Below are 279,542 nucleotides of genomic sequence, written 5' to 3' on the forward strand. Positions count from 1 at the left end.
ACACACACGTATTCCAATATGACACTAGGATTCATCAGGATCAGATTGTGAAAGAGTGGTTCAAGGAGGATGAGACAATAATTTTCACACATGGAATGGCCTCCAGACCCAAACCCCATTAAGAATCTATGGAATGTGATAGAGAAAAATTCACACAGTGGTCCACCTTGCATACCATCAATACAAGATCTTGGCAGAAAATAAATAAGAAAAGAAACAAAAAATGTATACAATACTGGATTAGATTAACCTTGTCATCAGTACATTTACCACAGTTACACTTTACTTGAGTGTTTCCATTTTCTGCAGCTTTCAACTTCTACCACATATCAGATGTAAATATTACACTTTACTTTTTGCTTTGCAGTGATAGCAGTGAAAACAACTAATCTCCATATGTTTCAATTTTGAAACACTGCATTAAACTAAATAAAGGTTCAAGGTTCAAGGGTAATTTATTGTCATTCATCCAATGTAGCACTTGAAAGAACAAAATGTGTACTCAGGTCCCAGCAATAAGATAAGAAATATGTTAAAGAATAGTAAAAGTATCTAAAAGCAGACATAAAAACACATGCATAAGTAAAAACACATAAAACACATTCACCATTTTAAAGACATTCCCTCTCAGCCCAGCAAGAAAAAGTGCAAAGCATGTATGACATAAAGAGCAGTTCAGTGATTTATTTCAGGTACAGAGCTCGTCAGCCTCACAGCCTCTGGAAAGAAGCTGCATTTCCGCCTTGTTGTCCTGGATTTGAGGCTTCTCAGTCTCCTGCGAGAGGGGAGGAGGGTAAACAGTCCATTTGCAGGGTGGGTGGGGTCCCTCATAATGTAGGAAGTACCTGCACCTGCTAATGTACTGTAGATGTCCTGGATGGGGGGGTGGGGGTGGCAGTGGTTTGTGCTTCTCTGTGCTGCCTTAACCACCCTCTGCAAAACCCTCCTGTCCACGGCAGAGCAGTTCAGGATGTGAGGATCTCCATCACACTTCTGGACCTGCTGCTGTGGTCCTGCTTCTCTCCTCCCTCCATCACCATTCTTTATTTATTTGTATAGTTGTGATAGTGTTTATTATGTAGTTACATATTCAATTCAATTTCAATTCAACTTTATTTATAGAGTACATTTCATGCACAATGCAGACTCAATGTGCTTCACAACAGGTATATAACATAAAAACATATAAACATAATAAAAATACATTTAGTTGGGTATGAAAACAAGCAACAGTCAAATAAACAGTAGAAGAATGGAATGGATTAATGTCCTGGGCATCCCCGTCTTTAGACCCGCCTTCTTGGCAAGGAAAAACTCCAAAAACCCAGTGGGAAAAGAGAAACCTCGGGAGAACCACAATGAAGGAGAGATCCACTCCCATGGACGGACAGGCTATAGATGCACCAGGACTGATGGACGTCCACTTACAGATGTAGTTCCAGTCTGATGCAGTATGGTGGGGGCACATGAGGGGGTCCATCTACTCTGATGAGACAAGTGAGGGTGAGGAGGTCCATCCAGACAGGTGAGGGTGGGGGAGGACATCCGGGGTCACAGGTCAGGTCAGGACACAGATGAGTCACCTCACATCCCATTGTCATTGGGCCACAGGTGGTTACAGCTGAAACAGAAGCCACACCCCCAAAGGGGAGTGGGGAACAGGGACACCGGGTTAATACTGATGAACAGACAAAGTAAACTATATATTGGAAATTATAAGTACAGACAAAAGTGGTACGTAGTAGCATATGTGCATATACCCACACAAGCACACATACAGCAAAAATCAAAATCTTGCCGAGTGTATTTTTCTCTTTTCTAGTCAAAATATCTCATCAGACTTAAAATAAGACAAAATCCCCTGAAGAGTAACGTTTCAGTGAGGTATAAGAACTTAGTTTTAGACAATAGATCTTGAAAATCTTATTTCAAGAAATCTTACTGAGATAATTTTCACTTGTTCCCAGGGCCAGATTAACACTTCATTGTACCCTGGGCAACAATATTCAAGGGCCCCATCATCACAACCCCAGGATCCCTATAATCTGGCAAGATACAGAATAAATTCCAGGAATATATGTAAATATACCCCATACTTCAATATCTAACTATCATCAAATGCATTTTGATGTACAAATATGTAAATGCTCGTAGAACTACAAGTGCACCACTATAGCCTCTTGTCAAGGCCACTCACTTGCATATGATGATATGAAAACAAAACACATTAGCATCAGTATAATCTAAAATTGATTCACTACATTAGAAAGAGAGGGAAGTGTCCTCCATTTGCACAAAAAATAAATAAGAAACCAGATATTTTCGTTATGCCCGAGCTACCCAGGGCCCTTCAGAGGTCGTGGGCCCCTGGACAATTGCCCAGTTGCCCATATGCTTAATCCGGGCTTGCTTGTTCCCATTGCCGGATTTTTTTGCTTGAAAGCAAAAAGCAAAAAAATTGTGAATTAAGCAAAAAATCTGCCAATGGAACAAGTGAAAATTATCTTGGTAAGATTTCTTGAAATTTTCAAGATTTATTGTTTAAAAATAAGTTTTTATATCTCACAGAAACATTACTCTTTAGGGGATTATGTCTTATTTTAAGTGTGATGAGATATTTTGACTAGAAAAGAGAAAAATACACTTGGTAAGATTTTGATTTTTGCAGTGCATGCACACACACAACTCAACAGAACGCTGTCGAAAAAAGGTAAGTTTTTAACATGTTTTTTAAAATGGCTACTGATGTGGCAAGTCTAATTGATGGTAGATGGTAGAGGTTTCTATTATTGGTACTAACAGCTGCAGTAGTAGTATATCCACAGTTAGTACTTGTATTTGGAGTAGTAGTATTAACAGTTATGGGTATTTGTTCACATTATTGGTAGTTATACTAGTAACAGCAGTTCTAGTTTTTACCCCTCTGCCAGCTTCTGGTTGAAGGGGAATTGTTTTGTCGTCTGTCTGTCTGTCTGTCTGTCTGTCTGTCTGTCCATTCAATGACATAATCGCATTATCTGAAGAATGCATTGACATATCTGCACCATATTTATACTGTGGATGCATCTTGGCATGAAGCAGAAGAATATTGACTTTTTCAATGTCAGATGACCTTGTGCAGTTATAATATCTGAGTATTTAAAAAAAATGCATAAGTTTTACACAAAGACAATGTAATCTAAATTATAGGGCAGTGACTTTCAACAGACTCTTATACTATATTTGGCCGAGGGCTATTAAAAGTGTGCAGCACATTATGTTTTTAACCTGTCCTGTTCAGCAGTTTGGTTTCCAGTGTAAGTGTACAGGTGCAACAATTTTGATCTAAGAGGGTTTTGAGCCCTGGATCAATTCCCCCTATTAATTATTTAATTTTGTTTTAAAGACTCCACTGTTATTCTGTTGCTATTTTTGCGTCTTTTATTTTATTTTTTTTATTTCTGTCAAATTCACTGATGTCCTTCTATAGTTGTTACTGTTTTGTTTTTGCCTGTTGTTTGTTTCTGTTTCAGGGTCTGTATCAGTGTTTGTGTATAACTTTGTCCTGCTCTCCCATCAGGTAATATCTGTACAGTAATGAGAAAACTTTTGTGATGTAGATGTGGTGCTATATAAATAAAATCTGATTGATTAATTGACCTGTAGAAAGCAGTCAGGATGGGTGTGCTGAAGCCAGTATGTCTCAGCTTCCTCAAAAAGTAGAGGCATTGGTGGTCCTTCTTCCTGGTGCAGGTGGTGTGATATGTGTCCCTCCAAGTATTTAAAAGCAGGAGACCACATCTACAGCTGGCCCTCCAATGTAAGGGAGGGTGTGTATGACCATCACTCCTAAAATCCATAATTACCTCTTTAGTTTCCTCTAAACTGACATGCAGGTTGTTTCCTCTGCACCATTCCTCAACTTGTACCACCTCCTGTCTGTACTCACCAAGGTTATTATCATTAATGAAAACTAACGAAATAACGAAAACTAGAATTGAAAAAACATTTTCGTTTACTGAAATAAATAAAAACTATAATTAAAAGGAAAAAATGATAACTAACTGAAACTGTATTGTGTGCTTACAAAACTAACTAAAACAAATAAAAATTATGGATAAAATTCCCTACGTTTTCATCTTTGTCAATGTCAGATTGATAAGAAAGTGATTTATTTCGCTCTAGCAATTTTAGCTGGTGGCACCATACGACACTTCACAGTCTGTCACTTGTCCTCACTTGTTGTTTAGAGGCGTCTTCTCATCCCAACTTCACCTGGAAACATGGAGACTAAAGTTGGGAGAAAGCAGCAGGGTCCTGTCTGGGATTTATATGAATACGACGGCAAAAAACGATAGAAAAAATACAACAAAACTTAAACTAAACTAAAACTAAGCATTTAGAAAAAAAATGTAAACTAATAAAAACTGGCAAACCTGCTTTAAAAACGAATTAAAACTAACTGAATTAGAAAAAAAAAGAAAAAACTAAATAAAACTAAACTATAATGAAAAATCCAAAACTATTAGAACCTTGGTACTCACGTTGCCTTCATGTACTATGGGAATTATGATATGGAAAAGATGGAAAAGATTTTTGATACACGAGTTGCCGAGGTGAAAATAAATAACCTTTAAACTTTTCAACATGGCGGAGAACAACAAGGGATGACAAACACAGGTTTTATTAGGATTCTGCTGTTGTTAGCTGATGATTTTGCACATTCATAATATACACAATTTGCACAAAAAAAAAAAAAAAATCCCCCCAAAAAAGAAGTGGAGTTTATATGTTCTCCCTATGTGTGTGTGTGTGTGTGTGTGTGCAGAGCAGCCATAAGTGAAGACGGTGTACAGACTTGTGACCAGGAACTAAGAAGCCGCTACACTAGTATGCCCTGCCATCTTGATAACAGCCTTCGTTGAGGGCTTTAAAAGTGGCTTTAAAATCCAACTCAAGTGTAACTACTAAAAAACTAATTTTTTTTTTTTTTTTTTAATTTCTAACAAATATTCCTATGTTAAAGACTGATAATAACGTGAAAAGGTAAATAAAGAAACACTGGTATTGGCCCAGAATTTTGCAACTGATGCAATATTTGCTGCATTAACTCAAAAATAAATGTCTAAATGAACTCAAGGTGAACTGCAAATGACATCTACAGTCATTTGACATTTAAATTAGATTTCCACGCAGTCATCATTGGCCTTCCTGTCGGTACCCGCAACAACAAGTAGTAAAGTCTTGAACAGATGCGTGCTATTTTTTGTGTCTTTTTTTTTTTTTTTTTCATTTGTTGTTTGTTACTGGTTATTGTGATATCGGTGTGACGTTGGCTGGCCGTTTAGCGGGTGGAGGTCCGTGAAATGAGGAAGCAGATGAGGCAGAGACAGGAGATGGTGTGGTCCACAATGTTTTAAAATATTTTCAATAATATCTATTTCACACAAAGTGCAAGTGCTGAAAGTGCAAATGCCAAAAAAAAAAGTGCACGTGCATGCAGCAGTTGGCGCAGCAGTTGGCGCAGCAGTGTCTTCTCCAGCAGTCAAACCACAACTGACGAAAAATGGGCGCCTTTTATACTGTTCAACTTAACTGGCTAAAACCACTACAACTCCATAGGGAAGTTACAACTCAACATAAATTGCTAAAACTAATCTAAAACCTCCATAACTAAAACCCACAACCATAACCTATCTAAAACCCAAGCTAAATATCTAAAACTCTAAATCTAAAGTTAAATAAAAACCCATAAACCAATAAAATACATCTCCAGACTCCCCCATACGTTTCCCTGGCTTGGTCCAGGCTGGAACCTTCTTAAGGGCTGTTGTTCACGCTGGAACTCTATATGCTGATGGACCTGGACACAAGGACAGGGTAAGTACAAACACTAAAACACCATTCACTAAAACACTTTAAAATTCACTCACACAAACACTAAACAAACTAAACTTAAATACTGCACATTTACATTGCACTTTATCTTTGTGTCTAATTTGTGTCTCCTTTTCTCCAGGGCCAAGCAATCATCAATCAATTAAAATACAAGCACCACTGGATGTAAAAACTGAAAAGGAAAGACAATAAAATCAATAAACTACTTTAAAAAACCAATTGCGTGCAATTACTCTGTTTGTGCAAATATGTTTAAAGTGCTGTGCTGTAAACTACACGTGCAAGTTAAAGTGCTTAAGTGAACACAGGTGTCTGTATTTGGTACTTAAGTGACACACGGCTGTTTGTCACAATCGGACTGTTCTCCTCTTCAAATTCACTGATGTTCTTCTATAGTTGTTGTTCCTGTTTTGTTTTTGCTTGTTTGTTTCTGTTTCAGAGTCTGTATCCGTGTTTGTGTATAACCTTGTCCTCTTCTCCCATCAGGTAATATCTGTACAATAATGAGAAAACTTTTGTTATGATGTGGAGCTATATGAATAAAATTTGACTGGTTGATTGACCTGTAGAAAGCATAGAGGATGGGTGTGCTGAGGCAGTCGTGTCACATTATTGGATTAGATCATGTTTTTCATTTGTGTTTTTAGGTACTTTGATATTAAGGGGTTAAAAATAAGGTAAAATAGAACATTAACCCATAAGGACCCAGTGTGACAATTATGAGGTTCCCAAATGAATTTTTCTCTATATTTAACCATCCTTAAGTGGTTTATCACCATTTATTGTAATATTATCTTCTGTATTCTGTTTTGTTTTTTTTGTTTTTTTTCAGTTAAAATCTATTTTCCAACAGTGAATTCACTGATCATGTAGATATTCATAAAAGCTTAGAGTTTAGTTGAGGATTATTATGTCAGAAATAGAGAAAACTGAACAAAAAGTCACCTTTTCAGCAAAATCTATCATTAACTGAACACAAACCAAGTGCATCCATTCACTGTCATTAATCGAACTCCATGGGTTTTACTGGTGAATCAATGTTGTAGAACAGGGGTGTCAAACTCATTTTAGTTCAGGGGCCATATCTTCTCAATATGATCTACAGTGGGCCAGACCAGTAAATTAATAACATAATATGTAAAATAATGTCAAATCCAAATTTTTCAATTTGTTTTATAGTGAAAAAAGTAAAATTACATTATGGAAACATTTATATCTATAAACTGTCTTTTTAAAAATGTGAATAAAATGAACAATCATGAAAAAACTGAAAGTTATTAATAAAAATAAGCGCAATTTTAACTATATTTGGCCTCTGCTTATCATTTGTAAATGTGCATTACAACTTACAGATCACAATGGATCTGCAAATACACAAAATATTTTAGTAACTGGCAGAATATTAGCAAAATTGCACTTACATCTCTTAGGACATCTGTAGTTTTTCATATTTTTTGTGGAAGGCTAGTTTGTAAATGTACACATTTTCATGTAATTTCACTTTTTTAGACTGAAACAGAGGAAAAATTTGGAATTGTCATTATTTGTAGGTTTTTATGGTAGTATTTTACTGATTTGACCCACTTGAGACAAAAGTAGGCTTTATATGGGCCCTAAAATAAAAGGATTGGCTGTTCATATCTTCAGTGTAATTTTTGCGTTTCACAAATTCATCCTAGGGGCCGGATTGGACCCTTTGGTGGGCTGGTGTTGGGTCCCAGGCCGCATGTTTGACACCTGTGTTTGTAGAGGATGATGGTGTTTTCACATTCACTATGCGGCCTCTGAACGTTCAAATAGGTCATATCTGATGACCATGAAAAGATGAATAATTGTATTTTACACCAAATATTTACATGAATTAATGGATTAACAGGGATCCAACCGTTTATATCAGTAGATGATTTTTGGTAGATGGTGGATGTGTGGGTCTTTATGGGTTAATATGATTTGTTTGTTGTCGTTTTGAAAAACATTGTTGTGAGTTGAAGCTACTGCATCTGCTGTTCTTGGTAAACTCTGTAAGAATGATTTAAAATGCCAGTCTGTGTAAGTTTATATAACTTACGTTCATTGTGTATTTCTTCACTACTAAGCAGACCCTTCACCTTCCTCATAATTCCAAAGTTAACTGGAGGAGTCAGTTTGATAATCAACCGTCTGTGCATAGTTTCAGTTTTTTTGCTTCTATGAGTCCTTGACAAGCTTTTAAGAGCTGACTCTTTGCTTTAACCGTCTGATCGGCATAAAGACTAAAAGCTTAGCCTGGCTTTTTCACCACATTTGAAGACTGAATTCTTTGAAGGTAATAATTTTTTTTTTCTTTCTTAGCATTTTGAAAAGATGTGCAAAGATGACCATATATGAAAAGAATATTCCTTCAAGGCCAAAATTGCTTGTAAAACATGTAATAACGCAGCATAAAAAACTAAAGGTAATACAGGAAACGAGCTACAATACATTACCACCCTGATTGACAGCAGCCTCCAAACTTCTACAGTTAACCTGGATGACACTCAGTTAAATAACACTCAGAGATAATGGGAATTCAGAGCTGCTGTACTGGATCTCATCAGACTTTTCAAAGGCTTCATGTTATTGTATTTAGGAGCTGTATGTAGGTGAGTAAACTAAAGCACTGGTTTGAGAGTCTTCAGGATTACACAAGGTTCATTTGACTTTTGTGGTGAATTCTGCAAGTGTGTCAGGGAAATCTTCGTAAGAAAAAAGGAAGTAACCTTTACAGCTTTTAATATAGCCACCCTTTTAGATCCTGGATTGTACTGTTTTATGTAGGACTAAAGATGGAAATTAACCTTGGCTATAATCTTGCGTACTGACACATTTATTAATATGCACTGTCCCTTTGAAAACACACAAAAAAACCAACCTTCAAATAAACTTTTTAATTGGTTAGGAGAGGTTGGAAAAAAATAGTGTAGTCTTTCATCTTTCATTGGTGGACCTTTTTTAGGGAGCTCAAAATGTACATGATTCAATGTGTAATGCTCCAAATCAGGTAAAATATGTGCCCTTTCTATCAGGGTTGAGTACTGTGCCTGAAAGAACATTTTCAAATTAATCCCACAAATACTACACTTTTTTTTTTTAGACTGTATACTTTAGATTGCAAATTTCACAAAACATTAATTTAAAATCTCAAAAGTATGACTGAATCAAGATATTGGCATCATTTTGAGGAAGCATCTTACTATAGCAGTGTCAGAAATCCACTTCTCTAACCTGTATTCTACCTCGTGTTCAAGTTGTGGATGGTATTCTACTTCTGTCCAGCAGATGTCTCCCTAATGCCAGCTTTCCTTATTAAAAAAAGGCAGACACACTTCTATATTGTAGATACATTTATATAATATCTTTTTTCTTTACAGTGGGAATTAATTTGTCATACAAGATGACAAAAAAAAAAAGCACACAGTACAGTCAATAAACCAAACCTATAGAACATATGATTGTCACTTACTGCGAGTCACAAAAAAAGGTACATACCGTGAATAAATAATCTACAGAAATATGTACAATATGCACAGCAAGGATTCAATGGAAGTGCAAATAAAGCTTTGGATCCCTGTACATGAGATAAGGTAAGCAGATGTAGACTGTGCCAGCTGTCCCCAACATACAGTATGAAGCAGTAATCATAATCATAATAATCTAGAAGTCATAAGTCTACAGGACATTTAATAACATTTAGGCTTTGAGCTCCTGCATTTAGTGACCTTGAATAATGAGCTGAGCAAAACAACAGAACAAAATGAACACGTTACAATATGTACAGTGCATCGCATTCCACAGAAAATTTAATGTTCGTCGTCCGCTGAGGATCAAGGCAACAACCACGGGACCATAGGCAGCAGACGGAGATAGAGATGGGCAGAGAGAGAGAGAGAGAGAGAGAGAGAGAGAGAGAGAGACAGAGAGACAGAGAGAGAGAGAGGGATCCAGAGAGGAGGCGACTCACTGCAGTGAAAATAAAAAAGACCCTCTTTGTGCTCCCGCTGGCTTTCTTAGCCGGTATTGACAGAAACAGGTTGCGATACTTAACACTGTACAACTCTGCTACCTTTCCCATCTAGACCAGCTGAAGCCCAGAAGAAGGAGGAGAAGAAGAAGAACAGAGCTGGTCACAGGAGCTGCATGTATGGTTGTGTTTGTGTGTGCGCGTACGCCTCGGTAACAAACACACACACATACACTCTTAGCACAATGCACACATGTGAGCTGCACTCTTCACTTAATGTCCCAAAGTTTAAGTCTCTGGTGGGTCAGGGTCTTCTGAGTTTACCCAGAGTTCAAGTACTCCAATGCCACTTCATAGCAAAACTTGTACTGGTCCTGAGAGACAAGATGAAAAACAAAGCATTAGGAGGTATGCACATGGCCAGAAGAGTCTGCTGGGTCGCCTGAGGCAAAAGCCAGCAGCCCATACTAACATCCTCCCCCTCCCATAATAGATGCAGTGTCTCTATACTGAAAAACTGCTTGGACAAAGCTCTACTGTGTGCTAAAGTAAAACAAACAGGGATTCAGAAATATGAAGCATGTTAAATCAATAGAAAACTGAATGATGAAGGTCTTTAAGCTTGACTTTAGCATGGATATGTGAAGTGTACTTGAATTAAATTTAAGACCTTTCACAATTAAAAAGCCTTTTCTCATCTATAAACAGTCAAAAAAGAATGGAAGATATCAAGGTCTAAAGTACAGGCTTCAAATGTCTTATTTTCAACAGGTTTCAGGTAACACCAACTGCTACAGCATCCATGAGATGAACATAAAATCAACAAAAAAATGTGAAACTTTTACTTCTACAAGTAGCTATTTTTTATTGAGGAAATGTCCTTATATGAACGTTGATATAATGATCAATAAATAGATCAATGTGCAATTCATGAGGAATCTTAAGATGTGATTCTTGTTTCTACATGACTAAGGGAGTTGTTTCTACTTTGAGGGCAGAGACTTTGATACAACCCACGCTATGCTTTGTCACAGATATTTCCTGTCTCACATTTTATAAGCTAACAGTCAGTGAAAAAAACATTACCTTTAGCATTTGGAAAGACTTTACTATATGTCTTCGGGAAAAAAACACCCAACCAAAAAAACAAAAAACAAAAAACAAAGTCTCATCGTCCACAGTGGCCGTGTCATGGTGGTATTCGACTAAACTGACTGTCTGGGATGTACTGTCCTCACCAATGTTAACGTCATGTTTGAGGTGCTGCAGTTACAATCTACAGCATACTGAACACCGTATTTGAATTATAAAGACGACACTTGACCAATCCTTAACTCAAAATAAATCTGGGTATGTCATTAAAGCTTGGGCTGCATGGAGTTGAGCCACTACTGGTTCCACCTTGGTTTCATTTTTTTAGTTACAAAATAATGAGAACACCTTTGAAAGTGCAACTTTTATGATATAAAATAATAAAAGTAACCGTAACTTCATAAACCAACTTATTTTTAGCATCTATGACAATCACATTTCAGACATTTTGAGATGCAAAATAAATATTATTCAAACTTTATTCCCATATGGAAACTGTAAATAGAGCACAAAACATAAATGCCTAATGTATATAGTTTTAGTTTAACATTTATATTTCGGGTAATTTTTGGTTGTTGGAATGTGCAACTGCATATATTTTGATGTAATACACTGTGCAGGTTTCTTGGTATAATACATATGTGTGTGTTATGAAGTTATTAACTGTTGACATGTTTACAGATATACTGTTTTCTCCTCAATTCCTGACACATTTCTCAAACCTAAAAACTTAATCGGCTATTGTCTGGAGCTGCTACTTCTTTTTCCCCAACAACTATTTATAAGTACTTTAATATTTGACTGGATTTGTGACTCAAATGAGGTTGCGGTGCTGTGTGAGTCTTCAGAAGCTCCTCACCAGCAGATCCACCATGTTGGGTTTATTGTTCCTCAGTGTTTTGACAGCGTGGAAAACGTCCACAGAGCGCTGGTGTTGGAGCATCTCACAGACGATGCTAATGGCACAAAACGTCCCACTGCGTCCGCCTCCGTTCCTGTAGGAGGACAGAGTCCGCCGTCAGAACATCAGAAATGATTGTTGTCTGGTTTGAAACAGAGCTGGGGTGTGACAGGAGAGGCTGACACGATGCAGTGACAGCTTCTGCTCAGTAGGTGGAGATGTTTCATCTTTAATAGCGGTGCTGGTTGAGTGTGTGGAGAACTTACAGACAGTGGACCACAGTGCGTCCCTCGCCTCCGTCGTACTCCTCCTGCCACTTGTCCACCTGTCGGATCAGCTTGAGGAAGGAGCGTTTGGACATGGGTGTGTCTCTGTACATGGGCCAGCCCAGGAACTGGAACTGCTGCACCATCCGGTACCCGTCCTGAGGCTGGGAGGTGGAGGGGGGACAGAGGACACACTAGTTATCCCATGTTAACACCTGTGGATGTGTGTGTGTGTGTGTGTGTGTGTGTGTGTGTGTGTGTGTGGGGTGTAATTGCAAAGATGTAACCAGATTGTAAAGATGTGCAGCTAAGCTAAACCTCAGAGGGGATGATAAGGAGTCAGTGATGAGCGCTGATAGATGAGGACAGTTACTGCTGCAGACACGTAGTTCAGGGATCTCAGATATACACACTCAGACGTATCGATCAGGAACAGCTGTCAGTGATCATGTGTGATTGGACGTATTGGACTAAACACGCTGTAGCCTCTGTCGCTCACACGCTGGTATAACATGTTCATACAGAACAAGGAGCGATTATTGATGGCAGATTGTCAGGGTAAGGAGCTTACACTGCAGGTGACTCTGGTCCACTTCAGTTAACGCAGCGATGTCTGGTTAAAGGTAAAGGGCACATCCAAACAAATGAGCAGAATGGGAGTCAGTGTTCAGTAGATGGTTTTATATATTTGACAAAGCAAATGTCATTTCTTAGTAACAGTAAAAAATGTCTTTATTGTAGCGGCTAATAAAAATGTTGGGGAGTAGAAAAGTAAAATGTACTTTTCATTAATACGCATTTCAGTTTTGATTCAAGGTATATTGAAGAACTCCTAACACAAGTTGGACTGTAACATATATGTAAAGCCTTTTAGGTGAGGTTTATATGATCTGAATTGAAGTCTATAGGCCTTTTCCACAGGACAAATGTCATACAATGGTATGAAACTGTTAAAAAAAAAAAAAAAAGTCTGAAAAGGTTCAGTCGGAGTGTTTGGAAGCTTGAAATCTAATAAAAAAAATGATTTACCAGATTGAAGCCAGGACTGGAAAGTTTGCATAATGTTTGGATAGACTGCAAAAATGTTTGAATCTCTGCAGACGTTATTTGAGTTTACCTTCTTCACGGCTTTCTTTTTATAGTGTTTCAAAGACAACTGCTTCATATTTGTTACCGTCCTCCTGGTATACACGTTTGTTTTCGAGGTTTGAAACCTTGTAAATACTGATCTAAGGCTGATGCACAGATGTTATGGGGAGGAGTTGTGAAATGCAGAAAGTTAAGTTCTACATGAGTGAATTGGACCGATATGTGCACTCGAATTAGAGCTTAATTTACATTTTTTCAGACTTTTGCCATATTGTACTATACCATTTGCAAGGAAACTAATCCAAAATCCAAAAGTGAACAAATGTGTTAAGTTACATTACTTTAGATGAGACTGATTACGTATTCCATTCCAACAGCTTGAGTAGTAATCTGTAATCTATTACACTGCAAACATACGAACCATGAAGATAGTTTGGATTTTCTGTGATTTCTGTCTCTGAAATCACCTGCCAACAAAACAGAGAGAGCTGAATTTATTTGTGCTGCTCGCAGCGTTTAAAAGTGAAATTTTAATAATTAACGGCAACATCTGTTTGCGGTATCAGTGTCCCTGTTACAAGACTACAGCTGCCACCGGTCTCCAGGTTTTTTACAGTAGTTCTAACAAATACTTCCCAGTGTGAGTTGAGAGCATAAATCAGACCAACAGAGACGTTATTCGTTAGTGTTTTACTATTACACACGACATTTGTGGATTCACTTTAATGCATCCGTTGCATTTATTGCTGTTGATGTTTAAGGTTGAGTTCATTTGAACTACTTTATATTATGATGACAGTTTAATCTACAGCAATGCATCATCGTGTTAGCCTCATAGCATAATTGGCAGAGTCATACACTATATGGACAAAAGTATTGGGACATGTTGAATTCAGGTGTTTCTTTTCTAACAGGGGTCTGGGATACAAAACAATAATGAGAAATGTCATAATATAGTTTTATATTGTGATAAATATCATATTGATTATTAATACTGATGTTCATATCTCAACTCAGCATGAACAGGACATCTTAGAGCTGTAGACATGATGTGTCCCAATATTTTTTGTATTGTTTATAAACATCAATGAAGAAAGTAGATGGTTAGTTGTGGCAGAAAATTATTTTTTACAGTCAGAGCATGACAAATATTTTCCAAAATTTTGAGGTAGAATATTTAAAATCATAGTCATGGATAAAATAAAATCAGTGTAGAGAGATATTAAGTAAAAACTATCTCTGAGGCATTTTGGAAGCAAAGATAACAATTTAAACCAAACTAACCAATGCAATGATATTTATCCCAATATAAAACTATATTATGATATTTGTCATTATTGTTTTGTATCCCAGACTCCTGCTAGAAAAAAAACACCTGAACTCAACATGTCCCAGTACTTTTGTCCATAAAGTGTAGTGACTTTGGCAATTATGCAATGAGGCTAATGATATGCTATAAGATCACCATATGTTTAATATCCTGTGAAAACCACGTATGTCCAAAAAGTCAACTTTTCTCGAGCTCAGAAAAAAAAGGTCTGTTATCAGCTTTTTAATGATGCATTTTCCAGGGTTTTGTTGAAATTCAAAACTAAACTCAAACATTTATTAAGCATAAGCATTTAATACCAACTCACACTGAGATACATGGCTTTGATAGATGGGAAGAATGTAAAAAAACTGTCAAATTAAAAAGTAAATACAGAGTCAAATCTAGAGGAAAAAACCCAGTATTTGCCTGTGAGATGCAGAGGAATAGAAGTAGAAAACAGCTGAAAATATCATGTACTTTCATCAGTCAGTAAACCTCAAAACTTACAGAGATAACACTTCAATTATCCACCACACTAAACAGAACTTTATAATTTAGTTGAAATGAACTTGAAAGTCAGATTTGTGATTTTTATCAAGTTTTAACAGGTGTAGGTTGAAGGAAAAGTCAACCTGTTTTTTTCTTAACTTTCTCCCAAAGTGTGAACATTTTTCTGGCCGTCTAAACGACATGTGACTTAGCCAATCACACCTCCAATCACTGGTGCAGTGGCATAGTTAAAGAACAGAATGACTGGGCCCCTGCACAGCTTGAATGGACAGGCCGGGTTATGAGTGGAACGTGTGAAATGTGCAGACACAGAATAAATTGGCTGTTGTGTTCATAGTGGGGAGGAGAAACAAGAAAAGAAAGTTAGAACAAGGAAAGAAAAAGAAAGAAAGACTGAGCTGCATGCACAAAGTGTTTCTTGGTTGTGGCTGTCTTGCGTTACCGTACCCGAGCTGCGTTGTAGATCCGGAATATTCTGCTGATGATGTCCTCCTCCAAGTCAGCGGACACAAACTCCACCTGAATGGGTCCGTGGCGGTGCACCCCGTTTTCCGGCCAGTACTGTGGGCACAACTAAAAGAAATATGCATGGACACACACATACATTCACACCAAAAGAAACACAGGAACACACACATGCACAAACAAAGCCAGAACAGAAAGAAAACAAAGACAACCAAGGATGATTCATTAGTTCGTAATAAAGAAAAGACTCACCAAAGACACTGACGTTAATATATTGAAAACAGGTCACATTGTATTTAATAGTTCAGGATCACAAATGATGAGAGGCATGTTACTGTTCAATGTTACTGCTTCCTCTTCAAAAACATGATGAATTGGTACTTCATTTGAGAAAATCCAGACAAAAGCGAAATGATATTTTTTTAATAGACTGTGCGCCGTACACAGATGTGCTCTCAGTATGAGAGCCTTTCCATAATTAAGGGACACTTTGTTCAACAAATCAAATAGATATTCCTCAGAAACCTTGGTAAATTGTTGTCATGCCTTTGAAAAAACACACTTTCACCTTTTTTTTTTTAAGCTCGAGAGAAAGTCAGTCAATGCTCTTTGAAAAATTTTAAATAAACTTAACTTTTGACAAAATCTGAAAACCTGTTAAAAGCTTTGAATTTGAATCAACTCCAGATACTTTTCCAACAAACAAAACCTTTTTTGTTTTTATTTTTGGCTCTAAAACCTGTGGTTGTGCTGTTTTGTTTTGTTTTTTACTTAACATTTGTGTAGGTTTATTTTAAAGCATTTTATGGTCTAAAAAAGTCATTTAGGTGTCACCTTGAACCTGGGAGAACTTTTACTGTGGATTTTTGACATTTTGACATCCTTTACATGCCACGACAAACACTTCCAAGAGAGGCGTACATTCAGTAAAAAAAAAAGTCACCGTAAATGCACCACACTAGACCTTTTTATCCCCATAGGGGCAGAACCTATGGGGAGCAACCATTTCCAGTCAGAAGCGACGTACCAGTGTTGATTCTGGGTGATGGAGTGCAAGTAAACAAGCAGCAGTCAGTGACTGAGATTGAGTGGAGAGCACATGTTCAAGAAGTAAACTATGGCTAGCTATTAGCTTTGCAATCCACCATTGTCCTAGAGACACGACCCAGCACTGGCTGATAATATGTCATCTTAGCCTGGTGTCTGCTGCATGGGGTCAGTGACCAGTCCATCACAGCCCAGGTAATCGGATAATACAACATTACTCCATCTGGAACAGCCCATGAAGGAGTCAACATGTTCCTGACCATGTCTGACTGACGGAGCAGCGACTTAGTACTCGCGTGTATTTGACAACAGGCTATACGTTAGCGGATGGAACCGCTAGTATATGTATGTGATCTTTTCAAATAGCTAGCAATGAAAATTCACTACAGGTACCCTTTAAAGGTGAGCTCATATCAACTACTCTGCATACTGTTGGTAGTTTATTGGATCACATTCAATCATCATAGGCCTGTAGCATCACTGTCCTGTGAGAACTATGGGTCTCAAAAAAGCTTAAAAGAACAAGTCTGCTTTCAGCTTTGATACAATGCATTTTCCACATTTGGAGTTCCTTGGTATTCACTGGACTGTAATATGAAAAGTGACTAAAGCTGTCAAATAGGAATAAAAAATACAATATTTCCCTCTGAGATGTAGTTCAGTAGAAGTGTAGAATACGGGAGAATGGACTCAAACACGTGCAGTAAGTCCTAAAATAATACACAGGTTAATGAAACTAAAATAATCAACAGCTGTAGCCCCAATTAAAAATATCTAGAAGGGAATGGGGAAAGTGTTATTGACTGCCGTGGTAACAGTTTCCCTAAGTACACAGAGAGAAATGGGCCCCTGGGACACACTCATAAGAGTCTCAAAATCTCCCCTATTTCCACTCCTCAGGAGAGAAAGCCCAGTTAAGAACATGCACCTGCAGAGCACACCAGCGGCCTCACAGCGCTGTAGCAGCCTGCAGAGAGTACACAGACAGATGGACACATCCTGCACTCGCAAAAGGGCCGACATGCAGAGTCACACAGTGCACGACTACCCGCGAAGAATGCAAATGCAGTAATAGGCCTGAGCACATGCAACACACAGATATGTGCTCACTATTGTCTGTTTTACTGGAAAGTACCAGAAAAACAGCAATGCTAGAAAAAAAATGTATTCTTTAATGTTCAGTATGGTTGTTTTTTTGTGCTAGTTGACATTTCTACACCAACAGGAGCTAATGTTGTATACTGCTGCTCCTGAAAACAAGCAGACATGAGGCAGTGAAGAACCAAGGAGAGGGTGTAGGGGTTTTTGCAGAAAATTCAAGTCCTGTACATAGAAATCAGTGACTTATGGCTGTTTTCACAACCACTAGCTTAAACTGGTCTACAATTTTTTGGAAATTATCTGCCAGAGAGATTAAATGTGCTAAATCTTACTTATTTTAATGAGATGAGTTGAAAACAATCAATCCCACTGCCATGTCTTCCATAGAGGAAGCAGAGGCTGAGGTCTCAGAGGTGGACTCGTTCATCACCCAAGCTGAAGTCACCAAGGTGGTTGGCAAGCTCCTCAGTGGCAGGGCGCCGGGGGTGGATGAGATTCGTCCTGAGTACCTTAAGTCTCTGGATGTGCAGGGACTGTCTTGGTTGACATGTCTTTGTAACATTGCATGGCAGTCGGGGACAGTACCTCTGGATTGGCAGACCGGGGTGGTGGTCCCCCTTCTTAAGAAGGGGGACCAGAGGATGTGCTCCAGCCACAGGGGGATCACACTCCTAAGCCTCCCGGGGAAAGTCTACTCCAGGGTACTGGAGAGGAGGATCCGACCGATAGTCGAACCTTGGATCCAGGAGGAACAATGCAGTTTTCGTCCCGGTCGTGGAACACTGGACCAGTTCTACACTCTCCATCAGGTGCTCAAGGGTTCATGGGAGTTTGCCCAACTGGTCCACATGTGTTTTGTGGATTTGGAGAAGGCGTTCGACCCTGTCCCTCGTGGTATCCTGTGGGGGGTGCTTCGGGAGTATGGGGTCCGGGGTCCTCTTCTAAGGGCAGTCCAGTCCTTGTATGACTGAAGCAGGAGCCTGGTTCGCATTGCCAGCAGTAAGTCAGACCTGTTCTAGGTGCATGTTGGACTCTGGCAGGGCTGCCCTTTGGCACCGGTTGTGTTCATAATTTTTATGGACAGAATTTCTAGGTGCAGCCAGGGGCCGGAGGGGGTCCGGTTTGGGGACCACAGGATTTCATCTCTGCTTTTTGCAGATGACGTTGTCCTGTTGGCCTCATTGAACCTAGACCTTCACCATGCCCTGGGGCGGTTTGCAGCCGAGTATGAAGCAGGGGGATGAGGATCAGCACCTCCAAATCTGAGGCCATGGTTCTCGACCGGAAAAAGGTGGTTTGCCCTCTCCAGGTCAGTGGGGAGTCCTTGCCCCAAGTGGAAGAGTTCAAGTATCTTGGGGTTTTGTTCACAAGTGAGGGAAGGATGGCGTGTGAGATTGACAGACAGGATCGGTGCAGCGTCTGCAGTGATGCAGTCGTTGTATCGGTCTGTCGTGGTGAAGAAGGAGCTGAGCCGAAAGGCAAAGCTCTCAATTTACCGGTCAATCTACGTTCCTACCCTCACCTATGGTCATGAGCTTTGGGTCTTGACCGAAAGGACAAGACCCCGGCTACAAGCGGTTGAAATGAGTTTCCTCCATAGGGTGGCTGGGTACACCCTTAGGGATAGGGTGAGTAGCTCAGTCACCAGGGAGGAGCTCAGAGTAGAGCCACTGCTCCTCCACAGTGAGAGGGGCCAGCTGAGGTGGCTCGGGCATCTGTTTCGGAGGCCTCCTGGACGCCTCCCTGGGGAGGTGTTCCGGACATGGTCCGCCGGGAGGAGACCTCGGGGAAGACCTAGGACACATTGGAGAGACTATGTCTCTCAGCTGGACCGGGAACGCCTCGGGGTCCCCCCAGAAGAGCTGGAGGAAGTGTCTGGGGAGAGGGAAGTCTTGGCATCCCTGCTTAGACTGTTGTCCCCCGCGACCCGGCCCCGGATAAGTGGCAGATAATGGAAGGATGGATGGAAAACAAATGACAAAAGTGCTGCTTGGCTGATGTGTTCAATGTATATAATATGGAGTTATTACGCACATACATTGGTTCATGTACATTTATACAATAGATTTATAAATATTCCACTAGAAAGAACCTGAAAGTGAATGTATTTTAATGTACAGACAATGTTTTGAAGTAGATCTGGTAGATCTAAGACAAACATTCCTTTTGAGTAAAACTCATTCATTCATTCATTCTCAAAATTTCACATTTTGACCATGTGCCTTAGAAACTTCAGCTAACCAGCATTTTTGACTTAATTTTTCTTCATTAGTGACTCAAACTTGGTAAAGTTTCACTACTTTTATTCTAGAGGTATTTTACTTGTAGACCAGTGGAATTACAGCTAGCTAACGTCTCCCAGCACGAAGCAGACTACAAAAAAATCTTAACGTAAGCGTGTGAGCATGAGTGAATCTTCTATTGAACCTTTAAATATAACCAAAGCATGTGCCAATGGGGTAAAGCTAGATAGCCATAATCAGACTTAAAAATAGAAAAAAAACAACAAAAAAAGGCAAAATGTATGTTGTAATTATTATACACAACAAAAACACAGTTATTAGGACATAATAATGTTAAATTAAGAGTTTGTGCAAGTGGTCTTGGTCTTAAAATAAGGACTATAGTCTTGTTCCTCTGCTTGGATGCTCCATAAATCATTGTCTTGTAGCTGGGTAACATAGCAGGAGCTGAAATCAGCAGGGAAAACAACACTGTCTGCAGCTCTCTCTTCTTGGTCCAAAAGACAGATGACCTGATGGTGTTTCACTGAAGAAAAGGAGCTTGATGTGGTAAAGTGGAATCACCTTTCCATCACAGCAGCTGTGATGAGCAATGCAATAGAGCAGTAGAATCACAGACTCATGAAAGCAATCAATAATAAAAATAAATAAATAAATAAAATTAACCAAGCTGTTGATTACCAAAATCTCTTGTCAAGAGGGAGATTTCCTCTCAGAACTACAACACACTGAAAGGCGAGTATGGAGTTGTGTCCAGTGATGTCCAACAGCTACTGCGCAGGTAGATTAATATGGTTTTAAGGTGAAGTTTGATATATGTTCTTAAAAATAGATAACTTTTCTGCACAAAAACAAGCTTGACAAGTCTTTTAGACAGTCTTGAAATTCTTCTTTTTGCAGTGCACACATACAGAATACAGTAAATCCACCTCCATATCGTCCTTTTAGAGTCTGTCAAAACTTGACAAATTCAACACAAATGCAAGCACAAAGATGCTGATGGAGAAGATAATAAAACCTCCTCCTCATCCTCCTTCATCTCCATCTCCACCTCTACCTCCACCTCCCCTTCCTTCCTCTCTTCCCACCTGGGCTGTTTCTATGGCTCGCTGACTGGCTGGCTACAGTGAGAATATTGAATGAAAGGCCTTTTCTATCCAGCCAAGCAGCCAGTCAGTCAGTCACCTAGGGAAAGGGGATTTGGATGGGGAGAGCAGCCTGGCTTCAAGCTTTGATCCCCGGGTGTTATGACAGAGCCTTGGGCTGAGAAATCTGGAGAGTCTCTTCCACAGGCCTGTCTTTCCATCTACCAGCGCTTTCATGGTAAGTCCTCTTCCACTCTGCAGAATCTACCTCATTTCAAACATACTGTATTCTGTACTTGCATATATATGTGTTTGCCAGCATGGATACATCCCTGGGTTTTTTCTTCTCGTTCTAAGAGAGCACACACACTCCCACAGTCTTTTTTGTGTAACTTCTGATTAAAGTCGCTGCTTCACCTGTCGTCTGTTTGTTCAGTATCCATGGGGTATTATTTGTGCATTGTTTGTGTGTATCAGGTCGGGTTTACCTGGGCTGGGTCCACGTCGTTGAGCATCACTATAGATGTGCAGTGGTAGTCCAGGACCAGTCTCCAGAAGTCCTTCACTGTGTTTGGCAGTGGGTGCTGGGTCACTATGAATGCAGATGGCTGCTTGTAACTCTGAAAAGAAAAACTGAATTCAGCTTCATACACATTACAGTGTCCCACAACCTACCCAGAATAAACCTATGACCACTTTTCCAATGACCTCCATCCTTTGACCTCTCTCTGACTGACTGAGTTGTTTTCTAATGGAGATTTCATGTCTTGGGAGATTATATTAGGACACAGCACTTTTAATGTGGCTCCTGGCTCTAAAGGTAGCTACTGGTGGTGACTGAGACAATGGTGTTCGGGAAAAGGTCACCTGCTCGATCCGGGCAAGAGCCAAAAAGTCCATCACTGGACATGCCCTTCGTCAAGGTCTTTTAATCAGGGCAATTTAACCCTTCACATCTCCTGCATGTTACATTTGTAGCTTTGCACTATATTACTAAATGGTCATAAAGCCTGTACTGAAATAGGAAAAAGGGTATTTAAAGGTTCAATATGTAAGATTTGGACATGCTAGTGGTGTTATTTAAAGTTTGTGTTAGAGTCTGGACTGTGCTGGGAGCTGGTCATTTATAGACATTAGTTAACTGCATTTCTAAGCTAACAGCTGTTTCTACTACCTATGATAACAGATAACAGCCTGTTCACTGATTTCTAGGCAGAGGTGTCAGGATGGTTTATTGTGAAAATCCTTGCTCTGATTCCTGAGTTCTTCAATTCAACTCTTCTGCTGTAACAACAACCATTATAAGACTGGTTACCGTTAGGTTAGATATGGAGGTGCTTAACATCAACAGACATCCAACCCAAAGCACAAAACAGACACAAAATTTACATGAACACACCATCATTAGGAAATTTTACATATCATTAGCCTCATAGCATAATCGCCTAAAGGCCCCCACAGAGTCAGGCAGACTTGACTCTGCAAACGTCTGCGCGTACTTGAGGTGGACTCAATGTGGACCCAAAGCGGACGTCCGCGCAAACCTCGATTTTTCCAACCACCGGATTGCCTTTACTCGTACTCAGTGTCACACAATAGACTGCTCAGCGGGAAGTCTTTACATCAACCTGCTTTAAATGTGACACAGAGATGATACAACTTGATTGGTATGCTCAACTATGAAACTTCAAATGTCTGCGGACATTGCACACGGAGACTGCGCCATGCACAGTACATGCACAGTATGCCCGACTCTGTGGGAGCCTTAACTCATACACAAATGGACAAAAGTATTGGGACACGTTGAATTCAGGGGTTTCTTTTCTAACAGGGGTCTGGGATACAAAAAAATAATGACAAACGTCAAAATGTAGTTTTATATTGTGATTAATATCATTGCATTCGTTACTTTTGTTTAAATTGTTATCTTTGCTTCCAATGCCTCAGAGATGGTTTTTGTTTAATTTCTCTAAACATTGATCTTTTCTTTTTTTTTTTTAATCCATGACTATGATTTTAAATATTCTGCCTCTAAATTTCTACAATATTATTCGTGCTCTGGCTGTAAATAATAATTTTCTGCCATGACTAACCATCTATTTTCTTTATATCTCAATGAGGAAGAAACATCTCCCATTAAATTTTAAGGAAATATTGATGTTTATAAACTATATGGACAAAAATATTGGGACACATCATGTCTATAGCTGTAAGATGTCCTGTTCATGCTGATTTGAGATATAAACATCAATAATAATAATCAGTATGATATTTATCACAATATAAATCTATGTTATGACGTTTATCATTATTGTTTTGTATCCCAGACCCCTGTTAGAAAAGAAACACCTGAATTCCATGTGTCTCAATACTTTTGTCCATTTGTGTATGAGTTTATGCTGTGAGGCTAACAATAGTCTACCTTTAAGTGAGGTTTTCCTTTTGCTTGGATCAAAATACAAAATGACCTGAAAATGAAGGATAGTTGGACTATGAGATGCAATTCCCTCTCTTTTTTCCTCAGGTTTGTTTTTGTGCATCCACTTCTCTGTTTGTTTGTTTACTCTAAAATCATTTTTGACTTTTTACTTCACATTTATACAAGTATGTTGTAAGCCTATATACTTTTTCTGTGGCTGTCAGTCACTGAGGAAGTTAATATAATCACTCGGCTCAGGATAAGGTTGTAGGATTCCTGGGGATCGGGGCTGGGGAGAAACAGGCTGGTTGTTGATGTTTTCTGCTTTTTCTTGTATTTGGGAATTTTATGTCTTTGTAGAAGAAGTTCTACAGTGGGTGAGGAACAGGTAAAATGGGCTAAAGAAAGTGCTTGTGCTATTTTTTTCTCCTCTTTTCCCTGATCACACTGATAGATTGATGTCTATAACAAACAATAAATATTTGATCACACACACAAAAAAAAACCCACCTTAGAGGCAGGTATATCTGACTGTATTTGCCTTGGTTGATTAATTTATTGATATCGATAATGTATGGTAGGCATTTGTCGAGTTCATTGGATATTTTATGATTCCTTTTGAATGTTCAAACACAGTGCTCTTGTAAAAGACATTCCTAATCTTAATGAGTCTCTCACAGTTAAATAAAGACCATATTAAACCACTCCATATACATTATGTGGTGCATTTTCGTCAGAAGCAGAAGAATGCAGAAAATTTGATATGACCTTAAGAGAGTAAACTCTCTAATCATCAAGTCAAAAGACCTTCAGAATCTGATGAGTAACATGAAAATAACACTTTAAAATGAATTCTTTTTGTATATTCAGTATACTTTAGAAAAGACCCACTATATAAAGGAAAAAAAGACACCTGACATGAACCATCTCCTGAAAAGTTACTACATCTTACCATTACTGTGTTCACAAAAAAACAAAACAAAAAAAACCCCAAGACTAAAATACCATGTGTTTTAGTGGCAGTAGACTTAATAGACCACGAGGCTTTCAAAAGCAAAACGTTGCTTTGACATCAATGATTAACGTGTGAATGAGAAACAACATGTGGAACATTTCAGCTCACGGGGAAACAGACAGCTGCAGTTTCCCAACTTGTGATTTGGTGTCAGTTAAGCACTTTTAAACTGATTTAATTACCCACAATTCAGTCACATTGAGAAGACGAACAAGTGCTTCAAATGTTCTTGTGTGTGTGTGTGTGTGTGTGTGTGCGTGCGTGCGTGTGTGCGCGTGTGTGTGTGTGCGTGTGTGTGTGTGTGTGTGTGCGCGTGTGTGTGTTGGACTCTTACATCCATGAGCGCAGCGTTGATGTAATTGGAGCTCTCCCCGTCGATGGTGATCAGGAAGGGGAGGCAGCGGTCCGGGGGCAGGACGTCCATGCAGCGGTTCTTCTCGTGGTTCCTGGGTAACAGGGCGATGCTGCAGTCTTCCACCCGCAGTGTCGGAGTCACCATATTTAGAGTCTGATGGGTTTGAGGCAGAATTACATGCTTTCACACTGACACAGGAAGGTAGGCACATGGGTCTTGAGTGTTCTAATTATCTCCCAATATGGTAATTAACAATGCAATTCTTTAATCAGCTATATTAGCAATAGCTCTGACTCCCCTGATGCGACCGTGATGAAACTTAGGGGGGTGATGCATCTCAAATAAAACTGATTGGTCTAAGGAGGGGTGCTGCTATCACAGATTAACGTAAGGTGATATATTTACTTTTGATTGGACCTGGGAAGTGACACACCAGTTACTACTGTAAAGGCAGTGGTGGGCTATCAGAGCCAGGAAGGCTTTCTCTGCTGGCGTAAATGTCATCAGAAACACTAACCTACATTTACAACCTAAATTCTAATATTTGTTCCGTGAAATTGTGTTAATTTATTCCCAATACACTATTCTCTTCATTTCTTAGTGTTTTTCTTGGCTGCACAACCAGTAGGTGTACGTAAATTATTTTGTCCAATCAGATTTCAGTCTCCATGTGTTGCCAGGGTTAATCTAATCTGCCCTGGGCCTTCAGAAACAGTAGTGAAGGTCCATATAATTTAAAGGTGGGGTGCAAGATATTTTCCTGGAGCATTTTTTACGATATTGCTTGAAATCCCCTTCACACCCCGATTACAATCAATTAATTAAATGCTCTAACACAGAAAAAAAAAAAAAAAAAAAATTATTCACCTGTGGAATGGACAGGACTGAAAAAACACCATCCAATCATTTTAAGGGCCGAATCGAAATGATTGAACAGTGATATGTCTAACAAACTCAACTGCCATTTGTCCCTCCCCCCTCTGCGTGTGCCCCTCTTCATGCATGAATCATCCATTCTCAGAGGATTGGAGCACTTGTACAGGAAACAAAGCCAGAGCCAGAGCTTGGCTAGTTATATTAGCTATATTAGGATGGAAAGTTCATCAACAAACTGTTTTGTCACCAACATAAATCAGTAGGAAATGTAATGTTAGCCAGATAGGTATGAACTGGGGCTGTTCTGTAAGAGTGGGGGTGTTGGAGGAGACTGAATGAGGTATGCATGGTTTGCCACCGGAGCCGGGCGAATTGTTGCTGTGCAGCACTCATGAACCCTCGAGAACAAGCACTGTGCGTGCCAGTACTCTAGAGGTGTGGCTTCGGGGAATGTCTGAAGAAAGGGGTTTGGACTTTTGAATTGAGTATTTTCAAAATGTAGCTTGCTCAAATTGTTTTTCTAAGATCTCATACCCCGCCTTTAAACTGTATAGCATCTGGACTGTTTATTTAACCAATCAGATTTTAAATTCACCTCACAGTGCCAGCTAGCTGGACCACAATGTCATCAGCATTTATCCCTCCACTGATTGGATGGTGAGAGCAAAACTATTATTTGATATAGCTTTGGCAATATTCTTTCTGATTCATGCCAATAAAGATAATTTAACTGAATTGAACTGAACTATTAATACATTTGAGTTAGATTTTTTTATGCCCACAATGGCTGATGGAGGAGAGGAAAAGGATTTGGTCTCAAACATACTTAAAAATCCATTTTCAAGTTTCACATTTCCAGAAAAGCTGGACATCGTGAGGAGAGGTCAGACAGCCTGGACGTTAGCTAGTTTGTTGAGTAGACGTTCTGTCCTCAAGATAACAGAAACTTATGCCAGGAATATGACTGGACAGAGGAGACTCAGCCTTGGCCTCCATGGACATAGAAAAGGACTTATTGATGGAACTGAACACACAGATCACCTCTATGACAGAGTCAAGGAAGTTTTCCTGCACAAAGAATGGAGGTTGGATTTTGTATATAAAATATGAGCATCTCTGGTGAGTAGGCTATGATGTTTTTTTATTTAAATTGCATCTGTTTGTCATGCTATTAGATAAATATTGATTGCAAACTGCTCCAGATGTTGTACATGGCACAGTTGTGGTTGTAGTGTAGAGGTTTGGAGTTGTCTTAACTGGATTTAATGCTTTAGTAACAATGGTATTCACCCTCTTTTTCATATAGTATTGATGGTTGCTATGATTGTGACGTCATAGTGGTGGTATTAAGAAGTGGATTAAGTCCAGTAAGTCCCCCCTGAAGGCCCAGGTACCAAATGCATGGCCTACTACTGTGTAAAGGTAATGTTTATGGTGATGCACATCCATTCCAAGACTTACCCTAAACTCCTCCTTAATGGGGCTGGAGTTGGTCTGCGGATCCAGGCGGTTCATGTCATAGTAGACGGAGCGAAGCTGACTCGCAGGAATAGTGGTGTCGCCACAGAGACAGGCTTCCAAAATGGCGTCATGGATGAAGACATACTGCTCCTGCAAAACACAGCATCCTCATGGCAAATCTGACAGATTTCTAAGACTTAACAAACTACACTTAAACATGTGACTTCACTTAAGTCTAATATAAATTACTGTAATGCTATTTGGTACAATACCTTTGTCTAGATATCTGGAGAAAATATATTTCACAGAACAAAGCTTCTTGAGACTTTCTTCTTGGTAGTTCTTCTAGGTTCAACTGGACTGGTTTTGCTACAGTTGGTCCAGTAGAACCAAGAACTACAAAGAAGAATGATGACCTGGGCAAATGACGACCTACACAGAATTCTTCAGACTTATGTGAACTGTACTGTTATTTCCATTTATCTTATGAGTCAGAGGTATTTTACCTCTTTAAATAACACTGGTAGAATTATTATTATTATTAGATTTCTTTATTTTTTTAATGTCATTTGTCATGCCTTACCTCAAGCTCTTAAGAGCGTATCAGGGTTTTTCTCCCTTTGTCTCATACATTACTGTATTTGTATTTCACTTATTTATGAGAAACAGCTGTGGCAATGAGAGGATCTTACATGTGAATGTATTCTTACCTGAGTTTCAGAGACACAGATATTTATGAAATTAATTTGCAACAGTCCAAACCTTTCTACATCTTTAATATTCACACACCGGCACATATAGAGATGAACTGGAAATTTGGAAATCTCTTCACTACGTCATGTTAAATAGTCAGACTGTCAATGTAAATATGGTACTTTACAGAGAGTGTTTTATTATGTTTTTATTATGAAATGTGACAGGTCTGCCCATTGTATTCAAGTCTGTATAGTTTGTAGTGAGAGCTCTCAGTTTGTCCACTTTAACCTGCAGGAGTTTATGAAATATGTACTTTTGCTGCTACTGACAAAAATCATGCCAACTTCAGACAGTGAAAAATTACAGTAACACTGTGAGCAGCTGGTGAATGTAGATCTGACATGCAGGAAGCCTGGTTTTAATGAATTTTAATGATTTCGCAGATCTTTCAATTGTGAAAAGCATAAAAATACTGGTACGTTATGAAACTGTGGCGGGACAAACTGGACTAAAACAATTGAGACTGTTAATGCAGCGTGCAGTTGGCATAATGTAGACATGCTTTTACATCATCTATGAGCAGATTTGTTGGTCTTCTAGCTGTTGCTGATTATTACAAAAATATTGGTATAAATGATGCAAAAATACAGAGGTTTTTTTGTCCAGTAAAAACAACACCACACACAAACAAGGAACCCAGAGCCCCTGAGCTACATGGAGCTCTTCAGCCCCTCTCTCCAGGCGCTCCCTATGGATTTCTCAAAAAAATATAAAGAAATTAATCATTTCTTTAAGCATTTTGCTATTAGACTAAAAAATTGTCCTCTGATATTATTAAAATCTAAAAATGTCTAGCATATAAATCTAATATAAAAAAGTGCTTTAAGATGTCTTCCACTTCAAAGGGCATGATTCAAATAAGTAATATGTCATATGTGTTAATGTCACACATTTATTGTGAGTACAGGCAGACCTTTTTTTTCATTTCTGGCCTAAAGGTTGCCAACCAATGGCCTAAAACATCTCAAAATGAGAGAAAACTTACTTACAGTTTGGTTCTAAAAAAATTGTGATTCAGATTGTGGACAGTGATTCTACTTCAAAAGTTCATCATAAGTCCGTTGGCCAGGTCTCCCAGCCCTACATGGGACTGATTTTTTTCTTTTCACCACCATCACCATCACCAGCAGACACACATGAACTGCAGTTCCTCTGCTTTTTAGCTGAAAGAATTCACTGACCTTTCCACAACCTTATCATGATTATTCTTTACCCCTTAGGCTGTTTCTATGACTAATATTTGTCATTGTCTCTACTCAAAGGTTACATTGCATATTTTTGCATTTTTGGTACATAGTGTACCTAATTGAATTCTAAAAAAAAAAAAAGCTTTCATATTGTTTTAAATCCTTGAAATGTTTAAAGCTATTAAAGACTCGATTAAAATTCATGACCCCATCGACTTCACCAAGGTGGAAATTTCATTGTCAATATTGTCATGATTACGGTATGAACAAGATTGACATCTTAACAACAAAAACAACCCCTGCTGTCCTTAACGTCATGCAGAGCCAAACAGGAAATCGCGACACGTTTCCTCCTCCTCAAATCAGTCAGTCAACCAGTCGACGCGGTGACACAGCTTGAGGCTTGATGTAAATCGATTCTGAAGTGACATTTTCAACTGACACTCCCTTGTCACTTCGGACCAGACTCCGCGCACATGCACAGGGGTCACTGATTTACACATTCACATGGGAAGATGTGCTGCCATTTGTTAAACGTGCTGAACTGCTGACCCAGGAGTTCGACTACTCGTGCTGACCGGATCAGCTGGGTCGGCAGCGACGCGGCGCTCAGACCAGAATCCACAGATTGATAGATCTTATCGGAGCACATAAACTATAAACAACAACAAGGCTTTTCATTTCCGTGGACAGATTTAACCGTGTTGGTGGTTAGTGTCTGGCCGCGGGCTGAGGAGCTGTGCCAATGAGCCTGAACACCTGCAAGGGTAAACACACACACACACACACACACACACACACTCACTCTCTCTGAAGGTCACTGAACTTGAGAGGAGTGAGTCAGGGTGAACAACATTTGGTCTCCAGTTACTGAAATCCCAATTTGAACGTCAACGATGAAGCATTTGCCCATTAAATCCAATGATGCTTGTGATTTAAAGGGAATTACGGTGAAATGATGCATTCAACGAGACTATGGACACCTCCAGATGGTCAGTGTTCAGGAGAGTCCTTCGGTAGCCCACTCTGGCATAAAGCTGCAGGATGAGCCAGGGATGTTTTCAGCCATCAATATGAGCTAAATGCTCTCAGTTACAAGCCCCTAAACTCTTTTATTATAGCGTGTATTGCCAAGCACTTGTGCTCAGCATCCTGGGAAATAGTCGGGGTGTGCACTTTGGTAAATGCCTTTTGTGAAATATGATCATTAAAAATGTAAAGGCGGCATGAATGGTGACATTAAATCTCATACAATAAAATCCACAGTGCTGCTCTACTCATAAATGTGTGTGATAAATATAAACACCATTCTTCTAATCAGCATTGGGCAGTAACTAGGTACATGTTTGCTATGTATTTAAATTACAATATAAAGATAACTGTAATTTGTTACTAAGGAATTACATGGAATTAAACTGTAGTTACAAACCAAAGTGTTCGTGTTCACAAAGGGGTAAAAACAGATGTGTAAATTCTAACATTTATTCTGCTGCTTTGCATCTTTTCACTGTGTATAAACGCCTTCTTTTGGCATACATCCATATGATGTGGGTCAGCAAAGCCATGGGATGAAAGTTTACAAGGAGCTACTTCTACATCTTCCACAGCCTACATTCATTTGTCATTGTTGTTTGCGCTAAATCTTAAGAGCTGCTTGTAATTGTTTTGAATTATCCTTCATCTGCCCAGTCAAATAAATACGCAGCAACTTAAACCGTGATCTAAAAATTTTGTGTTGGTAGAAGACAATAAATTGAAAAGCAGTCATTCCAGAGCCAGTGTCAAAAACTGTGAACAGTACAGAGTCCTGCTGATTTGACCATGGTTACGTTTTGCCTTGAATTTGTTGTTTGTGATCTGAATACTTCTGATTTGTTTTGGTGGTTTTAAAATGTAACTATTTCAACCATAAAAGGTACAATATGATTTTTTTTCCAATAATGTGAATAATGGGATATAACGCAAAAAACAAAAGCCTTCCCAGTTTTCTCCAACTGCGATAACCCAACAGTGAGTCTGTTTACATGCACACCGATACTCCGATCATTATCAGATTTCTGGAGTTGTCAGATTATTCAAGTGATCATGTAAACAATATGTGTCTGATATCTTTTATCAGATAACAGCAGTAATCTGATTATGAGAAATCAGATTAACACATCTGGATTTGTCCCCAATACCCCAATGTCTTCCTGCATGTATACAGGCTAATCCAATTTCTTTCTTTCTTTCACGTTTACGCATGTTACAAAGTCAAATGTGAGCAGACAACAACGGGAAGTTGGAGTCTACCATCGCTATGTACGCACTTCAAAAGAAATCTGGTAACGGACTGGAGCGTCTAAACCAGGGTTTATTGATTATCACATTTCTCAAGTGCATGTAAATGCATTAGATCTGATTATTACAATTATCTGATTACTCCCAGTTATCAGACTTGTATGGTCATGTAAACAGGCGCACAAACTCTAACCCTGTTCACTGATTTCTGTAGAAACGCAAGGTGTTGTATTTTCCAAAAAGTGATGTTTATACCCAATCCCACATGCCTCAGTGTGTCTTATGCTCTTCAACAACACTAAGAATGTGCAACACTAGCTACTTCACCTTAAGTGATGGAGTTCCCCAATACTAACAAACTATTGGGTCCCTGTACACCACAGACTCCAATGAAAAATTGAACTTTTCATGAGTTTGACAGGAAGGAGTGATCATTACTGTTGTAAGGTTTACACTTATTTTCAACTTTATTGCCTGTTTAAAACAATCTGTTTTAAAGTATTGTGATGCGATACTCTGCATTGCTGTGAGGAAGTGATTAAATTGTGCATTTTATTACATACATTTAACAGGATAAGTATGAATCTGTGTGTGATTTCAACATCACTGAGGGGCACTAGCTCCTTAGAGGTCAAATAATACTCAGTAGTCAGTAGAATACTTAAGAACTATGAAAAATACATTTCAACTCACTCTGAAAAGAGACTGACAACAACAAATTACAACTAATTATGCTGCATTTCATTAATAATTGCCATTGTCAGTCACTGTCAAAAATGTTAAAAGCCCTTTATACAGCCTGGATAACCTGCACTAAAGAATAACAGGATAATAGATCTCAAGTGACGATTACATCAGTTTTAATACAGATATGTAAAACATGTCTTGATATTTGAAACAGCTCCTTCTCTGTGGGCATTAATTTTAGAATTTGTTTTGGAGCCGAGTTGAACTGCGGCTTATGCTAAGAATTATTTGCAGATTCCAGTTAATCCACTTTTGATAGCAACAGCCTTTCAAGCTGCGTCCTTGCCCTTCCATATTTTCCCACAGAGTCTGATCTGAGTCCAGATCCACAGTACCTCAGTCTGGACCATGTTGACTCGTCTTGAGCGTAGCTCCCTCACGCAGTTGTAAATGTCCACCACTCCCTCTCTCTCTGCCATGTCCAACATGATGTCGATGACAATGAAGCATCCTGTCCGACCAGCACCAGCACTGCAGAGAAACATACATCAGAAAATGACACAAGGAGCAAATAAAAATATAAAAAACACATTTTAATTACATAGTATTACTGGGGTCAGCAATAAAAGACAACATACATCATGATAGCATGAAGTAGTGTGGATCAGAGCAGTTATTTTAAAGCATGAATGTTTTCAGAAGAGGTAATGGATTAAATTTTTATCAAATTATTATATTACATTTAGTGACATATTTACATTATTCTAAATAGCTGCTAGTAATGCAAATAACATAATGAATATATTAGAATGAATAAGAGAATGTGTAAATTATAATGGACAACACGTAAAATATTAACATTTTGTGTAATCATAAAGGCTTTAAAATAATGGAGTAAACTTTACTGTTGTTTACTAAAATTAGCAGTGAAATTGCTGCAAGACCTATTTGTAAAAGACTTATAACACCCCTGATAGATGACCAAATTAAATGAGCTTTGCATTGATACAATTACAAATTACTAAATTTGGACATTGTTGGAAACAATGGAATTTTGCAAATGTAGTCTTGGCTGATATTTAAAATGACATTATGGCCAATAGCTGATGTTGATATCGATGTTTCTTTACTTTGCTTTTATTGTTATTTATCCCCAAACAAAGACATCTTCATTATAAATAAAAATAGTTTCTATCCATCCACTACTTCACTGCATTATCTTTGAATGAATAAAGACTCAAACATACAAGTTTAGGAAGAAACGTTAAGCATAACCTCTACCATTGGTGAAAAGACGTCCGCAAATACAGTATCAGCCAATACTGATTTCTGGCTGATACATCAGTACATCCCCTTTGGAACACACATTAACAAAATATATAACATGGGCTAGTCATTTTTAGATATTTTATTGTGAAGATAAAACCTTAAGAGTATTCACCATAATAGAAATCATATTATTAAACCAATATCATTATCTAGCCATGAAGAGGATATTTCTTCTATTACCATGAAATACAGTTCCGTTATAGTCCTCTGAATAATAGTAATACACAGAAAAATGTGCTGTTTGTTCAGTAAAAGCTGTGTAGCTGCATAACTTTATAATTTCAAAAAATAATTCTGTTTGAGAGAAAAATATCATTAGATGACAGAAGAAGATTGCACCAACCTGCAGTGAACCACCATGGGCCCAGCGTTGGTCAGGGTCTTGGACTTGACTCTCCTAATAAACCCCAGCAGCCCTGTTGCGTGATAGGGCACGCCGTGGTCTGGCCAGCCCGTGAAATGAAACTGACGGATCTCCCGGATTTCGTGAGCCCCCCTCTGAGGAACAGAGTCATCATGTTAAGTAAACAAAGACACTACAGCACAAGACGTGTGGATATGATACAAACACATAATACGAAGTACAGAGAGGATGTGAGAGGTCCTTCAAACACAAATATAGAGCTGGATTGAATACAAACATACACTTGAAGGGTAAAGTAGTAAAATTTCATTTATACATGTCCAAGGCTACTGGGGCCCTTATTTCTCAGTTCTCAGTCATGCCTGGTTGTCCCAGGGACACATTACATGCTACGACATTCACTTTCAAATGCCTTGTAAACCAATAAAGATGAAAAAGTATACCTTCTCCACAGCGAAAGTCCTGATGACATACTCTGAAAGCAGCTCAGTCTCTATTAATGTAACCTTGATGTCTCTGTAGATCTCAGTATCATCAGGCCAGTACTTACAACACTTCACCTAGAAATGACAAAACCAAATATTTCATAACCAGGTGGACTTTACATTAACTGCAATGCATTTACATTCTGCTGCACAATTCTTCACATCACAGCACATGTTCATATAAATTATTTGAAGGTCTGCAAGTTGGTCGGCCATCATTTTTTTCAATAAAGATAATTATCACATAACTTTAACTCCCATTTGCCACCTGATATTTCACTTTCTGAAGCATTTCTTTCAAGTCAAAATGAGATTTGCTTCATATTACTTTTGGCCCCCGGTCAAGGACCTGCTGCAAATGGAATCTTATGTATCGATGGAGAGCTCATTCTCACATTATTGCTTTTTCATTCACACATCGATAATGTGAAAATGAGTGTAAAGGTAGACCGTCCAGAATAGTTGAAGGGAACAGAATAGGCACAGAGGTTTTTCCACCTTAATATCCAGACTGTCAGAGCACAGAAATAGGGCAAAACATTATAAAAACAGTGTATTACAATTGGATGAGGGAGATATAATGACAATCCAATAATGATATGAAATAATAAACCCTCAGCTGTTTAAAACAGATTTCCCCACAGAAATCTAAAACACCCCACTGGAAATATTACTTGTATTAGGTATCATAAGAGTGCAAAATTACCCCCCTCCTCCTTTCCCCCTGTTCAATTAAACTGTTGATACTGAGGGAGTAAGGCTGGTAATGGAGATTGAGATCATGGAGGTATATCAGAGAATAATAATTTTTGATGAGGGATAAACGCGACATCAGCCACAACTAGATTTAATTTTCATTTCTGGAGTCTACGCACTGATTAGGAATGAAATGAGATTCTGGTTTGTGGAGTGACACAGACAGTGGGGGACTTTCAGGTCCCTCTCTCTGACACCCCTGATGACTAATCCCCGATGACAATCACAAATCCACAAACCGCTTCCAGCCAGATTGAATTAGGCAAAAGCCATTACCTTATTAGATCACTCTGAATCAGGCGCTTGGTTTGGGGGGAATTAGCCTTTCGGTTAAATTATGCCAGGGTACACACAGATGTTCTTTTGCGTGGGCACTCTTGTGACTGCGACTATGTGTAAACAGCATTTGAAATCATCCACTCATATATAGATGAAGTGAAAAAGAAATGCAAGTAGCTTCGGCTCATCGTACACATCAGCACTTCCAAACCAAATTTCCCACACATCAAAGCACCAAGCGCCGCCTCAGCATTCGAAAAAACCAGCGGGATGGAGACTGTGTGTGTATGCCAGGATTTCCCAGAGTTCATCAGCAACTGTGCCGAGCAGATGGCCCGCTGTGATATGGCGGAGTGATTTTATGCGGGGCCCTCAGCGGAGCCACTGTCGCTGAGACCGACTGCGCCTGCCTACCGCCCGCCATTGGACAAGGATCATATAACAGACGGTTTGGGGGTCCGGGCCCGCCGAGGATGGCACCGCAGCCAAGCAGGTGTGGAGAAGGTGTGGGGCGGGGCGGCCTGGGCTCAGCTACTGTAGAAGAACGGGCCTAATGAGGTACCTAGAGATGGGCCCATGAATCATTATCAGCTCTGCTACATTTAAGCCTCAACCCAAAATGCACATCAGCAAAATCAAGGTGTGCCTGTGTTTAAGGGGCTTTCAGAGTGAATGTGTTTAAAATTCTTAGAGAAAATCCCCTGGCAGGCAAAGCTTTACACTGTACGTTAAGACCTTCATTTTCTCTTGATTATAACCTAACCAGGAGGAACTACAGTGTGAGTTAAGTGGAACAAATTAGGACTGGAGTAGGGGTGTAGTTTTTTTTCTTGAGTCATGCCATGCTGTGGTGAAGAAAAAAAAAAAAAGAATCAAGCCCTACTATTAGTCTGAACAATATGAAACCCTCTCGACACTCAATAGTGGTCCCCCTTTGTCCGACAAGGACAACATTAAGAGACGTGTCTGCTCTGCTAGGAGCTGCTGGCTACAGCGCTGTATAATCTCCTGTTATAGAGCCACTCAGATGAAACAGTAGTCAGTTGCCTGGATGCCTCACTTCTAATGAAGGCCATCAATCAGTTTCTCCTCACTTCTCACTGATCAGATAGATGTAAAAAGAGCTGGCAGCACACAAGGCCTCAGTCAGTCAACGCACACACACAGACACACAGAAACATCTGGGCATTTGGTGTTCAAAGACACACAAAAAGATGGCTCCGTTTGCCTTGCGATACCGTCAGACTGTCAGTTAACGGCAGGCACGGTAATCTGATACCAGATCTGCAGCTAGAAAGAAGGAAGGTGTAATTAATACCCACCCTGCCCACTTCCACCAGGTTGGTCACCATGACGATAGCCGCTGTATTCTCCTGCCACACCATCCTCCAGAAGTCAAAAACTGTCTCCTGCATGGGGCCTTTGAGGTACATAGAGAAAAAGAGAAAGGAAGAGGAAATAAATTTGTGAAATTAAATTTTGAACAAATTTACCACCAGAGACTTAGAAATGAGACCATTCACACTCTGCTCGGTGAAAACGTTCCTGTGGCAGAAAAGAGAATCTATAAATACTAGTCATAATATGTGATGTGGTTTCTTGAAGGTCTGTTTTATTACTGTCTTTATCCCCTGAACATGAGTCTTCCCCTTTAGGGAAGGACTGGACTACACTAGACTAAAAGTAGGTTTACATTATAATAACAGACCATACCGAGTATGTTTACAGGCACAGAAATGTTCTACTATTACTCCAAATAAAGCAGCTGACAGGTGTTATGCCTTCTATCGGGTGGACTATTTTCCAACTATGATGTTATTACCAGTTTTCAGGTGCACTCTGTTTTCAATATTCTGCACTACTATGTTCCTGAGTCCATAAAACACATCTGGTTGTTACTTTAGCGGTTTATATGTGATGATAAAGAGGTCAGATAGTGGATGAAATATGACAATTTTAAACGAATGAGGAAAATAACCAACACTGTAGCACATGTAGTACTGTACACTGTAGTAAATCTGTGTTCTGTGTTTTTCCTCACTTTGTTATTGTTACCTAGTAGGCGTTTTACTAGTTCCACACACTGTAGATATTGTACATACAATCACATGTTTTATGTATTAGTTGGGTGCATTATTTATTCCATTGTTTGTGAATATGCTTTGGCAGCATTTCTTTTTTTTTGATAAAAATATCATATCGTAAGCTTTCCTTTCTCTCAGACAGACAGATCAACTTCCACACAAAAACACACACAAGGGATTTGGAAGTATTATAGTCCTCCAGTAACAATGCACTTTATAGAGCATTTTCCCCTCCATTTTCACATCTCGGCTAGAGCATTGAAAACCACATCATGTCAGATTTATTTATAGTGCATTCTACAACACAGATTCTCTGCAAAGTGCTTACTCTACAGTAGAGAGCTTAAATACAGATGAAAACAATACAATACAATCACAAATGTATAGACAAGGCTAAAGTGTGTGTATGTGTGCGTGTGTATGTGTGCGTGTGTGTGTACGCGTGAAGCTGAAAATAATTACCGCTGCTCCTCATCTGCTCAGCACCAACCTCTTCGCCAAACCAGACACAAACATGTCTGCTGCACATCAAAATAAATGAGCAGAGAGCCATTCAATGTCTCCAATATTTAAAACTTCACTGAGCAATAATTGTGGATTGATAGGAATTTAATTATTATTCTGGTTAATTAAAATTATTAATATTAGTTTTAATCAAGCACCAAGTGAAAAAAAAAAATTGCTTCTGACAATTTAATTAGTGAATGCAAATCTCCACACTTGTGCATTCTCATGCGTTTGCCTAAATTACCTGGAGACATGACAAATTATGCAGACACACACCGAGACAGGCTAAGACACAACATGGCACAAACACAGAGATAACCATTAGCCTTTTTATTTTCATTTCTGTGGTAAGTATGTTTAATTACCTTAAGGCTTTCAAAACCATTGGCAGGTCAAGTTATTTCATTTTAATTGGTTCTGGGGTACTGAGCTTTACACTTAGTCCATCTCTTAGTTTTGATCTTCAGATCTATCATCTGTCCTTTGAAAATCCATGTGTCACATTGACAATGAAGGTCAATGTGAGACACATGGAGGTCAATGTGAAACATACAGAGGTCAATGTGAGACACATGGAGGTCAATGTAAAACACATGACAGTGAATGAAAAGGTAAGGTTTAATGTCTGCATATCTCATCAAATCTCCTGTGGCTAGCAAAAATATTTTGACAATTTTGCCAGTTACTATATTCTTTTGGTGCTGTTTTTTTTTTTTTTTTTTTGGGGTGGGGGGGGGCATGTTTTTGAGGAAAATAAATTTGGATCCAATGACTCCAGACCAAAACATAGGGTCCTCTGAATCATCTTGATTAAAGCTGCTTGACTGTCTTTCTGTGAATTCTAAATACTACTTAAATCCTTTAATATCCAAATGGATCTAGACATGGTGTTTCCATCTGCTGTGTGATTCAGAAATTCTGAAATGCACTTTATGTATATTTAAGTTGTTTCTGAAAACGATTAAAAAAAAAAAAAAAAGAATTTGAAGTGCACCATCGTTTCCAATGTGGTGCTTCTACTGCCAGGCTGCTAAACGTCTGCCTTTGGGAAAGAAAATGTTTTTTTTTAAAGTTGCATTTCTTAAATACTGAGAATTGAACTTCTGCTGACTTTTTCCCATCACAATTGGGTATCTAGAAATTTGGAACAAAGCTTCTCAATGACATCCATTTATATTCCCACATTTCTTGTGCGTTAATGTCTTCATTCTAACTGTAGGACCTCCATCTCCATTTCCAGTCATTTCCAGTCTCTCCAATAACTACCCAACTTGATTGAACCACCCACTCTGATAACTCCTACACTTGTCACCGAGGGAGGATACACACTGCTGAGAAGTTTGAGAGAGGGAGACTGAGAAGCAGGACAGCTGGTGTGTAGGACTTCAGTAACACAATAACACTTGGCATTGTATGGTAAATTATCTAATGGGACTTTACTGCTTAGCTTAGCCAGCCAGTTTATATTTCCACATGCATGCAGCAATGGAGAATAGGTGAGGACAAAAATCTGGGCAACACTGACCATGGCTCCTGGGGATTAGGTGTATAGGAGAAGGTGAACACTTGTCAATTAAAGTTTGTATGATATTAAAAGTATACATGTTTTAGTTACTTGATCAAGCTGTATGTGTCCTTCTAGTCATGTGGTGCCATCTGCCACCCGACAGCTAAAACATAAAGGTAAAACATATTATAGATGTTTACCGACATCCTTCCATCATCCACAGAGTGCTAAAATCATAGTTGAGATTGCATAAGCTTAAAGGTGCACTATGAAAGATCTGTGTCTTTACATGTATGTTATCTGTTTTGTGCTGAAAATTACACAATTCTTAACCCATAGTATCCCAAAGACCCAGCGCTACTTTAATGAAACTACATGAATGATTTTTTTTTCTCTATTTAACCTTTCTTAAATGTTTTGTCACTATTTATTATAATATTATCCTATGTATTTTGCATGTTGCAGTGAAAATCATGTCCTTTCCTATATTTAATTTACTGATCATGTAGATGTTCATAAAAGCACAGATTAAAGTTGAGAGTTATTATATCAGAAAAAGAGAAAACTGAAGAAAAAGTGACTTATCAGCAAATACATCATTAACTCAAAATAAACTGAGCATCTCCATCCACTGTTATTTATCAAACTCCATGGGTTTTACTAGTAAGCCAATGTTGTAGAAGATGACAGTGTTTCCACGTTCACTATGGAGCCCCTGAACGTCCAAATGGGTCATATCTGATGACCATGAAAAGATGACAAACTGCAGTTTACACCACTTATTTACATGTATTGATAGAATTAGTGGATCAACAGGTGTTAAACATTTTACATCAGTAGATGATTATGGTCACCAGTGGCTGTTTGGGTCTTCATGGGTTAATGTGAGCTCGTACAAACAAACAGTGGTCTTGGTTGGTTCAAGCATGATGACAGCCTCTATTTGTTAATATCCATGTACAGGTTCTTGGTTGGATTTTCAGTACCTCTTCTTCTCCTCTACAGCTTTAACAGTGTACGACATTACATACTGTTACCTAAGAAACGCAGTCAACTAATGCTGCCTATGTCTGTATATCATGTCTATGCTTGTATTGTCTTGTGTGTGTACTGTATGAGGTTTCCAGCTGTTTTGCACTTTAGCCAAAGACAAATTTCCCTTCTGGGACAAAACAGATTTGATGTGATTTGATGCCAACCTCCCAGCAGGAGACTCCAACACAAACTTTCTGTAAGAACACAAGCATGCACAAATCTGTAATATTCATGTATAATGATAATTTTACCTTGTCATGTAAAACCACTCATTTAAAGATGCTGGTTAGGAAAATTCTAAACATTTGAGTACATTAAAATAAATGTACATAGCTGTAAATGTAAATAGCTGTAGAGGAGCAGATAAGAACTCAGAAACAAGTGTAAGGATTTTCACAGAAAAAAAAAAAAACAAACAATCTGGCTCTGCTACATAAATATCAGTGAACAGGCTGCTATCTTGGTTGTAGGCACTCATGACGGTCATCAGCCTAGTTAGCAGACATTATCATATGACTGCAAAAAGGAATAAAACAGACTCCAACACAACCATGAGCATGTGCAAATCTTACATATTCAACCTTTTCAGTTACATATTTTTAGACCTGACCGAAAATGTAGGGCTATGACAAGAATCAGTTTCAGCTCCTTTTTGTTAGTTAAGGGGATATGACACTATTGACAGGTAACCAAATTACATGGATTGTTTCATTCAATGGGTTGAATGAAATTATGGAGTTCTCTGAATTTGAACAATGAATTTTTGATTTGTTAAAAATGTTTGATATAACATAGACCTAGTTAGCTTTACATTTAAATTTCACATATTAAACATTTAAATGGTTTTTTTTTTTTACACTTTAAAATCTACCCTTTTCATGGAACTTGAGGTAAGAGCTATGCAAAGCAAACTGAAAGGCAAAATGCATATATTTCACATCCTAAACCACATTAGAATAAACATAGCTAAAATGTAACTACCCATAAACTTTCATAATCTGGTGGATGTTAAAAGGTTAGATTTGTTCTTTGGTTGTGGGACACCTTTGAATTTGGATGAATGGCCCAGAATGGTAGGTCAGAAAGTGGTAAAAAAAAAAAAAAAAAAAAAAAAATCACTAATATACACTAATTCACGCTATAAAATTTAAAAAGGAAAGCAGAAGTTCTTGATGGAGGTTGTAAAAGACTATTTTAACCCTATAACGCCAAACGTATCATATTTGATACATGAGTTTTGAAGCCCTCTACATGGTCAGTGTGATATTTTTTTTCTTGAAAAACCTGATGTGTACAATTAGATACATGCAATACACGGATAATCAACCGGGGGGAGGAATTCATTCACCAGAGGCCTTTCCAGTGACACTACAAGATTGTCATTAATGAGGAAGGAAGCAGAACTTTACCAATTTGAAAAGGAATTACCAATTTGTTAGACATGTTTGTGTTATATTATGTTTTTGCTGGTTCAAAAATGATAAAATTTGAGCATTGAGACCCAATGTATCAAATATGATACAAAATTGAAACTCATACATGGATATTGATATGGAATTGATATTTGAAAAAAAAATTAGGGGTTGTTTAGAAGGACCAATAAAGGCTCCAGTTTCAAAGAACTGGGATTTTTTTGTCAATGACTTAATGGCTGAGGCTTTACAGAGTTAAATATTCTTTTAAACGCACTAGCTATTCTGATAAAGCACCTGCTGTGGGGCTTCTTACAGTCCCTTAAAGCTTTAGCCACAGTTTTGTAAAGAGTGTTTTGAGAGCTCACTTGAGGAACTACAAGGTGAGAGCAGTGTTTCTAATGCGGCATGTGTGCAGCCTAGTTGGAGAAGTTTTAAGGAGGCACTTCATACAAGAACGCCAGTAGGGGAGCTTCACTTCCAGCTGTCACAGAGCTAATGCTGCTGCAGCCGACGCTGTGTTTTGGGACCGGGCCTGTTCCTCCTAAGAAGGAAGAAGTGTGACAGCTGTAGAAATCCCCCAGCCAGGTACGCCACGAAACTCCTGATCAACGTGTGCGCTCACACACTCACAGACAAACATAGACAAACATGCAAGCAGCGTTCCCCTCTTGCCCATTAATATTACATGCAGCAGACTTTGGCATAATGTACACTCACTTATCATTGATTTGCTCTCTCCCTCTTTCTATCTCCCACCCTCTCAGCCCCCGTTGGGTGTTGAGATGTTAACCTGTAAATAATAAAACTTTTGCGCTGCTGGTGACATTTGGCGCTTGTGAAGGAGGAGAAGGGAAGAGCAGAGAAGACTGGAGGGGAAAACTTGATGAAATTGAACCCTTTCCTGCGTCATGAATATTTTCCACATCACCAGGAGGATGCAGGGAGTTATCGCAGCTATTTGTAGTGCCCATTTTAATGTGATTCACAGTCCGTACCAGGAAGAAGCTCATGTCTGATCGGTATTTAAATGGTCTGCGGGACATAAAAATGGACTGAGGCGAGGTAAACTGTGAGAGCTCCCTCGCATGTGTGCACCTCTCCATCTGCTAAGTAGGTGAGCTGCAGTTGGCATTTGTGAATTACTGAGATTCAGTAGTTGTATTGCAGCAGCATTGGCTGAGAGAATGACCTACATAATGAGCTGAGCTCAGGTGATGAGGCTTTTATGGAGTGACAGCTGTTCTACCTGTCGTCACCTTGACAGAGCAAAGGGACTCGTCAATAAACCCCGACCTAATGAGCGTCGTTGTAGTTTATAGCGTAAGAGAACGGGGACAATGTTACCCCACACGTCTGCCATATTAAGCACACCCCTCAACCAATTTATGACAAAGATTTTTTTAGCTTATCCAGCACTATTGCGGGTCTCATCACTTTTCCGAGCCACCGCTGGTCCCAGTGGGCTTTAGTGGAAGTGTCACTCACTGAAAAACTTTACTCGGGGAGAGAGAAGAGACTACTTCCTCATTTTCAGCAACTGTGCCAATGCCCAGGTGCTCTTTTCAGGTGCTCCGCTATGCAGTTTGTCTGACTCAGAGAGACAGGTCTGTGTCTGGCGTTCCTATCATCTTTAGCTGCTCTTTGCCTCAGTGTCAGCAGAGTGAGCCTTCCTTCCTGTCAGTCTGCCGGAGCTGATGATGAATTATAAAAGGGCCTGCTCTCCCAGAGAATACAGATGTTTCCACACACACATACAGACACGAACGCATACACACCTCCAGTCTTTGGCGCTGGATGGCTGTACGCAATGAAAAGCCTTATCGTGCTTGCGATACAGTCGAAGGAAAATGAGCACTTATTATGCGAGCTCAATGAGAAAACAGGGGCTAATTAAGTTGAATGGAAACACGTTTGGCTTCTCAAGCTTTTCATCTCAGCAAGGGCTTGTGTTTGCAATATTTCTTTGACTGCTGATCTCCATAGGCATATTTTAAATGAAATATGGAATGCTCTTAATGACTATAGGACAATTAGAGAAGTCACAACAATGTAAAAAAAAAAAAAAAAAAAAAAAAGTCCTTTCTGAGCTGAACGCACCTGTTAAAGCAACTTATTTTCATGGACTGGAGCTCCGTAGGAGGAATCTACTTCTTGGCAGATGGTTAAGTTTTGAATGTTGACTCGCTGGTCAACATGGTGACGCAGCACGTACATATAGATACTGTATATATACCAGGTGCTGTGCATAGAGGCAAGACGGATAAAATGAGCGGCCGGCTGCCTGATTGGTATGCCATCTCTTTCTGAAGTAAGAGCAAACAGAGGGTTGTTTTAATTGAGACACTGAGGAAGAGAGGCAATGCACTAATAAACAGGTAATTATGCAACTCCCAGCACCGCCAAAGCAGATTGTGAATCCATTAAGACCTCTTCGAAAAAACGCCTCTTCCCTTTTTTTTTTTCCTCCCTTGATTTTTTTTCTTTTCTAAAGTGGTATGTGTAGTCCCCATGCATGCAGCCCTGTTGTTGCTGGAAGAGAGGCTCTCGATGCAAAATTCATAACAATTAACTATCAATCAGACTTAACCTCTGGGGTCAGGGTAAGTGCTCCGCGCCCTGTGAAACTGCTGTCCAGATTAACACAGTGACAAAATGTGTCTGTACATGTCAGCTAATCCATTTATTTATTCAGCTTTCTCCCAGACTGACTGATTAATCGCTCCCACACCACCAATGGAAGTACAGAGGAGAGAGAGTGGGAGAGGAGGCTTGCTGCTCTGCTTGCTCAGAGGAGTGCGAAGTGCGCACCTGTGCATGCAAGGGGTGTGTTTGTGTGTGTGTGTGTGTGTGTGTGTGTATGTGCGCGCTGTACCACGATCCCCAAACGCACACTTGACTGAGCATCAAAGAGTAGTTTGCAAGAGCGTATGTAAACAACGATGGGGATGTTCACAGAGATATTCACAGACACCTGCACACATCCTCCTCCGAACAAACAGACAGCCTTAAATTCTTCTCCACCCACACATTCAAACCCAGAGTGACTGGCAATTTTTAGAAAGTTTCTTTTCTTACCTTGAGTGGCGATGTAATGATTCGGCCTGTGGTAGCCCTGAAAAAAAAGAAAAAGTCTTAGAAGGGAAATGAGTGCCACTTCTCTACTACTAGTGAAAAAAAAAACCAGCTGTTGTAATGCCAGGAAAAAAAGCATCATTGATATTTAGTGGCTGACCTTCATATGCAAATTTATCTTATTTATACATCACACATTTATAAAAATATACTACATATATCACTGTATTGCAGGCTAGCAAACAGCTGTTGTCGTTTATGAAGTCCAACCCCGCTTTCTTGGAGCAAAACGAACTCTTGCTCCAATTCTGTGGGACGTTGTTTTAGAGATTTGTGCTTCTGAACATGTGCGGTGTTAGCCTGCCAGCTGTTTGCGGCTGTACGCCCATTCACTTCTTTTCGGCGTTTGACTGAGGGAGAGACGCAGCTTTGCAATGAGGGCTGCTGGAACCAGATGCATAAACACACCATCATGCACACTCTGTATTATGCAGTGCACCTCTGGAGTAAGCAGCCAAAGTGCTGATAATCCCCAAGATACAACTAACAGCACTGATCTTCACAATAGCCCCCCTAGTCTCACGGATTACTCTAATCCCTTCAAGTTTTATTTGTCCAATTCCTTGTCTTCTCTCCAGAGATATGAGAGAGGAAACAAAACATTAGGACTTAAAGGCTCTTTCCTGGCCCTGCCTCCTTTTGATTGCCCCCCCACCCCACCCCACCCCACTCTTCCCTGCTGCTTTGCTTATCTCACTCATATTCAATTTAACTTGGACTGTGATTAACGTTCCCTCCAATGAAGGGAGAAAGACACAAAGGATATTTTCCTCACTCTCTCTCATCCATGGGGCTCCTTCAGCTATTCAACTGTCCTCCATTTTTAATGACTTCTTTATCTCAGGACTGAGGAGGAGATTTGTTTGTGCTTTCATGTATGTTCTGTCAAGTAAAGTGGAGGCCCAGTATGCTGCCGGATTAGAGAGGCACAGGCAGGGAAGAAAAGCGGGCCCTGACAATGACTGTCAGGTGAGTATAGCGCTTACTATAAATGGACCCGAGGCTTTTTATATCCGTTACATTAGGTACATGTGAGTGTGTCTTAATGAGGAACACAAAGACATTAATGCAGAAAAGTCTATGTTGGAATTATTAAATGAACAGCCATTGTTACCACAGATGTGTAAATTACTAAAACAGAATTAAATATATATTATGCTTTTTGTATTGTGCTGCATTGCTCATTACAGTGATAATTTCCATTGAGGCTTTTCAGTAACTGGTGTGTGTAGCCTATAATGCCTAAAATATGCAGCATGAAGTGTTTTGCCCAGGGGCATGAATTTGTATTTTCAGCCTGAATGTCATTAGTGAGCCCACTTTTTGCTAATCTTAGGTATAAAACCCACCCAATTACTTACAAAAATTTACTACTGCTTTTCCACATGCATTTCTCAGAAAAAAAGGAAGTATTTGAAGCTTTCATTTGTGCAGCATTGCTTATTTTTCCAGAGCAGAATAACTAAGTAATCAAGAACTAATTATTGTACCTTGAATACTTACATATGATACTTTCTATCTCTACTATGGTACCTCAGAGCTGTACTCCACTACATCTGTCTGACAACTTTACTGAGTTTCTTGTTGTGAGTTTTGACACAAATGGTAACAGAACAAGCTTTTAAAATACAACACATCATTAAGATTCAACCAGTGTTTTTCAACCTTTTTGGCTTCTGTCACAAAGCAATGTGTATTCGGACTCATTTTAGACAGCTTTAGGTTGCAAAAACCTCTGTCACACAGTGAGTTTTGCATCCAATATCTCAGCAAAACAGAGACAATTATAGAGAAAATGTTCAAAAAAAATTTTTTTCTCTTCCATTGTTCTGCATTACTGTTTACAATGAAGTAATTTCAACCACCTTCACCTCCAGCAGAAACAACAGTAATACGCGGCCACAACACTGATGCCTCACTATTAATAATATGATATATGAGAATATATATGTCAGAACAAGCATGTATCTTTACTTCAACATCTATATTTGTACTTATGTACATTCTTTTGATGCAGAAATATGGCTGTACTGGTACTTTTACTTAAGTAAAGTTTCTGATTACTTCTTATACTATTGTAATTTTAAATCTGACATTATTCAGCTGCTGTAAAGCCATAGGAAAGACAAGGGCAGTTTCTATTATCACATTGTAAATAGCCATTCAGAGGCTCCTGAATTTCAGATTTAGGATGTCAGTTGTTTTTTTTTTGGTCATTTGGTTGTGAATATCCCTGAAAATTTGAGCTCATAAAGTGGAGTCCTCACCTGTCTCACTCAGAGCACAATTCTCAATAAAACTACGTTATCAAAAACATAGGATTAAGCCGGACCCCCAAACTCATATTGCCCTTCAAATCCCCTGCTAAGATTAAAACTTCTGTGTGGACTTTCTTGCACTGCATCCACAGGATAGAGGAAAAACTGAAAAAAAAATTAGCATACTTGTAAGGTTCAGTGTGTAATATTTAGTGATATTGTAGCAGCCTGGGACTAGCTGAATACCCCAAAACACAAAAGGCCCTTATTACAGCCAGTATTCGCTTTGAACATTTTGGTCTGTTCAGTTGAGGGGATAATAACCCCAAATACAGTAGGTGACAGTAATGCACCGTAGTGCCGGATGCCACAGAAAACACAAAAAAAGAGAAGAAGAAAAAGTCTGTTATGAGCCACTGAAGGAACATGAACAGTTCCTGGAGGTGACCTGCTCCCTCTGCAGATATAAAGGCTCATTCTAAGGTAAAGAAAACACAGCAATGCCCATTTTGAGGTGATTACACGCAAATGAGAACACAATTATAAATATCACATTCCATTCCTGCAATTAGATCCTCCTAAATCTAACACCCTGGACCTGGACTTGAGTCTGGAGACTTTGAGGAAAACAAATAGAACATGAACATTTTTAGCAAATATACTGAATATAAATGTATTGTGTAATTTAAGAAACATAGTGTATCTGCTGATACCAATCAGTAAAAAACAGGTATAATTCTAATACTTTTGTGTTCACTGTTCCGTGCCTGCCTGCACCTCTGCACTGCATCAGTTCAGCAGAAAACCTCTTTGCGACCCATGCGATCACAAACACAACTCCGTAGACAACAGGCCATTACACGGCATTTGCTTGCCTCCTAAATGTTTATGAAAATACTCAATCAGCTGCGAAGAAAAGAAACATACCCGAATGGCTCGGCTTGCTCGTACATGACTCGAAATAATCGGCACTATAATAGAGTACAATAACAAACTCTGTGGGAAATGTTCTACACGTAAGAGTTTATTGGTTAGGACAAGCTTTTAGATGGGTTAAAAAGCTTTCTGAGCAGCAAAAACATCATTACCCATCTGCCTGCATTTCAACTAAGTACTTTTCCAATGAAGCTGGCGGAGCAGTGGAAATCCTTTTCAATCAGGACCCTCTTTAATATGCGTATATTCTTATCTTATAATGGGGCCTTCTCTATTGTGATAGTCTTTTCCGCAGTGCCCCTCTTTGCAGCATAATGGACCATAAACTGAATAGTGAGAAAGGTAAATAATTTAAGCCCCCCGCATTTGCCTTGGCACACCTTGCATTATGAATTTATGTTTGAAGGCGTAACAAGAGATTACAAATTACCACATTAGAGGGGTGGGTGGGTGGGGGGAGACAGGAGACAGGGAGAGTTCTCTCCTGAGCAGAAAACCACTTAGGGAGTCAGGTACATCACCAGACCATTACACATGGAGCGGAAGCATCTGCTCAGAGAAGCCAAGTAGGTGCTGTGATTGGTCACATCCTGTTACTAACACTGCTATTAACAGCAAATCAGGTCAGATTAGGAGGTTCCATAATGTGTTGATCTGAGTTGGATCTGTTTTCAACCACAGGCATACCTAACGCCACTTTTTAATAACTATTACTTACTGTAAATGTATGTGAAGTCACTTAAGTGCATGTAAGTGCTGCGCTGCAAGCGCTCTCCTGTGGTACCAAGTACAACTAAAGCTCTGTAGATGGCTGCTGGGTCCAGTTTGAGTCAGGAAGTCTCCCTATGAGGTTTGTCACCGTCTGACTGTACAAGAGTGGGCAGCTCCAAGGCCTGGATGAGAAGCACCCGCTATGTCAGTCGCTTATTCAACATGACAAAGTTTAGATTTATCTGACCCATAATCTTTAAGAATGCATGATTGATGACCTCTACTGGGAAAAAAAGGTGGGGCAGTGACTTTATATAATAATGGAGACTTTAAGATGACTGTCTATAACCTCTTCCTGCTAATTTCATTGCAACACTACTACAGACGACTTACTCTTGTCATTTTACTGTGAATATTAATGATTGTTAAGTTTTACCCTTGATAGATAACATTTGCGAGAGTAAATGAAGCAGCACAAGGTTTATACAGTGACATTCTCCAGAACCAAAAAATGAAGCTAATGCTAAGTGCCAAAAGCTGAATGTCCACATGAAGCTCCAGAAATCTACTTTTAGTTAATTACCTGGTTCATGACAATGGGTACATTTTTTTATGTAACTCAGCTGGTATGACTATATTAAGGCTTATATTTACACAAAAAAATTATACTAACAAGATTATTAGAGTGGCCATGTATTGCACAAGTTTACCTGTACTTAATTAGAATAACATAACATAGCATAACATAGCTGCATTATCTACTAAGCTGATGGGGGGGGGCATATACAGATGCAAACATTGACTGATGTGTTAATACGTTATGCAAATTTGACATTACTTTTATCAATCATGACTGTATGTGCTAACATTAGTCATTTAGATTGGTGGCATTTACTAAAATTGTAGCATTAGCATTTGCTTGACTCTCTCTCTTTTGTAATGTACACATTTCTGCTATCATCCCAGTTCCACCCTCCAAATTCAGTTAACATTGGCTCCTAAAAGTCAAGGTGGCAAATCAAGATTTCAGAAAGGAACAAAGCAATGGTTTATGTCCATGTCTATGATTTGCACCAACAGTTTTGACCTTTCCAAGCCCTTGTATTTGCTCTGCTTGTAATGTTAAAATGGATGCATTGTACATTGTCTATTTTACTTGTAGTTTTCTTTTGGTTTTATCTCTGTTAATTAATAATCCATGCAAGTTTTCTGCTTTCTCTTCTCGTTTCAGGCTTTCAAATGTTACCATGCTGTTGTTCAAAGAAAAGTCCAAAACCATAACCTTCCCCTGTGAGCTGGTTCGCCTTTCCTCTCTCCCACTGCTGTCAGCCTCTGATCTTTATTCCTCTTAATATACCCAATGAATAGAGTGATACAGCAGCCCTCTAAAGTTGAATATAAAGGCCCTGTGTATGTATGTGTGAGTGTTTTTGACTATGTGTGCATATGATGGGCAGGCAGTAGGAGCTGTTTTGTCCCTCAGGCCCCCTGTGACGGCGGCACCAGCGCCCTCTCTCTCCCCGAGAGGAAGCGCAGTGACCTTTGCGTTGGTGGCGCTGGCTGGTGTGTGTACTTACATCAACGTAATTTGCATTAATGTAATCGGAGCTCTGTTCCCCCTCCAGGGCCTGCAGCCTGACACGGGAGTGATCATCTGGAATAGAGGCAGAAAGGAAGAAACCAGCATTGAATTAATCATATTAACGAGGGCATCAAGAGAAGAAAAGGGGACAGGGACAGAGACAGACAGTAAAACAGATGAACGGAGAAATAAATGATAAGAGATAGAGAATGGAAGAGGGAGGCATTATTGTGGAGCACAAAGTTTTTCAGATCATACAACTCAATCCATATGACAAACACAGTCACTATGTTGACATGCACATTAATATTCCACTATTAAATTGAGTATTTGACAATATTATGAATTTACAGGTCATGTTTGGAACTTAGGTTTCTTTACAAATGGAACAGTGATTCTGATTAGGACACACAGGATATGCTTTTCTTATTCAGGCTTTAGAAACATTCTTTGAACATGTAAATAGTGCATTCATTTTTCATTGCAGTTTTCAGCACAGAGCCTCCTTCATTTTTCATTGCAGTTTTCAGCACAGAGCCTCCTTACGGTCACCTCTGAATGTTGTACACAACTAACCAACAGAATGTGACCAAACTACAACCCTTTCATGAAGGTGGTTGGGGAGCAAAAGAAAGTGGCTGTGTTCACACTGTGACGCAAACAAGGTAAAGAGCATTCACGATTCCACCACCTCATATTTTGACAATGACAAGTTAATGTCAGATGCACAGAACTGAAAAAAAGTGGAATATTCATATTGATGATCCGTGCCTAGTAGGCCTGTGGTGCACTGATGCATAGGCATGGTGATGTAGTGAATGACTCACTGCCAGTTTACAATCTAGATTATATAAAATCATATTAAAATGTTATTTTTAACGTCAACTTTTTGGAATTAATTGACCTTCAATATGTAACAGAAGACTATATTGCTAAGTTAATAGTTACTAAGCCTGAAATGTATAGTTTGGACACTATAACAAGAAAGCTGAATAAGGAAATCATGAAAACCACGCAGATTTAAGAAACTGTGTTAATTTCATATCATGTACATTTTACAGTTATGCAATGGATTTATACAAAAGGCTATCTCTAAAAGGGGATTACAAAGATTTGCTGTGACAAAGTTTTTAGAAAAGGGTTATAAAGTATAGTATCCAATCTACATCAGCTGGAATGAATATACTGGCGTACACAGTATGTATATGTATTCTTCATTCTGGCACAACTTGTGTTTGGACAGGTAATATGAATTAATTGTGAATCAAACATTTTTATAAACATTTCCAATGTTATGTGCCATATGCTGCACAGCTTACTCTTCATAACTGCAAAGACACTGCAGGGAGATGAATATAAAAGTAGATTGGAAAGGTCAAAGCTGCTCTCATTGGCTGATAATAAAACTCTGTTTGAGCAGCTTATAGTTATCCAGAGTCACAAGCCTGGCCAATAAATCAGCCAGAAGAATGGGAACAGCACAGAAAAATTCATGAGCACTGAGGAGGTGCTTTGTACACACATGCAATAATATTCCCATATCGGTTCTTCATGCGGTTCTCATCCTTCTTGGCAGAGTCCCATGGCGCAGACTGTCCTTCAAAAAAGCTCTGTAAAGAGAGAAAACAGAGAAGAGAGAGGGGGGAGATGAAATATGGTGTCATGTGTGAGCACTCTAAATGATAACCAGGCTAAAGAACACAGTCTTCCTCTTTCAGCTCTACAACCCAAAAAAAAAAAAAAAAAAAAAAAAAAAATGGAAAAGGAACATTGGCAATATAAAAAGTACGACACACAGAGAGAGATATATTCACATCATTATTAGACATGAAACAGGGGGAGGATGAAGATTCCCGGCGAGCTGTGTCAAACAGCGAGCACCATTAGGACAGAGGCGGCGGGTGTCATGCTCAAACCTCTCCCCCTGCGTCGCTCAGCCGGGTGGAGCCACCGCAGACGCTGCCTCCCCGTCTGTCTGTCTGTCTCATCAGAAGGACTCAATCAGCTCGTGGCGGGGAAAAATAAAGCCAGCTCATCTTCTACACATCAAAACTGCTCCCGCTCAGATTACCCTCATGAAATATTTATCATGTCTCACTGGGGAGATTTCCATTCTGATGGCACACCAGGCACAATTAAGCCAAATTATGAAAATACATCTCCACTGCCAGTCCACCGCTGTTCGGTGAGGGTGGGCGGGGCTGGCTCCAAGCAGACGAGGCTGGACGAAAACATGTTGTTGTCCTGTTTTTTTTTTTTTTTTTTTTTTTTTATTGTCAGCTAATGTACATTTGAAAAGTCAACTAAGACATTAGAATTCAGACCAGCTGCAAAAAGATTCAAAAGCACTTATTGGAAGTTAAACAGATTGTTTGGAGTGCTCTCTTCCTGAGCGGTGAGAGTGGAGAATGTATTGTCTTTAATCATCAGTGCTCTAAGACTTGATGGTTTCATTCATCTCAGCACTATGGCAGGCAGCAGGGCATTTGTCTGGTAAATAAAGGCCTTTCAGACACCACCACAAGGACATATTCCTGTATTAAGTCCTTAGGATTAGTGATTTCACTGAGAAACGGCTTTAATATGCTAAAAATATGTCCCATCCGTTGGGTGAAGATGGAAGTGTGTCTCGGAGATGGATTATATAGGCCTCTCCTCCAACAGGCAGTATGTCTTGAGTAAATGCACGAGCCCAATGTCACTCTCTCTGTCACTCTGAAGGATACGGTCCTAATATCAAGCATCTCAAGACAAATCATCTTCAAACAGAAAGGCTTCACCTGGCGGCTAAATAGTTTTCTCTTTTAAACACTGTGACCCTGGTTGTCTCAGATGCTATAGTCACCTTCGTCAAATTGTTTAGCTCACAAATGCAGAATACCAAGAGATAAAGTAGTTGTTGTCCCTAGAGGTAGAGATTATATACATGCTTTCATTTCACTCCTGTGCACCCATAAAGGGGGTAACTGGCTACCTGCAACCGCCATGGGAGGGGGGGAAAGTGGGTGGCTGCACCTGCGAAAATGGTTTGGTACGAAAAATCTGTTTACTCCAGTGCATGTGCAGGTAGTTGTTCACCATCCACAAATTATTCCCTCTGGCCCAGATCCAACTTGGTGTGTTTTTAATTACAGACTACCTGCTGTACTATCAGTCCCAGCACAGCCTCTCTGTTATACACTCTCTTTGTGTGTAACTGCATAAATGAAGAAGCATAGACAGATCTCTGCACAATCGCTATAACAAAACCTGAATAGAGTAACGATGTACAGTAGCGCTTGACATACAAACCATGGCAAAAATAAAAAAATAAAAAATAAAAATAAAAGAAGAAATGAATAAATAAAGTGAATGGAAACACAAAGTGAGCCGCTACTCAATTAATTACAATATCATTCACTGTGAGAAAAAGGAGACTCATTCAAATTGACTACAGTGTTCATTTGTGGTTGGAGATTATAGAATTGGTCATCTGAGGATTCTCACAGCAGGCTAGATGCAATACATTCCTTTCACATGAAACAAGCAAAAAATAAGTGAAACATAAAGACACGTACACAAACTGAAACTTTTCTGCTTTCTGTTTGTTCACTCAAACTGTGGGTCAACGTGCAGGATTTGGGCATGCACTGTTCTGTCACATTACTCCAACTCAAACATGACTTTATAAAGCTTTAACAAATCAATATGGCTGTATACATGTGAATTTACTGTTACAATACATTACCAAGTGGGTGGCTCACCTTGAACAGGAATATTGTTAATTTTTGAATTATTAAATATATTTTTGATGATATTAAAGTTTTTTCTTGTGCTTTAGAAAAGCTTTATAAAGCAAAATCAAACAATATATGGAGCATTTACGCAGCTCAATACTTGACAGGAAAGGAAAAAAGCAAAAAAGGTCACTTGTTTGTCATCTGCACACATCTTTCAAGTGCTTTGGTAGGTTTACATAGCTCCCATTGGTAAATGCCCTTTTCAGACTGGATCATTTACTGTATGTGAGATGTTTCAATCCCACGAGACCTTGAAAAATAGCCAACAAGCACCATCAATCTGTCAGCTTTGTGATATACTGTACTGTATGATCTACAAGTCTAGAAAACTCACAAATAACCAAAAGTATTGGCTTACCTCGTTTATCTGATCCAAAGTTAACGTACAGAATAACAAGAAGCATGGGTCAGAGAGAGATATAGTACAATGTAAGTCAACAGGTTTAGAGGTGCACTAGGCTCCAATTTCATCATAAAAAAATAAACGGTTAAAAAGGGCATTAACCTTAAGACAGATTGATATAGAAAAGACAGCAGCGGAACACAACATACAAATGAATCGCTCTAGCCAACTGAGAATGAGCTCCGTTACATACTTTAAGCATCCCTCAGGCCTTTTTATTCAGACAGGCGGTGGGCAGCTAGGAGGCAGCAGGCTAGGGGACAGGGGGCCAATCATTCATTGCTGCATGGTTCCTTTTTGATTGACTGCTATGCATTCATGCAATTCCTGGCCATGTGGACCCAAAACACCTTCATCAATAATGGATTAGGCCCGGAGGGCAGCCGATAGCACTCCAGCCCCTCAATGATCTGATGACGCAGGTAGCAATGGGGGGGTTGTATTATTTAATTCTGCAGTCATGAGAGGGAAGTGGAGAGTTAATTACTGATAAATCTGGCCCACACACTATAGAAGTACGAAAGGAGAGGGGTGAATGGGGATATATGTATGTCAGTAAGTTACAGAAGGAGAGGGGAGTTCATAAGAGACAAGAAGGGTTACATGGGTGATGAAGAAAAACATACATAGGATTCAAGTTTAAAGGCTCAATATGTAAAATTGAAGCATGCTTGTGTCATTACATGAAGTCTATGTCGGAGTCTCTGTTGTGCTAGGAGCCCGTTGTTTGATGTTGGCAGACTATTTCTAAGCTAATTGTAGCTAGTGTTGTACGCTGTTGCCGCTGTGGTCGATAAGAAGAGAGGCACTGAATAACACAGCATGAGGATTTTGGTAGAAAAAACAACTTAAGTCCACTGCAGATTGTTAGCCTCATAGCATAATTGGCTAAAGGCCCATTCATGCTCTACATTAAAGACACATTTGGAGTGTTCGAGCTCTTGTCTGTGTTCATTGTGTCTGTATTTCTGTCCATTCTTTGGGAGTTTGCGGATGTGAACCACAACAGATAATATGGAGCAAAACCACTGGGAACCGTGGAGGCAGCGTTGGGATTTGAAGAGAATAATTTCCAGAAATGGCAGAATTTCTCAGGAGACTGTGCGAGTTAGTGAAAAACTACAGACATATTTATGAAAACTACCCTTCTCAATATCAGCATTAGTATCCACATTAGTAATACCTCCTCTATCGTCGCCATGTTTGTTATTATGGACTTTCTTCTTTACTTTACTTTTCTTCATGGTATTCAGCCAGTATGTTAATTAAGAGCAGCGCCCTCGGGTGGATTGATTGACAAATACTCATTCCAATGCAGTGGACACATTTGTGTGTTGTGATATGTGTTACTTTACTCTCCAAACACTGCTACTTAATTTTATGCAGATGTCATAATTTGACCAAAAATATGACTTTTATAGCAATTATGCTATGAAGCTAATGATAGAAATCATGAATGTAGCCAACTGAGATAGTTATTACCTTATAAATAGCGCAAGCTCATGCCAAGAAGCAACCTGCTCCAATCACAAAACTGACTCAAACACAAACGTCATGAAAGTACATGCAACTGTTACATATTGATCATTTATAAATAAGAGGAGAATGTTATATATGAAAAGAAGCAATACCACTATTCCTACTACCATTTATGTTAAGATCTTAATCTTATCCTCTCTTTTTTCCCTAAATATTCAATATATAAGATATGCATGTTTGTGTTTATATGTGAACTTTCTGTAAGAGTCTGTTGGGAGATATTTGTTTTTGTTTACATTAGCCAACTCTTTCTAAGCTATCAGCTGTCTTGGTCATCTACATCCATGAATATAGGTTTGGTGTTGATTACTAAGGGTAAGAAGTTGAAGGTTAGTTTTCCTGAAAACAAAAACCTTACCTCTGAGGTTTTCAATGCCTGTCTTCTACTTCACTACATCAGTAACTTGTGGAACCAGTTAGTTTATTTTAGAAGTTGAGTTAGCTGACATCAAATGGCTCCCAGCATAAAACAGACTCCAAAACAAACTTCCACTGAACACTAATAAGTGCAAATCTTATATAGTGATCTTTTAAAAAGAGAGCAAGAAAGGGAAGTATGAAAAATGGTATCAGTATGACCTAAAAGATGGGAGATATCAGATATAAAGACAGAAATGATCCAGATGAAATATTTTAAAATGAGGGTTTCAAAAGAATGGCTTGAAGCCAGTCTGTTACAACATGGTGTGAGACTGAGATGAGGCTGGCTGGTGCGGTGCACAGGGACAGGGAGGAGGCTGGAGTGCCGCCAAGCCCTGCCAGCCTCCTGCACTAATGAGAGGAAATGAGACTGATGCTCTTCTGGGGCAAAATCTTTTGTTTTGGTGTCAGTGAGAGGCACGGTGTCAGATGCTATTGTGGGACAACAGTCTTAAGAGAGCTGTGGGCTGCCATTGCCAGAGCCTAATCGGACCTGATTCAGATAAAGGAGAGGACAGGGCTGCAGTAACTGTTCCTCACACTTCTTCTTTTTTTTTTTTTTTTTTTTTGATGGAGAATGGGGTAGAATTTACGTTTCATGCTGGTCTACAGCTGAGTCTCCGAGGGGAACTGGGATGGCCATGTTTGACACAAACACACACAAGAACAAAAAAAATGCACAATCGCTGCAAACAACACGGAACAGATGAGCAACAAAACAAATCACACCGTAAACACACAGAGACGGGGTGCATTAACAATTTATCATAAAAGTGCATCTGGGGAGAAACAAAACAGTTCTGCTGTGTGGTGCAAAACAGAGTGAGACAGATAAAAAGTGAAAGACACACACAGAGAAAAAAAGACAAGGGGATTTACATTATGACACAGATGAAGCCTTGTCTTAGACTGAGAAACATTTCCACTCATTAATCTCTGTGGAGTTGTTACAAGTCTATTACCTGGCTTTATATGTGTTTGCAACCTTTAAAAGTGTGGGAACACAGCTGGGTTGCGTCCTACCTCGTACTCCTCCTTAAAGCCATAGCCTTCCGCACACTTCATCTGGGTGATGTGTTGGAGAAGGTCTGCGACGCGGATTGCCGGGTGCAGCTGACCCGTCTGGTACGGAATGTCCACCTGCTCCCTCTTCCTGAGAGAGTGAGTGTGGGACTGAACCAGGCTGCTGGTGTCACTGCCCATGTTCTGGCTTTCGTCTGGGGGACATGAACACAGGGAGAGGCCAGGGCAGGTCAGGACGGACGGGTAGGAGCCAGAGCTGGCACCATTTATGACTTAGATACATGATACATGTTGGTGACATAATGCTTGAAACAGTAAATGTCTGGGATATTAAATGAACTGACCGACATATAATGCTGAATTAAGTAGCCTGGGTGTCATTCTACCACTTACAGTTTACAACATGTTACAACTTGTTCTTATTAACAGATGGCACATTATCTCATTTACTGTAAGCATTATATCACCACCGTCCAGATTGACAAACAACTCTCATCTAGTAATCTGTTTGTTATGGATGGTCACAACAACACAACATCATTGAGTAATAGGATGAGTCATGTGGTGGGAAGGTTCAGGTCCATCTGTCTCAGTGTGTGGCTGGAAAGTATATAATAGCAAATGCTTACTGTACAGTGACCTATAGCCATTTAAATACCAGGCTTTAAGCCCCGTTCAGACCAAAAACTTACTACGAATCAAGTGGAAAACGCACAAAATGTTGGATCACTGCATTCTGAAAACACCAATGGAACTAGGCAAGATGTGTCATTACTTTCATTCTGACTGGTGGTGATTAAATATTTTTTATAGCTGGATAAAAGCATCTCAAAATATGAATGCGGATAGCAATAATGTGAATTTACTACAGCTGCACTTCTAGTATTGATGGAACAGCTAAATCAATGACTTAATAATACAAGAGGGTTCCATCATTTAGAGGAGTTAGTGTCACCACTAACAGGAAGCACAAATTATGGAGATGGGATTTGACCAGAGGAAGAGCTGATGATAATTCTGCACTTTGTGGTGACGGGTGAGCTACATGTCATAAATACCGAAACGAACATACACTGTGTAAAGTTACGTTCTGAATTCTACTGGTATCTAGACTATCTGAGTTGCAAAGATGGATCAGTTCACACCACTGCAACTTGTCTTTGCCAGATTCTAAAACGGTTTTGTATCAAATGTTTGGTTTGAACCAGTTTGTTTGAAAGTGAAGCAAATGCAGAATTGCCTGTATACCACTGTCCGCCAACACCAGATGCTAAAAAAGTCTGGATACAGCTTACTCCCATTCAAAAATATTAACTAAAGTCTATTAAGTGCACCAGTTGTCCTTCTGTAATTATAACTCTACTAATAAATGATTCGATATCTGTGTTTAGGCATTGAGTAGCTGGTGTGTTTGCTCGTTCTCCTGCTAAGTCTGACTTCTGTTTGTTTTGAATAAAATATACTTTTTTCTTGACAGAAAGCTACCAAGATCATTTCTACCATGTCACTAAATTTTCATTTGCTCACCTATCACCTGTTGAGTTTCCACAACTCCACATTTTGTCCAAATACGATCATGTCTGGCTCCAAAAAGCCAAGATATGATGCTGTAAATGCAAACTAAAGGCTTCAAAGCAATTGCTGAAAACCCAATAGGTGAGGCCATGGTGGCTCATCCACCTTTACACAGTCGACGGTCTGAACAGGGCTTTGAGTGAACACTACTGATACTACTACTTAATGCTGTCAGAATAAAATGTGTCAGAGTCAGAGGCCCTCAGTGCAGAGCGATTATAACAATCCACATGAAGATGCTGTAAACAACAACTTTACTTGTGTTTTTTTTTCTTGTTTTTTTTTTTTAACCGGCCTCACAGTATGCCGGTTTGGGCTGCAAACTCATTCTGAGAGTCAGAGTTCATTCCAGCCCTTTCATACTGTAAACCAGTCAGTAGTGGCAGACATGAGGCACAGATGCTGTGGGGAGCCAGCGGACGATGGAGGGTGTCCAGAAACATGGAGGAGGAGGAGGAGGAGGATGTGAGGGGGGGTGCAGTGGGCCACAGTGAGCATGTTGCAGCAGGCACCGTCAGAAACATCACACAGACACAGCGTGGATTCAACCCCCGCCACCCGTTCTTTCCCCGTAAAATGAGTTAAAAAGAAAACCTAAAATAAAATAAATAAATAAATAAACAACAACCCAGGAGGGAAGCGGAAATGGGAGGAGAATGCATGGGGTGATGCTGCCATGGGGCATTGTACGTACTTTGACCATGCTAGGCTAATGGTGGCTTGGTGGCACGGTAACGGAGGGTGGTGAGATGCTAACATGTCCACTGGTTCATGCAATAAATGTCATAATGTCCATGTCAGAAGCAGCCTCTCACTTTCGGCTTGCTTTCTGAGTAAACACCACCTCCTTCCCCCAACCCAGGGCCCACTTGGGAAAACTTACCATTAATGGGCACTTTTTAGATAGCAGATACATTAGAGGTTATGTATGTAAAGAGAAAGAGAGGAGAAGAGAGAGGAGAGAGGGGATAAGCAACAATACAGCATGAGAACCTGTCACAGTAGAGTGTTTTTAGAAGCTACACTACAGGGCAAGATCACATGCCTCCTCAGTCCAAACTGCCTATAGGTATAAAGCCTAGTCAAAGGGGATGTTGAGTGGATGGATGGGGCAATTTCAACAGTGCAAGACAAAAGTAAAAGAACAAAACAAGGGAAGTCATGGATTTCAAGGGAGAAAATAATGGTGAAATACTGGTCATCTCTGGAACAGGCTGTTTTGAGTCTGAATTGCATATTCAAGCAACGCCAGTTACTTTTTTTTAATTCTTTTTTTTTAAGTATTCTGACATTTGTATTCCTTTCTTCTATTTACTATAATTATAATTATATTTGCACATGCCAGTGCTGTACCTATATTTATACCACTGTTTCATATATATATATATATATATATATATATATATATATATATACATATACATATACATATATATACACATATATGTTTTTTTTTGTTTACGTAGTCTGTGGTGAAATCAAAAACATCACTTGTCCTCTAAGATCTAATCAGATTTGATCATTAACCTCAACTGATGAGACAATACCGTGACTGAATGTGTCAGAACTGAAAGCATGTAACCTTTTCCGGCTGCTGTAATTTCATGTTAATTGTTTCATGCTTCATTAAATGTGGAACTAACATAAGCAGCTCTCACAACAGCGCTGATGAAAGATGCTGCTTTAAGTTGCAGAAAGAAAAAAAGAAATATGCCTTAACTGTAACTCGAGTGCTTAAAAATTCAGCTTGTGGTGCTTGTGGTGAAGCTAGTTGCTTATTACATCGTTCTTCTCGGCCTTGAATTTTCAATGACTGGAATTCTAGTGCCCCACTTTGTAACTACATTATGTGGTAAGAAGGCATCATGTGTAAGATGCTGCACTCTGGGCTGCTCTGCATTTTTAACAAAGGCCAGTAATAATTAACAGAAGAACAAAATGCTTTTTTATAATTCTATTTTATCACTCAACAGGATGAATAAACACTGGCAAAACCAAAACAAAAACAAGTAGGTCACTAGCAGTTAGCCGAAGGCAGGGGGAGCGACATTAAAAAGAATAATAGAAAAGGTTGTTGTTTTGGAGGGAGGGAGGGGAGTTAAATGCGTAGTGAGGAGAGAAGGGGAGGGAGGGGAGGGCAGCACAACTAATGCTAAACTTTAGTTAGTCAGACGAACGCATCCCGCGTTTGATTTTTTTTTTTTTTTTTTTTTTATGGTGAGGGGGGCTAAAAAAAGAGAGTATTTTTCCATCTCCCTCTCACACTCTTTACTTTGACTTGTGTTTGCTCATCTCAGTGCTCCGCTGGGGCGACAGCAACTGCCCCCCTCAATTGCCCCCCCTTAGACACTCCTCCACATCCAGTCCACATGTCTGTCCATGCATATGAGAGGTCAAACACGTATGTGACATCACACGCACGACACGCAATGCGGATGGGATGGAGTGAAGCCAGCCTCAGCCCAGGAAGAGCCCCTCATTGGACAGGAAGGGACAGGAAGAGGGAGGAAGGGGAGGAAGGGGAGGAAGAGGTGAGGAAGGAGGAGGAGGAGGGGAGAGAAGCGGCAGGCAGGTATGAAGGTGAGGAAGCCATCTTTAGTAAAAAGAGCCAAAGAAACAAATAAAAAAATAAAAAATGAGAAAATAAACTCTGTGCTTATTTTGTCCTCACAGGTCTTTAAACAGCTGTCTTATGACTGTGATAAACTGTCAGTTTAGATAATCTTACTGTAGGTACGAATAAATAATCAATAGCAATGCAAAGAGAAAATGTGTCTCACCTAAGATAGCAGTTGGCACAAAGGGATCTGCTCATACCCCCATAACAAGTGAAGAGGATGAAGGAGGAAAGAGTTGCAGTAAATAAAACAAGAATTAGTCCACAAAAGCCAACACTAAGAAAAAAATTTAATAAAAAAAAAATTAATAAATAATGGACAGTATTTTGGTTTCTTGCCAAGAAGCATAACAGGAAACTTTCCTGGAAAAAAAAGCTAATTATACAGTAAGTATGGATGATTATAAATGTAGCTGCCCTTTCCCCCATCTAATCAATGAGCTGTGATCTGATTACATAAGACATGCAATTACAGAGATAATTTGGAAAATTGTAGTCATAAATGAACAGTTAAGTTTCATCCTATCAAGCTGAAATAAAATATAACCATAGAGAGCTGGGTGTAAACCCATCCAAAGCACATTTATTTAACTCCTCATTTGTGAAATCATTTTCTAATTTTTAAAGCACATTCTGTCTCTAAAAGAGTATGTTCACACTGCACATTACAGCATTAGTCTGTAATTTATATAAAGAGAGGTAACACTGCAAAAAGAAAACAATGCCATTCGTGTTTATCACTTTGTAATTCATCATGACAGTTTTGCAGGTTTCATAATAACAAACTTTCACACCATCTATTTTCGCACACAAGTGGTTTGACTGTGGTAAGTACTCCTGTGCTGACATAGTACAGGATTAGAGTGAAGAAGATGTTTACCTGGATAGTAGGAGTTGGTGGGGATGGAAGTACTGAGAGTGTTGGCTTTAGGCAGAGTGAAGGAAGAGGGGGACGATCCAGCTACAGATGGAAAAAAAGAAATCAATACAACATATCAGTAATCTACTCTGCTCAAGGCCACTGACTGAGGTTGAAGTAGAGGCACTGCAACATATTGTAAACACACTGTTCTTAAAAGACTACTTTATTCAAATCGAATTCAGAAAGAAAATCCATTTTGACTTGTCTCAGTAGGAAAAGCAAAGGTGTGAATACTGAAATAAATAACGGTTTAGTTTCCTTTAACTGGCTCAGGGTCATAATATTATGCGTTATTATTATACATAAGTCAGAATCACTCAATTTGCCGTGGGAAAAAATGGTACTGGACTGTAAATGACTGTACTGAGTATAGAAAGCCTGACAAGAAGATGTAATATTCAACAACATATCAACAAGTACCACTAGATGGAAGGACAATTGCAATAAAAAAATGTATAAACACCTGTGTAGTGTTTGCATTCCCTCATCCTGTTCATATTGGGAAATTAATTAAAATGAAACAGACTGATTAAAACAGTGTCAGAAAGTGATTAAATTATTATCCCTTTGGCATTATTGATCAAACACAGCACAGAGGGCAAAATTAACATACGAATACCATGATTATCAGGCATATGGCCAGTGTTAATTTGTTAAAATTCAATTAAATTTTGTCCTAGCTTTCATCAACATCCCTTTTTCATTCGTAAAAACTCTAACAATGAAGAAAGAAACTACGATGAAATCTATTAACCTGTTGGTCAACAAATAAAAATAAGGTGGACATGTCAGGGAGGGATGAAGAGGTCCAATGAGAGCTCATCTGTTGGTTTTGTACAGAGAAAATATAGATATATACAGTATAGACTAGAGAACAGATAGAAAACCGCACAGTGTGTCTAGGAGATAAAGTACAGCAGTTTTTTAATGCAGAATCATGAATGCAAATGCAAACTGCAGGTTAATTCTGAAATTTAAAAATATAACATCTTACATTTCTGGTTTGCAAATTTGGGTTTGAGTCAACAGTCTGCGACTAAAACCAAAATGTGCTTAAAAAGAACACTGATTAGGATATCTGAAAAACTGTGAACATTAAACTACAACTGTGTGCATGGATAGAAAGAGGTAACGGACACATCTGTGCTTTACAATTTGGATGAACTGACCCTTTAAGCACAAGCATAATTTATATCAGGTAGAAAATCACTTCAGTGGCCACATGTCAAAGCCATATTAATGAATAATTGTATCTGAATTAATCTGCCTACTTTATGTACTACTGGCTGGTTTAATTTATCGCAAAGCTTGACATTTTATAAAATGAAAATTTAACCTTTTGCCATCCATTCTAACTCTGATCTAGGGCTAGAGTTATAATAGAAGAGAAAGATCAACATGAAATTATTAGATTTCATTCATCTTCTTGTTCCTGTATTTAACATGTGGCTAAAAAATATCCAATCTATGTCCATTTAACCATAACGTTCTCGGTAGAGTATAGTAGCTCCTGTAATTCCTGCTGAGATGTAGTAGAAATACATGGGTGCAAGAAGTAGCAGAGCTCAATGACATGGACTGTACTGTATGTAGAAACAGAGTAAATGAATTCTATGAAGGTTATTATTTAAACATAGCACAGCCGTGCTCATGGACACTAGAGTTAGTGTCCTAAAACAATACAAATGTAATTTGTTGGTCACCTGGCCTTTTACCACATTAAAGACTCCACGTGCACTATTCAATAGAAGTGTCGTGTTTACACAGGTTGAGTTTTAGGTGTCGCGTGATTCAGGCAATAATCTGAGGCACGTTTTAAGCCATAATGACACTACTGACAGTAACATAAGGTCAAAAGAGAGCACGACAGATCATCTTATGTGCTATATTAAAGGTATTGAACTGATCAACAGAGTGAGAAGTAATGCATTTAGATTATTTGAGTGGCGGCTCAACAGACAGAGCGCCAGACTTGAGCATCCACGCTAACAGACTGTTAATCAAGGTCAGAGCATCTTTGGAGCTCATCCCCTGCAGGGGTTGTGTAGACAGAGGCCGCTGTGCTGTTTTAATCTGATGGTTTTGACTGGGATTATACCAGGTCACGCCCTGGGTGCAGACTTAGCCGAGCTGTCCATCAACAAAGTATTAAGTTTAACCTGGGACAGAGAAAATTAATAGGTTATCACACCAGCGTGCGCCCATTGTGTTGCTGTGAGCTTCCACCGTGAATTGGAGACTGAATGGGCCTGAGCTGCAGGCCTGGTGACAGACTCCTCATGGAGCTAATGTTTACTGATAAGCTTTGAGGTCAGGAGTGGGATTTCAAGAAGCCTTGTTCATTGATCTAAATACCAGATTCTGTTCAGGCTATTAAGGCCTCTACACAGCCGTTACTGCAGACCTCTGTATACTGCAGTTCACATATCAGCAATAGAATCCTGCCTGTTAATTATTAGTGTTGCTTATTGAAGGTTATCTTAGTTTATCTGACAAAAGTAATTAGAGAAACTAAAATGTATAAAGAGAAGAGTAAAAAATAAAAAAGCCCTCGAGGACCTCTGAAGCAGGATGAATCATCTCCAACATGAAAAAATTTAACATTCTTTTAAAAATTATATAAAAGCACCCCGTGTCGAATGTATTAAGAGTGAATTTCATAGGAGTGTTTTGAGGAAGCAGGCTTCCTTTTGAATGCTGGGAACAATGTGTAGTTTTCCAAAACCAGCTAGATTAGTGAGAAATCATCTCTATGAAATGAAAAAGAAAAAAAAAATCATGGTTAGAAGGGAGGAAAAAAAAAGACACATTAAAAGTATTTTTCATTAAGACTTAATTTTCAAGTCTAATTTATGCATCGGAATGTGGGAAACGATAAAAATGGAATGAAACAACTTCTACAGAGGAAATAAGAAAATGTTGTATGGACTCGTACTGAGAAAGATTTTGATTTCCAGACCTCAAAACAAATATGATCCCGGTTGCTATTTACAGGCAATGACAAATATGTCACCTGGGAAACGAGAGTTTAATACCCCAGACTTTTCTGCTCCCTGAACCTCCACCTTACACAGACGAGACGTGATCAGGATTCCCCGGTGTGAATGTCTCCTGTGCAGCCAAGTTTGATTTCATTCTCACCTGACCAACCAAATAAATTACTTCCACCGTGCTCAGTGTGTGTGACGGTAACAGACAGGTAGGCTGACGCTGGGCCGCCTTACCTCGGCCATTGAGAGTGAGGGCACACTCGCTGCGGGCGTTGAGTGTGAGCGCGCACTCGCTGCGGGTGTTTAGTGTGTGGTTGTGTGTGTCCATGAAGGAGAGCGCCTCGTCACAGTTGGTGCCCTGCTCTGTGTAGCTCTTGTCCATGGAGTTGACCATCACTGTCATCTCCTGGCGGGTGCTGTTCAGCGTCTCTTTACGCTTCTTGGCCAATTTCCTTCGTAGGGGGCAGAAAAATAAAAGTAAACAATCAGACAAAAAGTACAATAAACGTGCCTGAATCCGATCTGATACGATACTAGTAGCATGACTCATAGATGTAATGAGATGGCAGAGCGAATGCACCCTGGGCTGTGGTCACATTAGGTTTTATTAGGCTCCAGATGCCTTTTCAAGCAATGAAATATAAATCCTTGAGAATGAGGAAAGGTGTGACACCCTAACCCAAATACATCAGTGGCCCTGATGATTTAAAATTAGCTATAGTATTTGGGGGCGGAAGAATTAGACTTGTGAACAGTGAACTGAAACAGTCAACCTGCTTTTATTGACCTACTTGGAGTTGATGTGCTAGAGCCTACAAGCAATCTGTTCTTGATCAAACAATATTAAAGCATTGTGACTGGATTAAACATCTGAGGATTTACTCTCTCTCACATACACACACACACGCTCGCGCACAAATCCACATGTATGTGTACATGTATGTACGTCTTTTTCTAATTTGTCAAGCCTCCTTTTGATGTTCTTTTAAGGATGTGTGTTTTTTTTTTAAGTATAAGAACCTCTTAATCAGTAGCTTCATTAATATAAAAACTTTTTTCTTTTAAAAGGAGAGCCATACAGGGCCAAAATGAGATGGGATAAACTCTTTTTCTGTTTCAAATGTATTACCTCTGCTTAGGTTATGTTTTCACCAGTGTCTGTTTGTTTGTCTGTTAGCAGGTTTACACAGAAACTAAAGCATCGACTTTGATGAAACATGGATGGAGGGTAGGGCACAGGCCAAGGACAATTCAATTCAATTTTTCCATTCAATTTTGGAGCATATCCAGATTGTGGATTTGTTTGGTTTTTTTTTTGCAATTTTCCTAAACACAGCTGAACTTTAGTGGGTGACATTTGAGTTAAAATGCAATGCTGGAAATAGAAGTTCAGCCTTCTCTTGTGCTCTGTTCTGATATTGTACCTTAAAGTAAATATGGGTTTACAGCAAATGTTTCTTTGCTGTTCTGTGTCTGTAAACGGAACCATTCAGACTCTGCCCCCTCTCCACTGAGCGAACAGGGAAGAGAGAATGAAGGTCATGGAAGGAATAGACTGAATGGAGAAAGTGAGCAGCGCAGTGAAAAAAAATCCATGATACAGAAAATACCAATTCTCTTACTGTGGTTGCATCATAAACAACACAAAAACACAACAGTCCTTCGCTTAACAGGAATGCTCTAGAGGCTAAATACAGCAGAAGCACAAGTTTCTTTATTTCTACGTTGTGTTATCAACAGGTCTATTAGAGGCAATAGGCTCAAGCATCTGTGTAGATATATGTGCAGTTACTGAGTTTAATCTCTCAGACAGAACTGCACATAAGAAAAGGGAGACAGTGAGAGCACCTTATAATGCCAAGTCCACATTAAAACATACAAAACCTATACATACATAACCTTTATTTTACAAAATACCTCTATCTACACTACAGTGCAAAAATTACAACAAACCAGTATAAACCCTCAGACAAACCTCTGTTTTGACAGCCTTTAAACTGTGGGAAATACTGGACTTAGCAGACACCAAGGCTTGATTCTGTCATGAAGTTGGATAGTAATGACAAGTTGCAGACTTCAAGTGTAAAATAAATTACTTAAGTGTTGGCTTGGGTTTTGTATTCTTCTGCTACAAGAGTCTCCAAAGCTGACCAGGCTGACTTCAATGTATATATTTACTTTGTTTTTATAATATTAAACCTCAGGTATAAGTCAGTGCCCCAAAATTGATGACCAGAAGCGTCCTGAACAGAGCAAAGCAAGAGGAAAATAGAAAATACATGTAGAGGGCAGGGGTCTCTGCAGGTAAATATAAAACCACACACTGATACAAGGTCAGAGGTGATGATTGAGAGGATTATTATTGTATTAATCTGTATGGTATGTTTCTATTTTTTGACATACTTTGCCTTTAAAGGTTTATTGTATTATATACCTTTTGTCTAATCCTTCCCTGTGATGAATGCTAAAAAAAATTGCTAATAACAAAAAAGAAAAAAAAAAAAGACAAAAGTCCTCCAAAGAATGGGCATTACACAGTTCCTCTTTGATATCTGACAGCGGTCTCTGTCTCATTCTCAACACACATTCTACTATGAAATCTGCCTCATTTCTCTATTTTCTGAATACACACTTTTTAAAAATCTTGTGGCTTTAGTTGGAAAACTGTATTTCTTCTCACACATCTGATCACTAACCTCACTGAGGTGAAGTCCTGACCTCTGACCTCACAGAAACAAAAGAGAAATTCCCTGTGGCGATAAATAAAACATCACTCTGAGCAGTTAACTTGCACAGAAGTTGTATTATAAGAAGATGGCACAAACAGCTTGAGTGGGAAACATACTGTAGTTATAGCCAAATCTGATGCCTTCCGCTGCTCTGTAGCTGGAGGGGAGCGAGTGGGGTAAAAATTAACTATGGCAGCCCTCACACGGATCTTAGCACTTTGTTAGTCTCTGTGTGACCCCTCTGCCTATTTGAATTGCAGTCTCTCTCATGGACAACTGCTGTCTAATGACGCTCTCCTGCTGCTTTGTTTTCGCAAATCTCCTCTGTTTATTCAATTTCGTCGCTGTCTCGTGCCATATGGCAACAGGCCCCCGCTGCCTTCAAACAGTCATTTTGCTCTGAAGGCCACAACGTGAGGCTAATAGTGTATCCGTTCTTCAGAAAGCAAAGTGACAAAGTAGTGACATTTTCATCTGCTGGACTCACTTTTCGTCTTTAATCTGCAATTAGAGCCGGGAACAAAATGGCAATCTTGTCTCTTTTCTGTTCGTTATAGCTACATATTGTAATAAGAAGGGGTGAGGAGAGGAAAGGGGGCTGCATGTACCTTAGGCGATATTAAGACTGATTCAGCACTGTGTGCACTCATGGAGAAGACTATTCAATCTGGGTACTGTATCACTGTTCTTCTATCTGTGTCTGCTCAGACTTGGATTTCTGCTTTCCTGGCCAGTCAAATGGCTGAAACGGCAGCATTTCAGATAAACGAGGCTGCACAGACACCAGTGCCAAAATGAGGAAAGCACCAGCAATACTGGGATGTTTGCTAGGCACCGTGGGTGTTAAATGAAGATTAATTGGCATGCTATTCTGCGCTCATTTGTAAGAAGGGAAAATTCAGTGATAGATGACTATATTATAGGATCTGATGTGCTGAGAGAGATAGTACACGGAAGTTTACAGTCAACTGTTGTGTGTGTTGATGAATGTGACCATTTATCACATGCCCTGGGAGTTAGCGTAATGGTGCACATGGAAACATCCCCAACGAAAAAATATATAGGTTTAATTGCCTGCAGGCATGCCTAACCATAAAAATCCTACATTTCTATGAACGGCACTGAATGTGCATGTGAGGGGGATAAGACAGACAGATGGCAGAGGTGTTTGTAGAAGTAAAGACTGAGCAAACACTCCAGGTAACTATATTAGGCAAGTCTCATTAGAGAGATTGTCTTCAGTTTGGTACATGACATGCCTGGCATATCTAGGATCTAAGTGAGCACAGCTCCTAACTCCACGAGTTCAGCTGTAACAAAAAGGGAGCTGCACGGATCGTGTGTGTGTATGTATGTGTGTGTGTGTGTGTGTGTGTGTGTGTGTTCTGCCAGAATGTCTGTTCTGTGGGAGGTGATGCTGCTACAGCTTCTAAAACAAGAGCTTCAAAACCTGAAGCTCAGCGTGGCGGGCCTCATTTCACCACCAGAGCAGCCTAAACCTTGTGACATAGGGACTAAGAAGGCTTCATTAGATGATCCCACACATCTGCTGTTCATATATATGTGTGTGTGTGTGTGTGTTAAATGACTGACACCCAGCTGGGAGGGGCAACAGAAGCCTTTTTGATTAACCCAGCAGGGGCATTTCAGTAGTTGTTTATACACTCATGTCTTATTTTCAACATGTTCCTCAGGCCGTCTGTCCATCCATCATCTTTTCCTTCCTATAGTCATTATTTATCCAAACAGCAGAACAATGATAAATAACCATCATTTATGAATACAGACTCCTTTCACTAACATACAATACTGTCTATCTACTAACTTCTGATTGCTTGGGATTCTCTTATTGTTTTATACAAACAATAAAATATGATGACACTTTCACTTTCAATCATTTTTCAGCTTTATCTAAAATCAGGAAGAATTAGTGTTGGACAAAGGGTAGAGCCTTGATCTTGCAGCTTTGAAACTGACAACACTGCTCCTGTTGCTTTGTTACATACAGTATATATACATAAAAAAAATGAACAAACAAAAAGCATTATGTTTCATTTAAAATAACTTGGCTATGATTTGTACATTTTATGCAGCAGCTTACTGTAAGCATTACTTGGTTGGTGTAAAGCTGGTTTTGCTTCTTCAATAAATCAAATACAATGTTAAATACATTTTAAAAATGGATTTCTTATCTTGACAGAATTGCATGTGTATTGTCCTTTCATAATCACCTATGTGTATTACCATTAGGCTATTTAATCAAATTTTATGATTTTTATGAAAAAAAAGTGCTGCATTTTAATAACAGCTTTTAGGAATGTACAGTACTGTGCAAAATTCTTTGGCTGTCTCGAGGTTTGTTGTTTTAATGGGGTTGAAATGATCATACGTATTAATTTGTCCTCTTTTCCTCAGATACAATAAGAAAATACTGGGAATATATGCACAGCCTTAAAAGACACACAAAAACTGAACTAAATGAGTTATAAAGGTTAAAGTCATTATTAAGTGTGACCTCTGACCCCATGACAAGAAGCAGCAAAAACAGAAACATCTGACCTGTGTTGAATGAAACCTGGTATAAAACATCAGAAAATTAATGCAATAAATCTCATATAGTCTGAACAAAAGGGTTAAAGACATGTAAAGCACAGAGGGAGGTCACACTAAATATGACCACTTTGGTTTATAGAAATTGTTTTTTCACTAAAACTAACTAAAAACTAAACCAAAAATGTCTTCCCTGCTGTACACACACCACATATATCCAGATTGTGTCTTAATACAGAGACAGACACTTGTATATGTGTGGACATTAGAACTTTACTAAACCAACAAACTTAATGTTGGACTAAGACTTTTGCACAATATTGTATAAATGCAGCATCAGGGTCAATGACATAATGCAAGTAAAAGTGGTATGCTGAAAACTAAGCTAAAAAAAAAAAAAAATATATATATATATATATATATATATATATATATATATATATATATATATTTTTTTTTTTTTTTTTTTTTTTTTTTTTTTTAAGGACTTAAACACCAAATTTCTCCTATTCATCAGTTTTGACAGTTTTTTGGCAACAACCGCAAAAATATCAGGGTGGTGAAACTGTAGAAACTTTATACCACTAATTTAACTTAAAAATGTTAATCAAACCCTTTTGTCTAGTTTGACATCGTCTTACATTAGAACTATTCAGTAATGAATAAAACTAGTGGAATGGGTTTGTTCTAACATCAAAATTAATTTGGGAAATCACATCCTTCAGTGTCAGGGTGGTGTAATACTTGTCATTCTTTCACAACATTTGACATTTTCAGCTGCATTCACTCTTACTTTTGGTTAAGAACATGGTGCAAATTTCAACATTTTGCTTCAACATGACATGAAACCTCTGTTTAAATGAGTTTCCAATTCCCCATTATAAGTTTTTTTTATTTATTTTCTATCAATATGTGTCAATTTATTCAAGTATATCTCTAGGTTTAAGTGGTTATAGTGTGAAAATCTGGAGGGTGTCACAAAGATGGAGTGAAAAAGACATAATGTGCATTTATTTAAACTTATGACACTCCATTGCTCTACTCAAGCTGCTCTTCTTCTTTCTCATGCCCCCACCCCACCCCCTCATCAAAATGCAGATCTCGTAGGAGCAAAAAATCTGCAAGACTTGTAGCAATTAACGTGACTCTTCTTACTGCATGTTCAACTTGTACGGTTTAATGAAGGTTCTTGCCCTGAGCACATTGTGTTATACATGGTGCGTTTAGTAGGCCTCCCACTCTGACTCCAACTCCAGGTATGATGGAGGCGATTATGAAAAGAAAAGAAAGGGTTAGGATGCGGATGTGAGCTCCAGATTAGGAATACTAACAGTGAAAGCTTTATTTAGACATTTTCCTTTGCTTCTCTTTTTTATATGCCGCAGAGTTATAAATTGCTGGCGAGACAGTGCCAAGAGGACAGCTTTGTTTGCCTTTAGAGTCACTAAGAAGATGATTACACGCTTATTAAGAAGTGTCTGAAATAACTGACCACCTGACAAATGAAAATAAAATACATCTCTCCTGAACAGTGAATTCAAATGTTTTTTTATGGTGTGATACAATAACATACCAGGAAAAAACTTGTGTTGAGTATTCATCAATTTTGGTACAAATAAATATTTAAATTTACTAATTTTTTGATGGAACATTTTCACTCCTGCTTCGTATTTTTCTACAAATACAAAAAGACTATAGTAGTACTTGTGAGGTACCAAGTAAAATCCAGAACTGTGTTAAGTATATGAGGCTTTTTAATATTTTTATTTCGGTGTCAAAATCAAGTCGTGTATTTTGTGTTATGTGAAAAAGTTCAACTATTGTTCAGTGAAAAAGGCCACATGATGAGTATTATAGTGTTACAACAGTTCACAAATTTAAAATACAACATAAAGGTGCAGTGTATGGAATTTAGTGACATCTAGAGGTGAAGCTGCAGATTGCTATCAGCTAAGTTGCCACCTAACCATCCCCTACAGTGGCCACAAAAACACTAAAGTTTGAGCTAAGTGGATATTAACAAAAATGGTATGATATCTTGATTTCCATGGTAGAAACAGTGAGCCCATTTACATGTGCACTAAAAGTCTGATCATTATCTGATTTCTGGAGTTATCAGATTATTCAAGTGATCATGTAAACAGAATAGTCTCATATGCTTTATGATTATTTATAACAGCAATAATCTGATTATGAGAAATCAGATTAACACACCAGGGATTTCTCCCCAATACTCTGATGTCTTCCTGAATGTATACGGGATAATCTGATTTATTTCATTCTTTTATATCTGCGCATGTGTAAACACAATTAAAATCATAGAAAATGTAAGCTATGGAGCCAACATGAGCAGAAGACAATAACAGGACGTTTGAGTCTACCATCAATATGTACGTATGTACACCGAAAGAAATCTGATAATGAACTGGAGCGTCTAAACCAGAGTTTTCGATTATCGCATTTCTTATGTGCATGTAAACTCATCAGATATGATTATTATAATTATCTGATTACTAACAGTTATTGGATTTTTATGGTCACGTAAACAGGTCAGTGTGTCTCCCTGTGCAGATTTTCTAAGGGAACAAGGTATCTATACATCTTTATACACTAATGAAATATAATTTAAAATATTCCATATTTCCAACTAGATCCTGTGGACCTCTGGTTGTAAAGCAAGCATTGCAGGTATATAGTCTGATGGAAACAAATTCCAGCAGCTCTACAGTAGGTATACACATCTCGCTAATAGCCGATGGCCTTCAGTAAAAGGCCAACATTCCTTTCATTCTGCAAAACAAAAATCTAATATAGATCGGTCAAATGCCAGGGTAAACAAAATAAATAAATATTGGGTCTCCTATCCGGAGTACAAAATGTCAGACGAGAGTCCAGATTCAACCCAAACCTTTTCCATTCTGGTATGTTACTGATATAATCTACATATTACCATTTTTATAAGTTTCTATCTGGAGTTAATTACTTCCTGTAATGTTGATGTTAACGGTTGCTTGTGTTTATAGGTTTTTCTGTTACGAGGATTGTGAAACAACTGTTACATGATAAACGGGCTTTGATTAATAAAACAGCCTCATAGTCTCGAGTCTTGAGATTTAGGGAACACTTGGCAAGCCTGGCAATTTAGTCAGATAGTGATATGGTAAGTGTGTTTCATTTGACTGAGCCTGCTGCTTGATAGATGAATAAAACTCTCATGAGAATAAAGACCCAATTGCAACCCTTGCCCTCCTGCCAATTGATCTCTATCTTGTCCCCAGCAGCGGCAGGCATGTCAGCCGGTGCAACTACCTGATTAAAGAACAGTCATATATTTGATCACACATGTAACCGCATCCTTAATGAGCGCTCTGACTGATGTTGTGGTGTGTACTAGATCCTGCAGCCACCTCTGGCAATATACCTAAAGTGCATATATTGGTGAAAGCAGGATGTTCCCATGCCTTTAAAAGACTTTGATGAATGCATGAGAAGATTAATGGACTTCATCAATCATAGAGGTGTTGCAATCTCATGGCTGGCATCAGTGCTGTCATCACAACTGCAGACAGCACTTTACAAAATGCCCAAGAAGAAAACATCCTCAGAATGTAGTCTGTAATTAATCTGACATTGTAATATTGGGTACATACAAGAAGCAACGCATACTGGCTTGTGATCTGAACTTAGTTACAGTAGCAGACGGGGGGAGAGCACAACAAACCCTGTCTACAGAGCACCTCTGTGGATTTACACAGACATTCTGCTGTTCATCTTAACACCTCAACATGCAAATTGTTTTTTTTAATTAACCAAACAGGCAACCACACTTCACTCAACTTGCTTCTCAGCCCCTCCTTAATATAGCAAGACAATGCACACTAATATCCACTATTAACAGGATGCTTATTTTCATTAGTTATGTTTTCGTACCCAGAACTTGGTTTGGTCTTTCTTAGAGAGACTGATCCAATATAAAACACACTGATAAATGAGGATGATATGAGGTGTTTACACTGTTTTTACCCTCGGCCCTCACCACAGGGTATTGTCATCAGTTTGTCATCTGTCTGTGCATCCGTCCATATGTGTAAAAACTTTGGTGTGGACTGAAGGTTTTCAAGTGCAGGCACATTATGTTTTAATTTAAAGTGTGTGGTATGGCTTTAGAGCTGGAGCTGCCACATATACATTCTGTAAAAATAAGTGAATGCTTAAATGCAAAGTTATCCATTTTCTATATCTGTTGGACTATACTTATGAAGCTTTGGAGGCAGAAGTGACCAAATCTGGACCAAAATGGGGCAAGAAGCAACAAGCTACCACTGTATAACATACTGCTAAGAGTAGGTAATGAAAATAAACACCACAAATTGAAAGGAAATAATTGTTCATTAGAAAAAGCCAAATAATTTCAGGGGTAATAGATGAAGCGCGGCAAGTCTCTAACACCAACTTATCAAAAGCTGTGTAAGTTAGCCCATAATACTTATTGAATGTTATTTAAAAATGTTACCGCATACAGTAATGTATGCTGAGATTATGTATAAACATAAAAACTAGTAGGTTAACCGGCGTAATTAGAGGGCCAACTGACAGACCATGTATCGCAATACCAAATTAATGCTTGGAGTAGCTTATGGAGGCACGTTACCAGTCAAGGAATTGCAACAAAGCAATTTTAATCATTTAACAAGGGTTGAAATAAAGCAAATAAGACCAGGATTTAAAGAAATTACTTTGTATTTATAGAAATGTTCAGTGGAGCGATCACCTTGTGTCAGTGGTATTATATATTAACTTATTTCTGCTTCAATTTCACGGTGAAGTCGTTTCCCCTTGGTCCAACACAATGTCTTGTTTAGAGATAGCTCCAAATATAGTGAAACTGAAGATTAGGTTAAGATTAAGATCAGGTGGAATGTGCTGAGATAAGACAGTCAAACACATACATAATACATACTCAATGCCTTCTTGGGGAAGCTTGTTTTGACACTTTCTATTATAAAGTAAACCTGCAAAACCCACTAAAACAGGATTACATTCTAATATGTCAAAAACATCTTGGCGCTCAAGTGGGATTTTTGATTCAGCTGTGTCAAAAAACTGTTAGGAATTAATATCGCTAAAGCATCTTTAAGCGCACTGGTATTAAATCAAGCAAGCAACACATGTATGTAAAATAATGTTAAATAAAATCACCACTAGACTAATATTTAGGCTGCTTCTGTGACAGTCTCATCTTCTTCTGGTTAGCTTGGCCAATGTGTGTTCACAGCTTTGATGACACCACTTCTCTAAGTCATTGGAGCTTTCCATTCACGACAGCTGTGATCTAATATGAGTGACACGCCGAGTATTCAGAGTAGTATTATCTCCAGGTGTATTCTAAGATGTTCTTTGATGTGAGGCAGCCTCCTTTCTATCCTCTGATCACAGTCATCTCAAGACAGATTAGTCGGCATCCATCACAAAAGAGCATACAGAGGGAGTCTATGAGCTACAGCTGGGAAGGCAGAGCGGCGGAACAAGCTTCTTTACCATTGAGAGGTGTGATTTGGAAATATATGTTATGTTAAGCGTGAATAAAGGAGTGCTCTGTCTGTCGTTTGAGAAATCTACGTAGAACAGAGGTTATTCTGTGATCACACCAGCCCATTTTCTAGCAATGTTTATGTCTTGTCAGCTTAACCCTTTAAAACCATTTGTATCATGTTTGCTATGCCAGGTTCTGAGACCTTTATCTTATCAACAAGATCAATACTTTCCTTAAAAACTTGTTGTATATGACCCGATATGTATTATCTGTCCCCTGGTGGATTATCATCCCATTGCAGCCGGTGGAAGGGCTGAAATGTTCTATATTTTCAAAATGTCACTGGTAAAGTCTATTTTTGTATCTAAAGTTAGCGTTGTTATGAGCAAAAAAGTTACCAAAAACGCCCAATGTATCAAATGTGATACAAAAAATACATCATAAACAAAATGATATAGCAAAATATTTTGTTTGGATTATGATAAAATGTCTAATAAACATTTCAGTTCCAAAATAATTGAATTTTGTTGCTAGTTTTTTTTTTTTTTAATGGGTCAGGTTTTACAGGGTTAAGACACAACTCCACCATCACCATAAAATTCATGGGATGGACGTGCAATAAATAAAAAAAAAGGAACATGCTTGCAAAAAGGGAAGAAAAAGCATGAAATGAGATGGTTAGAGTGAAAAGATGGAGAGTTTGAAATGCTCAGGGGTAGAATAATATTAGAAATGACCACATGCATATGGAGCCAAAATTGGTAAGGTCAACATGCTTCAGTAGCTCAAACTTTCATATTTTCAGCATATTATTCTGTTAGTTGCCGCTAAAGAGAGAGGAATTCGTTATTTTTTCCCCCAGACAATTGGAGTATATACATTAAAAATATTTGGATGGGCTCATTGGGTTTCTGGGCACAACTAAAGCATAGATGCACCATGATAGGCACTTCAAAAAAAAAAAACTTTCAACAGAGATGAAATCATTGGAGGCGAATAAAAAATTCACACTCAGTAAAAATGCAGTAGCTGCTGCATTGATTTTTCCCCCCTTTCACATGATGCGTTTGGCAGCCGTACAATCATTAAGGCAGTTTAGTTCATCATTTGATAAACAAACTCCTTAAAAGTCGAGAAGAAATCATGTCTGCAATAAAATAACATCTCAGTGGCAGGTTCTTTTTTTTTTTTTTTTTGTTTTGTGGGGGTGTAGCTGTGTCTTGTCTGTCGGCTTTTGGTCAGAAGTCGTGCCAATGTGACATACAGTATGATGTGCTCGTCATGTGGAGATGCATTGGAGTGGCGTTCTTCCGTTCCTCCGGCAGAGATTACAGTGGGCCCTCTGTAATAGCTCTGGGCAGGAGGAGGATGACATGGCTCTTTGCATGCATGGGAAAAAACAGCGTGTGGGTGAGAAGCATGGCACTAACATTACACAAAGTGGTTACTTACAGGTAGTAAGTGTAGGAGTGATAGGTTCTTCTGCCGAGTGGGGTGGTGGTAGGATTTAAGCAGTGGAGGAAGGGGAGGGGATGGAATGAAAAGGAAAGAAAAAGTAAAAATATATTAATGTTTGAAAAAAGAGAAGAAATGAACAAAATCAGATATGGTGACATACGTGGAGGTAAACTAGTGATCGTGAGGGCAAAGGTGATCGCTTGGAGTCATGTCATGCTTTGCAGAAGGGGGGGGGGGGGGGGCTTAGAGGAGTACAGTAGGAACACTAACTCTCTTATCAAATCGGTCCTCAGCCTGTGATGCCAACTCACAAACCCTCGCACTAACCCCTCTCTCCTTCCCTCCACCCACCCCCTCGTTCTTTTATGAACACATAATTTTACACACCAATAAAAATTACCATATTTGACCTCAGAGGTGGAAACTTAATGAGCGGTTTGAATGCCTAAACACAACTACGATTCCCTGTTGGTAACCGTAAATTACACAAAATTCAACCAATGAAGTCGTCTCCGTCTGTGGTTTGATTAAGGCTAATTGAAAACAATTCCATTACTCTGTGCTGAGTTTCACACCCACCTACCAATCTCTGAGCTATACAGACAGGACCTGCTGAAGAAAATGAAGAATTTCATTATTACGCTCAAAAATAAACACAGAGGATAGTGATTCTCTCAGCATCCTCTTCACCATCTACTTTACTTTTTAATTCAAGACAAGAAATATAACCTTCATGGAAAAAGCGACTATGTGTGAGCTTTTACAAATTGAGATACTCAAGAAAGTCAGCTAGTGTCCACCCAAGGATTCACAAGTAAATGTGCCGGAAATTATTTTGTATTATTTCAAGCTGTGCTGTGGACAAAGGGGGCTTGATATTTGCTGAGCTTTAACTCCCCTGATTGCTGTGATATGTACAGAAGACTTCTCTCCAGTAGGGGTCTGGGGGCTAATGTAAACTTAGCCTTTAGCTATGCGGCCATCCTCTTTCCTTCGGAGCCTTTCATCATATTTTCTTTCTTATCTCCTTCCCGCCTCACTCTCCCTATACCAAAAGCTTCAAAATATTCTCCTATTCCTATTCCACTGTCATTGAAGCGCTGCACATTTGTTTGAGGATGCCGTGGAAACGGATTAATTTTTCATGGCACACTGTATCGCATGGCTGTAAACAGCGTTAATGGGGTGTATCAACATAATCAAATTAATTATTTACTACAAGGCTGACAATACCACCGTTTGAGGGAGAAACATACAAAATATTGAGATGGAAAGTACTTATCTGTGAGCACTTTGTGGGTAACTTCACCCTCTCCAACATATCTTTAAAATTATTTCAATGACTAACTCAAAAGCTAACCTTTTCTTCATGAGGAGAACCACTCCTAAGAAGATGATGACAAAGAGGAGAATTCCAGCGATCACCCCGGCGATCTTCACCGTATGGTCTGTTTGTTTCTCCGGCTCCACTGCATCGGGTTTGTGTGTGGCTGCTCCTGAAAAACAGCACAACGTATATAGATCAAGCATGGGAAGTGGAATTAACAGCAAACTGTGGGTCAAATCTAACAACCATTTATTAGTGTTCTACAGTGACCAAACAGCTGCGTCGCTACTTTCAATATTCCCTCTCGTTGATGTGACTGTATGGAGTACCCCAGTGTAAGGAATCTATATACTGATATTCCATAGATCATAAATATTGATACGCGTTTACTGACTAAGAATAGGGTTACACACTGAAAAATAAAACTAACGGTAAAAATTTTTTGTGCTCACTTAAATAAAAATAAAATGTTTTACCAGTCTAACACAAACTAATACAGAACTGTATTAATGGTTCATATGGGACATTTAATATGCAATGATTTTCCAAACTTTATTTGATGACTTGCTTCACTCCTTCCAATTAATCAATGTTTTGCTGAAAACAAAAATATAAACATAACTAAAACATAATAAATAGAAATAAAATAAAACTAGTCAATTCCTCATGATAGAACAGAAGCTGGAACCACTTATGCAGTTATGGACTCGTAAAACTACTAAATTAAGGATGCAACAACATTTATTTAAATTCTTTAATAATACTTTGATTATATACTCCTTTTCCTTAGTTTTTCTTATTATTGTCTTTAGTATCTGTAAGAAAATGCTGAAGAATGTTAATTTTGTGACATCGATCTCAAATGTCTTGTTTGGTGAACAACCCACAGGTACTCAGTTATCAATGTATCAAGAATTATTAGAATTAGAGTTGATTATTCTAATAATTATTGCAAAGTAAAACTAATCTCATGAAAATAAAAATAAATCGACTTATGCAGTCATAAAACTATGTTCATTCATTCATTTTCTGAACCCGCTTTATCCTCACTAGGGTCACGGGGGTCACAGTTCATGGCAGGGCATATATAAAACTATGTAATATATGCATATGCACTTTATTTTGATTGGCTGCTAGAGAATGTCTTTTAAATGGTGAATGTGTTTTACTTACGTGTGTGTTTTTATGTGTCTATTCTTTAGATAATTTTACTATTTTTTATCCTATTTCTTATCTTATTGCTGAGACCTGAGTACACATTTCATTCTTCATGTGCAACATTGAATGAAAGACAACAAACAAACCTTGAATCTTGACAAACTCAATGACTACTATTGATAGAAATTTCATTGTTGATCATTTTGACCGTTATAGTTATCCATTTGTTCATAAGTTGGTTTGTTTACAGAACATCAAAAAAGTTGAAAAACGTTGATCAGTGTTTCTTAAAATCCAAGCTGAAATCTTTGTTTGGTCTGCAAGCCAAAAATATTCCACTTACTGCCTAAGAGCAGCAAAGAAACCAGAAAGTAGCCACACTGAAAATGCTGCAATTTAGAGGTTTTTCTTTACCAAAACAAATCAGTTATCAGAATAGTTGCAGCATAATTTAATAGTTGACAAGAAATCAATTAATCGCTGCAGCTCTAAACTAAACTTTGAGGAAAAACCAAACTGAAAGACATAAAAATCCAACGAAATTTCTCAACCACACCCCAACACCAACGCAGAGTCGTGCTTAGAAAGTGAGTGGCTCGCCTTTGTCCTAAACACTCCACCTTAAGCTCCGTCCTGAGTGGACATTAGTACTCTATGGATCAGTCTGTACTGCCAGAGATAAGTATGCACCATCTTTACCCTTGGTTAATCATGTTTGGGGCAAATGGGTGCTTGGGCTGTAGAAAAATGTGGCATGCAAGGCTGGGGAAGATAATACCAGAGAAGATAAAAAAGCCTGAAATAACCAAAACATTAAATATCAGCTTGAGACGGAGATAGCCAACAAAAAGAGAAGGAGCAGCGAGGGGGGAAAAAAAACACAGCGGCTTGTTTTAACAGCATCTGCTCCCTGGGAAGTGATAAGAGGCACTCTGAGGAAGGCAACGTTGCTGGAATCACAACTGTCCACCTGAACAACACCATTATTCCTTGTCACCAGGGGTAAATTTAGAATGATAAATTGTTATGTCAGACAAATCTGTTAGAGCGGGCTTCCATGGCTCTTCAGCGTTGCCATTTTCTTTCCCCTATCAAAAAGGAAAATATCCATCCAGGGCTGGTTGTGACATATTGTTCTTGCCCTGGTGTGCAGTTATCACCAGCCGGGCCTTTATTTAGATATAAGTTTTTAAGGCAGAGTGTTGAAGAGTGGGTGACATAACAATCACGTCTGGACTGATGGAGCTGATTTTGTCTCAATATACTGTTAGGGGCTAATCTAACCGAAATGCCGTCAGTGACAAATCCCCCCCCCCCCCCCCAGTCGTCTGTCGCCATGAGTCAATATTGTTCCATCCTAGCCGCAGAAAATTTGAGAGTACACAATGAGAACAAACCGAGCAGAATTTTAATAGTTCGAGTGGAGCTTTGCAAAGATCTGCGCCGCAAGGATCCCCTTTTTGTGTGTTTACAGTTGTCACAACCAACACCAACTAACACCTAATCTCCTAGAAATAATGAGAAATATTCATAAAAAGGGGATTAACTCCTGTCAAAAATCTCCAACACTGACACATCAAATGACAGTCACACCTCAAAACAGGTCTTTCAAGTCCAGTAACGCTGAGGAGATGAAGGTATGCGATGAGTCTTTGATTTAATCACACTGATTCTATGCAAATAACAAGACAATAAACAAAAACACACACACATACACACACACACACATGCAGGATTCCACTTGTTTGTTTTCCTGTGGAGGGGAATCGTCTGCCACATTAAACAGGTACAGTGACTAAAACTAAGTTGTGAAACAGATACAGTCAGGGTGCGTGCAGCTATGTGGGTCTGACCTGTTAGTTGGTTGTCACCTGCCGCCGGGGCGATGCGGATGTAGGGGGTTGTGAGCTGAGTCACGAGTATGGCGGCTGAGCATTGTCAGTGGATCCACGGCGGCATGCATCAGAGAGACAGAAAGAAAGGCCACACTGAAGCTGGAAACAGCCAAACCAACAGTCTCTGCCATCATGCAACACTGAGGCAGAGAGACACCCATTAGAGCATTAGGAAGCACTTCACATCTGTTTTGTCAAGTTAGCAGCAGCAATAATTTCACTCCATTTCATAGTCCCTAATGTGGTGCAATCAAATGTGTTAAGTATCCCTTCAGGTAATTAATTACTCATAAAATCTTTAGACTTCAAGTATGTGCTATTTGACTCCAGCCTATTGAGCCACGGAGATTCAGATATCTGGAGCTCTGCAAGAAATCTATAGTGGAGCTTGCATGCAACCACACAATATACAAGAGTGTCAGGGCATGTGACAGGCCCTCCCACAGCCCAGACGGGAGTGTGACTAGGGCTCTCTCCGGCCTTATCAATTCTGCTCTCAGATCAATGGTGCTTAGACTTCATCACCCTTAATGTGTAGAGCAGGACGCACAGGCAGCATAGCTAAGTACCCAGAGGCATCAACGGGCACACAGGCTGCCTCCTGGTTAAAAAAAAAAAAAAAAGGGGGAAAAAAACATGCTCTCTTTAACAATCTATTGGTCAAATTCATGTGAAGCCCTTTTCACACCTTTTTGTCTTCTAAGAGTCCTTGAAAAGAAACAAAGCTAACAGTGGCCTTCATGCAGGAAGCCATGTATGAGTACATTTACTCTTATTTTTGTTTATAACAAATATTTATTCTTATTTTGTTCATACCCATTAATTTTAGGGTTTCAAGTTTTCTTATTTTTGCTGTTATCCGAAGCAAACAACACTCGACTGGTCAAGAGTGCTCTTATTTAGATAAGAAAATCCATCTTATTTTCAGTCCACAAATGTTTGCCCAATGGCAAGGAAGTTTTACATTTGAAGGCCATAAAAAACATTATATACCTAATCAAATTAATCATTATTATTACAAAGATTATATTATTAAAATCTTGGGCTAAAAAAGCACAAGTTCGGTAATCCTGTTTGAAACTTGAACAAAAAAAAACTTTCTTTTGCATGCATGCATACTGAAGTTCAGGCACTAGTGAAGTGGAAACCTCCAAATAATTGTTTAAGTCTTATGTCTTCTTGCAAGGTCATGAACTAATCCTGTTCTCCTCCAGCTCTAATCACGGATCACTCATGGACAATGCATTTACTCCTTCAATATTAATGTCCAATCATTCTAGTTTAATATAATCTACTGAACATATTAAAAAACTTGGAAAAAATGCAGTACGATTTCACTGTAATACCAGTACTGACATTCAGGAAAATTACATTCATATTGATTTCTTTTTTCAAATCTCTTAAATTCTCGGGCAGGTGCCAGAGTATTAGTCGACAGTACAATAATTAGTGCCATATTCAGTGTTTAGATGGCTTTACTGCTGTAACATACAAACGATTGTGTGTCCAATTTGGAATTAAACGGGATTTATCATTCAACACACTTAGGCAGGAGCAGATTTGGATGCTTCAGAATGTTCTGTTCTGTCTGAAGTTGATTCCTCTGAACAGAAACAGAATATGAGAGAAATATAAGAGAATGCTCCTGCATGAGATCCACAGTGAGACAAATATATGTCCATTTTAGTATTGTCATTTACTGACATGTTATTATGTTAGACCCTGGAAATCAAATGCAAGTGGTGTTAGGAACTCCCTTCACTCACAATGTGACAAAACTCATCTAGTCCTACCTTTGGTGGCTACTCGAACACAGTCAATTTTGGTCTCCTGTACAAACAGATAAATAAAAGAACAAAGAAGACAGAGAAGAAGAAAAGAAGAGGATCAGAGATTATTATGACACACATGCACAGACATGAGATGTGCACAAATGCACACACACTTGACAGTGGAAACAGCAACACCTATCTAAGAACCTGTGGTTTCAACAAAACAGCTCGGCCAGTTCCACGCTGTCCCCTATCATCTGTTGAGCTCAATGATTGTGACACAAAACGCAGTAAGGCGAGAGGGCCCACAGCACAGATTAGTGGTGCTGAGCCGCTGATTTGTCAGCCAACAGCGATCTGTCGGCAGCCCGCGGCTCAAGGTGGTCAGCCACTGTGGAGAAACCAGAGCCCTGTGACAAGCGACACCAACCCAGCATGCCGAGCTCCAAAATGACACGTCAGGGAGCCTTTCTGAATATGTAATGGGGTTTCAGCTCTGACAACAAGCCTCCGACAACATGAGGAAAAAAAAAAAAAGAAACAGCGCTCGCCCTGTTGGCAGAGAAGTTTGTTGTCAATAATGGTCTGGTGAGCAGGAAAAAAAGGGACACAGACAGGAACAGTGAGGCGATGAGTAATACAACACAAAAGACATGAGTGCTGTCTCCCTGTGTCTGACCCAGCCAAGCTGTCCAATGAGCAATGAGCACACATGGGAAAAACAGCATTCAGAGACCACAAGAGGCTTAATGAAGAGAAGAAAGAAACCAAAATAACATTCATATGATCCTGGGTGCATTCACATTTCTGCTGCTTTTATGCTGTCAGGTGGATCTTTTGTTAAAAGCAGAAGTCACATTACATTTTTATTGAATAGGAAGCTAACAAATTGTAGGTATGGATGGCACTCACCATTTCTAGGCACTAATATAGTTAAGGAGCTCAAACAAATCACTCCAGCATCATTAGATATTAGACATTAATTAAGGCTTGTGGTGAGATCCATTGACAGGGATGGCTTAATGAAAGAGAGCGCGTTGGGCCATTGTAAATCACATCACTGGGTATAATAATAATATCAGTACCGTTTCCATCACAGACTGGGAGCTTTATGCTGTGTCAACAAGAGCCTCAGTGTTCTTTCATTTTCTTTGTTCAAAGAGCAGTATCAGCCAGTTCATAATTCGCAGTGTGAAAAGTTTCAGACAAACCAATGCTTTACTCTCAGGAGCTAACTTGCTAATTGGATTCAACCCCGCCTCACGAGTTATTCCTATTGCCTCCTTAAAGACGTGCTGGTGTTTCACAAGGAGGCTGTTTATAGCAATTCTCATTCAAGACCACAATCGGAAGGGGCTCTTGAAGTCGCCATTGAGCTGTCTGTTGTGCCTCGGCGGAAAAGGAGGGGCTCCCGCCAAGTGCCACTTGACGACAGAGGGCTGTGACCTGTACGATCGGTAACCCTGTTGTTGTCGTCTGCCCTCCCACACTGGCGCTCTCTTAAATGCCGATGATCAAAGGCTTATCTGGCATTTGGCATAAAGTTCCATTAGAGACGGCAGGCGAGAACAGCCACAGTAATGCAGGGGGAGAGCGTGTGGTGGCGTAGAGCTGTGCATTCCTCACCCGACCCTGTTGAAGCCTATTAAGAGTGTGGACAGGCCTGCTCGTACATCCCATTGGAGGACTGTCAGAGGCCACATGCGATTGTGTTGTTGTGTACATGTGTCTGCCTGTGTTTGGAGTCTGAGGAATATGTGACCAGCCTCTTCAGACCTTTACTCATGTTTTGACAGAACGGCTAGACTTGGGCAAAACACTTCACCCTCCTTGCCTCCAGTGCTGCTACTCACACTGGTGTATGAATGCATATGAATGTTTGGTGGTGGTTGAAGGCATGTAGGCACGGATTGTCAGCCACGCCCCCATCAGTATCTACAGGGCAGCTGTATCTACAAATGTAGTTTACCACCACCAGAGTGTGAATGGGAGAGTGAGTGAATAATGGATCCAATGTACGCACTTTGAGTATGCATTCATAGAAAAGCGCTATATAAATCTAATCCATTATTATTATTATTATTATTATTATTATTATTATTATTATTATTATTATTATTATTATCATTATTATTATTATTAACTACTACTTCTCCTCAATTTCAACAGAACTTAGAACAATATATATGTATACAGGGTGGGGAAGCAAAATTTACAATATTTTGAGGCAGGGATTGAAAGACGGTGTATGACCAATTAGTTTATTGAAAGTCATGAGAATTTATTTGCCACAAGAAAATTTCCATAATAGAAAATGTTTTTATTCTATGTGTCCTCCTTCTTTCTCAATAACTGCCTTCACACGCTTCCTGAAACTTGCGCAAGTGTTCCTCAAATATTCGGGTGACAACTTCTCCCATTCTTCTTTAATAGTATCTTCCAGACTTTCTCGTAATAGTTTTGCTCATAGTCATTCTCTTCTTTCCATTATAAACAGTCTTTATGGACACTCCAACTATTTTGAAATCTCCTTTGGTGTGACGAGTGCATTCAGCAAATCACACACTCTTTGACGTTTGCTTTCCTGATTACTCATATGGGCAAAAGTTTCTGAAAAGGTATGGATAATAGTGTTAGGTATGATTATGACATCAATATATGTTTGGTTTCAAAACAATTGACGTAGTGCCTACTGAGAAAAAATAACTAAATGTTCATTGTAAATTTTGCTTCCCCACCCTGTATGTGTTCAATATGTGAACATACACTTGAGTATATATGACCAGACTGTGTTTCTAATGCTGGCTTTTAACCTGTGCCTGTACTGATCATGCATACGACATTAATTGTGCTTTGTGTATTATTTATCTTAGGCACAAATTCAGTTAAATTTTTTTTTTTTTTTTTTTTTTTAAATCACCACTTCTTATTATGCAAATTACATGCAGGGGCAAAACCTATGGGAAGCAGCCATTACGTACCATCGTTTCCACGTGATGGAATATGAGTAAACAAGCAGTAGTCAATGAGTGAGACTGAGTGGAAAGCATGTGTTCGCGTTTGTTGTTAGTGCAGCTGTAAGCTTTGCACTTCACCATTGTCCTAGAGATGTGACCCAGCACTGGCCGATAATGTGTCATCTTGGACTGGTGTCTATGCACGGGGGCAGTGACCAGTCTATCACAGCCCCAGGTAATCGGAAAATACAACGTTACTGAGTCACTACCAGTGCTGGAACAGCCCCCGAAGGAGGCAACAATCCACTGACCACTGATGTAGCGGTGACTTAGTACTGGGGCATACCTGACAATGGGCTATAACAGTAGTTACCTGATGGCGGGTGAAGGGATGAAGGGATGCTATCCATTTTTTTAAACAGTTTTTTTAAACAATTTTAATAATATTCTCAGTTTAAACATGTGCATTGCAATTTGCAGATCACAGTGGATTTAAAAAAAAAAAAAAACATTTAGTAACAGGCAGAATATTGGTAAAATTACACTTACTTCTCTTAGGATTTTTCAGGTTCATATTTGTTCAGTTTATTCACATTTTTTGTAAAAGGATAGTTTGTAATTGTCAATATTTTCATGTAATTTTATTTTTTTAACCTAAAACAAAGAAAAAAATTTGCGGTTGTCATTATTTATAGATTATTCTGATAGTATTTTACTGGTCTGACCCACTTGAGATCATATTGGTCTGTATATGGAACATGAACTAAAGTGAGTTTTAAACTCTTGATTGTTAATATCTCAGTGTAACTTTTCTTTTTTTTTTACATTTTTTTATTTCACAAATTCATCCAACTGTCCAGATTGGACCCTTTGGAGGGCTGTGTTTTTTTTTCCTACATGCCATATGTTTGACACCTGTGGTATAGATGATATAATATGCTCAGTCGACAGCATTTAAATATGATATGAAAGACGATCTCCAACAGACAGAAGCTCATGTAAACTTGTGATTAACTTTAAAGTCAATTCACAATGCGGCAAAATGTGTCTGTAAGTGATGAAGAGATGCTATCATTTTTTTTAAACAGCCATTTCGATCACTTTAAATAACTAATATTGTCTTCATATTGGAGAAAAAATAGCTTTCATTAATGAAGTCCTGCTTCTGCTGTGGTGTGTATAATCCAGACATGTGTTTCCTTTACATGTCACAGGTTTGAGGCTGAAAAAGACTCCTTGCTCCTTAATAAGAATTTGAGGGAATTGCGACATCCTTCAGGACAGCACACAATGATCGATTTCCAGATCAAAATCGAGCATTGAGGATTTGAGGAGCCGAGGAGGTGAAAAATAAGAAACTGAGAAAAGCTTTTTGGGGTCAAGGCTTCACCACTCTGCATCACAGGCTGTCAGCATTACTGTGGTAAGGCTGGGGGAGGTTTATAAAGCTGTTTATAATGATCATTATAGTTTATCGATAGCGCCTGATCAATTTAACCTACAGAACTTTGTGCCAACTGTTTTCCTCTTGCTGTAAATCCCATTAGACTTAAAACTCAATCGGATCTCGTTCAGCTGCAGATGCCGTGGAACGATCATTTGACCGTGGAGTGAGTCTGGTCCAAAGTGGGCATGTCAGAGATGTCCCAGTTATGGACATTAGTGACATTATTATGCTCATTTTGTCATGTTACGCTGCTATGTTCTGTTATATCATCTATACCACAGGTGTCAAACATATGGCACGTGGGAAAAAAACACAGCCCTCCAAAGGGTCCAATCTGGACAGTTGGATGAATTTGTGAAATAAAAAAATGTAAAAAAAACAAAAAACAAAAGTTACACGGAGATATTAACAATCAAGAGTTTAAAAATCACTTTAGTTCATGTTCCATATACAGACCAATATGATCTCAAGTGGGTCAGACCAGTAAAATACTAACAGAATAACCTATAAATAATGACAACCGCAAATTTTTCTCTCTGTTTTAGGTTAAAACAGTAGAATTACATGAAAATGCTGACAATTACAAACTATCCTTTAACAAAAAATGTGAATAAACTGAACAAATATGAACCTGAAAAATCCTAAGAGAAGTAAGTGTAATTTTACCAATATTCTGCCTGTTACTAAAGGTTTTTTTTTTGGGAAATCCACTGTGATCTGTAAATTGCAATGCACATGTTTAAACTGAGAATATTATTAAAATTGTTATTTTCCTGAAAACATTTCAAGTTGTTCATGTCATTCAGATTTTTAAGGAACGTTTGTAGATGTGAACATTTTCATATAATCCATCCCACTTGAGATCATATTGGGCTGAATGTGGAACCTGAACTAAAAGGAGTTTGACACCTCTGATCTATACCATTCAGTTTATCAAACTATGTGTCACTCCAATGTGTATTGGGTTGTCAAAGCCAAAACACTGTGAGCAAATCCACTGAAGCATTGGCCTTAATGTGACAGGCATACAAAGAATAACAGAAATATTCAAATCTCTTCATATTTTATACGCTGTGTGATAAGATGTCAAAGTTTTGTTACTATTACTTATTCCACACATAAATGTTTTTGGGAGGTTGCAATATGCCCATTATGACATTCCAGGAGGTGTTGATGTCTTGCTAAATGTGAGCTAAGCACGCTACATTGCACTTATTTTACCTTAGTAAACACAGGAAATGCTGGTCTACCACTGGCTTGAGCTTTCAGTTTGTTAAGGCCCTGTCACACCTAGACAATTTAGCCAGTGTATACTGACAAATGTCAAATTTGGTGAATATGCTGGCGTATGTCGAATAAGTTCTGGGTAAATTTTGTATAAGTTAAGAGCTGAAGCATGCTGGTATAGGTTGTAGTAAAATTTATTGCCGTATGCCAGTGTATATCTCATACACGAGCCAGAAGTTATAGGCCAGTTATTCGATAGTGACACACGTTAATTATAAGTTACTCATTAGTGGAAATACGTTGAGATAATGTCAAACGCAGTGTTTTTCAAAACTCAAATTTCTAGTAATTGATTTAAAAAAAAAAAAAATTACTAATGAAAAATATATGGTGAGTTAAGAGAGACAATCACAATACATAAAAGACATGACAAACTCTGAAGCTGAAGCACTGTGGTTACTGTTTATCTTTCAAATGTTCATTGTGGCCAGTTTCAGATGCTGCAGCTCTTTCATAATTCATAGCTTGAGTTATTGTTTGTTCAGTATTAATTATTAGCCTTGTAAATCAAAGCTGGACTGACTGTACATATCCTGACCAAGGAAAATAAAATTCTCACTTTGTGCAGTAATCTACACCTGGCTTTTCTGCCTCCATCCGTAATAATATACATTATATAGCCTAAATCTCATCTAAAATTGACATTTATTTGCAACATAGTATAGCAAATTATTACATGATCAAAAACAAATTAATTTAAGCAAAAAAAAAAAAAAAAAAGTCTCTGTTTTGAATGTCTAGGGTCAGCAGAAATTTGTGATGTGAAAATGGGGTCACAAGCCAAAAAAGGTTGGGAACCAGTGGTCTAGCGTATCCAGAATGTATTTCTAACCTATGAGTAATGTGCTTTGAACCTATGTGTAACTTATATCAAACTTATCTCCAACACATATTGACATTTGTAGACGTGTTGATGTGATCTGGACAACGTCCTTTCACCTCTTCCAGACACGCGGCAAAGCGTTTCAGCACCTCCCCTCTGGACAGTGACTTTGATGTTCAGCGGGAAATAATGCTTATAAAATCTAATATCACCATAGACTTTTAAATTTAGAATTACATTTTTAAAAAATTACAAAGTAAAATAAAATACATTTAAATTAAATACTCATTAATTTTCCAAAGCCACAGGGAGTCACAGCAGAGGGATGAAAGAGCCGCATGCATCTCCGGAGCCGCCGTAGGCTATATGAAAATTGGGTTGACAGGAGGAACCCGTCAGTACTCCTCAACACACTGTGGTGAGCAGAGACATGGAGGATCCACCACCAGAACACCTACCAACTGTCCTCCAACATCAGCATGACCTCATCCATTTGACATTGTCCCAGTTGTGACACAGACAACACGCTGAGCTTTTGTTAGTATGTTGTGTATAAGTTATCAAAACTTTCTATGTAAGCTACGTATCCACCCGAAATAATAATAATTTAAAAAAAACATTGATAGTTCAGCTTATGCCAGCGTTTTAGAGAAATTTTGATACATCAGCATATGCTGCCTAAATCATCAAGATGTGACAGCGCCTTTAGTTCAGATCTGAAATAATGTGTCACACAAAACCCAACACAAGCAATAACTAAATGATCAGTGCATCTGTAAACCTGCAAGACCTGTGTTCCATGAGGTAAAATTGCTGTTTCTGTCAAGAGAGTCTAGTGTCTTTGAAAAGACCTTCAAGATTTTAACACCTGTTGCAAAAGGTAAAAGAGTGTCAGCAGTTTGGCAATGATCACCAACACCATGACATATTTGTATTCATGCAACACATTTTTCTGCATATAATACAAATGCACTTTGTCTGGGCAGTCTAAGAAAGGGAAGAAAAAAAGGTTTCACAACCCACATTCAATTTCAGGTTGAAAATAATTTTCTGGTTCTCATTTATTATGGTTTATTAAATTAAGAACAGAAATGAGCTGTTCTTCAAGCTATGCCAATTTAATTATGTTGTTGCTGAGACATTATATCATATACTTATATTAAGACTCTACATGTGGACAAGATGTAAAATAATAAATGTCAACCAGACACACAACACACATATAACCTTTAGCATGAATCCTTTAGCATTCCTTGTTTACTAAGATAAAGTCGATTCTAATCAAGTCTAATTTAGAGAAGAAGCTATAGCGTAACTACAGTGAAACAGTCTTAATGAAGTAGACGCAGCGGAAACACCCACCCCATTGGCTGTGCTGACAGCCTGGTAGTAAATGCTGTAGCTCTTCTGGGGAAGGAGAGGGGCGTTCCAGTAGCCGTTGTAGGTCTTGTTGTCCCCCACAGTAAAAGGCTGGGGCGAGTGGATGCCGGCGGCTGGGAACTGAGCGGTGAAGTAGTACTGGGAGTTAAGGAGGGTGGCGTTCTGGAAGTGAATAGGAACTGGGTAGCAGCGCAGGATCTCGGCTGTTCCCCGTGCTCTGCGTGGACGTTCCTCCTCCACCACCACCTGGTATGCACTGCACACAGAGGACACAGACAGACAGAATGAAGACACTGAAATTGGATGGGGATCTGGTACAACAGTGTTAGCGACTTCCTATTTTGCCAGTTGCGAGTGTAAAAATGGCCTCTTTGTGAGAATGGCAGAAAAAATGCATGTCGTTCCCAATCTCAGCATGCCAAGTCTCTAGAAATTACTTATTTAGCCATGATATAGAAGATACTGCTGCAACAGATAATACATTTCTTATCTGGTCTTTTTAGATGTGTTTGTTAAAGATTTTCACTACGACATATAAGTGACTGTTTTTATTGTTCATTATCATAAAAGACCATTAAACATTCAATACGACCAATGTACAAGAAAGCGAAATATACCAGTTAACTTTTCTTACTCTCACGTACACTCAAATTAAAGGATTTGGTGGAAATTAAAACAGCACAAATATTATACAAAGCAAGAAATAAATAACTTCCAAGTAACATACAGAAATGATTCACAAATAGAGAGGGGGGATATGACTACAGACAAAAACTAAATATGAAACAATATTTCAGTGGAATAAATCTTAAAAGGACGTGCATTTCATGTTGTGGAGTTGTTTTGTGGAATAGAATGGTACTAAATATCAAAATGTGAAAATATTACAAAATAATAATAATAATAATAATAATAATAATAATAATAATAATAAAGAGAACGAATAATCATTTGTAATTGTAATTTGTAATTTAATGAATCTATTCTTTGTTATGGACTGTGCACATTAGCTGATTAGCCAAGTCATGTAAAATTGGGGTAGGACAATATATGCTCAGCTTCTTCCTACTCCTTTTCAGACATCAAGTATTGTTAAAAAGTCACAATGAATGAGTTATACATTTGACTGACATTTGTTTTTCTTTTTTGGTTGATTTATTTCCATATTTTGAAGTGTCCTGTTAATCCCATAAAAGCCCAACTGCTACTTTGTGTCAGTTCCCAAATTAATTTTTCTCTCTGTTTACCTTTCTTAAGGGATTTATCATCATTTATTATAATATTATCCTCTGTAATTTGCATTTTTTAAGAGTAAATCAGGTATCTTCCTAGATTTAACTCACTGATTATGTAGATGTTCATAAAAGCTCAGATTAAAGTTGAGGGTTTTTATATCAAAAACAGAGAAAACTGAAGAAAAAGTGACTATTTCAGTAAAGATGTCAAAAACTGAATGTAAAACCAAGTGTCTCCATCCACTGTCATTGATCTCAACTCAAGGTTTAAAGGATCAACAGGTATTAAACAGTTTAGATCAGTAGATGCTTTTGGTCGCCAGTGGATGTTTGGGTCTTTATTTAAATTGGTAATTTCTTTTGCCTACTTATGTATGAAATAAAGTATATCTATGTCTATACATGTGCAATTTTTTAGTTATAATACACCTTTTTCCTTTTACAAATCATCTTTCTAAACAAAAAAAAAGAGATTTGATTTTTCTCCCTAAAATAATTAAACAGCTTCGCTTTTTATCAACAACAGCAGTAACTCAAAAACAGAGTGGAAGACGGATGAGCGGTGACATCGGAAAGGACCTGACGTTATTTGCTTTTTCATAATTCAACAGCTGAAAAGGTTAACGGCTCTTTCCATTTCCTCTCCATCCGAGCTTAGTGTTTAGCCAGATCAAAACTGCAGCCCTGTGTGCCTCTGACAGAGATGACATTGTGTCTGAGTCGGCCACTTTGCTCAAGGGGGAGAGGGACTGTCTTATAGACGTTCATGTTAGTATGCATCACGCGTCCACCTGTTAAATCTATTGAGTCTCTGAGTGACAAAGAGTCTGTTTACGGCTGCCACAGAGAATAACCAGCCATGATTAGGGACCAGTCTCTCAGTTTCAAAAGAGTCACGCTAACAACACACATTGCATTATTTTCACAGCTAATGCAGCAAAATTACAATGTTAAATGTCTAAGTGCCAAGTGTATTTAAATTTTTTTTTTTACTTACTTGGTCTGATGTGTTATTAATTGTAAATTTTGTATTGCAAAACTTGTACTGTACTCTTCTATGTTTGGGTATTTTAAAAGTATGTTTTTAATAATTGTATGTTTATAACCTTCTGTGCATTACATACAATAACTTTGCACACTTATTCACTTATTATGTATATTTTTTATTACTAGAGTAATTTCATATGTATATTTGGTTTATATATATATATATATATATATATATATATATATAGAGAGAGAGAGAGAGAGAGAGAGAGAGAGAGAGAGAGAGAGAGAGAGAGAGAGAGAGAGAGAGAGAGAGAGAGAGAGAGAGAGAGAGAGAGAGAGCTGTATATGTTTATATATTTACAGCTTTATGTATATGTTTATATATTTTTCTTTTTCTGTTGTGTTGATAATATCATCCCTGGTACTTTTTTATTAAACTTGAATGGAACAACTGTAACACCCAATAATTTCCCCCTGGGACTAATAAAGTATTCTGATTCTGATTGTGCTATCTTTTAGGATGACAATTCAACATCTGTCCAGGGACTGCAGATAAAAAATGGCTATTAGGCTAACTCTGGTCCATTTACAGCAATGTGAATAAATGTACAGTGTCCCCGTTAAATAAACCAATGAATAAAATACAATAAAATCAATAACGAATGAATGATCAAATGAATTAATCAAGGCCAAGATGTGACATGATTTTTGACTAAACAAACAACGCACAGTGTCGATCCATATACTACACACTGCATTAGAAAACATCAACAATGTCTACCCTGGAATATACAAACATACGGATCACAAAGCAGTAACATCACAATAAATCAATTCTGGATGTATTACTCATATCATGTTCTCTTTCTGAGTTCCCAAACAACCGTTTCAATCACTGTGAAGGCTTTAGTCATTCGTATAATTGTACTGTTCTTTATTAAAACTAACAATGGGTAAGGCTCAGCACTGTGCAGAGCTTCAATGACCCTAAACATTTTCCCACACATGGAAAAAAAAAAAACCCAACTAGCAGAAGAATAATCCTCTAAAAACAACACGTGTGCAGTGTGACTGTCCTGTTAATGTGCATTGTCGCAGTACAAACACCCCTGGAGATGACCAATTGTTCCCGGCGGTTGGTACCAGATGATTAAGTGTCCCCTTGAGTGTACAGCATGTGCTCTTTAACCCTATAGTTTATCATAAGGTGCTTGCAGTGTCATTAGAAACCACCACCCCCCACCCCCACCCTTTCCTGCTAGAGGGTGTGTCCCAATTCCTTAGAGCTCTGCTATTTAGTACGGGGGCCGCGAGGCAATGAAATATTTAATCCTGCTGAGAGACTGCAGGAAAAAAATCAACCTTTAATTACTGTCTCCTATTGAGAGCAGAGGTCAAAGGTCAGGCACACACAGTACATGGGAGCCACTTAAGGCACAGTAGAGCGGCAGAGAAATGAATGATGAGGCTGTATGGAAGAATCTGTCAAAACCAAGTACATCCAATGTGAGTTATGATGACACAATGCAGTATTTATCTTCATCATAATGCTAATCAGAGGTGGGAAAAGTACACACATTTACTCCAGTAGAATATGTCAGTACATATCAGATGTTTTCTATTCGTGTCTTGCATGTCATGTTGTTTTCTACCTGTTGGATCTTGTACTTCATTTCTGACTTGTTGTATCTTTTATGTCATTTTTATTTTATTGAACAAGGTTGAGGTTGTACTCATTTTTTTTTTATTGTATTTGTAATGTTTTGTTCCTTGAGACTTTAGACCTCCTAAGCCATTATTATCTTCTGGTGCCTTTTATGTCATTTTCTTCTTGTTTTTTCTTTTACATGATCTTCATTTTTATACATGTGTAACATTTTCATCTTGTTTGGAGCACAAATTGCAGTTGTCTTCATTACATTTTATTTATTGCTGCCAAAGTTACTGTGTTAATTTCCTTGAAACATTTTTCATCTTTTAAAACATTTACATCGCATTTCTTTTACAATTTTTGTTTTGTCTTGGTTCGTCTTTTTACACCTTATTGCTTCTTTTACATCAATACATCCCTACACCATGGGATTGTCTTTTCTATGTGTTACAGCTGCACCCACTGATGTTGAAATCCCTCTTGATGTTTGGAAGATGTGTTATGATGTAAAATAAAAAATAATGGGTAATAGCTTCTCAAATGCATATCAAACCTGCTTTGAAAATGAAAATTTGTGATCAGATATTTGTACATATCAGTGGTGGATCCAGAAAAATAGAGGGGGTGGGGAGGGGGGGTCCAGGGTTGGAGCCCTGATGGGGGTTCAAGGGGCCAGAGTGAACCAAAAGTCAAATTATAAATACTTCAAATCACATAAAACTGTAGTTTTATTTTATTATCATACACTAATAAAACAGTTGAACCTCACTGATGTGACCACTTTTGGAGCCAAAGCAAAGAGTTGGCTTTAATAAGGTTGTCCTCAGTTTTGGTATTGAATTCCACTGCATTCCAAATAATTTAAAATTAGAAACAACAGGATACAGTAGAGGTATAGGCCTATGTTTGACAACTTTGTGTGATTCACTCAATCACTGGCTGTGTTCAAAGATATTTAATTTTCAGTCCATGCAGTTCTATAGTTCCAACTGTATAATAATACATTCCATACCTTCAGTGGCCGCCCATTGGTTTTTCGCGCAGACCCAAATGCTGCTTGAACAGACAGTTGTCTCTTCATGATTAGACTTAAGTCCAGTCTAGATTTAACTCCCTTTACCAAACAGACCTCGTCATAAATGGCCCATGCACAGTAGACCCCCCCCCCCTTCCAATACAAGAGATAGGAGGGCATATGGGGCGGATAAATTTGCACTTTAAAGTACATGTGGAACGATAGGGGTTCAAATCCCGATAGGAGTGTTTATAATATTTTCAACATGTTCAAACAGGGGGGCTGATGGGTAAATCTCCCAAAAGTGTAGGGGTTCATACAAGACTTATAATATAAATGAAAAGCATTTATACTCTATATAGTACAAACAGAATAAAGACTAAAGTTAGTTTATGCACTGGTGTATAAAGTACACTGACTCATATTGCAGCTTCTCCTTATCGGTACTTTATATTCCAAATCACTGCGCAGATAGTGAAATAAAACAAAGGCCTGCTCCTCCTGGGTGGCTTCTTATGATATGATGATGTGGTTGTGCCATGACTTAATGACAGACACAGTTTGAATGGGGCTGCTTTCCTTTCCTCAGGCAAAATACCAAATGCCAAAGGCTATGAGGCTCCAAGGGTAAGAACTCTTATAATGTGGAAATCTAAACCGCTGCTTCTTTTCCACAGAATATTCACAGAGGCAACAAACCAAGACCCAGGTATAGCTCACAATAAATCTGCAATAAAATCTAAATGTTTTGTTCATCTTTATAAATGACAGAGACAATAATACTCGTTTTACTCACACCATTTTCAGCAGTAAGTCGTATGGCTATAAAATATTAAAGATGCTCTCCTTGTTGTGAAAAGGTAACCATTTCACTTCAGCTGTGAATAAAATATAAATCTGACTCACAGTGGTGATTGGAAAATGCCACAGTTTCTTTTTTTTCTGTAATTATTGCTGTCATGTTAATTTTCCTTTGAGCACTTGACACCTTGTCACTTCATGCTGAGTTCACCATTTTCATTATGAGTCATTTTGACAGACCACAGTCATTTAGTCATATTTTTGATTTAATATGACACGAATGAGCAAAGAAAAAACAACAAATGGCAGATGAACAACAATTATGACATGAATGAGCATGGAAGAAACGGCAAACGACAGACGAATGACAATCAGTTTATAGTGTTAATGGGGTTATTAGTCCTCATCACAGCCATCTGAACCACAGGAACTCACACTGGGATTGGATTTCTTTTGGCCCAACATGGCATTTGATAAAATTATACTTATTTATTCATTTCCCCTAATATACACGACAGAAACAAGTGAGTGATCATAAATATTTTTATATCATCATATGTGATATAATATATGATATTTTAATAATTATATTTTTCTTATTAGAAGAACCTCATGTTATGTTTGTTGTGTTTATCTTGTGTTACTGGCTTTGAGTCAGTTAGCAACTGAGGCAGTGGACTCTAATAAAAGAAAATTAAGAAAAAATGTGGAGGCAACTAATTTTTACAGATATAAATATGGCATCAGTTTGTCTAATTTGCAAACAGGGAGGCTACTGAATGTACTATTCTTTGTTAATACATTTTCAGAAGAGCAAATATTTTGCTTGTAGAAGTGACCTAGTAGCTGAACATAATGATTTAACATGGGATATCTGTTTATTAAGTCTGAAATCATGGTGCTCTAAGGTTAATTTCTAGGTCAAAACCATCATCAACAGGGGAGCCTGTATGCTTAAATTAACTTCTGTCTTTAGTGGGAACCAGTTCAGGTTCAGATGGTGCTACATTCATTTTGTTTTGCTTCATATTTCATGAATTTACCTAATTTGATGGAGACCAACTGATAAAGCATAAAGTTATCATGATGATATTTTTTTAATGGGCTGAACACATATTGGTGTTCCTCTGGGGTCAATTTGACCTCAGCTGTGCGTTAACATAAACTGTTACTTTATTTACCCTTCCTTGAACTGGACATCTCAGTAAAGGGCTGACAAACAAAACACAAACAAAGATGTGAAACATCTCATGACAGCATTATTCGGCATCAGGAGGGTCCATAAACATCCAGTTTAGGAGATGCAGTGAGAATTAACATCAGTTACCCAGTACCAAACTTTGGTGTTCTTTTCCTCCTTTGTTTAACCCCTTAAGCAACTTCCTCCTACCTTCATCATCACCTAAACTGATAGAATAACACCTGGATGTGTTCTATGGACTCAGGGACATAGTACTGCAGCAGAATGAACACAGAGGAATGAACAAAAGTCGACCAGGAAACAGAAAGTGAACTCGTGGTTTACGAATTGGATGAGCAAATGCGCAGCAATGTGAAGTCAGAGTCTGTTTTGTGCAGGGAACCAGTGAGGTTATTAGTTTTTATTTGTTGCTTATGGTTGACGAACTCCACTATGTTAACGTCCGGCTCTGCTGCATTCATCCATCACAAGAACCGTAACACACTGTTTTCAGAAACTTGGCCAAATAAGCTGAATCAGTACTTCTACGTCTTCTACTTTTACCTTATTGGTTTTTATACATGTATTTATACTTGAGTAAGAAATGTTTGTACTTTTGACATATCTTACATTAACTCCTTTTTAACCCTAATGACAGCCTGTGCACTGATGTTTACGTAGAGGACTCAGGTCAGGCTCTTCAGAATTTCTCCCTTGCCAACATTAGCTTAGAAATACAGCCAAACAACATAAAAAAATGACTGTCTCAGGATGCCCCATAGGCTGAGGTCTCACCACAGCGCCCTGGGTTTGATCTCTGGTCCAGGCCCTTTGCTGCATGTCATCCCCTCTGTCCCATTTCTGCTGTTAATGCACATTATCTTTCTAAAGAAGACATAACACTCTCAAAATATCTTTAAAAAAACAATGTGTTGACACACAATCATGATCAAATCACCCATATTAAACCTGCAAATCTCAATAGGGCACTTTATTGCAGCCCACATCAGCATAAGTAAATGCAACCTGTGAAAGTGTCACATAATGACACCATTTTTCTGTCATTATGTGCATATTAAAGCATACTTTTGGACTGTAGCCATTCATAAGAAGCAATTTGGCCATGTCTTCTCTAAAGTAGGGCTGTCAGGATAATGACATTTTAGTTGGCAATTATCATGCAAATAATTGCAAATAATCATAATTTGTGTTTTTCCTGTTCTTTTAGAGCCATTAATATAATATAATCATAGTTTATTTATACACATACTATATAGCAAACATAACAAGAGCAAAAAGCTTTTTATTATCATTGAATATTGCATATATATATTTTGATTGCATTCGTGATTTGACATAAATATTTTCAATATACAAAGCCTGTTGCTGAAATTACTGATAATGACAGGAACCAGTGGAAGTTAAGAATAGAAGCATCTCAAGAAGAAGGGGCACAACAAGTGATTATTAAGCGAACACCAGTCACATCACAAACAGTGGAAAATTATGTAGAAATGGTAATAAACTATGGCATTTCTGTCACTCTTATCCAGTTGTTTTTAAACAGCAATGAATGGCAATGATTACCACAATGATTACTAAAAAAAAAAAAAACTATAGTTAGCTCAATTAATACTAATAAGGCCATTACTGGAGTAAATGTGACAGGCCTCCTCTAAACCTTTACAAACACACAAATATCAGAGTTAAAAGGTGATTACACAGCTCACATCACACAGAGGTAGATGCTCAAAATTGCAAAACTGCTGAAATCGCCAGCTCGGCTAAAAAGCAGAAGACGGAAAGACAAGCAGAAAAAGAGGAATGAAGGACAAGGAACGGTAGAGGCTGTTAAAAGTGGTCTGCCAGAGGGGCCGTGAGGGCAGACCTGTATTCCTGCAGCAGCGCTGCAACCTGAGCTGACACCAATTAGGGCTCTCCAGCCTCGCTGCCCGATAGATTTCAGCCCTGCCGCCATGTGACGCCAACCAATTATGGTCGATTGACTTGGAATCGACTGGATTGTGACCTGAAACTCAGATTTATTTTTCATGTGGGCTGATAGGGGGAGAACCCCAGGCTGTTTGAGCAGATGAGAGAAGGGGTATGGGGAGCATTTCAATCACTCTCCCTCTGCTTCCTCCTCTCTCTCTCCCTAATGTTAATCTGTTGGCTCTGTGTGTCTGATTTAAGAGTGGTTGCGAGAACACACTTCTCCTGACCCAGCATCCTTCCTTCGTGCTTCTGTCTTCTAACACTTTATATTTCCCTGGTGTCCATAAAGCTGTAAAACAAACAAATTAGAAGGTGCCATAGATTACATTTGCCATTAAATTGTAAAAAGCACTGAGTTGTGTCACGTTTATCCACAGTTATTAGCATTTGCAATGCCGTGATCAAAGAAAGTTAGTGCTTATTTTAGAAGTGTAGAAAATTACTTAACTGATTTTAGGCTATGGTTGACTACAGATAATCTGATGCTACAGGGTAGGAGCTACACTGGAACTCACTTTCCTCAACATTCCACTTACGAGGCTAGGAACTCACATATTCTATTGCTTTTTCTGTTTATGTACATGCGTGTGAGCTTGCTCAAGGCAAAGGTTATGGCAAGAAAGAGAGACAGGCTGATTTAGTGGTGTAAATGATAAGGAAAGCATCTCAAATCACTTATTCCCGCAGAAGCATGTAAACATTTATTTTGATGCTACGGAGTGAGGAGGCGTATTCTGGCCCTGACAAGGGGCCATTGCAAACATTAGTTTAACACAACATGACTGATAGACAGTTCACTAATCCTCTTAAAGGAACAGTGTCCCCTCTGGTAAAAATTGTTCCCAGCTACGCGTGGCGTCCCCAGAGATTAGAAGCCAAATCCAAGTTGGAAATGTGATACCGATTAGCAATTACACAAATATGAAAAAAGGAAGGCTGCCTCCTTAAGCGGTGACATCGACTGCCTAGATCCTTCAAAAAAACTGATTTGACTTCAGCATGACTGCAGGATGCTAAACTGAAATGGACATTTGTCATCTGCTCCGTCGTGCTTTTTTTATGAGCATGTGCTATCTTGTGATCTTCCAGTGTGTTCCCCTTCCTGTATTACAGCAAAACATCTGCTGTTTGAGACTCAAATGTCTGGAGCTCTATTACCTCCCAAACTCAATCAGCGTGCAAGATTGCGTTATCAAATAAAGCTTGGTGCTGCTGTGTGACTCTGCTCTGTAGAGCTGCAGATCAGTGTTCTCCCTTGTCAAATCCCTATTTCATAGGAGCTTTAAAATAGATTTAGAACTGTTCAGAGTCAAAATGAGCTACCCACCACTCTAGAAAAGTGATGGCTACTCTTGCAACATGAGCAGTAGTGCAGAATTTAATTGAACTATAGTAGGAAATTTAAATCCTTGCCTGGCTAAATGCTATCTCAAAAAGACTGACTGGATCAGCTAAGTTTCAAAGTTTCTGAGACTATCTTTGTACTCAGGTCATAATTTTTTTTCCAGATAAAAACATTTCTTTATATGTACTTCACTGAAAATGACACCATGCATCTCTCTCAACCTTCTAATGGAAAGGGGATTAGAGATTTTGCTTCATGAGCTTGGGAAATACAGATGCATAAATGTATCATTATTGGCCAGACAGCAGATCCCAACAGGCTGTCTATTGCGACTCCTCTGAACAGAAGCTACTTTATAGTCACCTTAAGATTTTCAAAGGCATCTAGTGTCACTTAAGGTGGAGGCGGAAAACACCTTCAAAAGCTTTGCCAGCATCTTGTCTTGGGCCTGCATCATAATCTCTCTTGTTTGCTGCCCTCTGCCATCTCCTTTCTTTTGCAATTCATATTTTTTTGCGGCAGCGGGCACACATGTGAAGGCAGTACACTGGCCTTTACGTCCTGGGAGACTTCAGTGAAGTGAGGAGGTGGGAAAAGCAACGTGTACCACCTGAAAAACTCTCAAAGTTTAGACACAAGGAGGTTTTGCTGTGATCAAAGGATGCCTCGATTAGTTTTGAGACATAGTTGAGCTGTGGACTGAATTCCACTGATGAATCATGATGAATGTTTTAGAAGATAATCTCGAGACACTCATTAAACATATATGATCCTTAAAATAAAATGTCTATATCAAAACACATTATTTTCCCTCTATTCAAAACCCTGAGTGTATCTCCATTTTTAAAGAGATTATACAAAAACATCCTTATTAGGGATTATGTTGTAAAGCCTTAGAAGACCATTTTGTCTCAGCTCAGTTGCACAGAAGTGAAGTGAATCTCAAACTGGAGTTTAGATCTCTGAAGACAAACCTCAATCTTTTTTGTAGTCATGGCGTGAGCACTCGTTCACACAGTAAACAAGAGGATGCCCAGAAAGCTAATTAATGGAAGCGCCAATTGATGGCACTCTGTTAATTATAATTAAGGGGTTGTAATTAGTCCTCTGAAAGAATGGCAGCCCGAGTAAGGTCCACTGAATTGTACCTGTGAGCAGATTAAAGGGCCGATGGCTCTGTATTTCCTCCTCAGACCTCTCTGATGCTGATGGAGTCGGGGCATTTGTCTGGGCGACTGCACATACGGTAAACGTGAGCTGACAAGCCTGACTAAAGATCTCCAGGCTGTAATTTTAAAGGGCTCAGATGAGTCGATGGTGTAAAAATCAGTTTTACAGCAAGCACAAGTGTTTATCACCCCTCCTATTAGCAAAGTTAACCCTTACTTTCAGGGTCCTCATGACAAAAAGACCAAAGAAAAATTATTATTACAAATCATACCCTAACTACAAAGGGGTAAATAAAGATTTATTTATACACTGGATAGTTCCAGTTCTTGACTGTGACTGGCTAAGCTGCATTCAGTGTAGCAGTGAAATGCTCTATAAACACATTTCATTATTATTATTGTGCCAAACACATGCAAAATATGCAACTTTGCTGTAAAGAGTGATTCACTGAGTGAGTTCGGCACAGGTGTGTGATCGACAAGATAAAAAAAACCAGAGATATTAAAAAATGAATATGATAAAACCGAAGAGATGGAAAAGTCACAATACACAGCTGTGACTGTTAAATGAAATGTTCGGTCCATTTGCTGGGTTCAGACCTAGTGTGTCAAGTATTCAACAAATACTCTCTGATACTGCCATAAAGTCAACAGAAAGTGAAATTGTGGAAATCAAATCACCAGAAGTTGAAAATACACTCCTCCTGTCGCTCTCTCTTCTCTGTTCAATCCAATATCTAAATATAGTACATGACGTGACGCTGTTTCATGCTGCTGTGGAAACAACAAGCCAAAATATCATGGTGAGTTGCTGTCATGTCAAGGTAAACATCTAACTGTAATTACAGTATCAAATTCCCCAACCTCTGTGGAAACACCTTAGTTCAACCAAAACCTTGAAAAAGACTCTTCAGATTTTCTACAGCCTGTAAACAAAGTCCAGAAGTTCAGAAGATTAGTTTCCTCTGAAACATTGTGAATTCCAAAATGCTGAAATGTAATTAAAGAATTTTTGCACGGTGACACTAAAAAACTATTTATCACAGAAGCTTTCACCTTTCCAGAGTCCAAACTTTGACAGTAACAAGAGGTGCCAACCCAGCTGAGCTCTACTTCAACAACAGCCTGATTAATGTTTAACGCTGTGGAAGAACTACATTCCTTGGTGATTTGTTATCAATGTGTGATTGCATTAACTACTGCTTTTTAGAGTACCTAATACTGCCCCTATGCTGTTCTAAAATCCCTGTAAACCACGGCCTCTTATTACTTTATCTGACATTTGTGAGCTCAGAGCAACAGGTCGCAGGACTAACAACAGCATTAACAGCCTGATCCTTTGCTCCCACCCACTCAGAAGCTGTCATTTACATTAAATGGGGTGTTCGGGGCAAATTATTCAGCAAGTAGCTATTTACTTTAGGAATATAATATATATAATATATATAATATATGTGTTAGATTTTTTTTGTGATTTACTGAGTATGTGTATAATCCAGCATGCCCTAAAGAGAAATGATTGGACTAAGATGATGAAAGAACAATTGGTAATCCTTTTCATTATTAATAATACCATGACTTAAGCTTTATGTGCTTCTGTACTAGAACCTGTTTCAGTGTATCACATGTTGCACATCATTAGCCTCATAGCATAATTGCCTATGTCATACAAAATATGGACCAAAGTATTGGGACATGCTGAATTCAGGTGTTTTTTTTTTCTAACAGGGGTCTGGGATACAAAAGAATAATGACAAATGTCATAATATAGTTTTATATTGAGATAAATATCATTGCATTGGTTGGTTTGTTTTAAATTATATTTGCTTCTAAAATACCTCAGAGATGCTTTTTACTTTATTTTTATCAACATTGTTTTACTTTTGAATTTTTTATTATTCATGACTATGATTTTAAATGTTCTACCTCTAAATTTCTAAAATACTTTTTGTGCTCTGACTAAATAATAATTTTCTGCCACAACCAACCATCTACTTTCTTCACATGTCACTTAGGAAGAAAAATCTCCCATTAAACTTGAAGAAAATATTGATGTTTTTAAACTATATGGACACCAATATTGGGAGCACATCATGGCTACCAATGTACGATATCCTGTTCATGCTGATATGACGTTAATATTAATAATCAATATATTTATCATTACTGTTTTGTATCCCAGACCCCTTTTAGAAAAGAAACACCTGAATTCAGTGTGTCCCAATATTTTTGTCTATTTGTGTATGAGTTAGACAATGATGCTACGAGGCTAATGACATGCTATTTTGTTACTCAGCTTCTATTGCTTCTTATCATTAGCAGACATTTTCTTATATGTTTCAGTAATAAATCTTTAAGTTATTTATGCCAAATATGCCCATTCGCCTTTTTTTAATAATGTGCAGCAAAATTCCTTCTTTCCCCAGAAGCCTGTGGAGGCACAGGGAGGGCAGCCTGCTACATAAAAGACATGCAAAGGCAAGGGATCCTGAAGCTAGCCTTGGCTGCACTCCGCTTTGTTCTCATCTTCAAAGGCTAAGCTTCTTTTTCTCAGGATCAAAATCCACAAACAAATAAAGCTCAACAAAATGAGATACATGTGATACGGTGCAGAATTCCCCGGCAACTTTCCTTCGCAGTGGGGTTGAGATAAACACGAGTTCTTTGGTAATTTTTGTTGTTGCTGCTGACAGCGGGTACTGGTGTTCTAATACATTGTTTTGTTGCTTGTGCTTTGTGTGTGTCTTTTATGTGAACGCCTACCTTACAGGTGCACCCCTGCTTTGGGCAGGTTTAAGCAGTACAGTGACTGTACTGTCTGTTTGGTTCAGAGAGGTCTCCTGGTCATACGCTGGCATGGAGGGAGCTACGAAGAAAGAAAAACAAAACATTAAGCACGGAGGTGTTTTATTACACTGCATAACAAAGCAGAAACAGCTCCCATTTAGTCACATCAAAATTTTATGTATTCTCAAGTCTGACATGTCATTTAGCTTGGCAACAAAAAGAAATAGCCAGTTTTTTCACTTATACTTTTTTTCAGAGGAGCATAATTGAATTAAGTATTGCAATAAAATTAGAGTGCTGCTGTCACTAAAGTATCTGCAATAACTTGGCTGAAAAAAAGTCCTCAAAGTATATCACATATATCAGAATTAAAACCTGTACAAAATTTAAAAAAACAAAACTGCCTTCTAGCCTCTTGATTATCATCTTAATCACTCCTGGTTTTTATTATGCAGAATCAGGCATAATCTATGGAAAGCAAAAATATAATTTGTCTTTGACCAATAAGGCAGTTATGCTACATCTAATGCAATAGCAAGACCACATAAATTCATTTACAAAACACCTACAGTAATTGGTTTTGTGAAGGAGTATATAATGCATTTTGGGTGGATCAGACAGTGCATCTGCATTACAATGTGCAGCCTTGAACAGAGGGTGGACAGTATTTATAAAATAAGCGATATGCTGCTTTTTCAACACCACGCATACACTAACTGGCCGTGCCGTTGACTTCACTGACCTGAAATCTTGGTGGTGAACTGGGTAATAACAGGGGGGCCGTAGCCCTTGGCTGTGCTGGCGCGCAGGGTGAAGGAGTAAGTAGAGCCTGGGTAGAGGCCTGTGAACATGTGGGTGGTCTCATTGCCCAGCTTCACTATCTTCCCGCTCTGGTTGGAGAGGTCCAGCTCGGGGTCAAAGGAGCTCACTGCCTTGTAGGAGATCTAGGAAGAAGAGGAAATGAATATTCTGATAGCGGCCTCTGGTCGTCCATGTTCAACTCTTATCAGCCGAGGATTGGTATTCAAACAACGAACACTTCTTATGTTGGAGGCATACAAGTGTCTCTGGAAGTTCATGCATTGTACACAAGTGTCAAGGTTTTCCATCACACTCACAGCGTCAGTTTTACCATTTTCCCAGGCACTTTTCTCGCTGCTCAGTAAAGCCAAAACGCCACAAGCCAATGTTTGAAAAACTGTTTTGTGTACTGAATTACCAGCTTGTTTTTCAGAAACCTGTGCAATTGTCAGTCCTGCAAATAGAGCTGGCATTTACAGATAAAACATAATTTTATTATCTAGAATGAATATTTTAAATGTATTTAAACTGTATTACACATAGACTAATTAACCCGTTGATGCAGAAATTATGAGGACCTTAGTCAAGATTTTTTTTTTTTGTTTTTATTACTCTTTAGAAAATCAAATGAAATGAAAAATACAATGTGACTGAAATTTTTTTTAAAGAACCTATTTTTTATGGAGTTACAAAAATGTTGAATTAATTTTTGACACAAAGACATGTATTTAAAACCTTATATCACAAAGTGATATACTGTGTGAAAACTATGAAATAAAAACATTTTAATGCCGCTAATCTGATGTTTTCTCACATTTTAACATACTCTAATACTAGTTATTACTTACTTCATGGAGATAATATGCAAAAAAAAAAACCAACTCTTTCTTTAAGAAAACTGTTAATTACAGTTTAATAACAACTAGCAATTGATTTACACTCAAACATGCTAGTGAAGATGAGATAATAACAATAACAATAATAATAATAATAATAATAATAATAATAATAGTAATAATATGATTTAAATTGCACTTTTCTATGAACGCATACTGAAAGTGCGCACAGTGGATCCATTATTCATTCACACTTTGGTTATTAGATGACCCGCTCTGCCTCCTGAGCCACGGTCGCCCATGTAGATTCATCAAGAACAGCAGAGTGACAGTAATGGTATGAATTACAGTGTATGGGATGATGCACAAGTGTCCACTGTGTTGGCTGATATGCAACTAAAACAGCAAAACTCATGAATCTACAAGAGAACAGCTGTGGAATAACTATCCACTGAGGTGACCGCTACGCATGAAAGGGTTAATATATATCAATCATTAAGAGGTACTGATTGGATATTTTTCAACTTTGAAGGAAAATACTAGTCAACAAATCTGATTTTATTATGGCTAGCTTGAAATTTAGTTTCTCTTCTATTGATTAATTACTCCAACATCTATTCAGTTTTTTATCAGATTGTTAATGTCTAATTTGGATTGACATCTGCCGATTTTTCCTGCCTGTTAGTAAAACACCTCTGTTGGTCTACATCTACTCTGTACATCATAGTAACACAAGTCAATATCAGGTAACATAGAACAATCAAATGAATATTCATGCAATTAATATTGAGCACTTGCCACTGAATTAGTCAAAATATTACAAAACTTCCAAAAATACTGATGAGGAATAAAATTAGTGCATGTATCTCTTTGTCTACTGCCTTCGTATATTCAAACTTTAGCTACAAGTCTTTGGTGGTCCATGAGGGTTTATGTGGCATTTCTAAAATTAGAGAAATGGAAAAGACTGTTTCATAAGATCTAAATGTTAGATACGAGCTGAGGTTGGATGTTTGATAACACCTTGGCAAAATGCATTGAAACTCATAATTCATGCTCAAAACTCAAAAGCTCAAATCTGGATTTAACAAAGCTAATACTTCAGATCCTTCCATTGGACTGCGGTCATAAATATGTTTCTTCTGTGAAAAGTTCTTTACCTCTAACCCTATGCAGTGAGTAGATTCTCATTTCTGAAACAACCATCAGTTCAATAGAGAGCATAAAGATCAGACTAGGTTTCAACAGAAAAGGGTCATGTGGTCTGATGAGTCCAGACTGACCCTGTTCCTGAGAGATGGAGGCATCAGGGTGAGAAGAGAGGTGGATGAAGCGATTACCCATCATGCCTAGTTCCTACAGTACAGTGTCATGGGTAGTGTTATGATCTGACATGAACTGGCCACCACAGAGTCCAGACCTGACCCCGACTGAGAATATTTGAACAGCCCTGAAGCTTCTGGAAGTTTCTTATGGAAAATGAGAAACTGTACTGGCTATTTGTTATTATTGACTGTCAACTGGAGGTGTATCTGTGGGGAATTTTAGGGTTTTTAGACAGATTGCCATTTTCTTGAGTGTGGAAAAAAACAAGCAAACAAACAAACAAAAACAAAAAAAAACAGGAAATCAGCTAAACCTGTGGACAAAATTGGAACACCGGTCATCGGTAGTTACCACATCCATCTGTCCAAACAATAGTACACAGATATAAACACCATGGGACCACGCGGCCATTGAAGAGCTCAGGAAGAAGATGTGGACCGACTCTCAGAGATGAACAGATTCTGGTGCGACAGGTGCAAAAGCATCCCAGGTGTTTGACCTGATAAAATTGTTGGAGATAACTGGTCCAAAAATATCTCCAACCTCAGTAAAGACAGCCCTGTATCATTAGAACCTGAAACGCTAGAAACGCTACTGGACTGATCAATGTTATGCATGTAGGCAGAAGGATGGGGCATGTTGTGGAGTTGTTTTAATGTACAAGAAGAATTAAGATGATAAATGAAGCTGAAACATGGACACAAACAGATCTTTGAGCAAGACAATGAAGAAAAATGGCACCAACATTAAAAGATAAGTTAGAATTTCAGAGTGGCCATCACAAAACCAGAATCTTAATCCAAAAGAACATTTGGCTGATATTGGAGTTTTTTTTCAAAGAGACAGTGCATATTAATAAACACAATTTGTGCCAATATGCAATAATATAGCCAACACTAATTTCTAAGAAACCTACAAACCTGATTCAGAAATGGGTAAAAATTCACAAAATGTTTGGAAGTGTCTGATTTAAGTTATATAATGTACAAAACTAAACTAGAAACCTAAACTAAACTAAACTAAAACCTAAAAGTATTAACAAAGTGTGTATAAACACTGGTACACTGAGAGGATAAGTAAAAGCTCTAACAGAGGGAAATATATTGAAATAAAACGTCCAGGAAATGTAAAAAACTGACTTTGAATGCATTTAGCCGAGGTGTACGTAAAGTTCCGACCTCAACTGTACATCATTTTCAGCCAAAGCCATTGCAAGGTTGTGGTTTCAAGGAGAAACCAAATACACTTAATGTTTTCCTGCTCCATTAATAAATACAAAGAGCTCTGAAGGGAAGCATTAAGGTGAGTGTTTTTGCTAATATCCATTTTGAATAACTGTAAAGTCCCACTTTAAGGAAATGCCTCTGCTTACAAAGGAAAACCTCCATTATAATTCCAATTAAGGAACACAAAGGGAGTTTGGAGTGCTGCATAATTTGTGTCCATCACGTCCTGAAATGCTTGGAGGCCTTCTCATTTAGTCTTTGTCTGTGAAATGAGTCCGTGATGCCAAATCCTATATCATAACATTTCAGGGAGAGAAATTTGAAATGACTTGTCAAAACTGGGCACGTGGACAGGTTTTTGCAATTATAATAGGAGTGACGGGAAAAATAATTGAGACTATTTGACCAAATTAATTTGAGATTGCTTGTAACTATTACTCGACTTGATATATTGCGCATTTTAAACACCACGGCCTACACTTTTCTACATAAATTCATGAAGCATCATGAATAATATAAATGCAGAAAATATGGGCTCCTTTTTTCATCACTAATAAATGTGAAATAATGGGCAATGGAAAATAAATGCTGGTGAAAGGTTCTGTAAACTCCCTTCCTGTTGTTTAATAAGTGAGAATAAATGCAAATAATATAAATCAGGGAAAGAGTAGAAACCTGAACCCAATCTTAATCTCTATTTACATACACAAGTTCAACAGATAAACAGACTTAGGGGAAATATTTGTAAAAACCAAGTGGATTGCAGGATATGTCAACTGTTTCCCACACTATGGTTAATTTCCCACATGATCAATACATTACTAAGGTCAAGAATTATCATGATAGAAGTCAAATTATTTTTTATTTTGGTTTAAAGGCTCAGGTTAAAACTGAAGAAGTTAGATGATTATTTGTGGCTTTAAATGATTTGTAAACAATGCACTAAGAAAAAAAAGTTAAGATGCATTGAGATGAATGCAAAACTAAAACTAAATGAAAAACACAAGGACAACATGAAAAATAAAAGAAGATGTGAAAAGAAGAAAGTGATAAATGACACAACAGGAAACTGGGAAACACATGATAAAAGTTACATAAAAAACATGACGAGATGAAAACAATGTAAAAAATGCATCAACAAATAAGAAAAAAAACAAAATGCAAGAAGAGGAAAACATTAAAAATAGGACGAGATGGAAATGTAATAGAAATGCAACAAGGTGGGAACACACCTGTGTTGTGTCTGGTTTTGTGATTTTGTAATTTAGACCTTATTTTTCTTTCACCATAGTTTAATGGTGTCCATTATCCACTCTAATATTTCATTGGACCACCTTTAGCTGTGATTACAGGATTACATGACATTATTTATACCACGCAATGCTTATGTAAATGTCACATTGGCATTTCCATCTAGTTTCCTTAATTTTCTTTTTTTTCTTTTTTTTTTTTTTGGTGATGATGATATTTTTTAATAGTGAGAATCAGACCCCTGTGTAAAGTCTTCATCATATCCCAAAGATTCTCAATAGGGTTCAGGTCTGGACTCAACATCACAGATAATTCTCAATCTGGTTTTCCTGTTCAGTCCTTACACAGACATATACACTAAATACTGTAGGAATGGTTTACATATTACATTGTTTACTCTTATAACTGTTAATTACAATTTGTTAAATCGAGCTGTTGAGGATACGATGAACAGAAATGCTACTGACGCCGTCTCATTTCATTCTAGAAAAGCCTGCCAATAAAATAGCATTACCGAGGTTGGTCAAAAAGAAGCGGAGCTGAAATCTTTTTGATATCGAGGCTTGTCAGACACATTTCTCTTGGAGTCTTTTGATAATGTCAAATCAAAGCTGTGTCCTGACTTACAAGGCGCGGCGTCTAGGGAATACTGGCAGAATATATTGTGCGTTACCTCCTTAAAGCAGACAGTCAGACTGTACCGGTGTAAATAGGGGGACACCTGGAGGGAGCTGCTGGCTGGATAGATTCTCCTCATGAATCACCTTGTTAAAGACAGGGTGGTATGAATATTTTTTTTTAACTGTGTATTACTCTAAAATAATAGCGTTGACTACTGGAAGAAATATAGTGATGCTTTACTGTTTATTAAAATGAGGAAACAGCAGGACTGACAATGACTTATTGCTTATTTAACTAGACAAACTGCTATACTGTTAAAGCCTTCTAGACAGAGACCCAGAGAAGTAATTGCGGCAGCAGAAGAATATAATAGCCTGCAGTGGGTATTTTGCAAAGTGAAATGCATTTTACTCAACATAAATATAGTGAACATGACAAATGCAAACCACCGCCTCTCCTCTGAATGCTTTTACTTGTAGCATAAAATTTTAAAAAGATAAACATGTTGGTCTAAAAGTGATTAAGTGTGTCGTAAACCTAGTGTTTTTACGGGTATTGTGTTCCTGTTCTTTCCCATCACCTCTAAGTGCAGGACACGGCGTATTCTAGCACCACACACACTGGAATAAACAGAGACTTGTTGTAATTCCGACTTCCCGGCTCTGATTGTGATGTCTCTCTGCCCTAGAGAGAATATAGATTTCATATTTCATTCATGTTGCTCAACTGATGGCACGCCGGTGGATGGAGGAACCTATACAGTGACCCTGATTGCATTGCTTTTGCAATTCAATCTGCTCCCCTCGTATAAGAAACAGCCCTGTCAATGATTGCTAACCTAGTCAAAATACCAAGTGTGAACAAATGGTGACAAGAAGGAGAATCAACAGAGGGGAATCAATCTGTGGGAACGGCTGAAGGATTACTTCCACCTTAAGCTGGTTAAGATCAATGTGTACATACATCCTGTGTGTGCAGAGACTGTTTCTATTATTCAAGGCAGCTCCTGGACAAGGCTTGCAGGGGCTGAGACGAGCATTAGGTCAACATTTACTTGCCGCTGAATTGTGATGTGTTCGGGGTCTCTTTTAGACATTGTATTTTCTTTGGCGGTTGTCTGTGTGTCAGTGGAAAGTAAAACATTAAAGTGCTGCTTAAGACAGGAACCTTCAGAGTAAGTCATTTGTACCTCAGCTTGGTTAAGCATTCATATGTTAACTGTGGTGTATTCTTACATTTGGTGTTTTCCTCAGTTTAGTTGTAAAACATGAGACGAATGTAGGCCTGATATACGCGATGTACGTGTAGATATTTAGATTCTTGTGGGAACAACTGATATGATAAGGAAATAGGTGCAAACAAAATGGAGACTGATGTGGTGCAACAACTTGCTATAGTGATGCTTTATACAGAGAAGCCAAAGTCAGCTGATATGAACATTAAGAACTACAATTTTTTCTGTCGCTCATCAATACCATCAGGTGCTGTTGGACTGTATATATAGACAATACCCATCAGCTATGGTGGTCTCACTCTGACCTGGTGAATCTGCCAGTTGTCTGAGTGGTTTTAAAGGTCCACTATGTCGTTTTGGGGCAGGACCCATTTGCAGAGATGGTGTTTAGTATATCTATGTTTTTATTCATCCACAGTAACCTGAAAATAAACATTATTTAGTGTTCGGAAAATCTACAGAGGGTGTTGTCCTCTGTCATGTTGAACTACAGTGGTACCTTGACTTACAAGTGAACCAACTTACGAGTTCTGAGTCGGTCGATTTTTTGCTTTGAGTTGTGAGTCAAAATCCCAGTTACAAGTGAGCTTCCACTATGCCGCTGCTAGTCATCATAGCCAATAAAACCAAAATGGAAAGCTAGTAGGTGTTCTAGTGGTGAATCCTCCATCTCTCTACTCATCACAGCGTCTTGAGGAGTACTGAACAGGTTCCTCCTGTCAACCCCATTTTTATATAACCTACGGTGGCTCCGAAGCCATGTGGCTCTTTCATCCCTCTGCTGTGGCTCCTTGTAGTTTTGGAAAATTAATAAGGAGTATTTCATTACCTCCGCCAAGGAGGTTATGTTTTTGCCAGGGTTTGTTTGTTTGTTTGTTTGTTTGTCCGTTAGTGTGCAACATAACTCAAAAGTTATGGACAGATTTAGATGAAATTTTCAGGGTTTGTTGGAAATGGGATAAATCCAGATCACAAGAAAGTTATCTCTTGACATTTATATATAGAGTTGGTCAAAACCAGACTCTAAGCCAATTTACAGAAACCCAACAGAATCCTCCAGGAGCAAACACTTGTGACTGGTGACAGTGGCGAGGAAAAACTTCCCTTTAACAGCAGAAACCTCGAGCAGACCCAGACTCCTGGAGGATGGCCGTCTGCCTTGACCAGTTGGGGTTAAAGAGAGAGAGTAGAGAAGGGGAAAAAGAGAGAGCGATAGAGATAGGGACTGGGGGGAGGGGGAGAAGGGGGGAGTAGGGGAGACACATGGAGGCGGTTGAGGATAAGTGAGTGGTGATGATGAGGGCAGGGAAGAGGCCGGACCACCGCAGCAGTCAGAGATAATCGTGAAAGAATCTGTGGTTGTCCTGGGAAAAAACCTTATTAGAATATTTAAAATGGAATGTTTGAAAGTGCTAGGACAGGAGGTGCTCTCGGAAGAGCTGGGTCTTCAGGAGCTTGAAGATAGGCAGGGATGACTCTGTTCTTGTAGCACTTGGTAGAGCGTTCCACCAACGTGGAACGACCCATGAAAAGAGCCTGGATTGTCTTGTACAAGGTCTGGGGACCACCAGACTACGTTCCCCAGACGAGCGGAGTGGTCGTGGGGCGACATAAGCTTTTATTAGTGCACCTAAGTAGACAGGAGCAGACCCACGGAGAATTTGTAGGCTAGGATTAAAGATTTGAATTTGATGCGGGCAGCTATGGGTAGCCAGTGTAACTCAATGAGTAAGGGGGTGACATGTGCCCTTTTAGGCTGATTGAAGACCAGACGCGCTGCTGCATTCTGGACCATCTGTAGTGGTTTGACAACACAAGCTGGAGGCCCGTTAGAAGAGCATTGCAGTAGTCAAGACGGGAGATAACCATAGTCTGCACCAGGAGCTGGGTGGCCTGTTCGGTTAGGTATGGCCTGATCTTTCTTAGGTTGAACAGAGTGAAACGGCATGATCGGGTGACAGAGGAGAAATGATAATTTGGTGGTGATCGGGGGTGGGGGGCCCACGGGGGGGGCCACTGATCAGCCTTGGCGGAGGTCTGTGCTCTCCGAGTGCTTCTAGTTTAAATTTATTTTATTTTAGTTCATTAGTTTTTTAAACGTAATTCTAAATTTGAAGATGGTGATATTAGGTTTTACAGGTTTTATCTCCTGCTTCACAACAAAGTCCAGTCGCTGTCCGGAGGAGAGGTGCTGAAACACACATCAAATATGTCTACGTATGTCAATATGTGTTGGAGATAAGTTCAATACAAGTTACACATAGGTTCAAAGCACGTTACTCATAGGTTACAAATAAGTTTTGGATACACTAGACATTATCTCAATGGATTTCGACTTATGAGGCTGGAACGGATTAATGGCATTTCAATGAATTTCAATGGGGAAAATGTATGTGATATATGAGCAAACTGAGTAACAAGTTCAGTCATGGAACGAATTAAACTTGTAGGTCAAGGTACTACTGTACTACGTTTCTACCGAGGGCCAAAACAGGAAAACCAAACCCAGACCAGGATTGTGATTCGGGTTATAACACAAGGAGAATAAGGCCAATATGTATTTATTAGACTTCACTGAGAAAGGGAACATTTTCTGGTTTCTTTTTAGTATGTGACAGAAACACAAACTAGACTACATTAGTTTAAGAATGACTGAAATGGGACCCTAACCCTAAAATGGGTTGCCAGTGATCTGGTGGGTGTTAAGAAGTTCAGAGAGGAGCTGCAAACCCTTACATTACCACATAATCTGTGCCAAACATTGGTACCATTCACAGTCCCAGAGCAGATTTCTCCTCCGTTTGTCAGGAGGGGGTAAATCAGCCCAAAACTCCTGTAGTCTGAGCCCGCATCTCTAAACCTGCTTAGTGGAAACTTATTTTTGCAAACATAGCTTGCTTTACTGGAGTAAGGCTAGCTTATCAGGTAATCTCCCTTTATGAAATACCCCTTTTTGTGTCGTCTGCCAACAAATGAGCAGATGCGTCTAATTCCCAAACCCTCGCTCAAGAAACCAAAGTGATTTACAAGATAACAAATGAGTCTGAACAGTTTTCCAACTCTATATACTCCTGCCAGCTACATTTGTGGGTATCTTATTCACAGTACACAAAAAGACAATTGAGCAGAGAAAGAGGAAATAAAAAGAGGAACACACCACATACTGGTAAGGAATGGAAGTAAGCCTGGTCAATTCTGTAAAGGCAGATCAATGTCTGTAATGCGCAGCTAACCCTGGTGTTTGTGTACCTCATACTGCGTGATGATGCCATAGGTGTGCGCTGGTTCTCTCCACTTCAGGATGATCTTCTCCTCATAGGCACTGCCCTGAATGGACTCTAGAGGAACAGCACCGGGCACTAGAGAAAATGACACAAAAACAAAACGCATTTTTCTCAAAACCAGGAACAGTTGTCATTATTAAATACTCACAGCTGCATAAGCTCTGAAGGTTTTTGGTAGTATAATTTACCGAACACTGCACTTCCTGCTGATGTGCATAAAACAATCAATATACCGGCTTGTAGGAGCATAACAAACAGCAGACAACCAAAGTCAAACACGTTTTATTGGCAATTTGTAAGATTATCAGAAGTCACTGTCACTGAAAACACAGGTTTTTCCAGTGACAGTGAACACTTTCTGTAAAGACAGAAGCACCTGCTGCAAACAAAGATGAACTAACAGCCCTGTGGGGATAGTAGGAATCTTAATCTTTCTGCAGTGTTTACTTGTACAGCAATACTGCCAAGGAGATCTGTCCTTTAACCCCTCATGCGAATTGCTTTCATTCTGTAAGCGAAACAGAATGATGTGGAGATGCCTTTTTTCAAGATTTATCTACAAGACGGCAACTACAGCTACACCCTGTCTGTGCACTTGTTCCCATGAGACCCTGAACACACAGATCCACAGACACACACACACGCAGACACACAGCAGTCAGACAGTGAGAAACAGTTGCCACTTTCAAGTTTCCAACCAGAGATATCTGAGCCAGACATGACAAGACTCTCTTTTTCGTCAGCTGAGCCTGTTTGTTATCTGGCGGCCGGGGTTCCTTGAGACTTCTATAGAGTTCATTTCCTGTGTCTGCTGAGGCAACACTGAAGATCTTTCATCTTTGAAGGAGGTGAAACAACTATATGAAAGACTCTTGTTGACTGATTTCCTGAAGAAAATATTTGGAGAATCTCAAACTTGTTTAAAGTTGGTGATAGTTTATGTTCTAATGAAACTGATCCATTTACTGTTCAATACTAAAAAGGTTTTTCAATGGGAAATAGGTAGCTACTGTAGCCTGCAGCTCTAGGACATCAGAAGTTTAGCTCTCTTATATATGGTACTATGCAGGTGAAGGTAAGAGGATTCTACTTTAATGCTTTTACAAAAAAGTTTACTTACTTTTTTGTAACTTGGCTTTTTACAATAAACAGTGGAACATGGATTTTCAATAGTTTTATAATTTTGAGTGATTTTTTTTTTTTTTTTTTTTTTTAGCTAAATCAGTACGATTTGTTAACAAAAACTCAAAGAAAGTCAATATGAAGTATATTATGTGTTCTATTATAAACTAGTGAAAACTGTTGGACTATTAAAAAATGTAACAGTATGTGCTGGGAGTGACGTTTCCAAAGTAGCTAGCAAATGCTGTGATTAATGATCTATATAATTGTTTATACAGTAATTTAAGTTTATTTTTCTTTTTTCTTTAACCTTTATTTAACTAGATAAAATCCCATTAAGATCGAGATCTCTTTTACAAGGGTGACCTGGCCTAGAGGTCAAGCAGCACATACCATACCATAATGAAAAAACAGGTTAAAAGATTAGTGATAAAATACATTTCACAGCATTTTTAAAGTGCAACGTACTTTAGGTCACCAGCAACTTTTGAAGTGCAAGATTTGGTCACCAGTACAACTTCCAAAATAATTTTGTCCTCTGAAGCCAAAAACACATTTCACTACTCTAGTTCGATTAAATGATATTTTCAGACTCCGAATAAAGTACTGCAGGAATATACAGATCAATTTCCAGGTATTGCATTGACTGGTGACCCAGTTGAATACAACAACTGGTGATGCAGCTGAAATTTCATTTAACAGGACAATGACTGACCATATTGCAGTTCCACATAATGCTCTATACATCCTAATGTATTTTTATTAAGTATTTAACATGTGCATGTTTTAAATAACACAATTTATTAAACAGTTTTCTCTTAGAAATGTCTACTTTACCTGTTCAAATTCGTACTATAAGATGACATGATCATCAGAATATTCATCAGTGCACTTCTTATAATTTGCTGCTGGTTTAACCCTTTATCAGGCAAATTAATATTTCTGGTAATTTCCGCATACACTACAAGAGAATGACTGCAACAGTTACAGTGAGGACAGTGAGGCAACAATATCAGTTCAAATGTGGTCTACAGGGTCTGTAAGGTCCACGTCTGCATGAGCAGTGAGTGTACCTGCTTTGTTAGGTACCATGAGGTAATGGTACTAATGTAAGGAATGATGTTCGGGATGTTTGGGATAATGTGCTGACAGGTGTCTGGATCAGCACTTACGTTGTTGAAATGCTCTACAAGTGATGTTCTAATGTTCTAAAATACACGCTCCTTTCATCTTACATGTGTTTTTCTTGTAGTTTTTATTACTTCTAGTACTTATTTATTTTTGCCACTTACAGGTAAGGAACCAAATATGGTAACTTCATTGACCTTGATTTTCTACATAATAAAAAAATTTAAAAATTTCAAAAGTAATCAAATCTTATGTCCTCCAATAACACGCTAAGGCTGTAATTTTGAAATTCAGAGTATTTCTATGAGTGCCCTATAAAGGGTTAAAATATAGTGGTATTGACAGTTGCCCAGGTATGTGCAGGTTCTCAACAAGCTTACCATCTTCATCAGTCTGAACCTCCAGTTCGGTGCTCTCCTTGACCCCTTCTGGGTTGCGCAGCACCAGCTTGACACTGAGGTTGGTGAAGGGCGTCAGGTTGTGGATGGTGTGCTGAGGATCGCGGCTCTGGGTGTCATAACACACCTCCTCACGTGTTTCCTCCTTGCCTGCCACCCTGGATCGGTACTGGACGGTCAGGTTGTAGCTATGGCAACGAGTCACGTTGTAGCCCAGTGGCTCCCAGCGTATGGTCACCTGTTTGGACTGGATGTCCACCACTTCCAGCCGCCGTGGGCCGTGCATGGGTTCTGGGGTGACAGAAAGAAGGGGAAGGAGTGTGTGATCATACATCAAGATAGTCAATTAGGGCGTATGAAATTACAGGTAGTGGAAGATGGTTTCGGTAAAATCAAGAAAATTACTGAGATTTATGCCAGGGCACAAAGAAGAAACTGTTTCTATGGGTCACAGAAAATCCAAGCCAAGATTTTCCATAACACTTGAGACTTAGTCAATACTTTTTTTGATATTGAAATATTGTTTCATTTGCTTGGAATTTTTTTTTGTAACTTTCTCTTTATTGAAAAGCACAGGTTATCACATGACAATCAATTACAATCTGACAAAAAAGAAAGAAAACAATATATACCATAACATAATACAGATGTTGTAGTACAAGACTGTATATAAAATGGGTTGGTTGACATAATAACCATAATCCTGTGATGAAAATTACAGTGAAATACATTAGGCTACAAAAATAGAAAAAAAATATTCATGAAAATAACAAAAATACATAAACAAAAAAAAATGTCAGAAGTATTACTATGAACAAAGGCTAGGTGATGTATACATATTTAAAGTTCCAGGATATTGCCATAGAACATCTTCTTGCAGCCTGATTATCCACTATCCACTTCATTTGCTTGGAATTCTTATTTCTGGAAAATATATATAAAATAATAATTCAAAGCCACAGTCTGATACTAGCACTGCCGCATCCTATCAGCGTGGCTAACTTGGTCTCACAGCAGCTGCACACACCAAAACACCAGAGCTGTGCTGGTGGAAACCCTCAGCAGGAGGTGTATCATCCCTTCAGAGCATGGCATTCCTGTGCTCCTTCTACCTTGTCCTCTTCCTTTCCCTCTCTCTTTTCCATCCTGAACCAGTGGCAGCCGGCTATTAGCGCCACACTGATACGGAGTCAGCCAGCCTGTCAATCCACGCAGGACACAACCCCCACTGCCATCCTATCACCTCTAATCACATATGCTGGGTCTCCTTGCCTTTTCTCTTTCACTTTCTCCATTTTCTCCTTCTCTCCTTCCTACTACCTCCTCTCCTCTCCCTTCATCTTTTCTCTTTACTCTCTTTTCTCTATTTCCGCTCTCTGGCCATCTCTTTTTCTGTGGCTCCCCCATTTTTTATTTCCACCTCTCTCTTTCTTTCTTTCTTTCTCCTCATCTGCTCTCTCTCTCTCTCTCTCTCTCTTCTATTTTCCCTCCTGCTCTCTCTCCATCTCCTTTCCTACGGGAGGAAAGCAGCCCAAGCACAAGGTAATGGGATCAATTTCCATTCCAGGTTAAATTCGCAGTCCATTTCTCTGGAACTTAACACTTTACCACCTATTAGGAAGAGCCAGAGCTCAATTTCCCCGTTCCCCAGGAGACACAGTCCAGCAATTCAGAGGCAGCCACGGCAGCCATGTTTAACATTCTGAAGGTGCATGGGGGGGGGACTGGACTCAGGCTCCAACGTGCTGTTCTTTCTACAGACTGTACAAAACATGACAATCAACAAGACTGCAACCTTTTAATGAGAAGCCCGATTGCACCTTCAACCTTTTTGTCTCCATGGATGCAAAGTTTTACGGTGAAGTTAGCAGTACAGCAAAGAAACAAATGGTTTTCAGGAAAATCAGGTCATGACATATGAAATTCAACAATACTGCATGTGGAGTAATAGCAAAAAAAGGTGCCTGGTAGTTGAATGAAAGACGGAGCGCTTTTAGATTTCGCAAGGAAAACAACGAATTTGATCTCTCCTGCGCTTTTATGAAGCAGATGAAATAGCATTACATGGGCCCGCAGGAGGCAGAGGAAGCACTGCTGAAGACAGATGGGGGAGGGGATATCAGTGTGCAGCTTACAGTATGTGAAGCATACACAAAGGGCTACAGAAGATAAAGTGTATCTGGAAAATATAAAAAAAAAAACATCATTCCAAAAGGGAGAGAATATGAAATTAGCCTCTTTTCAGGATGCTTTTTACGCAAGTTTACATAGAGAGCACAACAAACTGTCAGTATCAAACAGTATATTGTTTTTATGAATTTTGTATAGAATCATTTCAAGGTTCTATGTGTAATTTTTAGTGACATCTAGCTATGAAGTTGACGTAGAGTACAGTCAGTATTTGTTTTGTCCATTCTTGGCTTGGGGACATTAACTCTGGTCCACATTCAGACATACTGTAGCAGGTGATGGTAGGAGTTCTATGTACAGTATTACTGATATTCCAAACTCTCAACAGCAGAAGGAAGTCATGGACCAGAACGCACATAGAACTACCAACACCACCAACAAAGCAATGTCACGTCTCCACAGGCTTTATGCCAGGGATGTCCCACATATGGCCCATGGACCAAAACCACCCTCTCCAAACAGTCCAATCCAGCCCAAAAGATGAATTTGTTCCAAAAAAATTACACTGACAATATTAAACATCAAGGGTGTCAAACTCATTTTAGTTCAGGGGCGCCATGTGACCTCAAGTAAAATAATAGCATAAGGACTTATTTAAAAAAATTACCATTCCAAATTTTCTCCTTGGTTCAATGGGAAAAAACTAAAATTACATTATGAAAATATTAACATTTTTTCACAAAAAAATGCGAATAACCTGAATATGACTAACCTTAAATTTCTAAAGAAAAGTGAGTGCAATTTTATTAAATGATTATGCCTGTTTGTAAAGGTTTTGTGCATTTGTAGATCCACTTGGACCTTGAAGTTGTGTTAATAATAAGCTGAGATGTGATATTGTTGAAATTGCACTTTTTTCTGAAGAAATTTCAGATTGTTCAAGTTATTCATGTTTTTATAATGTAGTTTTACTTTTTTCACACTAAAATAGTAGTTATTTATAGCTTATGATGCCTATTATTTTACTGGTCTAGCCCACTTGAGATCAGATTGGGCTGTATGTGGCCCCTGAACTAAACTGACTTTGACAGCCCTGCTTCATGTCTCAATGAATAGAGGTCATTGTTTACAAATATCTGTACTATGGTATCATTAACTTTTCTTCTGCGAATAGAAGTATATAGCTGTTTTTTTTTTTTTTGACTGTCAGTCAAAATAGCATGTGATACGTCAGTCGATAGTTTACATTATAGCTTTGTTAGCTTAGCTCTATTTTTAGACAGATAAGGAACATAGAAAAACCACAACTCACATCTGTTTTCTGTACGGTTTGTGTTGTCAATAGCTGCACTAAATATATGCTTGGAATCATCCAAACAAGCTGAGAACTGTCGTAGCTTAGTCTAAACAAGAAACGGTGAACTTAGAAATGATAATATCACATAGAGATTTATACCTTCATAAGCTTCATAAACCAATTCACCTGTGTAGAAGTAATGCTGTGATTTCAGCATCAAATTCCATTCATTTTATTTAGAGCTATGACCAGTGGTGAAAACAACAACAGTGCTTTAAGCTTTTATCACATTGTCACTTTCTTATGGTTCTCATCCAGAGATGTGGACTTGGACTCGAGTCACACTTAAGTCGCACACACAGTGACTTGAGACTTGATTCGAGTCTCAACCTCAAAGACTTCAGACTCAACTCGGACTCGAGGTTTGGGACTTGTGAACAATCTTTTTCAGTTGTGCAGTATCAAAACCTCATGGGTCTGCCAGGGTGAATCTCATTTCATTCTTAAAGCGCATGCGTCATTACCCATGTGCCATGTGCTGCCACAGACCTGAATGTAAACAAACTAATGCAGTACTGTGAGCTCATGTATGGGATCTGGTGTACCATTTGTCGTATCCTTTGGATTTGACAACTTCACACAGACTGATAGCAAACAATTTGCTACATGAAAAATTTGTGCAATGAAAATAAAAGATACTGTGGAGTGGACTAGGTCTATATTCAACAAAAAAAAAAAAAAAAAAGAAAAGGGGGTAGGAGGAATACCCTTTGACTGGCCATGGCTGGTCTGGTCCTTGGGCTGTGGCTGTGCTGCTGGGGGTGCTGGGGGTTGTGTGGGGGGTTAATGATGTTCTCCCCTCCTCGGGCTCTGCGTGCTGGGCTCCACCCCCATAGCCCTTTTAATTTAAATTGATTCAAATAAACTCAAAACAGATAGTAACTGATACAAATACATTATGACAAATATTAAATTATTTAACTTGTTGTATTGTGACTGCCTCCACTGCTACTGCCGCCACAATAATACTAGCAAATTAGGCTACTGGTATTATTATTATATATTCTTGTATTATTACAACAATTATTATTTTCCCCCTCTCTCTTTCTCACTTTCATTCACACCCTCCTCTTCCCCTTTTTCCTATCGCCCCTAACCAAGCTATATTGTTTAGTTGCCATTTACATTTATGATCTTTTTCATTGTAATATGACGTTGTCGTTGTTGTCAATACTCTGTCATTGTTGTTGTTTTTGGTTTGCTTGCTTATTCGTTTGAGTTTCCCTTTGTTTATGTGTTGTTGTTTTTCTGTCCACATTGTCTTGTTAACTATCACTAATAAAAAAAAAAGAAAAAGAAAAGATGCAGCATCAACGACCTTAAACTTTTAATGCATCTTAAAAACACACCGATAGGTCAGTCAATTATAGTTAGCAAACATGTTTAATGTTAGCTCACTCATGTTGTAGATAGTACCAGTCAGCTGTCTAACATTAATATGTTTATAGCTATGAAGGGAGGGACAGCCCCATTATTTTTGTGGCGTTTTGAAAAGATGAGTGGTCATAATGTCGCTAATCATCCGTCTCCCACTGCCATCATCTACAGGCTAGCTTCAAAGCCAGACAACCGCATTTATTATGAATGATGGCGAACATTAATAGGCAGGACGCAGGTTTTTGCAGACCTCCTAACGTTAGGTTTGTAGGTTAACTGTTTACTGACATTGAGAAGCTCTGATGCGATAGTTGGAGACACTAATAATATTGTTGTAATATGTTACTGATATCATTTGCATGCTTTTAGTAATAAATTCCCATTACCCTCAGTAAGGTTGGTCTACATTAATTTTTATGCCTGCATTATTATCTTAGAACCAGTTCTTCTCTCAGAACCCTGTGGTTCCAGATGCTGCACATGAATATAAAAGTTTTCTGTATCATCTCAATCTTAGTTCAAGAATTAGTAGCCTAACCTATTTCATGTACAAGTTCACAGGATGCAACAAAGCAAAAAAAAAAAGGTGCCAGTGCAGAGGGACAAAGCAGGCAGGAGAAGTTCAGGTATACACCCATCCCAGGAGTCTGGACACTACTACTGTTGCACCACAGGTGGAGTCAGTTCAGTTTAGAATTTTTCATAAAAATTTAAACACAAATTATTTAACAGAAAATGTTGTGCTATCCAGCCAATCAGTAAACTGAAAGACTGTGAAATATTACAGTTCATGTTATTGCTAGGAAAAATACAAGTATTTTTTTCTTTTCTAAAGAAAAGCTTTTATTGTGGTCTTTTTTCATATTGTGTCAATGTTGCTATTTGATGACAGAGAGATGATACTACAGTACAGCTTTGTATTCTTGAAATATAGCTATGCTGTGTTCAAAGCAGAACAACTGGCATGCAGCACTCATTAACACCATTATAGACTTCAGACTTGACTTGGACTTGAGCTCAAAGTCTTATGAGCATCTCTGTTCTCATCCCATCTAGTCACTTTCTGACAAGTTGGTCAAAGGCCCTGTGGTATTAGTTTTCCTCAACATGGGAGACCAGCATAGTGACCCTCTAGTGGTCACATAAATCCTCAGTACTGTTGGTGTAAATACGAGGGAGAGTCAAAAAGTTCTCAGACAAATGTTATAATTTCAAAGTATGAATGCACAGCCCCAGCGATTCTACAAACAGAAAAAAAGTGAAAAAGTGTTTAGACTAATGGAGCTTATGTAGAATAATAATATTGTTATTTTGATAAATAAACATTTTATTACATTTGTTGAACTTTTTGATTCTCCCTCTATATCCCTACAATCCAATACATCAGCATCTTTGGCATAATGTCAGATTATAAATACTTAAATGATATTTTTAAGTCATTTTCTAATATTTGAAAGTAGAAAAAGTACATATATGCCCTTAAGTGCTGGATGCCACTTTGAATAACAGAGTAAAGACGTAGAAATCTGATCCCACATGTGGATAAAAAGGGCTCATTTTAAGGTGAAACAAACAACGATTTTTCTTCCTCCTAAATCTCTCTAAATATTAGATGCTGGACCTTTAATAACATGCTTAGAATGAATAGCACTCTTAGTCTGGATGAATTATTGTGTCTTTCTGCAGTGCTGTGTAGGAGTAGCCCCTTTGAACTTGTGTGCTATCTCTAATAACGGCTCTCCAAGCAAAACTGACCTTCTGTAATTGCTACAATTTGAAAAAAAATGTAAATCTCAGCTGCAAGATGATGCAAAATATCTAATTTCAATAAGAGCGGCGGCAGACTCAGATATTCGGTAAGCAAACTTACAGACAATAACCTGCTCAGCCTTACTCTAGTGACAAGCTACATGGCTATGGGTGATATTTGATAAAGCTGTTTTGAACAAATACCCTCAAACAAACAAGGTGATTGTGAACTCAAATAGAAGAAAGTGACGGGGGGTGGGGGAGGGGTAAAAACAGGCATCTCCAAGTCAGTTGGCATGTTGGGAGAGCCATCCAGAAAATAGAAGTTTAAACCCCTTTATTTGTGGAACTATCTGTTGGCCACACTCAGTAGGCAATGGTTACACTAAAAGCACAGAGAATTGCAGGGTGGCCAGGCGCAGAAATCAAATTAAACCAGATGCTCTCGAAGTGACAAATGCACTAAAGTGTAAATCTGGAGCGAGACATGCACGAGCAGTTGGAAGGAAGTCTCATTTCTGGAGCATTCAGGGAGAATGTCACACTCCCCATCTTTGTGGAACATCACAGATAATGTCCGCTGTACCTTAATTCCAGCCAATGGCGAGATGCCAACAAGAATGGGATTCACTTGCAGAAAATATAATGGAGGAGAAAAACACCCTGTGCTGAATTAACAAAATGAAGAGGGAAAATTTTGTGTCTTTTCATATAGAAATCTGACATTTCTTTACTGCTGTGCCAACAGTAATAGTGAATGCACATAAACGCTTATTGACCATTTTGTAAACAGCTCGCATGACTGTTCTATAGCTCGCTCGCGAGTTTTGTGGAGGAAAAGGCTAATTGTTTGTTGCCCCACTGGCTCCCTGTAGTGCAAATGCCAGCTGTCTGAGGGAGGCAGTAAAATGTGAGGGTCTGTGGCCAACACCCAATCACAACTTGTTCCCCATGACTCAGAATGACATCATCTGTTTGCATGAACAACAAGGTGCCTCATCCATTTCAGAGCCTGTCCATGGTTGACTTTGAAGAAAGCAAAGAGAAAAAGGGAAGAAAAAGAAAAGAAAAAAAAAAAAACACTCTGTACCCTACTTCCCCCACTTAATCTGAAATGAACGGGTTGTGCTGAATGTTTGATATCCTGTATAAATCCTTTCTTGCATCAATGGAGGCTGCGTAGTCATTTTCAAACAGGCCCACAGGCCTATGAATGACAGCTGATGAGATGAGCCCATTACCCCGGTCTACTGTGACTGCTAGTTTAGTTTTATTGACTGAGCAGTAAGAGGCTCAGTATCGAAAGCACAAGCACAAATCACAACAAGGAATAACACAGTTACCCTTTAAAATCCATCCTTTTCTTTTTTTTTTTTTTTTTTTACAGTTCTTACTAGCTATCACAGACCGAGGGCAACATTGGGGTGAAAGTACTGAAAATATGACTCTAATATCTCCCCAGTATGGCAGATATTTCTAGTGGAATAGAGTTATAATAATGGCTATGAAAGCATCCCTTGGAGCAGGAAATTACTGAGGTCTATCTTATGCCAGGGCACACAGAATGAGCGCCAGTGAGAGCCAGATTGGTATTCCAAGCGGTGGAAAAATTATCACCTGCCCTGCACTTGCTGATGTAATTGAATAATTTGAATTTGACATTTACATAGAACTATTAGGGATTTTTTGTCATTACAGTGTGACATTTAAATAATGTTTTTAGAAATTATCAGCACATTACTGCCACTTGTTAATTTGAATGGGCCCTGCATATGTGGAACCACGGCTCAAGTGATAACGTGATTTTCCGAAACGTGAAACAAAAACAACAAATAACCGCATGTTGCAGGCGTCTGTCCTGGAGGGGGCTTCAAATGGTGCACTTAGCCCCTGGGTAGACCGAGACATTAGTCCTGGATGAAAGGAAACAAATTGGGCATGTCCGGAGCACAGCCACTTTGCTGCAAGACAAGTGTGTGCTGTATGTGTGTGTCTACAGGGGTGCAATGTGTGTTTTCCACAGTGTGTTTACTAGATTATATGAGTATAAGTGGGTGCATACACGTGCACGTCTGTTCTTCAGCGTTTCACTGACTATACCATACATACAGAAGAATGATTTACTTATCAGATCTTCCTCAGGCTTTGCAGCATGCGAGTCATTCGGAGAACCAGGATCTTTATCAGATCCACATCGATTAAGAGCAGAAAAGCCTGGCACTGGCGTCGACTTCCATCTCCCTGCTCAGCAAACACAACACGAGGAGGAGATGGGGTAGGGATGGAGGAGAGGGGGGAAAAAAGAGCGTCTTCCTCAATGATTAGGAATCCACATCAAGTCGAGTCAATGTGGCTTCTGAGCGTGGTCGCTATCTCATCAGGATGAAACGGCGCTCAGGTTGAGAAGAAAGAGGAGGAGGAAGACAACGAGGAGGAGGGAAACGCTTGTGTGGAGATGAAAAAAAGAGAAATGCCTCGACTTTTACGGGATGGCATGTGCGATGATGGTTTCTCACCAGTGAATGTCAGCCGGGGCTTGTCATATGCAATGCAGACAGCCCCAAAACAACATGACAACGGCAAAGATTAAATCCTGATCGGACGGCTGTTTTCATGTAAAGGGCTTCATTCTAGGCCTCGTGTTGCCATCACTTATCTCTCCATTGTTGTGTGTTATTCACTCTGTTGTGTTTGAAATGGGAAAACATATTTGTTAGCCTCCTTCTATTACATCCACAGTGATAGCACTGAGGCCATTGAGGTAATGACATGGGTTTTACACTTACAAAATCATTTTCATATCCCACAGAAGCGAGCCATAATGATAGCTTTTGATAACCGACAATCAAAGCTCCATCACCCTCCTAGAGTACTCCTCTATGCAATCCTCTGGAGGAAGAAAAATAGAGGGGAGGGAATGGGTTAAGAGGGAAAGATGGAGGCCGCTAGTGTGTGAGTGGGTGGGTAGATGAGGGGGGCCAAGACACAGGAGAGGAGGGGGAGTATATTTGCCAAGGTTTTTGTTGTCATTTTGTTGTCAACCTAAACCAGGCCTTGGGGTTGACACGTGTACACATGTTATAATTGATAGCACTTTATAGGCTCTCTACATGGACCTCTTGTATTCCAACATCAGCTACCACAACCATTATAAAGTCAGAGACAAATGCCCACATGTTCGGGACACACAGACACTTGCTTCTACACCTTGGAGGCGTGGATAATCACAAGGATTTATTGAATGGTGCTGGTCGCTCCTCACTCTATCAAGTCCTTCTTTATAGGTCTCATGATAAATGAGACTGCCATGATGGGTGAGGGTGAGGGGCGGAGGGTGGCCTACAAGATGCTGGATCGAATTGAAGCCACAGAATGAGCGCCCCGGTGCTGGGCCAGACTCGGCTGCCACCTTTGTCTGATGAACCCCCTGAAGCTGTTGGGGTGGAGATGAATGGGTGAACGTCTTCATTCCCGTAGCCCGGAACAGAAAGGTATAAAGTGAGGGCAAGATGTGGAAAGTAAGAAACATTCCACCAGCACCGGAGGATGATGCATGAAAAGATTCAAGACTGTCAGGTCACACCAAGTTGTGGTCCAGTGCTTGTCCGTCTCAAAGATGGACCGTCAAAAATTACGAGGACTGACCCCTGGATTCCGGGGTCCGTTGGGTTGCGCTCTGACTGCAACAGATCACAGCCACTGTTGACTGCAGGTCAACCGATGGTGGATTTGGGATGGCAGCTACATTTTACCCCACCCCCGAAGGGGAGGCAAGGGGTATTGTTTTAGATTTGGTTTTATTTTTTTGTTTGGTTTTTAACACTTTAGCAGCAAAACTATTGGTTGAATTCATACCAAATTGGATTTATAGATTGTCAGTGATAGCCAGAATAGATCTGATTACATTTTGGGAACAGTAGGTCAAAGTTCAAATTTTTTATGAACTTTCAAAATCTTTTTTTTTCCCCATTTACTTATAATGGGTGAAATGTCACATGTCTGTAGCAGCAAAACTATTGGTTGAATTCATACCAAACTGGGTTTATTGATTGCCATCCAGAATAGATGTGGTTTCATTTTGGGAAAAGCAGGTAAATGATCAAATTTTTTATGAATTTTTAAAATATTTTTTCTTCTCCCATTTACTAATAATGGGCAAAATATGTGGAAGGGGTGGGGGTTTGTTGGGTCTGGCACCAATAGTTTAGAGTTGTAATAGTTTAGAGTAGGAAAAAGCACATTAATATTACACCGTCTAAAATCAACTGGACAACTGCTTGACTGAACTTTTATTTTCCTCCAAACTCAGTAATTGCAGTTCAGAAGCAAATATTTGTCAATGTAAAATGTCCTATTAGCATCGATTAATCAGCCAACTGATGTTATTATATCTGAGTTTCACCATGATGTGAATAGAAACTTTTGGGTCTTTTATGCCGTGAAATGTAAATGTAGATACTAATTAGCATTACCGCCACCTACTGTTGGGGAGTGTGAATGGGTGGCACTCAGCTCAGCTAAAGCACAGGATTGGTTTCTTAACATTATGTTTTTTTACCCCAGCAAAGGCCTGCAACCCACTGAAAACAGGTTTGCCACCCACTTTTGGATCGCAACCCACCAGTTCAGAATCACTGCTCTAGTGGATGCCTCTAAATCCACCAGATGTACAGTACCTGCCTATGTTTCAGAAGTGTCTGAGAAAACAGCTCTCGATTTTGACTGAAGTTACCTCAAAGATATAGATCACAGATGAAGTCAGACAGGAAGTCACACATTAATAACATACAGTGTCTGGTCCGATTTCAAAATAAAACATCCTTCACAGACTTTCAAAGATATATAACGACATAGAACCTCAAAAGAAAAAAAAAAAACTTAGCTCACCTTTATCTATAAGTCTTCTGTAGTGTATTAAAAAGTTTTTTAGTTTGTAGGTGGTTATAAATTATAACACTAACTAATATATGTGACAAGTGAGTTCTGAAGTGCAGTCTAAGATTATATCATCAATGCTTGATAAATGTTGCTTCTGTTGACTTTTGAACAATGAGTTTACAATGAATGCACAACTTTTACCAACTATATCAAATGACATCAGCTTACCAGTAACCTTACATAAATTACAAAAAATACTTAAAAACAAAAAACTGTCCATTCTACTAAGACACAGAGAAACTACATAAGTAAGTATTGTTTTTTGGCTATGAACGCTGAATAAAAAAACCTCCCACTCTATCCTGAAAGAAAACTGTAGTCCACAGGTGTCAAACTCCGGTCCTCGAGAGCCGGTATCCTGCATGTTTTAGATGTTTCCCTCTTCTAGCACACCTGACGGTCATTATCAGGCTTCTGCAGAGTTGGATGATAGGCTTATCATTTGAATCAGGTGTGTTGGAAGAGGGAAACATCTAAAACATGCAGGATACCGGCCCTTGAGGATCTGAGTTTGACACCCCTGCTCTAGTCTGTCTAATAATCCATATTTTGTGTGAGTAATTTCATGAATTAATAATGACTACGTACTATAGTCATGTCTCCCAACACACTGGGCACTGCACTGTTTTAAATTCCACCAAAGGTAAAACATTTAATTCTTCATGATGTTTACAGAGAAAATAAGGTGTTATATAATACTATTGTGAGACATTTAAAATAATAAAGAACATGCACTGGATTTGTAAATTGCAGTAGAGAACATTTCATTTAATTACTGCAAAAGGAGTAAATAACTCAGTGTTGTTTTCTCTATCTTAGACAATTTAGAGGTTTTAAAAGAACGAACATTGCAAATGCATCACAGGAGCAAAAGGTGAAGGGAAGTTGGAATCCAATGACCGGGCAAAAACAAATGACTGCCAGTTGATGGGAAGAGCACAGGCAGCAGAGGTGGAAGTGGTTAAATCAATCTTTCATTTTGTTTCCAACAGTATACTGTGTGGTGATTGGGGTCAGTGACAAGCAGAATGACCCCCCCCCCCCCATCTGTCTTAACGTGTACACCCACCTGCACTGTCAGGCCAGGCTTTGTCTTTTGTGTGGAGGTTTCCTGGGAAAACGCCTGTGGTTAGAGCTCACAAACAGGACAAACACAAGTCCTCATTTACAGACGGGGACACAATCTCTACAGGAGCAGTGGGAGGTTACCAAGGTGATCCTTCAACTTCAACACTCTGCAGATAGCTCATGTGACATTGTCATTTGCCCCCCCACCCCCACCCAAAAAAAAAAAAAAATCCTACGTGTTTCACCATCAAGTCAGGGTGTTACCTAGAGTGTAAATCAAAGTGAAGCGCTTGACTTTGTGAGATGGTTGCTGCTTTTTCGGAGGCACCTAGTTAGGAAATATATGAGATCGAAGATCAAGCTATCTAGGTGGGTGAATACGGGGAATAAATTGCAGTCCTCCTGACACCCCTGTCCTTTGGTTGAGCAGGAGACACAAAAATGTTAGAGTTATACAAGGCGACTGAATGAGTGCTTCCTGGACCCCTAGCAAGGGGAATGGGACATCTATAATTCAGCAAAAGGATGGAGAAAATCTGTGACAAAAATTACAGCAGATAGACTATGAATAATTAAACATGGAGAATAGAAACATTTAAAGACCTTGAGAAGCATTTCAGTTCAGATTTTTAAAAAAAATAACAACAGAATAAAAGGATTACGACTAAACTACAACTATTCATCATTCTCTGAGGGCTTAAAAGTTGCATTTACAACTCCTATCCTCAATGATAATTGTTTGTGAAGAGCTAAACCGGCAGCACTGGAGAAACATGAGACCAAGTTTATGTGGATGTCACCAGAGTATCATTTGTGCACATCTGCTCTGAGAGTCTGAGTTCCTTATTGTTTGGGGAATAGATAGATGGAGTGATGGAGATGTGGGATATAATAATAATGAAATGGCTATAAATGCAGAGTCTTGCCCACTCTCTCTGTCCCTCTTCTTTCCAACAGCAGTTGTTTGAAGATGTGTCCTTGAGAGGAATACAATTTGCCATTGCGGAGCCAATCATAGAACACAATTCGCCATTCTACTTCCAACTGCCTGTGATAAAAAGAGTTTTATTGTGGTCCTTCTATAACCTTCCTGCACACCACAAACTCAATCTACCTTGTTTTCTCTGACTGACAAAAGGACACAAATTCAATGGGCCTCAAACCAAGGCTTTCATTTCGCCCTGCCACAGACAATACATAAACCCTATAGGTCACATGACTGTCAGCTATTGTAGGTAACAAACTAGACCAATGTTATCTAGATGGTGAAGTGAAGTGGCTTCCTATTCATGCCCCCCAAGGATACAATAGCATTAATTAGACACGTCAAACCTAGCAAACAATTTCCTTTAGCCTGAGAGAGATAGACCGGCTCAATCTCAGCTTAAAAAAAAACACGGCAAGCATCATAAAGGGTTAGACCTCAGTGTCTCAATTTGCTCTGTAGACATGCATGAAACTACATAAAAAAGCTAACAGTAATTGTGGACAGGTGATCAGTCTGCTTTTGTCAGTGAAATGCTGTATTTCCAACTCAGACCAACAAAAAACTGTGTTTTCATCTGGCAGTGTCCTTGTATCCATTGTGGGCGACCCAGGGAATGTCCTACTCTTTTACTTCTTTTTTTTCCTTTTATAGTTTTGTAGTTAAACAAAACTTCAAGGATATAAACAACCTCTTCATGAAGGACAGGTCAAGCTAACATGACTGCTGTAGTAACACTGAGATGTTTAGATTTCTCAGGTTCAATAAAAAGTAACCTACTATAATAACCTGGCCTGTAAATACTGGATGTTGGAGCTTAGTACAAACATTGACATATAGCTCCAACAAAAACACAGCATAACCAGACAGAGAAAAAGACAAGAAATATGCAGTTCATGCTGCTTTCTGCTGCAACCATACAAGTGTTTATGTCACGTAACATTATATACAATGAAATGAAAATGATTTTCATACATAATTTCCAACGATGGTTAGAAATGGAATTGGAGGCGATGCAATGGGTTCACAACATACATTCCAACAGGGAAAAGCCCATCAGCTGATGTCTGAACCTACTAATACTACTAATTATACTGTTGCATGCTGATGTAACAGTCTAACATTTATCTTACATTGACATTGTTATCTTACATTGACACTATGTGATTTCTTGCGCGGTGGAAAGTCCTAACACTTGTTCTCCAGTTCATCTGTCCCCCTCTGCTCTTTCTGCTCTTCTACAGTGGCAACACTGTGCAACAGTAGATACCATTTGCTTAGAAATGCTGTCAGTTAATGTCAACTCCAACAAAAACTTCAAGTAATGACATGAGTACACATACACACTGTACAAAAATGTACACATACAACTAGGACCCCCCCCCAAAAAAAAATATAAAAAAAAAAAGAGAATACAAACATAAATGCTATGGTGTAGTTTAATGCTGCTATGGAAAAGTGAAGCCAAAATATCAGTTATGGGGTAAGGAAATCATGTAATATTTGCCCAGTTAGCATTTAAAAAAATTGCATGGAAGCTTCAATACTTGGTTCAACTGATTTTGTACCTACGCTATATGATAACAGTGACAACAGATTAAAACATGCAAGTTAACAGGAGTTTTTACAATGCAACGAGGCATGATAACAGTTGGGTTTAAACTTCCCTGTCAACTTTCTTGCTTGTCCTTCTTTACATCTGTGACAAACCGTTGTTACCTGGCAAACGTGGTGATTCTATTTCTATCTCTTTTTTTTTTTACACCGTAAGAGATTGGCACCATTTTTATTTGCATTAAAACACACAAGGTGTTGTACAAATAAACCAGGAGGCTAAATGCAAATAACTAACCTTGGTGCGGGTGAATATAATTGTGCAGCTCCTCCCTGCTCTCCCCTGTTATAAATGAGTGTTTAAGCAAGGGCTGATCCCTGATTAACGCAGATTCCCCTGTGTTTAATAGCACTCAGTGCAACAGAATGGCAAAGTAAAAACAAACAGATGAGACTACTCCCACGTGGTACTTGAGCGCAGATGGAGACAACTTATAGATGGAGATGTGGACTTGGCAGAGGCTGGAGTCTGAGCAGGTGTTTGGACCCAGCATGGACATCATGTACTGCCATTTATAAAGTGCCTGAGAGCCAGGGAAAACAGCGGAGGCCACGGGGTGGAGATAAGGCACACAGGACAGACTGTGCTCTTACCGTACCATGGAAACTAGTATGAAATGATCTCTAGCAGAATAAAAAGCAACATGCTGTCATTATGCCTTAGTCTGTCTCATTTAACGGCTATAGTTGTGTAACAGTTTTCCTGCAGAAAACACTTTCAAAACATGCAGATATGGGAGATAATGAAGTACAAATACTTTATCTAAGGTGGGTTTTCAAGCATTTTGTATAGACAACTTTGTATTTTTACTCCCTACATTACAGCAGAAATATGTGGTTCTCTCTACTCCTTACATTTCAAAACAAGCTCATTGTTTTATTTTTTATGCATCTGAGGGGAATGGTGCCTTCATTTTATTTGGCCTTACTGCATGCCTTCCCAACATCAAAACCAAAATCAAGTACACAGATGATCCCTTGGTCCATAACTACATATGACTAATGTCATGGATTGAACAAGAAGAAACAGACATTAATGGGAGACTGAACCACATCATCATGTTTTGATTCTGTTGCTGGCAGTGAAAACTAATTTGTACATTCTAGAGAAGTAAAAGTGCTGTATTGTAAGTATACTGTATTCTACAGGATGTGAAGTTGTAATAATTTTCATGTTATATTAATACACTATAAAGTTCATTTTGCTTTCCACAGAAACAACCCATAGAAATGTCCTTTGAAGGTTAATTTTTACTTTTATACTAGTACACTGCTGAGCCTATCCTTTACACAACCTCGTATTTATATACTGTACCTCTTGTGGTTGCATAAAATGCAGGTTAAAAAAAAATAAAAATAAGTGCAATGCTGGTCTAGTAAATTTGCTGTAGAAAGACAAAGACATGGCATTACATGGCCTGGGACAAATGCAATGAAATTAAACTCGGAACGCAAACACAGGAGAAAAGAGTTAATGTCCTGTTTGTAACCAAATATAAATGAGGTGGTTGTTTTTTAATGCTCCTAATGTAAGTCTCTTTTTTTGCCCTTACCATGGTCTTTTCCTAACACTAACACAGTTGGTGTTGTATCCAAATCTAACCAAACTTTAACCGTGTCATTTCTCAAACTAATATAACAGTTGTGCAGTTCTTTGTAACTTTTAGGTATAGGGATGCGTTTTACTTTATTGTGTCTATACTTCTACTTGTAAAAAGAACACGTGAACTTTTGCCACCTCTGAAAACATGCCTGCAATTCTTCAAAACCAGTACTTTTCCACACAGATGTACAGTGCAGCTCTGAGTACAGAGGATGAGTTGTTTAAGGCTGCTTAGTGTGGGCTGGAAATGGTTTCTCTGTGTGAGATGGTCTCTGTTTTGCTGAAACGCAAGACACCCTGCAGAGATCCTAGGGCTCCACCTGATAACAGTGTCTTTTCCTTAAAGCAGTATTTACCAAACGCGGAGGATTCAAAAGCAGTAAACAACTTGAGAAACACAAATTTCACAAGGAAGGAGAGTTAAGTTACCAAATGCATTTCTCTTATGGCTTAAAAAAAACTGTTGCAAAGTAATTTTGTCCAGTAGGAAAAAGGAAAAGTAACAAATGTTCAGTTATACAATTTCACATTGACAATCTAAAGACACAAGGATGTGAAAAAGCAATAAATGATGTATGAATCATACAACAAAGCTTTGGAACTCACAAATAACCCCTGAATGCAATCACAGATCCTTGGATAAGACATTCTTTTGATTTTCACTAGGAAAGTAATTGAAGTGCTTCATTGGAAGGAGTAACTTTCAAGGTTGCCCCTTTCTTCCTCATACCGCTGAACTGAATCGGTAGTGTCCTTGCATTATACATTCCCTGTTTTACAGAAGATTGAATTAAAACATCCTTTGTCATCAGAAACATTGCTCAGTTTGTGAAGTGACCAAGGCATGGCTATGTATAATTATATGAGAGACAGTGCTCTCTGAAGTGGCCACAGATTTTCATTAGCGCTTCCAGACAGCAGCACAGGGAAAAAGGGGGAGTGTGTCTCCGGGCCTTGTCTGTATCAACAGTGATGTATCACACAGCCCTGTGAGTCTTAACCGTTCAATTAGGAGCTCTGCTGAGGCCTGGGCCTGTCAGCGGGAAAGACCTGCAGAGAGCCGGACGCGATCAAGAGCTGCTTCCTCAAACACACTTCAGTAGCTGGGGCCATCAATCTCCCCGACTGTGACCAGCGGGGTGGCCGAAGGGGCAGGACCCCTGTAGAAGCTGGGGCCAGGCACAGGTAGAGCCATTCATCCCTATCAGGCCAGACTAAAAATGAATAAGCTCATGACCTTCACAGTGGGTAGAGGGGGTTACACCCTGGGCAGGGAAGGGGAGAGGAGAGGAGAAAAATCTCATTTTCATCAGCACTTCTCTGGACACTGAACAGTATTAGCCTCAAAGAAATGCTGAGGCTAGTTTGTTTTGTTCCCAAAGTTGGCATCCTAGTGTACAAAATAAGAATTTATATGGTTAATGTAGTGAGAAGGGCAATTTGTACAATATCAGGAGGCATTCTGAACGTGTTGACGTACATATGAGTTTACAACACACAAGTGTAATGATGTAAATTTTATGTGCCACTCTGCTTCACACATGATATCAATCTGTGTTGCTGATGAATTAGGAAGCTCGCTGGGCCTTTGGAATAAGAATTAAGCAGAATAAACAACATCGTTATAAAGTTAACTGTGCGGCTGGGCAGTTTTCATCTCTGGAGCTAACTGTAAATCAAATCAATTATAGTGACACAGCTGTTCCGGATAGTGAGGAATGTTTAAAGACTTGAGTTTCGCAGGTGTATCCGTTTTTCTGCCACGTACAATGTTCAAAAAGTCTTCCCAGCTCTAATTGTTCCAGGTGTTCACTGTACAATACATTACAGACAATAAACCATTTGTCTAAATGCAGGAAATCTTAATGAAGATCTATATGTGAAAACAATGAAAACACTGAAAGCTTTTCCGCAAAAAGAAAAAAAATACTGTAATTACCCAAGTAAAATGGCAGTGATGTATGTTGGGCAATTGTGAGCTGCAGTTGTTTTCTACAATTGCAATGAGGTATTGGAGGAAAAACAATGGAGCTTTAGAAACAATAGAGCCCTGATGGCTATGCATTGTATGCACTGGTTGACTTGCAAAAAGGGATATTTAAGCATGTTTTGTTTGTAAGAGTAATTTAGCAATGGTACAAACCCAAATACAGCAAGCCTGAAGGCAATAGTAATAAAAATAAATAACTGCCTGAATTACATCGACTACTCTTTTCTACAGGATTGCTAGAAAATTCAATGTCGGGCTGCTTTTGTTCTGTTGTATCACACATTCACTGCCATTGTGTTTCAAAAGTGCAGCTTCTAGTGAAAGTGAACCCATTGTTAACACTATTTGCTGTAACAGAGATGTGATCTTTGTTTCACATCATGGGAGTGGGTTGTGTGACAGCCTGTCCATTCTCCATCCACAAAGAGGAGTCAACTCTATATATGCAAACTCTGTAGCCTCTCAGTGTTGAAACCTGGAGGCAAAAAAAAAAAAAGATCCTGCTGTGGTTTTAACAACTGCACCACATGCAGTCAATTATTGTTGCAGCTGCATAATCTATATTTTATTTGTTAGGTTTGGTGTTTTTTGTTTATTTGTTGAAACAGAAAATCACTCCTTGCTAATTGATTTTAACAGATGATTGATGCTGTTTGTGGCGGTGTGTTCCAACTATTAAAAAAAGATAGATAGAAGGTGGTATTTCTTTGTTAGTGACCTTCGTTTCTATTCTGCTAAACTGTCAATCTAATTGATTTGCCTTTATTTATCTAGTTGTAGATAGGGTTATTTTCCACTCATGCAGAGATATGAACATGACTATTACAGAAATAACCTGGGCATTTCTTCATTTGATTGTCCAATGCAAATTACCAGAAAGTTCAAACATACAGATTAGTCTGGCAGATTCCGCAGTTACCTTCATGCTGGACCCCATGGTGCATGCATCACCATAGCAACTTCAGCCACATGGATCTGTTGTATTCTGTGTCATGTAGGCGAGTTTCTTGAACTACTCTGTGTTGAACACAAATGTGTCTTGACATCCATTAGAAAATAAGAGTCTTTAGATGTTTTTTCCACAGCACAGTGTGAATGAATAAACTCTGACAAGTTAAGACATGTAAACTCAAGTTCAAAGAACCCAAGCAGGAACATTTGAAAACTACTGAACAAATGAATCATACTGTGATACTACACTCAGGCCAAATTAAAGTCCCCTCTTGGAATAAATTAAGCAAAAAGTTCAGATCCTTCCATTGCTTATTTGTGCAGTGATTAATATATTTCAGCTGCAACAAGTTCCATCCATCCATCCATCCATCCATCCATCCATCATCCACCGCTTATCCGGGGCTGGGTCACGGGGGCAACAGTCTAAGTAGGGATGCCCAGACTTCCCTCTCCCCCGGGACCCCAAGGCTTTCCCAGGCCAGCCAAGAGACATAGTCTCTCCAACATGCCCTAGGTCTTCCCCGAGGCCTCCTCCCAGTGGGACATGCCCGGAACACCTCCCCAGGGAGGCGTCCAGGAGGCATCCGAAACAGATGCCCGAGCCACCTCAGCTGGCCCCTCTTGATGTGGAGGAGCAGCAGCTCTACTCCAAGCTCCTCCCTGGTGACTGAGCTCCTTGCCCTATCCCTAAGGGTGCGCCCAGCCACCCTACGGAGGAAACTCATTTAGATGGCTTGTATCCGGGATCTTGTCCTTTCAGTCATGACCCAAAGCTCATGACCATAGGTGAGGGTAGGAACGTAGATTGACCGGTAAATCGAGAGCTTCGCCTCTCGGCTCAGCTCCTTCTTTACCACAACCACTGCAACAAGTTCTTTAACTGATTTAACTGATGCAGCAAGTAGCTTCCCATTCCTTAAACAACCATCAGTTTGATAGAGCATAAAGACTAAACAATGCCAGGATCATTTTCACAAATAGATTGAGTCCAGTCATGAACCCCATTGAGAATCTTTGGGATGTGACAGAGACGACCTGAAAATTAATTTGTAATTTTACTTCCTACGTTTTAACACATATGTAATGAATATGTTGTATTCATTACATTTGTCAAAACACACACAGTCCCTTTAGTTTTTGATAAATTAGAGGGAAATTGTTGATTATTTTTATTTCACATCACTGCTCATCTTCCTAGGATCAACACTGACCTCAATTTGATGAGATAGTAACAAATAGAAAAGACAGTCCCTTTTCGTATCCATTGGACATCATATGCAACACAGGTAACGGGATAAAAGTAATATCTGTTTCATTACAGAAAAAAAAGACAAAATAAGGAGACTGAAGCGCGAGAGATTATTGTCATTATTTCATTAAATGTTTTTTGTTTTTATTTTGTTAAATTGCCTTTGCTTATCTGATTCTGTAGTATTTTTAGTTTGGGTTGTTAACTTTGTGACTCACTTGGGGGTTAGGATGACATTTGGACCTTGTTTAAACTGATGTAGTAGTTTGTTGTGGTCCATCCATTTGCTATACTTAAACATGTTCTGATATGACCCCGACCCTGACACTAGCTTATAGTTAGGGTTCCCTGAAAAGAGGTTGACATTTAAAACAGACTTCCTCTGCCTGCCTTCATGCTAAACCCCATGGTGTGTGCATCACCATAGCAACTTTGGCCACTTGGATCTGTTGTGGCTGCATCATGTAGGTGGGTTTCTAGAACTGATCTGTATCGAACAGAAATTGTATAGTTTATATTAAAAACGGTTGACTATGCCAATCTGACTGTGAGGTGACTAAAAAAGTGTATGTGAATGGTTTGTATGGATGTTTTGTGTTATTGTAAAAATATACAGAGGAAAATGTGTGTTAACAAAGCAAAGGAAGCTGATCTAGTTTGATTATTAGTTTGTAAAAAGGGGGTGGGAGTCAATAAGTTATACTTCTTCCCACTTCTTTTCAAGCGCAGAAAAATTGTATTTATTTTTTTTGACCATGTATGATTCTTTGTTATCTGATGATTCTATGTGCTCGAAATAAACTACTACTACTACTACTACTACTACTACTACTAAATGTGGCTTGACAATACCATTAGAAAAATAGGAAAACGGCCCTGTATCTCTCAGGTATGTTCTATCAAGAATCAATAACAACATAAATTTGTGATGTTGTCAGGTTCTGCTGCTATGTCAGAGTCCCATGGTCTGGATGCAGGAGATCAACCTCCCGATAAAAGTGGGTGGTACTTTCACTGGAGGATAGCTCGACAAATTCAACAAAAGTCCATATATGACTTCCTATCAGTGCTCAGTAGTAACTATATTGATATCTGAAACCATTTCCATGTTATAAGCCATCAAAATATGGTCCATTAGAAGTGAAAACAAATTTTGAATATTTCAAAAATTTGTCAAAAATTCAAAAATCGAACTTTTTCAACACTGTGAACAAACTTTGTAGATGTTGTCCCACAGAAGCTACGAAAAAATTTGAAATGAATCTGACCAGTAGTTTTGGAGAAGATTGTTGAAATGTAGACATTGATGACCTTCAGTTTGACCCTTAAAGGACACTAAAGGTCAAAGGTCATGGACCCAAATGAAAGTCCATGTATGACTTCCTATCAGTGCTCAATAATAACTATATTGATTTCTCTAAGCATTTCCCATGTTATAAACCATCAAAATATAGACCATAATAAGTAAAGGCAAACTTTTAATGCTTTTGAATTGCTAATGAAGACAGAGATTATGACGAGGACAACGTTGTGCCTTCACAGTAGCTCATGGCCTTACAACACAGTGTGATCCTCTGAAGTTAAGACATGTACACATGATGCTTTGTAATTGTAATTCTTTAACAGCATGGGAAGAATGAGGTTTTTTTTTTTTTTTGAATGTAAGCTATGTCTGCGTTTTTTCCTCACCTGCACATCTGGTCCTGGCTCTCAGAGGGGGTCCGGGGGCTCCAGTGCCTCCCTCCAGCGGTCTGGTCAGCAGAACACTGATCTCATACTCGGTGTCTGGATCCAGGTGGCCGATCTTGTGTGTGGTCTTGTCTACGGGCTGCAGGTCATACATAGTGCCCGACACGGTGCGGTACTCCACCTCTCTGTCGATGATGGGCCCGTCCCCGTTGATGGAATTGGCGTTGAGCTGGATCCAGAGGTATGTGGCGCCAACGGCTGTCAGCTGGGGTGGTGCGATAGGCACTGGGGGCTCTGGGGAAATAAAGAATTTGTATGGGTGAAGTTAGAAAATCATACTCCAATTAATAAAAAAAAAAAAAAAAAAAGAAGTTTGGAAAGTCTGAACAGAAACAATGATTATTTTTAATTTGTGCAAAACATTACGAGTATTCCAACAAAGAGGGTAGGTAAATGCCCTTACAAAACAAGATCCTCAAAATCAATTTCTTTAAACAATCAACTAAATCAAAAATTGCCTTTATGCACACAAATATCTTCATATTTTCCAAAGATTAAAGCACTTTAAAAAAGCCTCATATTGTAAAAATCAATAGCTCCAGCTTGGTGAATGGAACATCTTATTATCAGCGGCTGATCAGCAACTGTTTCATATAATGATGCACATTTTGAAAAACAAACACAAGGAGTGAATCTGGTATGAATCTAGCTGTTTCTCTTGAAAAACATATTGATTTCAATCACAGGACTTGTGACTGGTGGATGACATGCAGAAAACATCCAAGCCAGGATGTACATTCATCCACAAACTCATGACAATATGAAATGTAATCGTTTTCTATAAAGATCTACACATCTCCTACAAAGAGATGAAACAACTGGGTCACCTACAATGAAAAGTATTCTAGTTGCTATGTGAAGATATTGTGATAACCAAATGGAAGTGAAATTTACCTGTGGATGTTTTACATTACATTCCCAATATGATATAGCTCTGTTTGAAATATTAAAGAAAAATGTAACACAAATTTGTTCTGTCGAAGAAAAAGACAGTAAAAAGTGTAGTGTCCTAACACTGTCACTGTTTAACTCTGGAACATACACATTTTAAAGGTTAACTCACTTTATTATCACCATAGGGAAATTCGGTCTCTGCATTTCACCCATTCCAATACACATACAGTAACTAGCATTAGCAGTTGGTATTAGCACATAGCACACTTTAGGAGTAGTGAGCTGCCATTGAAGGCACTAAAAGACCAAGTCCAGATCTTCATCAGCCCTGTGGTAACGAGCATCGACAGGAGAATTAAACTATATGTACTTGTTTTTAATTGGCAGAGGAAACCAGAGGACCTGGAGAAAACCAGGTTGGTGCAGAGAGAACACAAACTCAGCACAGAAAGGCTCCGGTCTGACTGAGACTTGACCCTGGAACCTTCAAGTGGAAGTGCTAACCAATACACCACCATTCTGATCATATACAATATGATATGTCGGTTTGTTTGTTTTTTCTTACAGACACATGTGGTCCTGACCCTCATGTAGGGTCTGTAGGCTCTCATGTATCATTCCTCCTCAGATATACAGTACATTAGTGCCATTTGTGATTTTGTAAAATTTTGTAACACTCTGGTAAATAAGTAAGAGATCTCTGACAACTGTACAAGACACTTAATGATGATCTGACCTTCAGTTTGCTTCTGATGTTCAAGTCCCTCCATTTCAATGTACGTTTATTTCTCTCAGACAAATGCAGAGTTAAACCCTGTAGATGACCTTTTCCTTGATATGTCACCAATATTTGTCTAATCTTGCTTAAAGCTTGTGTTGTGTGTTTAATGAGGATTCTTGAAATGTCATGCAGGTTTTTTTTTCCAACTGTGGGATATTCTAAGGAATGAATTATTATAATAGGTGGTGAAGGTGATGGTGGGGGTGGGGGTTCAGTAACATTTGAGGGGGTTATTAATGGTACCTTCCAAGGTTTCACCTTTGAGCATTTAAGAGCAGGCATAAGTTGACATTATGATTATTATGATCACTGGAACACACTTGCTGCACATTTGCAAAGATAGCAAAACAAATAACTATATATTAGATCTGATATTTGCATTATTGTAATTATCAGTATCTGATATCTTTCTGTCGTTTTTTGTCTATGGTTTCTTAATGTTCTACCCATAGCACTATCTGACTGGTTACATGTCCCAAGTAACACACGATCAAAGCACAAATAAGAAACAAACATTGTATACATTCTGTATTTTAAGTCGTGCCTATTGTGCTTATCGTTACTTTATCAGATGTTTTCTTACTTACACTGCAATACGGCACAGACCTCAATATATTTTGAGATTAAATAAAGGCTGAATATTTAAACATTTGTTTAAATTTACCTCTGCTGCAGATGTATGTCTACATATGTATACTCAGCAGACACGGTCCCATTTAGTGCAAAAGCTCACTGTCATCCACTTTGATTTGTAATGTTTAAAGTTCTTCAATGTGCTTTTCTACAAATGCAACACTTCCTTAACCATTTCAAAATAAAAGCAGGATTGCATGTAATAGGAACCACTCCTTGCTTTGTTGGGTGCTAACTGTGTAAACACTGTTTTCTAGTGATTCTTGTAAGCTTCTACAAAAGAGAGTTTTGCTGAAAAGTAATACACACACCTGCAGTGTCTGTAACCATGCAATAACACTTGATATGAGTAATCTAGAATGATTTAGTACTGAAAATGTCTGGATTGTGCAGCTGAATGTATTAAACTCTGAGAAGTGAACACTGTGCTTAACTGGCAGCACCAGAAGTCCATCCATATTATTTTCACACAGCCTATATTTGAAGACTGGCCATTATTTGCTTGTGTCAAACTCAACCCTGGCTATTATTAGATATCCAGCTTGTATTGGACCTGCAGTTTTATGTGTGGCATTGCTGTAAATTATTGAAAAATTACTGAATTGTACTTTACTTCACTTGACATTCAGTTTAAAAACATTCAAATAAAAGTTTGTGTTAGACTTTAACAACAAGATGTTCATTTTTAGTTTAGTATATAACAGTTCTTATAGCCGGTTGGTCAGTCTCCTTCACGTGCAGATTAATTCTATTTATCTCTAGCGTAAATGGATGTGTAATTCAGCTCAAGAAAAGAAAGAAGAGAAAAAAAAGAAAAACTTGAAAGCTAATAAACCATTACAGGTTCTGAAATAAAAAATAATGGCATATTCCTCCATATTCTACTGTGTGATATATAAATTAAAAGGACCAAACAAAAAATTCCTTCATTGTGTCATTTCTTTTATACAATGAACACATTTTCTGGTGCTACTGACTTGATATTATCAACAAAGAGCTGGAGTATGACCCAGAGCCGTGGCGCTGCTCAGGAATCTACCCTTGTCACGTACAACAATAGTCATATGTCCCAGAGGCCACAGTGAGTAGCTCTAATGAGCACACACATGTAACAGAATAATACCATTAGTCGCCTGGCTGCTTCTCATGGAGTTGTCATGGAGAGCTAGAGGTCTCCAGACACATTAGGATCTGACTGAAGTGTCCTGCAGAGAATTGGAGGCTCTCCCCAAGCAGATGGTTACCCGACAGTGACCTCTGCTGCAGGTCTCTGAACTCCTCCTAATCCACACTTCCAGTGTTGCTGTCAAACATCACCTAAAGTGAACCAGCTAATCCAGCAGGTCTTCAGCTGGACTTAGACACAGTGCACCAGTTTCCACGATGTTGCCAGACAGGACAATGACGTGATCCAAAATCTGGGTTCAGCATTGAGTTTGTTTTGATGGTCTTTTATAGTCTGTGGTTATGTCTTAAAAGGGTTTTAACGAGGTTAAGTACCATTATGTTCAGACTGACATAACGACAGAAAACAGCACATGCTCTCTGAAAGCATTCATTACAGCAGAGTGGCAGATCATTGGAAAAACATGCAGCTTTCTAAAAAGTTAAGTACATAGAATTTATTTGATTGCATTAAGGATTTTTTATCATTTAAGAACAAATCCAGATTTTTATTGCAGAGCCTAGTTGTGCATCGGATGAGATTAAAAATCAGAACCCAAAGGCAGATGCAGAATCTGTATGCTCAGCACCATTTATGATTTCTTTCAAATTACAGTTTCATTTTATACACTGTAAAAATATAGATTATAATCCATTTAGACAAAAATTCTCAATTACTTACTAAAAGTGTATTAGACAATTAACACTCTACAGTTATACTAGAAAAATAATACAATAATACTTTTGATTTATACAAGAACTGAGAAGGAACGGACATGTAGGCTCTTAAAGTTTTTCCTGAACATTTGCCCAGGCATTTTTTTTTGCTGAAACCTTGTGGTGTACAGAACCAAACGGGTGTCAAAATATGAGTTTTCTAGATGGTGACTCAGATATGACTATTCCACAAGGTGAGAAATTTAGCTGCATGACACAAAATTTAACTAACTGATGTCCTCCAAAAGTTACAACAACTCTTAAATTTACTCCCACCTACAATGGTTTTATCTGTATTTATTTCATTACTGTGACGCTTTATGTGAATGAAATGATTTTTTTTTGCAGCATGTAAAACAGTTCTCATCGTTGCCATTTAACTCAATGTCATCATTTCATCATATCATTCAAGATATCATGTAAGACCATCGCTTTCTCAATATGAGAAAGCAGTGTGATGTACAATATTATAGCAATAAGCATTTCATTTAACTTTGAAAAAATGCTTCACAAAAGTACCTGCAGCTTATGCTGATGAAATAACTCCTGCAGGTGCAGTAATCCTCTGTTGAACAGCCATACAAGGCATATTGAAAATAACGGATTACCAGTTTGAAATGCACTCAAGTGCTGAAACATTTTAGGATATTAACAAGTCATTTCCCACTGTTTAAGCCCAGTGAGGCATTTTGCAGAAGTGAGGGGTCTGGATGGGGCTGCGAACTGTGCTCTGTGCTGGCTGGAGATGTTGACAGCGCGCAAATGACAGTGGAGGCCATACGTGAGGGTCAGTGAGCAGCTGTTGTCTTGATGTGGACCAGACAGGCAAATGGCATGACGACAGCTGCGTCCTCCTCGACTGCAGCACCTGCCTGCCAGAACGCAACCACACAAATGCACGCTCATATATACATGCATTAACACGCACAGCAGCATACACACAGACCCACTGCAGAGTTACACACTACAGGCACGGAGCACGAACACAGAGCAGCGAAGGATTACATTCATACACGTCCACAAAGTGCCATAAAACTGGGAAACACTCAAAACATTTGAGACCTAAATATGCTCAATTAAAAGCCTGAATATTAATGTAAACACAGAGAATGTAATTTGTGCCTCTAGAGGTCTCTCCATTAAAACAAGAACAGAAGACATTGTCGGAGATGACACTGCAAAGAAGCATGGGGATCACGGTAACTGTTGTCACCACTATTGCTGATGAAGACCTCTCTGATTTGACTGAAATGTTTATTTACAGATGTATGTATGCAATGTACCAAAGTTTTGTTCAAATGTTTAAATGATATGGCCCCAAGTAACAATAGAAATTCACACTGGTAAACATTATGTTTTCTAAAATCTACAGAAACAAGTGTGTTTTAGATACTTGGAGTCTCCCAAGGACCTAAGCTTACAAAAGTATATTATTAATTTCCATGTCTACACATTTCCATATGATCTCCATAGGAGATCTATAATGTAGACATAAGGGTTAAAGACAAAGATATCACGCCTTAACTGATGAAAGCATAGACAAACCTATCTACATGATGGTATCAATGGCACCGACAGGAAAGGGGCAATGGCAGCTCCTTTGCATTTAAAGCAACAGACGCTGAAACAGCTCTTTTTGGAACAGAACTGAATACCAGCAGTGCATAGGCACGGGTGACTAAGTGATCTGAGTGGTATGAGCTGAAACAAGTGTATTATATGCCCCCTTTGAAACGAAATTTTAAAAATAGAAATGGCATGTCATTTACCAAGTTGGAACCAAAAGAATGTTTGGCATTTAAGGCTAAAAGATAGTTTCTGAAAGCTGTCTTCCTATTGACTGATTAATCATCTTAGCCCTACCAGACATACAGAGCTCTGCTGTGTTATTAGATGAGTTAGACCTGACTGATTACAAATCCTCTTGATTACAAACCCCATAACATCCACTGAACTTCTCTTATTAAGATGCAAGAGGTCCGAATTATGCTGCTGGTTCTCCTAATTGGACTGTGTAGAGTAAAGAACTGATTATTAAAGGAGGCAGCCACAGTAAAATGATGAGCTTGACTGACTGGTCTTCGATTTTTGGTGACTGCTCTCATTAGTGTTGACACGGCCACGCCTAAGCAGCCTTGAGTTCATACTGTGGCCCAGAATACTAGAGCAGAGCACAGCGAATGCTTGGCTCCAGGTGATTCTAACCAGGCCAAGAAAAGAACCACAAGGCAGAACTTCGGACAGGGAGTAATTATGCCCCTTTCAGAACCACTGGTTGCTCTACAGGAGAGCCTGTCACATGGGGAGGGCCTGGGAAAGAACGGGGTGGGGGGTGCTGCAGCAGGCCAATCTGTATGGTGCTCTGGAAAGATATGAAGAGCACCTCTACATAGTCGCATAAATCTGAGTGAATACTGGCATGAAAGGCAGAAGTGATTATCTGGGATAATCAAGCATTCACTCTCCTCATGTTGAAGAAAAAGGCAGTGTATGGTAATGAGGTGTGTGTGTGTGTGTGTGTGTGTGTGTGTGTGTGTGTGTGTGTGTGTGTGTGTGTGTGTGTGTGTGTGGAGGGGGGGGGGGGGTGAGATGCTGCTTGTGACTGTCGCAAGCTCATAATCCACAGGAACCTTCCGTGGTCACTCCTCCAAAACGAGTCACGGACGTCGTGAATACACATTTAAGGAGGATTTACGACTCAGACACATTGCTAGGAGGGTTAAGCACTTGTTTTATGACTGGTACGATAAGAGGAGATATCAGCTTTTTTATGTGTGACACTTATAACCGTGAAAACGCCTCTTTTCTTCCTCGACAGGCTGGCTTATGTTGAAGTTAGCGAGGTGTGAAATCTCTGCAGAATTTTAAGTGGGGGATGCATCGTAAGACTTGATAAATGCCTAAATCTAGAAAATTACTGCAATTTAAATATTTATGACAAAGGCTCTTTACACTTTACTGGTTTGTCTTGTGTAAAACTATATCTAGTAACGCATCGAAGGCAGCCATCAGCAAAAATATTGCTGCCTAGCGAGAGAATGTGCAAGTGATTGTGTTGCTTGAATTTATGCACAAGTGTGGTTTTGAAGTGCCTCCAGCATGTCAGTAAATTTTCTTTGAGTACACTGCTGAAACTCACTGATACACTTGGGCAGAGAGACTTTATCTCCCTTCTTCACTCTGCTCGTGTCTGGGCCTGGCCATTCTAGTATGATTGACAGACCTCGATCTGGACAGCCAGGATTAAACCTATCAATCACATAAAGCTTGGAGACAAAAAAAAAAGAAAGAAAAAAATCGGGGCAGTAAATTCAATTGAGAGCACAGGGAGAAAATTGAGGTGAAGAAATATAGAAGGCCATTACCGGGCTATAGGGCTGTAGGAAAGTGAGGCCTTGCAGGATTTAGTTTCAGACGAGTCCATAAATTCATATCAAATGACTGTAGGAGTGAAATATCAGTGAGGTTACTGTAAACCCTGGTGCCTCTTGCCTTTGTGATCTTTTAGGATGGAATTGTGCTCAGTCAAGGACAGCCTTTACAAGGGAAGTATTAAAAGTCCTCTGGATAACAAATCAACATAAAAACCTACTATTTTAGCATCGCCTTAGAGGACATTTTCATCTGAAAACATGCAGCATTTCCTGTTTATCTCTGGTTGACTTTGCTGTGTGCATGGAGGTCATGCAAATGGGAAAACATTCCTGCTGTTTGAGCTGTGTTCATAGAGTCTGTCTGTTTTTCTCTCTTGCTTTGGGACCGATACTCACGTTTTATAGTTAGTTCTCCATAATTGGACACTCCAACCCCTTTGTCTGAGTGGACAATGCAGCGGTAGCGGCCTGAGTCGCCCTTGGTTGTGTTCTCCACGTCGAAAGTGCCTATGAAGCGCCGGTTGTTCCAAGGTTTAGTGGCTTTCATCGGGGCCTCCCTTCCACCGATGCCCTGTTTGGAACGGAGACAAACACACGAGTGAGCCTCCGAAATGGAAGGGTTTAATAAGCAAAGTGGCTCGACCTTGTGTGTTTCAGAAGTTGAGCGTACTTGTTGTTGGCTCCTGTGTGTGTTTGTTTGTGTCGTTCCATCATTCCCATCGGCGGCTGATAGTAGGAATACATTTATCACACAACAACGCACTCACACACATGCGCGCACACATACACACAGTGGGTTCTCCCCAGCTGTCACCCCTCACAGCAGGCAGATGGGGGACATTTGTTCATTAGAAATATTTCTTCATTACTGTCATCGGGGGACTTCACTTAATGTTTGTTTTCCAGCTTCTGTGCTAATGAGGACGTGTTTGTTAAAATGATGGAGTACCTGGCAGAGGACCTTTACCCGGCGTCATGCTCCCACTGATCACATGTGTGACAGTGTGCTTAGTAGCAGAGCCGGCAGGGTTATGTCTGCCAGATGCACTACCTTTGCTGCTCAGAACAAGGTCAATTCAAGACTGCTGTGCAGCTCGGTGGTGCCGGATATAGTACACAGTATCCACCGAGCTAACATCTATATAGGTTAAGACCATACTGCGGTGATCTGAAACAATTGTAATCCCCTGCCTCCCAGGCACAGTGGCCTCTAGAAATGTGGAGTGCAGGTGAAATCTCAAACACAAGGGCACAGCATATACCAGGTGTGTGTGAGCTATTATTTATTCAGTAGCTTACAGATGATACATGTGTTTTATGACGGCTTATACATTTAGTTAACAGATAAAATTAGATGATTTAACCTCCCACTGCAATTTGCAATTTAAATTAACTCACGTAAGTTTAGCATTTAACACAGATTGAAATATTTCTCTTGAATTTTTCTGCTTTTTTCTTGGATATCAAGACTCAGAGTTGATAGCTTTACATGTTTAATGTGCAGTGTTTCCTCTGTTTCCATTTCATAGGTGTACCATACACACCACAGCAAGGGAATTAAATATGTATACTCCAGATGGACCGATTAATCACTTTGACCAATTAATCAGTGCCAACAGGACATTTACTCAGTATTGTTGGATGTTCAGCTCCAGGTTTACTGAGTCATTACTATGTGTTTCATGTTCAGCGTTGCAGGCTGATATGCTGACTGATTTATTACTGTAAGTGATCTGTTCAACAGGGGTTTATAATAAAGTCAATAATCATTTCAAACAGGGCAGTGATATCAGTTATCATTAATCATCCATCAGCTTTTCCTGGTAAAAGCTACTATAATTATATGAGCCTTTAAAAATCATCCAAACTCTAGGATGAATACAGTCATTTTGTATTAACGTGATCTACATTTAAATTAAGTGCAGTCCGTCTCATTTAGAAATAAGAATTATCAACTTATGATAATTTATTATTAACTTATAATTAAAATTAATAACTTCAATGATTTTGTTATAAATGAATGCCTGGACTTTAAACATAACAGAGATCTAAACAGCAGCATGGGAAAAAAAGAATAATAAAATATATGAAATAATAAAACTAGAACTACAGGCAAAAGCCATGCACATGCCAAAAATGGATGCAGTGTGTGTAAAACTATGTGTGTGTAAAACACTATGTAACATGCTAAGTTGACAACATGTGACACATTTTCACTTCAGTATGTATTAAGTCCTGCATTTCTAAAAACACACATTCAAATCAATATAGAATAACATTGCATCTTTTAATATATATTGTTACATATCATGTATTGACAGTTATTAGAAATGCAGGAGTTTATCTTTTTTATGATGAAAATCTAATAAAACTGTGCATCTGTACATTTTTAGCAACTGACTAAATGAAACATCAATGGATCCAGCCGACACTGGACTTAAAGCAAGCAGCCACATAAAATCAGTGATATCAGCTTTTTAATATATTATGAATGCAGCCAAACTCAGGAACTTCCTGTCAAAAGTCAACCTTCCTAAACTCATTCATGCTTTTATTTCTGACAGTTTTATTTTCTGCAGTGGTTTTTTGACAGAGTTCCTCAAAAGGAACACCAAAGAGCTTCAGCTTGTTCAATATGCAGATGTTAGACCATGTTTTTTTCTTTTCTTTTTTTTTTTTTTTTTTTTTTTTTTTTTACTTCTTTGATATCATGAGTTGGAGCCCAAAAATCTCCCAGATTTCACAAAATGGTTTGTCTAGATTATTGAGATAAAATGCTATGATGGGGACCAATCTAGAAAAGTTGCCATTTAAGATGTCATTAAAGCAGGGACTTAGTATTAAACATGTATTAAACATGACTATTAGGAGAGGCCTGGAACATGTAATAGTCTCAACATCCTACTCAAAGAAGATATTGGTGTGAGAGTTGGAATGGCACAGTTTTCAAGAAGCTGGTTGTCAGTTCTGATACAGGATTTATAGCTTCAGAATTCAGGTATTGTCAGGTAAAAATTACATAAACATTATTGTCGTTAAAGTGGTCTGAGTGACTTACACCTCCTTTTTTTGGGCTCTAGATATAAATGTAGAATGGCGTGTATTTTAACTTCTGCTCTGTTTTCTTTCCTGATTTCTATTTTGAGGGAAATTATCACAAAGACTCACCTGAAGCCAAAGGCGAAAGTTGTCCCTTTTGCGTCCGTTGACGGTGCAGTGAAAAGATGCTGTCTGACCAGCATTGACCTCCACTCCTTTTATAGTCAGGAAATGAGGTGTGTTCACTAAGAAATAAAGATACAATACTTATTAGGTTGGAGTAAAATACATGTGGAGACAGTCTGACTTGGTTCTGATTGGTTTTATTTTTATAATATCTTAACTTTCTACAGCTCACCAGCGATCATCAGGATTAGTGTTGGGGTCAGGGTTAGGGTTCTTTGAAAAGAGTATTTAGTAAAGATTAAAACAATGAAATAGTACTAATTCCTGCATTGAGTAACCATGTCAGACTGCAGTACATCCCATGAACAGCACTGGGCTTCATCCGCCCATTTTGTAGTTCATAACACTTGTGCCAAGGACTGCATTTTAAAATCCAAGGTCTGAGAAAAATGGCCTTAACTGGATACTGTTCTTTATTTTATTATCTGAAACCTCTGAGTGCCAGAGGCCAGCATCCTTTTACAAGGAACATTCCACCTAAATCTCTAAAAATTAGACACCAGAGGCCAATATCGCATCTATCAAAAACCCAATTTCTGCTGTCTCTTAACTGCCTCCTGTCACTGATTGGGGGGATTTTTCCAAAAGCATTATCCTCTTTTACAAGTGTGCTCATTATCAGTATGTTCTCTGACTAGGATAGTTCACAGAAAATAACTTATGTAGAACATTTTTGATTAGTACCACTATTCTGCATAGGAAAATAGGGCAATTCAGTGGAGCGACCTTGATTCGAAACATAATCAAATCTCTAAAGAGTTGGCAAAAGCTAATTCTATCACTTTCATCATCAAGACTTTCACTTCTGCTTAATGTTTTACAACGCCGTCTTTGAACTGCACCTCTTTTATGACTTTGTCCTGTCAATCCATCCCTGCCAAAAAAGACAAATCCATTTTTTTCTCATCGCTAATGTCTTCTTTAATGATGGAAGGTGAGGCGGACCACCCAGTGGCATAATCACACCTTTGCACTAGACATTCCACACGGTCATATAAATAGAAAATGAATTGGCTGTTGGCCACTGAGGAGTTGCTCTGATCACTTTGCTTATCACTCAAAGAAACCCAATTGCCACTGAGTGGGTTATTGATTGGCTCACATTTTTACACATTTAAACATTGATCACGTTGCAAGGCTTTATCGATTTGCTCGAATACATTTATATGCAACACCTATTGCTATATAAATCCATCGTATTGACATAACATTTGTAGGAATTCAGCTGCTTTCAAATGGTAACCAGGTCATTAGCGTATAACAATCAGCGCTTGATACTTGAGCTGGGAAGGGTAGCGCCAAGTACAAATCAATTGATGAAAACCTGTGTGATATCGATTTAGACTTAGACTGCAGAGCATGAAAACCTCTTAGTATAAACTTAAAGAGCTCCATATGTACTAATGTGATTCTCAGCGCTCAAAAAACATAGCTATAGAATCATGAAGAGCTCTCATCCCTGTACTCTGATTGTGGAAGCCGATTTCTAAAGCGAAAGCAGAGGAAAAAATTTGTAAATATGCTTGTGATTACTTGTTCATTAGCTCAAGTGCTTGTACTTCTATTCGTCGAGGGAAGCAGAATCTAAAAGGCGAGATCCTTTACTGAACATCCTTAAGGGAGGGAGAAAAATAGTCGATTGCAAATACGCAGCCACGGCGTATTGTAATGCTGGTATTTGTTTTTCATCCCATTTTTTGCACGGTTTCTCCCATCTCTCAAAGGAGCGATTTAACACAGCCACTCAAACTTTATTTCCAGAGCACAATTCAGCATGTCAACACTATGCTCATAAATCTTAAGGGAGTTAGGAGGAGGGCGGTTTACACTTTGGATCGACTGTAGCACCGTCTTTGAAGGTCCTTTGTTTGACTAGAGGGCCTTGGATAGAACAATGATACAGGTATTTGGAGGGGTGTCATGGAAAGGACAGCGGCTGTTTGATGATATTCTTTTATGGTGAAGGGAAAAAGGACTTACTGCACTGGTGGCCCTGGACCACGACGTCTTTGATGGCCAGCAAGCCACGCTGCCCTGAGGTTACGGCTTCAAACACAATCTGAGGGAAGAGAGAGAAGACTCATAACACCAATGATAAATGGGCACATGTCTTCCAACGGCACCGACTGGAGGGAAGCTGCCTCTGCACGCCGTCCAGTCCAGCTCAGGCTAATGTGATCTGCTCTTAGCTGAGCTGCAGCTGGTCACACAGCTGCAGGCCACTGACATTATTTCCACAATATGTCACAGTTGATAGGTGATATGACATGCGAGTGTTAAATTAAGTTTGAGCCTTAAGACGATTAGCACACAGTCTGTGACAACCACCTCGTATATGGAGGAGAAAACAGCACAGCAATTTTTAAACTTCCTCAAATTTCACCTTTTTTACCCACAAAGTATGGAAAGGTATTGCTGCCAGGCCAGTAAACGAAAAACCAATGGATTATTATCACATTATAATGCGACAGGATTGTTAGAAAAAGATATTTTTCACATTACAGGATATTTTCATATTGTAACAGATATTTTGTCATAATCACGAGGCATTTCCATGATAGCAGAAGGTATAATACATTTGTTTTGTGTTTTCCACAATGTATGATTTTTTTTTTGTCATTTTAGAAAAAAGACATTTTCACATAAAATATTTTATTGAGTTAGAATCTTACACTTAGAAATTTTTGGTTGCAACTCAAATTATGATTTGACAGTAACTTTCTTGATCTAATGTGATCCTTGTGTATGGCGTTATGATGTGGAAATATCTTGATAGAACATAAAAATATATTTTTAGAATGTCTAACCATGCATATGTATACAATGAAAAAAAAACATTTTCCCTTCTTGGCAGTAATACATTTATTTTTTGAGGTAAAAATTCCTTAGATTTTCTGCTTTCTTACCTATTAGCATATTCAACAGCACTATTTCTTATGAAAATCAGAGTTCTAGTAACTCAAACGTTACTACATGGACTATTTCTGTCAAACAAAACTCTCCTATCTGTGGGTCCATACTGTACATTAGATGTGAATGAAGTATGAGTGTCGTTTCATCGCATTTTGTGTGCATCCACTATTTCAGGCTATTTCTATGCAACGTTTGTTGGCTTTAACAGTTGCTGTGCATCTAGAGTTACTAGCTGACGTGTTTGTTGCTATCTCTGACAACAGAAACCCCAAAACCCAGTACAACTGTGCTGTGTGGGACTAACATGACCCTATTTTAAGGGTCAACTTCTCCTACATAACAAATGGCCTAAAGCCCTGATGGAGGGCGTGTCTCTACAGAATGTCAGAGTTATGTACTCCACGGTCCACAGTGTGATAAAAAGGGAAACAGGATGCCAGTCGCTCGCCAAACCCAGGGCGTGGTGCAGAGACCCATTACACCACACACTCACACATGTTTTGCATGCCATTATTTTCCTAAATATAAACCTATATCTTCCAGTGAATGGTATATATTAATGGATACAGTATTATCCAGAAACTTTTGTCCGCGAGGCTTGACTGTCATTAGGCTGCACATCTCTAAGATTCCTTTTGTAGCCCTGGAATATGGAGGCACAGATAGTTACCATTGTCATCTGGGAGGCAGGATGCCTTCAGATAAGGCTGTCTAATTATAAATTTCTTTTTTTGTCTCATGAAATATGAAAGTGAATGTCTTGGGTGCCAATTATGGCCTCATTACAGGCTAATTTAAAGGAAATTAAAAGGCCAACCACTCCATATATCGCCACCAGACAAATGAACTGGCCCCCACTCTCTAATTGAAATCCTTTGTTTGTGCAACAGACATCAGTCAGCCTGCCTAATAGCTGTGATATAATTGATTCCAACATCAATGATAGTGCAGTGCATAATTGGGCCTGACCCACAGAGTGAAAATATTCACATGGGACGAAAGCCGTTGATGTCACGAGAAAGTTCACCATTCTCATTTGTCAGTGAGACAGACAGTGAACCCGACATTCAGTGTCTACAACACCATACTGCTATCCCTAAGGGACTTGGCTAAGTACTACATTAGAGCAGGATTGATTAGCTACTGCCATAGGCTCTACTGTACTAAAATAAAGATAGATGATGACATTTGGGTTTTTCCCGCTCATAGATATACTTCTGTATATAAGGATGATAATAGTTTTTCCATCTTATATTCAAGCTTATATTTTTCACAGTATGTGATAGAACTGCGTGGTGCAATGGAATTTCTGAAAATTATAGTGTTTTCTGCAGCTTTGGAAATGCATGACAATCTCAATTAAAAGTTTTAGGGATGACCTGACAGGAGAGTAATTATCAAAAGGCTGAAAGGCTCATGACGACTAAAAGCTGTACCGGTAATTAAAAAATAATTTCACAGTATCAGGTGGCTTCCCTTTGACAATTGCGTAGGTTACTATGCAATTAAAGATACCTATAATTAGTGCCATGTTGTTAATTAGTGACAATTTCAAGCATTGGTCTCTTCTTTTCTTCTTCTGAGAACGCTGCTAAGATCATTGGCATGCTTGCATTTACATATGTTGTCAGTTTGGGTCTGGAACAATTACAAACAGAGACAGTCCATCCTCTGGGGTTTGAAAGGTAACAGATGCTGGATTCTCCCTGAACACATTATGATGCATAATAAGTCATTTTGGGTCTGAGAACTCACCCTACATGCAAAGATTTGCTAAAACACACTGAAAATCATAGGCTGTGTGTTTAACTGACTCTGCAATTGTGAACGTGAGACTGCAATTCACACACTTTATTATTTTAGTCTCAAAGGGGAGTTAAAGATGTTTAGCACATGAATTTGTGAGCTGTGTTTTGTTAAATATCTGCCTGCTTCAGAACACTCACTAAACTAGCAACGTTAATGCTATACCCGGCCCATGATGCAAGGGGTTATTTACACTGCCCCTCCAGCCATTTCAAATGAATATTAGTGGAGGAAGAAAGTTGAACAGAGCTGTAATTCCCAACATGAAGCACTGAAGCTGCATATATTGTCCAAGCACTGAGATGCAAACACAGCTGTTTTATATTCATTCATATTATTAATTAATTAACATCAATATTCATATTATGTTAACAGGGAGCTTAAAGTTGTTGTAAAGAGCGTTATTTTTAATATTGAGAGGGAAAACTCCAAGGGGGCTGACACGTAAAAGAGAAAATTAGAAATAACATAAAATCAATGGCGGCAAACAGGTTTATACTCCATTATTTCAATCAATCAATCAAATTTTATTTATATAGCACCAAATCATAACAAAAGTTATCTCATGACACTTATCATATAGAGCTGGTCGAACCAGACATGCTATCTATCTATTTATTTATTTATTTAACCGAGTAAGTTAGTTGAGAAGTGATTCTCATTTACAATAGCGACCTGGCCAAGAGGCAGCACACAAACAGAATGAGTAGCAACAGAGGTTGCATTTATGTTACCAAACTGCACTGAGTGTAAAAAAGGAAGTCAAGAATCAAACTAAAAATTTGTATGGTAATGTATAATGTAGTTTAGTGAAAAATCAGTATTAAAAAGAGAAACCAATCATTTTTAATACCGGTACAGGTGTTCAACCTTTCTGAATGATAGTCATCCCTTACTACAAGTCCTATTTTGTTAGCCTCAACATAACTGCCTAAGTCATACACAAATGGCCAAAAGTATTGGGACATGTTGAATTCAGGTGTTTCTTTTCAGTCTGGAATACAAAACAATAATGATAAATGTCATAATATAATTTTACATATTGTGATAAATAACATATGGATTATTGATATTGATGTTTCTATCACAAATCAGCATGAACAGGACATCTTACAGCTGTAACCATGATGTGTCCCAATATTTTGTATAGTTTAGAAAAATCAACAGTTTCTTAAAGTTTAATGGGAGATTTTTCTTCCTCAGTAAGATATGAAGAAGGCAGATGGTTAGTTGTGGTAGAAAATAATTTTTTAGTTAGTTCAATCATGTAAAATATTTTAGAAATTTAGAGGTACAACATTTAAAATCAAAGTCATGGATAAAAAAAAAAAAAAAAAAGAAAATCAATGCTGAGAGAAATAAAGTCAAAACCATCTCTGAGGCATTTGGGAAGCAAGATAAAAATTTTAACCAAACTAACCGACACAATGATATTTATCCCAATATAAAATTATACCATGACATTTGTCATTATTGTTTTGTAGCCCAGACCAGTTAGAAAAGAAGCACCTGAATTCAACATGTCCCGATACTTTTGGCCATTTGTGTATGAGTTAGGCAACTGTGCTACCGATTTATCTTATAGTTGGACCAGATTGACATCACATTATGTCACCCGGTGAATGCTCACTACATTTGTAGGTGTTGCACATTCTGTCCTTCCTAATTATTCTCCTCTCCTCTCATCCTTTTGTTCATATGTCTCTCCCATGTGTCTCCCATCTTGCATTCAGCACAGAGCTGCCCTGCACAGCAGTGTCCCTTGTTAACTAAGTTATCAGGGTGGCTATGATGAGCAGGCAGGAGGACTCCCCGTCAACCCCTCTGTGGACCGGCTCTGCCTGACCATAATGAAATAATTCACCGGGGGACCATCTCCCATTGGGAGGTTAAGGGGTCTCTCTGCATCAATTAACATTTGGTGGACTTGTGGAACAAGCCCAGCAAAGACTAATAGCCAGGCAAGTGTGAAATCACCTTGCCCCGGCCAGCAGTCATGTGCATTGGTAAGTGAAAATGAGTTTTCAGGAATGGAAGAAAAAAAAAAACTGGCTCGGATGGAGAGAAGAGAGAACAGATTACCATGGATACCGAGGCATCACCACAAATCAATAATCTTCGGTGTTTTGAATGGGCTATTGTGTGATTGTTTGGACCTTCTCAAAAAATAAATTTGTCTTGCTCCACCCAGTGAACAGCCGTTAATGACTTTGGCTTCACTATACTGGCTGCTGACAATGAGCAGCCTAGTTTTGAGCTGAGATATTCTATAAAGCCAAGCTGATCACAGACCATGTTCTCTCACCTGGTAGAAGTTGGGCCAGTAGGTGCTGATGGCCAGCTCCACTTGTGCCCAGGAACGAGTGGCAGGACCAGACACGTTCCAAACAGGCATCCCCATGGGACTGTTGTTTTCTTTGATATAGACGTTTAAGTGTCCTGGGTGGCTGTTGTCTCTGCCTCCGATGTAGTAGTTGAAGATTACACAGTGGGTGTCGTTCTCCTTCAGTTGGGGGGTCAGCAGCAAGGCCTTCTGTCCCGCAAAGCGTCCTGATGTGTTCGCCATCATGAAGGCTGAGCCTGTGAGGGATCATGTGTAACATTTTCATACACCAAGTTAAAGAATCAATACAAAAAAAGATTTTTAACCTCAGTATGAAGTCGGACTACTCAAAAAGGCCTTTATTTCATCAGGATTTTGTCTCTGGAAATATATGTTTGACATATGAAATCCTTTGTTGCAGCTGATGTCGTACAAAAAAAACCTTCGAGTCATCAGTGATAACGAATGATCGATGAATGATGAAATAAGATCAGAGTTAACCATATCAGATTGTCATTGTCTCATTTCCAACTTTCATGACTTAATTGACTTATTTGGATTTGGACAGAGGGTTCTTTGACAACCGATAACAGATAATAAAAGTAATAAAATTGCCACTATTGCTTTATTTTAGACGCATCTAAATCATCTCTAATAAAAGGTCTGTCTTCAAATTTTGGTTCAATATCAACTTGGACTCACAGATGAACTGATGTACTGAGATAATGTTTTGGTTTTCAAAGGTCAAGGTTACTGTGACTTCTTATGAATATGATTCCTCAGGAATGGTTTGAGGGATCTTTTTTAATTACTGTGACCTCATAGAACACATTTTATCCAAAACTGCTTGTAACTGAAAGAACTGAACAAACGTGTTCTTGAAGCAACAATAGTGGACACATCTGACTGAAGTTATATCTAGTTGCTGTTCTCTCAAGACAAAGTGACAGTAACATTGTGCATTATTTACACTGGACCTGGATCATAATGTTCCAATATTTGTGCAAAATACTTTTAATTCAATGTTCTGCAATAGTCAGATCAGGTGAAAACTCATCTGCCATGCACACAAATGTGCTAAAAAATAAAAAAAAATTTGCAGAGGACACTGGAGGTATTTTTTCAATCTTCAATATATATGATAGGTTTCATAAAAAAGGAAAGGGAAAAGGTCATTTCATGTGCACAGCAAAGGTCAACAAAATAGAAGTATGAACATAGTATGTGTATAGCACAGTGTTATTTAATTTATCCTGGAATGTCCCACTGTGCCTCCTGGTCAAGATTCATTACCTTTTATTTTCAACAGGTAAAAAGAGGGGGGAAAAAGAACAAAAAGAGATGACAGAAAACACATACTTTAGATTAGAAATCATATGTAAAACACCTACATTACACAGAACCAACAAGAGTAATGATAAAAAAAGAATAAATAGAATAAGAAAGTTAAAAGATATATACAGGCCCTACCAGCAATGTCCATAACACAGACACCTCCAGTAGAGGTTATTTGAAAGGTAAAAAATATTTCTTTCATCACAGTTTATAAAATACCTTTAAAAGTATTCAAAGAGGGGAGTGTTCTGAGTGCAATGGTGTTTTGCAGCTCATTCCAAGCCCAGAGTGCATAAAAAGAGGAAGTAGTTTTACAAAGCTCTGAGTTCACCCTGGGAACATTTAGACTTTCTGCTAGATTCGCTGGTTGAGACATAAAATATCAGAAGCTGGAGATAGGAGCTGGTAGTTTACCTAACGATGCCTTGGCAATAAATAGAAATGTATGTATTTTGCCTCTTCTGGCTTAGAAAGGGCCATCGTAAAGATTAAAAAAAAAAAGAAAAGGTGATTACATGAGCGAGCATTTGTTACAGAGTGCAGTGTGATGTGCAGGATCAAGTTTCTTGAAAGGGGAGAGGGCTGCGTGTATATTGGGCTTTTGTTATTCCAAAAAGCACAATATTCTTGGGAAACAGTCTCTTCCCCGAAGCCACAACCACACTGAACTCTGCACTGAAAGCCCAGGGAAACTGTGATGTGCAATAATATTTGATTATTTACTTTTAACTTATTAACTGAAATATTAAATTTTTTAAAGTGTCGGCTGCAAAAATATATTGTATTGTATTTATTGTGTGTATACATATCCAAAAACGTGCTGGTATCCAAATCCTATACACATGTTTAATGTTCAAAAATATGGTGTTTCTCCTTTTGACCATGAAAACAGGCATTTATTTTGGTAATGCATCTCCCTCTATAAACACAGCCGACCTTCACTAACTGTGCTAATAACTGCAAGTGAGACATAAATTCAGAATGCACTCTATGTCCACAGGATACTTCTATAATATTCCTGTGATGTTCAGACCTGATCCTTCAGTACATTCAGGTTCAGCTGACCTCATTATATGGACATTATAATGTTACTGAACCTGGACCTGACCAACTGAGTCAACCCCAGATCATAACACTGCCCCCCAGGCTTGTACTGTAGGCAGTAGGCATGATGGGTAATCACTAGGGGTGTAATGGTACATACAAATTTTGGTTCACTATGTTTTCAGTACAGGGGTCTTCAGTTCAATACAGGGTGGGGAAGCAAAATTTACAATATTTTGAGGCAGGGATTGAAAGACAGTGTATGACCAATTAGTTTATTGAAAGTCATGAGAATTAATTTGCCACAAGAAAATTTACATAATAGAAAATGTTTTTATTCTATGTGTCCTCCTCCTTTCTCAATAACTACCTTCACACGCTTCCTGAAACTTGCGCAAGTGTTCCTCAAATATTCGGGTGACGACTTCTCCCATTCTTCTTTGATAGTACCTTTAAGAAAATCGACATTGCTGTGTGATGTTCTTATGGTAGCATGTTCTAAAACGCCCCAAATAGCAGAATCCAGAGGGTTTAGATCTGGGCTAGAAGGCGGCCATAAACATGATTCCCAAAAATTGCTGAAGTTGGATTTGTTGCTGTTGTCAACAAGTGTTTTGTTGTTCTTGTGTAAGATTTTAACTTCAAATCATATTTTACTGCATTTCTAACGGTCTTGTTGTCTACCTCAAGTTCAATTCCCATTTTTCTCATGGATTTGGTTGGATCCTTTAGGATTTTGGATTTGAGAGCTTTAATAAAAGCTTTGGTACGTTTTTTGTTGCTTCCTCCACTTCCAGACTTTCTCGTAATAGTTTTGCTCATAGTCATTCTCTTCTTTATATTATAAACAGTCTTTATGGACACTCCAACTGTTTTTGAAATCTCCTTTGGTGTGACGAGTGCATTCAGCAAATCACACACTCTTTGACGTTTGCTTTCCTGATTACTCATATGGGCAAAAGTTTCTGAAAAGGTATGGATAATAGTGTTAGGTATGATTATGACATCAATATATGTTTGGTTTCAAAACAATTGATGTAGTGCCTGCTGAGAAAAAACAACTAAATGTTCATTGTAAATTTTGCTTCCCCACCCTTCACATTTTCGGTACAGTGAAGGAGACCAGTGAAGCGGGGGGGGGGGGGGGGGGGGGGGGGTTATATAGGGGAGGTGCGCTCCGTAACAACTGCAAACCAACTTAGCATGCTTCGAACTTCCAACCCGGTTTCTATGCCTACGTCATACTCTGTTGTCATGTTTACGCCCCCTTATCGGCGCCCTCACCTCAAAATAAAGTGCTAGTTTTTGTATTTTTTTGCAGTGCTGCTGAGAATTGTATATAGGGAAACCCTGCACATGGGTTCTGCTGGCGGCCACCCTGCTTCCTGAGTGTTTGCATTCTTCACATAGGCTACACATATTCCTTCGGTACACCTCCGTATTGTATCGAAGGCCCCGAACCGAAACTGTTTGATACAAACAAGTGCGCCATTACAACCCTAGTAATCACATCATCCACCTCTCTTCTTACCCTGATGCACTCATCACTCTGGAACAGGGTCAGTCTGGACTCATCAGACCACATGACCTTTTTCTATTGAATCACAGTCCAAACTTTACGTTCTCTATCAAACATTGTTGCTTAAGGAATGAGAATCTTCTCACTGCATCAGTTCGAGTTAAAGAACATGTTGCGGCTGAAAATATATTCATCACTGCTTTAATTATTCAATGGAAGGAGCTGAACTATTAACTGAGTTACATTCTGGTACAAGTTTGCTTTTTGACCAGGCTGTAAACAACAGATAATGCTTCGTTTGGTATAATAGCTAATTCGTAGTATCCATACAGAATATGTTGTTTGCACGACCTATATCACATTGCGAATAACAGTGCTGTTTTACCACATACTTGACTTTCTTTTTCTCTCTAACAACAAATTAGCAACACTTTGGATCTGCTGGTTCTTAAAGGGCTGGTGTTTATTAACAGAGCAGACAAGAATCTTCCCTACAAAAATTTAATTATTACTGGCAACTAGGTCCTGAGGTTTAACAGTAACTAAATTAAGGACATTATCTACAAGAGCGCGTGAAGAGCAGGTAAATGACTGCACTGAGACCTTTCCTATTAGTGCTGAGAATTCCAGCATATGACCCATAATGAGAAAATGCTCTTATCTCTGAACTGATTGAATTCTCTTATCATTACCATTCATCAAAATACAAAGACAAGAGAAGAAAAAAAAAGGCTTATACTGAAAATACTGGCTATTTGAAAGGAGTGTTTTTTCTTTTCCCCCTCAATGACAGAAAGACGGAAAATGATGAGAAATCAATAAGTTAAAATCTATTTGCCAAGCAAGCCCCATTTAGATTTTATCGCTTTGGTTCAATATTAAAGGTTAATCTAATTCTCTCCCCTCTTGCCAATAAAACACAAGTGAGAATTATTATATTGGCAAACTTTCAAGAAGATGCAGAACACATTCTATTTGTCATCATCCTATTTAGCTTGGCACAGTAATGAGATGGCACAAATCTTAAGAGCATTTGAGACAGAGCCAAAGAGACTCAGTTTATGTTGAAATACTGCTTCTTTTTAAGGTGTGGTAATGATTGGAAGGTAACACTTCTCTTAGAGGTGAGACAAACAACCTGTAAAATATAAAACCTCCGCTCTCCTGCATGTGAGACAGAGCCGAACCACAGAGGATGTGAATCTTCATCATTAAATTTAACATCTGGCGAGTTGCTCAGATACGGTGTTAAAAAGGGTGAAGAACGTCAACTTAAATAAGCAGCCTCAGTCCCCAAGAGTGTCAGCAGCGCACAAAACCCTATTTGTTCCGTCAATGACTCGAGCTTGCCCACTTGTCTTGTTGTGCTGCACTTGTAACGTTCACCAATTCCATCTGTCTCCAGCTTCAGATAACGAGTGGGGGTTCTGTTATGTTTACACAATGAAACAGGAGGAGAGGGAGCAGGGGGAGAGGGAGGGGGAGGAAAGACAGCGAGATGTGATGACACCGAGTCAGCCTCCTCCTCTGTTTGGTTTGCCAGGTACAAGCAACTTGTTTTAAAGATGATGACATGTTGGAATTGTGAGGATCTTACATTTTGGTACATGGTATCTATATAATTAATACATCAAACCATCTATCTATGCATCATCAATGCATTAGTGAATCCATGCACATATTGCTGATCGACTATGTATGCTGAGTGTGCAAGGGTTTATATTAGAGTGTGGGTTCTTCGACAGGAGCCACAAGTGGAATACTAAATGTGTTGACTCTGATGTTTGGGGAGGACCACTTCACCGTTTGACAGTGAACAGACTGAATGGCTTTAATTTGGCTCTTAGCGAAGTCTAAACATTACCCCAAAATAATTAGAACACGGAGACAAATAAGTACATACTTGAATGTGAAAGTTTGTTCTTTGTCTCTCAAGTAGGAGTTTAATTTATCCCTTGAGACTATATTCAGTATGTGATGACATTGGATTTTGCAATCTCCGTATACTACACTTTATTTTGCATAATTTAGACATGTTAACTTTTTTTCTTCATGGCAATGGTGTTATCAGCATAAAAAAAGAGATGGAATCGCAGTGCAATTGCTACATAAGTGGACAAGATACAAAACTTTTTCACCACCTTATTTATAGTGGCTGCAAAACAGTGTGGAAGCCCCTTGTCCTTGTCAGAGCCAGAATTTTTAAAGGATACTCATTCTGGTCCACACTCATAGTAGGTGACAGTAATGCACCTCAACACTGATGTCTGTGCAGGGCTACTGAAAACACATGTCAAAACACGGACTCATTCCATCTAAATTATCCTGTAACAGTCATTTGTCTATTTATAATACAATTTTACAGGTAAATAAAGTTGCAGTTCATGGTAAAGACAGAAAAGTTGTTTAGTTTGTTCAGTGGACTGTATCCTGCCTTACAAGATTCACACTACCAACACCAAAACGGCCATCATGTAGGTCAAATCTGTTGTTCTGACATTTGAACATACCAACCAGAAGAGCACACCTTGTGTTACAACCTGAAAATCGCCATACCTAGGGAAAAGTCATCAGCTGAGCATACCAACAGATTTCGAGACAGCTGATGGAAGGTAAGCAATTACATAATGCTGTTGCAATGCAACTTATGTAACTATAGCGAGTTGCATATCATTAGTTCTATTGTTGAAGTCCATCTAATTACTTAGACAGTTAATGTAAAATAAGAAGAAAACACTGTTATAATGAGGTGCTTTATTAACGTTTGCCAGCACGTGTGCTTAAGTTCACTATTATTTCTTAAAGTTTACCAACACGTGTTCTTAGGTAAGTTCACCATGCTTTATGAAATTGTTTTAATAGTACCATCAGCCATCATCATACCTAGGCCTGTCATGATATTCAATTAACCGGCCTATCTACCTACTGTGTAAACTTCTTTTCAGGTGGGTGGGAATTTTCCTCTAACATCATACCACAGTATACGTATGCTACTCCTTAATCATAAGTTAACTTCTAAGGCAGGGGTCAGCAACCCTGGTCCTAGAGAGCCACTATCCTGCATGTTTTAGATGTATCCCCCTTCCAACACACCTGATTCAAATGATAAGCCTATCATCAAGCTCTGCAGAAGCCTGATAATGACCATCAGGTGTGCTAGAAGAGGGAAACATCTAAAACATGCAGGATAGTGGCTCTCTAGGACCAGGGTTGCTGACCCCTGTTCTAAGAACATCATACCACTGAATAAACTACAGGTATGTGGTTCTGTGGATGAAAATTAACCTCTCAGAACAGCATACCATGGTATAAACTGTAGGTGAGCTGTTCTTTCTACGTCCTTTATCTTTAAGAAAAACATAACAATAAGAATGCTGCTCTGTGCATGTATATTAACCTCTCAGAATAGCATATAGCCGTATAAAAATATGTATGCTATTATAAAAGTGTGCATTTCACATTCACAGTGTGCATTATTATTATCTATCATCACAAATGTAGGAATGCCATTCTGACAAAGTATGCTCACCCGATAGATATAGCTGGCCGTTTGACATACGGGCACACTAAAAGCATGTTCAACTGACAGAACACCTGTTCTTTGAGAGTGAGGTATTAAAAGTAAGGAAGTATTAAAAGAGGTGAAAGTCACTAAACACAGGTCGAGTTGAAATAGTGACTGTGGAGGAAGAAACTCACAATGACACATTATGGCAGTGCCTTTCAACTTTGGGGTCGGGACCCCACATGGGGTCACCTGAAATTTCTAGTAATTGATTTAAAAAAATAAAAAACTTCCTAATAAAAAATATATGGTGAGTTGAGAGAGATAATCCCAATACATAAAAGACAGCTGAAACTGAAGCACTGCAGTATTGTTTACCTTTCAAATGTTCATTGTGGTCGGTTTCAGATGCTGCAGCTCTTTCATAATTCATAGTTTGAGTTATTGTTTGTTCAGTATTAACTTGCAGCCTTGTAAATCCAAGCTGGACTGACTGTACATATCCTAACTACGGAAAATAAAAGTCTCACTTTGTGCAGTAATCTACACCTGGCTTTTCTGCCTCTGTCCATAATAATACACATTATATCAACTAAATGTTGTCGAAAATTAATGTTTATTTGCACCATAGTATAGTAAACTATTACATGATCAAAAACAAATTAAGTTTAAAAAAATAAAATAAAATAATTTTTTTTAAAAAAAGGCTCCGTTTTGAATGTCTGGGTTAATCAGCAAATTATTAGACGTAATCTCGCCAAGGACTATGATTCAATTTTTTTTTTTTTTTTTTTACAAAATGTGGTGGGGCAGAACCAAAAGGGGCAGGACTTCACCCCCTGTATAAGCTGCTGATTTTATTCTCATTTACATGCTAACTGAAACAACTGTCAATATTTTATTCCATTTCTGCAATTACATCCTCCTCAATTCCCCCTAAATCTTACATCCACCAGGTCTTAGGCAACCCATTAAGAGTTAGGGTTACATCTGGGATATGACTAAACTGATGTAGTTTGGGTTGTGTTTTTGCCAAATACTAAGCACAAAAACTAAGAGAATGAAATGTCATACACACACTGGCCTTACACTTCTTCTGTTATAAGCCGAACTCTAGCTTTGGGTTAAGGTTAAATGAAAAAACGTTCATTGTTTCTGTACATACTGTAGCTCTGTTATTGTATAGGAATTAACTGATATGTCTGTGTTCTCAAAGTGCTTTTCACATAATATTTGTATTAGACGTTTTATGTTGTATGAATGTAACAGTTTCTTTTCCTGTCTGATTGAGCCGAGTTTAATTATTTCTGAAGGTACACAGGAAGTTATGTAAGGTACATGCAGAAGGGCAGCAGGACGATCGACTTTCAGACACTTGTTTGTCCAACATTAATCAGGTGACTCCACACACAATGCGGTTTGCGAGGTCTCTTTAATAACATTCAACCATCTGTTCAGGGGCCCAGAACACTTTTTTTTTTGGTGTGTTTTCCCCCCTTTAAGCCATCAGCAACCTTTGGTGTGATGCGAACCAGCACTAATAATCAGTTGATGAATTGTTCAGTTGAAGCTCATGTTACAAAGACAAAGATGCTGACACCACTGCTTTCCCCGTATGATTAAAACAGGCTGTTTACTATTCATTTCAAACAGCCATGTTGTGACGGTACTGCAGAGGAAATTTATGTGCAGCAGTGCTCTTTGTTGGTAATTAGAGATGAAAATATCAGATCCCTCAAGCGGCATTTGTGCATTTTACCACCATGTTAATTAAATATTAATAAAACAATAGGTAGACTGTGGAAGAAGTCACTTCTTGTTTAGTAATGCTCAATGCAATGACCATTAGCATGAAATTACCTGATGAAAATGCCAATTTGACTGTTAACATGTCTTCCTGCCTTATGAACAACCAACAGTGTGAAGCTCCTATAACTAAATCCGAGATGTACAAATTGTCTTCATTTGGGTCGGTGTACCCAAACACAGCAAGGGAAAAATCTGTTTCTCTCATCATTGATCAATCTAGACATAAAAATACAGATTTTAAGTGACATGGAGACGCCTCATTGTGTTGGTATTGTCACTGTCAAACAGAAGAGAAGAAGATGACAGGGGAACACTGATTGTCATTCAGTTTCTGTGCTCTTCCAGCCTAATGACCACATACTCTGCAGGACCTGCTTCACCATGACAAGCTAATTAGCCAGCCAGACTAAGAGCAAATTATAATGACACTGTGTTAGCGCTGTGCTAATGTGCTAGTGATGCACAGGGGTGTTTTCTCTCCCTCTCTCCTTCTCTTCCTCTATCTCTTGTGCCTTAACAATGCTGTGTTCAAGACCAATTAAAAATAGAGAGCTCTCAGCGCACTCAAGGCCTGTCTCTGCAACTCTGTAAAGGCCAGGGCTCTGCTATTGTCTATGGTATTCACAGGAACAGATTTATTATTATTCCGATGTAGGCCACCTTCACCTTCTATTACAATGATGGCTGAACATGGAGAACATGGAGACTGGAATGAAAAATGAATTAGTAAAACACGAATTGCTCCAGCTCTAGATGCTAGATGCACCTTCATATGGCTGTTTTCGGGAAATGAAGGTCATGATGCTGAAATAGAAATGTATGCAAGACTATTTAAGGCAGTAATAATAACAGCACTACATTTGAGTTTGAGTGCAACGACGCAAAAAAAAAATCATATTTGTTAAAAAAAAATAAAAGGACTGTTTTGTAGCCAAAAAACACCTTAAAAGTCTTCATGTTGTCATTACACTGAGTTTTTCTATTATACACAAATGTTCTGATTTTCATGAAACTTGGTGGAAAAGTGGGGCATGGGCCAAGGACAAACCAATTACATTTTGGAGCAGATTCTTACAGTGGTTCTCAAAGTTTTTACAGTTCTTGAATTATATATTTTTTAGCCAAGTACCCTGAACTCTCACTTCAGCATTTTTGATTAAAAAGAGTGAGAAAAAATTTGTTCCTGTGCCAAGGGTATCAGTTTTTATTTTCAAAATTTTGTAAACAAATAACATATTTAACTTTAATATATTAAAAATAACAAATCTTTATGAGTATTTTTTTTTGTGCAAAATATAAACTGAAAAGTGCCCTCTTTTATTTAAAAGAAAAATAAATTAATCAGTCATTAATGAATAAATGAACATGTCATAAACAGAAAATAATTGGTTAATTACTCAAATAAACTCATCTTGAATAATACAAAATATAAATGTACTTAAAATGTTAGAAAGCTTGGGGGGGGGGGGTCCGACTTCTTAAAAATACTGAAATGAAATAAGATCAGGAGTGTCAATTTTATTACCTTCGAAATGAAATTGATGAAATTTTAAGGAAATGTTGATACTGGTACCAGGAACAAATCATTAAATTTTGATGATGATCGGGGCGGGGGGGGGGGGGGGGGGGGGGGGGATTCTTAGTTAGTTAGTTAGTTAGTAAGTACATAATGACTTAGTTAATGTATTTTTCCCAAAAAATTTCAAGTACCCCCTGGACTTCTTCCAAATACCCCCATTTGAGAAGGACTGCTATAGCGGATACACAGGACTAGAGGCTGGGTATTTTTTTCAAAGTTGGTTTGATGTAAGGTTTAGGATGCTTGGGCCTTAGCAGAGGTATGTCAGATTGCCTCTCTACTGGTATACAGCATTTGGCTTATTTGGTTAAGAAGAAATCTTCAAAACTGTTTCATTAACTGCTAAAGCCCTAAATTCATGACGTAGTAGTTTTTCTCAAAGTCAGACCCAATAAAAATGTCAAAGCTATAATGAAATTGCCGTTTGCAGATTGGATTTTATGCTCAGCTTTGGTACAATTACATGAGAACAACTACCTTATATCCTCAAATAGTGGCCAAGGCCACAACTGTGGGTAAATAGAGGGCATTATTTAAAACAGCCTTGTATTGTAGAGGCATGCCTTTATTTCTAATTCCCTCTGTCTGATAAGTACATTGTCTTATTTTAGTTAAAAGCATCATGTTGATCTGTTGATTGTTTCTTCTGTTTTGTCACAGTTTGGCCGAGACCTTGATACACACAAACACTCGCTGTAATACAACAATACTAATTCAAATCTATTTTCACAAAATATTGAAAATAGCTTGATTACACTGTTGAAATTATTCAGTTTAAGCTAATAATGACAGGCACCAGTGCTTTATCCAGGCTTGTTGTTGTTTTTGTTGCTGCATGTGTTGGTGTTTCTGGTCCTATATTTATCAATGTCCACTACATCCTTGGCCATGATTGGACATTGGCTTTTGAACATTCAGCGAGTGAGAACTAATGGAATTTAGGAGATGTTTAATCACCTGGAAATCAGGTTTCAGGTTTATGTTTGTTCAGTCATCATCCATAATACAGAAAATACAAACAATGAGGCTAATTTTAAGACTGAATTGTGTTGAGACTGAATAGGCTTAGGCAGAAACTAAATGCTTATATACACCTTGCCAAGATTAAACTCAAAACCAGTTTTAGGCTATCCATCAAAACATTAAAAAATCTTTAATGCTTGTATCCCTTGACAATATCTTTCCAAACCAATATTTAAAAAACCATTAATGAATTATACATCTTTAAATTTATAGTTATGTCATTCCATAATTTAACCCCAATAACAGACTTCCATCTTTTATAATAATGATAATTATTTGGTGTTTGTGAACCTTAAAATGAGCTGGTTGCATTTGCAGAGGCAGCAGTTCACCTCCACAGAGTCTGCTGGATTTTTTTTTTTTTTTTTTTTTTACATTACCTATGAATGGACTTCTTATTTTTTTCTGCTCTGGCAGGTGGCCTCCAGTGTTGACGTGTCTTATGGTCATTTAGTCTCACACAGCCAGACTCCCCACCAGTGCCAGAAATGGAATGTGGCTATAAGTCATCCAGGTTGTTTAGCTAGTTCTTGAGCATAGGATGCTGCAACAGTAAATAGTGCCTGGGGAAAAGTTGTTTTGGTGAGACATACACATTAGGCAGTACCTCATGGTTTTTAAATAAGACCATCTTCGTCAAAACTTGCCATTCTTACAGTAGTCGCAGCTTGGAACGTAATAACATTCCCCAAAATTAACAAACCAAATACCAATTTTATCAGGTCTTTGTGATTTTTCTGGCCACCATAAAGGAGGGTGAGGTGAGGGGGTATTTAATTGGATGCAATCTGCAACTTTACCACTACATCACTACATCTTACACACTAAACAATATCTTGGCACCTGGTTGTAATGTGAGCAAACACAGTATATGAATAAAGCCTTTTCAAGCTGGTGTAAACCCACAGATGTTCAGGTTCATTAAGTAATCCAAAATAACAGCCTCAGTGCTTTAATGGTATTATGAGCCATACAGAGAGACACCAGGGTTATACTCCAGAGGAAGGCTTCCATCAGGTTAATCCTTTGCACCATCAGCTCATTCACACCAGCATGCCAGTTGGGACTTGGTCTCTACTTGTCCAGATGGGATGAAAAGTTCCCTCTGCTAAGAACAGAAGCTGGTGTCAAACGGGTAATCTCTTAAGAACTAAATGCTCTATGTGACAAAAAATACTTTGCCAGCTTTTCAGCCCTTATATCTTTCTACACCAGGAGTTCTTTGGTGGGCAGTCACTCTCAGAAAACGATATTTCTATTCAAGTTGACGACCTTCGATTAAAACTGCTTTTCTGTGAATAAACTGCCATTATCCTGAAGTGACAGGCCTGTAACGACAATAATTCCTTAGAAGACTAATAAAGCAATATATGATCTGCTGGCTTTATGGAATAATAACTCATTTCTGAAGTTACAGCTTTTCAGGGGACTTAAATGTGGAAAATCCAAATGTCTTCATTTTTGCACCAGGGTCTCAAGTCTTACAAGTTCTGTCTTTTACATAATCGAGCAAAAGAATAAGTAGATGTACAAAGAAAGTCCTATTTACTTTTTTCCATTTTCTCTTATTTTCTTAGTTTCAACATTCTATTGCAACTGCATTTATTTTTCCAAACAGCCTCCAATGTGGACTAGACGTAGAAAATAACATATACGGACACCAGGGTATCAGCTAGTGCAGTGCATTCATAGGGTTGTGTGTTGTGGACTGGTAGCTCTTACACAGATTGAGACACAAATGTAGCAAAATATCCTCAGCTGTTAAAGTGACTACATTTTGTACATTCTCTTTTCTTTCAACATTTTCTATCATTAAAAACGCAGGAAGGACATTTTAATCAAAATGCAATCTGATACAATTTAGTTCATACAAATCTTAATCATCAAAGTCTATAGGCTGAAGGTATTTAGATTAATTATGAGTTGAGTGATGGTCTGAGCAGAGGATATAATTTGCAATAATGACTAGCGCTCATTATTTCTCCTCCATTCAGGTCCTGAACTCTGTGAAAATCATTATGTGGGGGAAATCAGAATGAAGGGGCGCTCTTTAAACCCAAACCCTCCAGGTCTCATTTGCTAATAAAATTCACAGAGGTCACCACCGCAGAAAAGCACGGCTGCCGCTTCGGAAATGTCAATGAAGACAGGGCTATTCTCACTGTCTGCCACCAATCAAAAATGCTCTCGCTGTGAGGGTTAGGCAGTTAATGTGAACAGCCATGGCCCCCGCTCAATTTTCCAGAACTTTTCCTGCGTCCTTTTGAAACATGAATAGCGTCTGGTAAAATAACAGTGAATAAGTTTGGGCTCCCAGTAGAAAGCAACTGGCAGGCTTCTTTGACAGTGTCAAGCAGATTCACCTAAAACCATCCATCATGCGCAACACGTTTCAGCCCTGTCATTTTACTCAGGTGAACAGCTGACCCTTATTATGTTCTGCGGCAGCATCCTTTGTAGCTGTGTGTCAATCAACAGCAATTATTAATGGCTTAATATGTCATCTTAATATGCAGTACGCACTACTGGAGCTCTACTCCTACGAATGGGGTGTATAATGGCCCATTTGGCTGCAACAAACCCAACACACAACGCAACTGGCTGTTCATGTGACTCACCAAGCTGCATCATTAGCCACACAATGTACACTAATGGAAAGGAAAAAAAAAAAAAAAAAAGATACAGTATGCAAATATGTCCTCCATCATGACAGTACAGGGTGTTTCCATAATCCTTTTTATAGTAACACGTCAAATCCATTTTAGTCAGACCAAAACAGGTGCAAAATTTACAAACCCTCCACACATGCTAATCTGGGAATCACAGTCTGTCATCCCCAGGAATTAATTCACGAATTGATCAGACGTCATAATATGGCATTCTGTTTCATACCCTAATCATATAATGGGGCTTCTCCTTAACCTCACAACCTTGCCATCAGCGTGCAAGGTGTGATTTTCACACAAAGTTGTGAATGGCTCAAAAGCAATTAGCTTATTTTCACAACAAGAGCCCCTCCTTTCCTCAACAGCAAATCCCATCTTTCACTGATGTGATTTAAATTCTGATTAAATTTCTAACGTCCTTCACTCAGTGGGTGTTTTCTCCTCTCATATTTTAAGTGGCCGTCCTTCTCCTCTTTCATTTGTACGGCACATGCAGCATCGTAAACAACATGCTTGTCCAGGTGAGGCGGAGAGAGGGCTTCGTCAATTCATTACCCCTTGATTGAAATGGTCAAAAAGGTGAACAGTTTGCCTTTTAAAATGATCCGTCTTATCCGTATGCAGCAGCCGCACACTGAGAAAGGCACCCTTTAGGGTTCAAGAGTGAGCCACATTTGCATGAACACATTACGAACCTGACAAGAAAGAACCAGAATGAGAGAACCTCATTCTGCCAATCTTTCACTATTGTCTAGGTGTCACTATCGACCAAGGGCGTGGTAGCAAAACAAAGAGCCACAGCACCAGTGAGACAAAACATTCAATTTCTCTCCAGCAACATATTTAGAGGAAACATTAAGAATAAACAATAAGTCATTTAGCCAGAGCTGCATTTGCTATTGTACATAGCATAATACAACAACTCTAATTAATCTCAGTTAGAGGACCTTCTTTCTCCTTCTCCTTTTGCCATTATTCCCCACAACGAGTCTCCAGGGAGAGGCAGGGAGCAGCAGCCCACTGCTGGCAACATCCATGACACCATCAGAGGAGAGGCAGCCTTTGCACCAGCTGGGGCTCACTAAAAACAGCTTCCTTCTTAATGGCATATGGACACCCCCCACAGCACAGCACTGCAAATTTCCCCATCAAGTGAGCTTCATCCATTCTTCTCTCAGACTAGTGGACCACATTTAGAAATGCAGCACAAAGCATGGGGCAGAACCAACAAAAAACGAAAAAAAAGAAGAAATTATACAAATTTCTTTGGTTCAAGTCAATGCCTTATTCTAACAGAAATGCTTCCAGCTCTGTCCTCCAAGGCTGACTGAGCGTTCTCTTGGCTGAGATGGTTTTATTTTCATTGTCCAGGACAGATGAAGCTTATTGGTAATAACAGGACTGACAGTGACAGTTCTGTCAGGGGTTTCTCCAGTTGGCCGAGGAGAGGGCGCGCACGGGGAAGTACCCAAGCAGACATGCAGAGCCTCCAGGCTGAGCCGCCCTAACTGGGCTGAGCCACCCTAAAGGAGCCAAAGCATGCAATCAGAGCTGCACAGAGGGATAAACAAGGATACTCTCTGTCCAGACATAGCAATTAGGTAGGGAGCAGATCGTCGTAAACAACCCAGAGTTTCAGGCACTGCTTGTCGCTTCTTCATGTGACCAGAGGGCTTGTTTTCCATGTTGCTTCTCATTTCACTTTTCCTTTTTGGTACCCTTTTATTTACATGTGGGAGGCCAGATGGGTCTTTAGTTGTAGTGAACCTTTTTGGATGAAAGACAGTTCTTAGAAAATCAGGCACCAGGGCCCCCATGACACTTACTGCACTAACAAAGTACCTTAATGCAAAATTTCTGATCTCTGACCCCCTGATAGATTTCTTTGAGAACAGATAATGCATAAAGTGCACCTGTCAGATTTGTTATTTAGCAATGAAAGTAGTGAACATTACATGTTATTTTTGTAATCTTTAAATTCAAGATGCACAAGATTTCTGTCTAAGATCTTAAATCGTCACAAATAATTTCTTGTCTCTTCATTATTTCAATGAAGTTGCATTAACTTTAAAGTGTCTTTTTGGGAAAATGTATTCATCACAGTATAATAGGGTTAAAAAAGAACCAACATGAATTCAATAACCACTAAGACAAACTGTGTGGCCTAGTTAGAATTTATCAAAGTACATCCAGCTCATTATGTGGTGTATTCACTCATCAAAAGAATAGCTACTTCTGAAAATAATACGCTCAAAACCCATCCAAATATGGGGGAATGGTAAATTTCAACAAGAATTGACTCAAGAGCAGCACATTCAGTTTAAGGTTGTTGAAAATGACAAATTGAAGCCTGCTGCACCTTTCAGAGACACACTTAAATTAGGAACATTATTTACAAATACACAGCCTGGGCAAAGAAAGTCTCCACTGGGATTTAACTGAGCAGAGTTTAAATCCTTCCATTAATCACTGTAGTGATTAATATTTTTCAACTGCAACAACTTGTTTAACCCTAACTGATGCAGTGAGTAGCCTCTCATTCCTTAAAGAACCATCAGTTTGATAGAGAGCATCAAGACTGGACAATGCCAGGATTCGTTAGGTTTATTAAAGAGTGGTTTAGTGTATAAATTAAGCATAAGACATCATTTTCACATATAATTGGCCACTACAGAGTCCAGACCTGAACCCCATTGAGAATCTCTAGAATGTGATGGAAAAGACTTTACTTAGAGCCTTAAAGGGTCTTTAATCTAATGAGTTCCAACCTGCAGAAACTTTGACTGCAGTATCGTATTATAAAAACATAAGTTCAGTTATGGAAAAGCCTTCATTAAAGTTAGGGAAGGATTGTGCTTACAGTTAATAAAAACCTTTGATCAGACACTATGGAAAGCTACCTACTAGACTTCCTATCCTCACGTCCAACCCTTTGCTTAATATCTGCACAAAAAGGGCACATTATTACATGAATGTAACACCTCTGCTAGGTTCTTTGATTACTGTGAATATTGAGCCAGTGCAGGGGAGTTTTAACCACCAATAAAAATCCCATATTCGCATTGACATGAAGAAGTATGCTATTTGGATAGATACTATCCAGACCAATTTTCGAGGTGTTAAGGAAGTAATGACTTGTGTTCAGTGCCTACTTGAATCTCATTTCCATCGTGGTACATCAGGTAGGATAACAATCGCTTCTGTGAGTATGATAAGGTCGATCTGTTACGATTTTTAAGCACAGGTTGAGAGGGAGACAGCAATCAGAGGTGAGATGGCTTTTTCCACCAGTGTAGCTTTCACCTAAATGCATTTCAACCTATCAAGCATCTCTCCTTTAGCCTTAAAACAATTTCAATGCGTCAAGTACACTACATTTCACATCCCTTTGCGGTCAAAGAGGAGACGTTACAATTTCACATGGCAGATTGAGTGCTCACACAGAGAAATGGAGAAAGAGCTGCAAACTGTTAATTACGTGCAATTCCAGATGCACAGGTAGAAAATAGGCCTCTTTGAAGTGTACTCATACTAAGAAGCACGATCGGGGACACCACTTAACCAGACATGGGATTTTAATCAGATATGTTAAATTTAGACCACGCGCGAGATGTTAATTTGTAGGTCAAGGCTTTTGCAGATTTCGCTGTAACCTTTGTCCAGACTGTGTGTGTCCCAACATTAATCAATTCCAATGAAAAAAGCAGACACTTCCCCCTCCATGGAAAGTAATTTCTCCGGGGTGGTTCAACACACATCATCCTGATGTACACACAAACAGGTCTGGGCACCGGCTGCTTAAAATTAGTAAAGGCCTGCTAATTAATTCCCCCTCTGTCACCGGGGGGGCCCAGTGCAATCTATCTGTGATGCAGCCTTCGTGAGATTAGGCATCAGATAGGAGAGGAAAACAATATCCATTAGTTTGCACCGCTACCTTTGTTATAACATGAGGAGAAAAAAAATGCCATTCCATTAGTCTAATTCCTTAGGTGCCTCCTGCTCAGTAGCGGTGATATCTCTGCATTTCAAATCAAATGAAAAGTGATCAATGGAACATTAAAGAGACAAATTGTGTGTGACAGACAGAAAATGCAGGGAAAGCATTGTAATGAATTTCAATATGCGGCTGATGGAAAGACCTCTTCAATTAAAATGGAACTGTTTTTATAGATACACACATATATACATAAACACAACCTTTGCTCCTGAAGTGGCCAACATATCCAAACACATCCCACATCAATGGAAAAAGAGGCAGCATCACAGAAAAAAGAGGAAATATTACTGCACCCTTTTAAGTTTATGTTTCTAAATTTAAATGTAATACAACAGCATAACATCTGTAACCACAATGCATTAATCTCTTACATTAAGTTGCTTGCATGAAGCTTTAAAATATATTCTAATTATTATCTGACTTTGTGTTATAATCAGATTAAAAACTCCTCATGTGAACACCTTAAACCTCAGACTAAACAATCCATTTGAAGGCAAATATTTCTGGTAGATTAAAATACTTTGAATACATTTAAATGGTCGTTTAAGTCCTAATTATTTGTGGCCCATCTTCCTGTGACTATCTGGCTAAGTGATATTTATAACACTCAAGGACAATCTGATTTGAAGCAGGGGTCACCAGTAATAACAGATTTCTTAATTTCCTCTTTCAGAGAAAATAAACAGGAAACATCACCTTGTACAGTCTGACTCTCATGGGTTCATGTAATTAAGATTCTGTATTTTTGTGAGCATATAGATCACATGCGTGGACCTGCACCACGCACTGAAATCGACCTTCTGCATTTAACCCATTACTAGAACATGCAGGAACACACCACACCCTGCAGAGTAGGAGCAGTGGGCTTGTCATATTAAACGCCCGGGAAGCAAATCGAGGGTTCAGTGCCTTGCTCAAGGGCATATCAGCCAACAACTTTCTATCAGTCTGTGGAATCGAGCCGGCAACCCTTCGGTCACAAGTCGACTCTCCAGCATTCTAGGCCACAGCCCCCCCCACGCGTTTACAAATGAGCCAGGACATCACTCGGGCATCTTTGGAATTTTGTCGCGACATGCATTGTGGGAAGTGAAGGCTCGCGCAGCCACCTTACAGCAGCAGCTGGAACAGACATGATCGGAAACGGCAGGAACTCCCTTCCTTCTATGCATATTCCTCAAGCCGTTTCCACGTTTTTTTCATCCATATAATACCATATGGTTGCGCTGCCGCTGCCGCTATCAGGTGGCTGCATGAACCTCCGTTTCCCACAATGCACATTGCAACAAAATTCTGAAGATGCTTGAGTGACATCCTGGCTCGGTTTGTAAACACATGGTTTGTTTATGGTGGACGGCACTTCGAAATTGTTCACCGTCATGCAAGAGATTCAGGTGCGTAATCACAGAAAGACTTACAGATTCACGATACTTAGGCTATGACTGAGGTTTTACTGATTTGATGAAGAATTGGTCACGAAAGTCTCCAGCACCTTTAACGTCATTGTGAATGATTTCCCAGAACATTTATTTTCTGCTATACTTTATTCTTTATACCGCTTATTTATTCTTCTCTTTATTCTTCTATCCTTCTCTATTTTTATCTCTTTTCTTTAAATGTATGACATTTACCAAGGTGAGAGAGAAACAGTATCTCAATTCACTGTACATTCGATGCCTCTAATGAATTGACAATAAAGAATCTTTGAATCTTGAATCTTAAGTAAACATTAACTCAACTAATATTGCTCTAGTACTGACACTCATGTCCTTCATCTGAATGATTCAGTTGAAGTAATTGCATATAGGCAGCTCAAATAAAAAGCTACAAATATTAAATATATACTCTATATTTTTCTTCACTGGAACAAATATCTTTTTTAAAAAGGTTTTTTCAGTGCATTGTATTGCCTCATACAAAACAGACAGCGAGTCAGTTGAGCAGACTATTGTAATGATGTACTGTGTGAATGGTGATGGCATCATCATTTCTCCTTTTCACTGTGCCAGTGTCATGGTTCTCACCTGAGGGCATCCACGGATCTGATGAAGGCTTCTCTCTTGTATTGGCCTGCTCCCAGTCAAGGTCATCATCTCTGCCTTGGCTGTACCCACACGCTGCCAGCGGCTTCTCAAAGTTACAATCGCCTGCGACAAGAGGAAGAAATTCATCTGGTTATACAGTTTTTCCATTAACTTGCTGCTCAAATGAATGAATGTATAAATTAAATTCTCCTCCTTTTTTCCTCAGCAGTATTCATAATGCAATACGCCAGACAATGAGATGCATTTAAGTGAGACAGAGTGAAGGATTACTATAGTAGGCGAGGCACAACATACATTACCATCATTAGCAGCACGGCAGCCCAATTTCACAATGACAAGTATGAAGTGTCCAAACTCCATCATCGTTAGGCATTATGTTCCCAAACCGTACCACCATCAGGGATAAATTGATTTATTTTCCTTGCCCGCCACAGAACTTTGCTGTTCATGCGCCCTTACTCCACAGAGCCACTCTAATCCTTTTTACAAGCTGCTTGCAAAATGACAGCAAGCAACCATTAGGGCCAGGCTTCAACTGGGCTCGGCATGTGATCGATTAATACAAATACCCCTTTATTCCTCGTACCTTAAAGGCCACACAGAGAATGTGAGAGGTGAGCTTTTTTTTCTCCCTAAAGTGCTTTTCAATCCACTCATAAATCCAGAAAAAAGTGTGTCAAGACAATATGTGACTAGAAAGGAGTTCATGCTGAAATGTGAAACACAAAGGTGGCGCTTTTACACGTTTTCAGAGACCGCATATGACTTAGTAAAGAAGTGCACCCGATAAGACGGTGCTGCTCCAGATTCATGGACACACAGCTTCCTTGGTGATAACAGATGTACACTATATTACCCCGTTTACCCTGCAAGGAATGAATCCAACTGCAAGTCGGAAAATGTTTTGCTAATAAGTTTCTAAACACAGATGACATACAAATTTTATTGCTTCTGGGAATGTCCCTTGAGCCAAAATCAATGCCGAGCCAAAACCAATATCTCATCTCTTACAAGCTCCTTTTGACATTCTGCTGCATAAAGGCTACGAGCTGGGGTTTTTGTTTTCCCATTTATCTCTCTGGTGACATTTACAGTACATGTGCAAATGAGTGGCCAAACGAGGAGAACACAGGATAATTAATATCCGGCTCCATAGGGCGGCTGCTAATGATATATTTGCTGCTTTGTCTATTTTGTGAGGGGGTGGACATAGAAGAGGTGGCGTCTGCCAAAGTATCTCAGGTAAAAGGCCGGGGGATTATTGAACCTGTCCAGATGAATGCCTTGTTGTGCTGGCAAAAAACAGCCCAGGAAGCAACAAGCTGCACCATTTGGAATGAAACATGACAGAGACGCTAACCACGAGTGGTAACCAAAGTCCTCTGTGACATTAGCAAGCAAGAGACCCATGTTATTTCCAAGTTTTTATTCATTAAACTATGGCTTAAAAGCTTACTGCCTCTGCAAATAATTGTTTGACACAAACAGGATCATAACATTAATGTAGTGCTTCTTCCAAACATAAAAGAAAGACCTTTTTGAGGATCTTTGCTGGTGCATTAACGCTAATACGGTGATGGATAACTGCAGTGAGTGTTTATAGAGCAGGCAAGTTTCAACAATGGTCAAATATTATTTTATAGCGCTTACCTTATTTATCGATCAAATACTACATAACAGTGTCCAATATTTTTAAACAATTAATCCTAATATTAGCCTATTTGAAGCTAGTTAGTTTTATCAACCTGATGAGTAGAAATACTCACTTAGCTTTATTCCATTTTGTGTACATTTATTTATTTATTTATTACATTTATTGTTGTCTAAATGCGTTGCCATTTTCTTTTTTGATTTTTAAATTAAACATTGCTGTTAATGTGCATCACACATATCTTAATTTAGTTAAAAAGTGCTTCTAAAGGAAAACAAAAAACTATATATAAGAGCATCTGGAAATGACATCAACACCTGCTATGATAAAAATCAAGGACAATAAACACAGGCTAATGTTAAAAGCACATGAAAATAGCAGAGTTAAAAATGGAGGTGAAAAATGATTTGCTTTAAGAAGCACTTACTAAAGGTGACCTCTTTCATGTAAATATGCAAAGTGTAGAATAAAATGTGAGGATTTTAATGCATAGGAGAGTTACATCCAACAATACTTTAATGTTTCTGATGTAACATAATTATTCTGATGAAAATCTAAATTTGATAAAATTACCATGAAAAATGTTTAGCTTGTACTGTTAATGAAAGTCACAACTTTTAATCTCATCAACAGTCCTAAGTGCTATTAAAAGCTAATATAATAGAGGCACTTTGTCACTCTACGAAGGAGAACAGCCTGTGTAATGTTATTTGTTTATTGGATCTGGAAAAAAAGCCTAATATGTGAGAACACACTCCCATGAAAGGCTGAAAAGCGGCCGGTGAAAACTCAATATGTTACTCTCATGAATCACCACCAACATGGCCTTAAGCAAGGCTCTTAACCCCCAACGATTCAGTAAGAGCTGTTCAGTGACCAAAAGTGGGAAGCTGTGGTCGTCTCCACTTCCCTGGAGTGACTGTGTGAAGTCCTAAGTGTCTGAAGACAACGCTGAAAAAGCGCATTCATGCTCGCTCAACTTTCTCTAAATAAATGTCTGTGGAGCCAAGATGCAACTTGGAAAACACTAACAATCTTTGGCTGCAGCGTCACACGGACTGGCTTCATTCCATCAATATTTTGACTCAATACTTCCAAGATCCTTTGGCCTGTACCGCCCACCTTCCTCTCACAGCATGGTGAAGCTCAAACAAACCCAAAGAGGTGGCTTTTATTGGTGTTTGATATTTAAATCGTTGGTACTAGTGAGGAGCAAAATGTATTCCAAGTCAGTGGGTGATGCGAATGGAAAACGAGTGTTGAACACTAAATGAGGGGTGGGGGGAGAGAGCACTAAGCAGGGCTCATTCTATGCTTCGTTTTGAAAGGTTTTGTTATTTTATGTGTCAATTCTGTCTTTAATAATAGATCAGAAAAATGAGAGGGTTTAGGTCTCAGTTTGAAACTTTATGCCCGTCAATAATTAACAAACCTCTTCTCTTAATGGTTCTCTTGTAGCTCAGTAAATTTGAATACAAAAGACAGAAATCCTGGAACCTTCTCCAGATTCAGATTCATATGCGTACATGCGTATGCTACATACAACATTAATAAAAAGTAAAAACACTGCTCATCTTTCAAGTATGCTATTTTGTACCCAGTACAATTACAGTTCAGTCTACTCCATCAGTACATACAAACTAAACATCAAGTCTCTTGTTAACTACATTTTTTCTCAGTGTTCATGTATGGATGTGATTTAAAGGATTAGTGGGTGACTAAAATAGAAAAAAAAAACAGTTATCATGGTGTAACAGGATCCTGCTTTTAATGGTCAATAATGACTTGGAACACCATCTACACTGAATGCTTTTCCTGAACAGTTTGACCATTAGAACACAGTGAAAGGCTGTGAACAGGCAATAAATCAATGTGCATTGCTTTGATTTTTACATCCGCTGTATAAGACTTCAGCATTGGGAATTTCTTTAACGACTGCAGCATGTTATTGACCTGCATGGTCTAGAGCTCCTCTGTCCTGAGGCAAACATTAAAAGCATCTTGTTCAACAGAAATTATAGCATTACATTGCTATGGATATGCCCTAAAATTAAACAGTTTTGGTTTTTAATGTTATAAAAAGCCAAATTATTTTATGCTCCAAGTTATTTATAATAGAAGATCCTAAAGTGTTGTCTGCATTCCCAAACCACTGAAAGACTGGATTCAGACTGTTCTATTGACTGGACAACAAATTATCATGAGGAAATGAAGAAATAATGGAGAGCCTCCTTTCCAGGAATGGGTGACAGAAATGGGAAAAGTAGCAGCATATGAAAGAATGTCATATAGGATGTAGGACAAGACAGAAAAAGAAAAATGTTTTTTGAAATTGAGCAAATACCTGGTCACTTTAGATCTCATAGACTAAAGACCAAGAGGATACACACTGAAGATACGATGATCACATGCCCTCTACAGGGTGGGGAAGCAAAATTTACAATGAACATTTTGTTGTTTTTTCTCAGCAGGCACTGCATCAATTGTTTTGAAACCAAACATATATTGATGTCATAATCATACCTAACACTATTAGCCATACCTTTTCAGAAACTTTTGCCCACCCTGTATATGCACATATGTATACTATGACTATACACTTTTGTGTGTGTGTGTGTGTGTGTGTGTGTGTGTGTGTGTGTGTGTGTGTGTGTGTGTGTGTGTGTGTGTGTGTGTGTGTGTGTATATATATATATATACACACACACACACATACACATACATACACAGGGTGGGGAAGCAAAATTTACAATATTTTGAGGCAGGGATTGAAAGACAGTGTATGACCAATTAGTTTATTGAAAGTCATGAGAATTTATTTGCCACAAGAAAATTTACATAACAGAAAATGTTTTTATTCTATGTGTCCTCCTTCTTTCTCAATAACTGCCTTCACACGCTTCCTGAAACTTGCGCAAGTGTTCCTCAAATATTCGGGTGACAACTTCTCCCATTCTTCTTTAATAGTATCTTCCAAACTTTCTCGTAATAGTTTTGCTCATAGTCATTCTCTTCTTTACATTATAAACAGTCTTTACGGACACTTCAGCTATTTTTGAAATCTCCTTTGGTGTAACGAGTGCATTCAGCAAATCACACACTCTTTGACGTTTGCTTTCCTGATTACTCATATGGGCAAAAGTTTCTGAAAAGGTATGGATAATAGTGTTAGGTATGATTATGACATCAATATATGTTTGGTTTCAAAACAACTGACGTAGTGCCTGCTGAGAAAAAACAACTAAATGTTCATTGTAAATTTTGCTTCCCCACCCTGTGTGTGTATGTGTATGTGTTTGTGTGTGTGTGTGTGTGTGTGTGTGTGTGTATATATATATATATTTATTTATTTATTTTTTATTTATTCATTTATTTTTTATTTATTTATTTATTTTTTATTTATATCATTTGATCCCCTGCTGATTTTGTAAGTTTACACCCTCACAAAGAAATGTATGGTATATAGATTTTTTATGCTAGGTTTATTTCTACAGAAAGAGACAGAATATCAACAAAAAATCCAGAAAAAAATACATTACATAAAGATTATAAATTAATCCAAGTGAATTAACTATTTTATCCATAAGCAAAACATGACTTCGTATTTGTTGGAGAAACCCTCAGAGGTCAGACCTTTCTTGTAGTTGGTCACCAGGTTTGCACACATCTCAGGAGGGATTTTGATCCTCTCCTCTTTACAAATCCTCTCCAAATCCTTAAGATTCAGATGCTGTCGCTTGGCAACTAGCTAGGCCACTCCATGACCTTAATGTTCTTCTTTAGCCACTCCTTTGTTGCCTTGACCATATGTTTTGGGTCATTGTCATGCTGGAAGACCCATCCACCATCCATCTTCAGTGTTCTTACTGAAGGAAAGAGGTTCTCCTCCAAGACTCTACGGTACATGGCCCCGTTCATTGGCCCCTCAGTGTGGTGAAGTCTTCCTGTACCATTAGCAGAGAAACAGCCCCAAAGCAGGATGTTATCCCCTCCATGTTTGACAGTGGGGATGGTGTTCTTATGGTCAGAGTCAGCATTTCTCTGCCTCCAAAAACGGTGACTCGAGTTGATGCCAAAGAGCTCAATTTTGGTCTGATCTGACCACGACCTTATCTGCATCATTCAAGTGTTCATTGGTAAACTTCAAACAGGCCTGTACATGTGCCTTCTTGAGCAGTGGGACCTTGAGTGGGACCACGATCTCAGTCCATTACAGCGAAGTGTGTTATCAATGGTTTTCTTGGTAACTGTGGTCCTAGCTGCCTTGAGATCATTTACAAGCTCCTCCCATGTAAGTCTGGGCTGATCCCTCACCTTTCTCATGATCATCCTTACACCACAAGGTGAAATCTTGCATGGAGCTCCAGAGCGAGGGTGACTGATGCTTGTTTTGTATTTCTTCCATTTCCTAATAATCACACCAATTGATGTTCTTGTAGCCTATCCCAGCCTTGTGCAGGTTTCCAACGTTGTCCCTGATATCCTTTGACAGCTCTTTGGTCTTGCCCATGGTGGTGGAGAGGTTTGAATGGAAGAGATTGGTTCTGTGACATGTGTCTTTTATACTTATAACGAGATGAGATTCTGAGAACTTTCTTAAAGTGACAGCACTAATTTGCATGTCCCATGGGCAATGAAATGGTTTGTGGGGTCAGGGTTCTTGCTGGCTGGTAGGGGGTCAAATAATTATTTCCAACAATCAAATGTGAATCAATTTATAATCTTTATATAATGTGTTTTTGCTGGATTTTTTGTTGATATTCTATAAGGGGGCAAACTTACAAAGTCAGCAGGTGTGGATCAAATAATTATTTCCCTACTTCCATACTAGGGACGCAACGGTACAGGTTATCCACGGTTTGGTATGTATTGCAGTTCTTGAGTGACAGTACACGACATGGTGCGGTTCAGACACAGAAGCCAGCAGGAGCCCAGCTGGAGCCCGGCAGTATTCTCTGTCTGGGTACGAAGCTCCCGGAAATGGACAGAATTACGTACATAATAGACACAGGGGATGGACAGGACACTCCGTCCATATCTGTCTGAGTCTGAGCCCTTACTCCGAACTGGATCCGAGTTCCGTTTAAGTCAAACGGGTTGGGTGCAGCACACAGCTGAGGCTCCGTGTCCGGCTCCAACCAATGACAGTAAAAATCTGTCAGTCAGTCGTCTTGCACAGCTCTGATATAACGCAAGTTGTCCGGAGATGTCATTTGAAAATGTAAACTGAGCCATACCACGATACATGCTCGTATTGAACCACGAGGGTGTACCATTCGGTACGATGGTATGACGTGCATCATTGCAACCCCAATATATACATGCCTTTACAGGCATTATTGTGCAACCTCACCAATGTTAGCAAATGTCATGAATTAAAGCAAAGTGTCCCCAATCACATGTTGCATTCTATTAATATCAATGGCTGCTTCCAAGGCAGGAGACAGTACCCATCCATGCAGATGAATGCATCAATCAATAGCATCATAATAGTCCTCCTTTCTGTAGGAGGTTTATATCGCTGCCAGTGTGTGGCACAACCCTCATATAATCAGCCTCCAAAGCTGCTGAAATAGATATCCCAACGAGCGGCTGCCAATTCTCTGAAGGAGATTTAACTTTCAATAAAAGCTTCTATGAGGTGTGGGGAGTTGGGGAGCACAAATGAATGTGCTCCACCCTGTCAACATTCTCCTTTCAAGAGAAGCAGGCAGCTTGAAGCTAAAAAGGTGGCCCCAGATATGTCATGAAACAATTTATTCCTGAGTGAGAACACACAATAGTCTTTATATTCTCACGCAGAGTGCATTTCAAAGAAATCTATCCATCTTTTCCTGGACTGAGCCAGAGGCCTGAATCAATACCTCAACCCCTCAATGCAGGAGCCAATTTCTCCTAAAGATTTTCAAGTCAGACTTAAAAGGGCTTTTGTTATTGCACCTGTAACAAAAGTAAACTTTCGGCATTAAAAGCCATGTATGTGTATGTAGAAGTTTGATACTGTACTAGTCTGAATGCCACTGAATGAGTGTAGGAAGCACAGTGAGGACGAAAATGGAATATTGAAAAAAGAAGAACTGGGGTAAAGCATTAGATGAAAAATAAGGTGTTTTTGAGGGTTCTGAGCATGTCTGTTTCTTTGTAAGATTACATCTTGTGTTCTTTTATGTTCTTAACCCATAAAGACCCAAACAGCCACTGGTGACCAAAATCGTCTACTGGTCTAAAATATTTAATATGGCTGAACCACTAAACCTATAAATATGTTGAAATAATTGGTGTAAAATACAGTTATTCATCTTTTCATGGTCAACAGATATGACCCATTTGGACATTCAGAGGCTCTTTAGTTAGCCTGGAAACACTATCATCTTCTATAACATTAATTCATCAGTAAAACCCATGGAGCTGGATCACTGACAGTGGATGGACATACTGTGTATATGTTCAGTTAATGAGAGATTTTACTGAAAGAGTCACTTTTTCTTCATTTTTTTCTGTTTCTGATACAATAACCCTCAACTTTAATCTGAGCTTTTATGAACATCTGTATGATCAGTAAATTAAATATAAGAAAATACCTGATATTCGCTGAAAGTATGCAAAATACAGAGGATAATACTATAATAAATGGTGAAAAATCACTTAAGAAGGGTTAAATATGGAGGAAAAATATTTTGGAACAGCCACAAAAGTAGCACTGGGTCTTTATGGGTAAATTTTGCTGTCTTTATCACACAGATTTCAGATAAACAATGATGTTAAAAGCAAATGTTGATGCAGGCAGCAGTTTGTGTTAGTCCTTGACTCTGAGAACAATGGCAGGTTTGAAATTTTGTGTGTGTGTGTGTATGTTTTGCTACTCTGATTCTGCTGATTTTAAATGTAAAATCCAAAAATAATAACCTATGATATAATAAAAATATGATAAATATGATAAGTATATGATTTTTGGGTCATAAACTGAAAAGCAGGAAAACTCTGATCTACTAAATGGTAACCAAGCTGCTTAAAGGCAAAGACAAAGGAAAACTAAAAACTAAAACAATGGATGAAACTGAAACATGCCCCTCAGTCAGAGTGGTTGAACACGCAGCAACATAGCTGTAATTAGTGGAGAATATTCCATTTTAATTTTAGGCAACAATCACTGCAACTTAAAAGAAAGAAAGAAAACAGTTGTCCACGGGCATTAATGTTACTCAGAATCAAGTGCATCATGAGAGGGAAGGCAGTAACATGTTTACTCATCATGCCTAGTGCCTACAGTACAAGCCTGTGGGGGCAGTGTTATGATCTGGGGTTGGTTCAGTTGGTCAGATCTAGGTTCAGTAAAGTTATGTGTTCATAAAATGAGGTCAGCTGCTCCTGACTATACCAGGCCTGAATATTATTTTTTTCATTACTGATGACTCGGAATGGGAATCGATAAGAATTTAACCATTCCGATTCCATTATCGATTTTGCTTATCGATCCAATTCCTTATCGATTCTCTTATCGATTCTCATTGGGTGAGGGAATAAAAGAGTACAAACGGGTGTATTTGCATAAACTGTCTTTTATATTTCCATCTCTGCACAGAAAATATAACATATACAGCATGTACAAATAATAATAACAGATGACGCCGGGCCCGGTTTGGGGAGGAGGGGGGGTGGGGGCGTACAGTGAAAGTGAAACTAAAGATGCTTTACTAATTCCTCTATTGCCACATTTCCACTATGTGGAACCGGTTCAACTCTGCCCGTCTCCCGTTGTTGTGCACCTCATTTCCTTTCCCCTACCTCCGGAAACTTGTATTTGAGGGGGTGTGACGTTTGTTGCCCGCATCGGAACTGGAACTGGGCCCAGATGACGGCCTGGTGTTCACTCTGCCGCTAGATTCATAAGTGCCGCTAAGTAGCGAATCAAATACGTGACATTCCTGTAAATGAATCACATGCTGTGGACAAATGTTTGAACATATTGGAGGGATTCCACCCTTTTGAAGAAATGGAAGCTTTGCAAGTGTTACAAGTGGCCCTGGTGTCGTCTTTAGACTGTTTCTGCCTCAACGCCATGTTGGCTACATTCTGACGAAAACAATGCAGCGTACGTGTGACGTCATCGCGCATGCACAACGAAGGCGGAATCAATAAGCAGAATCGTTAAGCAGGCAGGCAAGCGATTCCAAGGAATCAAGCTACTGGGATCTGGTTCTCAAAAAGAACCAGTTCCCAGTAGCGATTCCCATCCCTACTGATGACACAGACATATTCCAAGATGACAACACCAGGGGTCATCAGGATCAGATTGAGAAAGAGTTGGGATGAGTTTGGGATGTCATGGAGAAGATTTGACACAGCCTCTGACACACAGCAGGTGAAACTGTAATGGCTTCAACTGACTGTGACGTCACATGCATAAGTTTATACAGGTCTTTGTAGGTACTGAACACCTGTATGACAATTAGCAAGTTCTGGACTGGTCTGGTTTCTACTCAGTTATTTTAAAGGTTTGTAACAATGCAGATGGGTGAACACTAGTGCCATTAGTGTGGTGTATAGTGGAGCTTGTGTGGCATCAGATAAAATATCCTCTCAGGGAAGACACTGATCCCTTTTCTAGCATCACCACCACTTCAGTCCCAGTGGCAGATATCATTGCTGCAAGACCTCCTTAGCCCCTCTGCCAATTCTGCAATTACCAGGCTTCCAACCTGTTCTGTCTGGCTAGGAAATCGCAGGTCTGCTCTTCGCCCCAATCTGCCTCAATGTCTGCACTTGTTTTAACAAACATCTTGTCTGCTGACGTCCTCGTAGACCAAAACCACAAGGCAATCTTGGGTAATTTAAAACCAATGTCGACTATCTCCCTCCACCATGGCCAGTTTAGAGCTTCAGAATCCTGCAGCTAAGCCCCTTAGGGACTGATAGGCCTTTTCACTCTGGCCCTATTTCACTTATCTATTGGCAGCTCCTGCCAAGTCCTATCTGTGCACTGAATTGCATGTATATATACTATCTGTTTGGGGACTTTGAACTGTGGGAAGGGATTTAGACAATCAATCTCAATATCATTATCAATCACGCCTTGCTGCTCCCCTCACTGATTTGAGGGGAAATAAAGAACTTAGAGTGGAGATTCCCACTGATAATTTGGCTTGCTGAGCCTTGCACTTGTCAGCAATGCTTTGCGAAACAAAACCGACAAACCCCGTCTAGGGTGATGGAACAAAATCGGGACAAAAAGACAATTTTGTATCTTTATGAGAGTAAACTGTATCTGATCATGAATGAAGCTTATGAACATTTGGTCTAGAAACACAGTGCACAAATTCATTAGTTTTAAAAAAAAAAAAAAAAAAAAAAAAAAAAAAAACCTTTTGGTGCTATGTTTAGCTCAAAACCATCTCATTATAAAAACCTCTTTGCTTCTGCAGGGTATTTTTTTTGTCTTGTCAACCAAATATCAACTTGATGAATGTGCTTTACACCAGAAGTACAACATAGTTCCTGATCAAATCCACCCTTGTGCATGGTTAGATGTACATAGAAGATGACAGGCAGCCTTCTCCTTAGATACGCTACACTTTGACAGATGATTTTCAAGCTATGTATGCCAGCACAAGGCTTGACGTTCTCTTCCACTGCGCCTGTCAAGAACTTCCAGTAAATGACTTCAAATCCATCTCCATTCTGTATAACCTGCCAGGCACCAATTAAGATGAATATTGAATCCAAGTCTGAGACATGGAAGATTGTTATTGTCATTTTTCCCTAAGTGATAAAAATGAGAACTTCAGGTCTGTCGACATAAAAGTATCCTGTGGTGATAACGCCAAACATTATGCTAATTTTTCACTCAGTGCATGTCCAATTTGAATTACAGTGTGCCAGAACTCTTTGGGAGGGTTAAGGTCAAATGTGAGAACAGAATTCAAAAGAAAAAGAAGTGCCCAAATTGTGTAAGATCAGATTTAATCAAATTTTGGGAGACTGATAGAAGCCACCTGCTGTCCTCCATGTTTTGCTTGGGGAGAAGGTGGTCTTAGGCTCATCCAGACTTGACGGCAACAAGGCTAGTTAACAATTGCTTCTTCTCCTATTGTTCCCGGCATCCTTATTCTTGTCGCTATCTGCAGAGAGAGAGCGACAGCTTGTCTGTCTCAGTGCCTCTGTCCTCCAGAGAGAAAGAAAATAGGGCTGTTTCCTATTCAGCTTAATGCCTGTTGATTCACTGAATAGCAGAGCGAAATGGGCTTGTTTGGTTTTCCATTCGCTTGTGTTCGACATGTCCCAGAAATGATAGGGTGACTGAGCATAAAAGGCGCTCTATTAAAATCATTGTTTATTTGTTACACAAGTTAAAACTGCACTGAGGAGAAGATGCTTTTTGATCAGTGAGGTGAGGAGACGCTGTAACAATTCTGAGGCTTTACTTGTCAAAAACCCAAAAACAAAGAAATATGCTGCTCTGTCTGAATGTGCTCATACCATTGATGTATGTATCTAGTGCTGCAGAATCAACTGTTGAAGATGGTTTATGGTGGAATTAACCTCAGTATTGATTCATTACGCAGTTGTGGCTCAATATGATAAGGCTGCAAATTAAAACTTCCTCCAGCTTGGGTTCATATTTGATCTCAGTGTGATGGGCCAGTGGCCTGAGCTTCAATCAATGACAGACAGTAAGAGAGGTAGGGGGAAAAAAAACAGGTTTCTGGTGTAAAGGAGATCCCACACCTGTGCCCTCTGGAAGAAAAGAAAAGAAATAAGAGCCCAGCCTGTGTTCAGTGCTAAAACCCCTCTGGATCACACCAGTGGAAAACAGCATTCCCATCCCACCGTGGATGACCCTTCAGTGTGAACCCCTTCAATCCTCCCAAAACCTGCTAAGTCAACAAAGCTTTGAATTCTGCCAGAACTGGGTAACAAAGGAGGGATGAAATGCTAATGTCAGTATCAGTATCTCCCTCCCCCCCTTGTTCTCTCTGAGTTTCCCAGAGTCTAATTTGTCAAACATGCAAGTAACAATGCTAGAAATTAGCCCAAAGGGAGATTTCCTCCAGAGGAGAGAATGGTTATGTTTGATCATGGAATAAACAAGAACATTAACATGCTTTGTTAGTTTTCCAGAATAGGAACAAATGCTTATTTTTATGTGTGGAGGAGGGAATAATTCAAGGTTGAATGTCAAAGAATTAGGAAATCACTAAAGCTAATTAGTAAATGTAGAAGAATAGGAGGTGATTGAATCAATCGCTTCTGAAGAGGTGAGAAAATCTAGGCCACAAGGCAAAGCTTATGCACTCAGGCAGAATTATCGGCTTAATGAAATATCATTACTTTGCTTTTGTGTCATGACATATCATCGATCATGTGGGCGGTGCATTTACTACTTCACCCCGTGCACACACAGCCATCTTAAGATGAGCGAGTCTGACCAGTGCGTGGGGAGACAAGCGCAGGTGGAAGGTGGGTCTCGGTCCAGGTCAAAGGTTACGCTGTGAATTTGAGTGCTGCTTTGACAGGTGTGGCTGAGGAGATCTCAATCCCAGTGGGAGCGTTTTCAAAGTGCCGTCTTAGGGTCTTCATCTACACACTTCAAACACATTCAGACTCTTTGTTTCGCAGCTGAAGCTCCATAAATCGGCTACCTGAAAGAAATCCCCGTGGCCGGATTTAATCCTCCTGGGTCGGAGGGAGCCGGCGAACAAGGCATAAGGCACATGAGGCCCCGCTTTCAAATTTACTGCTTGTGTCTGAGCTCTTGTTGTGCTTGGCAACAGGAGGACAGTTGCAGAATGGTCAGTGTGAAGCTCCAAACAAGTGGGAGGGCTCTTGTTTTACTGTGTTTTTATCTCTGCCTTAGTGCTTACATCCATGGTGCATAGATGACATTTTAAAACAATACACATAATTACAGTATATCGATGAAGATCAACGTTCAACAGCATTTATCCATGACATTTCTTTTCCATTTAGAGTAGCTCACAATATCTACATTAACTCTTTCTCTCTGTTAAAATGCTGCCAGGTATCACAGCTGACTGTCAGGATGGATTTAATCAAGGGCTCAAAGATTCCACATTAATGCTGAATCGTGCAAGATTTATGAAGACCTTTTAGCAGAAATGTAATATAATATGAGGGATGAGGGATTGGGTGAAAAAGTCATATTATGGTCATTGTTGTGATTTGAGGTGTGTATGATTTTAATTCTTGCTTGGTTATCCAGGAAAACACAGAGATTACTCAATTTGGAATAACTACTTTTAAAGCTAAATGATGCAAACTTAATAGTTGTATAAAAACTGCAAAAGTGTGTTTTTTTCATTTTTGCAATTTGATGACCTTAAATGCTACTAAATCTGGACCGTTAAAAACTGTCAGGACTGTATCTTGTTTCTGCAGTCTGATTAAATGACGTAGTTTCTAGGCCTGTAACGGTACACAAAATTTTCGGTTCAGTACGTTTTCGGTTTTGAAAGCCACAGTTCGTATTTTTTCGGTTCAGTATGGGAAGAAAGAAAACCCCTCAAAATGTCTTCAATACATTTATGAATTTTTTCAAACATTTTTCCCCCAATTTTTGGACACAAAAATAGAAAAAAATAGAAAAACAGAAATACAATTCTGCTGCTATAAATCAAATAGAAAATAAAACAAATTATTAATATTACTAAATGTATTTTAAACATTAGTATTGCACTTTTCTCTGACAGGTTGTTTTGAAAAAACAACAAAAATCAAATCACAGTTCTATCAGTTCACATTCTGCATAAAAATACCAAAAAAAATTCCACATGAAGTGCAACATTAACAAGAGAACAAACTGGTATTCTCTTTAAACAAACTGAAGAGCAACAATGACAACAAAAAATTAACCAAATTATTTATTTTAGGACAAAGAACAAACTGTTTAGGCCACTTTGTGTACGTGCGCGCATGCAGAGTGCGATTTGTCTTTTTTTTTTTTGGTCGGAGCCAGGGTGGGAGGTCCATAACTAACATAACTAACGCTGGCATGAAACGAAAGTGAAACTTTATATACTTTCAACGTCCAACTCCGGGTTCTATTCCTCTATTATACAGCGTACAGGAGAGAGAGACAGACGGACAGACAGACAGACAGAGCTAGTGTGTTTTAGAACTACCGTAGTTCCTAGGGGCCAAACAACGTCCGTCTTATCACCATCTCTGTCCTCATTGTTGTCTTTCACCGGGACCTAAACTGATCCCAAACAGGACTCTAATGATGGTGGAGGGTCTTCAGTCTCTTCCTTCCAGCTTCACATCACATTTGTTGTTTTTTTTTTTTTTTACCTTATAACAGCTGCTATTTCGTATTTCGGGTCAATGTGCGTGTCCTTCAATATGTCTGTGTGGAACTTCCGTGGATTTAAAGTTCCGCATCAAACAACGTCTTTCGTTCCTTTTTGTTTTCTCATCATACTGTGCCGTTTCGGTACAGCCGTGTACCGAACCAAACAGGTGTGTACCGAAATGGGTTGGTTCGGTACGTGTACCGTTACAGGCCTAATAGTTTCTCATTTTGTTGTCGTAGGAGTTAAACCATCCAATCAGAGGCTGCTTTAACATGTAAATATCTCTAAATATGTCACAACACATCTGGCATTAGAATGTGTGTTTGCATGTGTCACTTGCAGACCTGGACAATTGACCATGAATTAATTCAAACATGGTCAATGTCCAAAGAGAAAAAAAAATGTATCACAACATACCATTATAATAAATGAAACACTTTGTAGACCAAGGTATCTCTGTAGCAATTAATATTCTCCAGACAAATATAAATTAATAATCATGTGATCTTTTTCCCCTTTTTTTGTAATATATTTTTTCCATGTGGGTCTTTTTCTTGATGTGTTGTGAGCAAGCCAAATTGTCCAAGAAGACAGTACACTCCTAATACATCTCTGGGGGTTTCTCTTTGGAAATTTTTGAAAATTTTCAGAAAAAAATTATGCAGTGTGAGTATGATATGAGTGATACAAGTAACAGGACCGCATTTTCACATGAATGAGTATGTGCGTCTCTCTGTTGCATAAGGGGTCCCTCAGTGCAGCCCTGGACACAAGCATTGACACTGTTATATGTATGTGGCCATAGGCGACCCAGTCAAGCCAGCATTTGGGCCTCGACATATATATAAAAATATGACTATGTTAATATAAAATGTACATAAATGAGTGGCATTACAATTGTGATAATGGTTGTCCTATGATACTATTAACACAATTGCTGAATTGCTTTACCAGGTGATCAAGCTCCTAATTTAACCCATTTGAAATTATTTGGTTTGTAAAAATGTTTAGCAGGACTCGCTCAGTATAACTAACCCACTTTTAAAATAATAATCATGCATGTACAGGTCACCTCTATGCAGTGACTGACACAATACTGCAGAATAAATTAGATAAATCAGTTCAGACAGTCTAGTAGTGTTATGAATAAGTCAAGAAAGCAAAGGAATTCCCTGAGTCTCATTAATATTATTAATTTTTAAATCCAATTATTGTACGACGGCTCGTGACCTATTTTCTGATTTAAGTGTCCTTTCAAATCCATACAAATCACACATGTAATGGAGCCTTAACAGTTGTAGATTGTTTAGCTCCTGCAGCAGAACATTTTGGTCGTCCAATCTTGGCCGCCTTCTGTCGCGTTCACCTCCAGGAGAATATTATGATCTATCCATCGTACCACCCAGGTGAATGATCGCAGGTATTAGTCCGGGGCATACAAACTTCTGAGACGCAGCATCTCTCTGATCTCCTGTTACACTGCAGGGATTTTTTCATTTGCAGTGTAACAAATGTGTGGTGAAAGTCACAGAGCCAGCACATTCTCGGCGAACAGAGGGAGGAATTTACAATAGAGGATGGTTGAAGTGAACACGAGTCACACCCGGTGAATAGGGGAGATGTGCAGATTACAGCACAAATAATCTGATGGGCTCTGTGCAAATGGTTGGAGCCAAAGAACTGCATGGAAAATTAAGACTGGTATGACACAGAAAGTGGTCTACGAATGACTAAGGAGTGGAGACCTCTGTTTTAATTATCTGGGAAGATCAGAAAACGAGTTAGATTAGATTAGATTAGATTAGATTAAATTAGATTAGATTACATTAGATTACATTAGATTACATTAGATTACATTAGACTTCATTGATCCCACTTCAGGAAATTCAACGATCAAGGCAGCAACCAAATGAAGTGCAAGAAAAAGTTTGCATGCATAAAGATAGTGCAAAAAAACAAGATACAGCTTGTTGTCTTAGATAGGTATAAACCTTCCAGCCTAAACACATCTGGGATAAATTTGTGCCCTTGAGCTAATCACCTCCTGCAGGTTTGAGTCTTAGAATTACTGACACACCTTAGGGCTGCACATGCTATGACTTTTTATGCTTAATACAAAAAGGAAAACATACTTGTTCTCTCCTTTTCTCTCATCGTAACTATTCTACAAGTGGGATCACTCCAATTCACAATCATTGCCGATGCATTTATCCTAAAGAAAATATCTGCTAGTCATTGACCACAATCATTTCATACAAAAAAATCATTAATGTCACATTAGACTTATTATACATATGTATAATATATAATAGGCCAGGACAAATGTCCTGGCCCCCAAATGAAAATCTGCGAAGATTCAGGAGGTAGGGAAAAGGTAAATGGGCGTTAAGTTTCAGCTTCACTTCCATGCTCAATGCCGCGCATACCTCAAGGACCAAACCGCCTCCTATAGTATTATAAGTAGGGTGAAAACTGGCCAACACCCCCCGCCCCCCCTCCCATATTACACACCACCACATCAACAGATCAATTCCACAGCAAAAACTGGAATGGTAAAATGGTAAAAAGTAGTTTCAACTGTTTGTTATTATCATTTGTATAATCTATGTAGACTAAGTCCCAACCTAAAGCATCTGTTTAAATTTTTTTTTTTTTTTTTTTAAAGTTACTATTTTTACATGAAACTGTCTCTGTCCAGTTGAGCAAAGATCCAGAAATTATCTAAGCTGAAATGATTATTACAGAACAAACAACGCCAACAATAACCAGACTCTGGAAACTGGATTCAGAAATTGTTTAAATAACAGCTTCTTTCCAAGTAGCCAGTAGTATCTGATAACATGTAGGATGAGGCAGAAATTAACAGCACAACAGCTGCCAACAGACAATGATGGAATCATTTGTTGTCCTCTGGAAAAGAAGGACATTAGATACATAGTGGCTGATAAGACTGAATTGGGCTGCGACGGCTGTGCCAAAAACTCTTAGTTTCTGTGCATTCAGACTACAACACTACTCTGGTGTGTCTGACCTGAAACAAGGTCAGTATGCTGGTATGTTTATTCCAATACAATGCAGCCCTAAAATACCTACAGCTTGGCCCATCAACATTAAAACATGCTAGCCACATTAACACATACCTAAAACCAGCTAATCACAGGTAAAGACCAGATAAGGAGCCTTAAAATGTTAATAAAATTACCATAAATAGATGCCATCTCCTTCTCATCTTTGGTACCACACATACTATGCATTTTCTATAATGTTCTGTTTATCTAAAGGTTTCTTGAGTTGCCAGAATAAACCACAAAGGTAAGTGTTCAAATGCAGTTCCTGCTTTGTGTAACTTAACAGAGACATTTCTGTGACATTTACATTCCCTTAATTAAATGTGAAAAGGGATCACGAGTACTATGTAGCTCTGCGAATAAATACTATGTCCATAACACTATATTAATGTTCTATGTTGTAAAGGTGCCAGTGATATTAGATTTGTGGAGCAGAATAGTAGCAGAATAACGCTAGTCATCAGTCACTTCATATTCTCTCAGACTGAAATGTCACTTGTGTAATTTAGTGAATACAAAACAATTGCAAATCTCTCAATAACATTAAATTTAATTAGTTTCAGACAATGCACACTAGGAAAGTTGTGAGCAACTTTTATTTGGAGTAATTTGTAAAAACAGAAACATCTGTCAATCTGTCAGACTGATCCCTAAGGTGTTTTTTCAAAGTGTCATCATCTGAATGTCCACAAAAGGTCAGGACACTCATAATACTCTTAGATTTGAGGAAAATGTCTCATCCAGTCAAACATCACTTTGAGCTGTCTGCTTGGTTTGACCATCCCACAGGCCTTTCGGCCTATATTGGTTTGGCCAGAAGAGCTAAATCAATCATGAAATAAGGAGAGCTGCCAAAGCCTTCCTTCACACCCCAACGACCAGCGCTCACCGCCATGTTGAAGCTATTTTGACGTGGTCTCCAAAATGTCACACACATCAACAGGGACAGCAAGCAAATGCTGCAGGGCTTGTTGCTGTCATGAACCTGATCTTGACATGATCAAATAGAAAGACTGAAGATGCTACGAGAACAAAGAGGATGAAATATTTAACACGGCTTAATTCACTGAAACTATTTTTAAAAAGTCCCACTGAGCCATTTAAAAGGGAATTTTAACACTGGACAAAATGAGCTGCACTCAGTCCATTCTGTATCACAATTATACTAATCCTGAATAGTGAAACAAATGATCCCTTTGATGGAATTTTCACCATAGACCAACAAACCGAAATAAACCACAGAAGAGTGCCTCCAGGCTACGTGAGATTAGTGAGAGAGCAGGAAAGAAACGGAGGGAGAACAAGTCGGGTAGAGGATCTGGGTAGCTCAATCTCACCTAAAGCTATGAGCTTCAGGGCATCGACCACAACCACAGGGCATCGTCTTTAATGCAAGTGCGAAGCATCACAAAAATCGACCTTAACTAAAGCTCTTTAATTATAGATAAATCATCAAATATTACACGTATTAGCAGACTGATAGTTTAGAGAATTGTAAGTGATATGGGTGACATGATGAAGAATAAAGAAGTGGATAGCATTAATGCCAACTGGGAATGCACTCAAGACCTGATCTCCCAGACCACATTTAGAGCCAGTCTGGGCCGCATATGGTCACAGTCTTTTAACAGTGTGAACACTAACGTGTCCTGGGACAGATTAAAGGATTGCCTATTCAGCTGATGCCCTCTCTTTTGTGCTTCAACAGTGGAATATTTAAGCGTTTTAAAGACCTGTGGAGGTACAGAGGCTGGCAAAAGTCTCACTAATATTTCATTGGACTGGCTTTAACGTTCATTTGCAGTGGGATCATTTCAATAAGCTCATGTAGTGTTACAACATGTTTTTCCACTGTTTTTGGACAAATAATATAGCTGAAGCTACTCCAGATCATAACACTACCCCCACAGGCTTGTACTGTAGGCTAGGGGCATGATGGGTAATCACTTCATCCACCTCTCTTCTCACGCTGATGCATCGATCGCTCATGCAAAAGAACCTAATTAAAACAAAAGTAATGGTCAAAGTTGTATTGATCTTTAAGGCGAATCGATTCCCAAAGACCGTTACCACACTAATCCAAAAGCCACTAACAAAGCACCCTGGTTACTGGTAGCCTCTGCGTAACACCATGCTTAAATTTTTGTTTTCCCACACAGTCACAGTTAAAACATTCACTCTTCTGACAGAAGAAACATTACAAAGCCAAAGCCTGTTCAACTTGGACAGCTTGTGCTGCATCCACAATACTTGGAAGAACTGAAAGCTCGCGCTACATTTTAGACTACTGGAGGTTGTTTATTTGCATACAGAGCGGGGAAGAGACATCCGATCACTCGAGATGCATGTGGAGACACATTGTAATACCAGATGAAAGAGCAAAAAATATATGTTAAGATCTGAATAGGGCCATAGAGACTTGAACATTTTACATGAAGAAAAACTGAAGCCGCTGGAGGCCGACCTGATTCATTAACACATATTTTTACTTTATTTGGTTAGCAATCACTAAAAAGTCATCATCTGTCCTATACTTTTATAGTTTGATGTAATTTCCCCTTTCTTATTGGCTTTAACTGTAAAATACACACAAGCAATGTGTAGTGCAGTAAGGTACACAGGGTACAGATGGTACTACGTACTTTTCAAAGGTACAGAGCTGTAATGATTACCATCAGATGGCCTATGTAAAGACAAAGAGGGTTTAGTATCTGTATACATAGCTGGGAAGAATTATTATGTTAACAATGACTTTCACTCTTCAGACGGAGACTTTTTTTTTTTAACTTTCTCTTCATGAGGTGGTATAACTATAGGAAAAGGATGAGTTTTGTTTTACTTTACCTTATATACTACTACCATATGCTGATATGAATCTGACTGAGAATACTGTGAGATTAGACAATATGGGGAGATAAAGTGGTTTAATTCCATTATCCAGATGTTTAAGGGAAAATCCAACCAGTAACTTTACACAATGACCATCTGTAGGGCTGACCCAACAGTATGGTGGAAGGAAAGCTGCTTCAATTTGCATCTCCAGCAATTAAAGCTGCACTTATTCCAAATAGACACGTGGATTCTGCAAAGCAGTGTGAAACTTTTAACTAACACTGTGGCACTTGGGATAAACCATATGCATACACAAACAAACAATGCACAAAACAGAAACTTATTCGACAGATTGGGAGCTGGCAAACTTCCCAAGGCTTCTTCATGACAAATCTGAATATGATGATAACTGGCGCCTGCAAAGCATTGCTCCTAAAAAGGAAAATGTGAACATTCAGCTGTATTTTGGAAAGCGGCATGCATAAATGTACAGTAATATCTATCCTGTGCATAAAATTAACAAGCTGTGCCTCATGTTGACATTCACAAGCTTTCGTTTTGTAATGATTAAGGTGAGAAGTTGCAAAGTAAGCGATAAATTTAGTACTGCATCATTTTTGTGGATTGTGCCTCAGGCTTCATCTGTTAATGAATTAGAAGTGTGAAACTTTCTTTCAAGAGGCATCTTCCATTTCACACACACATTTCATTAACCTGCAGTTCATTCATTATTGCAGTGGGTGTGGAGAAAAGTAACAGCCGTGGATATAATTGTGTTATTGGGGGTGTAGGGCTGTGGCTAATTACTTGCTGGGAACACAACATACACACTTAGACATCAGTCTGATGGAACAAACCACAATAGCTTGTGACAAGAGCTGTCCTCCCTGGAGTTTCAGGAGAGACTATGATAGCACAGTGATTCATGACTCATAACAGAATCAGATCTGCATAGCATGGCAGATGACACCCGGACACTGAAACAAGTCGACAAGTTTACCATGCTACGCCGCAACTTCAAAACCTGACAGTAAGCAACTAAAATAGGAGGAAGGTTTTACAAGAAGTCAAAATTTAAAATTATTTTAATCACCGTCTACAAGAGCTCAGCAATTTGTCGCGGTGATGTGGTGCTGCAACGTAGTGGTTACGCTCACATGTGCAGTAACCTGGCTGTGGGCCATAGAGCTGTTAAGGTCTTATTTGAGTTAAGCTGTTTACATGAGCCTTTGATAGCAACTGGGTCTCCTCGTTGCCAGGATATTCCTGTAAATCTGTAGTGTCCTGTCCAAGGATAGAACAGCAAAAAATGATAGTCAAGGCCAATTAGCTTTGATTTATACGACCAAAAATCACAAGTTTGTCTCAGGGTGCTTTGCAATCATTACAACATCCTCTGTGTTGACACACTAAATTTAGATGAAGGGGAAAACAAGCTCAGAGAAAAAGGGGGAAATGCTGGAGTTAATTTAGCCTGAGCAACAACAAAAAACACGACTGATGGTTGAGAAGTAGATCTATATGGAGTAACACAAACACTGAAGGGGGGACAGTTCAGCAGGCAACGCCTCCCTGTCAATTTGATGTGATCATGTTTAATGTAGCTATAAAGCAAGTTTTCTGTCAACTCACCAATGATCAGGTGTTCCTGTTCTGATCATGAGTATGTTATTTGGCTGTAACAGATTGTGAAAATATGTCTCATATCTTTTCTGAGGATTTGTCTCAATATGATCTTATCTCAGTTTGGTGAAGAATCATCAAAATTTGTTGATTAAGGTTTTTGATTAAACTGCAGCATGACAGAAAAACTAGCTGAAGAAACAGAATAGAATGTTAAAAAAAAAACTTTGTCCTTATTTTCAACTTAATTCTAATATTAATACAAATCACAGTGGTGCCTGTACTGTATTATGACAAGTCATAAGGACAACATGACTTCAAATATGCTTCGAAAATTCCATCTTATTATTCGATCTACATTCATAATACATATTCAACAACTTGAGGCTCAAGGAGGCTACTGAGCAAAAGACCAGCTGGAAGTGGTATAAAGAAAAAGCTTCCAAAATTCATTTAATCTAAACTGTGCTCAGCACTCTGAAAATCGGCCTTAGTTCTTCTAAGTCTATTCTTGTAAAAACTAAAGGAAATGGCCTGACATTAACAGCATTTATTCCACAACTCAGAGGAAGCTGAGACATTGTCTGTCACCTGGCCTCCCTTATCTCCTGGCCAACACAATGTCTGACTCATTGCAGCTCTGAAACTCCACATTTGGAGCTCATGAAAAGCACTTTGGACGAGACATCCACAGCAGCATATTTCCTCACAATCAAAGCTTTACAAAGGAAGAAAAGGAGAGCGCAGACGCTGGAGAGTTATCCTCATGAATCTCTGGCAGGGTTTTTTTTTTCCTTTATCCTCCTGTCGACAGCTTGTCTGATTCTTATAAAACCCATCCTTCACTCATGTCTGTTTGTCTTTCATTGAATTGGCTGGAGATATCTTCTCCACTCAATGACCTTGAAAAATAAACTAGGAGTTTTCGTAAGACTGAAGTATTCAAATCTTTACTTTTTTAGTAGGAAGGAAACAATGGAAAATCAGTAATAAAAAGGAAAATGTACAAACTCCACTTGTCTCTAAAATCCCCTCTGCAGTGTTATTCTGGTGAAATTTACACATTTGAATTATTTTTATTTAGCTTAAAGACTATTAGTTTGGTTTTGGATTTCAGTTAATTTTACAAGTACATAAGTGGTTTAAGTTTTACTTTGTGAAAATGTTACTTTTAATTGCTATTTAATTTTAGGGTGAGTTTTACTTTTTCAGGTCTTGAAGCCTTGCTTGGAGCTCACAAAGGCAGAGCTTGTCATCTGTTGACGTTAGCTAACTCCTTTTCTATGCTAACGACTATTAACAGCTAGTAGTACCAGTTTGTACACCGACTGTAGGGGACTTAGGTTGAGTTGATGGGTGTAGGGTTGATTTTTCCATGAAAATCTTTTTGCTCATTCCTGACTTCTTTAATAAGTGCATTTTACTTCATGTGTTTAATATGAATTTTGAAATTCTGTATTGGAAATTTTTCTGGAAAAGTATAAAGGTGCAGAGAGAATGTGGAAACAACTATTTTGAATAAATGTTGATGCAATAAACTCACATGGTTAATCAGCTGACAGATTGGCTGCTTATTGTGCCCTCCCAGATATTCTGATAAAGTGTGAAATCTGATGGAGGACACTGAATGTTTCCTGTCTTATCAACGGAAAAGACATCACATCTATTTTAGCTGGAAAACAACAACAGCTCTTCTACCACTGTGTTTATTAGAGTCACGCATCAGGTAACCTATATTAACACCTGCTGGTGACACAACCACAGTCTAGAATATTCACTCCAAGGCCCTTAAAGGAAAAGCACACTATTTGCCTTGTACATTGCAGCGAAGTATACAAATCTAGCTATAATTAGCTTAGAAATGTGGTTAGCTAATGTTAACAAACCATCAACTCCCAGCACAACAGACTCCAATGCAAACTTCATATAAGAACACAAGCACATGCAAATCTTAGATATTTAACCTTTAAATCAGCAAAAAAAAAGTCCAATTATATATTTCTTTAATAACTAGATGTGCTTCACACAGGACAATGTACAAAAATAATTAGTTATTAAAAATATTCCCTCAGGGTGTTTCCAGACATCATCCCGCATCAGCTTCTCATGTTGAACGGCTTTCTGTACGTTAGCCCTTTCTGTATAAAGGAGAAAAGAAGAATAAAACAGATTTTATCAGTGATTCTATTTTGTTTTAGTTTATGTTGGACTGCTCATTGTCATTTTCATTTAGTTTTTGCATGTTTTTAAAGCAGCAAGTGTTCTTTTGATTTTTATTCAGTTAATTATTTCTTCGCTGCTTGTTGAAGAATATGCATATTGGATATTCATTTCCTTTCCTGGAGCAAGTGTTCTTTTTTATTTTTATTTAATTTTCCACGGCTAGTTTTAGTTTTGGCCTTAGTTTTTGTACACTATGTTAACCCTCCTCAGCAAAACTCCCCAGCCACAAAGAGTTGGTGTCGAAAATTGACGCAATACTCAGAGGCTGACTAGTTTATTTCCCCTCTGCCATTTTTATCTCTCTGTTCACATGCTGTTCAGTGTCCATTTATCCGTGGTGAGGGCTTCTCCTTGGCAGGAACGATCACTTTCAACAACAGTCCCTGCGAATCAGAGAGACGTGTCACATCGTTCCAGTGACAACTAACGACTACCAATGTATCCGGGCAGGCTGCCAGTGCGCTGGGGTATAGAAACAGCCGGGGGGGTGGAGATGATGGTGGAGGGGTGGTGTTGGTGGTAGCGTAGAGGGAGGGGAAGGGTAGGTTGGGGGGGGGGGGGCAAGCTGGCTGCACGATCCAAGGAGACAGAGGTTTAGCTCACCAGTGGCAGCTTCAAAACCTCACATCACATCCCTTCAGTCAACAAAGTCCCTTACACATCATGTGCTGAGAGATGAAATCAATCTGCTTTGAGAGGGCTGACTCTGATACTATGTGTCTGGAGGCCAGCTGAGCCAGGAGATACAGAGTCCAATAACGTGACAGGGACAAGGGGCAGCGCAGACATGGGGGTCGTCTGATTCATCCAACAGCCGAGCCCTCTTTTCCTCCTGTCCCTTCTGCTCATTTGTATTCCCAAGGTCAGAGGGGTAGTCAAAACTTTTCTTTGCTTGTATATATTTTTGGCATTAAGATTAAGCGTAAAACATACTATTGCCATAAATAAACACTAATTGGTAGCTAATTTTCTTAGTTCTTGCCTGGTTGATTCATTGCCTCTGGGCTCATATGAATTATTCATCCAAGTAGCAAAACAGCTTTATGTAAAAACCTACAAGGCACTACATTCATTATGCTATCATGCCGAGTAATTCCAGGCACTGACGGCTGGTATTAGAATAATATGCATATTGGGTATTCTTTTTCTTTCCTGGGGCATTGGCAGGCAGTAATAGCGCTTCCGTTGGCAGGGACTGAGAGGGATGCAACACCCCTCATGGCTGACAAAACCCCCTTGTTTTGACAGAGTATTGAGAGAGGAGGGGAACGAGTGTTTCAGCTCTGCCCTCGTGGAGAGAGGATTAAGCTGTGTGGTCGCACCGCCGGGTGGCTCGGCTATGTTATCATGTCAATCCTTTTCTCCTGTGGCACCGTGGATCTGCACAGCCGCCGTGACTCCAAAACAAGCACCTGGCCTGGCCATGGGGAGCTCATCAGGCGCACCGTTCCCCCTTGGGAGCGAGGCTGCATTACACTTTTGGCAAAGTCTTTCTGACTGCACAAGAAGGACAATTCAAAGGCACGTAATATACACTGCGAGGGCTACAGGTTCTGTTTGTACCCAGAAACAAGCTTTCATTCCCTGCTATCATGTCTACATCCCCTTATTTTTCCTGTACACAAGTTTACAGCGACAGTGGCGGAGCGTGGGCGATGAGTCGGACAAGAGATGGGAAAACAGAAATGTCAGTTCAAAGTAGGGTGAGACTGTTAAATGGCAGCAGGCGCCTGGGTGAGGTATCCATCTTCCCAAGTGTTCCCTGTCTCCACAGATCTGTCTCCGTACCGGAGATACCTTGCCTCCGGAGGCCCATACCATGTCCTCAGGCAATGTTAACATGAGCGTGAGGAAAACACACAGGGTTACAAGGGGGTTTCCTCCTCCTTAGTGTCTTCATCAGCTGAAGAGTAGAGAAGCGGATTTACAAGCTGAAATATTTACAACATGATAATGGGATTTCAAAATAAAGGAGACTAATAAATAATTACAAATCAAACTGGTTCTGATCTGAAAGTTTACAATCCAAGTTAAGATTCAAAGGTTTGATGTGGCTAAACAAATAAAACATGATAATGCAATGCAATAAAACACCTGATATAAACAAGACTTAAAGGGTTTGCCCAAGTCATACACTACAGTATATGCAATGAAGTATTTAGACATGTTTAATTCAAGTGTTTCTTTTCTAACAGGGGTCTGGGATACAAAACAATAATGACAAATGTCAAAATACAGTTTTATTTTGGGATAAATATATTGATTATCAATAATGATGTTTATATGTCAAACCAGCATGAACAGGACAACTTACAGCTGTAGCCATGATGTGTCCCATTATTTTTGTCCATATAGTTTATAAACATCAATATTTCCTTGAAGTTTAATGGAAGATTTTTCTTCCTCAGTGAGATGTGAAAAAAGTAGATGGTTAGTTGTGGTAGAAAATTATTTTTTACAGTCAGAACACAAAATATTTTAGAAATTTAGGAGGTACAACATTTAAAATTGTAGTCATGGATTTTAAAAAAAAAAAGTCAATGTTGAGAGAAATTAAGTAAGAACCATCTCTGAGGCATTTTGGAAGCAAAGATAACAGTTTAAACCAAACTAACCAATGCAATGCAATGATATTTATCGCAATATAAAACTATATTTTTTCATTATTGTTTTGTATCCCAGACCCCTGTAAGAAAAGAAACACCTGAACTCAACATGTCCCAATACTTCTGTCCATATAATGTATGTCTTGAGCACTTATGCAATGAGGTTAACAATTTGTAAAGTAAGCCTGTAGGTTGAAGGAATCTCTTTTCTAAAATGAGATGGAGACTCACTCCATGCTAACTGTACACCTCTCAAACACATAATCTTTGACTGAATACAGATCAGTATCAGAAGTATGTGGTATGTGAATGAAGTAGTAGGTATGTAAATATTGGATGAAGCTGCCATGACTTCACCCATTGGTTTGGGGATTAGTTGGTTTGCTATTTTAAAGTGTCAACGTGACCACTGCAATCTTATATTTTGGGAAACAAATGCCCATATTTGAATAAGAGGGTGGAGCTAGGGAAGAGCGATGGGTGAAACTTACCAAGCTTCCAGTGGTCTGACCTATCATTAGCTCATGTAGCTAATGTTAGGATGGGTATATGAAGCAATACTTACAACTTTCCTCAAAGGAGGATGTTGCTTGACAAGAGCACACAAATCCAACAAGCAGCAAAGCCTCATGCTGGTCGATCACAAAATTCAGTTAAAAATTAATGTTAGTTATCTTTCATGAGCAGCAGGAAAGAAATAAACAAAAGCTGCCTTATGTTTTCATCTTCTGTGGCTCCCTCCGTTGCAGACTGTCTCATGTTACATTGGCAGGGCTAGATTACAGAATCTGGATTGGTACTGGATTGGTAAATCTGATATCTGGTGACAGAATTACATCAGTATCAGCACCAGATACTGATAATGGATTGGAAGAGTCCCAACTATTTGTAAGGTAATACGGTTTGGGCAGGAGGACCGGCTTGTTGGGGGAATTTACGGCAAGAAAATACAAAGGATAAGTGGGAAACTGGAGATACATAGTGTTTGTCAGCTCTTTGAGAAGAAATGCAAGCAAATCCTGCGCAAATGTCTTTTGTTTTGATGAAGTGGGGCTGGTATTTAGTTGCTTATGTTAACGTAAAATCCTGTAACACTTACCACTTGAATGACTGTTCTCAGGTGGAACCTTAAAGTTTGAATTTTGAAAGGATGATAATTTTACTGTTTAGTGGAAGAAAAAAAAAATCAAATGTGTACGTTGATTATAAACCCTCTCTTTGTTGACTCTACAGTAGAGGTCTCAATCTCATTTTCTTTCAGGGGCCACATTCAGCCCAATCTGATCTCAAGTGGGCCGAACCAGTAAAATAATTGTATTATAACATATAAATAATGACAACTCCAGATTTTTGTCTTTGTTTTAGTGCAAAAAAAAAAACACCATTAAATTATGAAAAAACTTACTTTTATAAACTATCCAAACAAACACGATGTGAATAACCTGAAAAAACTGAAATTTCTAAAGAAAAGTAAGTGCAATTTTAACAATATTCTGCCTAAACTTATCATTTATACATCTGCATTATGGATCAGATCTACAAAGACACTAAACACTTAGTAACAGGCAGAAAATAGTTAAAATTGAGTTTAATTTTCTTTAGACATTTCAGGTTGTTCATATTTGTTGAGGTTATTCATGTTTCATTGTTACAGGATAGTTTGTAAATGTAAATATTTTCATAATTTAATGTTACTTTTTGTACTAAAACAAAGTCAAAAATTTGAAGTTGTCATTATTTATAGGCATATTGTAATATTATTAGTTTCACATCAAACCAAGAAGAAAATATGGAGTCATTCTTTTTTGTAGGTTTTTACGCTATTATTATTTTACTGTAGATCATATTGGTCTGCATGTGGAACCTGAGCTAAATGAGTTCGACAGCCTTGACTGGAATTTTTGCACTTTGCAAATTCATCCCACGGGCCGCACTGGAACCTTTGGCGGGCCGCATTTGGCCCCCGGGCCGCATGTTCGAGACCCCTGCTCTACAGTGATAATGACTGTATTGTGATATATGTTGTGATAGAAGATTTCAGCCACTTACCTCCACTGACATAAGAATTTTTGAAATAATAAATCCTATGACAGTTTCAGCCTATGTTGTTGGTCAAATTAAAATAAACCTTATTTGGCTTCATGGCCATTCCTCCCTCACTGGAACAAAGCAGTATGCCACAAAGGTCAAGAAGCAAACAATTATTGCTGCCTGTTTGTCATGCCTGGTATCTTCTAAAAGGATCTCGCTCGTTCAACCAAGGCCTCACATGGGTCAACAATGAAGTGTGATCTGTCTAATAGAGCGTGCATGTTAGGAGGAGTTCTCTGGATTTCAAGTAGCTTCCTCATTATAGTGACAATCAGACTGCATGTTGCCAGACATTAGGGGGTTTTACTGTCACGAAAGCCCACTGGGGTGGAATGCATGTCTCCAGTCCTGAACTGGGAGCTGTTTATCGCAACGTGTATTAACAAATCAGACCCTGTTTTAAGTGAAGTTTCTGATTTTCCACAGCAACAAATGTGACCTTGAACAAACTGAAGCAAGCTGTATTGATACTGATACTGATATTGATAGATTAAGCATGGAAGCGTTTTTGATTCAAAAACCCAGATGAGGTAGAAAAAAGTTATTAAAATTTCCTGGAAACACTTGCCTACAAGACAGCTGCTGTTGACTTTTTCCTTGGAGAGTAATAGTGTAGATTAAACATGTTAAGCAAATCTCTCCATATTCCCAAGTAAATTGCAAAGATGTTTAAAAACTTATTAATGGGCAAAGGATAATATCCCTCCTGGAATTAAGGATTGACAGAATTGGAGCAACTCGGGCGAAACATTAATTAAGGACTGAGTTTGAATATTTCCACCACTGCAGCCACAAGAGTGTCTGGTATCCAGTCCAACATCACTGCAACATGCTCACATCGAAAATGTCAATGTGTATCTTCACTATGATTACATACTGCACCATTAAAAAAAAAAAAAAAAAAAAAACATTGGCAGACAACTTAATCTTTAGTCTGCGAGGGCAAATCTTACCAGGCATGACAGACAGTCACACACTGGGAGACAGAACAGCAGTAATGAAAAATTGACATGGAATCTAGATAAGAGTGATATCATAAATCCAGAGGCAGAAACCAAAGGTGAATTTTCAGAGTAAATGTCAGCTCCTCCCACAGAAGTATAAGCTCCGATGCCTCACCACTCTGACTGCTGCAAGTGTATGTGCCACTGTATTAGCTATGAGATAAGGTGTGCACATCCGAGGGCGTCCTATTTAATTTCTGAAAATAGTACCCTTTTACAAGTGTGCGAGATGAACTTCCACCTCGCCAAGCTACTTAGAACGATTAGACTGAAATTTCATAAATTGTCTTCTTCCACAGTTTGAGATAATAGTCCGATGAGCACACAAAACAATTTGACCCCTTCTGCTGACCCTCTTTGTGGCAGCGAAATTGCTTCTAATGACATGCTGTTGCTCAGATGCATTAAAAAGATTTCTCTTATAGCTTTTGACAATTGACACATCTTCAGGAAAAACCCTCCACATGCCATAAATACAGCAAACCACGGTATGAGAATGTGACAAAAACCCCATTTGTGCCCACAGCAATAATCTGGAGCACTTGTGCTAAATCATAACATAGCACCTAGATGTAACATGACATGATATAGAGATACAGATTTTCACGATGAAATAACCTCATTTTTGAAGAAACTACTTAGCAGAAGTCTGTTTAAAAGACGTGCACTGCTGGGGTTGCAGCAGTACACTTGGGCATATGAAATTAGGAGGCCAGCCATCAAAGTAAAAATGTAATTATCTTGGAGAAAATGAATGTGCATAAATGCATTAACAAAAATTAATAAGACTAATCCTAATCTATCTTTTTTGCGGCGAGGTGCTTCTGGAAAAGCCGGACAATCTCTGGGGATTTCTCCAATTAAAAACCTGACACTAAAGCTTCAGACCTGGTTATTATAAATCTCCTTCCACCTTTTCTCATTTCATCTACCAGCCAAAAATCACATATTTTTCTGTTGTCACTGCCAAGGAAGCACTAATTACAACTCATACATAATCTTTTATGTAAATGTTTTTGCCTTCTTTGATCTCCCCGTGTAGTTGAGGACAGCCGGATCACAGACTTGGGCTAGATCTGTCACTTGAGTCGGAAAGCATATGAGTGAAGTGGAAAGAAATCTGATATGTTGTGATGTTTGTCATGAGCAGGGAGGATTGTTTGATCAGGTCATTACATTGGGGGCTTTAGGAAAAAAGAAAAAAAAAACAAACACACACACAACATGGTCAACCTGTTGAGATCTTTTATCCTGATCTTATGGGACAGGGCTTAGCCTCAGATGTGAACCAGTGAAGATAGAAGACAGACAGGGATTTTAACACCCTCTAGTCTCTGGATTCAACTCTCTAAAGATGCAATGTAATCGTCCATTTACATTTTCAACTGTGATATTGTTTATGCACCTTATACTCAATAATTGCACATATATCATACTGTTTATCTCTGACAGTTTTGTATATTTAACATATTATATTTATCTCTGGCAGTCTTGCACATGCTACATACCATTTGTCTCTGACAGTTTGCACAATTACTCAGACGTTGCATATATACATATTTATTTACGTAGTAATAGTAGTTTATATTTTATGCTCATTATCCTTGGCATGACATCCTTAAATGCTGCTTTGTTTTGTTTGTTTTAATTTTCTAGTTAAATTCTTCTTCTTTTTTTTTATTCTTAAGTTCTCTTGGCATTCAGTGTGGACGGCAAAGTAAGATTTTCATTGTTCAGAGAAACCTGATTCTTTACTGTACACATGACAATAAAACACTTTGAACCTCTTACATGGTTCTTTAAGTTAATGAATTGTTAGCTATGTGGTAGTAAGCCATGGTTTATAACAAGGACTCAAATAGCTAGTGCAATACTAAGTTGCAGTGACATACCATAATTTGTACTAGAAAAAAAAAAAGGAGTGTAGTGGTAATTTAAACCAGTATCAAAGATTAGCAACATACCGTACATTTGCTGTTACTTAAATATAACATTGACTCCTGCTGTATAAAAACAGCTGGGGGCATGACAGATAGAGGGCGGCTGCATGTTACTCCTCCTGCCGACAGAGAGAAAGGTCAGCTCTGACGCCCTGGAAGGAGCCCTGGAGCTCCCGTGGACATAAGGGAGCCAAACGGCCTCTCTGAGAGGCAGAAGGGTCAGATAGCAGACCCAGGGCAAAGCAGGAAGAACAGCAGACTACCTCAGGCACTTCCACCCAGCCAAAGCCAAAAGAACTATTTAACCCAAAATTATTGCTGCTGTATTTACTCTTTTGTACTTGCCGTATCTTACTATGACAGCAGTTGTAATAGTGGCTTGGATTCTGCATGGTTCTGGCTTTAATATAGCTGACTGACTTTTCTGCAGTGTTCCTGTTACTTTAAGGAAATTAAGGGTACAAGGTGTGGACAGATTTTACAAAACTATTTCTCTGGTCACACTGAAAACTGGAATATCTTGGGTCAATTTTCAACATGGTAAGCATTACAGTATTAGCATACATTGCATCCATGATCATTGTTCTGACATGGCAAATGAATATCAAACACATGAACACAAAAACAACTTGAAAACTTTCTGATATTTGCAGTTCGCCATTATCAGAATTGGCAAACCTGGTATCATTTCACCCATTCCAGTGGCCAATATTTATCAAATGAGTTATAATAAGGCTTTTTTTCATGAACTTTGCATAATTAAATCTGTGCTCATTCAAAAATAATGTAATTAAGGGCTGAAGGACTTAAAAACAGGTCAAATAACCTAAATATATCAACTGTCTGCCAAACTGTCATTTCATATACTGGCATCTACCCAGAATTTTCAATCCATCCTTGCTGAAAACAAAACCAATACTAAAAGTAACACACCCCCAATTATTCAATATGCATTTAAAGGTTGGGGGTGTAGTATTTAGTGGCGTCAAGAGGTGTTGAAATTGCAGATTACAACCAACTGAAGACCCCTCACACTCTCACAGTGGCTACTAAACTCAATCATGACCAGGTTATGAGTGGTTTAGCTGTGTAATTAATTCTAGTACGCAGTCAACCACCAAGAAAAGCACAAAGTCTGTTAGAAACCATTCAAGGAACCTGATGGATGCCATGAATGCCAACCCGCTCAATCTGTAGATATAAACATTCATTTTAAGACAATGAAAACAAAACTTATTTTAGTTTTCACATGACTGTATGAATACTATATTCATTTTCTGTAATTACACTTTAAACTCAAAAATATAACGAAGTGGCTATTGGCACAGTACTATGGCATGAAATATTGGTTTGTATTTTACCACAGAGCCAATCAGCGCCCTCGTTACATCATGTGTCTGAAACATCACATCCCGAAAAGTACCAAGGCAATCGGATAGCAAATAGATGGGGCCTTAAGACAGCAGAGATTTAGCTCAGTAGGTAATGCTTTGGACTGCAACGCAGAAGACTTGGGTTCAGCTTCCTGGTCAAAGCAGCATTTTTTTCTGCAGATTTTTAAATGGGCAGGGGGGGCGCACGGGGAGAGGCAAGGGGGACACGGGGGAGGGGGTAAGTAAATACAACAGTGATATAAATCAGCCACTGGGACAACATTCAGAGTGCAGAATTCGCAGCACAGCACTCAATACACTAAACTGACATGTAGCTCCACCCACCTTCACCAGCCTCAATCTCACTGACTGCACAGAGCAAAGACCACCATAAAACAACAACATATAGAGCATTTACAACAATTCCTATTCTATACTGAGTTCATCTAACAGTATCCATGATTGGCTCTCGTACAAATGCTAATATTTGATTGGCTCTGTGGCAATAGAGAAACCGATATTTTGTGCCACAGTACTGTGGCAGTACCACTGCCAAAATATAAACTGAATGGATGGCTTAATTTACAATACAGAAGAAGAAGAAGAAGAAGAAAGGAACTTCAGTAAAACAATCTTAATTACAATGAGAAAAATACAAAACAAATTAACTAGCTAAAACAAGAACATCTAGAGGTAAAATGTGGAGAATGGGGGGGGTGAGTTCAACATGTTTCTGTAATTTGTTTCGAGTTGCAGATGCACAGTAGCTAAAACTTTATTCTCCAATCTCAGCACAGCTGGCACCTGTGACACAACAAAAATACTTCAGCATGTATGATAAGAGCCAACGCTAAAAAGAGGAGAGTGAAGGGACACTAGTGGTTTAAACAAACATTAAGAGTCTCATAAATAAATAAAATCCAATGGTTCCAATGTATAAAACTGAAATATAAAACTATACTCTGATATTTGTCATTATTTGAATTGATAAAGCACTTTGTGACTCTGTCTGTGAAAAGTGCTCTATAAATAAAATTTACTTTACTTACTTTACTTTACTTATTGTTTTGTATCCCAGACCCCTGTTAGAAAAGAATTCAACATGTCCCAATACTTTTGTCCATATAGTGTATGACTTGTCTTAGACAGTCATGCTATGAGGCTAACAATATGTAGAATGTCATATAGCCACAGTCCAAAACTGAGCTTTGAAACTTCTAAGTTGACAAGCATCTTTCCACAATGTAGAGAGATCACGAGGAATAGGTTCGATTTTAAATCGATACAAATACTGTAATCGATAATACTTATCTATCTGGTACTTAAACAGTATTTAGTTCATTTCCAAGTAAGGGCTAGGTTTATAGGTCAAATTGAACAGAATTATTTGCTTCATCTTCTCATTTGTAGTTTAGACCTAAATAGTAGATATATAATTAATATTCATAAATAAGAAAGAGCAACAGAATTGTTTTGAAATAATTACTACTATAGATTCTAATTTTGTTGCGCAAGTATGTGAAAAAAATCAAAAACTTACTGCAAAAGACAATAACCTTTCAGTCATTTCAGTATAAAACAAAGCAGGACTTTTTCTTCATCAGTATTTTGACAGTGTGGTAGTGTTCCTACGGCGTCCTGAACTCTAAACCCACCTGCTCTGAATCTAAACAACAGATCTGATGATACTCTGACCATTTCACATTCATACATTTATGAACCGACACATAGTGAAACAATCATCTGATCACTGGTCACTTTTAATGATTAACTCGTGCTAGTATTTAGATTCCACTGCTAGCATAGCAACAACTGTTTATGTCTCCGCCTGTACTTGACAGACTTTTGTTAGGCTTTACGACAGATCGCTCATGTTTATTAATATGTACAAGACTTCTTTTGTTTATGTCACTGAGTGAAGTGACTGTTTTCCGGTTTCATTCCTTGTGAACACTGGCCGCTGTCTCTAGAATATTTGCACGTTGGAGCTGCAGTGTGTGACCAAAACCCGACCCCAGGACTTTCACCTAGACTAAGAATTGAAAAAAATACATCACAGACAAATGTCACAATCAGACTGGGTGAGAAAAAATTGAAAGGCAACTTTTACATTGCTTTGATATACAGGAGCCTTATTTTTCTATTTTTCCTTTCCCCTCTACTGGTAGGAAAACTGCTAACATCGGAGCTTACCAATATGCTGGTCTTTACTTATTTAGCCATGGGGTCTGTTCAGTACCAGGTTTTGGTGCCCCTCCCTACATATTACACCTGATAACAGAAGAAACAATATACTTTAAAAAGTACATAGAACAGGCCTCAGGATTGAACCTCGTGGAACACATTTTGCAACATATGTAAACATATGCAAACAAAATATTACACTGTAAACTAAAATATTACAACCCAATAGATATTATAAATCCACCACATCAACTTAGTATAGTACATTAACCTATTAGAATACATTATCTCATTATCTAACACCTAACCTACTAGCAATAAATGAAATCAGATTTTAACACTACAAACCTTATGGTGTTTTGTTTTTTTTTTTTCTTAAATCAAGAACGTAAAAGTTTTTTCTCTTAAAAGCTCCGACTCACTGGTTTTTATTACAACCTCATTTTATAAATACATAATGGTTCAGATCAGAGGTTTATCCAAACCTTAGAAATGATTCAGGAGAGTGCACAAAAGAAAACCAAAACTCTACTTAAGTGAAAATGTGTTACCAGAGAAATCTGTGGTTGACCAGCAGGGTGTTTTACATTTGCAGCATTTTGGTAAGAAGAGTGTAGGTGTTCCCTCCTTCTATTTGTTCAACAAATGAACATGACAGGCTTAATTCGCTGGTGTGAGGGCCAAACCCACTGTCCTCTCATTTCATCCTGCCAGCCTGGTTACTACCCTTCTCATTCCCTCATGCCACAGTGTCACCAATCAGCTGGGGTCCAGGTTTCATTAAGGCACCGACGCCGCTGTCTTCTGTCACATCCCTGATAATAAGCCTGAGATGGGTTGGCTAACTGACACACAGTAACAAGGAGGAAAACGCAGCACGCGGGCTTGAGAGTCAAACGCTGGCTTTGCACATTAACACATATCCGAGTGCACGCTTGGTGGAGAAATGCCACCATCAGTGACACACACACTATAAACAAGGGCTACGAACGTGGACAAGCACACTGTATTTATGTGCACAAACGCCTACATATGCATGCTTGGATGCAGTCGATCTGTCAAAGCCTGAGAGTCTTTTGTTCAGATAATTATAGAAATGAAAGCTGAATGATGAAATGAAGAGTGATAAGGGAGGAAAAATTGTAGAATATTCAGTCTAACTTCACTCAATGCCAAGAGGCTATTGTTATGCATGAAAAGCATTATAACCACACGAGTCCTGGGTGAAAGAGTATACCTTAAACCCCCCTGACATTAACCTTGAGGTGAACTGCAGCTGTGTATGCATCATATCTGAAGCAGAATTTTTATAAAATATTTTTTTGTTTAGCAAAGAAGGCTATGAATGAAGCACAGAAATCCTACAAAAATCATATGTATGTAAGGACATCACCATTTTTCACTAAACCAACAATCTAAAAGCCAGAGATATTTAGAATACACAGTAATATGACCAAAAAAAGCAGTAAAATGTCACATTTGAGGAGCAGCTTGGTTAAAATGGATGAAAACGCTGGCTGATTAGCTCTGTTCGATTAATGCCGCTGGGGCTTCACACAGTGGGAAAACTTTGAAACTTTTCTCTTTCTTGTTGAAAGTCCAGTCACAGACAGTCCAATGTACCCTTAACTATGTTTCCCCCCTGTACATTTCTGTCATCCCAGTACACATTCCAGCCACGGCAGTAGCTACTATTCTGACAGTTTGGAGAAAGCACAGCTGGGGTGATGCCGAGGTGAGGTTTTCCTGAGGGAAATGAACCTGGTGGGTTGAAGGGGGGAGATTTTCAGACACACAGGTGCTGTTGAATATTAGTCTCACGGCAAGAAGTCTGGGCTCATGGGAGTGAATTATTCATCCTCTGAACCCGGCCCGTGTGCTGCTGCCTCACCAGGCCACTGCAATCCTGATCTGCACTGTTTGATGCTTCTTCAGCTTCCTGGTGACTAAATAAAACTGTGGGGCTGCAACAGAAATGAGACACACATGCCAAACCAGTAGCTGCCCTGACAGAAAGTGTCACCTGCAGAGATATAAGCAGTTTATTTGGCCCGTGTTCATACGGTCGGCCAAGTTTTCTCAGCTTTTTTCACTTTTAAACTATATGCAAGCAGCGCAAAGTCCCCTAATGTCACTCTCAAGCTGGGTAAAAATAATAGCCTCAATATTCTACCATTCCTGTCTGCAGACAAGAAGCAATTTCATTAATAAATAATTTAATTAAATCATGACGGTGACAAGGACGTGACTAGGCAGAATATAAGATCAAGTGCTGAAATGAATCACCTTTAGGTTCATTTTGGCTTCAACAAATTATGCAGAATGAAGTCTATGTCTAGTCCATTCCAAAGCAAAGACAAGCAATTTGTTTAATCACTTGTAATGCACACCTAAGTAACAGAATAAATCAAGTCTTTGGAGACATTTTCATTTTTTGTTGCCGTTTAAAAGGTCAGCTTGTTTGAAAGTGCAAAGGTCATGAAAATCTGGAGGAAAAAAATATATAATGAAAATAAATAAATAAAACCTTTGGCGTCTTACCAGCACTGGACCACTAGAACATGTTCTTGCCAAAATATATAATATAACCAAGGTGGGATGCTGTGCTATGCTGGTTCCACATACTTATGTGCATAGACCAATTTTACATCCACATCTGTATTGTTTGTAAATGACAGGTAACCTTTCTAAGCTAATGGTGGCTAGTATTAAAAGTGCACTCTCAAAAGATACTTAACACCTACATAACAATTGCTTAATATGGAATACTAAAATAATGACATTTGTTCTGCTAATGAACCTCAACAGGCAAGTGAAAAAAATGAACCTTTTTCAAAAACAAATACTAAAATGCCACTTGTACATGCCCTGGCCCAGCTTCCTTTTATTTTTTTTGCATGTTAGCTTAAGCAACATGCTACCCAGACAGCCAGCGGGTATTTCTTTCCTGAAGGCTAATATATTCAATTAAGAAGCTGTACACACTGTAGCAGTCACCAAAAAATAAGGCAAAAATAATAGCGTTTTGATAAAATGTAAATGTAGTGTTAAAAATAAAATAAGGAATATGGGAAAGATACATGGGTTCTGGTCAGACTCCAGTTGCTCAAGGTTTTTTTTTATACCCTTGCCTCTTTACATAAATCCCTCTGCTGCCTACCTTCAGCTGGGATCCTATTATGAATAATGCCCCATTTAAATCTGGGAATGGCAATGGGGAAATCCTCCGTTAGCCCTGGGACTTGCTCAAAGACTTAGTAGGACAGGGAAAAGATATGTTTGCATTTTAGTCAAGTCACACAAAAGAATGATTTTTCTCTGTAGCTCTTAAGGTGGTAAAACACAATTGGACTTCAAGCTTTTAAGAAAAAAAGAGATTGCTTCACTCTAATGTGATGGTTTCTTGAAATTGCAACAAACATGTCTTGTTAATTTTGCTCCAACTTGTTTAAGTCTAGTTGTGTTTGTCAGGATATGTGACGCTGAGGCAGTGGGACTGATGATAAGGTTGCAGATGCTAGAGGCTTTCCACATTAATTACTCCTTTTGATACCAATAAGTCTCTGAGACAACTCATCCAACTGAATATATCCCCCCAGTCAGCAGCGTACTATCATTACAATCAACTTGTCAGATTTTCACGGTTTTGTTTATTCAGATGTGCATTATTCCAAAAACATGTGTTTTCAACTTTGTTTCCGTTTGCAATGCGGAGCTGCACCCACACTTCTAATGACTCCTGTGCCCTGTAATTTCTTTAGCGTGGCAAACTCTGATTACAGGGTGGGAGTCTAGCTTCAAGCCAAGCATCATCTTTTCCAGTTATTGTGTTACTGTGTTTGCTCTGTCTTTAACATGGCCCTGCAGCTGCGGGTCTCAATAGCCATTTCGATGAAGCAGTGTTTAACACCAAAGTGATTTAGCACAACAGTTTGCTGCGGTACAGCCCGTGGCTACTGATTTTTAACGCATTGTTTGCTCAGGCATGCTGGCAAATTAAACAAGGAATGAATTAGAAGCTGAGTTGACACTGGTGGTGCTGACTGATGGTCCCTGAGAGAAGATGGTCCAGCAGTCGTCCCCACAAGAGCTATTAACCGACTTGATTCATGTAAGATTTCAGTGAGTTAACAGACTGTCACAGAGGCAACCACAAGTGAGAATATAATTAATGTTATGATAGGAGGTTTGCCACATAGTTAAAAACTAATATGAAGATTGACACTGAAGGAAAACACTACTCGAACATCTGCTAATTGGCTTCCCATAGGCTACTCTGAGTCCACAGGCATAAAGGAGTTGTTCAGATTGTCATCCTTTTCTGAAAGTTGAAGGTCCAGTGTGTGAGATTTATGGTGATTCATGAGGACATAATTTCTGAAATAGAATTTAATTGATGACTATGTTTTCACCAGTGTATTATCACACAGAAATGAGTTTTGCTGTGTTTTTGTTACTGCAGCGATTTGTGGTTTAACCCTACAGGGGGAGTGGGTTGGCGTTAACGGAGTCCACCATGTTACACCACAATGTTTCTACAGTACAGATAGACCAAGGGGCTCATCTCCAAAATGAAGCCAATGTGGAAGTATCTGAAAGCTGTGGTACTGCCAAGGGCCACAGGGGTTGGCTTTGATTGGCTCCAAAATACCCTGGCTCCCATTGATGTACACTTAACTTAAAAATACTGAGTCAGTCATTTACATCTCCACTGTAGTCGTGGCCAGTAGATTTCCCTAAAACTGTTACACAATGATGATTGAAATTTGCAGTTTTACTGATTCAGTAAGCTAGTGTGTAGCATTAGCTCACCTCTGACCTGTAGTTCCACCTATGTACAAATATTGGTCACTTTCAGCTACAACATGATGATGGCTGTGCGGCAAACTACTGGCTTCAAAGCAATGGGGAACCGATGACATCACTGTTCCTCTATCCACTAATTATATACAGCCTATAAGATAAACTAATAACTCCGTTTGGCCAATTAGTCCTGGCAATCAGCTCATTAGTATTGTCAAAACTTAGCAATAATAGCAGTAACTCTACTAAAATTATTGACTCTGAGTAGGGATGTAACGATATGAAAATTTCATATCACGGTTATTGTGACCAAAATTATCACGGTTGTCATTATTATCACAGTATTGTTGAAACTGTGCTCAAAATGTTCAAAAAGTACTTATACACACACTGAAATAATTTAACCAAGTTGACTTAAAAATAATAAAATAAAATAAAATAAAATAAAAGGCACAATGTACCTTCTGTTGGCAGAAACATTCAAATATTAACCCTTAGGGGTCTGAGCCTATTTTGTCCATTTTTCAGTCCTTTTGGTTTTGCCTTTATATACTACATAAAGAAATGTTTACTATACCCATGTTTGGTATCTTTTTTTCAGCACAACTTCATCTATATCATCTGCCTATTATTTTTTTCACTTTAACCTACTATATCAACATAAAAGGCCAGAAAACACACAAAAAATAAATTATATACTTTACTGCATAAATAAGATGCTTAACGAACATTTTCAAAGACTTTAAAAGTGAATGTTGGTTCCAAATATTAGGCATATAAAATCAAAATTGTAATAAATTAAAACTATACTCAGATATTTGACATAAAAGCACAGCTTTACATAGTGTGGTAATCAAACACAGTTATCATGGTCATTAGAATTTAAATGGTGATACCAACCGTCTGCTATGTTATCGCGGTTTATCATTATACTGGTAATCGTTACATCCCTAACTCTGAGGGATGGCATTAGATCAAAAAATAAAAAGTGAAATTGTCTACTTTTCTGTTGGTTGGATTTTCATTCTCTAATTTATTGAGGAATGTGTTTACTATGATTTTGATGTTCTGATTAACATTCAACCAGTTTCTAATAAAGTCAAAGATAATTAATTTCTGTCAGTGTTGGGTGGTTTTTTTTGTGTTTGATATCTGACAATTAATCAGCTATCAGCGTTTTCCTGCTCCAAACTATTATTATACTACATAGCAACTTATTGTGAAGTTAAGTACGAAGTGAAAGTATCATTTTTCAAGTCTGATGTAGTATTCAGTAGAATAACATAGTGCCTGAGTTGTTAATTGAGGTACTGATAAATGTAAGTTTTTGACCCAAAATTCAGCTTATATTGTCAAAAACTACATTCTGGTATTAACTTTGTCAAAGCCTTTGTCAAACATTTGTTTCTGCTTCTCTTTGTGCATAGTGAATGAAAATGGCATTTATGTTTATGTTCTGCATTTATTCAAAGAATATGGTAGTCACTGCAAAGGGAAATCACATTTTTTCATCATTTATTCATGGACTCTGAAGTGCACTTTTTTTTCCACATTTTCACTGTCTTGACTTGGGTTTTTTTATTCACAAATTGAACATTCATGTAAAACCATCTAGATATAAATGCATCTATTGTTCCTCTGATCATATTTCCACTCCTGCGTACGCAAACACCCCTCTCTTGCTCCGACAGCTCTGGAGTGACCACCCTGTGCAGTTGCGGAGGGTACAGTAATGCCGTTAAAACCTCTCCCTGGGGAATCAGTCACGCAGGAGGGGTTTGAGCTTGGGGCCGATACACAAAGGGAGCCGTTTGAAAAGGGAGCGAAGCCGAGCCTGAGGAGGTCAGAGGGCTGTTTACAGAACAACAGTGTCTTATCGGCTATATGCTTCCCCCAGGAGTCTCCACCGCAAACAGATAACAGCCTCCAAATAGGCGCCGGAGTGTGACCGATAGCAGTATAATCAGGTACATTCTGCTTTGGGAGGAAGAGGAGGAGGTGGATAATAGTGAGTTGACTGTTAGTGGTGAGATCATGAGCTACGGTGATACCTCAGCATTGAAAACATACTCGAAACAATGTAAATATGTATGCGTTACCTCCTTTTAATCCTAATAACTACCACCGAACGGCACGGCTGAAGCTTAATTCATCCTCTGGGATCGCTTCATTATTGAACAGTTAAATGGTCAATAGGTTCAGCCAAGGCAGCTTTTAGCACAAGGGCAAATAGGCGGTGTAAAAGCCAATGCAAATAACTGGCACTCAAACAAGGCCTAATGCATTAATGACTGCATGACATGCGCTAATGTGACGGCAACAGATTCAGACTGACAGTAATGGAGAATTTTGCCCCTGGTTATACTCATAAGGCCTGGACTGGGGGGAGGAGAAGGGACGTACACCTGCCTGCTGCCTAAGCCTTGACAGAAGCCTAATAAATAACAGAAGACAAGGTGAAACAGCAGTAGCAGGCCCCCCTCCCTGTCATCTCCCACTGCCACCACCTACAGCACTACCACTTCTGTGAACAGCAGCTTCAATGCGTGGACAGCTTTTTGGCTTGAAATGAGAGTCTCCTCCAAGAACTTGAAGGAGGAAGCTTGAGTATTCATGAAACTGCAGAAGAAACTTCGCCCTACATGCTCACATGACATTTTTTCTGGAGTATGTGACTCTGATGTTGAGGCAGCAGCCGTGGTTTTTTATTTGACAGACTTAAAATTACGCTTCACGCTTCAGGTCAAGGCCATACGCTCACCCAAACCAAAAACCAAAATACGCTCTATCAGAATCAATTTCAATTCACATAATAACCCCAAGGTTATGGGCAACAATGCTGAAAAGAACCTGTGTGATTGAGCAGCAGGTTTTCAAGATACGTAAAGGTAAGTATGAGCCAGTGTCAGGGTCATCTCAGTCTAAGTGTAAAACCATCCCTGCTGCCAGTCACCAGCCGTGGGTACATATTAAACCCTGGAGACAGTAGCAGTGTGAATTTAAAAAATCTTAAGTTTTTAGGAAATGTGGGAAGACATGGGATTTACCGCTTACACATAATAATGTCCTGATTCAGTGTAGTGTGCCACAATCAAGGCTTTTCAAATACTTGGACATCCAACATTCAGTTGTAATAATCCAAAGTTCCGCTCTTTTGTGTTTTTTGTACAGTAAAGTAAGCCTGTAGGAGCCAACACTAGACAATCTTTATCATGCTACCTTATATTTAGATGAAAACAAGAGTGGTTCATCCTGTCACACACAACTTATTTTGTTAAAATGAGAGGGTGATGGTCAGCCTTCTATCCCACCAATTCTGTCACTAGACTCACATGGTTAATTTAGTCCTCTATTCATCAGTCCATTTAATCATCTTTATCATGTTATGTATTATTTAAGTGTATGCTGCTCTGTCAAAACTGTGACACCACCAATACAGTGTTCTGTGGCTTTGTGATGATTAAAAGCCTGCAAAAAAACCCACAAAGTTTGGAGCGTGCCAATTTTATAAAATTTCTCCACAAAGCTTGGAGTATTCACTGTAAATCACTGGTGATGCACCAGAGCCCTGAAAAAGGGATTGAGGCCAGCCCCACTGTCCTGACAGATATGAATTTGTGTGAAAATTAAATGAACTGAACATTGACAATAAGTAATCAATCAAAAAATCCGAAACATTATAGTAGCTTTAAAAATGTGGGTGAGATAGATTTTATTTTTCTTCACAGTCATTCCAATGGAAAAGCCTGACATATCTGCCCTGATGGTGCCTGGTTTATACTGTTAGTTTACAAAACATTCCACAAATGTTTTCCCAAACTAAAGCATTTTACTGACTGAAAAATCACTCAAATGTATTTTAGTAATATTTCCTTATGAAGCACTTTGCTTGCCTGAACATAAATACAGATATGAGAGTTGGGACATGAACTCTTTGATTTTGCACAGCTGTCATCCTACTGAAGAAAGGCAAAAACACTGTAGACTCTTCAATTACAAACTGTGTTCAGGTCATGTGCATCTGTAGAAACACACTTTGACAGTACTTTTTCTGATAACAGGGTTACTATACTACAAATCTACCTCAGAGTATACAAAGTATTTAACCCTTCCACATCCACTCTTCTTGTGTTGAGAGTATAAAGGATGTTGTTTACCAAAATGATGCATTTATTCAACTTATTTTGAAAGAGAACATTTTTGGTTTCTGTTTAACATGTTGCTAAAACACATCCTGAACCACAGCACCTGTTTATGCGCCTTATACTCAGTAATTGCACATATATCAGTTTTCATCTCTGACAGTTTGCACAATTACTCATACATTGCACATTTATGTAAATACATATTTATTTACTTAGTAATAGTTTATATTTTACACTTATTGTCTTTTGCATGCCATTCTTAAATCCCTCTTTGTTTTGTTTAATTCTCTAGTTAAATTTGTCTGTTTTTATAAATCTTAAATTCTATTGGCATTCAGTGTGGACAGCAAAGTAAGATTTTCATTGAACAGGGAAACCAGTTTCTTTACATTACACATCATGATAAAACACTTTGAATCTTGAGTCTTTAATGACTCAAATGTAACCCTGACCCTAAAACAGGTCATGGGTGACCTTTTAAATGTTAAAAAAGAAAAGTCAGCTCCACATTGGCAAAGTACAACATTAAAATATTCAAAAACAGGTTGTTGATATAACGTTTATTAACAGCAAAACACTTCGAAATCAGTCGCTCTGATTGACCAGTACTATTACTATTGATTCATTTAGCTGATACTACTTGTATTCTTTTATTTAAGTAATACTTTCTACTTTTACTTAAGTATCCGAGTGCTTTTTTCCATCTCAAGGCTTTATAATCATTATAATGTCCTGATTTAAACTGCTTCTCCTACTCCTCCCTTATTCCCCTCCTCCTCCTCGTCACCATTAATAACAATTGAGACCCTTGGAGCATTAATTAGTGAAATTTTCCTGAGTGCCTGGACTCTCTGAGCCACCTACAATGAGCGCAGACTTCTGTAAACATGATCCGCTGCATAGTAAGTTGTTGTTTTTCCACCAAGGATCTTTTTTTTTCAGACATGTTGATGAGATCACAGAATTGTTGGAGCATGCCTAACACACACATACACTGTGGCTCTGCCTCTTCCAAACACTCCCCTCTCTGTGTCTCACTCTCTCTTCATTAGGCAGCCCCTGTGCTGGCCTGTGTGTGATTCATTAGCTTTTATCCTCTTCATTTGAAGAAGGAGCTGTGTATAATTAGAGCATCTCTGTTTGTCCAGCATCCTTCACACAGTCACATCTCAAGGCCAATTATCATTCCAATGCAATGTTTCTAGATAACGTAGCCGCATCAGCCGCCTCAAGAACCAACTTCAAACTATTACTGCCTCTCCAGAATGTAAATAAAATCACTTGCAAATCAACAGCTAATGATTGAATGTGGAGTGGCACTCCAGGGATATGAAGACGATGAGCCATATTGACAGACTTCGGAGATTTCACTCAGTTTCTTTGGCTAAAAGTGCTTGTGACAGGCCAACACTTAACCCATTTTCACACTTACAGTGGAGTCCATGACAATTTGGACACTTCTGTGCTTCTGTTGTGTTTGTTCTGCAGAACCATAACCCTGCAGCCAGTCTTTCATTGCAGCTCAAATGACAGCATTCAGCTTTAATTTCACGTCTGCCAGTGTAAAAAAAAAAAATAGTAATTTTATATGAAATCCCCAAATCTTAGAACAATGCAACAGAACCTTGGTCCTAAACATGAAGTTGAAACATACAAAGAGCTTCTTATAGTCAACAGTGGAATTCTCTTCACCAACCAGGTCAGTCATTTGACTCTATCTCACCTCAGATAAGATGTAAATCAGTCCCAAACAGCTGACCCAACAACCATAGTAGACTCATAATGTTCAGGATTCATAACAGTATCCCATTTTCAATCCATCAAATGTTATTTTGTTAATTGAGTAAAAATATAATTTTGTTTGCATCTAAAAAACAGTATGAAGTACTTTTAAGAACAGATCAATGTTTTTTGTTTCGTGATCGATAACATGACACGCAGTTTGACGCTACATTGATAGATTTTATGATTTACAAGCTTCTGTTCAACAAACTTGAATAGTTCCTCAAGAATGACAGTTCTTTCTTTTAAATGTCCATTTTAACCCTTTCATGCATGAATTGTGAGAACCTTAGTCAAGACTTTTTTTCTTCAGTGTTTTTATTCCTCCTTAGGCATGAAAAAAACAATGCAATCGAGTTTTTTTTTCCTATGGAGTTACAAAAATATCCATGCATTTAATTTTTGAAGTAAAGAAACGTGTTTAAAACCCAATATCAGAAAGTGATATGAAAACAATGAAATAAAAACATTTTTAATGCTGCTAATCTGATGTTTTCTCACATTTTAACATTTTCTAATGCTAGCAATTACTCATTTGATGGAGATAATATACAAAAAAAACCTTCTTGTCTAACAAATAACAACTGATTTACACTTAAACATGTTAGTGCAGATCAGGTTTATCTAGAACAGCAAAGTTACAGTAATGGTCTGAATGTCAGTGTACGGGATGATGCATCAGCGTCCACCGTGTTGGCTGATATGGAACTAAAAAAACAAAACCCATGAATATACAAGAGAACAGCTGGAGAAGAACTGTCCACTGGAGTGACCACTATGCATGAAAGGGTTAAAAAGTTACGTCTGTGGCGTCATGCGTCTAATAGTAATTACGAGTTGCTCCATCAGAGAAATACGTAGTAAATGTAGCCAAATCACCATGAATAACAAAACTACATTAAAACAGACCAGTCACATTTTGCCCTTGAAAAATGTCCACATCCCTTTACAAACAACACAACAGTGACTGGCCTGGAAATAAATGTGAGATTGATTGTTTAATGAGTAACAAAAAACCTAGAAATTTCAGAAGTTTTGTCACAAAGTGCATTGTGGGAATGGGAATTCCACACAGCAGCAATTTCGCTATCTCTTTGTGAATGCTGAACCCAAATGTCGCCTAGTCATTCTTTAAAACAACCCTGGTGGACTACAGAATTTTATGTTGTAGCGATCTGGCTTGTTTTCTGGCCAAATCTGTGAGAAACCACTTTCGCTTGGTCACCATTCCCACAGTACACTTCGTGACAAAATTTCCGAAAAGGCCCAGGTGACGTTTCAGTTTGTTATGTGAACAAGTGGACTGTGTTTATGATGGAGTCATCTTCAAAGTAGTTCACTGTGAAGGAAGTGATTCAGGGGCATAAGCGCAGAAAGACTAATGGATTATTGATAATTAGGCTATCACTCAGGTTTTACAAATTCGAAAAAAAAAATTGTGATAAAGTCATACGCTGCTTTAAACATGTGATTTAAACTTCCATAGACTGCATTGACGGTAAAGATGTGAAATATGGTTAAAATAAGAATCCCATGTTCTAATGCTGTTTCACATCACCTGTTAATGTCTTCTCATGAAATTATGCAAAATTTCAGAGATGCACAAAATGTGACCAAACTAGAAGTCAATGTAACACAAAGCGTTGAGTAATGAGAAGCCACCAAGCTAAAATTATTGGACTTATACTAGATGTACTGAGAGCAGTTTTGGAAAAATGTTACCTGGTGTTTCAGTGTATACTTTTCCTTTTAAGATCTGCTTTGTTGTTTATCATTGGGTGTGACATTAATTGAGTGTTGCGCAGAAAAGCAGTAGTAAGCAGATAGGTGCTATTTTATTGCTTTTCTTTTTTTACACGTTAGACTTAACTGGCAAAAAATTAGAGTATTATCATTGTAGTCACTTCAAGTGAACGGTCTAAGTCTATAAAGAAACATTTCGTATTTGCAAGTTTTCAAAGTTCCATTTAAACGTGACACACCCCCATGTCTACAGCCGTGATCACTCTTAAGACAGCTCTGCTGACAAAGTCGGCAGACCCTCTTCTAGGAAATCACACATGTACTGCAGTGTTTAAACAGCCTCAGTAAATCCATGTGTTTTCACCACCTTCATTACCATCATAATAAAAGTGTCTGAAAAGCAAAGTTACAGAAGAATGTAGACACCTCACTTTCTGCTTTGTACTATCATCAATCACCATGGAGCTTTTTTCCCCCCTCTTTCCAACACAGTTAAAACCACGGTTTAAAAAATGAAAAAAAAAAAAAAAAAAAAAAAAATCACATGCATATTTAATTTCATTCTCCACTGGCTCACACAAAGAAAACTGCCACCCTTCAGGACACCTTTCGGAAAAGTCTCTATTAAATCTGAGTCAGCTGGGAGGGGAGGAAAAAAAAAAGAAACATTTCATGAGTGAAAAACTATCTAAATTATTGCCAGACTTCAAATGAAGTGCTGTTTATCTTCCCAAGCAGCCAATGTGTTGTTTTACTCCTTAGTCACAGCTTGGATGGCAATCAGGATCGGCCAACCAGGACACTATCAGCAGCAGTCACTCTGCAATGACAAACTGCAGCTCTCCACTCGGAGCATGGGCATTATTCTCAACACACGGCTAACCCCTATCAGAAAACAAGGCAGGTTTTATGGCTGCTGGAAAAGGTGGTAAACATAACAAAGCACACAGCTCCCTGGAATTTAATGTGCTCGGTCAAAAGACAGAGTATAGATATCAAAGGCCAAGCCTTCTGGAAAAAAAGCTGTCCTCATAATGAAGAAAACAGAAGCACTGGCCATACACAACAAGTGATTTATAGTGTTGGTTCTGTCTGAACTTAGAGCATCCAGTAGGCATTGTGAATGCAACAGAGGAAAGAAGAAAAAAAAAAAAAAAAAGAGCAGTTCATTTCTGCCATGAGCACAGATACACAGATGCACAAACAAGTTCATGTGGGAAGGAGATGAAAGTGATACAGTCTGATCCTGATTATAGAGTTGGATTAGTGTTTTTAATGCGTAAATTAAAAGACTTCCAAAAGACTGGTCGCTGTGATCAAATTGAGGCTGCACAGTCACAGGGCTCTGATACTGTGCACTGAAGTCGAGTGGTACTCTGGTTACCTCAGTGTGATCTAATTATCACATGGGCTGCTATCACATACTCCCCATCACAAACGCTCAGCCTGGGCCTCATGCACACACACCAGGCTCACATTCTGAACTCCATGCCTCTCCATCCATGTGTGGCCAATCCGTCACCTAGCCGGGGAAAAGTAAAACACGTCCGATTGATTTCTTCCTGGTTTACATATTTACACACACACTCATGCAATTAGGAGCGCATTTATCGATGGTCTTGCCACCAGTGGGAGCCCAGCGGTGCAGCCCACTCCAATAAATCTCCCCTAGTCCTGAGGTTGCCAGCGGCCAAGACTGATAAACCTCACTCACACAAAGAAATGGACTAGGAATGCTTTGAGCTTCAGGGTAAGTGAATTTTCAGTCACTAAAATCGACTCTTTGTGTTCACACAACTAGATAAAAAGTATCACAAAATGTTTATTTGCATATTCTGTCAATCTCTGCATATTTAAATGGCTCCTCAGTAAAAAGATCCCTAATATGAAGAAGACCAGTGCACAGTCAGATTAAGATAAAAGTGTTATTTATCTTGAACTGCAGTTGCTTTTGTTAAATGTAAAGTCTGACTCTGATCCCATAGTTTCCAAAGTGTGTCTGAATTGTGATCTATGTGTCTGACTTGTGCTTCTCTCTGAGCAGTTTAACTTCATCATCTGGGTATTAAATGTGTGCCATGCTGCCCCCAGCAGGATCAGCGGAAAATGCATCAGGCGTCTGTTGAATCCCACAGCATCCGACTCAAACTAAATCCCCACATCACATCAGCACTACAGCTTCAAACCCCACACACTGCTGTCACTCAGTCAAAGCAACATATCAAATCCATGGAGGGAAAAAAAAAAACATCACACATGCAACCAGTTTGCTACAACTTTAAAAAGCAGCTTGGTCAGCATGAAACCCCCACCCAAAACACACACACACACGACCTAGTCTGTACATTGATTAGCATGAATATAGGCTAATGCACCTTTTTAACACAGATAATGCCTTTGTGCAGACAGCATAAGTGACCCTTTTGGGGACTAAATTAGACTGTGAATGTTAAGTCCCCTCAGGCAATCAGAGGGCATTACACTGAAGGTGAAAGTGTGCACTTTAATTTCCGTAATTCTAATAAGTCAATCATTATCTGCTAGTACTAATCCCTAAACTTTTTTCCCTCTTGCACAGCTTTGAAAGAGCTGAAAAGAAGCTGCATATGTATGAAAGCCATGCGTGCTATACTAAAGTTTGCAGTAACCTTCAAATAGCAAAACAACAAAATTAATGCTGGATTTAAGGAATGGGATGGCAAAGCAAGCAGTTTTCACAAAAGCATGCACATTTATCAGAGGGAATACAAGTCACACAGTCCAACACAGAAATAAGAAAGGTTGAGAACTAACTTTTCAGTTCTCACATTTTCTCAAAACACAGAATTTACATTAGATCTGAGTGGAACTACACTAAAAACATTCATGCATCTTTAACATAAGCTCCTCTATAGGTATGACACACAAGTTATGAATAGAAGTTAAACTGCTTTTCTTCTCAGTTTAAAAACACGAGGTAAAACTTGGAATCAGAAGCAGCAGAGACAGTCTCGTTGCTCATTTAAAGTAATTAGCTGTACTTTGTGGTGTGTGTGTGTGCAGCCTGTGCGTGGATGCTCACTTTGGGACTACACAGACCAGGTTCACCCGGGGATGACACTGTCCCGATCACCGCGGCTCCGATCCACGACCACAGCCCACAGTGACACAGTGAAGCTGAATCCCCTCAGGTTCACCACAGTAGACAGAAACTTATCCGGATAAAGTTAAAACACCAACACTAAAACACAAACATTAAAACGCTCAACTCCTTAAACTTGGGGTTGGTGTAAATACTGGCATTCCAGACCCGCACCTGCTTTTTTTTTTTTTTTATTGGCGCAAAGGTGATATCAAAACTACCGCAAGGAAATGAGCGATATCACATGGAATTTAGCGCTAATTAAATGCATTTTTGGCAGAAATTCGTGTATTTTAAATGCAATTTGAAAAAAAAAAACAAAAAACAAAAACGCGACCATAATGTAACTTAAATTGACAACAGGCTCGAATCTGCACAATAAAGACTTAACATTTATTTTTAAACCTGAAAGATTTCAAACTATCAAACTCAATCTAATGTTAAAAAAGAAAGAAAGAAAAACAGACTTTGCGTGGCTTTTCCTTCCACTCTGCGTGTCGGCTGATACAAAGCAGGAGTCGGCGTGTGTTCTGTGGGTCCAAACATCATCCAGGTGATGCTCCTTACCTTTAAAAACTTCTCCTCGGACGGACAACAGCAGGGTTATCGCAGCAAACAAGCAATTGATAACTTTATCCATGTCGACAGCGGGGTGGTCGCGTTAACCCCAGCCCCGGGGTTAACTGGAACTCTGGTCTGAACCGTAACTTGACTCTCGTGCAGACTTTAGTTTAAACTGTTGGGTGGGAAGTGCTCGCCCTGCCCTCCGCTCCTCGGCCGTGCTGTCGGGGCTGTGTGACGGACAGGACGCGGCTGCTCCTTGCCGGCTCGCTCCACACTTGGAGGAGGAATGTGTGAGTGAGTCCCGGTTCCTGAATTACGCGTGGATTGAGTAGTCCGGCAGCTCCACGAGAGCGGCGCAGGCGGCGGCGGCGGTGCGCGCGCGCTTCTCAGCCGGTAGAGGGCACGTGTGAGTCCCTTCTGTGAGCGAGAGGAGGTGTGTGCGCGTGTGTGTGTGCGCGTGTGTGTACCCCCCCACACACACTCCTGCAGAACACTTACTACTGACACTTTGTCTGGACCAGGTGTGGACACTTAAGTATTATCACAGTTAAACCTGTGGCCGTGGCCCAGAAATCCACCAGTTAGAGAGTATTAGTTAACACTGATGAAAGGTTATATATGGAAGTAAATCTGTGTCATCAGATTTAAATTATAAAAGACACTGAATTTGTAGCATTGATGTTTTTTGCACTGAAATTAAGTATCTGGATTTTTTGCACCTGAATGTTTGCACTTGAATGTTTGCATCTGAATTCATTGCATCTGGATTTTTTAATTCTAAATTAATAAACATAGTTGAATTCAGAGACAAACAATTCAGATACTTAATTTCAGTGCAGAAAAAAAAATCAGATACTTAATTTAAATGCAACAAAAATCAGATACTTAATTTAAATGCAACAAAATTCAGATACTTAATTTCAATGCAAAAAAAAATCCAGATACTTAATTTCAGTGCAAAAAAAAAAAAAACAATAGATACTTAATTTCAGTGCAAAAAACAATTCAGATACTTAACTTCAGTGCAAAAAAAAAAAAAAAAAATCCAGATACTTAATTTCAGTACAAAAAAAATCAGATACTTAATTTCAGTGCAAAAAAATTTCAGATACTTAATGTCAGCGCAAAAAAAAAAAAAAAAATCCAAATACTTAATTTCAGTGCAAAAAAATAAAAAATTCAGATACTTATTTTCAGTGCAAAAATAAATAAATAAATAAATAAATAAATAAATAAATAAATAAATAAATAAATAAAATTCAGATACTTAATTTCAATTTAAAAAAAAACCAGATACTTAATTTCAGTGCAAAAAACAATTCAGATACTTAATTTCAGCGCAAAAAAAAAAAAAAAATCCAGATACTTAATTTCAGTACAAAAAAAATTCAGATACTTAATGTCAGCGCAAAAAAAAAAAAAAAAAAAAATCCAAATACTTAATTTCAGTGCAAAAAAAAAAAAAATTCAGATTCTTATTTTCAGTGCAAAAATAAATAAATAAATAAATAAAATTCAGATACTTAATTTCAATGCAAAAAAAATCCAGATACTTAATTTCAGTGCAAAAAACAATTCAGATACTTAATTTCAGCACAAAAAAAAAAAATCCAGATACTTAATTTCAGTACAAAAAAAATTCAGATACTTAATTTCAGCACAAAAAAAAAAAATCCAGATACTTAATTTCAGTACAAAAAAAATTCAGATACTTAATTTCAGTACAAAAAAAATCAGATACTTAATTTCAGTGCAAAAAAAATTCAGATACTTAATGTCAGCGCAAAAAAAAAAAAAAAAAAAAAATCCAAATACTTAATTTCAGTGCAAAAAAATTTTTTTTTAAAATTCAGATACTTATTTTCGGTGCAAAAATAAATAAATAAATAAAATTCAGATACTTAATTTCAATGCAAAAAAAATCCAGATACTTAATTTCAGTGCAAAAAACAATTCAGATACTTAATTTCAGCGTAAAAAAAAAAAAAAAAAAATCCAGATACTTAATTTCAGTACCAAAAAAAATTCAGATACTTAATTTCAGTACCAAAAAAAATTCAGATACTTAATTTCAGTGCAAAAAATTCAGATACTTAATTTCAGTTCAAAAAAAAATTCAAATATTTAATTTCAGTGCAAAAAATTCAGATACTTAATGTCAGCGCAAAAAAAAAAAAAAATCCAGATACTTAATTTCAGTGCAAAAAAAAAATAATAATAAAAAATTCAGATACTTAATTTCAGTGCAAAAGAAAAAAAAAATCCAGATACTTAATTTCAGTGCAAAAAAAATTCAGATACTTAATTTCAGTGCAAAAAAAATTCAAATACTTAATTTCAGTGCAAAAAATTCAGATACTTAATGTCAGCGCAAAACAAAAAAATCCAGATACTTAATTTCAGTGCAAAAAATAATAATAATAAAAAATTCAGATACTTATTTTCAGTGCAAAAAAAAAAAAATCCAGATACTTAATTTCAGTGAAAAAACAATTCAGATACTTAATTTCAGCACACACACACACAAAAAAAAAAATCCAGATACTTAATTACAGTACAAAAAAAATATTCAGATACTTAATTTCAGTACAAAAAATTCAGATACTTAATTTCAGTGCAAAATAGATAAATAAATAAAAAATTCAGATACTTAATTTCAGTGAAAAAAAAATTCAAATACTTTATTTCAGAACAAAAAAAAATCAGATACTTAATTTCAGTACAAAAAAAAATTCAGATACTTAATTTCAGTGCAAACAAAAATTCAGATACTTAATTTCAGTGCAAAAAAATTCAGATACTTAACTTCAGTGTAAAAAAAAATAATCAGATACTTAATTTCAGTGCAAAATAGATAAATAAATAAAAAATTCAGATACTTAATTTCAGTGAAAAAAAAATTCAAATACTTTATTTCAGAACAAAAAAAAATCAGATACTTAATTTCAGTACAAAAAAAAATTCAGATACTTAATTTCAGTGCAAACAAAAATTCAGATACTTAATTTCAGTGCAAAAAAATTCAGATACTTAACTTCAGTGTAAAAAAAAATAATCAGATACTTAATTTCAGTGCAAAAAAACAAAAACAAAAAATCCAGATGCTTAATTTCAGCACAAAAAAAAAAAAAAAAAATCCAGACACTTAATTTCAGTGCTAAAATTTTTTTTCGGATTCTTAATTTCAGTGCAAAAACAAATTCAGATACTTAATTTCAGTCCAAAAAAAATTCAGTGCTAGAAATTCAATATCTTTTATAATTCAAAATCTGATGACACAGATTTACTTCCATACTACTAGTATATATACCCTGTTAGAATGGGGGGAAAAGTGTTTTTTGTTTTTTTTTTTCATTACTTTATCATACTGTAAGACCGGATAGTTGAGTTTACTTTAAAAATCTCAGGTAACTTGTTTCCTTAAAAAATTTAAGTAATGAGTAATGACAACTTGAGTGTATTAAACTTAAATGCTTGATTTGAATGGAATTGCTATTTTAAGTACAACACACTAAATGCCAAGTTAATTTAACTTAATTTTAGTTTCAATGTCAATTACTCTGTATAATCATCAGACTTAAAATCATCACTTCATTACACTCAAACCCAAATTGATTAAAATGTAAATCTTTTGCATTATAAATGGTTTTGTATAAGTATTTAAGTCAATACATTGTGGCTTGGATGAAAGTTTTGCAGGAATTACCTCAAATTACTTTGCCAGTACAGGAAATACTTTTAATTTGGCAAAACATTGCAAGTTACAATATGCAACAAAAAAATTTTCGATGAACAGGAAAGCTATTGTTCTTCCGATGGCTCTGACTCATGGTGCAGCTCTACAAAAATACAAAAACAAACACAAAAAGGCCAATAAACACTGCCATACACACACATTAAGTCCAAATTAACACTAGCACTACAACCTCGCTGAACCCCTGCACATTAAAATAACACATTTTCAACAAAATGCCCAATACCCACAATGCAATGCAGAGATAAAAAGGTGTGGTCATGACTAAAACTTAGTGATTTAAATCCATTCAACTTAAACTTTTTCGTACTTTCAACTATGTCTACAAATTAGTAGAATATACTGAACATTTTATTGTAATGTAATAAAACTTAAATCATTTAAGTACATTGTAATTAAAGCATTTTAGTAAATACAAATTCTGGGCTTACAGTGCAAAGTAGTGCGAATATTATTACATTTGGTTACTTTTGGAGTATTTTTTTTTTTCTAACAAATGTGTTTTAACAGCTGAAAACAACCTGAAGACACACATTTAATCACACTGTACATCTATTTTCCTTACATTGGTTGCTTATTTAGGATATTTTATTTTGTCCTATTATTATTTGAGATTAATTATATTTTTCAAACCCGCTGTTTGACGAGAGCACTTTCACACAGAACGCAAAATAGCAGGATTTATTTTTTTCAAAGAGGAAAAAAAAAATCCAAGCTTCTGAAGTGCCAATGGGCTCTATGCACAGCCCCACTACTTCCTGAACTTAAGGCAGCTCCTTCATTTCCTGTTTTTCATTATTGGACACACTGATTAATCCAGGTGTGTCTGACCACAGTATCACAACAAGAAGTAGCAGACACACCTGGATTAATCAGTGTGTCCAATAATGAAAGAAGGAAATAAAGGAGCTGCCTTAAGTTCAGGAAGTAGTGGGGCTGTGCATAGATTCCATTGTGTTAACCTGATATCACGTGACAATAACAAAGGCGCGCCTACACCTGCTGATTTCGAGCCCCAGTATTAAATATGACACACAAATTATAAAGAAAACAAAGTGAAAGATGACATGCAGAGCAGTGAGGATTTTCTGTAATAATAGCATCATATGAATGAAATATAGCTTAACAGGGATCTTGGTTCAAACTTTGAGCCAATACAAAATGTATTAAAGTTGCCTCACAGCCACAAGGATTGGCTCCAATGGGCTCTATGCACAGCCCCACTACTTCCTGAACTTAAGGCAGCTCCTTCATTTCCTGTCTTTCATTATTGGACACACTGATTAATCCAGGTGTGTCTGACCACAGTAGTCACAACAAGAAGTAGCAGACACGCCTGGATTAATCAGTGTGTCCAATAATGAAAGACAGGAAATAAAGGAGCAACTTAAAGTTCAGGAAGTAATATGGCTGTGCATAGAGCCCATTGGCCCCAAAACACCCTGGCTCCCATAGACTTCCGGTGCTGTACTACAGTGTCAGTTAATACATAATGTTTTATCTTCTGTTACATGTGGGTCTTTCTGCTGTGAAACCTGAGTGAAGCAACAGTTATTCAAATCAATAATCAATAAGTACAAATCCATATACAAACCATGCATACATTCTCAACTGTGTTAACCCTTTCATGCATAGTGGTCACTTCAGTGGACAGCTATTCTACAGCTGTTCTCTGGTATATTCATGGATTTTGTTGTTTTAGTTCCATATCAGCCAACATATTGGACACTTACGCATAATCCCATACACTGCAATTGATAACATTACTGCAACTTTGCTGTTCTTGATAAACCTGATCTAACATGCTCAGTGTAAATCATGTCCTTGTTATGGTTATTAAACTGTAATTAACAACAAATTTTTATTTATTTATGTATTTATTTTTTGCATGTTATCTCCATGAAGTGAGTAATGACTAGTATTACAGTATGTTAAAATGTGACAAAACATCAGATTAGATGCATTAAAATGTTTTTATTTCATAGTTTTCATACAGTATGTCTGTAAATACATGTTTCTGTGTTTCAAAAATTAAATGCAAGGTGTCCAGCTTTTTTTTTTTTTTTTTTTTTTTCCATTTTTGCAACTCCATGAAAAATAGCATAATAAAAAAAATTCAATCCCATTGTTTTTTTTAATGCCTAAAGTGGAATAAAAACACTCAGGAAAAAAATCTTGACTAAGGTTTTCATAATTTGAGCTTCAAAGGGTTAATGTTTTAAAATGATGAATGCTTAATTGTCTTAAATTTCTTTAATTATATTTTAAAAAATGGTTAATTTCATCACGTAACAGCAACCCATCAGTACATGTCTCAAACAGTCTGGGTAAAATGCACATGGATATGTGAATTCCTTTTCCTAATTTGTACAGAAGATTACCATAGAACCTCGGAGTACGAATTTAATTTGTTCCATAACCGAGCTTGTTTTGCGATTTACTCATTTAACAAATCAATTTTCCCTGATGAAATTAATTGAAATATAATTAATCAGTTCCAGCCCCTAAAAACCACCCAAAAAGCCTTTTTTAAGGCTTATTAAAGGAGTGATATTTTTCTTTTTTAAATGGAATTATAAATTTTGAAACATTTCCCTGTGCTCTACATAAACTGTAAATGTTTTGCTTGGGTCTGAATTCTTCATTAATTCAACTCCACAGGTCCATCCTCAACCCTATTTCTGACTAATGACACCAGAAAGGTCGTTTTGAGCGCTGGCTCTTTAAATGCACATGAGCCACTTCAGGTCCCACCCCCTCCAGGTTGTTGGCTGTGCTGCTCTGTCCCATTCAACCAACAACTGAACATTTTAGGTAATCGGCTCGAAGTTTGGACGTATTTTCAGCATGGACCACAACCGCTGCTGCTGACAAACAATTATGGCGTACTCGGAGACTTGACTTTTTATGTGCAAATGTCACTACGTAACTAGTTCTAGATCTAACAAATTAACAAACGAGTTGTAGAAATCCACTTGATTTTTGCCAGAATGAATATAAAGATAGCTTTGTAGCACCTGGAGGGTTCAAATTCAAACTTTTTGAACTATTACGGTCCAAACACACAAATAAATGTACCAAAGACTAATAAAAGTGGGTTTAGCAAAATATGACCCCTTTAAAACAAAATAAGTACAGGTAGAAAGAAAATAATGATGAAAACATTTTTAAAGAGAACTCAAATGACATAAACTGGTTATAGTAACTTATTTACCTTAAAGATTAGATCATAGGTGTCAAACATGCAGCCCTAGGGGCCAAATCTGGCCCGCCAGTGGGTCCAGTCTGGCCCCTGGGATGAATTTGTGAAATGCAAAAATTACACTAAGATATGAACATTCCTTTTAGTTCAGGTTCCACATTCAGACCAATTCAATCTCAAGTGGGCAGGATTCAATAAAATACTATCATAATAACATATAAATAATGACAAATCCAATTTTTTCTCTTTGAAAATGAAAATATTTTCATGTATACACACTAAAACAAAAAATGGGAATGACCTGAACAAATATGAACAACCTGAAATGTCTTAAGAGAAATAAGTACAATTTTAACAATTTTCTGCCTGCTTTTAAATGTTTTGTGTATTTGTAGATCCACTGTGATCTGTAAGTTATAATGTACATGTGTAAATGATAAACTGAGGCAGAATATTGTTAAAATTACACTTATTTTTTTCAGTTTGTTCATGTTATTCATGTCTTTTGAAAGAATAATTTGTAGATGTAAACCTTTTTGGAATGTAAATTAACTTTTTTCGCTCTAAAACATAGAGAAAAGTTTGGAGTTCACATTATATAAATATTATTATGTTATTATTTCACTGGTCTGGCCCACTTCAGATCAAATTTAGCTGAATGTGGCCCCTGAACTAAAATGAGTTCAACACCCCTGGATTAGATGATCTGTGGGGGAAGACAGTGGAGCGGGGAGGAGGAGGACTATTGTTTGGAAGGAGAATCAACTTCCATTAAACATCAGATAGAACAATTTCTGGCATTTTTTCCTTCATGACATCACAATCACGTCCTTGTGATCACGATCGTGCCTCAACGAAATGAACACGTGAAGTGAGTGAGTGGAGGCTGTGAACTCAGTGCTGACTAGTGGCGGTCAGTATGAAGCTCACTCATACTGTGGATTTCCATTTGTATTTGAAGACAAAAATACTCACCAGCCGTCGGTTGTAAAGCCAATTACTCGTACAACGGTGCACTCACACTGCGAGGTTCTACTGTAGTGTTCTATGGAATAAATGTTAACCTCACCAAAGTCATGAAATGCTGAGGAGCGGCCTTAGTCGTCAAAGACCTAACAAGATGATTTCAAAGATAAAATAACGATGTGAAAGACAAAACTGTCATGCGTCGACGGTTATGTTGAGTTTTGGTTTAGGGGTTTTTTGTTCTCTTCCTGTTTTATTTTGGTGATGGTGATCGCTTCCCTGTTTTCGTCTGCACACTGTTAGTCTTGTCTTTGTCTTGCCCTATCCCTTCATTGCCTGCACCTTGGTGCTCCTCATGTAATTGCCCACACCTGTTTGTGATCCCTACCTTCTCTATATATTCTTCCCCTCTCCCTTTGTCTGTTGTCAGTGCGTCGTTATCTGTGGTCTTGTGAAGAGCGTTCTGTTAAGTATCTAGTCTTGAGAATCTTGAACTCCATGTTTTCCACTTATGGCTTTTTGTTTGTTTAAAGTACGTTGTATTTCTCCTTTTGTTGTTAGAAATTTTTAGAGCACGTTGTGCTTTCTCTTTTTGTTAATTTTTTGTACTTTGAGAACTTTTGTTAAAATAAATCTTTTTTTGACCACTGACAATTGCGTCTCGTGCATTTGGGTCCACACCAAGAGTCGAGTCTTAACAAAAACTACATGAAAAGCCCACAAACTATGCTACAAGATAAAGCTTGTAAAGAAGACATTCAGATACTTTCTTGACAGTGCAAGTTCAGTCAGTTGTGTGTTTTTTGAGTATTTTATCTGTTGAAGTTAGTTTCAAGTATCTGTTGGAGGATGATGGTGGGTTAGAACTATCCTTGGATATTAGCTGTAGTGTCAATAATCCATGTCGTACTGTGTTATCATCAGGTGATGCTGTAGGATGCATTACACAGAAACAACAGAGCATTCTGGTGGTGTTTTGTGTTTTCCATCTAAAATGACTGTGATGTGTGTGGGGTTTTTTTTCATGAATGACACAAATATTAATAAATTACTTAAATTTCCTCATCACTCCACATGACCTGTTGTATCAGACATGTTTTCACACTTTATTAGAATATGTGAGAGGTCACAGCAAACATCTCACCTTCAAAAGATGTTTCGTCTTTGTGAATTTACTCTTTTTGTGAAAATGGAAAAAAACCACCCAATGACAAGTGAAAAAAACTTTTTTGCTAGTTTTCTAGTTCTTTCTTAGTGTTAAAAGCGGTTGTTTATGTTATCTTTCTATCCTTGATTGAAATTCCAACATTCCAACAAAGTACATTTTATTCAATATGGTGGAAGAATCAGTAAAATACAAACATTTCATGATGTATTTTTGTAAAGTGGACCATGAGGAGACATAAAAATTATGTTTTGGGTTTCAGATAAAAATGTTTGTAAATGACAGCTGTACAGTATAATATCAGAGCCCTTTTTATGTTTAAGAATGAAACTACTAGCTTTCAGAGAGCAAACGTCCATCAAGGCAGACAACTCAAAACAACAACATGTGACTCAGCGACCACACAGGATGCATGGAGATAATGATTCAAAACAATTTGTGTAGTGGCAACTTCTTCTACCTCTGTATGCCACTAACGGAGTGAGTGTCTGAAACCAATTTGACACGATAAAATTCCCGAAACTCAAGGTTCTTCATTTAAAAGGTTTACTAATAAATGTGTCAAAACACAAAAAATACAAAAACAATTCAAGCTGTTTGTGGTCATAATTGGTGGTGGTCGGTCAAAACAACTGTATCCCTCTACCCCCGACCATCTCCTAATGAGAAATTGCACATATCCTGTGACATACATTTAACTGCACTCCACCTTGTGGTTTAATAAACAAATGCCCTTCACAACAGTGAAAAAAGTATTAATATTACCTACAGGAATAATGAATTTATATACCTTAAAATTATATTCTAGAAAACAAACAATAATTTAAACCAAAATATACATATATTTCTCAACATGGCTCTGACAATTTCCTTTTTTTTTTTTTTTTTTAAACTATTTACATCTATTGATCCAGATAAATGCTTACTCAAGATTTCATTGATTCAAGATTTTATTCATACCATTTGAAAGTTTTTATGTTGCTGGGGGGGTACAGAGGGCTCACAATGACGTGAGGGGGTGTTTGATCGAAAAAGGTTGACAAACACAGGTCTGGCTTACCTTTGAACCTCCACCACTGGCTCTTGGTGTTAAATACAGAAAACCATGTAACATTTTAGATTAGAGTAAAAAAAAAAAAGAAAAATCTGATAAAAAACAAGATTTAATACTTGAATCTGATGTTCAGCATTTATGGTTATGACTTATTATATTTTTTGGGGGGGTAACTATTACGTAAAGAGAAACTTTTCTAAGCTGCATAGTGCAAAGTGTTAAGTCAAAATGAATACACTACATTATCCACAAAACCATAAATTAATTATATCTGCTGGGAGTCATGTGATGGCACACAAAATAGTCATTAAATATTCTTCACAGTGAGATTTCTTTCCAAATTTCAAGATTCAAAACAGACTGAGAACTTGTTTTTGAGCCAACACATCAGCACAGTGGTGTATTGGTTTACACTTCCACTTCACAGCTCAAAGGTTTGAGGTGTTCAATTTCCAGTTCAGCTGAGGTTGTCAAGTTTGCTTGTTAACTACATGCTGCATAGGTTTCCCCCACCATCAAGTAAAAGGTATACATAGGTTAAGTCTCCAGTCAAAGTCCTTGACCAAGGTAGTGATGAAGATCTGGAGTTGGTCCTTGAATGCCTCCAACGGTAGCTAATTGTTCCCAATGTGCTAATGCTAATGCTAGGTGCTGTTTGTAATAGGACGAGTAAATTGAAGGGTACTAAAGCAAGTTAACTTTTAACAATGTCCTTAACAGTGATATTGTGATGGGACTGGTTTCTGAACATTCATTTAGACCTCACAGTTAAGGTTTTTAGTCCACTTAAAGTGTATTACTTATTTTGGGTAGTTGGTCTTGAAGCACAGTATTGCATATTACATTTCATGAAATAGACATCCTACAGATACAAAGACATTTGACACAGATATCCAGTTGTAAAACACCCCCACCAGCTATATACTAATATACGTATACACCAGGGATGTCAAACATATGGCCCAGGGACCAAATGTGGCCCACCAAAGGGTCCAGTTCGGCCCCTGGGATGTTTTTGCCAAGTGCAAAATTTCCACAGTGTTGAATTGAATTAAGCAAAAAAAAAAAAAAAAAAAAAAAAATTGGTTGAATTTAGCAAAAAATCTTGAATTAAGCCAAAAAAAAAGTTTTCAATTAAGTAAAAAAAAAAAAATGTCTGAATTAGGCCAAAAAAAATCTGCAATTAAGTAAAAAAAAAAAAAAAATCTTCAATTAGGCCAAAAAAAATCTGCAATTAAGTAAAAAAATCTTGAATTAAGCCAAAAAATAAAAAAAATAAACCTTCAATTAAGTTAAAAAAAATCTTGAATTAAGCCCAAAAAAATCTAGAATTAACAACTTAATTTTTTTTCTTTGTTTTAGTGCAAAAACAAAACAAAACATTAAATTATGAAAATATTTTCATTTACAAACTATCCTGTAACACTGAAGTGTGAATAACCTGAACAAATATGAACAACCTGAAATGTCTAAAGAAAATTAAGCACAATTTTAACAACTTTTCTTCCTGTTCCTCAGTGTTTAGTGTCTTTGTAGATCTGATCCATAATGCACATGTGCAAATGATAAGTGGAGGCAGAATATTGTTAAAATTGCACTAAAATTTCTTATGTTTTTTAATTTAAATTTCAGTTTTTTCAGGTTTTTTTTTAAATTTTATTATTTTTTTTATAGTTTATAAAATTAAGTAATAATTTAATGTTTTTGTTTTTTTTTACACTAAAACAAAGACAAAAATTTGGAGTCGTCAGTATTTATAGGTTATTATGTTATTATTTTCCTGGTCCGGCCCACTTCAGATCAAATTTAGTTGAATTTGGCCCCTGAACTAAAATGAGTTTGACACCCCTGGTATACACAATAGTTTGGAAAGTTCAGTGCTTGTGTGTTAATCCCTTTTTACCCTTTAGGTTTTGATTTGCACTTAAAGTCTTCTACTTGAAGACAGCGGTTTATATTCAAAGTAGGTTTAGGGTCTGATGTGGTTTTCATTGCTGATATTGTGACTGTTTTCTCAAAGAGGCTCTGTACAGGTTCATACTTTTTAAGTTCTGTGGGTACTGGCAGGCCTGTTTTTCAGTTGCACAGTTAGGTGATCAAATTAAATACTTTATCTGAATAGGCTTTCTGGGTTTTCAACCCACTCTATGCAGTTTCATTCGCCTTAAAAAAAATAAGTTTTAGCATCTGTGTACAACTTACAGCTAATTTAAAAGATGTATGTGTGTTTTGGTGTGCTTATGTGAAGTTTGTATAAGGGTCTATTTTGTGTTGGCAGCTCATTAAACAGGTGATAATGTTTGGTAATTCTATTTGTAAACTAATAGCTGTCTCAGATGCAGCTTATACGCTGATTTTTGTGGAGTCAGTATCTCCAGAAAAATCCTTATAAATGCTCCCATGTTCTTCATCAGGCAGCAAATGACTGATTCTCCGTTAAGGAAGACAGCAACACAAACTTCACATAACCAACAGAATCTTACCTGCCTTCACAAGCTATGGGAAATATGGTAAATACTAGTTACAAACTCAAAAATTGCACATGAACACCCCCTCATGTCGTATTTTCTGCTGGAGAACTGGGAAAAAATGCTGATCCACGAGCTGACAAGATGAAAATAACCTTTGACCTTTTCAACATAGCGGAAAGCAATGAGGGATTCATCGTGAATAATAAACAATGTTTTTATTAATGTTCTGCTGCTGTTAGCTGATGATTTTGCACATTTATATCATACACAATTTGCAACAAAAAACATTAAAAAAATGCTGTGGCAAATAAATTAATAATTTTACCCAAGTTGCAGGTCAGTATTAATTGTGTTTCAGCCATTTTTCATTTCGCTACGACAACAAAAGCACTTGAACTCAAGGCATTCGTAACTTTGAATTCACAAGTGGAAAGGATCATCTTCCAGGTGGCACATGAAGGCAGCATTAAGAATCTCACCTTTAAGTGGCTGAACACACAAACCATGGGTAACTGTAATTTAAAAAAAAAAAAAAAAAAAAAAAAGTGGCTCAAGTCTGTCTTCCACTACAAGATGATTTTATTAACCACTACGCTATACAAGCTAAATAAGCCCTTTTCATGCTCAACTTAACATCCTAATTTATTCACTTAATGTTCCTTATTAGGCTAATTCTTAATTTTTGCCAGCTGGCTTTGTAATTCTAGGTCACTTTGTGTGTCCTCAAATACACATTGATCCTCTAAAAAAAGCTTTTTATACGTGTTGAAATTCAATCAGCAGGAGTAAACTTGATAAACTAGTAATGATGACGTGTTTTATATGCAAATATTTGCTTAAAATAAACATTTTAGATGACCGCAAGTGCAAACAATGCCCGGATACGGCCACTGCAATATCAAACTCAGGAACAGAGAAGCAACTAATGACAATGTCAACCAATGTCATTCCCCTCTTGTTATTGCATGCATAAACACACATGGCAATTTCACTTGTACCAGCAGTTTTCATGGCTAATTAAAATGCAGCCAGATTGACATGGCTCTACATTTAGTCACAAAATGACCTCGTGTTGTCAAGGATATATGACTCCACTTCTGTTTTTTTATATTTTTTTTTTAGCATGCCACACAATGGCCAAAGCATGTCTTAGAATGCCTCATGTCTCTTTGTGGTCTAAAGGTATTGTCTTGGCTGCGACATTTCTGTTACCAGGAATGCATGGCTGCCAGTCTGAACAAAGCTGTCACGAGAACTGGAGAGATTGTAAAGTCCTCTTACTGGACGCAGGAATGAATGGGTAGCATCGTCTGTGCTCACAAATGCACAGAGGGAGACTGAAACACTGAGTGTGTGATTGAGGGGTGTGTTTCAGCGGTTCCCCATAAACACAGTCTCAAGTAATGCTCAACAAATATATCATAAAGACATCCTTGAGTGGTTATAGTGGAAAAAAAAACATAAGCTCACATCTAATTTTGTGTGTTGTGTTTTTTACTCAGTGACCTTTTCAGTTTATTTTCTTCAAAAAGCAGGACACAGAAAAGCTGTGACATTACACTGATTGGATGGGAAGAGGTGGATCCAAAACTGATGCCAGACCAGGATCAAAAGATTCCATATTTAGGCCTCAAAGGCTGTGACTGTGACCTGTCGTGTCCAGTGTCTCACTGCGTCCACACAGCCCAGGATGATGAAAAGGAGATATTGACGCTTCACTGTGGAGAACCAGCAGTGGAAAATAAAGAATGTGTTGCAGCCAATCTGTCCCCCATATTTCTCCTGGCAGGTACAATGAATCTGTTGATGAGATGAATAATACTCTGCAGTAATTGCCTTTAACTGCTGTAGAATGCTTTGTCAGTAACTGCCAATCACCTGTGTACTGTATGGAGGGAGTTTCAGTTCCCTTTTTTCCACTGAGAATGTTCCAGAGCTGGACTGAATATGGAACCAGTTCAATTAGCCTACGTTCAGACTGCAGGCAAATGTGGCCCAAACCTGATTTTTTTGCCCATATGTGACCTGTATCTGCTCTGTTAAAGACAGTTTGAACAGCACAAATCGGATTTTTTTCAAATCCAACCCAGACCACTTTCATATGTGGTCTTAAATCCAATACGAATCTGATATTTTGCAATGCAACCTCAGTTTGAACGACAAGGTCGCATTTATCTGACCTTTACATCATTGAAATGCGACAAACGTCACAATTCTGCATCCCGGGAGGAGGAGCAACAGGAAAAACATATTTACTTCCATAAACACAGTGTGTGCCTGCGTGGTCACGTCCCAGCCAGCATGTCCATGTGGGCCCCAGAAGGGTTACAACTGGGCTGCATATAAGGGTCCCATGTGGGTTTGTCCGCAGTTTCCATGGTGGCCCCACATGTGTTTGCCCATATCAGAATCAGAGATCTGAATATCTCATATTATTTATTCTTCACACTATTTTATCCCACAATATTTATTTTTCATGTCATTTGCACAACTTCTCATGTGATTCGCACTACTTAAATTCTATGTTTTACAAATATCTTAGTTGGCAATACTTTTTATTTTTTAATGTAAATAACTGTGCCTTTTACTGATATTTGTTGTTGTTTTACTGATATTTTTTGTCTGTCTGGAAATTCTTGCACTGAACTGGAGAGCTTTACCTCAGTTTCGTTGTACATGGTACAATGACAATAAAGAGATTCTGATTCTAATGTTGATTCTGATTCTGATATGGGCAAACACATGTGGGGCCACCATGGAAACTGCGGACAAACCCACATGGGACCCTTATATGCAGCCCAGTTGTAACCCTTCTGGGGCCCACATGGACATGCTGGCTGGGGTATTATGTCAGGACTTCTTTTGTGCATGCGGGTCACTTCAGGGTCGCATTCAGTTCATACTTAAAACTGATAGAAGTTGTATTTAATGTGTAATATGAATGAGCACACACACAAAAAAAATCAGATTTCACCAAAAAATCCGGAGTGTTCATTGAGACCTGCTGTCTGAACGTAGCCTTAGTTTCAACCACCACAGAAAACTGGATCCAAAGCAGCACTAACACTTCGCTGTTCGATAACCAACCAACATTTTGTATCAGTTGCAGGAGGTTAGACTATTTTGACAAACAAGGGACAAAGACAGTGTCTCCAAAGTGAAGCCGGTGTGTAAGTATCTTAAGGGGAAATAGAAATCTTCGTTGTCTGTTTTATCAGGCTTTGATTGACAGGAGTGTATGACACACGCTCATTTGCTGAGTATTTCTTTCCTAATGGGCAGCTGAGCTGTACTTTACAAGATGCACTAACAAGACTGTTGAGCTAGCATTTAGAATGACTCCTGCTCCCATAGCTCCTCCCTTTTATCCAGATACTGTCAATTGTGGCTCGAAAAAAGCCACTTAGAAGCAGCAAGGGTCTGTGAAGGAGACAAATTGTCTCTTTGCTTTGTAATAAAACCAAACATAAGTGTAAAAAGGACTAAGATAAGGCTGGTCATGTTGATCGCTGGCAGGCATGTTGGCCACCCATGGATCATGCATCTCTGAAAACACCAGAGCAAATTTTTAAGAAGACTTTAGTTTAATTTGAAGTTTAAAATATTATACTACTGTCTGAAAAATTCTTATAATAATAATATCATAATAATGTAATAAATCACCTACCTGTGTGTACACTAAAGCACGCTATTATAATGGCTCTGAGACATGATTCATGTAGATTGGAAAGTGGTGAGTAGGGGAGGATAAATCCCAGAACTTAAACTACACTCCAGTGAAAGACTTATTTATCCCTCTGCATGTGGCTGCCAGACAACAGTGATTTTATCATTTAAATCCATTGTGATTATCCCATGCCTTGATTGTCAAAAGCTCAATACAGGATTGATTAGCTGTCCTTCATTGCAGGAAGTCACTGCTTGTTGCTACTGATGCCAACTGTTTTGTTTTGTTTTCTTTTTTTTTAATCAAGCTTTGGCTTATGAATGCAAAATACCTTTGAATAAAACCACTGGTGCCAATCTGTGTTCACCCATTTGTTATGTCTTGTACACTGTCTTATTAAAAACACAAACTTATCTGAGCACATAGCAATTAAATAGGATCAGCAAATCCTTCCAAAGCCTGCTAACTACAGTGTTGGGAATCCCCAGTGTACAGCTGACCACCGCATGAGACCGCAAAAGATCACTTTAATTAATTGTTATAGTGGTTAAATTGTGTTTATTTTAGCTGTAAATAATAGACTGTTTTACATTTTATTCCTGGACACTAACCATCACTTTTGTCATTAAATTAAAGTAGTTCAAATCTTTTTGTTGCTAATACAAATATCTAGTTATATGTTATATATAGTGCCAATTTGTTAAACGCATACCATGTGATAAAGTCACTATATAGTCACCAGGATAGTAACAACACCTCCAAACACTAATACCTGAATTGAGGTCATCTGGCTCACACTGATGCAATATCTTTATAGGTGCTTTATTTGACATGTCCCATGATCGCTATCTAGGACAAAGACTTATTCAGGAGGGGTTCATCTATCATGAATGCACGGATTGTGTGTGTGTGTGTGTGTGTGTGTGTGTGTGAGAGAGAGAGAGAGAGAGAGAGAGAGAGAGAGAGAGGAGAGAGAGAGAGAGAGAGAGAGAGGCCTAGAGAGTGTGAGTGGATAGCTCTGAATGTAATAACAGGCACACACCAACAGAGGTCATTTTTTTGTCTTTTCATTTTCAGTCAACTATGAGTACCGTACCTCATATTTGAGACATACATGTGCATCTTATTAAACATTCACTGAATTACACAGCAAGATTTTATTTAAGTTTAAATAATTTTGATATGATCCTGACGAGTAAACATGAAAATAGCTGCAATGCAGAGAGAAAATTTCACTTATGGTTTCTTTAAAATACTACAAATACCCTTATACAGCCTTAGACGGTCAGATTAGCTAAGTAGTTTAATTTACTGGAGGAATAGCATAGGATTTAGGATATCTGACAGATCCTTTACTTATAAGAAAAGATGGAGATATCACAGTGTAGAAATTCCAAATTAAGATCCTGAAATCAAAATGTTACTCAAGTAAACACACATATGTATTCAGTGAAATAGACTTTAAAGTATCAAAAATAAAGTATTGATTTCAAAGCAGTATATTATTATAGAATATGATATCAATTTGTCAATAAAAACATATGGGAGTACATTTTAATGTCATCTGTGTAATTTGATATACTTGTCTGTAAATTTGAGATAGATAGTCCCAAATAAATATTACTATATTAAGTATTTGATGATGAGAATGGGGGTGGGATTAAACTAGTGTTTCTTCTTCCCACTTCTTTTCGAGGGTAAATTAATGTCGTTGGAATTTTGAACTTGCATACATTCTGTAAATACTCGAAATAAACAAATAAATGAAGTGAATGAATGAATGAATGAATGACATATAGTGGAATAAATACACAATAGTTCCCTCTGACATATAATTATCTGGAAGTAGAAGCTAGCAGAAATTGGAAATACATTTCTCAAGTAAATTTTAAGTACCTTAAATATGTACTAAAATCCAGTGCTTTAGTTAAAAAAAAAAAAAAAAAATTTATGGTTATACGTATGTTGATATGGAGGTTTACAGTGACAGAGTAAAGACAACGACTAAAAGAGGGATCACTAATCATTCCTAAATCAATCTTTTTTATTCAGTGAATGCAGAAACGAGGGGGATGACGTTGAGGTCTGATATTTTGTTTTATAATAAATCATAAAAATGAAATTCACAAAAAACGCATACCACTGGTCAAAAATGGTCAGAGAGGTCACTGTCAAACAGTTAGCGCTTCAAATCAAAACCAGAATTATATATATATTTTTTTTAAAAACAAAAAAAGTATGGTATTGAGAATATTACATTATGGAAATTATAGTATTGAAAATGCATAGAAAATAATAAATATATTTAGAAAATGATAACAGTGTAAAAGTGTTCCAAATGATTAAAAACTAATACATTAATTTAGTCATTGTACTCATTTTAGAGTATTTGAACTGAGTTTGTGGATCAGTATTATCACCAGCAGGTCATACACAAACTGACATTTATTTCTGTAAAAGAACATGTTTTTTCAGCAAATATTAAAACCTGCTATGACTAATTATGAATACTGAATAAATTTGAATTTAAAGACCTTTTTTAACACATATTTATTTTAAAGTGAATATTAAGATCTGTTTCCATTACTATTTTGTTGACAAGCAGCCCCGCTCTGATCTGGTGGACTACATGGAAGTCCTGGCTGCCTTTGGTTTCATTTTTTGCAGATCTTAAGGCCCCCTCCAGTGCTTTTTCCACTGACTTTACACACCTGATCCCTCTGACCTAAATGCTTCAAAGAGACAGAGCGAGGTGGTCTGCTGCTGAACTTAGCCCCCCTCACTGCCACAGGCCAAACAAGATCAGCTGGTCAGTACTCAGCCCCTAAATGCAGACCTGTGAATTTTTTGACTTGAGGTCACAAACTTGTTATGACCCTTTGGATATTTTTTTTTTTTATGTGACTATTCATACCAGATCAGAACATTTTATAGGAAGAGAAAATATTTGTCTTACAGATATTAAAAAAAAAAAAAAAATATTCCAAATACTGTAAGTAATATATTAACCTGACATGTAGGATATTGTCCTGAGTGATAGGATCCTCAACAAGCTGCTTTCGGCGACCTCCACCTCCACATGACTACCACGTGTAATGTGTGAGCTCTGTGCCAACGTCACGTTGTTACACACACTTTTACACATACAGACACACAGGCATTCCGTCAGCGTCCCTCACGTGGGTTTGAGGTAGTTATAGAGGGCACTGAGCCCTCCTTGCAGCACCTCCTGAATAGGCTTGAGGAGGGGGTTGTGGACAATATGGAGCCCCTTATCCAGTGGGTGACAGGCCAGCCTCCCCAGTCTGTTCAGCAGGTACATTTCCATGGGCACACTTTGCAAATCATTGAAGTCAACATTAAGGAGTTCTAGAGACTCTAGAAAGCATAGAGTCTTAGGCAGTGTGTGGATACTGTTCCCCTCCACAATGAGGATCTTCAGGTTGACCAGGTCCTGTATCTGGTCTGCGATCGTTTCCAGCCGATTGCAGGCGAGATGGAGGAAGACCAGGCCCTTCATGCTGTACACACAGGTGGGGATGTGAGCAATGCGGTTGTGGCTAAGGTTGAGTTTGGTTAGATTGCGCATGGCTGCCAAGCTGCCGGGGAGACCCGTAATCTGGTTGTTGGCCAGGCTGAGCACTTCCAAGCCCATGCACAAGCCCAGTTCTTCTGGCACCTCACTCAGGCGGTTTCTACAGGCAAACAGCACCCGCAGCTTCTTAAGCAGGCCGATCTCCGGTGGAAGACTGGACAGATTGTTGCCCCAAAGGTTGAGAATCACTAAATTGTCTAGAGTGCCCAGTGCAGGGGGAAGGGAACACATGCAGTTCATGGACAAGTTTAGCTTTTGCAGTTCTCGGAGTTCCCACAGCTCAGCAGGGGGCTCATCCAACCCCCGCATGGCTAGACTGAGGGTGCTGTAGCCAAAGTGGACAGTCGTGTGTCTGCGAATCCTCTCGGCGGCTGACGACAGGCTTGGCTGGTCGTCTCTCAAAGCGCTCTTCCTCCTTTGACTCACACTCACCTCGTTCAACTCCTTGTTGGACAAACTGCGAGATTGCTTCCCACCCATTTTCCTCGCAGTACTCGTATCACTTATAACAAGATGTCAGCATGTGATTAGTTCAAATGCCAAAAACACTGAGAGGACTGCTATGGATAATGCTTGCTGATTCATCTTTAGGGTTCTTGAACATGCTGCTCAAAGCAGAACATGATCATTTCCAGTGGCGCAGCAATATCTGGTTGGTTGTTGTAGACCTCCCAATGTTTGGCAGCAGTTCTACTCAATCCTTTTGCCGACCAAGCTGTGTTACAGCATAGTGTAACAGAGAACTATGGGAGCTCGTGGTCTGTGTCTCCCAGACCAGCAGCCTGTCTTACTGGATTTCATTCCCCAGCTGGTCCTGTCACTTTTCAAGTCCACAGATAGCACCCTGCTCCCCACCCACTGCAGAAGGACAGGACAGGATAGGATACTGTGTGCACTCAATCAGCTGAGATCACTGTCATGATCTCATAGTTTAACACAACACTCTCTTTGACTTGGTACACACCAGTAATTACTTAGTTAATGTTTTGTAAGCCACACCTGCTAGCTTTTCTAATTGTATCCCATTTCACATTTAAAGTCATTCAAATATTGTAGCACAGCCAATGAACACCTCACACATATCAGGCTGGGCATAATCTCCTCTCACTTTCTTTGAGCATGTTCTTTTGTCTCAGCTTAAATATGGCATCAAGCTGGCAGCCATGAAAACACTGAATCATCGCTCAGAAAAGCAACAGTTCTTAGTGGTATTAGGGAAACTGTATGCACAGACATGCACTGGTTTAATCCCAAGTGCAAAAGGACACAGAACTTTCCATTAGGTTTCAAGCGAACTCTTCTCCTGTTGAAAACCTCATTCATATGGCCCTGAGGGGAGAATCTCTCCATGTAAAAGAATATACTGTAGTGCATTTACATTCCAGACTTTGTCTTTCCCCCAAGCAACATATAAAGACTGAGGTAGAAAGTTCTTAATGCTTTTTCCCTGAGGAGCTCTGTAAGGATCTCCCAGTGTTTCACACTGAAAGCTATTTGTTAAACTTCCTTTCAAAATGTAAAATACAAGACTGAGATGTTACATTGCTCTATTCATGAGGATTCTTGTGAATTTGACTTTATGGGGAACAACGGCACGAATAATAACCTAGAAACTTGCGTTCGTTCATCCAGTTTATGGCTTTCATTCAGTTCAGAAAACTACAGTGCATTGATAGAGGAAATATTTAGATCCATTTCTTGAGCAAAAATAGTACTAATACCATGCTCAGAAAATACTTATTACAGTCAAAGTATTACCAAAGTTTGACTCATTACTACTGTATTAATGTATATGATGTATTTGGCTGCTGTACATATTTAAGGTTGAGCCCATTAGAACTACTTTATATACTATTTAGTCTGCTGTAATACACCATATTTATAAGATCATCATATATTTGTAGCGCAGTTTTGTAAAGAAAAAATAGAAAATCTACTTTGCTCATTAAAACATAACCATTTTCAGCTTTGTGATGATACATTTTTCCAACAAATCCAAGAGGGTTTTAAAGATTTTATTTAGCTTTAAATGATGGAGAATTAAGACTCAATCTATGATGGAAACTCTTCATCCTTCGGTTTATCACAAACATTCAAAACATTTCAAGACACATGGTTTTAACAGGACAGAAAGAAAATGAAAAACTGTAATCTGAAAAGCAACTAAAGCAGTCAAACAAAGAATTCAGTAAAAAGGTGTCATATTTATCTCTGAGATGTAATGGATTAGAAGTATAAAGCTGTATAAAATGGAAATACTTAACTAAAATGGATATTAACTAGTTCCCATTAAAGTGGTGAATCAGAGAAGCACAATCATTGACCAAAAGCTGCGGTCTGTTTTAATTTAAGTCATTAAGATGCAAACTCTTACAAGTTATTTTAAGTTTCAATTTACCCAATATATTTGAGAAAGATGATCTTGGTTTTGGGGTCTGAAATACAGAACCTTCTCAGTTAGTGGAAAATGAGCTAATGACTGAATCACGTTCAGTGAAATTTGTTTTTAAGGCTCAAGAAACTCTTAGTCTGTACTACATGTGAATGTTGTCTTTCATAAGTGCGGACAGGAGGGGACATTCTTTCACTAGAAAGAAAAAGGTGAAAAATGTGAAGAGGAACAACTGTGATCCCTATTCCTGGAAAAGACAAGCCTGCATTCGGTGCCGTGTGTTCAGAATGAACAGCATGTACAGTATGTTGACTGCGTTGCTGTGCCACTAATATGCTGGTTTGATCCAAATGTGGTGAAGACCTCCTGGTTGAGGTCTGTATTCACAAATGTATTTTTCTTTAACCCATAAAGACTCAGTGGTACTTTTGTGACAGTTTCCAAATGCTTTTTTTTGTCTCTGTATTTAACCTTACTGAAGTGATTTATCACCATTTACTATTGTCTTCTGTGTTTTGAATTTTTTTGTGAAAAACTGTTTTTTTTTCTTGTATTTAATTTACTGATCATGTAAATGTTCATAAAGGCTCAGATTAAAATTGAGGGTTATCAAATCAAAACCAGAGAAAACTGAAGAAAAAGTTAATTTTAAAGCAAAATATATCATCAGTTGAACATAAGCCCAGTGTGTCCATCCACTGTCATTGATCCAACTCCATGGGTTTTACTGGTGAATCAATGTTGTAGAAGATGACAGTGTTTCCACGTTCACTGTGGAGTCTCTGAACATCCAAATGGGTCATATCTGTTGACCATAGAAAAATGACAAACTGCATTTTACATCAATTATTTACATAGATTGATAAGATTAGTGGATCAACAGGTATTAAACATTTTAGATCAATAGATGCTTTTGGTTCCAGTGGCTGTTTGGGTCTTTATGGGTTAAGATTGTACTGTGTTCCATTCTGTTAATAATACAATTGTAACAACAATCTGTTCTTGCTCCACAAATGATGAATGTAGTTATCATTTGTCACAAAAGATAAGAACATTATTGATGCCGGGTTTCCTTAGGTTTACATTCATAAGCTCTGGACACATTATAAAATCGCTGGACCTGATCCACTTTCTTAGACAGTCTTACAGAGTCTGACCAGGACTCAGAGTGGCCTTAGTCATCATTCTTCTCCCAGTCTAGTAATCAAAGTACTTGGATGACAGTTAGCAGTGATATCCAACTCTGGGGACTTGCTGGCTGTGCTCTGAGCATGGCTACATCAGCACTTATGAATGACAGTTTGAATCATATGTTTGCTGAATTGGACACCAGAGATATAAGGATCTTGGGGTGCATTGTCCATCCAGACAGCTGCCTGTGCAGCTCATCTCATCTGGACATGTTTTAGGAAAGGTGTAGAAACTGGTTTTCAACAACCACTTCATTACAAAGTCATTTTCAATGTTCAGATGCAGCTGATCTTGGATCTTGAATCGGCTAATTTCATAAACAGGGAAACTGCTATACCCTCCAATCCTCTATTTATGTAAAAAAAAATCGCACTTCAGCTGCAACCATCCGAACATTCCCACCCATGTGCATCCCTGGAGTGGCAACACGAACCTCAGAAAACATGCTGTCAAATATGTGGAAAAAAACTCAGCTTCATATGCAAATCCCTCATTATGGGTTAACTGTAGCAATACCTGCAAAACGCTGACATGGATGGACAGATGGAGGGAAGGGGTGGAAAGTAGTGAGGTAGGTGGGTGGATGAATGGACAGAGAGAATAATGCACATCTCTGTGACAGAGAGATGTCATCACGACATATTATGACACATCACCATCGCCAAACAATTCGTCATACTCATATTACAATGAATCTTTATTAAATGCTCCTTTTTTCAATTGTATGCTTCTTTTCCAAATTAATCTTCTTTTGTACTAGTGGAAGGGAACAGCTGTGTGGAAACAGCTTGAGATTTAAATTACACGAAAATGGGATTTACCATTCCTCTTGCATTCGCACAACACCTTAATACGAAGTCCCATTAGCACCAAATGAGGATGAGTTATTCACTCAGAGAACAGTTACACCCTCCAGTCCTCCGGGTGACAAAAATGATCTCATTTGAGAAAGCTCATCTGGTTATGTGGCACAGTAATGACTCTGGATGAGCTACCTTTAGAGACTCAAGTTCAAGATATATACCATTATTACTTGTTCATTACTGTGGAGGCTTCTGGCGATGACAGATGATATATAGCCTCACTGCCACTGAATCTGCCGTGGGTGTCTCTGTCCTGTTGAAATGTAAGGAGTACCTGCCAAGACCTGAGGCTCTTCATAGCCTATACTGCAGACACATTAAGACCCAGAGCCACCAGTCTTACTGAGGAATATGTTCCCTCTTTAGACAGAATACAAGACAAGATCAGAAATATGCATTTTGCAAGGCTATTGAGTATTCTGGACCAAATTAGCAACTACGAGAAAAGAAAAAGCATGTGAACAGGGGGGATGGCGAGCCACCTGAGCTGATAATCGTCTATTATTCAGCAGGTGCAGATGTGAATATTCACACCACTGGACAGTTTCCACTTTCCATTTGGGCTTCTGTTCATGTCTCCCACAGTTAATGGAGCCTGCGGAAGTGGCGGCGTATGTTTGTCAAAAAAACTGTGGATATGACACGCATTTGAATTGTCATCTGGAAATTAGCTTCGGCTCTGCTTTGACCAAACCTCTAGGTGATACAAAAGGATCTACTCAGTTATGCAAATTAGCAGAGAAATTTGGCTGAGTGTCCAGCAAGTCAGCATGAAGCCTGAACAACATCTCATTTTGATGTTTCATGTGTTCATTTGTTGACAAGAACTAACAAACTCATCTTCCACTGGTTAGATGTCTAAATTTGAAATAATGTCAGATGGGTCTAGCGTATTCCTACTTAGTGTGTAAAAAGAAGTGGACATAGCCATTCTGGCATCATCCAGTAGTTTTGTTACCATCTAGTTTTTCTGGTTCTAGAAATGACTGTATTTGGACAAGAGAGCATGGACCTTTGAAAGCAGAAGGAATGAATGACTAAAAGGGGTAAAACTTGGGTGAATGGGTGCAATTTGCCAAACTAATGCTAACGCAAAATTATTGAAAATGGACCAGGCATACTGCTCTCCAGAAGTTATGTTTAAATACCACCAATACATTTTATCCACCTTGTAAATGTTGACACACACAGTTCTTGGTATAAGTAATGTTAAATTCATGTAATATATAACCAAACTCGCCAGTCTAAAGCACCCTAAGGTATGACTGAAAGTGAATGGTTGTTCATCTCTATATGTCAGCCACTCCATGAACTGGCAACATGTCCAGGGTGTACCCCACCTCCACCCACGGGTAACTGCAGTAGGCTCTGGTACCCCATGACCTGGATGGATGGATGGATGGGTGGGTGGGTGGGTAATTAGAGGGCTGGCTAGCCATACTGGCAGTTTAGCTGACAGCTGGTAACGTTAGCTAATGTAGCTAAGTTATACTAATAGGCGATGTAATTAAATACTGGTTAAATTCATGTAAATATAATGTATTAATCAGTCAAGATGTTGGTCAGAAAATAAAATTTTCATTCAATATGGAGAAGTTCAGAGAGCTGCTAGCTTGGCACATTAGTGACCTGTAATTCACATTCCGTGCATTTACATGACAACTTTTATTCCTGGTTTAATCTGATTAAAGGTTTGATCCTATTTAAGATGCCCACGTAAACACCTTATTCCAGTTGAAAAAGAAGAGTTCGGATTAAATTTAAACCCGAATAAAGTCACTGGTTTAATCCACTTTTTATTCCAAACTAAATTATTCCTCGGACATGTAAACCCTTTATTCCATTGGACTTTATTCCTGCCATTCTGCACATGCTCGTTGTCTTGTCCCGTTGCGATGACACACACATTCTGTGCTGGCAGAAGAATATGCACTGCAGTCTAGTCAACCCAAACCGTTCCAGTGGGCTATTCTGATGGGATCTACCAGCCTCTAAAACCCTGAAGGAAGAGTTCACCACTTGTTTTTTATTAATTCATTTGTCATGCACTAATGAGTTCGATAAGTGGGCAAACCAGTTTGCACTGCAGTGCACCGATTGGCTTGCTCTCACAGCCCTTCCGTTAGCTTAGCTTAGCCTAGCTTAGCATAATCGCTTCAATCCTATGGTCAGACATTAGCCAGGCTTTTATAGGTGATTTTGAGTATTTTATGAGTGATTTTGTGAAATTCAATTCTCCCTAATCATTACTTTAGTCCGGTGGGGTCAAAATGATCATAAATTGAGGCTGAAATCATGGCGATGTGACTTACTGCAGTAATAAAATCTTGGGAAATAAAAACTAATGCAAAGCTAAAACGGTAAAGCAAAGCTAATTTAGCGCATGCATCCCTTCCAGAAAAAGATTTTCTAACTTCCGTCAACACAACAGTCCCAAGATTGTATGAGTGCAGTAAGTTGCGGATCTAAAAAAATAATTTGGGAGATTCAGATTTCAGAAAATCACTTACAAAAGACAACAAATCACCTTTAAAAAACTGGCTACGTGTGACCATGGAAATACAGTGACTATGCTAAGCTAAGCTAACAGAAGGGCTGCGAGAACCAAATAAACGTTTCTCATGTAAACCTTTATTCGGGTTTAACGTTTCCATGTAAACAGAAGAGAAAATACTTTAGTTCTGAATTAATTTCTTCTGGAAAAATAAATCGGATTTAAAAAACATCATGTAACAGTACCCATTGTCGAGTAACATCAACAATCTTCCGAAAGGGGAAATAATTGTCACGGTGCGCTCCTGCATCACCGCTGACCCCTCCCTCAAACTCATCAGCACCTGCTGGCACTGCACCTGGAGCAGATCTTCATCAGGGGTCCATATAAGGGGCTCCTCTGCTCCAGTGCGGTACCAGCTCATTGCATCATACCTCCATAGATTCTCTCGGACTTTCAACCCATTTCACTGCCATAACCAGACTCTCACCACCACGATCCTCCACTTCACTCTGTGATTTCTGCTGTTTTCAACCCCAGGTTTTGCATTTCCATTCTTATGTTTATTTTCTGTTTAATAAAAAACACCACTCCCTTCAGCACAGGGCGTGTGAGTCCATTCATTCTCTCCGTCTTGACAATAATTTACAAAAGCCCACTTGTGCATTTACCGGAGTCAAAATAAAGCAACTAGGACAAGAATGACTCCAGGAAAAGAAATATTGAGACAATATATTTCTAGTGTTGCTGTATTTAATGGGAGTCGATTGGATCCAGGATGTTTTAAGACCAGCATCTAGTGGCCAACAGTGGTATTACAATTTTAGATACTTGAGCGGTGATTTCAAGCTCAGACTGTGGTTGTTGTCTCTTGCATACTCAAGCTTATCTTTAACATAAACTGGTGGTATAAAGAGCACAAATATAAGTTCCTAACCATTCTGCATTCTCTTACAATATTTCCACCTTCTCCTCAGCTCTAACTCCAACACCTCCCTGAGTGTCTTGTAATCTCCTAATCTCCCTCCTGTAATCTCCCTCCCCAGGCCACACGCCAGGTATCTGTAGTTAGATCTGCAGTGAAGCAGGCAGATTCATCTTGGGATAAACTGGGACAACATGATGAATAGATAATAAAGGCACCCACGGGAGAGTCGTATCCGGGTTAACTCCACAGCATAAAGATACCATTTGTAATGATGGTTGGAATCAACAGGGAAGTGCAACGAGCAAAGCTAACTGGGCTCCAAAGTGACCAAATCAGTCCTGACTTTGCTGATGCAGCAGATGGGAGTACAGACCAATTGTGGCTGTGACAACAACAAGCAGGGTGATAAAGTACCACTGAGCAGCCTATCTGGGTCTCACCTGCTCACTGCCAGTGCTATAGGGTGTAAGTGTACAGTGAGCATCATTGTAGCACAGTTGTTGCAAAATAATGATGAGCTATCCTGTCAGTGCTTGAGGATGCCAATGCGATTGATTGATTCAGAGGCCAGGCTCTGACCTCGTCACTCACTGCAAGCAAACAACAAACTCAGCACAGACCAGCAAGTGACAATAATGAACTTCTCCTCCGAAGATGGATTAGATGCAGTGCCTGATGCCAGCTGATATGTGTGGCATATACTGTGTGTGTGGCCACAGGCAACCATGTGCCTATTTCTCTGCTAAGAACTTTACACCAGAGGAAATTTAGTATTTAGTTATACTAGCTCTGCAGCAGGCCCCTTGAGGCACTTGCAAAACAAACCACCTTCAAATACTGCTAGAAATGTGATATTTAGAGTTTAGATGAATGTATCTCAACCTCACAAAAATAAGAAAAAAGGAGCAAAGCAAAAAAAAAAAAAAAAACTGACACAAATGTACTGGAGTTAAAACCTTCCCACTTATCATAACCTTATGATTTGAACCTTTGATGTACTATGGGTAGATTTTCCTGCAGTTATAGAACTAAATCAAGGACCCTGCATTCAATCAAATGTGTCCACTATTCTTCCATCATAATCTATTCATGCAGTTTCTCTCTCGGTTGCTGACCTTTGGCCACTAGAATCTTTTCAGTTCATTCTTTATTCCACGTGGGCATTTGTGGCAGATTTGTCAAGATGTTCTTGACATATCACATTTTAGATATAATGGAGCAGACTGATGGACAAACCTTCTTATAGATATATATGTATACATTTAAAAACACATTTTACACTTTACCCTAAAGCAGGGGTGTCAAACTCATTGTAGTGCAGGGGTCACATACAGCCCATTTTGATCTCATTTGGGCTTTAACAGTAAAATAGTACTATAATAGCCCATAAATAATAATAAGAAGAAGAAGAAAAAGAATTTTATCTCTTTTAGTGCAAAAAAGGAAGATTCTATTATGAAAATGTACAAACTATCCTTTCACAAAAAATGCGCATAACCTGAACAACCTGAAATTTCTTAAGAAAAATAAATGTCATTTTAACAATATTATGCCTCAACTTATATTTATACACATGCATTACATATGGCAGTGGATCTATAAAGGCACAAAACATTTAGTAACAAGCATAATATTGTTAATTTTTTTAGTTTGGAATAAGGAGTTGTCATTATTTATAGTTTTTTTCTGCTCTTGTTTCACTGGTCCAACCCACTTGAGATAAAATTTTAGGCTAAAATGAGTTTTACACCCTTAACTGTTAATAACTACAGTGTAATTTTTGCACTTTGCAAATTCATCCCACGGGCTGGATTGGAACCGTTGGCGGTCCAGTTTTGGCCTGCAGACCGTATGTTTCACACCCCTGTCCTGAAGGTTCAGTGTGGGATTTAGTGACATCTAGTGATTAAGGTGTGGATTGCAACCATTTCCCTCTACTCTCCACAGTGAAAAGCCCATGTTACAACCAAGTGCATTAAATCCATTTTCCATTTATTTTAGTGCATATTAACTCTAGTCCTCTGTAGATATAAACAGCTCATTCTAAAGTGAAGAAAACACAACAGTTACTTATCAGACTTATTTTAATGTGACTATACACCACTGAAAACATAATTTTGAATTCCATGCTTAATTTCTGAAAATAGGTTATCCTAATTCCCCTAAATCTTACATACTTGAATATTTCATTTAATTTCATTTATTGTGTATTTGTAGCACAGAATACAGAATACATGCAAGTTCAACATTCCAAAATCATTCATTTACACTCGAAAAGGACATAATCATACAACATAATATTACAGCAGCTTTGATACATATTTGAGTCTGAGCCTTCATATTTCCTGTGACTGAAATCAGCTGAAAACAGTAAAAAAGTATCATAATGTACCATTAAGAACACAAAAGAGACACAGAGATGAATTCACTAATTGCATCAACGCAAACACTGCACTTAAGAAAATGGCAGCAGCATATCAGTAGAAAAGAAGAGGCCAAGACGTCGCCCACAAGCAGATCTGTGGGAGAGAAAAACAGCCAGCACTGATGGCTGCATGATATTGATACCTAATATAGATCAAAAACAGAGTAAACACATCCAAGATATCGAATTATGTTTATGTGGTAGCACAAGCAGCAAGCATTTGGATAGCTCATTATCACTGCAGAGAGGATATCTAAAACATAAGTCTTGAGATATTCACAGCACAAACTGATCAAACAGCGCCTTAGTGGTTTAATGATGAACCAGCAGCCACCAAGAAAAAGAGAAGCAGGTCTTAACCTCTGATTCACTGCCTTGATCGGACTATTGGCAGTTGAATTTACTTCTGAAATGCTGTAAACATCAATTTAGTTACAACACAGGCAGCAAATTAGTAGTAGCAGCAAAACCGGAGAGTGGAGTAGAACCTTTTAATATCCAGTCTTTTCATGGAACCTCAACCTAATATTTCACTTGACCTCATTTAGTTGTGATTACAGGACATACTCACCATGGCTGTCTTTAACATTTTTTCCATCCATAGGTGGATTAAGTTTTCACCAGGATTTTGTTCTGGTGATGGTAGTCATACTGCTGCATCACGTCCTCTCAATCACATCCCAAAGATTCTCAGTGGGGTTCAGGTCTGGACTCTACGGTGGTCAATCCATGTGTGAAAATTCTGTGTCATGCTCCCTAAACCACTCTCTCATAAGCCTGATGAGTCAGATGAATCCTGGTTTTGTCCAGTCTTTTTGCCCTCTATCAAACTGATGGTTGTTTAAGAACTGAAAAACTACTCACTACATCAGTTAGAGTTAACCTCCTAAGACCCAGGAAGTGTCCGCAAAGTACAAGCTTTTTTGTTTTTTATTAAATAAGTGCTTAAATTGGAAACATCATGATGCAACAGTTTTTTAAATTTTTATGGAATGTCCTTTGTGGTGGACAGTTTTCTTTTCTTTTTTTTTGTATAAAGTTGTGAAACTCTTGTCCACAAATGTGGACAGAAAACCTATAGCTGGGTCTTAGGAGGTTAAATAACTTTTTGCATCTCAAACGTATTAATCATTGCAGTAATGATCCAGTGGAAGAATCTGAACTATCTGCTGCGTTAAATACAGGCAGGGACTTTTTTTTTGAGTGGGCTGTGTATGTATTACACTCCAATACTGTCACCTTATAAACCTCATAATTATAATTACACACAGCAATAGTTTTGCACACTTATTTATGTGTATTTCTTTAATTATCATATTGATAATATGTTGTCTAATACATATTGTACAAATGGCTGTTCTAATAGTGACTTAACGGAGTGTTTTAATATGTATATTTGGTGTTTGTGTGTGCATATATATATTGTCAGGATCCTAGTGTGTTTCCTTGTTTTCCTTGTCTTGTGTGTGTGTTTGTCTGGAAATGGGCGGAGCTGGAGTTAACCACTTACCTGCGCACCTGCACGCCATCTTCTATCAAGCCCCCTGCCAACAGTCAGCCACTTCTACTCTCCCCTGGATATAAGTCTGGTGCAGTTCACCGCTCATTGCCAGATTGTCAGCTTACCTCCATGGCAGTATGATTTTCATGGGCTCTGTAGATTCGTCTAACTACTAATTTTGTCCTGACCGTATCCTCACTGTATTTTCTCCTTTCAGTTCCTGCCTTTGCCTGCTTCAGCCTTGAACCCAAACTGCCACCTCTGCCCCGCTCCAGCTCCAACTCCAGCTCAGCCAGTTTACAATCATGAAGTTTGGCTTTTTTGCAACTATTTTCTTGGGGTTTTTGTCTACACCATAGGTCCAGCTCTCATTAACCATGACAGAACAATCTGGTCATGACATGGACCCCGCAGACACCAGCTTTGTAATTCATCCCATCCAGCGAGCTGTCAGCCATCAGAGCGTGATAACTGGACAACATGAACACAGCATTCATGCCCTGTTCAAGCACAACCAGTCTCTTTCCCAGCAGGTCCCTGCATTAGTCGCACAAGTTTCAACTTTACTCTCCGGTCATTCTTCAGCTTCAACTGCTTCTGCTCCACCCACCCCAGGTACACCAACACTGCAGGATTCCTGAGCGACGGACCCAGATCCTTACTCAGGTTAGCCAAGTCTTTGTCGGGGTTTTTTGTTCCAGTGTACTGTATGTCTACGTGTTTTTCAGTTAAAACCCACATCATTCACCTCAGACACCTCCAGGATGCAGTATATTTGTAGGCTGTTAAGGGGCAGGGCTCTGGCATGGGTTGAAGCCAGGTTTTCTTGGCACACATTCAATGACATTAGTTATGGTGATTTTGTTGAGGAGTTCAAAGGTGTGTTTGACCACCCAGATTACCAGTCTGATGCCTCCATGCACCTTATGATCCTCTCTCAAGGACAATGTCTAGATTCTGGTTACACCATGGACTTCATCACGGTCAAGAATAAATACCCCTTACCTCTTCTTGATGCACCTTTCACCCCTGTGCAGGGGGCCTTAGTTTTCACCAAGCTTGATCTCCTTAATACCTATCATCTGGTGAGGATCAAGGAGAGAGACAAATGGAAAACGGTGTTCAACACCCCATTAGGTCATTTTGAGTATTTAGTGATGCCATTCAGTCTTACCAATGCCCCAGCTGTTTTTCAAGCCCTGGTCAATGATGTTCTGAGAGACTTCCTGGATTGATTTGTGTTCGTCTATTTGGATGACATTCTTATTTTTCTCATTCCCCAGAAGAACACCAGGAGCACGCCCGCCTTGTTTTGCAATGGCTGTTTGAAAATAGGTTATTCGTCAAGGCTGAGAAGTGTGAATTCCACTCAAAGACAGTCAGTTTTTTGGGCTTCATTGTTGGACAGGGACAACTTCAGACTGACCCAGAAAAGGCGAGAGCAGTGGTGGAGTGGCCAGTTCCGGAAAACAGGAAGCAACTATAGAGGTTCTTTGGGTTTGGAAATTTCTGATGGGGATTCATCCAGGATGTCAGCCGTGTGATCGTCCCCTTAACCCACCTCACGTCCCCTTCTGTGCAGTTCCGTTGGACTCTAGAAGTGGACTCTGCCTTCTCCAAGCTGAAAAGACTGTTCATCTCTGCACCAGTTCTCATCCAACCTGATCCAGCGCAACAGTTCATCATTCAAGTGGACACTTCAGATGTGGGAGTTAGGGCAGTGTTATCCCAGAGGCAAGAGCCGGACGGTAAACTTCATCCCTGTGCCTTTTTCTCTTGAAGGTTGACCCCGACTGAGAGAAATAATGTCGTGAGTTAGTGGCTGTCAAGATAGCTCTTGAAGAGTGGTGGCATTGACTAAAGGGATCCAAGCTGCCGTTTCTGGTCTGGACTGACGACAAAAATGTTGCCTATATCCAGACAGCTGAGGGTTTCAGCTCCAGGTGGGCTTGCTGATCGCTGTTCTTCAGTTGGGTCAGTGTCACACTTACTTACCATCCTGGTTCCTGCAACATTAAGCCAGATGCCCTGTCTTGGCATTTTAGTGCTGAGGAAACCTCAACTGAACCCAAGACCATCCTGTCAGCCTCTCAGGTGGGGGCACCTGTTACCTGGGAGATTGAGTCTCAGATCCAGGAGGCACAACACAACCATCCAGACCCTGGAGGAGGCCCTCCCAACAGCCTGTTTGTTCCTGATTCCGTGCGGTCTTCAGTTCTTCAGTAGGTACATGCCAGTACATTCTCTTGCCATCCTGGAATCAGTCGTACTCTATCCCTCCTCAAATGCCGCTTCTGGGGGCCTACAATGGATAGGGACACCAGATCCTATGTCCAAGGCTGTTTCAACTGTGCCCATGGTAAGGCCTCCCACTCGCCTCCTGCTGGTCTGCTCTGTCCTCTACCTGTTCCTGGTTGCCCTTGGTCCCACAATTCTGCTGACTTTGTCACTGGTCTCCCAGCTTCCCACGGTAACACTGCCATTGTTGACCGCTTCTCCAAGGTTGTACATATCATAGCCATCCCCAAACTGTCCACAGCCAAAGAGACCACTGAGTTACTTACCACTAATATCGTTTGCCTACATGACATCCCTGCAGACATTGTTTCTGATCATGGGCCGCAGTTCACATCACAAGTATGGCATGCCTTTTGTCAGGGGCTCGGTGCAACACTCAATTTAACCTCTGGTTGTTATTCTCAGACCAACGGACTGACAGAATGGGCAAACCAAGACCTGGAGACCTCTCTCTGCTGCATCACTGCCTCTAGCCCCTCTGCCAGGGCCTCCTTTCTTCTTGGGTTGAATATGCCCATAATTCCTTGGTCAGCTCAGCCACAGGTACGTATGTCACCTTTTAAAGCATCGCTTGCATATGAGCCACCTCTGTTTACCTCCCAAGAGGAAGAACTTTCGGTTCCCTCAGTCCAGCATCATCTCCGTCATTGTCAACACATCTGGAACAAGACCCAAGCCATCCTTCTCCAATCTTCTGCCAAGACCAAATGAGCTACTGACAAACACCGCATTGAAGCCCCCCAGTATCACACAGGTCAGTCAGTTTGGTTTTCTTCAAAGAAAATTCTGCTCAAGTCCAATTCCCTGAAGCTGTCCCCCATTACCTTGGTCCATTCAAAATTGTTAAGATCACCAATCTCTCTGCTGTTTGCCTCAAGCTCCCCAACTTGCTCTGTGTCCATCCCACCTTCCATGTTTCTCAGTTGAAGCCGGTCCGCAGCAGCAACCATTGCCCTCCAACTACTCCTCCCTGGATCACGGATGATCATCCTGCTTACATGTTGCACAGGATCCTGGACATACGCCACAGGGGTAGGAGGTTCCAGTATCTGGTTGACGGGGAGGGATATGGACCAGAAGAGCAGTTTTGGATCTCTCAGGCCTTCATTCTGGCCCAAATATGGTGAGGGAGTTCCATAACTCTAATCCTACCAAGCCTGAGGGTTGCTGGGGGTACTGTCAGGATCCTAGTGTGTTTTATTATTGTTTTCCCTTCCCTTTTGTGGGTGTGTGTCTTGTTTTCAATGTGTGTTAATGTTTGTCTAGAACTGGGCAGAGCTGGAGTTAGTCACGCCATTTTCTATCAAGCCAACTGCCAACAATCAGGCACTTCCACTCTCCCCTGGATATAAGCCTGGTTCAGTTCACCACTCATCACCAGATTGTCATCTTACCTCAGTGGTAGTATGATATACATGGGCTCTGTAGTTTCGTCTAGCTACTAATTTTGTCCTGCTAATCCTAACTGCATTTTCTGTTTTCAGTTCCTGCCTTTGTCTGCTTTGCCTGCTTCAGTTTTTTTTTTTTTCCTGCCACTTTTTATTATACTTGAATGGAGCAACTGTAACACCCAATAATTTCCCCCCTGGGATTAAGTATTCTGATTCTAAATAGTTACTGTGTTAAACATGTGCCTGAAATATGTCCCTTTACACATGGCTGAAATATAACCCCACCCCTAATATGGGTTGACCAAATGGATCTGAAAAAGTCACCTTATGTTCTAAAATGTACGTCTCTGGAAAAAAACAAGAAACCATGTCAAATGTCCAGACTTGCAGCCCACTCAGAACCTCTGGAATGTGATTGAGTAACAATGGATGGTTGCAAGTGATCAAGTAAAGCTGAGATGTGAATATTTTTTGCACCGGCAATGGCATAAAACACTCAACAGCGATGGTTGAAATAGGCAGAGAGCAAGATTCAAGATCACCAACTGATCTTTATTGATTTCTGAACTCTTTCTTATTTAAAACGTTAGCATCGTCTTGAAAAATTAATGGAAAGGAATGCTTCTCGGACCAAATAAGAGTTTGTTCGAGGTGCTTTTTGGAAAAAGGGATTCAAAAAGTTGATATCTTGTTAGCATTGTCTTGTTTAAAAATCAATACAAACTTGTTTTCTTGATATCATTTGAAGTCTGATGTTTTTGTTCCATTTCTTTGTTTTCAGCATGTTGATAAGCAATTTGACTTCAGTTTTGCACCATTTCTGTGTTGGATGAAATCTTTCTTTAGAAACTTTTTACTTTGACCAAGCAATAATAATGATCCAGCGATGATTTTTCAATGCTTGCCACCAGAACTTGAAACAATAGGATGTGACTATCTCTATTCTAGAAATTAGAGTCCTTGCCAGACTATCACTGCCAGTGAGCCATAAATGTTTCATGTGGTGCTGATATGGTAATCATTGGATCCCTACAATGACACCTTGTGAGAGTTGGATAACGATGGCTGTCTTTCAGGCCTGTGTGACTCTGGACACAGGCCAACAGCTGAGGCACAGCCTGAAGTCTGAATCTGCTGGTTATAGAGGCTGTGTCGTATCCGATGGGTGGATGAGACGCTCAAAGACGTGAAAAAAACGTTGCACTGTGAGCATTGTGCAGATGTATATATATAGATATGTATGGACTCATTGGTGCAAGATGCCTCACAAATGCATTCCGGACTTAAAAATATTCACTGTGTTTCATGAGGTTTTTGCGAGTGGGTCCAGGTGCCCGTTGGTGGCACAGGCCCAGCTGGAGGATGTGGCTGCCTCGCTCCACTGGCGCTCGGGCTGGCATACTAACAGCGCCAGGGGTGCTTTCACAGCGAGTTGAAAGAGGCTGGAGCCGGCGCTACACACCCAGAGTTTAAAAAAAACACAAGCTCCAGCTGCATGTTCACTCATTTGCGCAGCAAAGAGAAATTAGAGAATGGAAAATTTAAAATACATTTTTCGACAGTGTGCACAACATGACTCGTGCTGAGAATATTAACCCTTTATAAGGCACTCATTGAAATACTCTGAAATTCAAAATTTAAACCTTAGTGTGTTATTGGACATCGTCATCTTCCTCCTTGTCTGTTGGCGTGACAACAGTCTCCTTCCTCTTGCCATAAAATATCTGAGCAGCGCTTGTTAAAAAGTAAACGCATGGAAAAACAACTGTTATAAGGTCAAAAACTGACAAAAATCACTCATGTTCTCTATTTACAGCTTCAACATTTCTATAAAATCTCCCTGAATCACTGCATAGTGTTCTAAAAACCAAGATGCTGCTTGACCACACTGAGGCTCGGGATTGACCCCATATTTAATATTTGTGGAAATTACCATGAATAGTCACTTGCCCGATAAAGGGTTAACACCACCGCCACCTCCATCACATCTCCCTTTTGTTGAGATTCAGGGAGATTAATTGTTAGAGGAAAATAAATTTTCCCATCACAAGGGATAAAGCAATAAAAGGCCAACATGTCGAAAAAAGCTTAATGTATTACTTCTCTGAGGCCTGAGTAAGCCTTTTATTAAAGTGAAACAATCTTGTCAGACACCTGTTGTTCTTGCAGGGGGTATTTATTGTTGGCCTATGTCAGCACACTGTAATCCCTGGCTAGAACATGGCTGTATTACCAGCGTGACCTATTCTCGGTCATCATCATCATTTCCTCCAAGTGTGCATGAGCGAAAGTGACCGTGATTGAAAGAGCAAGAGTCAGATAAAGTGACAGTGCTTGTGTGCTGTGTATTCATATGTGTGTGTCCAGTGATTGCAGGCACCCTTCAGCCATTTCAGTCAAGCCTTTTTTTTTCCCCTGACACCCAATGTCATGCAGAACAAATCGCCTATTGCTGACATCGGTGATTTCTTGTCTGTAATGCGGAGAAGTGTATGTGGAGGCAAAACAGTTGGGTTGTACCAGGGGTGGGGGAGTTTCGAGGGGGGTAAGCTGGACATTTCTGTGATTAAGTGGTAATGGCCGAGGACGTGACAGGGAAACAAGGGATTTCATTGGTCACAGGGGCAAGGAAAAAACTCCATACCCTTGGGCTCATGGGTTATTTTCTGCAAGAGAATATAACCATTTCAAGAGCGTAAAACTCCTCAAACTGGCACTTAAGCAAAAAAAACAAAAAAAACAAACACACAGAACCACTCAGCAGTTTTACTTTCCTCTATGAAATGCAGTTTTACTAACTCCGTCATGTGTGTTTGTGACGTCCTGTGGGATGATTGACAGCCGTAAGTGATATTAACATTTAACCTTACGAACTGTTTGGAAAGCAGCGAGGACTTCCATCATCTCACCACTTGTGGCGCGCCTGCCTTGAATTCCAGTGTCTGCTTGTGGGCTTAACCCACTAATTGTGGCCTGGGTTCCTTAGGTATTGTTGCATATCTGTGGTTTGGTTTGGGCCCCAGTTATATTAAGACCTGGATATTTTAACATCCATAACTGAATGCACTATCAGCCCAGATAATCATGGATGTGTGTAATGGCTGCCTGATTTATGTGTGAGGTTGTTGAGGTACGGGGTCTCGCTGCTGTTCAGTTGTTTTGTGACGGTTTTTGTCTTTAAGTTAAGGCCTGGCTGGAAGTTTGCGGTTTGCAGCCAAAAAAGAAAGCTAGAAATCAACAGTAATGAGAAGGTGACAGTGTAAAATCTGTAGGTATACATTACATTTGTTTGAGTACTTACACATAACTCAGCTGGTGCTCAGAGTGGGGTCTGTGGGAAACATAAATAGTGCTGTGGAGACATCTAGTGGACAATGGGAAAGTAGGCAAAGGAGGGTTTGATTTGTTGGTAGATTTACAGCAATATTTATGACCCCTGTCCCTGTTAAGGTATTACAATCCATCTGTCTGTCCGTCTGTAAACATCTATAACTCAAACACTACAGTACATTTCAACTAGGGCATGTTTTTGCCATATTTGTGATTTTCTCTGAAGCTAATTCCTCCAAAAAAAAAGAAAAAGTCATACATACAGCTCTGGAAAAAATAAGAGACCACTCCAAAATTATCCTTTTCTCTGATTTTACCATTTATATTCATACCATTCATACCATTGTATGTGTCTGAGTAAAATTAACATTTTTGTTTTATTCTCTAAACTGCCAACAACATTTCTCCTAAATTCCAAATAAAAGTATTGTTATTTAGAGCATGCATTTACAGAACACGATACATGGTCAAAATAACAAAAAGATGCAGTGTTTTCAGACCTCAAATAATGCAAAGAAAACAAGTTCATATTAATTTCTGAACAACACAATACTAATGCTGTAACTTGGGATAAGTTCAGACATCAGTGTTTGGTGGAAAAACCCTGATTTTCAAAGACAGCATTCACACGTCTTGGCTCTCCTCCATTACTGTTGAATGACTTTATGCAGCTCCTGCCGTAGAAATTCAAGAAGCTCAGGAATGTTTGATGGCTTGTGACCATCCATCTTCCTCTTGATTATTACCTCCGCCAAGGAGGTGATGTTTTTGCCAGGGTTTGTTTGTCTGTCTGTTTGTCTGTCCTTTAGTGTGCAACATAACTCAAAAAGTTATGGACAGATTTTGATGAAATTTTCAGGGTTTGTTGGAAATGGGATAAGGAAGAAATGATTAACTTTTGGGGGTGATCCGGGGTGGGGGGGCCCACGGGGGGGCCCACTGATCAGCCTTGGTGGAGGTCTGCGCTCTCCGAGTGCTTCTAGTATTACAGAAGTTTTCAAAGTGGGTTCAGGTCTGGAGATTGGGTTGGCCATGACAGGGTCTTCATCTGATGGTCCGTCATTCACACCTTTACTGACTTACCTGAGGCCAGGAGCATTGTCCTGATAGAAAAACCAGTCCTCAGAGTTTGGGAACATTGTCAGAGCAGAAGTCCAGTAGTTTTCAGTAGTTATTTTTGGATTCCAATTACTTTTGCAGAACTAATAGCACTGTATTTGCAGATTGTAAGAAGATAGTGACGGCTGCAGTAGAAGTTTTTATACGTCTTCTTAAATAAGACATGGATCAAGTGTTTATTCAGTAGAATAAGGTGTACTTGTGTTGAAATTCAACAGACACAGGAATGGAAACGCTGTCATACATGCAGGCATGCTGATTTCAGAGGAAACTGCAGTGGTCTCTTAATTTTTTTCCAGAGCTGTATATGCAGGGTGGGGAAGCAAAATTTACAATATTTTGAGGCAGGGATTGAAAGACAGTGTATGACCAGTTAGTTTATTGAAAGTCATGAGAATTTATTTGCCACAAGAAAACTTACATAATAGAGAATGTTTTTATTCCATGTGTCCTCCTTCTTTCTCAATAACTGCCTTCTCACGCTTCCTGAAACTTGCGCAAGTGTTCCTCAAATATTCAGGTGACAACTTCTCCCATTCTTCTTTAATAGTATCTTCCAGACTTTCTCGTAATAGTTTTGCTCATAGTCATTCTCTTCTTTACATTATAAACAGTCTTTATGGACACTCCAACTATTTTTGAAATCTCCTTTGGTGTGAGGAGTGCATTCAGCAAATCACACACTCTTTGACGTTTGCTTTCCTGATTACTCATATGGGCAAAAGTTTGTGAAAAGGTATGGATAATAGTGTTAGGTATGATTATGACATCAATATATGTTTGGTTTCGAAACAATTGACGTAGTGCCTGCTGAGAAAAACAACTAAATGCTCATTGTAAATTTTGCTTCCCCACCCTGTATATCAACACATAATATTACACAGTCAATTTCTTGCTAATTCTGAAAACAATGCAGAACTGAAAGCATATTTTAATTACTAAAACCGCCATATTTTAGAGGTATGTCTACCTGTACTGAGCATAGCAACTTTAGCTTTAATATTTACACTCATTATTCATTCCTTTTATAATGTATAATAGACCCGTTCGTACAGAATGCTTGATAATAGAACTGACAGTGTTGACTGAAATCACATCCACCCCAGTAAGTTCAAGACTGATGACAGAAACATGCATCCACATCATAGGAACTGATTTATAACATAAATGTTCTGATCCATTATTCAGCTCATAATGTTACTGAATACACTACCGCTGCTATTGTAAGTAGATGTACTTATACACTTTATATTCTATTATAGTTTATGCTTCATACTGCCTATTTATTCTTATTATATTTTTACCTCTTTAAAAGAAAAATAAATTGCATGGCTTTTAAGATGAGAGAGAAACAATATCTCACTTCTCTGTATGTCCTGTGCATCTAGTGAATTGACAAATTAAAATCTTTGAATCTTTGAATATGTTTTCTTCAGTGTATTCACAGTATAGTGGAATGATTCAGTATGGTGGATATGAGCTAAGGCGCCGTAGGTCTGCAATCATTATCTAGTTTTCGCTGAGAATGTATGTTTGTACTATATATGTATTATAGATTAATCTTTTACTGACTCCCATGGTACTTAATAGGAAGCTATTAATAGTCCTCCTATAAGGGGGGCATAGCTGCTTTTCTGCAAACTTATTTGCAAACCTAACACTTAAAAAACTTTACAATTTAAATGACCAAAAACCATTAAATACAGAGATGTAAATTCTTCTTCTAGTCCCCCTTCACTCAAATGCAAGTGGTTTTTTGACATTAATTTACAGCGTTTTTTTTTTTTTTTTTAACTGTCTGTGCAGAGTCTGATAGATTGAGGGCTTTTTAACTACTGAAGAGAGAAAGTTTCTCTCTGCTCAACAAAACTGTGAATTAAAAGGCACAATGTGTAACATCACAAACATTTTGGAGATGTATAGCCAAAATTTGACAGGCTTGATGAGGAAACTATCAGAACATAAACACTGAAAGAAACTTCTACTGTCCATTAGAGAAATGAACAATGTTTGCATTTGGAGAACTTCCAAGTTTTACAATGAAGTCAGAGAACATTACTTTATTGGAATTGGAATATTGGAGTATTTTTATTAGGTCTTATTATGAGACTAAAGAGGTTTCTGAACAAGGATTTAATTGCAGTAACAAAAATTTTATTCTATATTTCATTTACAACTCAAGCAACTGTGGATTCCTGATTAGTTTATTTACATTAACACCCCCACTTTCTATTGATACATATTGTTTGAGGAAACTGGTTTCAGTAACACTTGGACAAACACTTTCTCATTCCACCGCTGCTCAGCATCTTTAAACATTAGTCCATAAGGACCCAGTGTTACTTTTGTGGTCGTTCCCAAATGAAATTTTCTCTATATTTAACCTTCTTTAAGTGATTTATCACCATTTATTGTAAGATTATCTTCTGTAATTTGTGTTTTTTCACTGAAAATCAGGTATTTTCTGACATTTAATTCAATGATTGTGTAGATGTTAATAAAAGCTCAGATTATATCAGAAACAGAGAAAACTGAAGAAAAAGTGACTTGTTCAATAAAGATAACATTAATTGAACATAAGCCCAGTGTCTCTATCCACTGTCATTGATCCAGCCCCATGGGTTTTACTGGTGAATCAGTGTTGTAGAAGATGATGGTGTTTCGACGTTCACTACAGAGCCTCTGAACGTCCAAATGGGTCATATCTGATGACCATGAAAAGATGACAAACTGCATTTTATTCTAATAATTTACATGGATTGATAGGATTAGTGGATCAACAGGCACTAAACAGTTTACATCAGTGGATTGTTTTGGTCGTGGAGGGCTGTTTGGGTCTTTATGGGTTAAGATATGCTTAAGGTACACTGAAAAAAAAAAATCTGTTGAACTAACATAATAAAAGTATTGAAAGTGGTTCCACTAAATAAAGTTATGTTTTGGCAAGCCATAAAAATCATGTGCATGTTTCATGATCTGCTTATGTACACTCACATGATTTTTTTCATGCTCTTTTAACATGTTACATTTTTGTTAAATATTTTTACTTTCCTTATTTTAACTGAACAGAGATACATCATATTAACCAATAAAAATTTAATCATTTTAACTGGATTCAACTTCAAAATGATTAACTAAAATAATTATTTTATGTTACTTTAAAAGGTACCCTTTTTTTTCCCACCATGGAATACTAGTTTCGCAAAGACTGCAGTGAAACCCACATCTTTCTTGTGCCACCTAAACACTGCACATTTTTCAGAGAATAAAGTGAAGAAAACAAAATACCTTGAACCACTTTTAATCCAAAAATGGATTACAGAATTCAAAACTGTCAAAAACACTTTGGTGATAAACTCTAAGCATTACAAAGATGCTGTAGTGGAGAGTATTTTTCATGTACCTCACAAAAAATTGTAATACTTGGCAAACAGGTCTTTAAGTAAAAATAAACAATAAAACTGCACATCAAAAATATACAGCACTGTGCAAAAACAAATCACAGCATATGTCATGGCATATTGAAAGCATTTCCAACACTGAGGAAAACAAGTTTTTTTTTTCTGAACACCTTGAAATCATCAACAGTACTGTTCTTGAATTCTTGAGTTGTCTTGCAGAGCATGGTGCCCTCCAGCTCTAAGACCACTTTAAACAAAACATTACAAACATGCTTTAGTAGAGGAAAAACACACTTCTTTAACTCCAAGAATGAAAAAAATATAATACTGTTACCTATCAAAAATATATAGTAACTGTAAACTAAATTCAATTTAATAAAATTAAATTTTAAAGTAAATTGCAAACGCTGAGGAAAACAAACTTTTCTCCGTAAACACTTTGAAAAATGCTTATCTATTCTTGGCAGATAAAATGTTCATTCATAGAGTCTGTTCTTGAGCACTTGAGCTTTTTTGGAAAGAGTGGTTAAGTGGTTGCACCTGCACCGCGGTGGTCGCGTAATGGCGGACAACTTGGCTGAAAAGTTGAAACTTTCACAGGCAGGTGGCATGGTTTTTGGGAGAGAGCAAGACTGTTGTATGTCACAGTGACATGACATTTTCCTTAAGAGTGAATATCCTCCAAAAATGTGTAAAAGTCCAATGACCAAATCATGTTTACTCCTCAAACATAAAACAATCATATCAAATGTAAAAGCTAAATTCATAAAAAGTCCACAACCCCCTTGAGGCCATTTTTTCAGTGTACCAATTTGTAAGTTCACACCAAGATAGCAAAATTACACACATTCATCCAAGTAGAAGTACATTTTAAACTTGTTTACTCAAGTAAAAGTGAAAAATACAGGCTCTAAAATGTACTCAAGGCGCAAAAGTAAAAAGCAACCCTGTCTGGTTTGTCTTTTAGGTCAGTTTTATCTTTGTACTCTTCATTGTACTCATTTCATTTTATTTTAATGAAAAAAAACAAAAAAACAACTTAAAATAAATAAATAAGTAAATAAATAAAATAGACTCATAAAAGAATGCTACCTCAAAATCAATAGACGATAGGAATGTTTTTGTCTTTGTTTTCTGTCTTTTTCATCTTTTTTGCTGTTTTCATCTTGTTATGTATTCTGTCATTCTCCTCCCGTTATGTCTCTTACATCTTTTTCTTCTTGTTGTATCTTTTATGTCATTTTCATCTTGTCGTATCTGTTACTTCATGTTTACTTCACCATCTTTTTACACTATTCTTGTCATTTGCTACACATTGTTTTTGTTTTGTTGTGTATTTTGTGTTGTTTTCCTTGTTACATCTTTTCCCTTGTTTTCACTGTTACATCTTCTATGTCATGCTTGCCTTGCATCATTTGTTTGTTTTATGTCTGTTATGAAGTTTTTTGTCTTCTTTAATCACTTCCATGTTGTTATATGTAATATGCACTGATTGATTTCTCAACTGATTGTCTTTTCTATGTGTTATTATTCCATTCATTTAGGAGAACAGTAACAAGCCTGTTTCTAAAATATAATGAGTCCAATCCTTTATTTGTGATCAAAATGTAGACATTAACGACAAAAAGCTGCCAGAAACTGCAGAAAATTCTAGTATTTGCTATTTCCTCTCAGTTCACACATGTTTAGACTCACTCAAGGTAACTAGGGCAGGGGTATCAAACTCATTTTAGTTCAGGGGCCACATTAAGACAAATTTGATCTGAAGTGGGCTGGACCACTGAAATAATAATGTAATAATATAGAAATAATGTCAACTCCAAACTTTCCTCTATGTTTTACAGCAAAAAAAAGTAAATTATGCGATGAAAATGTTTACATCTACCAACTATTCTTTAAAACAATGTTAACATGAACAAACTGAAATTTCTTAAGAAAACTAAGTGCATTTTTAACAATATTATCCTTCAGTTTATCATTTATACATGTAAATCACAACTTACACATCACAGTGGATCTACAAATACACAAAACATTTAATAACAGGCAGAGTATTGGTAAACTAGCACTTCACACATTTCAAAATGTTCATATTTGTTCAGGTTATTCGAGTTTTTGTGAAATTCCCCAGATAGCAAAATCATTATGGCTTAAATCTGGCCCAAAACTGGCATGCCATTCGACAAAGTTCTGGGTGGATGTATAGGCCCTAAATGGCCCAAAATAGGCAAGCCAAAATCAACCAGAAGGAAGCCAAAATTCACCCAAAACTAATTGCGGACCTCCAAAATATAGCCATAATTGTCCCAGAAAAGCCCCAAATCCCCATTATCCAGCCAAAAAGTAGCCAAAACCTGCCATACCATCCCTATACTTGATCCCGCTCTTTGCCCAGTCTTTTGGTTAACCACACATATGCCATAGCTCAGCCATATGTTGCTGGTGCCTCCATATATATCATGGATAACCTTAGTCATACCACAGTTAAGCCTAAAGGTTTTCATAATGCCAAAAGAAAGCCAAAAATGCCAAATTTATGCCATAATACTGCCAAAATATTTGCTATCTGGGTATAGTTTATTTTAGTGTAAATGCAGTGAAATGACACAAGAAAAATGTGGAGTTGTGAGTGTTAATAGGTTATTATGATTGTATTTTACTGATCTGACCCACTTTAGATTAACCCTTTCATGCATAATGGCCACTACAGTGGACAGCTATTCTACAGCTGTTCTCTTGTATATAGATAGGTTTTGTTGTTTTAGTTTAGTTTCGTGTCATCCAACACAACACCATCCCATACATTGCAATTCATACCATTACTGTAACTTTGCTGTTCTTTATAAACCTGATCTGCAGAAATATGTTTTAGTGTAAATCAATAGCTAATCGCTATTAGACTGTTATTATAAGTTTTCGTAATCAAAAAGTGTTGTTGTTTTTTTTTGCATATTTTTTCCATGAAGTGAGTAATAACTAGTATTAGAGTATGTTAAAATGTTAGAAAACATCAGATTAGCTGCATGAAAAATGGTTTTATTTCATAGTTTTCATTTTCTGATGATGGGTTTTTATCCCTTTCATGCATGAAATATGAGAACGTTAGTCAAGATTTTTTCCTGAGTGTTTTTATTCCTTTTTAGACATGAAAAAACCAATGACATTGAAATGTTTTTATGAACCTATTTCTCATGGAGTTACAAGAATATCCACTCAGCTGGACACCATGCGTTTAATTTTTGAAGGAAAGAAACATGTATTTAAAACCCATCATCAGAAAGTGATAAACTGCATGAAAACTATGAAATAAAAACATTTTTAATGCAGCTAATCTGATGTTTTCTCACATTTTTAGCATACTTTAGCAGTAGTTATTACTCACTTAATGAAGATAATATGCACAAAAAAACAAAAACAAAACCTTTTTGTTTAAGAAAACTGTTAATTACAGTCTAATAACCTTTAGCAACTGATTCACACTAAAACATGTTACTGCAGATCAGGTTTATCAAGAACAGCAAAGTTACAGTAATTGTGTAAATTGTAGTGTGTGGGATGATGCATAAGTGTTTATTGTGTTGGCTGATATGGAACTAAAACAACAAAACCCATGAATATACAAGAGAACAGCTGTAGAATAGCTGTGCACTGTATTGACCACTATGCATGAAAGGATTAAATACACGTTTTTTTTGCCTCAAAAATTAAACGCATGGTGTCCAGCTGAGTGGACATTTTTGTAACTCCATGAAAAATAGGTTCATAAAAAAAATTAAATAAATTGCATTGTTT

General features: G+C 38.5%; 2 protein-coding genes across 12 annotated transcripts; both read right to left on the reverse strand.

Annotated features, from left to right (window-relative positions):
- Positions 1-9,203: 9,203 nt before the first annotated feature.
- Positions 9,204-232,885, reverse strand: LOC115437576 (receptor-type tyrosine-protein phosphatase mu). Of its 11 annotated transcripts, none has more exons than XM_030160827.1 (36): positions 232,547-232,885; positions 180,460-180,582; positions 159,938-160,212; positions 154,894-154,972; positions 152,857-152,972; positions 150,085-150,259; positions 142,066-142,359; positions 119,345-119,653; positions 116,680-116,789; positions 106,878-107,079; positions 106,112-106,214; positions 91,950-92,223; positions 84,095-84,131; positions 82,260-82,334; positions 79,282-79,417; positions 77,916-77,945; positions 65,886-66,103; positions 62,620-62,700; positions 61,903-61,929; positions 60,006-60,017; positions 57,548-57,750; positions 54,521-54,529; positions 51,906-51,993; positions 50,379-50,455; positions 44,840-44,876; positions 36,539-36,636; positions 34,140-34,256; positions 33,676-33,830; positions 32,399-32,534; positions 27,094-27,237; positions 24,736-24,909; positions 21,456-21,587; positions 15,474-15,599; positions 12,116-12,279; positions 11,808-11,943; positions 9,204-10,230 (listed from the first exon to the last, which is right to left on the reverse strand). In XM_030160827.1, exons 1-36 carry the CDS (start codon positions 232,617-232,619, stop codon positions 10,177-10,179), a joined length of 4,599 nt encoding a protein of 1,532 aa, XP_030016687.1. In that variant the 5' UTR covers positions 232,620-232,885; the 3' UTR covers positions 9,204-10,176. The 11 variants fall into 11 exon arrangements, with proteins under 11 accessions (XP_030016687.1, XP_030016690.1, XP_030016686.1 ...); XM_030160830.1 differs by having other exon boundaries at positions 9,205-10,230; positions 15,474-15,587; positions 27,094-27,243; XM_030160826.1 differs by having other exon boundaries at positions 9,205-10,230; positions 27,094-27,243.
- A 19,112-nt stretch (positions 232,886-251,997) lies between these two features.
- On the reverse strand, positions 251,998-252,967 carry LOC115437863 (leucine-rich repeat-containing protein 30-like). Its single transcript, XM_030161231.1, has one exon. It carries the CDS (start codon positions 252,895-252,897, stop codon positions 251,998-252,000), a length of 900 nt encoding a protein of 299 aa, XP_030017091.1. The 5' UTR covers positions 252,898-252,967.
- Positions 252,968-279,542: the final 26,575 nt, after the last annotated feature.

This window comes from Sphaeramia orbicularis, chromosome 17 (assembly GCF_902148855.1).
Source record: "Sphaeramia orbicularis chromosome 17, fSphaOr1.1, whole genome shotgun sequence".
NCBI lineage: Eukaryota > Metazoa > Chordata > Actinopteri > Kurtiformes > Apogonidae > Sphaeramia > Sphaeramia orbicularis.

Bases quoted from the DNA above. Each gene is read 5' to 3' on its own strand.
- LOC115437863 (XM_030161231.1), bottom strand. From the start codon at position 252,897: ATGGGTGGGAAGCAATCTCGCAGTTTGTCCAACAAGGAGTTGAACGAG.
- LOC115437576 (XM_030160826.1), bottom strand. From the start codon at position 232,619: ATGGATAAAGTTATCAATTGCTTGTTTGCTGCGATAACCCTGCTGTTG. The intron at 142,360-150,084 runs GTGAGTATCGGT...TTATTTCCCCAG, and splicing joins TGGAGAACTAACTATAAAAC to AGCCCCCAGTGCCTATCGCA. The intron at 62,701-65,885 runs GTAAGGCGGCCC...TTCCATCTGTAG, and splicing joins CCTCACTCTCAATGGCCGAG to CTGGATCGTCCCCCTCTTCC.